The sequence below is a fragment of the Mus caroli genome, unplaced genomic scaffold, assembly GCF_978045245.1.
Source record: "Mus caroli unplaced genomic scaffold, Mus_caroli_1 scaffold_10, whole genome shotgun sequence".
Taxonomy (NCBI): Eukaryota; Metazoa; Chordata; class Mammalia; order Rodentia; family Muridae; genus Mus; species Mus caroli.
This window is the reverse complement of record NW_028227265.1, coordinates 33,600,481-33,852,066: the sequence shown is the minus strand read 5'-3', so window position 1 is coordinate 33,852,066 and position 251,586 is coordinate 33,600,481. Positions and strand designations below refer to the sequence as shown.

Below are 251,586 nucleotides of genomic sequence, written 5' to 3'. Positions count from 1 at the left end.
GAGACCTGTAACTTCAGAATGGACAATAAAGCCCCAGGGAGAAACTGGTCTACTTACTTGGCTGTCAAAGTTACTCCCGACCCTACCCTCCTGCTTCCTTATCTTGGGCATACTCTTAATTGTCTGGCAGGCAGCCTAGAAGCAATTGGTTTCCCATCTGACTTTTTTTTCTCGAATGATTGATTGAGAGTGTAGTGTTTTATAAAAAGAAAGAAAGGAAAGGAAAGGAAAGGAAAGGAAAGGAAAGGAAAGGAAAGGAAAGGAAAGGAAAGGAAAGGAAAGAAAAGAAAAGAAAAGAAAAGAAAAGAAAAGAAAAGAAAAGAAAAGAAAAGAAAAGAAGAAAAGAAAAGAAAAGAAAAGAAAAGAAAAAGAAGCCAGGGATATGTTTGGTGGAGGCACAATATGGTGTGTATGGGGGGGGGTGCCTCTGTGGACCCATGCTGAGGCATCCCCTCCCCCCCCCAAGGTACACAGTCATCCCTTCCCTCTGAGGTATAGTATAGAATAGAGTTTATTTAGGGCATGGGGAGGGGAGTTGAGAGGGTAGTAGAGACAGAGAAAGGCAGAGGGAGGGGGAGAGACAGAGACAGAGAAGAGGAGAAGAGGCTGGCCATGACCACATGGAGTGAGGGAGGAAAGGAAATGGGGAAAGAAGGGATGGAGAGAAGGGGGAAGAGAGCAAGAGGAGAGAGGAAAAGCAAGAGAGTGAGGAGGGGGCAAGCAGCCCCTTTTATAGTGAGTCAGGTACACCTGGCTGTTGCCAAGTAACTGTGGGGCAGAGCCTAGAAGAAATGCTAACATAATTTTGTAGCCTAGGCAGACTGGAACTCACAGTCGTGCCTTCCCTGAGGACTAGGATCACAGGCAGGTCTCACTTGATTTTCCTCACGGGCCAGGCCGTTCTTGCTGTTCCAAGCTCCTCACAGTTACTGTTGTTTGGGATTCATTAATGCAGTGTGCCATAAAGTCACACCAGTGTTTACATACCACATGTCCTCTCACGAGGGACTGCGCCTGTGACCCAGATAAGTAAAGCCTGTTTGCAGCCCAATGGAGGGACATTTTGGAATTTGGGTCTGTTTTGGGGGTCCTGCGAATCATCTTACACAAGCTAAACAAGAGCTCCCTCACTGAGCTATACCCCAACCCCAAGGGTGGCTTTCTTATTTTAAAACTATATCATACTTGTACTGCATACTTTAAATTGGCTATATAAATAATATTTATTTCTTCATATACAGACTTGCTTAGAAAATATCTCAAAAATCCAGAGCACATAAGAGGCCCCTTTGTCACTATCTCCCACACCTGACAAGAGGCTCTTAGTGCCTTCCTGGATGATTGTCACTTCCTTCCAATCAATGCCTTTGTGCTTGCTTTCAAGCCTGTTGCCTGTGTTGGGGCCTGGATATGCCTACTCAGAGATCTCACTACCTTGTTTGGATTTGGTTAAAAATAGCTGCAGGCTTTGTCATGGTAAGGTCACCTTACTGTATGTACCCTTACCTTCTATGAATGGTTTGGACTCTGTATAAATTTTCACACTACAGTAACTGTTGCTGGACTTATAGCAGATTCACATGCAAGGCTTTCTGTAGAACATACCTTTGGAAATAGAACCGATGCTCAAAGGATGCTCGAATAATATTTGGATGGCTGCTACAAGGGATCTTCCCAAAGGCCCAGCTGTTTCTGCTTAAAACAAGTTCCTTTAATTACAGAAGCAATTCATCTTCTTACAAATATGTAAAGGACACAAAGAGCAGAAGTTCTTAAACATGTAAAGTTGAAAGCCAGTATGGTGGTACATACCTATAATATGGGGAGGTAGAGGCAGGAGGATCAGGAGCTCACAAGGCCATCCTCAGCTAAACAGCCAGTTCGAGGCCAGCAACCACCAGTGATGTCATCATCTCGAAATAACTGCTAACGCATAGTGTATTGAGTCTTTAAATGGAGCCAAATGGAATAGAATTCTCTTTACTAACTGACCTTTTGAAGTGAATATATCTCACTCAAAGATTTTTCAAGACAGTTAACAGTTCTTCCATCTTGACAGTCTAGGCTCCCAACATTATTTGAGACAAAAAAGAAGCTTACGTGGAAAGAAGGAAGCTTTTAAAAATTATTTTAAAAAGGACGAGAGAGATGGCCCAGTTCAGGACACAGCCCTTCCAGAGGATCTAGCTTCCATTTCTAGCTCTCACCTGGAGGGTCACAAATGTCTCCAACTCCAATCCCAGGGGATCTGATGAACTCTTCTGGACATGGTACACAAACATACATGCAGGTCAAATCACACATTACATAAACAGAATGCTTAGAGATAGCTTGTTAATTACTTTTAGAGACTATAGAAGGCAACGTTGAATCCTTTCTTGGCTTATCAAAACCAACAGAGGGCAGCACGGAGAACTCATGTGCTTTTTGTCTGTGGAATAGTCTGCCATCCTGGCTCCTGGTTGTCTCTGGAGTTTGACAATGCTAGCTGCTTCCCAGCAATATCCATCAACACGGTAAATGTAATTTGGGAGATATAATTTCAGAGTACACACACAAGATATGTAAGGACATATTCTCTTTTCTATATCATCACTTCATACTGTTGCACTGAAGATTGCAGAGATGACACACAGCATATTTGAACCACAGAACTTGTGAACTTGTGCCGGGTCGGGTGTTGGCTTGTCTGTTTGAAGACAGAACCTTCCTATGTTGTCCATGCTGACTTCAAACTCACAACAATCCATTAACGCTGCGATCGCCAGTGTGAGCCTCCATGCTGGGCAAGCCTATTCTCTTGATCAGGCCCAGGTCCTCAGTCCTGGCTCCAATCCCTTTGCTTGTTTCTGCATTTGGAAAAAAAGAAAACCTGACATTAATAAGAGGTTTCAGGGTTGTTGTAAAGTTAAATGTGTTCATATGCAGAAAACGTGTGGAAGGGAGGCTGGCATGGGATAAGTGGTAATTACGTGTCAGCTCTCATTATCTCCAGTCTCTTGCCTTTGTAACATTTCTAACACTCATTGCATCTGAGGGATACATTCCTAGAGGCAGAAATAGAAAAAAAAAGTAGTAAATTGTTAGCATACTTATATGATTTTGGACATATGTTATAAAATTTCTCCCTGAAGACCCAGATTCAGTAATCTCCTAGGTCTGGGTTCACAGTGGTAACAAAGAGGGTGAAGCCGGCCTCATGGAGTCTCGGTCTTCTTTATTTTCTCAGTGCTAAGGATGAAAGGCAGCCCCGCAGTGCCAGGCAAGCGCTACCTACCACCCAGCCGGAGCTCGTGGAAAGGGAAGGCAGAAGGCAAAGTCAGTAAGTGACCTATGAGGTGGCCAGTCTGGAGGAGAAACTGAGGCAGGTTAGGTGAGGTGGCTGGGACAGGGCGGTGGCTGCAGTTACAAGAGAACAGTCAGAGCCCCTCCTGGGAAGGTGCCATTAGAGCAAAGCCATCAAGGGGAGCAAAAATAAGTTGCTCTGGGTAGAAGGAATAACAGGTCCAAAGGGCCTGGGGCCCGCCTGGCCTGTGGGGGATAGGGAGGGAGAACAGTCCGGGCGTGAGAGCCACTGAGAACCCAGATGACTGAACCAACCTGCTATGGGAGCTGTTTGGAGTTTTCTAACTTCAGCCCTAGGAAAGATGCAGCAGGCACACAAGGACACAGAAGAACCTGAAGTTGTGTCTTTTTGTGTTTAATCCGTGTGAGAGTCCTAAAAAGAAGGGGGCAGCTGTCACCGCCCTCCAGGAAAATCTGGCATTCCGGTTTCCTCAATAAAATGAAACTATTCGGCTTCTCGTTTCACCCATTCTTCTTTTCCTTGTGACAGCAAAAGGACAGGAGTAAAATAGAAGACACAGCTTGTGTGGTTGGTTAGTCCCTGGGCTGGGTCCCAGGCAGCATAAGACTGTAACTCTCAAGCATTTGGGTCTGAGATGAGGAAGCATGGTTCCTGAATGTGTATCTTCTTCCTGTGTCTTCACAAGCCCAGAGATGAGTGAATTACAGAGGCAGCTCAGGGGCGGGAGTGTAGACTAACCAGCAGCAGCAATAAGCCAGCGCACTCAGGTACCATCATGGCTAAGAAGCCTGGAATCTCCACCCATGTCCCAGAGATAGAACCAGTACCTTGAACAAGCTCGTATTTACCAGGGGACTGCGAACAATGACAGGTAGAACTGAAATGGTCTAAATGAGTGGAGATGTGGGTAGGGTTGAGGCAGGTGGATGTACCTGTTGGCATAGGGGTCAAAGCCTAACCCTAACATGATAAAGTTCTTCTGCATCTTGCGCAGTGCTTCCATGTGTAGCTTCCTTTGGTGATATGTACCTGATCACCCATTGAGTGTGGGTGTGGGTGCCCAAAGGGAGGATAGACAGAAACTACCAGGAGGGGCTGTGCCAGGTCCTGTGGAGGCGGAGGGACATTGTGTATCACAGGGACCTGGCTAGGTGCCCACAGCCTCCTGCTTCTTGACAATTGGGGCTTCTGACCTCCAGGACTGTGACACTGTTGTTTTAATCTACCTAATTTGTGGTAACTTGTTACACAATAAGTGAATAGGGAGTGGGGAGAGAGAGAGACGAAATTGGGGTTTTCCTAGTTCCTTCAGGCTGCAATAGTAAAACATTACAGACCGAGGGCTTATAAACACCGTTCAGCCAGTGAGATAAGGCTAGGTGGATCCAAGTGCTTGCTGTCAAAGTCAACAACTCCAGCCTCATATCATGGAGAGATGGGGAGAACTGACTCCTGCAAGTTGTCCTCTGACCTCCATACAAGCATTGTGGCATGTCTATCCACATAAGTGGGTAAAAAAATTAATTTAAAAATTATAAACTGCGAGGTGTGGTGGCATGTGCCTTTAATCCTAGCACTCAAGAGACAAAGGCAAGCAGATCTCTTGAGTTCGAGGCCAGCCAGGTCTATAGAATGAATTACAAGATAGCCAGTGCTACAAAGTAAGACTGTCTCAAAAAAACCCAAACAAGCAAAATCCCAATATAAATAAAAATTATAAACCACAGGAACTTAACTTCTTTCAGTTCTGGAGCCTGAGAAGTCCAAGGTCAAGGTGCTGGCACATGTGGTGTCTGGTGAGGATCTACTTCCTAGTTCATAGGGGAGCCCCCCCCCCTTGATACCGCCTCACACAGTAGAAAGAGTTAGGAATTTGAAATATCCACACAGGATCATGTGTTGGAACACTAGGTCCTTAGCTAGGAGTGCTGTTTTGGTCTACGGTGGAACAGGAGGTAGAATCTCAGGAAGGGAGGAAGTTACTGGGGATGGGTCTTGCCCCATTCCTGTCTGCTGCTTCCTGACTGCTAATGCTATGTGACAGTCTCCTCAACTCCTGTTGCTATGGTTTCCCCACCATGATGGGATGTAGCCCTTCGAACTGTAAGCCCAAATAAACCTTGACCCTTAAGTAACTTCCCAGGGGTTTGGTTACAGCAAAAAAATGAAAGTAAATAAATCTCTTTTATAGGGGTGTTAATCCTGCCCATGTGTAGGTTTCAACATAGATGGGGTAGAGCTCAGACCACAGGCTACACAGCACTGACTTCAAAGGGGAACTTGTTTCTCAGTGACTGTCATTACAGTCACGACATTACAGTGTCTGTACTTATCACTTCCCTCCAGATGCTTTCTAAGGGTCCATCTTAAATGTCCATCCCACTGTGACTTGCCCCTCCAGCCCCTGCAATCCAAGCAGAGGCAGCATTTGGTTGATTTGTAAGTCTAGGGCGCTCAGAGTAACTCTGTGCTAGCTCAGCCAGAGATCAGCAGAACATCTACAGCTTCAGTCTGTTCTCATGTCGTTGGCACGGGTTTGCTGCTGTGGCTGGACTTGCCTTTGACTCCTCCTGCAGCGCACACTCTCGGAGGAAGTGTGACAGGCTGGGGTATCCACACAAGCCCCAACCAGACTCCACCACCAGCTCACGTTTACACTCTTAGAGGATGGAAAAAGAGGGCAGTTTTGAGCTCTCGCATCTGTTAAGAAAGAGGCTGCTAGAGACAGCGTGATAAATAATGCAGAGTTGAGAGCCTCCAGACCAGAAGTGGCTTGACGTCAGGGCTTTAGTGCCTGAGTAGGGCACTTAGGACCTATGCACAGAAGAGCTGCCTCAGCTCAAGGACTTTATTTATGATGGATTTTCCTTTGTCGTTGGTGCTGGGATGATCAAGCCACTGAAGGGTCAGCTTGGGTCTTGAGAGAGGTGGTATATGAGACCACGGGCTGCACAGCCTGTGGACATGCTGAGAACAAGCTCTCAAGGATCATTGATTCCTCGGCTCTTTATTTATTGCTCTACAAAGCTGAACAAGGTAGGGCTTGGAAGGAATCAATTCATTCTGGCTCCTCCATTTCAGACAGGGAGCCAAGACCTCTGCAGTCCTGTATTCCTCCAGTCAGGAGGGCCATACATTCTCTGATGGTGCCAGAGGAAAAGCCTCCCTTCTGCCTTGTGGCTTCTGGGGACCATGGTTGACCTTGGTGGTCCTCAGCTTCTAGACACAGCTCTCTACTCTCTGCCTTTGTGCTCATAGGGTCCTCTCCTCCTTCCTCACTCTATTACCTTCCTGCTATGTAGCTCCAGTCTCTTGCCTCATTCCCCTCTTAGGAGAACAGCAGTTGTGCTGAATTGAGTCCACCCTCAGCTGGGCTTCACTACATCTGCAAATATCCTGTTTTCAAATAAAGCCATATTCACAGGAACCCCAGATTAAGCCTTTAGGAACAAGGAGACAGAAGGCCGATCAATGGAAATCTGTAACAGCCAGGTTACAGAGAAGTGTTATAAGCATTGAAATAACAATAAGAAGCTACTATACCTCACCAGACAGTGAACCTAAGAACACTGTGAAGAACCAAGTGTGGCAGCACATGCTATAAATAAATCCCTGGAACAGGCTGGAACAGAAGGATTGGGAATTCAGCTTGGACTACACAGTAAAACACTGTCTCAAAATAATGATAATGATGATGACGATGACGACGCTGATGACGATGACAACTGAAAAAGACTCATATCTATAATCCTCACATTTGAGAGGTTGAGGCAGGAGGACCTTAAATTTGAGATCCCACAGCTACATAGTGAGTTCTGGGCCAGCCTGCACTATGGAGTGAGACCCTGTTGAGTGAGACTCAAACTGAGGAGGGAGAGAGAGGAGGGAAGGCAAGAGGGGAAGGGGACTTTATATAAAGTTATTAGTATACTTCTAACTTGTTTGTAGGAGTGGAAAATCACTGGAGAGACGGCTCAGCAGTTAAGAGCACTGACTGCTCTTCCAGAGTTTTGAGTTCTACCCCAGCAACTACCTGATGCTCACAACCATCTGTAATGAGACCCGATGCCCTCTTCTGGTGTGTTTGAAGACAGCAAGAGTATATGTGTGTGTGTGTATATATATATATATATATATATATATATATATATATATACATAGTAATAGAAAATAAATCTTTTAAAACCTCTCACTCAGCCGGGTGTGGTAGCGCACGCCTTTAATCCCAGCACTCGGGAGGCAGAGGCAGGCGGATTCCTGAGTTCGAGGCCAGCCTGGTCTACAGAGTGAGTTCAGGACAGCCAGGGCTACACAGAGAAACCCTGTCTCGTAAAACCAAAAAAAAAAAAAAAAACCCTCTCACTCTTATTTCATATTATACTCACACACACACAAATATAAATGACTTTATTATAGTTGTTAACCCAGATTTTGCTCTCTCTTTCCATTGAGTTCTATTTTACCTTCAGGGGAGTCTTTCTGGTGTGGTGTTAAGTTTATATATGTCCATCCACCAGGTTCATAAAACAAGACTTGCCTGAGGCTAGATTTTCCTGTATGAATTAGTTTTCTTTTTAATTACACATTACAATAACTTTAGTCTTACTATTAAAGTTATACAACGCCTCCCCATGTTGGAGAGTAGAGTCAGGGCCTCGTGTATGCTAGCCAAGTCTGCATCCTTAGCCCTCTATACATCGTTACAAATTTAAAACACTGGCAAATACAGCTACGGGAGAAGTACAAGGAAGAAACTAGTCACCCTTTCAAGTCTGGCACCCAGATAGAGCTGCTCTCAGCCTCTGGGGACACAGTCCCCTAGTTGAAACAAGCTGCCTCTTCATTTCTTTTTCTTTTTTTCTATTTATTCTTTTGTCGGACAATATATTCCAACTGTAGCCTCCCCTCTCCACTCTTCCCAGCCCCCCTCCACTTCCCCCTCTCCCCCAGATCCACTGCTCTTCCATTTCACTGCAGACATGAGCAGGCCTCACAGTGATGATCAACAACAGCATGACAAAATGCAGTAGGACTCGGTGCAAACCCTCATATCAAAACCGGACAAGCAACTGGGAAACAGAAACCCAGGTGGAGGGAAAAGGGTCCTGAGAGCAGGCAAGAGAGTCAGAGACTCTCCCAATGTTAGGAGTCCCACAGAAACCCCAAGCTAAACAGCCACACGTATGCAGAGGGCCTAGCACAGACTCATGCTGGCTCTGTGATTGCCCAGCCCCTTCAGGTTCTGTGAGGCCTCACGAATCCTGCTTAGCTGGTTCTGTGGGATGTTCGTGTTCTCCAGCGCTTCAGTTTTTACGGTGTGTGTGTGTCCGTCCATTGGAACCAACCAAATGTGTATGAGGGCAGAGGCCAGAAGAGGGTGTCAGGTCCGTTGGAACTACAGTTACAGGCTATTTGTTGCCTGGCATAGTGCTGGGAACTGAACTTGAACTCTCTGGAACAGCAGCAAGTGCTGTTAATGACTGCGCCATCTCTTCACCTGCCTCTTCTTACAGGGATCTGATAGCATTTCTCAGGATTTGAGACTAGCTTCCATGCCCCACATGGCTGCTGAACCCAAGCACACTGCCAGCCAAGGCCTCGCCCCTGCTGACCGGGTGCTATCTCCTACTCCACTGCTCCAACTCTGAAATCCACAGGCCTGTGTGAGCCCAGGTTCAAAGAAGACAACGAAGATGGAAAACTCTGCATGGCAATCCGTCAGCAAACAAGTTCCCAAAGCACGTACGTTTTTGAAAACAAAGCTATTAAATTAGCCAAAAGGAACATATTAGATCCAGCAGAGTGAGTTCCAAATGGCCTTTTTTGAAATAATTAACTCGGACAGCAGAGACAAGTGCATTCACTATCAGCAGGAAGTACTGCTGGGCTGCAAAGTGGAGGTGGCCCTAGGGTGTGCGGAGAAAGGGTTGGAAAGCTAGATGTGATGGCATACACCTGTAATCCCAGCATATAGGAGGCAGAGGAAGATGCATGGATTCAAAGCCAACCTGAATTATACAGCAAGGCCCTTATCAAAAAAGAAAAACCTGGGGGGAGTGGCTCAGTGGCAGAATGCTTACAAGACCCTATTGATTGATATCCAGTACAAAGAAGAGAAAGAGGAGGAGCCAGAGAAAGAGAAGGAGGAAGAAGCAATGGCAGGAAAAGTGAAGTGACCAAGAGTATGTGGATGTAGGCATCTATCCGATTTGCTCCATCACAGACTCGCAGTGACTTTCTTAACTTCCCCCGTGCCTTGGGTTTCTCATCTATCAAATGGGGATAGCAACTTTGCACAGGGGCAAGTACTGTAGCCAACAAGGTTAATCTGAGGCGCAACTATTAATGATTAAAGTGGGGACAAGCAAAATACCTGTTTCATAAACAGTTAAAGGCAACAAATATATAAAACATTTCGGCTGGTTAGCGTCGGAGTGAGCATGTAGTGATTGCTGTGGCTGTTCCTATAAAGAATGGGGTGGAAGGTGTTAACAGGATGGCTCAGCTGGTAGAAGGTACCTGGGTTTGATTCATGGGACTCACGTGGTGGAAGAAGAGAACCAATTCCTGCAACTTGTCCTCTGACCCACAGCCCACAGCCCACATGTGCCCATACGCATACATAGATTGATACATTAATTAAATGTAATAAAAAATATTAAAGAGTAGAGTGGGAGATGGGTGGGCGTTTGTGGTAGCACAGCTTGATTTTAGAACAAGATGGCATTGAGTACTGCCAGAGTCACTGAAAGGATTTGTGACCTCAGAACAGGACCGAGACAGGATAAAAAGCAAACAAAGCTGGCCGTAAGTACCTCACGGATACAGCTTCCCTGGAGCAACCAGATATGAGCACTGTTTCCCTCTCACTTGGGATCACACTTTCAGCTGCAAGACCAGAAAGGCAACATGTTCAACCTTGAATGTTCCAACTCACCTCCACACATATGGCATGCACACTCCTTCACACACACACACACACACACACACACTGGAATACATCTACCCTCCACACGCTGGGGTGAGACGACTTCCCTATAGCCATGGCTTTAAAGGAGCACAGGCAGCTTGCCCACTGTACCAACAGGCTTGGCAAAGGAGGAACCATGCTTATGAGGTGTATCTTGTGTATAGGAAGAGGGGCAGGTTGTACCATACACTGGGAGAAGAAGGGACATGGAGAGTAGGGGAGGCTGGTAAGAAAGAAGCTGCCCCTGGTCCTCTGCAGAGGACACAGGGAGGTTACAGCTTTGGCAGGCAGCATCTGGTGCTAGCAGGAGACAAATAATTGGCCATAAATAATATATGGGGTAAGCAGGGAGGCTGGTGGAGCAAGAGGCAGCTAAGACTTAGGTGCTGGAGATCCCTGAAGGGGTCCCACGTTTGCTTTGGAGGCAGAGTGCAAATGACAACTGGGATGCTCACCCTAGCCACTGTGAAGATGGCCAGACACAGGGAACTGTTGTTAACAAGAAGGCCTAGCTGGAAGTGAGGCAGTATTGCAGAGGAGAAAGAAAAATCACTTTTCTTCTCTCCTCAGCCCCAAGGTCCCTGGCTGGAGTCCTGTAGATTATACTTATCAAAGACAAAAGACAGATTAGAGTGCACCACGGGAGGACTCAGGCTCACAGAGCATCTGACATGTTTTTAGCAAAGTAATGAGACAAAGAGACGGATTCTGGGAGATAGTGGAAAGGCAGGTATATGAAAGCACTAAGAGAAGATAGGGCCAGTTAGATTTCACCATGATGCCTTGGTGGCTCTCTCTGCTCCAGCTGTCTCCTTGGTAGGGGTCCATGAAAGGAATCCTTACTGCCTGTGGTGGTACACACCTCTGACCCCAGCACTCAAAAGACTGAAGAAAAGAAATCTCAAGTTCCAGGCCAACCTGCCTCTCCATACTCAGACCCCAAAAGAACAAAGACAGAACAAACAGAGCCCACAAATGTGTGTCCTGCGTTAGGCAAACAGTGGGAGGCAGAAAGCTGGCTGTGTATTTGGGTCTTCTCAATCATCAGCTCAAACTATGTGATAAGATGAAGTGTGTGTCTGGGGGCAGCGTGTTCGCTGTTACTGTGGTAACCCTACCTGGTTGACATTGCCATGAGTCTTGCACGATGGCCTGTTGTGCTGGTTCTGTGGAGAGGCTAAGAACCCTGACTGAAAGGAGACCCCGTGCATGCTGGCTATGATTGTGAAGGCAGTGGGTGTGACACCGAGATGGCACACAGACCCCAGGCCAAGCAGAGACATCGTGCTGGTGTCTACTTGCTGGACCTAACCTTTTCACTTACCAGCCTGCAATGCTGTAATCCACATGGCCCTGATCCAACCCAACCTACTGGGCCAATAGGTTGGTATCAGTGCAAAACCTTTCACTGGGCTCTTGATATAAAAGTGGGGTGGAGGGAGATATAAAAGCTGTCCTCAAGTTTCCCTGTCTTGTCCCACTCTGCCTTTCCCATCTGCTTCCAGGACCCCTGTGATTACATGGGCCACCCAGAGAATCCAGGATAATCTCCACATTTCACATTTTTATAAATCGGTTCATTTATTGGGAGGGAGTGCCTCTGTGTACACGTGGAGGCCAGAAGACAGCTTGTTGGAGTTCGTTTTGCCCCCCACCACATGTACCCTGGGGACTGGATTCAGGCTGTTAACTTGATTGACAAGGGCATTTGTCTGCTGAGTCATCTCTCCAGCTCCCAAGCTTCCTAGTTTGAAAACCAGCTGATCTGGGATATCGTACAGTGGGTAGAATTCAAGAAAGATGTCCTGAGTTCGACTTCCCAGCACCACATAAGCTGGATGTGATGGCCCACTCCTGTAACTCCAGCACTTAGGAGTAGGTACAGGCAGGAGAATCAGAAATTCAGTCATCCTCGGTTACACAGCAAATTTAAGGCTAGCCTAGAGTACAAGAGGCCCTGTCTCACAAATAAATAAATAAACCAGCTGGTTGGTATCTTTCTTCTAGAACCTTCATTCCTGATGTCAACTAACATACACAGTCATAATTCCAGGGATTAGGGCCTATGATTTTTAGAGTGCTGCCTAACACAGGTATTTTGCTGACTGCAGTAGTATGCCAGTAGTATGTGGCTCTTTCTTTACTTATTCATTCATTGATTTGTTCAACAAATATTGGTGAAAGTCTCCCTCGGGGCAGGACTTGCATTTGCTTACTGTGAAGCCCCAGGCTGAGTACCCTGAACCAGCTATTGATGGACTGATCTCTTAGATGCAGGCTGGGCAATCAGGAAAATGGAATGAAATGGGTGGGGCCTTAGGAGAACAGCTAGTCTACCCTAGTCAGCTTAGGGGGACCCCAGGCTTGGAGCAAGGGCTTATGCAGGAGTCAGGGCAACAGTTAGGCAGTTTGTCACAATGAAAGGTTTAAGCAAAGAAAGGACCGTTTGGCTTAAAAGAGGCTTCCAAAACTTATAATGGGGATGTGTCTCATGAGACTGAAGAGCTGAAAATCATTGACTCACTGACCTACTGAACACAGAGGCCGCACACAGAGGCACATCCGTGTGTCCTGTGAAATCATGAGGCTGGCATGGAGTTGCTACCAGCACTTCAAGAGAGCTTGAAACTGTCTGCAGCCTGACCGGAAAAAATACAAACTCCAAAGCACAGTGTCTACTAAATATAAACTCTCAACACTTAAGAAAAAAATACCTATCACTCTCCCACGTAGGGGACTGGATAGAGACCTGTGGTTCCACCCACATCTGCTGTCGTGGTGCTGACAACACTGGGATCCCTGTAGCAATAGTTACCCTTGCCTGCTCCAGCCGTAGGACTGAATGGATCCCAGGGTGGGACTGTAACAATGGCAGCCCAAGAAGCTTGGGAGGGGGTTCCAAATGCCAGTGCCTCAAGACAGAGATTCCAATGGTTGGCTGTTTTCTCGTTGGGAAGGAAAATAGCTTTGTTCTTCTCCAGAGTGGCTCGCACCTTTCATCTTCTTTGGCACCTTTCACCATCTGTGGGCATGCTTGCCTTCTTAGACTCACTGGGAGGCCATGGAAGCTGTGCTACTGATCAGTCCTGCGAGACTATGCTCTAGCCAGTGGACATGATGGTACAGGGAAGCTGCTACGGCCACCAGCCATGAGGGGTGCTTCTCTTTGACCATGTGAGGCGGGGAAACTAAGACATGGACGGACGCCTTTGCTCTGCTTCTGTCACAGAGTATTCACTCACCACATCCACTTGTGTGACTCAGCTAAAGAGGACACATGCCGGTCTGCGTCAGTTTTGCTTTTTAATATTTATTTGAAAAGATTAACGGGAAGATGCAATGATAGAAGAGATAACCTGGTGGGGTTACCCCTCCTTCAATCTCTTCTAATGGTAACACTTTACATAACTATAGAACAAGATCAAAGCCCCGGGCTTTAACCTCAGCTTGGCACACTTGGGAAGGTAGAGGCTGGTGACAGACATACCTTTCTTTCCTTTGGATTCTCCCCAGGACCCATACAGGTGCAGAGACAGCCACGCTTTAAGCACACATTGGCTTCCAGATGGCAATGGGTTGCATTGACAGGTGGTCAAAGAACACATAACCAGACAAGGGAGGATACTGAGTGGCTTGCCAGCCATGTGTGCAGAGGCTGGGGTGGCGGGAGCTACTTGCAATATCGCTTCCAATTATGAAAAAAATGAACGTATCTTAAATGTTTAAGTAATATGGGGTTGGCTAAGAAAATTGGGTATATCCAGAGGGGGAAAACAGTGTAGCTATTATAATTACATTGGAGGGCTGGTGAGATGGCTCAGTGGGTAAGAGCACCCGATTGTTCTTCCGAAGGTCCGGAGTTCAAATCCCAGCAACCACATGGTGGCTCACAACCATCCATAACGAGATCTGACTCCCTCTTCTGGAGTGTCTGAAGACAGCTACAGTGTACTTACATATAATAAATAAATCTTTAAAAAAAAAAAAAAATAATTACATTGGAGAAGTTTTATTTGTTATTCAGCTAGGCTGGCTTTGAACAGAATTCTGTCTCAGCTTTCCAAATCAACAATTTTTATTAAGATAAACATAAAATGGTAATGGTTACACCCTAAAATGTTGATGCTGGCTTTTAAAAATTGTTTTAGATAAGGTCTTGATATCTCTCTAAATATGTGATATACATACACATATATGTATATGTGTGTGTGTGTGTGTGTGTGTAGAAGGACAGATAAATGAGTGGACAGAGCTCTTCCCAGTTACTCCAGGTACTGACCTTACATTTATCTGCAGGCTCACCTGTCTCTTCCTCCAGGAAGACCTCCCTGAGTGCCCCAGCCCTTCAGTGCACTCCACAATCACCTCAATTATACATCTTGACTACGCCTCCCTGGTGCCCAGACTGTGATCTGTCTGCTGGTTTCTTCCATCGGTGCATGAAGTTTAAAGAAAAGATCAATATTGGGTCAACTGTTGTTTCTAGTGGACTCTCTAGCACAGGGCTCAGCACCAAGGGGTAGGAAGTCAATGTCACAGAAGGTGAGAATGATTCCCTGTCAGCTCGCTGTCTGGCTCATGACCACTGAGTCAGGAAGGCACCTGCGTTCCCTCTCCCAGCTAAGAGATGACATTTCTATGGCCTCAGGCTCATCTGTACCCCCTCTCAACCCCATCACTTGCTTCTTCCACTTGCTTCCAGTCATGATCACGAGGGGACCAGAGAGGGACGGTGACTCAGCCCAATTCATCACCACAATGGAAAAACCCAGTCACCTGTCCTCCTGGCAGCAGGCAGGGCTGCTTCTGCATCTGGAAGGGCAGCAAGCCACACTGCTTTGAAGGTCCTTTTGTCTTTCACCTACTGGAAAAAAAAAAAAAGAGTCACGATAAGAGAACATGAGGGAATACCACTGGCTGACACTCCGGGCTCACAGTGCCCAGTGCAAATCTCAGAGATCAGAACAACATGGTACTCAGCACCAGGATTCAAGTTAAGTGTCCATGTGTGCCCTCTCCTAACAGTGCTGCAAGCCCACTGTTCTCTGAAGTACCTCTGGGCACTTAGTTGGCTCCAAGGCATCCGAGCATCCAAAGTAGTCCTGTGAGGCAGAGCCCACTCCCCACTGTAGCATGAAAACATCTCTTCCTGGCTTCCCTTGTGGCTTTATCAGAGGGTCTGATCTGGGCTGCACCAAGCAGATATTGTACTCTGGGCCGAGAATTAAAAGCTGATCCAGCACCCATCTGATACCTGGGTGGCAGCAGTGGCAGCAGCCTTCACTCTGCATCAGAGGCAGCTGTGGCCCAGATAACAGTGTCCAGTGTCTGTGTCCACTGCTACTACTGGTTGCGACACCCACACCTGGGGATGGCACTGAAGTTTTAGCACCAGATCAAGGCTGCCTGCTGATCAAGCCTGGCTCCTGCCATCCTGATAGGTCTCTTCACGAAGTCCCCTTGTGCCCCACTTAGCCAGAATAGGCTGGTTTGTGCAGCAAACACCCTGCCTGACATTTCACTCTGCTTTCAAATGAGGAAAGGAAGGCTTCTTCTCCAGCCTAGGCATGGCAGAGGAAGTCTTTTGCTAATTCTGCACAGCAGTGACTGATGAGGCGTCTTCCAGGGAACTAGCAACAAGGCCAAGGACATTTCTTAGGGGTACCCTGTCCGTGCATGCGCTTGGCCCTCTGCTATGTACTGCTCTCCCCTGTTAAGACCCCACTTATCCAGCTTGCCTTCAAGCAGCAGGCAGCCTCCCTAGAGAACTGAAGATGAAGGAAGCCTCATGGCACAGGGGCCTGACAGTTCGTTCTTCTTCTAGTGGCTCAGCACTGACAATCTTGCAGTGACTAGTCCAGAACAGTCTGCTCCCACCGCACCTGTACTCGACTCAACAGTCCCTCCCCCCGGAGGCGGGGCTACCATCACCCTTTTCACTCCCTAGCAGGTCACCACATCCAGGGGTTGAAATGCCAATCCCGATACAGCAGAATTCTCACTTGAAGTCAATGGATCATATGAGCCAAGCACATTGTAATATATCAGTCCAAGACCATTACAGACGCTGTGGCTCATACAGACAGACATACCAGAGCTCTGCCAGGAGGCCTCCTACAACCTCTAGGTCCTCTTTTTCCTCCATCTCTAGGCAAAGACTTTAATGAAGTAGACATTACTAGCAATTCAAGAGACAACGTAACACACAACTATTGCTTTATGTCAGGGGAAGCTTTCTCATGTTGATAACAGTATCCCTCCTGCTAAGAGAACTCTTAGTGGCTGTTAGATTGCATCCACCATGAAGGGCCCACTGGGACTTGCTGAACACGATCCTATCAGTCTATGGACGTCTGTCTCTGAGAAACGTTCAGAAGAACAGATGGAGAGAATGCACCCCCAAAACAAAAGGGAGGGCTGTGTTCAAGAGGCATTCCCTAGGGTCCCTGTGCTCAGGGCTCAGAACTTCAGGGGGATGACAGGCCAATACTTGGGCTGCTTTCTGTCATATTTTTTGTCAAAACTCAGCTGTATGGCGGCCTCCATGGCCAGGATCTTGGCAGCACTGTCTCCATACAAACACTTCATCTCGGCCTGGCGCTGTGCACCAGGCCTCTCTGCCAGGGGCTCTACAGACTGGCAGTGGTTGTAGTACAGGCCACGGTTGGCATTCACATAGCCATCCAGGCGCTCCTCGTCCAGCTGCCACTGTTGCCTTTGTTCTTCCCGGTGCCTCTCAGTCTCTGCAAAATACTGGTGCAGCTCCTCCTGTGATTTCCATGTTGCTCGGGTCGCACTTGAATGCCCGGGTCCTACTGCAGTCATGCTGGGGCTGCCTAGAGCTTTCAAGATGGGAAGAAATGTAGGGTGACTCCTGCTGGGCTTGGAAGGCTGAGGGACACCCTACTTCATAAGCATGAGCGCTCCAGGGAGGAGTGAACGGCATACGGAGGGAACCATGGGAAAATGAAACGGGAGTTCCTGGACTTTCTGTAGGCATCCCGTGGCTGTGCATCCAAGCCATTGCGCGGCAGTAATGTCTCCAATACTGCATATATACTGGGTGAGACTACCAAGACTCGGTCGCTCTCCATCTCGACGCCATTATTGCTATCTCTGATTGGAAAAGTCCAAGTAGGCGCTCGTGGGCACAGAGCTTACAAATTGTCAGGTTAAGGGATGGATGTCAGGCAGTGGGCATTCAGACTCGTTCTGAAATTATTGAGAAGGGTAGGAGTTAAAAGACTGACTCTATGAGGCAGTAATGATAATTTTACCATCATCATCATCATCATCAATAATAGCAACCACTTACTGAACACTAAAGTATTCAGGCACTAAGTTAATTGTGTTCTTCACAGGCTACCATTTACTTGGGGGAGGGGAAGGATGGATGTGTGTGGTACATGTGCATGCATATGTGTACTTGTGGGGGTGCCCCTGTGTGTGCTGGCCTGTGCTTGCCTAAAGTTGACATGGGCATCTCCATTTTAATTACTGAGGCAGCCTCTCTCACTGAAACTATACCTCATCATCCAGGATGCAGCCTCTGCCTCCTGAGTGCTGGGATTACAGGTGACCATCATGCCTGCTGGGCTTTGTGTGGGTTCTGGGGAGCAGGGCAAGTGCTTTATCCTGAACTGTCTCCCTAGGACGGACACACACACACACACACACACACACACCCAACATTCTTACACAAGTCTTCAGAGCTCAGCATTGTCCCAGCTTCACAGAGGATGAAGAGGCTGGAAGAGAGTAACATGCTAGAAGTGAAAAAATAAAAAAGTGCTTGAACGCACTGGTCTTCTACCTACAGAACCCTAGCCCAGGGGAAGAAAGACATTACAGAGAATGTTCATTCTGTCACCACAGACGGCCTCACCCCAACTCCCTTCACAAAAGAAGACACTAAGAGGGAGGGGCTCCCCAAACGTGCAGAAACTAAGCTCCTGAGCTTGCTGCTTTGGTCTCAACACAAGACCCTCAGTTCAAATCCACGTCGCTAAAAGGATCCGTATCAGCTCAGGACACCCCAAGACCCAGTTTTCACACGAGGGATGTTTGATTTGCCCCAGAGGGACAACAGGCAGGGGGTGGGAGACAAAGACAGGTGATAGAGGATAAGGGGGGAGGGGAAGGGAAAAAGGAAGAAGAGGAAGGGGAATGGGGTGTGTGTGTGTGTGACAACATGGGGCACAAAGGACTGTCTCTGGATAGACAGGAGACAGATGTGGCCCATAGGAAAATGGCGGTTTATAAAGGTAAAGGGGGAACCCTGTGTTAGGATGAGGTGTTTAATTTTAACTGGGCATGTTAATTAGGGCAGCCAAAGGGGACTTTTGACTGCTAGACTTCAATACTTTGATAGCTGGACCTCAGCCTCAGGAGGAGGAAGTGATCAAATACAGGAATAAATCCTGATGGCACACTTTTAGGAATGTAATCTAGTGGGGGGGGGGGGTTAGCAAGGCAAGGAGAATGTGGGAGAAGGGCAAGGCCAGCCAGTCATGTCTGCCTTGTTCCGGCTGGTTAGAATCCCTTCAGCCACAAGCTGTAACATAAACAGGGGTTGTGTGCCACACCTGCAGCCATCAAAATCTCAGCGGCCTCCTCAGCGGGCAGTGGGGTTAATTTACTGCTGCTTCAGGTGTGGCCACCTGAAGCCGAGGCCTAAGGGCAACACACCTCTTACAGAGGCAGCAAAGTCAGAATTGTTGTAGGCTGGCTTCTCTTGATATGCTCCTTCCCCACACCCAGGGCCTCAGAGAGATCCTGATCTAGTGTACTTTCTCTGTGAGCCATAAAGACAGGAACCCAGAGGAAAAGGTAAGGGACCCACAGTCACCTTTAGGGCCTGAACGGAATGAGACACCAGGAACTCTTATCTCGTCCCAACTTCAGGGTTGGTGATGCTCAGGGTTTGTGAAGTCAGAGAGACTTCAGGACCTCTGAGTCTCTTGAGGAACCAGGCCTAGACCTGAGTAGAGGGAGATCGAGGAGGATAAAGTCCTTTTCCTTTCCTGCTCCGGGAGAGTGACCTGCAGGGAATAGGTTGAGGCCACCGTGTGGGTGGGACCCTGGTGGGGGCAGAAAGAACATCTTAGCCAGGAAGTCGCCTGAGTTCCTCAGCAACCTTCAGACTTTGCAAACAGGGGGAATATTGGCTCCTGGACCACTGAACCCCAGCTTTTCCCCAACCTCCCCAGGGCGTCCCCTCAGACGGATGGGTGGGGACTGGAGGGGAAGAGAGGTAGAGGTGGCAGGAGTGAGCCAAGGTTCCCCGTTGGAGTCTCTGGCGCTCCGCGAGAAACGCTGGACAGAGACGGGACCCTCTTTGGGAGGTCGGGCGCTGCAGATTGCGTCTGGGTCCCGGCCTGTGGGTCTTCTCACCGGGCCTCCCGCCCACTCCCACAGCCCGCGACAGCCCGCGACAGTCCGGCTCCAGCCACCAAGCGGGGCGCGCAGTGCGGCCCACGCCCACCCACCCACGTGGGCACGCCCCGGCTGCGCGGCGCCCCGCCCCCAGCTCCCGGGGCTCGCTCGTGCGGGGAACCTGCACCGCTCGTGGGTGGCGGCGGCGGAGGCGTCCAGGCCGGGCTCCCGCCTCCGCGACCGTGTCGCTCGGCAGCCTGGGTGAGTCGCCGCGCCCTCACCCCTGGGATCCCCTCTCGGCGCAGCCACTCCGCAGTCCCGCACCTTCTCTCCACCACCCTCCGGCCCTGGCCATCTTCCCTTCCCCCCACCCCCACGCGAGGGCGACGCCCTGTCTCCCAGCCTTCTTGGCTCGGATCCCCGGAGACCGCGGCTGTCGCCCGTCCGGCCGCGACGGCTGGGGGCGGTAGGCGTCTTTGTTCGCGAGGGGCCCCTCCCGCGCGGTGTCACACTCCCCCCCCTCCTCCGGCGCTCACCACGGCCAGGTGGCGGCGGGTGCCTTTTGGGGTGCGCGGCTGTGCCATTGGTGGATTTTTTTAAACCCTGCTGGAGGGGGCGGCGAGCGCACCGCGCTACCGGCTGCTGCTCCCGCCGCTCCCGCTATCCCGCCGCTCCTCTCTGCGGCTACTGCGCGCCTCGCCCCGGGCGGCCCAGCGCGCTCCACCGACGCCGAGATGAAGGTGCTGGGACACAGGCTCCAACTGCTGACAGGTACCGAGGCTTGCCGCTCGCCGCTGCCGCTCTCCGACTTGGAGCGGGTTCGGGGCGCGGTGGCCCGGGTTGGAAGGGGCGCTCTCGGGTGCGCGTTCCCAGTTGAGTGAAACCTGAAGCACGTCCGGCTCTACTGAGCCGCGAGTGCCGGCGTCTGGGAGGGTGGAGCGCCACAGGGGCCCCCTGCGGTGTCCCGTCCGCAGAGCTCTGATTAGCAACCCCAAGGGAGCTCCGGAGTCTCCCTCTTCCAATCAAATATCCCAAGTCGCCAGAGAAAGCAGCCCTGGGCCTCCTGGGGGAGCTGGGAGAACCTGTGTAAGGGCCTCCTCTTCTTTTCTGTGATGGTCAGAGCCACCTTTCTCTCTGGGGAGAAGTTTCTTGCTGGAAGTAGAGTCAAGTGGACTGGGAAGATGGGAAGCTAGGTTGAACCGTGATGGCTCAGGCCATCCACCTTGGGGCCACTCTAGAGAAGAAATTAGATGTCCCTCTGAGGGCATCCTGGGGCCAGTAGCTGGAATGCCTTGGAGAAATGGGATGCCTAGAGGAGATGGGAAAGGGAGCAAGGACAGAGGCCAGGTATCTATCGGAAGGGTACATGTTCCTCATACATGAAGTCCAGCATCAGTGGAGGCTTCCGTTCTCAGGGGGGAGGTGGGCACCTGGGCTGGAGAGAGCAGCCCCTGTCCAGATCTCACTAGACCATGCTGAGCCCTTGTCAGGTGCACACCCATGTATCCTTAATGAACATATTCCAAGAGATGCTTCTTGGCACTTGGGGTCTTGCCGCTGTAAGGTGAGGAAGGGGTTGCTCTGCTCGTGTATGTATGTGTGTGTGTGTGTGTACACTCAGGAAATGGAATGGGATATGGGTTAGGGATCTGAAAGGACCCAGAGATTAGAGCAAGTAGCTGCCTTTGAAGACCCAGACAGTGAAAGTAGAACTTTCTGTTCATGGAAAAGGGAGGTCACGTTCCAAGCTGGAGGAACAAAGGGTGTTCCGCATGTGCCCTAGAGTCTTGAGTGACTTAGTCTGGGAGTGGCCTGGCCCTGGAGGGCATTGGGTGTGTGTGTGTGTGTGTGTTGGGAATGGTGGTGGATGGAGGTATAGGCAGGAAGTAGGCCAGGTGAAGGTTTGGGCTGTGAGTGTGTGCGAGCGTGAGCGTGAGCGTGTGTGTGTGCGTGTGCGTGTGCGTGTGCGTGTGTGTGTGTGTGTGTGTGTGTGTGTGTGTGTGTTGGGGTGTTATAGGAGGAAAGTAGGCCAGATTTGGCTTTGGGCTGTGTGCTAAACCACAGTGGGTCTTGCTGGGCTCATAGAGAAAGGCAGGTGGAGATTTCCTGGGGACTGGGAAAGCCTGGCTGGGTGTTTTTTGGCACCTGTCATTGCCCTTCAACTTTTCCTTATTGCAGTCACCTGCAACAGAGAGCTGCAGCAGGCTAGCCCCACTCCCCACCTCAGCCTGGGATTTGGATTTATACCTGGAGGACAGAGCCAGGTCCTCTCACGCCCATCTGGCCCTCAGAGGGAATGGATGATACCCTGTGAGGGTCTGGAGATTGGAGTCCATGTGCAATGTTCCCTCAGGCCCTCATTTGCTGTGGCAGGCTTTCTGAACCTCTGGTGGGGCTTCCGCAGGACTCTGTCACTGTCAGAAGCTGCCAGTGTAGCAGCCCCAGCTGTGGGCAAGCCATGGTGTTGCGAAACTGTAATCCTGGCACCCAGGAGGCTGAAACATGAGCATGGCAAATTTAAGGCTAGCCTGGGCTATGCGGTGAGCTCACACCCCTTCTCCTTCATGCACCTCCCCCTCTCATCACCACCCCCAACTCCTTGTGTCCTCTTCCTGCCTCATAGGTTTGGATTTCAAATGCCAGCCTCAGCTGGATGTGATTTCAAACAAACAGATCGTTTAACCTTCATCTCATTCATAAGATGGAGGTTAAACAAAGACACCTAAGAGATATTATGGGGCCTTCTGAGACAGAGCAAGTAACATATTTGATTGGAACCGCAGAGGTCTATCTTCCCTCTGGCTCCTTTTTCTGGTATTGAAGGATTCTACCTGCCTTGGCGCATTGGCTTGTAAGGACTTGGGATCTGCCACACACACTTCACATTACCCCTGCTCACAGGCAACTGGGAGATATTTTACTTATCTCTATGGAGTGATGGGCAGGTAACAGGGTGATTACTGTGGTGAGAATGTTCAGCAAGGGCTCAGTACCTCTTGGTTTGCTCTAAGCTCATGCATCCTGCTCATTGGCTGTGTCCCCGGGATGCTCTTGGAGAGGACTCCAGATCCTTGCCCTAGGAGGTTGTTTCTAGTAGTTTTTACAGCTTCCGTCTTACCATCATACCTATTTGCCAACAGGATTGGTCACCCTCCCACATATGAACAGCTGAGAGTGGATGACCTATGTCCTACGTGAGGGATGCACCCATGGCCTTCTGCCTGCTCAACTGTGGGCCGGACTAAACCATTGCACACTTCATGTGAGCATGCTTATCAAATGTTGCAGCATCTGGTAGCATCTCCCTTGGCCTCTGAGCTCATTCCTCAGTGTGCTGAGGGCTCCTGTCCCCTCCAGGATATCCTAGCCCTCTTATTGGGTTCTCTGCACAGCAGACCTCTTTGAGATATATTTCTGGGGAGCTTGTTTAAGCCTCAGTTTCTGTCATGCGAGGTTGGACCCCAATGGCCTGATGTCCACAGCAGGTGCCCCTCCTGTGGGGATCAGAGAATGCCATTGATTTGTCGTGCCTGGGCCCAGTGTCCTAAGGAAAACAGAAGACAACCTGAGGTTCCCAGGTGGCTGCTGCTGCTTGTGGAAGCTTCCTGACTCCCTGCATAGGGTTGGAGGGGGAGTGGGTCTTGCCACAAATGAAGAGAGGCAGCAGGCAGTTTTGACCCCAGAGGATGTGAGTTTCAGGGGTCTTCTCTGCATCTCTCCTCCTGGGCAGTGCTGAACTCTGAGCCCCAGACTTGTTAGCAGCTTGGGTGGAGAGTCAGACCTCAAAAGTGGGAAAGAGCAACCCACAGTGAAGGAGTCTGGCCCAGTGTCAGTCCACACACAAGCCCTCAGCCCTCAGGGGCCGGCCTGGTGGCTTAGTGTAGTTGGCCATTTTCTTTTGTGTGTTGGATGTGGCAGTGGGACGTCCGTCTGTTTGCAGACTGCATAGCAATTGGTCTCATGTATTTGCCCTCCAACAGTAAGTTTCCAAGATGGTTTCAGAGAGCTCTCACACGGCAGACTGGGGCTTTGACAGGGTCCCTTGGAAGTCTGAGGATCTTGGTGCCTCCTCCTACCTACCCCTCCTCCTCCTTTTCCTCTTCTTCTCTTGAGACAAGGCTTCACTGCATAGCTCTGGCTAGTTTGTAGTTCACTATATAGACTAGGCTGGACTGAAGCTCACAGAGATTTGCCTGCTGTCTCTGGAGGATGGGTGTGTGTATGTGTGCATGTGTGTGTGTCTGTCTTTGTATGTGAGTGTGTGTGCACATGTGTGCACAAGCAAGCGTGTCTCTGTAGCCCAGGCTGACAGTGTGCTTACTATGCATTGGAGGGTGACCATAAGCACCTGATTCTCCAGAGTCTGCAGGTGTGTGCCATCACACTCGACTTTACCTGATGCTGGGACTCAGACTCGAGGCTTTGTGTGTGCTCAGCAAGCGCTTTACCATCTGAGCTACATACATCCCCAGCGCAGCCTGTGTGCCTTGACAACTTTCCCTACTGCTTCTTGTGGAATGGACACGGGGCTGCATGCCTTTAATCCCAGCATTTGGCAGACAGAGGCAGGCGGAGCTATGTGAGTTTGAGGCCAACCTGCCCTATAAAGTGAGTCCCAGCTCAGCCTATATATTTATAGTGAGACTATATCTTTAACAAAACAAAAACAACACAAAAGTGCAACTTGTATAATTTTTGTATCATTAAAAAACAACTTGTACAATTAAAAAAGCAAAGGTCTGGCAGTCCTGTGTATAGAATTTCGGGTTTAAGTCATTGTCATAATTACTTTCCTGTTGTTGTGATAGAACACCATGACCAAGGCAACTCATAGAAGGAAGGGTTCATTTGGGGCTTATAGTTCGAGGGAAGGAATTCATCACTATCCTAGAGGAGAGCGTGGTTGCAGGCAGGCAGGCATGATGCTCAAGCAACAGCTGAAAGCTCACACCTTGATCCAGAAACTGGAAACAGGAAGAGTTTAGTGTGAATAGACCTTAAACCCATCTCAGTGACACACCTCCTCCAACAAGGCCACAGCTCCTAATCCTTCCCAGACAGCCACCAGCTGGGGACCAAGTTCTCATTCAAACCAGCGTCGTCCTGGCGTGTCTCCCACAGTTTTACAGGATACTTATAAAGAGTGCCTGATTAGTGTTAGGGCAGTTGAGGGAAACTAAGGCTTAAAACTAGAATCAGGACCCCTGAATCTCCCTCTCCAGGTTATGCATCTCAGTACACACCACTGTTTCACTGGGGTGCTGGGCTGTACCTGTAGGATGCCCAGGCAGGCAAGGGAGTAGGGTTTCTAGATCCTTCGATATGGGGAGGCTCCCAGTGTGTAGAAGAGAGCTGGTACCACCCTCACAGAAGGCCAGTTGGTAGTGGTGTATCAGGTCTTGGCAATGTGTGATCTGTGACTCTGCAGTTGAAACTTTGAGAACAGATAAAGGTTTATTGCAGAAAGTGGCAGCAGCCAGTTGCAGAACACTAGACTGCATTCAGCTCAGGACACACACACACAAACACACAGACAGAGCGGGTGGGAGGCAGGCATCTGCAAATCTCACTTCCAGAGGTCATTTATCCCCTACTCAAATGTCCCCTTAAAAATAAATAATACTAATGGCAGTGACAGCTCACCAGTGCAGTGACAGCTCACCACATTCTCTACGTGTCAGACAACACCCCGGATGCCTTCACTATATTATCTTGCCATCGTAATGTCTCATGATTCAGGGTACTACTTTTAAGGAAACTGAGGCACAGAGTAGCAGATCGCTCGCCAGAGGTCACACTGGTGGCCGATGACCGGCTGGAATTTGAACCAGAAGAACTGGCTCTAGAGTCTGGGAAGTTTCATTAGAACTATGTTTCCTGCATCAGAAGTAACATCTTCAAGGCTGGGGGTGGGACTCGGTGGCAGGGCACTTGCTGAGCGTGCAGGAAGCCCTGCTGGGCCTTGGGTTTCATCCCTAGTCCCCCAAAATAAAGCTTTTCCAGGGTGCTGCTAGGCATTGAAACGGCCGTGGAGAGAGATGGCGGGACATGGCAGGATGTATGCAGTTTTCACCTTTTATTTTCTCGTTTTTCTTAGTGAATGTGTACACGTGAATATCAAGTTTACTTTCCGTTTGATTTGGTTTGGTTTGTTGAGACAGGGTTTCTCTCTGTAGCCCTGGCTGTCCTGGAACTTGCTCTGTAAACCAGGCTGGCCTTGAACCCACAAAGATCCGCCTGCCTCTGCCTCCCGGGTGCTGGGATTAAAGACCTGAACCACCACTGCCCCAGCATTACTTCAAACAAACAAACAAACAAACCAACAAAAAAGGCAACCAGTCAGACTCCTTTGTAGCACAGGTTGGCCTTGAAGTTACTAAAACCTCGAGGGTGACCTTGAAATTCTAATCCTCCTGTCTCCACTTCCCGAGTGCAGTGCGGAAGATTGGAGAGGGTGCCACCATATCCAATTGATATGGTGCTGCGATTGGACCCAGGACTTCCATTCACACTGGACGAGCACTGTACCAACCAACCATCACCCCTAACACTTGAGTTCTGCTGTCTTAAACTGAAAAATGGCAAGGCATGATGGTTCACCCCTGTGATCCTTGCACTTAGGAGGCCAAGGGAAGAAGGGTGTGGGTTTGGGCTAGCATGGGTTACAAAGGGAGACTGTCTCAGAAACAATATAAAATGTAAATAAATAAAACTGAAAATCTGCTGCTACCCAGCAGAAAAGCACTGTAAGAGCTGTGGTTCCAATGAAGCCAGCCCTGCAGGCTCAGAGAGCTAGATCTCTCTTATGGAGGGGAAATCAAGAGATGCGCAGTTGTTCTGAGGCCTCCTGAGAGTTGGCCTTCCAAGACCCTGAGGGGAAAAAAGATAGTGCAGCCTAGGGAACGGTGCCCCTGGCAGAGGTAGAACACAGGAGCACAGTATACAGGCCCCTACTTCCAGCCTCATCGTATAAATGCATACCTCAGTTTCCCCTTTATGTTTTTAGGGTGTGCTAGCCAGAAGAACAGCCCCAAACGGGTATTCTGAACGTAGTCCCCTAGAACCTAGGACTAAACTTTGGCAGCCATGCTAAAGGGGCTTTGCAGATAGATTAGAGACTTCATCTGGAGAAAATTCCTAGATTAGCAAGTAGGGTCCTGTGTGTACTTCCTTATCCCCACTGTAAGAGGGAGGCAGAAGCTCTCCTGTTACAGAAACAGGCAGAAGCAGAACAGCCTGCCCACGCTGTTCACTTGGCTGTACTATCTTTTTCCCCTCAGGGTCTCGGAAGGCCAACTCCCACAAGCCTGCAGATAGACTGTGCTTCCCTAGATTTCCCCTCTGTGAGATAGATCAGTAGAGGCTGCTTCGCTGTGGGCCTAGCAGTGGGGAGGGCCACCTGAGCCAGGGTTGTGAGGAATGCTGCCTGGAGAGGGAGGGAGTCTACAGCCACCCCCACCCCCACACACATACACACACACTTCACTGGGCAGAGCTGACTCTGGGGCTTCCGACCTTCAGAACTGCAAGGGCGTTAAGTCCAGGTAATGAAGATTCATTAGATCACGCACTGTAGAGTGACCTGCAGAGAAGGTGGGCAGGACCCCTGAGGCTTGTCGTCCGCATGGACGCTTCCCATCAGCCTTGGCTGTATGACCTGGAGCCTAAGCTGAGCTTGGCTGGGCCCCAGTGTGGTCCTGGGCTCAGCTGAGAAAGCACCACAGAAGCCAGAATTGGCTGTGTGTTTTGACCCTGCCTGCCTGCCATACCCTGACCCCCCTTGGGTACAAAAGATTGTGTGTGTATCTATACACACTCGTACATGTGAATGCCTGTACACACACACACACACACACACACACACACACATGCACAAAGAGAGAGGGAGTCAGTTAGTCCAGTATGCGAATAAAATGTCTGCTCCAGAGTGGCTGATGGAACACGCCTTTGGGACATGCCAGCTTCTCAGCCCACTTCTGTCAGGAGGCAGGCAGGGGAAGTAAGTGCTATGTGCCGGTAGATATGCCTAGGTGGGCAGGGGCAGGGACCTCAGTCACTTTGGAGGTCACAGGAAGCACTTGTGGGATGTCTTTCTTCAGAGTAGAGGGTGGTCCCATAGCTGGGTTCAGGGTTTGTAGCCCTCACATAATCTGTATCCAAAATTGTTCCCTGGTGGCTCTCATGCCCAGACCTTGAGCACAAGAAATGGCTTGTAGTCCTGTTTAACCCCTTGATGTTCTCTGCTAGATGTGTCTGGCAGACAAGGGTCGGGTCTAGGATAGGAGTGGGACCTGGGGCAGGGTGGACCCTTCCCATTGGTGAGGGGTCCTTGTAGATGTGCCTAAGCTTATTCCTCACCCACACAGAACAACATTGGATGTTCCCTGACACCTAGGGAGGGATAATCTGGGAGTCCTTTCACCACCACAGCTCAGGAGGTATCTTTGGAGATTTTCTACATTTGAAGAGACCTCCTGTACTATCCTAGAGTAGATGGAGGTATGGCCTTTCTAACACAGGAAGTGGCCTGCCTCCTGGCCGTCCCCTGCACAGCATGACTGTGTATGATGTCCGTGAGGACAGATGCTAGGGTTCACTTGGCCCTTTGAACCCAAAACAGGGAGGACTTAGATGTTATAGTAGATTTCTCGGTGCAGGTGGCAGGCCCAAACGCAGAACTTGAACCAACACAGTGTTGGGCTCTGCAGCAGCCACACAGGCACAGGTTGGGCTTTGGTCTCCTCCACTTTTTTATTCCCAAGACAGGGTTTCTCTATGTAGCCCTGGCTGTCCTGAAACTCATTCTGTAGACCCAGCTGGCCTCGAACTCACAGAAATCCCCCTACCCCTGCCTTCTGAGTGCTGGGCTTAAAGATGTGTGCTACCACCGCCTGGACGTTCCACTCTTGTTAGTTAGGTTGTTTGGATTGGTAGATTTCTTAGCCCTTTCCTCTGGAAGACAGGTCATCCTCCTGATGTACCCAGCAAAGAGCTCTCCTTAAAGATTCTAACAAAAGCTGGGTCCTGGGTGGAGGCTCTGCCTCACCCTGAGTCGTCTCTAACACTTAGCCATGTGTCCCATCTACTTGGCTTCCTTAAAGCCTATACTCACTGTGGGCCTCATCTGATCTCCATGTTAACATTGGAAGCACCAGCTTCCCCAGGACCTGAATAGACAGTGTATTCCTACTGTGTGTGCTTGGAGTACCAGACTGGGGGTGGGGGTTCTTTTGCCCCATCTGGCCTTGTTCTTTCTATGTAGCTGAGGATGACCTTGAACTTCAGACCTTCCTACCTATACCACCTCAGGGCTCTGCCTCGGTTTCTCTATCAGCCTACAATGCTGGATGTTATCTGTCCCACTCGACTTTCCCACCAAGCAGGCAACACTGGTGCTCTTCCCAGACTATCCAGCTTCCTTCCTGCCTTCCCCATGCCTCTGTTTGTATCTCTTCAGCAAGGTGACACCTCTAACCACCTTAGGTGTTAAATTGCTCCCTTCTGTGGCCTCCATCCACAAAAGCACACAGACCTGTTAGTTGTTTGCTCTGCACCAGCCCTGAACAGCAATCTGTTGTCAGTGGTTTCTCCCTAGTTCCTGAAGCAGCCTGAAGAAGTCTCTTCATGATTTGAAAATAGTTCAGATTTCAGAATTGGGAATATTTGACTATACTCATGGGGAAAGCCCAGGGTCTAAAATGCTCATATGAAAAGTTTGAGTGTCAATCCAGGCAGTGGTGGCTCACCTTTTAATCCTAGCACTTCAGGAGTCAGAGGTAGGCAGGTCTGTGAGTTTGAGGCCAGCCTGGTCTACAGAATGAGTTCCAGGGCAGAAGGCTTACACAGAGAAACCCTGTCTTGGAAAAAAAAAAAAAACCCTTAAAAACAAAAAACTGTGAGTGTCATGTCGATGTTCAGAAAGCTTCAGCCCCCAAAAGGATGCCCTGCAAAAAGTCAAGCCAGATGGGGTGACCATGACTGGGCAGCTGAGGCAGGACAGAGAGGTGAAGGTCACACCTCAGAGCACTGCAGGCTGTCATATCCGTGATGTCCACCAGTGATGTGTGCCCAGATTGTACCCAGTCAATGAATGGGCTGGGTTCACTTCTGGGGCACCATCCATCATTCCTGCTTAAAGCACATAGATTAAGGATTGGGGACCTTCAAAGGGAGGCACAGGTGCTGTTGCATGAGAAGGGTACAGCAGGTGGCACCCTCCTACAGGTCGGGCACTCGGATGGAGAAGGCTGCCAGGTGGTTGGTGCTGTGGAGTCCTTTTCCGTGGTGACATTGATTTCTAAAGTGCTAATTAAACAGGTGGTTTGGGGAAAGGCTTTGGGGAGGAAAATGCCTTGGGAATGTGTGTGCCAACCCTCTGTCCTGAGACTGTTACAGAATCTGGGCAGGGGGAGGTATACCCACCACTTATTACCTTTTTGGATCTTACCCCAGGATCCGGGACAAGTGTGTGTCCTTGTTTCTGGGAAGCTCGCCAGGTTGGGCAGGCACAGCTGAGCTAAGTGGGAGATGCCTGTGCTGAAGAACTTTTGAGAATTTGTGACGAAAGTGCCAAAGGGAGCTTTTAACTTGTGTGGGTCATGGTTACACATGCAGCTGCCAGCCAGTGCAGCCCCGAGACCCCAGAGAGAACGTTACCTAGGGTTGTGTTGCTAAGGGGGTTCAGGGTAGGACCGCACGTGATATGACAGTCCTGCAGGGCCAGGATCATGAGTGCTGCTTGTTTGCCTGTGGAAAAAGCCCTGGCGTTCCCTTCCCTGTAACATATTTTTGCATATTACGGTGTGTGGGTGTGTCTCTGGTCTCCCAGGAAAAATGTCTCAAACATACATGAGTGTCAACTGTATGTGACAGAAAACTGATTGGCAACCACAGATTAAGCAGGCTGTGGTCCCCTCTTCCACACAGGGCCTGGATTCATTGTCACCTGTTGCTCGGGGGGCTGCTGCTGTGTTGCTACTGCTGTTCCTAGTGTCCTAGCTCAGCATCCAAAGTAGTTGTTCAAGTTCCTGCCATCATATCTGTATTCTAGCCAAAAATCTAGCAGGGAAAGAGCCAAAGAACAGTATATCCAGTGTATCTTGGGCCAATGAGATGGTTCAGTGGATAAAGGCACTGGTAGCTGAGCCTGATGACCTGAGTTCCATCCACAGAAACCCATGTGGTGGGAGAAGACTGACTCCCACAAAGTGACCGTCACAAGCAGGTCATAGCATGCGTGCGGGTGCGTGCATACACACACACACACACACACAGAGAGAGAGAGAGAGTGAGAGAGAGAGAGAGAGAACACAAAACGATGGTATACCTCACCCTTAAAGTATAGTGGCCAAGGTCACTTGTTCTACCCTTAGATGTCACATCTCCTGGTCACGAGTACCATTCCCATCCGCCCATATAAACTTTTAGGATCTCTTAGTTAGGAAATGGAGAGAGCAGGTGTCATCTCTGCAGCAGCAGGAGCCTGCTCTGGCTCCACACAGTTGCTGCCTGTGTGTGGAGTTAAGATTGTCCCTCCCTCTGCCCTTGGTCTGAGGATTAGAAGGTTCCTGCCTGGAGCTGCTGTAAGAACACAAGCTTTAAATCTTTGTCCACCTCTAACGCTGGGAACCTCGGACAGCTCATGGCAGATGGGCAGCTCAGCAATGCTATCATCATGGCATCTCGTGCTGTCAATTGCTGTCCCGGGAGCCCAGGAGACTGAAGAGCAGGTGTCACAGCACAGTGTGCCCTAGAGACATGGTGCTGCAGAGACAGGGATGGCATGAGGCATGTGCATGCCAGCAGCAAGGAGAGGACCAGAGGCAGAGTTGGAGTGCAAGGGGGTTGAAGCCGTTTATTTCCTGGTTTCTTTGGAGCTGGGGTTCTGTTTGTTTGTTTTGTTTTTTGAGACCTGGTCTCACTCTATAGCTCTTGTTGTCTTGGAGCTCACTGTGTAGACCTGGTTGGCTTCAAACTTAAAGATCCTCCTGCCTCTGCCTCTGAATGCTGGGATTAAACACGAGAATCTTAAAGTTCCAAACAGCCCTCTCTGTGATTTCGGAGGCAAAGCCTTGAGTGACGATAAGTCACAATGGGCTGAGAGACAGACCCCAAGTGAGGACCAGTGTTCAGCTCCCCAAAACCCTTTGAAATGCCTCCATCTGTAATCCAAAGGAGGTGAAGAGACCCACAGAACAAGCTACCTGAGACAGGGGCTCCAGGTTTAACCCTGCCTTGATGTATGAGGTGGTGACATCAGGAAAACAGCTGATGTCAACCTTGGTCCTACACACATGCATGAATGCACACTACACATGTACACCCAAAAGTCCCTCATCTTGTAGGTGTCAATTCTAAATCTTATACCTGCTCTAGGAATGATGAAAATAAAACATTGGGAATCTCCTGGCATTCACAAGCCCCAAGTTTGATCTTCAGCAGGGAAAAAGAAAAGGACAATATAAGCCAGATTCCTCACCACTTGATAAAGTCCGTAGTGTCCGACTGTACTTAAAGGAGTTGGAAATCTAGTTCCAGGGTCCTGGTAAGCACACAGTAGGCTGGATTTAGAGCCAGCATGAGTCTTTGTACTTACTTCCCTTGGCTCTGCCTGCAGATAGGACCTAGAGCAGTTACCCTGCAAGTGCCGAGCTCCCAGGCTTTCTGAACAGCAGCCAGGGACCCTGGAGAAGAGAGCACTGTGGTGCACACAGAGAGCATGCAAGACGCACATGCGATGCCAGATGTGGCCAGCTAGTTAGTGGCTGCTCAAAAACTGATGGATTCACATCAAAAGGACAAAGTGCCACCTGAAAGGGACGCAGGGTGGCCAAATCCGGCCTGCTTTGCTTTGATAGCCACAACAGAATTTAGCCCATAGGGTAAATCTCCCCAAGTCTGCTGTGGTATGATAAAATGGCGGACCGGATAGCTACACAGAGGAGAAAGGATAACTCTTGCTCCCAGAATCCCAACTAGCGACCAGACAAGATGACGGAAATAGAACATTGTCATTAGATAAACGCCACAGTAAGAATGGTGGACAAGAGTTGTCAAGGGCTGCTAAAATTAGCCTGGAAAGGTATGAGAAGAAACAGGGTATTATTGTCAGAGTACCTTCCCATGTGATAACCAGCTACAGAGAAAGGTAGTTCTCCCTGCAGAGAAGCCGAGCAGGTAACCACCTCCCGGCCCCCAGCGGCAGTCAGGGTCGACAGCCCCTGCGCAGGACACAGCAGCACCACGAGCCCACTGTGCTAGGCAGCTCTAAGAACCGCACGTAGTTTCTCCTCCATCCATGCTCCACATGCCTAACGCAGAGTCTAATGAGAGCAAGCAGACTGGGGACATTGTTCAGGTTCACTGCCCAGGCTTGCTTCCAGAGTGTCACAGTTACAAAAAACCAAGGACTGGGATCCTGCTCCCATGGAAGAGTGAAGAGCTGAATGCTGTTATCATTTGGGGGTCCTCCTGAACCCCCCAGGTCCACAGCATCCGTCCTGCTTGCTAACAGCATTGCTCCTGTGTGTTCCTTCCTCTTCAGCTGTGGTTGTGCCTCCATAACACGGGGCCATGGGGGAAGTCCTGTAGTTTGTGTCTGTTGTAATTCTGTAGGGTAAAGTGGGGAAGTGGTCTTTGTCCTCATCAATATATAAAAAATGTGAGCGGAGTCTTAGTGTCTTAGGTGAGATGAAAGAAATCCAGTGTATAGAGTCGAAGTCTGTTTGCCCACTCAGAACCAGCGCCCTCCCTGCCAGATGAATTGATACTTTATCTGAAGCCACGTGAGGGCTTCCTTTTGAATTTGCTAACAAAGGCACCAGTTTGGTGGATATTTCTTACATAAATGGGATATTTTTCCTACTTATTGTGTGGTAGTCCTTGTCCCTAACTGTGTGTTTCAGAGTGACGCTGCCTTTTTAACGGTTGCATGGTACTCCTAAGTGAAGGTGCTCTCTAGTCACGCGGTCTTCTATTCATGGTTGGGGGAGGGGACTAGACCTTCACAGGAACTCAGTGAGAAAGCAGGAGAGTGGGTCTCTTTCAGGTCTAGAACAAAGCAGGGGTCAGCAGCTAGAGCGGAAAATGGAGAGCACGCCAGAGAAGAAACATCCTGTGTCCTCCTCTTCTACTCCTGAGGTGGAGCCGGTGAAGAGGACTCCACCCTGTGTGGTCAAGAGAGAGAAAGGGGTGGGGCGGTCCACAGAGAATGGCTCCAGACCCTTAAACTGAGAGTCTTAGGGTTCAGGGTCAGGTTGTGGGGAGCAGTGGGAGACACTTCCAGCTGTGTCTGGAAGGGTGTTGAGGTGTGCTGACTTGGTGACACTCCTTATGATGTCCTCCTCTGTAGTGGGGACCCCTCTCCCAGCGTTGTTGGCCTTCAAATGCTTGGTTTATTCTGTGATGATGGATCTTGTAGCCTTGGGGATACAGCACAGCTGAGCGGTAGGGGTGTCTGAAACACCCACTACCCGTCCGTCCTACCGACAGCTGACTGGCTCCTCTTGGCTACCAACGTCACCACCACTGCCACATCGTCCTTGCATGGCTCCAGGGACTTGACCTGATGAGGCCCAGTGGAAGACTGAGGAAAAGACACATGCAGAAAATCTACCATCAGGTGGATGGGGCTCCGTGATGGAGACACCGCAGCATGCTTGTTAGATTATACACAGTTGAGGCAGAGTTATTGCATACAGCTGGACAAGAAGGCGAGGCGAATGGTGTACAGATGGATACACAGACAGGTTAGCTGATCAGTGTAGGAACACTTTCTGTGGGACAGCAATCTTCAGCAGCCTGGGGAAGGGAGAACAGAAGAAGCTTTGGTGGACATCTTTACACACACACACACTCAACATCCACACATGGGCCAGAGGTGGCTTTGCCATCTTCTCTGTGAGCCTCACCACCCCAGATGGGCTCTGCCATTTCCCCATGGGTCTGGGGTATTGTATAGATATTTTTAAACGCTTTGTTACATTTTTATTTGTGTGTATATGTACACATACAGACATACACATGTATTGTCAGGGTGTGCATGTAGTGATCAGAGGACAACTTGTAGCACGTTCATTCCTACCACATAGGTTCCAGGGATTGAACTTGGGTCGTCAGGCTTGGTGGCAGATGCCTTTGTGTGCTGAGCCATCTTGCTGGCCCTAACTGCTGTGTTTTGAACCCTCGTTGATCTGAGGTTAAACCCCATCACAGAGCCACAGTTACTGATGCTCACAAATGGAGCACGGTCCCTCCTGCTGCTGCTGGAGACCAGTTCAGCCTTTCACCCAGCGGGGTTGCCTTTTCCCTGAAACAGAATCAGGAAGGGAAGGAGTGTCTGAGTGGACAGAGGGGTGAGGAAGACTGCTCAGCTAAAGTAGTTTTGCCTCATTTTTGGGTATAGAACTTCAACACACCTAATCTTTTTTTTTTAAGATTTATTTATTTATTTATTTATTTTATGTATATGAGTACACTGTAGCTGAACAGATGGTTGTGAGCCTTCTTGTTGGGTATTGAATTTAGGACCTCTGCTTGCTCCAGGCAATCCTGCTTGCTCTGGTTAACTCCTCTGGCTCAGTCCCTGTTCTCAGTCCCAAAGAGTTATTTATTATTATAAGTAAATACATTGTAACTGTCTTCTGACAGCACTAGAAGAGGGCTTCAGATCTCATTACAGGCTGTTGTGAGCCACCATGTGTGTGGTTGCTGGGATTTGAACTTAGGACCTTTGGAGCCAGTCTTACCCACTGAGCCATCTCGCCAGCCCCATCACACACCTAATCTTATTGGATTTTGGAAGCTAAGCAGGGTCCAGCCTGGTTAGTACTTGGGCAGGAGACAAAAGCCACCCATTACAGAGTTCTCCATTCTCCTTTGTGATGCTTGAGAGAGCTTGAGAGATCGGGAAGTAAAGCTTATCCCAGGCTAGGCAGGGCACTGGGGAGCTGCAGCCCAGCCCTGCATGGCCTCTATATAGCTGTTATCTCTGCCATCCTCCCTGGGCTTTCCAGGGAGAGCGCAGGAGACCACAGTCCCTCCCCTCACCCCCCACTGCATGCTAGCCAGTCTCCTTGTGATTTGCCCACAGGAAGCTGGCCAGTGATGCGAACATAACCCAGCAGTGTAAGGACCACGACTGTGGCCTAAACACTAAGTGGGAGGGCCGGGAGGGGTCACCCAGGCCTGTGTAGAACTCAAGGCTTCAGGAGCCCTCTGAGGAATGAGTGGTCTGGAGGAAAAAGAACAAGAGAGAAAGTGCCTGGCAGCATCTTCAGGCTTCTGCTGCCTGCCTGTCATCCACCTGCCGCCACTGGGAAGAAAAGCGGCCATCTCCTCCACCCCTAGCTGCTGTGGGGAGAGAAACGTAACTTTCTGTGGAAGCGTGTTCTCTTCTGCCCTGAGGGGAAGTCACTCTAGCCCCTGCCCAGACGCCCCTGACCAGGCTGCACTGCCCGTTTTCCAGACTTGCTGGGTTCTCTGTGTCTCTCCCCACCCCTTCCCCTCTACTCCCTGTCACAGACCATCTGTCCCCCTGCACTGCCCACCCTCAGCCCTTTTAAATAGCATTGTCCCTAGAGAGAACTGTCTCCAGGTGGTGCCACAGCAGGTTGGGGGAGGACAGGACACCCCAGTGCCTTGAATTGAGGTGGGCGTCAGGGAGGCAGGTGGCCAGGATAGTCCTAATGAAGGAGGTTTCTCAGGTGGCTAAGCTCCCGCTGGGGTGGATGGATGAATGTACACACCGCAGAAAGGAAGGGAAGAAAGGGCAGAGGGAGGAGAGAGGACGCCATTCTAAAAATACAGCCATCTGCATCGCTAGTTTCCCGGGAAACCTCTGGAAGCAAAGCCCAGCAGGGCGTAGGGTGTGATCGTGTGGGGATCCGGGGCTCAGGGTGGCAGATCCTCCTCCTACTGCATTGAGGGTTAGGATGGAGGGGCCCGAGCTGCCACCAGGACACAGGTTCCATCCAGGCCTGGGGCCCTTTGACTTCAGTCACTGGCCTTCTAAAGGAGGAAATATCAGGACAGGGGTAGGGAAGGAGCATCTTTAACCAGCCAGCTGCTGGAGACCCGCTGCAGGAGCGGGAGTCTGAGGGCTTCACTGCTAAGAACAGCTGGGGACAGAGCCATAAAGGGAGGGAGAAAGGAAGCCAGGTCTCCAGGGACCGTCCCTTCACTCTCTCGGTGGTAAGGTGCTCTAGCATGAACACTGAGCAGGTCTCTTCCAGCCCCACCTCACTTCCCATCACTGTGGAATGAGACAGCAGAGTAGGCACTTTACAGGCTGGGAGATGCCTTAGTAGAGGCCGGAGGAATTGGGGCCAGGCCGTGGTGGCGCTCGCCTCTGATCCCAGCCCACTTCAGAGTGGACACCCTTCTCTCAGTTCTCATCCACCGCTACAGGGGCAATGCCTGAAACCAGTTATTATGCATATTTTGTAAGGGTCTTACAGTATCTCAGGATGGCCTTAAACTTACAACCCCTCTGCCCTAGCTTCCCCTCCACCGTGCTCCCTCCTGGGGATTGTGTAATGTGCAGCCTCCCAGGCTCTTTCTGTGGGGCCTGTTTATATCTTATACCTGGGATGATACTGAATGCTTTGTAGCGGCTTTGGAAACACTTATCACCTGGGTTCTACATGTGCCGTGACATGCACGTAGCATCAGAGGACAGCTCGTGGGATTCAGTTCTGTCCTTTGCCTCTGTGAGTTCTGGAAACTAAACTCTAGTTGTCTTATTTGGTGGCAAATGGCTTTACCTGCTGAGCTATCGCACCAGCTCTGTTAGCTGTGTTTTATTGTTATACAACATTTCCCCATGAAATTTAAAATTATCTTAGTCAAATTACCAAAGTAATGTGTGAATCTAGTAGCCCATTGATGAACTTTTGGCTGCTTCTGACTTTTCTGTTGACGGTGACACTGGAGAGCATTCCCAAAGCTAAGTGAGCCATTAGTCACCCCCCTGGGTTCCTTACAAAGTCTCCCTCCGTGATGGGACTTGCTGAATTCACATTGGCTACACCCCAGCTGTGTCCCCAGTCTGTGGTTTGCACCTTTTGAAGATTTTTCATTCATTTTTGCCAAACTGACCCCCAAGAGAACAAAGGTGTCAGAGATGATAGAAGTATTTTAATTTCTATTTTATGTGCATTGGTGTTTTGCCTGCACATGTGTCTGTGAGGGTGTCAATGCCCTGGACCTGGAGTTATAGACAGTTGTGAGCTGCCACATGGGTGCTGGGAATTGAACCCAGGTCCTCAGGAAGAGCAACTGGTGTTCCTAACCGCTAAGCAATCTCTCCAGCCCAGAATACCTTATTTAATCTGAATGTCTTTGGGTATGGTATCTCTCTGTGTTTTAATGAATGTTTGACTCATTTCCCTCCTGGGTATCTTCTGGCTTCTGCCATCATGCCCAAGTGAGACATAGTACTGCCTCTCCTGCACACACACACACACTCGTGTGCGCACACAAGAGAGAGAGAGAGAGAGAGAGAGAGAGAGAGAGAGAGAGAGAGAGAGAGAGAGAACGAGAGAGAGAGAGAGAGAGAGAGAGAGAGAGAGAGAGAATGCTGAAATGTGTACACACGTGTATAGATGTGACCCTTTCTCTCTAAAAGGTCAGAAGTGTCTGCATCTGCCAGAATCAGGTCCGGGACCCTCTGGTGGCTGCCGGCTGAGAGCACATGTATTTTCTGTCCTAAGCCAAGCCCTGTTCAGGTTCCAGGAAAGAGAGCTTTCACCTCCCATCCTCTTCAGCTTCAGTCTACCAAAATCCCTGCAAGCAACTCTGGGCTGCTCTCAGCCCACCTCTTTCTCGCCTCTCCATTGAGCCCGTTTACCTCACAATAAATGCAGGGTTTGTTTAGAACCTCCAAGGTTCCTGTGTTGCTTAGGTTTGCAAAATATGACTTTATTTGAAAAACAAATACAGTATAATAGTCCTTGGTTCAAGCAGATCTTGGTCCCCTGGGGACAGCAGCCCTGCCCTGTGATGTCCTCACCGGGCAGCTTCAGAACAAGGCCCAACCTCGTACTCCCTTCCTCCTAGGGCTTCTGCTCCACGACGTGACCATGACGGGGCTGCAGGAGCTGCGATTTCCCGAGGAGAAGCCCCTGCTCCGGGGCCAGGATGCCACCGAGATGGTGAGTTGCCCCTTCCAGGTCCTGGGCCTGAGCGCCACCTTGTGGTGAAATTGGAAATTGTGTGTTCTTGTCTTTCCTGTTGTCATGGAGCCTTCCTGTGAGAGCTCAGAATCACCCAGAACTGACATGTTCATTCCCTGAGAAATGTGTCAGGGCCAGCCTGAGTGCCCAACCCATGTCGCTGGGTACGGTCCCCGCTCACCTTGCTTTGCAGCTGGGAGAGGCAGGAGCCCAGAGCCTTCCACCTTTAGCTCCGTGTTTCCTTTCCACCCACCTTCAGCTTCCTTCCAGAAGAAGCCGCAAGGATTGGGATCAGATGGATGGCTTAGCCAGGGCTCTGGGGAATCCCACCACACGAGACCATAGCCCTGCCCCTGAGAGCATGGTCTGTCCTTCCTTTAACACATAACTCCCAGGTTAGTTGAGGGTAGCCTGTGGGGCCAGAAGTGAACTACATATTTGGCAAGCTCTTCAACCCAGGTTCCATGGCTCCTGGTCCACAGCCAATCCTCCTGCTAGGATGCCTGCGGGAGCCTCCTTCCTGTGTCCCCACTTTTCTCCTTGTGTAGTACAACCCTTTAAAGACACACAATAATAGTCCTATGCAGCCCTGCCTGTTGTAATGGGGAGACCCTCCCTGGAGCTCAGAACCACCCAGAACTGACTCTCCAGTGTTCATTCCTGAGGCTGGGGGATTGCCTTCTCTTTACCCTGCCTCCCTCCTTCCCAGCCTCCTTGAACCTTTGAGTGTATCTGCCATATTCCCAGGTGCTTCCTCTGCTGGAAGACATTAGCCCAGGAATGCATAGGACAGGCTGTCACACCCTGACCCTGAAGCCCGGGCTGGCCTGTTCTGTGCCCAGGTCTCTCCAGCCTCCTGCAGCACATTGCTGTCCCTCTGTCCTGACTCACAGTCCTTTGCTTCCAGTTCATGGCAGCCTCCCTCTTCCTTCTGCTCTACCCAGCCTCTCACTTCCTGCCACCAGGGCCATAGCTTGCCTCTCTGGAGTTTGGATCTGTGTTTCAGTCTCACGCGGAGTTCTCAGTCGTTGAGTCAGCACAAGGCTCTCGCTGGGTACCCAGTGGCCTCTGCTTTTTCCAAAGAGACAAAAAAAAAAACCCCACCCAATGCAGCCTCCTCATGACTCCCAGCAAAGTCCTTGATGTGTCAGCTAGCTGTACCTTACATTGTCTTTGGGAGCTGCTGTTTCTCGACCTGTGATGCTGGCAGAGTCTCATAGCACCCTGAGTGCAGTGCCTGCCTAACCTCTATGTTCTGAATGGCTGTAGTTTGCCAGGTACACATTCTTGTTATCCCGAGATCCCCCCACCCCCACCCCCATAGCCACGGTATCCACAGCAGGGGCTTCAGTTAGTGAGATAGAAGCAGCCCAGGAAAATCATCTGTACACACTTTTTTTTTCCTTGCCTTTATTCCCTTAACAGCAGAGTATAACAACTATGTCCATGACTTATGTCTTCTAGAAGGTGTGTCCTGGGCAACCCAGAGCCGATTTAAATTGTGTGAGAGGAGAATCGTGGGCTCTGGGCAAAGAAAATGCCATCTCAGAGAAGTGGGCTCTGGTACCTACAAAAGACTCTGTAACCAATGCAGAGGCGGGAGGGTGACTATATTCTATATACGTCTCGACCTCTATAAGCCACTTTAAACTAGCTCTCCCTGAGGACTGCAGAGTCCTGGGATCTGTAAGATGCTGCCTGCTCCCTCTCTGCACCCCGCTGGTCTCCACACTCTCCTGGGCTTTCCTAGCATCCCGACCCTCTCCTGCCCTTTGTTCTGATCTCATATATACCTCCTATGGCGCCCAGGGATTCATGTTGGCTTATTTCTTTCTGCTATCTCTTGGCTTGTGGGCCCCATCCCTCCCACACTCCTATCTCCTGAGCCCCCAACATCCTGAGAGCACACAGCACACCCTACCATTATCTGCCTCATCCTTTCTGTCAGATTTTTGTTTTTAACAGAACTGCCTCCCTCCTTCCCTGATGTAATTACCTTCCCACTTGCTCTTCAGCCCTCTCGCTGTTTGGTGAGCTTGGTGAAGGGCTCTGTCATCAGTGAACAGCCCTAACCCCTTCTGCCAGCAGCCCCCCTTCCTGAGGGGTTCCCAAAGTGGCTGCCCTCCCTCCCTTGACCCCTGTCGTTCCTCCCAGGCCTTGGAAGAATCAGTGGGTCTCACTACAGAGCTGAGGCTGGCCTTGGACTTGAGATCCCCCATTCTACCCTCCTGAATGCTGGAAATACCTGCCGTGCTATGTGGGTGTGTTCTGAGCCGTATGCCCCTCATTTATGAAGACAGGTTGTTCATTTGATCAGCCTGTGTTCAGGAGCCCACTCTAGTCCAGCCTTTACATGACCAGATACGGTCCCCTCATCATGGTACCAGAGGCAGGACAGGCAGTGATCAAAGATGCATGCCACTGACAGTTTGACATTGACCCGAGGTTTGAGACAGTAAAGTGTGGGCAGTGCGGCTGGCCTTGATAACACCTAATATACATAGGTCAGGACAGTAAACAGGCCTCAGCTTACCCACCCAGCCCTGGGCTTGACAGTCATCTTGGCTCCTTCATCCTCTTCCCTTGTGTGTAATGAGGCTGAGACCCCAGTGCTTTCTGCCTGTGGTGCAGCTCCAAGTCTCCCTGTTAACCCAGAAGATAGAAATCCTTGCACCGGGTAACCTGTGAGTCACTTCTGTTAGCATGAATGTAGACTGGGGATCAGAAGACGGGTCTGCTCTGTGCAGAGCCCTGGGAGCTGGGTTAACTTGCCCCCTTTTGTTTGCTCTCCTTAGGATAACCCTGATGCCTTCCTCTCAGTTGTGGACACAGACTGGAAGGTAGGTTGGGGTTCAGCCTCTCAAATATGGGACCCATATCTGTCTGGACTTCTCTCCCACTGGGCTGGGTCCTAGAGGAGAGTAATAGCCTGTCTGTGTGTCCCAGTCTCTGGTGGTGAGGGCAGGGCCACTCACGGCCTGATGACCCTCATGGCTCACAGCAGCTCCCCCTGCCCAGTGAAGGGGTTGGACCCTCTGTGAACAGGACAGTTGGGAAGGAAGCAGAGGCCTCCGGCAATGAGTGTGCAGAAAGGAGCGAGGGATGCTGTCATCTGAATCAGCATTTTCCTCCGGTGAAAGCTAGGTTGACTGTGAAATAACTCTTGTTTCCATAGCAGCTGTTGCCTGGACAACCATGTCCCGGTTAGTTTGATGCCAAAGGTACCATGAAAATGGAACTCGCTCTTTGTTTTTATTCCTTCACATGATGATTTTGCTCACTTGGCCAGCTATCCCCCTGCCTCGAGTCCCCTAGGAATGGTTTATTTCCTGGCACCAGAATATGTCTAACAGCAAGCATAGGATGGAGAGGGAAACGGGGTTATTGGGTTCCCAGACACCACTGGCCACCCAAATAGGACAAACCCCCTCCTCCCTGCTGGATGGAAGTCACCTCCAGGCCACATCCTTAAATAGATAAGCGTTGGGCAACTAGATGGCGGGACCCTGGTTCTCAAGACCCCTTGCTTGGTGAAGGACAGCAAAGGAATCCTGTCACTCTGGGAACACTACATAGAGGCAGGCTTTGTTCGGGTTTTCCTTTTTGCAGAAAAGCAGCCACAAAAGATGGCTGTTACCTGGGCCACAGCCGGGGAGCCGCCTTCATCCCCAGCTTCACAGCGGCAGGCATCGTCACTGTCACTGGCCTTACAGGGTCAGTACAGGTGACAGAAGCAAGACAGAGGAACTAGAAAAATACAAGAGACCGGAGTCTAGGTCTGCCACCCTGCTCCCAGACTGCTAGTCTCGTATGGTGAAGCAAGTGTCTCAGAGTGTTTGTGAGGGAATGGTGTCCAAGGGTCCAGTGCTCAGACACCCCCGGTGACCATGACAAGGCACAGCCAGCCATAGCACACAGCTGTAGCAGACCTACCGATGTGGATCCTGGTGCATCGGCTTCCAGCTGTGAGGTAGGGCAGCTTGCCACCTGTCTGAAGAGGCGGGTGCTGAGTGAGCTAACACACTCAGGTATGGTCTAGCATGCAGGCATCCTAACACAGTGTCTGTTCCCTTAGTGGTTGTGTGTGAGTCTGGACCGCTGAGGATGTAAGTTGCGCTGCTCTCTCGCCTGAGTGAGAAAGCACGCTCACTTGGGGGGGGGGGGGGGCTCTTTGTGCTTTCTCCCAGGCTTCTGTGTCTCAGAAGCACAGAATAAAAACCTTGCCCCCGGGACTCTGCAGACAGCCGCTGGGCAGGCCTGGCCTCGGGTCTGAGGGTTTGTAGCCAGCGAGCTGAACAGAAACAGGTAGTGTGGAAGAGGCCAGTGTTGGGTCAGCGTTTCCTATGGAGCCAGGGAAGGAGAAGCCACTCAGTAGGTATAGTCAGGGAGTGGGTGTGGATTGGTCAAGGACCACAGGGAGTGGGAGTTGGTGGCAGGACCTTTCTGTTCCTTTGAGAGACTCATGGGAGGTCTTTGGGGACAGAGCAGGACAGGAGGGCCAGGGACACACTGTTCCATGACTCCCATTTGGGAGTGGTCTGGTGAGGCACAGAGAAAGCTGGTGTTACCCTAAGACAGAAGCTGCTACTAGGCCTAGTGCCCATGACTACTGCAAGTCAGATCACATGACTGTTGCAAAGCAGGTCAGCAGACACCTGGGTGGGGAGCTGGCCTCCTTCCCATGGAACCCACCAGGGTGCAGGGTGGTACAGTCCTCCACGGAGAAGACAATAGGGGCACAGACACCCAGTTCCCACCATGTTCCTGTCCCTCGTGTTCTCTTAGCCCTGGGGCTGCCTCCTCTGTCACCTCCCTGGCCTCTCCTTTTGGCAGTGCTCCTCTCTGTGTGCCTCAGACCAGCTTCTCACCCTGAGCCTCACTGCCCAGTAGATACATCGTGCAGCCTGGGGATCTTCTCCACACTCTTCGGAGCTGGACTCCATACTGACTGGCTCTGAACACAGGGAGGGGGGGGGGGGAGGGAATTCAAGCTTGCCAGCTTCTCTCCTTCCCTCCTACAGGAGTGTGAGGTCAGGAAGGGCCCCGCCCGCCTGCTCCTTTCCTTCTCTGCTCCTGCAGTCGACCCAGCCCTGGGCATCCCTATAGGTAGGGTGGGCGATGCCCAAGGGGAGAGACAGGCCAGTAGCTGTCTTCAAGGACAGTAAGGGACTTAGGCTGTCATCTTGCTGGGATGGGTGGGCTTGGGAGTCGGCTTCTCCAGATCCTGGGGCAAGGGCCCTCCCAAGACCTTGGTGCTTCCAAGGGAATAGAGCCAAGTGCCGGGGCAGGTCTGCACGCCCAGCCGTCCAGCTTCTCCTCGGGTCTAGCCCTGCATCGGTATACATATCGGTGAGAGGGGCGCCTCTGTGTGCTTGATGCAGGGGTACCTGTGTGGCCTTAGCTGCTGCTTCCCGGAAGCCACATACAGCTGTACCTGATGGACGGTGACAGGGTGCTAAGCACCCTTGAGCGGCAGGAGCCAGGGACCCTCAGAATGCTGTGTGGCTCGGGAGGGAGGGGCTGAAGTGAGGCGGGGTGAACGAGGACCTCAGAAGCCAATTGGAACCAGATTTGTCTCCTAACAGCCAATGCGGGAGCGAGGGCTCCGGGTGAGCAAGTGGCTGCGCAGAAACCTTGCAGGGAGGCGGGACCAGCCTGGGCAGGGCCAGGATCTGTGTATAAAACCACCGGAGCTCTACCCCACCACAGAGCCGAAGTCTCCCACCCAGGCTGCCCCCTACCTCCAGACCGAGTGACTCAGGCTTTTGTTTGCCCGCTCTGGTTCGGCAAATCCCCTTCCTCGGCAAGATGCCGGAGTGCTGGGATGGGGTGAGTGAGGGTCCAGGGGCGCTGCGGGATGGGCAGGGAGGTTGGGGCATCCTTGTGACCTCCAGAGGACAGGGTGTCCTCCTGCTCTGTGTGGTGACAGGTCTGCCGGGATGCTACCTTTCCTGGTCTATTCAGACCCTGGGTGGAGGGTCGGATAAGATGGTTGGTGTCTGGGAAACGCAGTGAGCGCACTGACCTCTTTGCTGGCTTGCGTTCTCTGCCTCACATAGGAACGCTGGTGTCCGCCTAGTCGTTTGGGGTCACTTCAGCTAGGTGTGTCCTCTCTGGGCCCCTGGCATGTTCCTAGCACCTGTCAAGGTTGTGCCTGCAGGGTCTGGCCGTGGGAGATTGTCTTGATGCCGGCTAGCTGCAGCAGGGTGTCATGTCTTCATTAGGAGCTCCTTGTGGGTCCCCAGTGCTCTGCAGTGCCAGGCTGAAGGGTGCAAGTCTCTGTCTTCAGAGTCGAGGAAAGGCTGTGCCGCTTTCCTTTACAGGGTGGGGATGACAAGGCTGGAGCACTGAGCTGGCAGGGCGTGGGGCCCCAGGATACCTCCTCTTGCCATGGGGGAGGAGCAACAGCTACCCAAGCCCTGTGCTCTTCCTCAAGGAGGGAGAGGGCAGATTTGTCCTGCCTGCATCCCAGGCTCCACATCACTCATCCCTCCTCTTGTCCGGTCCTAGTCTGCCCCTACTCTCCCATGCAGACCTTGTCTCCTGGATTACCCAGGAAGCTGCTGAATACAAATCATACCTCAGCCACCACCATGGTGTGCCAGAGTCCTGTTCTGACCCTCTTCTCCCCAGCCCTCAAGGTCACTGCTGAGGAGAGAGACTGAAACAGGGACGTCAAAGCCCCCTCCCTTGCCGCCTGCCGCAATGCATCCCTCTAGCGCCCACCTGGGGGGCGGGGCTCTGACGTCACCAGGAGCCAATGGGAGCACTTTACCCTGGGAATGGAGGGGCTGACAGTCTGCTGGGCTATGGCCCTTCAGGCATGTTCCCTCTCTGTAGTCAGCACCCTGAGGGGTAAGGATGCTCAACTTATGTCTGGCAAGCTAGGTCTGAGTTCTCCGCCCAGGGTTGGGGAGGAGGAGGCGTTAGAGAAATTACTGGAAACATTCAGTCAAGGTCACTAGGCCTCAGGACCAGAAATTTGGTTGTCATCCCTCCCTCAGCTCTCCATGACCTTACCAAAGCTAGTGCTTCTCTACCAGGGAAGTGAACCTTACTTGACCAGTGTTGTGACTGATGGTATCTGACTAGGGATAAGGACTTGGGCATCCATGTCAGGGTTGGGAAGAGACGGCAGACCACTTGGTAGCAGAGAGCAGACTCTTCACACAGAAGGGTAGGGGTCTGATTTTGGAGAGTCCCTAGGTCCCTATGTCCTTGTAGAGCAAGAAGAAGAGCAAAGGCTGAGAAGCACCCCTTGACTGGCAGTGCACCTCACGCCCCATCCCTTTCTCTGAGCTAAGAGAACAGTGAAGAGACCATAGCAGGGACTCCAGAGGAGAAAAGCAGATGGCTGGGGTGGGGGGCAGCCTACTTAGGGGGTAGGTCCTTTGGGTGGATCTGAGCCCCCCCCCTCAGAAAATGCTTCCATTGGTGCAAAGCCAAGGCCCCGGGGCAGGCATCTCATCAACCCTGGGCTCGACCTTGGGCGAGTCTCTTAGCCTTTGTGGGCCTGTGTCTTCCTGTAGAGCCAACTGTAGAGAGGGCTGGGATCCATTCAGGAATAAATGAGGTGGCACGTATCAGACACCAGTGAACAGAAAACTTTTCTTGCTCAAACGGGTCCCAAAGAAAGACAGGCCTGGGAGGCTGCCTTGGGCCTGGGCCTAACTGAAGACCACAGGAAGATACTCAGGCCTCCTGGGAGAATGTGAATCCCAGAGTATAGCCCACCATCATGGAAGCCTCTACACTTTATCATTTCCTTCCGGAAACACGGTGTGAACATGGCACCTGTCATACCGCACCCAGATAGCCAGTCTGTGGGAAGCTGGCTTTTCTGAAGCTAGTGTCCCTGTCTGCAAAATGGAGTCTAGGTTCCCTCTGTCTTGTGTGGCAGAAAGGAAGCTTGTCACATAGTACTTGGCCACTTGCTCTTCTCTCCTGTTGGCAGCTGCATTCCCAGCTCCGGCTCTGGGCCACTGGCAGTGGCACCAGGACCCCTGTGGTAGAGGCAGGGAAGGGTACATTCAACTCTGACCAAGCTGTTGGAGTTCCCTGATTGACTGCCCAGGAATGACCTGTTTGCAAAGAAGCCAATCAACAGGGTATCCCCACAAGGTTCTGGGGTGCCAGGAGCAGCAGCCCCTCCTCTGGGCCTTGTCTACATACTGCAGCTCCCACAAAGCCCCTGTGAGGATGCGAGAAGTTGCCTGCCCTGCTCAAAGTCACACAGAACCAGAGGTGCCCCTGAAGCAGTAGACCTGTACAACGAAGTCAAGGGCACTGGCTTAGGACCTGGGAGCTGGGACTGCAGAGGACCTTGGGGGCAGGCATGGCTAGCCCTGACCTGCCTCAGGAAGACTATGGAGATTTGTAGCAGAGGGCAGGGAATGTGAGAGAGCAGCAGTGAGGACTGACATTTGAAGGAGGGGCAGGATATGGCCGACGCAGAAGGTTTGCTGTGGTTTCTAGGTGGCATGACAGAGGTCCATTCTGCGGGAAGGGAGCACACCTGGTAGGTTGGTAGTAGGGGTGGGGTCTGGGCTGCGGTGGCAGACCCCTCTTGGGAGGGCTCTGCGAAATGGAGAAAACTGGCCTCCTGAGCCCCTGTGGCAGGCTGGACGCAGAGCTAGGCAGGGGCAGGTGGGTTTGTAGAGAATGTCAGGACTTTGTCCCTGTGCTGAACACCTCTGAGAGCGAGGCTCCGTTAACTTGTCCAGTGTGGGGGGCGACTTGTGATATAACCTTGGCTAGGGGCTTCACCACCTCATCTCTCCAAGAGCCAGAGTGTCCAGTGCCCTCTGTCTCCCACAGGAGCATGACATCGAGACGCCTTACGGCCTTCTGCATGTGGTGATCCGGGGCTCTCCCAAAGGGAACCGCCCAGCCATCCTCACCTACCACGATGTGGGTCTCAATCGTAAGTGCGGCTGCATCTTGATCTACCTGCCTGCCTCCTTGCCGTAGCATCGAGGTCTCCTCCCCTCCGTGCATGGTCCTGAAATCTCAGTTCCCACTCCCTCTGTGACCTAGCTTCTGGCCTGAGATTCCCCACTGGCCCATCCAGCCTGCCTTACCTGAAGGCCAGCCCACAGGGCCCCTGGCATCCTTGGTGCCTGTCCTCTATTTTTGACCTCTACGAGGTGTGTCTTTGCAGACAAGCTGTGCTTCAACACCTTCTTCAACTTTGAGGACATGCAGGAGATCACCAAACACTTTGTGGTGTGCCATGTGGATGCCCCTGGGCAGCAGGTGGGAGCGTCACAGTTCCCTCAGGGGTAGGTGTCCCCAGAGTCTCTTTCACTCGCTCCCGCCCTGTGCCCTCACTTGTACCCAGGTCCTGAATTACCCCTCTGCCTACAGGTACCAGTTCCCCTCCATGGAGCAGCTGGCCGCCATGCTCCCGAGTGTGGTACAGCACTTTGGGTAAGCTTCTCCTAGCTTCCAGGCCATTCATCAGCTGAGAGCTGGGGGTGGTGGGCGAGATGTGTTCTAGCTGAGTTTCGTGGGGAATGCCATTGCAGCCCTAGAGTGACCAGCCCTGCTCACCCACAGGTTCAAGTACGTGATTGGCATTGGAGTGGGAGCCGGAGCCTATGTGCTGGCCAAGTTTGCAGTGAGTGTCCCCACCCTCGGAACCCCAGGCCAGGCCCAGAGGGTGACCCCCTGGGGCCACAAGGGCTCTCCCTGCTCTTCCTTCTCTTCTTCTCTCTCTCCTTTTTCTGAGAGAAGCCCTTTCCTTCCTTCCTTTTCCCTCCAAGGAAATTAACTTAGAAAGAAATGGGCATGGGGGAGGGGAGGTGCTAGGGCTGTGGCTTCGAGACAGTGTTGGCCTGGCCCTGGTAAGGCTCTGGGTCCCAGCCCTTGCACTACACAAACAACATTTAAAATTGATGGATTAGCAAGATGGTTCAACAAGTAAGCCACACTGAGCCGGGAGGGCGACCTGAGCTCAGTCCCTGGAGCCCACACAGAGGAGAAGAAGGACTCTATAGAGCTGTCCATGAGTTACAACACGCTTCCCACACTAATCATGAATAAATATTAGAATAAAACAGGAAAGGCGGCTCCTTCCCCGTGCATTGCTTCAGAGGACTGGAGCTACCGCCTGCTTCACTGTTGTCCAGAGCCACATTCCTGTTAGTGACAAACTGTAACTGGTCACTCTGTCCACCAACAGAGGTTGTCCCCAGCAGATGCAGTGCCATATGGACACTAATGGTCTTTTAACCAAACACGACACTTACATTCCGGTTCTGAGGTTTGAAGAGAAACCACATTTCAGAAATAACAGGCTAGGCAGGGAAGCCTTCATCTCTGAAACCAGAAACTGTTTCGGGGTCCAAACATTTATTGTTGAGTCAGAAGAAGTTCCACCTTCCCGTTCTGTTCCAACATAGTCATTTTGTTAGCTGTAGACTACTCCAGATTCTGCAGACAGGCTGCAGGCCTTGATGTATGTGCGTGTCTCCTGTGTGTGCGTGTCTCCTGTTCTCCACACAGGCTGACAGTTGAACAGTACACTCAGATCTCTGTCCCAGGCAGCACAGACTGGCTTTGAAAGGCTGGTTTCTGAGCTTCCACAGCCGTGAAGAGCTAGTAAGGAAAGAGCAGTTTTAAGGTGGGCCTGGCAAGCCGGCTCAGCAGGTAAAGGGGCTTGCCACCAAGCCTGACAACCTGAATTTGATCCCCTGAACCCATATGGTGGAAGGAGAGGACCAATTTCCACTAAAGTCTTGCTTCCTTACACACATACACACACACACACACACACACACACGAATGTAAGAAATTAACAAGCTTTAATGATATTCATTACTCAGCTTGAAACACCTTCAAAAACAACATAATAGAAAGACTCATGGCCTCATGAATGAGTGTTTGCCCGGGACGTGTGGTAGGGCTCTGGGTGCCAACTCCAGAACCACAGGCACATACGCAAATACACACATGTATTAGAAAGGTAAAAAGCGGGTTTGGGGATTTAGCTCAGTGGTAGAGCGCTTGCCTAGCAAGCACGAGGCCCTAGGTTCGGTCCTCAGCTCTGAAAAAAGAAAAGAAAGGTAAAAAGCTGCAGTAACTATGGATTCCACCTAAATCAGGGAAGTTTTAGGGGTGAGCAGAGAGGAGCATCCACAGTGCTCCTGGCATTAGAATTCCTATACAGACCAAGCTATGCTGTCAGCCCACTGGTGATACCTTGAAGACCTTACCACGCAGCGTTAGAAATGCCTAATTTGCCTCTCTCCTCACCCTGCAGCTCATCTTCCCTGACCTGGTGGAGGGGCTGGTGTTGATGAACATTGACCCCAACGGCAAAGGCTGGATTGACTGGGCTGCCACCAAGGTAAGCACCAGTCCCCTCATGGCCCGGCCCTGATGGTGATGAGCTGAGCCAGGTCTCTCTCACTCTGGCTTTCTCTCCCTCCTGCAGCTCTCTGGCTTGACCAGCACTTTACCAGACACTGTACTCTCCCATCTCTTCAGCCAGGTAAGCCTGCGGATCAGACTGCATGTGGGGTGTCCTCGGGAGTTGGGGGGGGAACTACAGGCTGGGGCTCAGCCAGCACGGGGAGGTCAAGCAGGGCTGGGTCATAGTGCCCCTCTGAGGTGGCCTGTGGGGTGCCTGAGGCACCTCCTCTGCCTTCCAGACCACTCCTGCTGGGAGTGGGACCAGGTTCCTCCCACATACTCTCTCACAGCCCTTCTGCCTGTGTGTGCCCCCAGGAGGAGCTGGTGAGCAACACCGAGCTGGTGCAGAGCTACCGGCAGCAGATCTCAAACGTGGTGAACCAGGCCAACCTGCAGCTCTTCTGGAACATGTACAACAGGTGCGGGTGTCCCCATCCCCCATGGGAGGGCGCAGGGCAGGCAGCGCCATTCCCTCAGCTTGTAGATGAGCCGGTTTTGAAGTCTGAGAGCTGAGGGGGCACAGGGCCGTGGAGTCTGGTCTCTGGGTTCTTGCTCATCTCCTTTGCTGGGTGGAGGAAATGCCAGCAATACCCTTGATCCCCTCCGCAGGACAGGGTGCTCAGTCCTGTACAACGGAAGATCAGATAAGGCTGCGGGGTCCCCACAGTGCTTTGTGGGAGCCCTTGGAAGCTCTTCTGCAAGGGTAGCCCACCCTGCCGTATCTTTGCTCTTGTAAACTTGTAGTGAGGAAGTTCCTGCTGGAGAACTACAAGTAAGGGCGAGACCCTGGTGCAGGTATTTAGTAAGGGTGGTCATATGTGTGGTCCCAGAGCAGGGACGAACGGAAATGCCACATACCAGGCGCAGCCTGGGGGTTCTGAAGGGAGTCAAGATAGGGAGGATACAAACAGCCTTGTGTGAGCAGAGCAAGCTCAGGACCAGTCGGCAGTGTTGGGATATCCTCTTTACCTTTGCCCTCCTCCACTTCCCCCAGCCGCAGAGACCTTGATATTAACCGACCTGGGACGGTGCCCAATGCCAAGACCCTCCGGTGAGTGACTCTTGCCCTCCAGCCAGTCCCTGCCTTTGCCCCAAATCCAGGCCAGATGACCCTTATCCTCTGTCTCCTAGCTGCCCAGTGATGCTGGTAGTCGGAGATAATGCACCTGCTGAGGACGGGGTGGTGAGTGTGACCGTCCTGGCCAGGGGAGGGAGGTTAGAGCCCGGGGCAGGCCCTGAATGATGCTTTTCCCAGAGCGTTGGGGCCTGACTGCTCCCATCATACAGGTGAAGAGGCCTGCAGAGTGGATGGAGCTAAGGCTAGGGCCGGGCTTCCTAGTGGTCTCTCCCCTGCACTTCTAGTTTAGAGCCCAAGGTCCATTTCTTTCTAAAGTAACTCCTGGACATCAGTACACTCATCTTGGAGCTGCCCGGGTGCTCGCTATGGGGCAGTGCATGTCACTGCTCCCATTGGAGACCCGACAGCAGGAAGCCTCGGGGTAGGGGCCTCTGAGCCCAGGGGTGCTCAGAAGAGGAAGGCTGTGAGAGCAGATGTAGGCTACACTAGCCATCTTGATCCAGGCTGGGCCCCTGGTATTGCCTCCTGTCCCTTGGCATCCCTGGACCCCACTGTCTGGATCCTCTGGTCCATCCTGCTGGAGTGACCCTGGCTTTCTGGGTTTAACTCCTGTCCTACTTGCAGCTGTGACTACAGTCCCAGGCTCCTCAGACCAATGGGCCTCCAGGGACTCAGGAAGCCCTAGCAGGAAAAAGCCTGAGGGTGGGGGTAGGGGGAAGCCCTAGGGCCTGTACTTCCGTCCCTGCTCTGGGCACAGAACCTGCCTAAGCAGTGGAGTGGGGGTATTGCTGCAGCTGGCTCCTTGTTCCCAGGTTGAGTGTAACTCCAAACTGGACCCAACCACCACGACCTTCCTGAAGGTGAGACATCCTCCCCCTCCCCCTCCCCCCACCCTATGCTCGGCTGCAGGGAGGGGTCTGCTGGAGCGGGTGGCATCATCAGGAGCGGATGTCTGTTGAGGTGTTGGGAAGGGGCTGCCCAGCTCACCCTGCTCTGGTCCTTTCAGATGGCAGATTCTGGCGGTCTTCCTCAGGTGACACAGGTAAGACTCTTGGGCCTGCTTTTGTGTCTTTGTGTCTACTAGCGGGGATGGGGGGTGGGGGGGGTCAGGGCTCCCCACCCTCCCCATGGTTCAGGGAGTCAGTCAAAGCCTCTTCTGTCCATCTGATTACAGCCAGGGAAGCTGACTGAGGCCTTCAAGTACTTCCTGCAAGGCATGGGCTACAGTAAGTACACCTCCCCCACCCCAGGCAAGGGCTAGGAACACATTACCCATGTACTGAGGAGTCTGGGTGACTTGGACCCCAGCCTCTGCAAACACCCATAAGGTGTGTGTCCCAGGCCCAGCCAGCTTCTCTGCCTGGGTGGACGCTATTCTGAGCCCAGTGTGGAGGGCCTGTTTGGGAGAGGAGCCCTGGAGGGTCCAGTACCTAGGCTGGGGCCTGTTAGGGAAGCCTGTTTCAAGTGAGTCACCCACACCCTATGGCACTTCAAAGGCCCTTTGTCACAGTAGAAGGTTAGCACTCAAGCCCATGGAGTCTGGGACCAGAGAAGGGAAGGGGGCCCATCTGAGCATTATTAGCACATCCAGAAGGGAGCCTGAGGCTCCTCCAGGAACAAGGGCTAAAGCAGCTTTCTCTCCCCATCCTTCCTGGAACATTCCCCCAGGTAACAGTGATGAGACCCAGCCTATGCACCCCACCCCCCATCCCCCACCATTCTAATGGCTCCTGTATCCCTCCTGGACCTCCGGTTTCCCTCTTTCCAACATACAACTCCCAGGATGCAAACTGCTCTCCCTCACTTTGGTGCCCTCCCACCCCCTAATAAATACTTTAGCCCCTGGGGCTTGCACCTCTTCAGGACAGCAACTAGGATATCCTTCCACCCTGCCAGCCCCTCAGGGAGAGGTAGAGCAAAGAGAGGTACACGTAGGCAGGGAGGACCAGCCAGAATGCCATGCTAGGCCCCATGAGCTCTTGGAGCTTGGTAGACATCTGTGAAGCCAGGAAACGGTGTGTCCTTGTCCTTGGGCTTCAAGAGAACTACACCAGGTATCCCAGGAGTCAGAGGGGCTTTGGGAGGTTGTGCAGGCCTCCTCAGTGTGGGAGAGTGAGGGGTAAGGGCACTAGCCTAGGACGTGGCCTCCGTGGCCTCCTTGGGCCTAAGCCACACAGCCTGGGCTGCAGAAGAGGGAGAGTGAGAATCCCCAGACAGCAGTCAGGCCTGCTGTGTGGCTTCCTTGCTGCTGTTTGGATGGGCTGCAGCAGCGGGCTTTCCCAGGCTAGCCCTCTCTGGTCTGTCTGTCCCATCTCGGCCTATCTCGGTGCCCTGGGCCTGGTCCACTCTTCACCGTGTTCTGTGTCTCCCCCACCCTTGCCCTCTCTGGCTGTCTTCTCTCTCAGTTGCACACTTGAAGGACCGAAGGCTGAGTGGAGGAGCAGGTAGCCCATGGCCTATGGCCTCTAGCCCATGGCCTGTCTGCTGATGCATGGACGCCCCGCCCCTCCCTGCCCTGCTCCTCTGCAGTGCTGCAGCTGCACTGTGTCTTGCTGTGGTGTGGAACCTTCTCGTGTTATGCTCAGCTCAAAGCCCCGGAGGATCCCTGCTCTTCCACAGACCCTGGTCTGCTGAGGGCTCTGTCCCGTGTGGGACCGGACACGCTGGCTGGTATCAGAGCCAGCTGGTCTCTTATTTCTAGGTTGCTGTGGGCTGTGGGGCTTCCAGCCAGAGCTTTGGGAGTTAGAAGCAGAACCTGCAAGCACAACAGCGCTAGGTTTGCCTTGCAGACATTATGTCTGCCCCCTGCCCAGCCTCTAGGTGGACTGGCCTTACCTACAGTAGTAGAAGCAAGATTCAGGCAGTCTGTGGCTGATTGCCTTCACAGAAGCAAACCTGCCCCCCTTCCACCCACCCTACCCCACCCCACCCTTGTCACTTTTTGGATGCAGGTCTACTTGGCCACACAGCGTCTCTCTATCCCAGCTCAGGGTGCCTATAAGCACCTGCCCTGCTCTGACCATACATAGCTCTGGGTAGCTGCTGGGACCTAGGCACCTGCTGGCTGCAGCCCGTTGGCCTGGCCTGCTCACCGTTGCTGGCTGGTCCTGCATGCCTTGGCCTGGTATAGCCAGTGCCAGAACCCTCTGCGTGTGGCAAGACTGGGTGTCACTGGCCGCTTTGCTTGCGTTGTCTTTTTCCCACCGGCCGGTACCCACCCTGCCTGTCCTCAGGACCCTCTGTTCTTGTCCACAGTGCCCTCAGCCAGCATGACCCGCCTCGCACGCTCACGTACCGCATCTCTCACCAGCGCCAGTTCCGTGGATGGCAGCCGCCCTCAGCCCTGCGCCCACTCAGACAGCAGTGAGGGGATGGGCCAGGTCAACCACACCATGGAGGTGTCCTGCTGAAGCCCTCGTCCTGCCCATGATGCCCGCTTACCTGCCCCCAGGTCCCACTGCCATCTCTGCACCGGCTCATCTTCCCTTTAGTTTTATTTTTGTGAGAGTGAAGGGGAGGAAATGGGGTTACTTTTATTTAAAAAGAAATGAGGGGATCCACCTTGGGACAGCACAGCACAACAGTCTTAGATGGTGTGAGGGGCTCGCCTTACACACTCCTGTCTCACTCAGTGTGGCCCCTCCCCTCTGCCCAGCTGGGGCATGGCCAGGATAGTCGATACAGTACTGAAGAAAGTCCAGCCCAACCCCTGGATCTGGCAGATGTGGGGTTTGAAGATGGTGGGTAGTGAGCCAAGGCTCTGATGTGAGTGGGAGTCAGACCAATGGGCAGCCTTGGACCTTAAGAGTGTCCCTTTCCTGTAACCCTTGCATCAAGCACACCTATTCTAATAGTAGAGGTGACAGTCATGAGGATGGTAGCCACAAGAGGGCGCTCTAGACAGACAGCCATTTTCCTGGTGCTCTCTGGGCAGGACAGGTGGTGTAAGGCCAGTCAGACTGAAGAATATGGAGGACCCTCACATGGGGGCAGGAACCCCCATACCCTGCCACCACAGGGCCTTGTTCCACCCTGAGGCAAAGGTCACCTGGTCTCTTGTCCCTGTTGGCAGAGGTTAAAATGTTGATTGCTGTGGATGCTGGTTGTAGCCCCTGAGAACTTCATGATTACCCATCCCTTTGGAAGCTGGCAGGTACTGTAGGTCCCTCTTGTCCCAGATTTCACCAAGTGTTTGTCACAGTGCCCTGGTCAACTTGGGCCAGTGTGTCACAGACAATACTTGAGAAGTGAGCTTGTTAGAAAGACACAAGATGGGAAGATACAATGACCTCTGCTTGCTGGAGGGGCTGGAGATTGCCTGGTCCTTGGGTGGGAAATGGGCCGTCCTCCAACAAAGGTTCCATGCCTCCTACAGCCCACAACTATGCCTGCCATCTCACCAAGTAGGCGCTCACAGCCTGGCCATTGGTTTCATCTGCTCTCATCCCCAGAGAGGAGAGAAAGCACTAAGTGTGTATCTGGGGAGTGGGGATGATGTATGTGGTATTATATGGGTGTTCTGAGGACACCCACATCCATTTATCTGTGGCACGTGCCGCCCCTTTCTGTAACTGTAAGCCATTTCTAGACTGCTCTGGAGTCCAGTGGAGCGTTTCCTATCCCCGGTCCAGTTTACTCACGTGCTTCCGTGAATACTGAATGTGACTGTTTAAAGGTGGTAGAACTAATCCCTTACTGTAGATAGCACTCCAAGTATTGGACATCTTTTTGCTGTGTTCTTAAGATATCTATAAATACCTATACATTATATATATATATGTATGTATATCAGGTTCTCCTTCCTGTATGTGGTTTCCCATTGGTAGTTGTCTTCTCTTTGGTCAAGATGAACTTTTAATGGAGTTCATTATTTTCCTCTCTGTACAAAGTTAAGAGCCTAATTTTGTGTATTCTGTTTGGTGGCTGATAAAAGAGACTTTGAGATTACAAAATGCAAAACAAAAATCCTTGATATAGAAAGTTAACTGTGCAGAAATACTAATAAAGAAATTAAGTCTACGTGTTTCGTGTTTCCTATCACAGGGAAGGCTCAACTGTTTAGGCTGCCTGGCTGCCCAGGGCGCTGCTAGTTGGAGGACAGTGCCTGTTAGACACATTTGGTTGGGGGAGGGTTGAGCCATCTTTCTGTAGCCCAGGCTGGTCTTGAATACTCAGCAATCCTACTTCAGCATCCTGGGTGTTAGAATTATGTAGGCCACCCTGCTTAATTTTTTTTTTTCCTTTTAGGGTGATAAGAGATTGAACCAGGGTGTTTATACATGATAAGGTTCTACCAAGCGGCTATCTACTCTGACTGAGATATAATTTTACCAGTCCTGACACTAACTCTACTTCACAGCCGAGCAGAAAGTTTAGCCAGCAAGAAAGACCGCTTCAAAGCAAGGGCACAACACTATTTGCTTGGTTTTAGTTGTTTTGGGACAAGGTCTCACTCTGTTGTCTGGCTTGCCAGAAACTCCCAGTAATCCCCCAACCCCAGCACTCCCCCCCCCCCCCCACGTCTCAACCTCCCAGGTACTGAAACTACTGAATTCTCCATGTTACCGTTTGTACTATCATTTATTCACCTTATATTACTTCCAGTGTAAAATGTAAATTTCTAACTTATGCAGGTGAAAAACAAGGGTTAATTAGCCTCTCTCTCTCTCGTCTGTCTGTCTGTCTCCTGTGTATGTGTGGTGTAATGTGGAAACCCTTCAAGCCACTTCAAACCCAGGTGTAAACGGACTAATCAGTCAGTCAGTGAAATAATGGTTAATCGCTAACCATCAGTCGGTCACTACGGCATAGCAGCCCAGCCTCCATGGAGGAAGAAACTGTTTTGTCCCTGCACGCCGCTCTCTGGGACACGGCCGGAACTAGGGTGGAGGCCGGTGCGCGTGCGCACGCGCGATTCCTAACCGGGGGGGGTAGAAACGCCCAGCTCCGCCCCGGAAGCGCAGTGAGGGCCCGGCTGCTCGCAGCATGGCGGCCCCCGCCAAGCGCGCGCGGGTAAGTGGCAGGTCGCCCCTCGTCGCGCCCTGCCCCTCCCCGAAAGCTGCCCGCGCGCCCCTGCCGCTCCCTGCGGGGTCCAGCGGCGGCGGCGAGCCCGAGGGCGACGCGGTGGCCGGCTTCCTGCGCTGGTGCCGGCGAGTGGGGCTGGAGCTGAGTCCTAAGGTGACGGTGAGCCGGCAGGGCACGGTGGCCGGCTATGGCATGGTGGCGCGGGAGAGTGTGCGGGCCGGGGAGCTCCTGTTCGCAGTGCCGCGGTCCGCGCTTCTGTCCCCCCACACCTGTTCCATCAGCGGCCTGCTGGAGCGAGGTGGGTAAGGAAGGGGCAGGGGACCAGCTCGGAGGCTGGCAGGGGAGTGGCGCTTGGACGTTCACCCCGGTGTCTTCCCTAGAGCGAGACGCACTGCAGAGCCTGTCTGGGTGGGTGCCGCTGCTGCTGGCGCTGCTCCACGAGCTGCAGGCCCCAGCATCACCCTGGAGCCCTTACTTCGCGCTCTGGCCAGAGCTGGGGCGTTTGGAGCATCCCATGTTTTGGTGAGAGCCGAGGGAAGGGCCGGGAAGAACCTGTTGCAGTTTCTTTGCTCTGGGACTGGGTACCTGCTGCATGAGAAGTCTGCGAAGGGCTCCGGGTGGGCTGTTCTTGCAGGCCGGAGGAAGAGCGGTTGCGACTCCTAAAGGGTACAGGTGTCCCCGAAGCCGTGGAGAAGGATTTGGTGAACATCCGTAGCGAATACTATTCCATCGTCCTGCCCTTCATGGAGGCTCACTCGGATCTCTTCAGCCCCTCTGTTCGCTCCCTGGAACTCTATCGGCAGCTCGTGGCCCTCGTGATGGCTTATAGGTCAGTGATTGAAGCCTAGAGGAGCAGACCCTCATCTTTGAGAGGGAAGGGTGGGAAAGAACAGTGAACTCCAGTTCTCTCACCCAAGACTGGGCCTTAGCTGGGTTCTCTCTGCGGCAGCTTTCAAGAACCGCTGGAGGAAGATGATGATGAAAAGGAGCCCAACTCACCCTTGATGGTGCCTGCTGCAGACATACTAAACCACATAGCCAATCATAATGCCAATCTAGAGTACTCTGCAGTGAGTGGACCCCTATCCCTGGTCAGGTGGTGCGCATTACAAGTCAAATCACAGGGCTCCAGTTTCCTTCTAATCGTGAAAATGCGGTGAGATTAGCTACTCTCCGGTGTACTTTTGATATCAACTGAGATGGTGTGGACACACCCTAAGTCCACCAGAATAGCTGCCTGCTCTGCCAAGTCACCTCAGGCCCTGTGGAGAGCATCGTTAACAGCAGTTCGGTACTATTAAGAGATGGGATGTTCATGGGCCAGAGGCATAGTAAGGAAGGCCCCACTTTAGTGTCGATTCTGTAGATGTATATGTGATGTAAACATTGGCAGTGTCTTACACCTGTAATCTTAGGAGGCTGAGGCAGGATCAAAGGTTCCAGGCCATAGCTTCCAGTTTTCATCTATACATGTCAAACTTTGCTCTCCGATGTAAGCAGATGTGACTTTCACTTATTCTTTGCCTCCGTTGCTATTTTTAACTTGTTCTGTTTTTGAGACAAGGTATATATATATATCCCTGGCTAGCCCAAGACTCAAGAGTTTTGCCTCCTCAGCACTGGGTACTTATCACCAGGCCCTAGGCTTGGTTTTTTTAAAGCTTGTGTAGGTAACTAGGCAGATACACCTAATATACTAAATTGACCTCTAAAGTTGGTTTCACCCCCCTCAGTATACAGGACTGAACAGTAGACAAATGGTCTGTGGCCTCAGCGCACATTCAGTAGGCTCTTCCAAGAGAGAAGTGGTCTGGTGGGGGCTATGGTGTGGTCCCAGCTTTATCCTTTTAACCCAGGATTATCTCCGGATGGTGGCTACTCAGCCCATTCTTGAAGGTCATGAAATCTTCAACACATATGGGCAAATGGCTAATTGGCAACTGATTCATATGTATGGTTTTGCTGAGCCTTATCCTAACAACACAGACGACACGGCTGACATTCAGATGGTGACAGTCCGAGATGCTGCACTGCAGGGTGCGTGTGCCCATCCCAGGTTCTGTATACCTCTTGACTGCAGTTGGCTTGCTGGGGTTGATGTCGGCTCTCTCCGTCCATTACTTTATAGGAACAAAGGATGAAACTGAAAAGCTGCTCCTGTGTGAACGCTGGGATTTCTTGTGCAAACAGGAGATGGTAGGGGAAGAGGGAGCCTTTGTGATAGGTCGTGAGGAGGTGCTGACTGAAGAGGAGCTAGCTACCACACTTAAGGTACAGGACCGACAGGGTATGGGAAGAAAGGGGAGGGACCTAACTTTCTACAGTGGTATGGTTGTCTTGAAACTCACAGATAGTAGCGCGTTGCAACTAAAGGGCCCATGTTTCTTGTAGGTACTGTGCATGCCTGCTGAGGAGTTCAGAGACTATAAAGAGCGGGCTGGATGGGGAGAGGAGGAGACGGAAGACAGTTTGGCAATCACAGATATCCCCAAGCTCCAAGAATCATGGAAACGGCTTCTTCGAAACAGTGTTCTGTTGACCCTACAGACCTACGCCACAAACTTAAAAACAGACCAGGACTTACTCAGTAATAAGGAGGCCTATGCCACGCTGAGCTGGCGCGAACAACAAGCCTTACAGGTCTGCTATGGTCAGAAGATGATCTTACATCGGGTGTTGGAACTCACAAGTTAAGCAGGCTTCCTGAGAACCTTTTAAGGTCATGTTCTATTGCTTGGCGAGGAGGGAAATTTGGGACTTTTGCTATTTGGTAGTTAGAATCAAAGGAAAAATAGCTCAAAGGTAAACTTACACGTCGGCACGTTTAGATTGATGTCAGCAGTCTTAGGAGCATGCTATTTTTACTAATGCCATCAGATTTTTTTAGAACTTAATAAACATGGGCTGAGTTCAACTTTGAGAAGTTCGAACTTTCTTCAGCACATTCCCGAGAAGTATGACATCTTACTGGACCATCAGTCTTAGCACAACTCACCTCTCAAGGACAAATTATAAGTGGAATTCTTCCAAATACTCATACCAAGATAAAGCCCCCACACCTAGTTTAACCACACAGATTTTCTTGCTCTAACAGCTTCCTCCAGTCGACACAGAAATGGTATAAAAAAATGTCCTTACTGGGGATGGTTGTAATGTCCCAGTGAGGCAAGAGATGCTAGCCTGGGCTATGCAATAGCAGGACTCCCAAAGAATCAAGTAGTAACAGGAAAATCTGGTCATTAAGAAGTGACAATTGGGCTGGAGAGATGGCTCAGTGGTAAAGAGCACTGACTGCTCTTCCAGACAGAGGTCCTGAGTTCAATTCCCAGCAACCACATGGTGGCTCACAACCATCTGTAATGGGAGCTGATGCCCTCTTCTGGTACATCTGAAGACAGCATCAGTGTACTCACATGTATAAGTGACATTTCCCAGTCGACTGGGCTGTCCACATTTACAACCAGCACTGGCTGCTGCTGCTACTGAGAAAGGCACAGTGGACTCATATGCATGTCATGACTTTAATGTTTACCGACTTCACACATACATGAAAGCTGATTAAGGCCCAGAAACTACAAAGGCTACGAAATATAACACGGGCCTAGCTGTTCACGGAACATTTACGATCCTGATCCTTACGAAAAGTAGCAGCTGTAGTAGGCTTTTTGACTCTTGTTGTTTAACTAGGCTGTACAGCCTAAACAAGGTGATGCAGAATCGCAGGCCAGAGATGTTCCTCTTCGGGTATGATCTCCCTTAGGACCTCCAAACAGGTCAACTACCTTTCCAGAGGCAAGCAGAACGCCCTGGTCTATCTAGTCTACACTTATAACTTAAGTGGCTTTTTAAGCTTCCTTAGCTACGTCTAAAAAAAGTTGCATGAATTCAGTATTTTGCTAATCTTTGGAATGTCATGAATGTCGGAAGACATGCTGCTATGCCTGAGACAAGAGCATGCCATCAAACTGCCTGTTACAAGGTAGTTTACATACGTACACACTTTACACAAACCCAAGAAGTTTCAGACAAAAGTTTTCTCTTTCATATATTTACACAAGTTCAAAATGATATTCACAGCATCTTCTAAATTTTGGCCAAGAGTCAAAAAAAAAATGCATTTAAACTTTGGAACTTGCCCACATAGACAGGAGACCGACCCCAGCAGTTGGCGGGGCAGACCCCTGAGAACCAAAGGGCTAGGAAAGTCAGGAGGAGTCTTCAGTTTATGAACTTGGTTCAGCGGACCAAGGCTGATGCATCTGCAAGGGATATACACAGTTCATCTAACTGGCACCGGTCCCCTCCATCACTTGCTGAGCCTGCTTCTGTCCCATGCAGCACTGTGCGACAGACTGAAATAACCTGAGAAGTGGAGACAAGCACCAATTAACTTCACAACAAACTTTAGCCTAAAGATCTCTTAATCTGAATTAGCTATAACTGCCCTTTTAACTCACAGACCCAAATTAGACACATTCTTTTCTGTCTCCCTGCTTGGTAATTAACATTTTAACTCACTTTTCAATCTCTGGGGCACAGTGTACAAATTCATGGTTCCAGAACTTAAATGCTGGGTTTTTAATCAGCTCAATGAAGGTGATAAGAAGACCCCAAGGATGTGGCCTATTTACAATCAACCGTTCCAAGAGAACCCTAAAAAGGGGTATAGAAGAGTTAGTTAATACATTAAAAACAAATTCACAACTATACCTTCATTGCCTCTTCCCTGGATGCACTCAGAATTTAGCATATGAAAATAGGTGAAATTTTTCCTACATGACAAGTGCTGGCTAGTACCAATTCTTTGTTCTTATACTTTTTTGTTTCCTGGTGGCAAAGATTAAGGCCTTTGCTGCAGAAACTGGCACAAGTATTTAGTTGGGTGAACAGGTAAATTACAAGTCTGTATGCACACCCCACTATATTGTGCACTAATCTCCAATCCTATACAGTTTAAACAAACAGTATGACCCTACTGTTTCCCTTTAAAACCTTAAAAACATGAATGAAGTACACAAAAATGTCAACAAGATTCTGGATAAAAAACATTACTGCCACGGCTACCACCAAGAAACTACTGTTGCTTTTATTGTAAACTAGTCCCCAGCATTTCAAAGCAAACCACTGTCCATTATCAACTTGTTTTGTAATTCCTTAGACATGGCTCAGCATAATAACACAGCAAAACTGGGAATGCACAGAACTCATTCAGAATACAGCCGAGGCAGTCAGTGGTGGTGCACACCATCCATCCCAGCACTCAGGAGGCAGAAACAGTTGGATCCCCAAGTCTGAACCAGCCTGGTCTACGGAGTGAATTTCAGGACAGTCAGAATAAGGAGAAAAGAGCCCCTTTAAGGCATCATGACAGTAAATCTCTCACCTTGTAATCTGTTCCTGGATTGCCTCAGTGTTCGCCTCAGCAAAAAGGTACAACATGGTGCAGCTGAAGTAGTGAGTGTGGCTGTTTGGGTACCGAAGCTGGTTCGCAATTGCATTTAAGAAGAGATATCGGCCTAGAAATTAGGGAAACTAGATTTAGGATTTACTCTGAAAGGCCAGTATGAGAGACAAATGAGTTTCCTTAGGCTTTGGTTTCTTAGGTGGACTGATACCATCAGTCAGACATAATCTAACATGGTGGGCCTTGGGCAAACTGTGAGTATTATTCTAGTTTTGTGATTTACTATTGGTTTTCTGGATATGAACATTTTTGGATTTTTTGCTTCTGTAGGTATTATTCTAATTTTGTGATTTATTATTGGTTTTCTGGATACGAACATTTTTTTTTTTTAAGATTTATTTATTTATTACATGTAAGTACACTGTAGCTGTCTTTAGACACTCCAGAAGAGGGCGCCAGATCTCATTACGGATGGTTGTGAGCCACCATGTGGTTGCTGGGATTAGAACTCTGGACCTTCGGAAGAGCAGTCGGGTGCTCTTACCCGCTGAGCCATCTCACCAGCCCCCCATTTTTTTTTTTTTTTGCTTCTGTAGGTGTTATTTGCAATCCATATTATGAATCAGCAAAATACCTTACATTCTTTAAAAAAAAATTTTTTTTAACTGAAAATCTTGATCCTACAGATTTCCTTTAATGTTACAACAATGGAAAGCTAGTTCTGCATTGTCTCAACATCCAACTACTTAAAACATTTTATTTCATGTAGTACTTGAAAAGTTGTACACATGAAATAAACATAATGAAGGCAATGTCTTCCTCTGACACAAACAGTCCTAACCTCAAAGCCCTTATAAGACTCTTGCCCCTGATGATCCTTATACTCTGAAAAGTACTTTGGTAGAATAGCTGGAGAGAAAGTTTCAAATCCAGAAGCTCCCACCATGCTCAGGTGGCAATAGATCTCTTATCTGTATTTGATTATCTTGTTTGTACCATTGATCACAAAGACTCTTGTCTTTAGACACTTGTCTAAAGGACGTAACATGAGGCCTCAATTCTACACAAAAAAACCTACAGGCAACCAAGAAATGCTCAGAGTAGAAAAAAACAGTCTTGTCTTCTCAAAGAAGAGAACAGCAACTGGTTATCCAATACCAAATGGTCAGCCCTGAAAACATATGCACAGGTAACAATTATACAGACTGAGCAGGTTATATTGTAAAATCTATTAGTAGTCTGAAGTGACCTAGCAGTTCCTCCTGACATAGTTCCTCCTAACACCACGGTGGCATACTAGCAACAGACTGGATTCAGCTATATCTGGTAGTCCTAGATCAGTACCAAAGCAGCGAGGGATGCCCTGAAGACCAAGTTCAAAGCAAACGCTAAGACTTCTTGCAGAAGCATAAAAACTGTGAACATTAAGTAGTGGATCTGTACAGAGACAAAGTTTGGAGCTGAGACAAAAGGATGGACCATCTAGAGACTGCCACATCCAGGGATCCATCCCATAATCAGCCTCCAAACGCTGACACCATTGCATATACTAGCAAGATTTTGCTGAAAGGACCCTGATATAGCTGTCTCTTGTGAGACTATGCCGGGGCCTAGCAAACACAGAAGTGGATGCTCACAGTCAGCTATTGGATGGATCACAGGGCTCCCAATGGAGGAGCTAGAGAAAGTACCCAAGGAGTTAAAGGGATCTGCAACCCTATAGGTGGAACAACATGATGAACTAACCAGTACCCCGGAGCTCTTGTCTCTAGCTGCATATGTATCAAAAGATGGCCTAGAAGGCCATCACTGGAAACAGAGGCCCATTGGACTTGCAAACTTTATATGCTCCAGTACAGGGGAACGCCAGGGCCAAGAAGTGGGAGTGGGTGGGTAGGGGAGTGGGGGGGTCGTGTGGGGGACTTTTGGGATAGCATTGGAATTGTAAATGAGGAAAATACCTAATTAGAAAAAAAAAGTAAGTAGTGGATCTGGACTGAAGCATGAGCTCTCAATCTTCAAAACCACCCTCACCTCCTGTAGACAAAACTACTTATCTGGTTGATAAAACAGAAAAGGTCAGCCCCCCCGCCCCATCCCTAATATGTGTGTATATACATACACATATATATATATGCATGGAGTAACAATAAAAATGAGGCCATGAATTTCTAAGAGAAAAACAAACAAACAAAAAACAACAAGCAGAGCTTCTTTAGCACTAAGCTGGGGATTGTGAATCTTGACCACAGAAAGAAACAGTGCAGTGTTAACCAGGAGACACCACAGCGATGTGCCCTGTACATTTCCTACAGAGGAACAGCAAGCTCTGGCCCGTTATCTTCTTACACTCAATAATGTGTTCTGTCCCCTGTCAAGTAGACCCTAGTAATCGTTGGTAAAGACAAACTTATGAAACAATGTAGTACGACCTTCAGATGTAGGCTATCAAAAAGAACATACTTATTTCACACTTATTGCACTCTGGCATACCATCTTTACTTACAGGATAAGATTTGGGGCCATTTTCTTCATCTTTTTTTTTTGAAAAAAAAAAAAAAAAAAAAAAAACATTCCTTACTGTAGCTTAAAGGAAATTTCTAGATTCTTTCGATTATATCTATGGCAAAGTGCAGAGACTCTGATGATGCCAATGGCCAGGCCAGCTGCTGCACTCACCCTCAGTGTCTAGGTCCACAGCCAGGTTCTGGAAGATGTCCATGTGTGCTGAGTGGGTGATGGTGCTCATTGACGGCGTGCTGCCCTTGTTGTGGATGTGTGCGATAGCCTGAGTCCCTACGTAGAGCACCAATGCATTGATAAGCTGGAGGTTGTAGCGATTCCCAGGCTCATTAGATACCTAAATGGGCAAAGAGAAAACTTTACCATAGAACTATGAATAACACTTAATATTTCATTATTTTTCCCAGAGACAGGATCTCACAGTGTAGCTCTGGCTAGATTCAAACGCAGAGATTGCTAGGCCTCTGCTCCCCATGCTGGGGTTAAAGAAAGGTGTGCACCACTGTGCTGGGCAGCACTGCTGTTCCTCAAGCCTTCTCTCTCTGAAAGGGATAGACAGCTGTTGATATTGTGATTTAAATATAAGAAACTTGTTCAAGATTGTGAGCTGTACAAATGTGCAGCTGCCCGAAGAGTGGTTCTACTAGAAGACTTGTGTTCCTTTGGAAAACCAAATACTTTTGCTCATGATGCAGCTATAAAATAAACTTCAAGCACAACCTCAATCATGTAATTTCGAGAAAGACGTTGTTGCATACTATGCTAACCTGCAGAGCCAATTCCACTTCAAGTCACTCCATAAAGGAAACTTAACTATAATCACTCTAGAAATGCTGTTAGGTCTTGCAGGAAAGTAATGTTTTTTCCATAGTGGTCTCATCTATAACTGGGTCAAAGACGAACTATTAGTACAGTATGTAACTCAGGTAAACTTACCCAGTGAATAATTACAACAATACTTGAATCTGGGGATGTATGTCCAGGGATGAGGTCTTGCTCTAACGGTGGCCACAAGCTTGTCATCTGTCTGCCCCAGTCTCCTCTGTGCTAAACTAACAGGTGTGTACTGCCACATTCAACTTCAATGTTTCTACATCAGGTTTAAAATACTAATCTGAAAATGGGACATAGATAGACAGTGCGCACAAACTGCACTCTACAGAAGACACAGCAAAGAACTTAAGTCAAACCAACTGACCTGTAGGTTACTACGCAGATCAGACAGGAAAGTGACCGGCGACCGAGTTTTAAGATAGGAATCCAAATCCTTTTTGAACTGAGGCGGCATCACTCCAGTGAAATTGGTGAGGATCCGAGGTGCGATGTTAATTTCGCTTAACATGTCCACCTGCCACACATCCCAAGAATCACAATCAATCACAGATGTTAACAAACCTTCCCCTTCATAGACGTGTTAGGATGGCTTTCTAAAACTATACATACACATAGACTGTGATTACTAGAAATCCACCTTTTCTTGTCACACAATGTTAGCTGTTTCTCATTATTTGAAAAGAAATTAGGGGCTGAAGAGATGGCTCAGAGAGATGGCACTGTCTGCTCTTCCAGAGGTCCCAAGTTCAAATCCCAGCAACCACACGGTGGCTCACAACCATCTGTAACAAGATCTGACTCCCTCTTCTGGAATGTCTGAAGAATATTTTGTGCCCATCTAATTTGCACCATTAACCATTTTTTCCAACCTTAGATTTCTTATTTATTTGGTTGGTTGGTTGGTTGGTTTGGTTTTTCGAGACAGGGGTTCTCTGTAGCCCTGACTGTCCTGGAACTCACTTTGTAGACCAGGCTGGCATCAAACTCAGAAATCTGCCTGCACCTGCCTCCCAAGTGCTGGGATTAAAGGCGTGCGTCACCATGCCAGGTCAGATTACAAATCGGTACAGGAGATTACTACCAAGAGTCCCAGCCACTGAAAGAAGCTCCAGACAAATATATGCTTTAAAATGTTTCAGAAAGGATCTTAAAGAAGAGCTACAAACAAATTTAAAAGGCTACTTGGTGGTATGATTTTTAAGCGGCTCGTCTTCCTTAAATAATTTCAACACATGCACATGAAACCTCGTGAGCTATAGACATTACAAAGACCACTTTGTTCTTCAATTATGCAGTGTGGGACCAGCAACTGCCTACCATTCAGTCTGGGGTTTGATAATTAAACCATGTTAAAAATATGAGAAAACAGTAAACTAATATTCAACGACAGTATCACCCTCATCAAAATTGTAACAGAATCAGCTACCCTAAAAGTATCAATACCTAAAGTGTATATATGCTGGAGAGAGGGGGACTAAATATACTGATTATAAGAGAAGGGGCTGAAATGTTAAGATAAAAACTTTTCCTTTAGGAAAGACGGTAAGAGCGCTGGCTGCTCTCTAAGAGTCCAGTTCCCAGTACCCACATGGCAGCTCACGATTGTCTCAGACTCTAGTTCCACGGACCCACAGTACCTTATTGCCTCTGCAGGTCCCACAGGCATCTGCTGCACATGAACTCAAATATACACACATAAAATCAATCTTAGGGGGGAAAAACTTTAAAAAGCAAAAGATAAATCAAGAAAACATTAAGGAAGTAGAAGTTAAATCCCCAGTAAAACAATAGCAAAAACAAAACAAACATGTTCCATCTGTTAAAACCTTACCTTCAGATTAGGAGTGAATGGGTCTGGGAGCCTCATATTCCTTGGGAAGGCACTCAGGATCAAATTTCTTAACTGGATACAATTAGGAGGGATCACATCACAGAACCCATAATGGTAATCACAAAGGAACTCTGGGAAATCATGCAAAAGAACTAGCAGCACTCTTAGAGTACCCTGCACAAAAGGGAAAAAGTTCCATACTAAGACAGCAGGATTTCTTCCTCCATTGTCAAAAATAGCAAAAGTATATTTTATTAACATTAAAAACAACAACAACAAAACCTATAGGCTTTAATTAATACATGCAGTTAAGATCATTTATCTTCAGAAACTAGAAAGAGGACTAACAAAAGTAAAAAGGCAAACTAACAAGAAAACTACTGAAAATGGGAATGGGATCAAAGCTAGCCTTTTTTAGTTTTTAACAAGTTTTGGTAAATTCAACAATTCTGATATATAGATAGGAAGAACACCTTAGCAACTTGAGATAGCCTAGTATATTTAAGAAGGCCCTAAGTTTTATCCCTAGTGCTATAGAAAAATAAAGTCAAAATATAAAAATGCAAAACAAAACAAAAAACACCGGGAACATGAGCAAACACTGGAAGGAACATGACAAAAAGATACATCTATAAATGAAAATCTCACTAAGAAGGTGAGACAGCGCATGCTTTTAACTCTAACAAGAGTGAGGCAGGGTCAGGAGGAACTCTGAGTTCTAGGTAAATCAGGGCTAAATAGTGAAGCTCTGCCTCAAAAAACTAAACATCCCTGCCGAGATGATCCTGCAGTTAAAGCACGTGCTGCTCTTGCAGAGGACCGGGGTTTGCTTCCTAGCACCCACACGGTGGCTCTCAACTATCTGTATCCAGTTCCTGGGAATCCAACATCCTCCTCTTTATTCTCTGAGTACCAGGCACATATGTGGTGCACATAAATAAATGCACGAAAGCAGACAGGAAAGCAAAAGTCATACACATAAAAGAAGTCTACCAAAAAAGTTAAACAAGAAAACAGTAAGGAAATAGAAGTTAAATTCCCCAGTGAGATGGTAGCAAATGGCTAAGATGGTGGTGGTTGGGGGCTGGGAGTGTAGAGCAAGAGATATAAAAAAGATGAGAGAACAACTTTCCATTGAAAAGGTACACTGGTACCTAGAGTGCCACTAGAGTATCCTTTAAGTAGGGCCTCTGAGTATCAAATGATTCTGTAAAAGCATATCAACAATAGTTCCCATATAAAAACACTTTTAAGTTATTTATAAATAAAAATTACCTTGTAGAGGATTTGCATAGGTTTAGTGAGTTCCACATTTCTAAGGAAAGGTGCTAAATATTTGAATAAATCAATCAACAGCTGAGCATACATAGGCCACCCCTAAAAGAAAGAAACGTACGTAAGTTATAGTAACATTTACAAGTTGTTTGGCTACCACAAACTTGCCCGTCACTCTACTGCATCTTATCTATAGTAACCTGACATGAGGGCCTCTCCTAGATTGGATCCTAGCAAAATGAAGTATCAGCTCAGTGTGGTGGGATGTGTCTCTAACCCTACCACACAGGAGGCTGAGGAGGAAAACTAAGTTCAAAGCCAGCCAGAAACACAAATATCCAACAAAACAAAAAGTCTAAGTATTACAGCAGTGGATAATGTTATCTAAAACAACAGGACTCCAGAGGCTTTGGAAAATATTTAACTTTGTGCCTATAAGAAAACTAAAAAGAAATGAGACCACCCTGAGGAAATTGCAGAAATAGTATCAAACCAACTATAGGCTGTTTGCCATAATTCCTTCTTTTAAGTTCTGGGTCAACTATTTCTTTTCTTACTCCCAACTCCTAGTAAATAACCTTGCTGAACTTATAGCCTCAATTCTGTACTTTCAGCCCCAAGTGGCCTACTTACTGTAGTATCACCAACCACACAAATTCTAGTTCATTCTTTTTGTGTGCACACCATGCATGTGTCTGTGTGCCATGGATTGCATTTGGAAACCAGAGGACAAATTCATTAAGAGGCTACTTCACTTTCAACACAATTTTCTTCTGGTCTGAAGAAACAGATGAGGGTACTTACTACATACAGTTCTTCTTTGCCATTTACTGCAGTGACAAACTCCTCCTAAATACTGTTAACAACTCCAGCATAGAAAGACTGACATAGCTGGTCCATAGCAAAGCTAGAAAAGCAGTACCTGGTCACCTAACAAAGCCTTTAGATGTAGTCAAGTACTTGATAAGCCTAAGTCTCTTCTACTACTAAGTGACTAATAAAATTGACATAAATAAATAGTGCTAGAAAGCCCCAGGTAGTTACAGGCTTCATCTGTAGGAGATAAACTGCAGCCACACCTTCTGCTGTGGCGTATGTGCCAGCATTCTTGCAATAAAGATCCGATGGGAAATCAATTCGAGCCAAGCATATACAAAGCCAGGAGCTTTAGTAGGTCTCAAGATGTGGAATGTATTGCTGAAAGAAAAATTTCAGAACCACAAATTGAAATATAGTAAACACATGCATGTAGACTTTACAATGAAACACATCAGAACATCAGAGTTCTACCTGACTTTTACCTCATTTAACCAACAACCCTTAAACTTCAGCAAAGTACTGCCTGTGATCCCAGCACAACCTCTGACACCTACAAAGATCAACCATTAAGTTGGGTGTTGGAGTGTGTGCCTGCAATTCCAACTCTTGGACGCTTGAATTGGGAGTTCAAGGCCAGCCTCAACAATACAGGAACTTTTGAGATCAAACCTGAGCTATGAGACCCTGTATTAAATAACAACAAATAGAAATCTCTACTATACACAACACTCACCAGAAAGCAGTAAGAGTCTGGAAATTAATGGTTTCCAACACATGCTCAGGTGCATTGAGCTCCAACAGCAGCATGATAAAAATCCTATGGTACGGAAGTTGCTGAAATTCACTCTGCCGAACATCATGATCCTGTAGGAGAACTCCCACTACTATACCGAGAACCTATACAGAACATACAGATTACATCCCATCAACCACACAGATAAGCCACTTGTCACTTTTACCTGTGTCCTGGATTGAACCTAGGCCCTCCCAAATGCTGAGTACTTAACACTTGAATACTATAGTCAGGCTTTTAAAAAAACAAAACAAAACAAACAAAAAACCCAAAAGTTTGCACAAAGTCTCACTAAGCTGTCCAAAAACTGGCTTTGAACTTACAAGTTCCATGGTGATGTTCCTACCTCCTCACTCAGTCAGGCCTGCACTACCAGCAGTGGCTTACTTACCCTGAACTCTGTAAGCACTACAAACAATAAAGGAAAGGATACATGCTCCAGCATAGAGAGACTGACATAGCTGGTCCATAGCAAAGCTAGAAAAGCAGTACCTGGTCACCTAAGAAAGCCTTTAGATGTAGTCAAGTAATTTCTATGCTGGCAGCCAGCAAAAGGGAAATTAGATTGACTCAGAGTTATTTTCTGTCTTGTTTGTTTTTTAAATTTGTTTACTGGACCAAACTTCTATATTCTCAATAAAGGCCACTGGTTTTTCTAAAGGTATAGAAACCTGGACGTCTCTCCATATTTCATCATGTTGAACTCCAACAAAGCTAGACTGTCTAATGTGACCTAATGGGGCAACAATTCCCACTTTGCTTGGCAGGAAGTGTGGGTTATCAACGATCAGTGTGGGGATAGTAATGACCCACTTGTATTTCTCCACAGAAAAAACTACACTCAGGGTTTACAGTCTTGCACTAGTTTGATATTCAAATTTTCATGATTCACACTGTCTAAATCAGGTCAATAATGAATTAAATGCCATTCCTAGTGACCCATGCAGACACGAGTGGAGGCAGGAGTGCACCAGCTACCACAATCTCTTGTTTGGATCATCATCAAAACACCAACTGCATCTCCCTCTTCTAAATTCTGCTACACAACATATGGATACTATCTCTTCTATTTCATTTCCAGATGAAAAAGATTTGGGGGTTGGGTGTGTGTGTGTGTGGGGGGGGGGGGTGCCCTTCAATCATGGCACCTCACAGGCAGGGGAAGGTGGATTCTGAAGATAGCCTTGTCCACAAATTGGGTTCCAGGCCAGCCAGGGCTACAGTGAGACCTTGTCTCAAAACAATGGGGTGTGTGTGTGTGTGTGTGTGTGTGTGTGTGTGTGGAGAGAGAGAGAGAGAGAGAGAGAGACAGAGAGACAGACACTACAATGGATCAGAGAACACAAGAGAGAGACACTACAATGGATCAGAGAACACAAGAGAGAGATACTACAATGGATCAGAGAACGAGAGAGAGAGAGAGAGAGAGAGAGAGAGAGAGAGAGAGAGAGAGAGAGAGAGAGAGAGAGAGAGAGACTACAATGGATCAGAGAACACAAGAAAGGATTCCAGACCTTATTGAGCAGGTTGATCTTTGTGACAGTGTTGGTGGCCTCCCCAGAGTGCTTCACTAACAGTGCAATGAGGCGGACAAAGGCATCCAGGTTGTGGTAGCACTTGGCCCGGATCATGGTAGGGTTAGCCGCAGGATTGTGCTGCTGCTCCGCCTGAGCACGGTAACTGATTTCAACACACATTTCAGTGCAAAGACGAAAAAACCTTGTTATGAGGTCATCAGTTTTAAGTATTCCTTGTTGGTGCATCTACAGTGGGAACAATCAATCAACATGGTAAGACCATCCTCAAAATCAACTTTACACAGTTAGCTTTCAAATGGCAAAACTCTAGTTTATACTCATTTAACTTCTTACTCTGAAAGGATGCCATTAGGAAAATGACGTCCCTGTCATGAAGGAGACATGGCAGAGTTCCTCTCAGTTTTAATTCATGGAGAAGACTGAAGCTGACAAAAAGATATTAACATTAAATAGAAGGGCATCTACAGTTTGGGAGATGATATTAATAAAGGTCACTTTTAAGAGTTTCTCTTCATAGACGCCTTCCTCTTATTTAACCAGTGGCAGCGTTTTTAAAACTTCATCTGCAGAAAAATCATTAATTTAATAAATACCCAGGATTATGTCACTTAAACATAATGATCTTTTATACTGTTACAATTAGTAGAAAAGACTAGCTCAAGGTCAGGAAATGGTACATAGCAACACTGTCTCAAAAAGACAGCAACAGGGAAGTAACACTAACCGGTAAAGCAGCAGAAGAAGGGGTCAGCGCTTACTTAGGAACCAAGGGGGGGGGGGGGGGACATAAAGTCATCTTGGAAATTTTTAAACAATTATCTTGATAATAAAACAGCTAAAGGTTTGAATTACACAATGTTCCCAAACCAAGGCACAAGGCCAGCAAAAGGATCTTATTCCACATTTGACACGGGAAAGCTTGAGAGGAATATGTGCTATGACAAAGCACTACACATAAAAAGTCCAATCACCAAAAGGAGCAGTAAAGTATAGTGCACCATCTCCCCAAGAGAAGTGAGTAAAGCAAACGAAGAGGAGCCAGGCAGGTACCACATCCATACTCACACAGGCAATGCCGCCGAGCCACGCGTCTGCATTCCATCAATGGAATGACAAGTCAGACTACAAACACGGAGGATGGCCTCTCAGCCTGACTTATGGTATGATTTCCTGGGTTCTTTTAGCAGAGAAATTTATGTAGCATAGTTTACTAGTTGTCACTTATGTTGAAAAGTAAATCAAATTCTTAACAAATCCACAAATGTAAAGCATTTAAAAATAGATCAATCATTCTTTGGAAAAATAACCATCTTTTGGCGTCAATTTGAGCAAATGAAAAAATACAACAGTCAAGCTTTCTAGCTTACTGAAAGTACTGTAAAGCACTCTAAAGGAGTTAAGGCCAGTTCGAGACTGTACTCTTAAATTTCCCTTTCGTCCTCACGTCACTGAAAACAGCCAATGATGATAAGAAACAAATGGACTGTGATTATTTTTTCCAGTTTATTCTGTCTGTAACTGTTTATTTTTAAAAGGGTTGCTTTTAATTATGATTATGTGAATGCTCATGCATGCTTGTTAGTGTGTAATTGTGTTCAGTGGTGCACATATATGCACATGAGGTCAGGCATCTGCCAAGACCAGAGGTGCAGGATATCCCTGAAGCTTGAGTCAGTGAGCTGCCCAATGTGGGTCCTGGGAACCAAACTCAAGTCCTCAGCAAACACAGCACAAAGAATGTGCTCTCTGCGGTGAGTCATCCCAGGTCCACTACAACTATTTATTCTCCGTGTGGTGGTTTGAATAAAAATGCTTCCCATAGACTCATATATTTGAATGCTTAGGCATTGGAGAGTGGTACTATTTGAGAAAATTTAGAAGGTGTGACCTTGTAGAAAGTGTGCCATTGGAGGTGAACTCTTGAGTTTTCAAAAAGCATATGCCAGGTCCAGTCTGTCTCTGTTGCCCCTGTCTGTCTGTCTGTCTGTGCTTGTGAGTCAGGATGTCACTCTCAGCTACAGCTCCAATGCCACGCATGTCACTATGCTCTGAAAGCTGAAAACAAGGCCTAAATGAAATGCTTTCTTTTATAAGAGTTGCCTTGGTCATGGTGTCTTTCAAAGCAATACAAACATGACTAAGACACTTTGGTAAGCCTGATTTTTAAAAAGCAGCTCAATTTCTGAGACATTTAAATTGCCATTTGTGTCAGATTCATATATATGAGAAAAAAAAATAATCTACCACTAAATATGGATTTATTGTATGGTAGTGTTGTTAAAATGTGATATCCCAACATTGTAATGTATTAGCTTATACTCTATCACTAGTGACGATTTTAGTAAACTTGTATGTTGCAGCTTCATTATCATTTTCTGACCCACTACAGCTTGTAGCCAGGACAACTGGAATAGGCTGAGTAGGACTGAAGGAGTAGGAATGTTGAATCAACAGTAGCTGTGATCAACAGTGAGGAATAAAGTAGGCCAGATTAGTTTAACAAAGCATGGTGGTGGTATTTTTGGTTTGCATGAGTATGGAGGTAATTCTGACCACAGGCATACAAAACTAAACTTTAATAGTGGAGTAATCACACCCTACTTATGTTGAATAAAAAGCACCTTTCTTTCCAAAAGCTCTACCTGTCCAACAAACGCAGAGAATGCTTTGGTACTGTCGCGGCCAGCTGCTGCTGAATGGTAGAGATTCACCCATTCCCTCAGAAGATACTCTGCCTTCTCCCTCAGGCCTGGAGGGTCATCATATTCTGAGGCTTGAGAGATCCCAGAATGCATCATAAAGTTAGGGCCTCCATGAGCACGATCAATCATTGCTTCATAGTTGGATCTCACCACTTCCATCAGCTGGGGCAACCTAGTATGATAAATCCAGAGTGAAAATCAGTTAACCCACAGTTGTTTACTTTTCAAAACTTGAGAAATTCAGGCAGGACAGGCTGTCTGGTCAATGAGTTTGTCTCTGCCTCCCCAGTGCTGAGATTACTAATATTCACAACTACACCAAGTTTTGTTTTGTGCTGTGTGCATTCCTTGTGCACACATGAAAGCCAGAGGACAACCTTGGATATTATTTCAGCAGGATTCATCCACTTGGTTTTCTGAGGAAGTCTCTCACCAGGACCTAGGACTTGCTGATTAGGCTATGCCACCTGTGCCTAACTTAGCACTGGCATTACAAGTTTGTATCAGTACACTGGCAGCTGAGGACTTGGGCTTCCCAAGGATCCTGAAAGCACTTCACTCCCTGAGGTTTATCCCAGTCTAACAGAGCCAGTGTTCACGGCGACTTCTGCTGCCACTCAGCAGTCACTGTATGTGCAGCTCTCCTGAGTCAGGAAGGCAGCAGTGGATTACGAGTTCATACTTTAAGGACAATACTGGCTCAACCTAAAACTGTTTTAGGCTGAGAAAGTCACAAAGTCACTCATTATGCTAGTGTGTATGTAATTTCTGAAGCTCTTAAGAGACTGCTGAGTGTACAGGAGAGCAGAGCACTTCATTCTTACCCTTCTGGAGCATTGCCTCTGGAATGAGCATTAATTCTCATGAGGGTTTCAATGGTATGGAACAGATCTGCCTCAGTAATATGGGCAACACTCCTTTCATCCACCAGCAGAATTTTTACCAGTTGCATAGCAAACGCCACGGCCATGTAGTTCAAGCCATTCTCCATCGACTGGCAACACAGCAAATTCAAGAGAGTAACAATTAAAAAACAAAAGCACTTCCTGAATCCTCTAATTCAATCAAGTTAAATTTCTTCCATACCTGAGCAAGATGAAGATCATACTGCTGCATGTTAACCAAATGATTTCGAATTAACAATTCCACAGCCTCCACATTATATTTATATTCATCTCGACATTCAATTAGGCACCTAAAAAAGGGCATTTTTCTTAATCTCTCTTTTTATTTGCATTGGTGTTTTGTCTGTATATATGTATGTCTATGTGAGAGTGTCAGATCTTGGGAGTTACAGACAGTTGTGAGCTGCCATGTGAATACTGGGATTTGAATCCGGGTCCTCTGCAAGAGCAGTCAGTGCCCTTAACGGCTGAGCCATCTTTTGAGGCCCCCCCAAAAAAACAGCACTTTAACCGGTATTAACCATATTAGCTATGTGTTCTATACAAAGATGTCTTAAAAAGACAACTGCAGGAGCTGGAGAGATGGCTCAGCGGTTAAGAGCACTGAATGTTCTTCTAAAGGTTCTGATTTCAAATCCCAGCAACCACATGGTAGCTCACAACCATGTGTAATGGGATCCGATGCCCTCTTCATACACATATACAATAAATAAATAAATAAATAAATAAATAAATAAATAAATAAAATTTTAAGAAAGTCGATAACGTGAGTTGGAGTACACACACAAGTAAAAACAATAATAAAAAAGACAACTGCAAACAAAACAAAAACAAAATAGTATTGTTTGAAAAAAAAAAAAAAAAGGCAGGTTAGGGATATTCAAATACCACCTAGGCTTAGAGCCATGAGGTCCACATGATACCAATACAATCCTAGCCAGAAGAGATGGCCTAATGTTAAAAATGTCTGAACTTTGCATTCAGATTTTGGAAATAGGAGGGATTTCATTCAAGACACTAAAATGTTTACCATGAATGCTACTATGAATGTGGGATCATGAAAACAAATGACCTAAAGTTTACTTCTCAAAGCCATGTGTCAGAACTACTCAACAATTCTTACCCCTTAGAATCAGGGATTTCAAAGCCCCATTTATCTTGTAGGCAAAAGAAAAACATTTAGAAAAATAAAGTATGACAAAATCTAGTCCATGGGGCTGAAGAGATGGCTCAATGGCTTAAAGTACACTTTCTGTTTTTGCAAAAGACCCAGACTCACTTTACAGCACCCAAGTCACAAGGTAGTTCACGATTGTCCTAACTCCAGCTTCAGGGGCTCACATGTCCTCTCCTCTCCTCTCCTCTCCTCTCCAGGCACCAGGTACACACACATAGTACAAATACACACATGCAATGAAAACCACACATGCATAACATTTATGAACATAAACTTCAGAAACATGAAATAATTATGACGAGTTTTCTAGTGTCACCTACCTTGTGATCTGTTTGTTGCACCATGGAGATCCATATGCCCTGCCATCCTGCAGAGCTTTCAGTACCAACAGGTGGCATTCCCTGTATCGCAGCAGCAAGTCAGCATCAGCACCACTTGTGGCATCTAATAAGCCTTCTACAGCCTATGGACATAAAGGATCCACAAGCATGTAAAATACAACACTCAACCCAACCGTTAGAGCTGGAAATCAAACACAAAGGACTACATAATTTCTGAAGCTTCAAAATTCTAATCTCCACTCTCAACTTCTATCTAGTTTAAGCTTATTCTTTAGTATTTGTCATCTTAAAGTCTTCTTATAGTTTTTCCATTCCCCATAGTGCCAAGAAAATATTACCATATGGAAAAGATGTCCTTACTACTTCTAACTGCTGTAAGTACATTCTATGGAAGGGGTAGGGATGGGAATCAACAATACTTGGTTTGCACTAATTTTTTTTTTTTTTTTTGGTTTGTATCAATTTTTAAAACTCAATTCTAAATATATAGATTCAGTTACGGTCTGAAGTCTATAAACCAAGTTCCTTCTACAAGCAATAGCTTAAGAACCAACCTTCTGTAGTAATCCAAGAGCAGCTATCGCATCCCGAGAATTCCGAGACAACACTACAACCTCTAAAAGACTTCGGAGAGCCTGGGCTTGAGGATTCATGGCCAAAGTTGGTGGAATGGCGTGTAGGTGCTGCTCCAGTTCTGTAATACACTTATCATAAATCTGCGCTACATCATCAGTTGCCCAAGCTTGCTGTTTTAGAAAAAGAAATAGCCAGAGATAAGCAAACATTTTTAAGGTTGTTCACGGACACAATGCACCGATAAAATAGAAGAAAGTCCTTGGCATATTGCTTTAGCTTATTTTTTTTTGTTCACATATGCAAGCCCTCTTCTACACCTGGCTCTTGAGCTCTTCAGTCTTAGGATTATTATGTGGGGGTAATACACAGCCAGGACAGACATGTTTAAAATGTCTGTGTGTGTGCTATCACCAACACAACTAAGTGATCAGAGAGCATAATATGAACAAGAAAGAATGAAAAAGACTGCGTACTGCATGTGTACCATCCAGAAAGCCTTCTGCAACTTAACGTGTGTCAAGTTTCAAATACAATACTTCCACCAAATTTTAAACCGCAACTGGAAAATAAAAACACATCACTTCTGTGCTTCCCCTCCTCTCTTCCTCTGAAACAGGGTTTCTTTCTCTGTGTAACCCTGGCTGTCCTGGATCCGGCTTTGTAGTCCAGACTGGCGGGTAACTAACTCAAGAGATCTGCCTGCTTCGGCCTTCTGAGTACTGACTGGATTAAGGCATACGCTGCCACACATGGCCATGTGCTTTTCCTATCAAAAACCTGCTACTGGCCTGGAAAGATAGCTCAGTGGGTCAAGAGCTTACCCTGCAACCATGAAGACCTGAGTTCACATCTCTAGAAGACAGTAAGGATGGGTGTGATGGCATGTGCCTGTAATCCTATTGTTCTAACAGTAAGTCGGAAAATGTATGAAGGAGTACTCAGGGAAGCGCACAGGACAGCTAGCCTGGGGCACATAGGAGTGAAAAATGAAGAGACTGGGTTTCAAAAAAAGGTGAAAAGTGAGGACAACACAGTCTTTTGTCTACCACACATGCACACGTACACACTTCATGAATGCATACACAAAATCATATCCATACCCTGGGGTAGCGGAAGCTCTATAAAAATCTGAGTGTAGCTCAGCAGCAGAGGGTTCAGTTACCATACCCAAGGTCCTGGGTGAATCCCAGAACAACAAATGAGGGAATTCAGGGGGTTATTCGAAAGAACCACTGCATGAAATGTTTGATTCTAAAAGTGCGTTACTCCAACAACTTGAAGAAGCAACAACTTGAAGTTTAAAGAATTAGATGAAGACACTCGTGTTTAATTTCTTGATTTTGACATTTGCACAACACAGGCTGGAGAGATGGCTCAGCGGTTAAAAGAACCGACTGCTCTTCTGAAGGTCCTGAGTTCAAATTCCAGAAACAACATGGTGGCTCGCAACCATCTGTACAGCTACAGTGTACTTATATACATAAACAAATCTTTAAAAAAACATAAAACATTTGCACACTATGGTCATAAGGAAGAATCCACTATAAGCCACTTGAGCATTACTGTACATGCCTGAAGTATAAGGGAGGGGTGTTTGTGTGTGCATAAAAAGAAATGGTAAATTCTAGATCAAGGCAACAGCAATGTAACTGAACCTGTCACTCCAAAACCTTCTGGTGAGCCAGTGCTTAGCTAGAATCCAAAGACCTTCAAACTCTCTTCTCTGGCTGGGCACTGTGGCACATGCTTTTAACTCCAGCATGGGGAGGCAGAACTGAGAGTTCCAGGGCAGTCAGTGATACATGCTACCCTGTGTTGGGGGTGGGGTGCCACCACTTTGTAAACTAATAATTAAAAAACAAAAAAAGTTGAGGCTGTAGTTTGGTGGGTCGAGCGAGTGCTTATTTCGCACACACAAGGCTCAGTCTTCAGGACTCATAAACCAAGTGCAGTGGTGTATATCTGTAATTCTAACGCTAAGGAGGTGGGGGCAGAAGATTAGAAGGGCAAAGTCACCCTTGGCTACAGAGGCAAAATGATTCTGGGCGCTATGAAACCCAATCTCAAATACAAAAAAAAAAAAACAAAAAACCAACACACACACAAACAAAAACAAGCAAACAAAACTTATTTGTGTATACACATTGAGAGAAGGTGATGGGAAGAGAAAACCTAAGACTGAATGAATGGGCAGTGTTAAACATTAGTAAATGATACCCTAGTTACCAAAATTCCCACTCGATACCCCTACAGGTTGTTTTTCAGGGAAGACTTAGAGCCCCTAAAAAAAAAAAAAAAAAAAAAAAAAAAAGAGAGGCTACCGCAATTACTCACAGCTGCCAAGCAAAAAAGATGCAAAAACACAATGCACGTTGCTTGTAGGACAGAAAATGGGAGAAAAAACCAAAACCAAACAAGCTAGAACTGAACTAAAACAAGCTTCTTCTCTGCTAGGTAGCTTTCTTAGCAAAAGAAATTAATCTGTAGGCTGCTAGGGAGTTCTCTATGGCCCTCCTCAGCTATGAGCCATGTAAGCTATAAGTCAAGTAAGATATGCCTACCGGTGCAATAGTGGCATCAATATGGGGATAATCTGCCACCTTCTGGCTGAAATGAGTCCCACTCCAAGGAGAGAATTCAAGCCTCATACTATAAAACCAGCTAAAAGCCCATGGATGGGAAGACTCTGGTGGGAAAGAAATGACTACTTTTGTTTCGCTAAGTGGACATGTTGTCAAACTGTCTTCTAAATAGGCATCTTTATACTCTATACTCCTCTCACCTACGTTGCAGAAGCTTGTTCTCCAATGTTAACGGTGAAGACGGTCACGGGGCTGAGGATGTGTAACTGCGACCTTGCCCTGAATGCTTCCTTCCTCTAAGGCTCAGGGAATATTTAAACAAGGGTACAAATAATGTAATGTAAGAGGCAGGTGGCAGGGAGAACGTGCTTGTGTGTGATACAGGCTCTGCTCACAGCACGAGCTGGACCATCAACATTCCACCAGAAATGAGAGAGAGGCACTTGAGGCTCTGTGGAGAAGGAATAACTGTTTTTTGGGGTGTAGCTTATGTTAAGCTGCTAGGATCCAGTAAAAATCCCACCTATACCCATGCCGATGCAGGCTGCCCTCATTAAATTCAGCAGAGTATGGATGCATATGTGGAAGTCAGAGGACAATTTATAGTAATCTTTTTCTCTTTCCTGGGACTCCAGAGGAACTGGAGATGGGTAAGTGAGAAAATAATAGAGATGAAATTAATAAAAACTAAACCTTAAAATTATTTTTAGAAGAGACGAGAGCCTTCAGAAAAGAATACAAACTCAATAAAGGCGCTTTATGTCATTTTCTTTCTAAAAGTAAATCAACAGAAACAAAGCCGACAGCAGCTCTACAACTCAAGTGGTTTATGGGAAAATGTTTTCCTTGTAGTGTCAACTTCAATTAAATGTGCTGCACAATCTTAGGAACTCCCTTTCATTAAATTTAAGTATAAAGTAAAGAAACAAATATTAAAAAAAGGAAAGGGAAATCAAGAGTTAAGTTTCCTTGAACTAAACAGTAGTCAAGCTAATGCCAGGACTCACTACACTGCCTGTCATGCTGATCTAATAAAGATACGTTGTAACCCAATGGCTTCCATTCCCCTACCCAGTAACAAGCTCCCCAGCAGAAAGCAATGCATTATTAATTTGTATTCCACAACACAAACAAATTAATCAAATGAGGTATTTACCTTCATGGGCTGAGCTAAAAACCCTGTAGGCTGACTTAAGTCATTTGTAGGTAAGAAGCCAGGCACATTTCGTGCAAACTCTTCATAGACGGCTAGCTGCTTTGGGTCCACACCACCAACCTTAAAAGAAGAAAGCCTTTTTTGGGTAGAATTCACTTCACAATCAAAAGAAACGTATTTGGGGCCTAGCAAACACAGAAGTGGATGCTCACAGTCAGCTATTGGATGGATCACAGGGCTCCCAATGGAGAAGCTAGAGAAAGTACCCAAGGAGCTAAAGGGATCTGCAACCCTATAGGGGGAACAACATGATGAACTAACCAGTACCCAGGAGCTCTTGTCTCTAGCTGCATATGTATCAAAAGATGGCCTCGTCAGTCATCACTGGAAAGAGAGGCCCATTGGACTTGCAAACTTTATATGCCCCAATACAGGGGAATGCCAGGGCCAAAAGAATGGGAATGGGTGGGTAGGGAAGTGGAGGGGGGGGTATGGGGGACTTTTGGGATAGCATTGGAAACGTAATTGAGGAAAATACGTAATAAAAAATATTAAAAATTAAAAAAAAAGAAAAGAAACGTATTATTTTATTTTGAGGTGGAAGAGTTGAGATGGAGTCTCTCTCTCTCTCTCTCTCTCTCTCTGGTAATAGAACTCACTAGATCAGGCTGGTCTCAAACTCAAGAGATCCTTGCTTCTCCCCACCCTCACAAGACCCCCTGCTACAATGCCCAGCTAAAACTTATTTTCTACAAATGATAAGCTTGCACAGAATTCTGATAGAACAGTTAATACAACATATGCCAGCATTCATGCCAACAGATCACAGAAGAGGTTTTCTCATTTTCCTGTTAGAGTCAGTGTCACTTAGAGTCATTCCTTACTGGAGTCCCTATAACAGCACTATCTGCAATCCCTGCCCCGGCACTTGGGACGTAGAGACCAGATGATTATAAGTTTGAGGCAGTTTGGTCTGCATGGAAGCCTTGTCTCAACAACACTCACTAGGAAATGTCTCAAGAGGAGACTGCCTCAAGAGGAAGTCTCCTCTCCCTTGGGGTAAATAGTATCAGACCCTCACCATCTTGTTGGGATCAATAAGGAGCCACCAATAAAAAGATAAATACCAGAAAATATGAAAAGGCAAATTTAAGTTGGGAAAACAGAACTTCAGTAGTACATGAACTCTTTTTATACTTGCTCAGGAAATGTGAAAGTGAACTGCTACTAGAGATGCTTCCTTCAGCAGCAGCATGCAGATGCACAGTCCTTAGGAGGGGTTCATGCAACAGTGAGAGAGAAAGAGAAGGGGAAGCAGGGAGGCAAGAGGCTCAGTTCTCACTTTCAGCCTGATCTGCTCCGGCATCCGCTCGGCTTGGTAGGTTAAGACCACAGGATCACAGTACCTACGTCCTTCTTGCCGGGCATGCTTCCTCAGCTCAAATTCCTACAAATACAAAATGTCACTGAGGCTCTTGTTATGAGACACTTCCTCAGACTCAAAGAAACCACAACCTTACAGATACATGCTAAACACTTACAGTTGCCAATCTCTTGTCCATCTCAGGGCCTGCTTTCTCCACTGCAGTTTTCTGAATAAAACAACAAGCTAATTCACAATTGTCCTGAGCTAACTGAGCAGCAGCCTGGTCCATCATTTCCCTTTGCTGTGGGGATGCAGTCTATTGAGAACACAAGACAAAAGAAAAGAGCAATTCTAAAATGTACAACAGGAAATGCGGTATGGTCAATGGGTCATTCCATATTCTGGTACTACCTATGTACCAGCTGAAACCTGCGAATATTCCTAATTCGTTCACATATAAGATGACAATCCTTTTCGACGTTTCATCAGGTTGTGGTGAACATACTGAACAATTTGTGAACTGTTAAGAAGCAAGAATTCTTAAATCTGATATCCACAACTTCAAAATGAAAAGTTACTTGAAGAGATAAAGTGAAGTAACTTATATATTATAAACTATTAGTCCAACTGCTGTAATCTAAATTCATCTATGTTTGAGACACTGGCTCCAAACTAAAAAAAATCTTTGCTTCTCTAAGAATATGCTCAGGTACTGATGAGTATCTGACAAATAACACTGAGCACAAAACTACATAAAGAAGCAAATGCAACACTTTGCCTTAACACAACTTAGAATCTAAAAGACACAAGAGGCTGGAAGTGTCCTTCAGTGCTAGGAGTTTGCCCTAACTCGCTCGTGCTCTCTCTCTCTCTCTCTCTCTCAGTGCTAGGAGTTTGCCCTAACTCGCTCGTGCTCTCTCTCTCTCTCTCTCTCTCTCTCTCTCTCTCTCTCTCTCTCTCTCACACACACACACACACACACACACACACACAGAGCACAGGCCCAAACTCTTACAGACTAGTAATAAATTTTATAGTACACAAAACAGTCTGCTTACACGAAGGGCTGAGGCAAAGCTGTTTTTGAGGTTGGTGGATATGCTCATCAGTAAAGGTTCCCTGCAAGTAATCATAGCCATTCCAGCTGTTAAGTTCCGCATCATGTGATGAGCTGCTATTCTCATCCGAGACTCCTCAGAATCCAGGGCAAAGTCCTTTCTGACTATCTGTTCGCACGTAGTCATAGCAATCTTAATTGAGCGATCCACCACAGGATGGACAAGCTCCTGGACAGCTCGTTCAATTGCTTGCCGCACACACTGCTTCAGCTGAGGATGAGCTTGAAATAAAGGGATCTGGAAGGAGGAAAAGAGGCACAAATCACATCTGACTCTGGTACTCCTTCAATGCTACAGAAACCACAGAATTCATAAAACTAACCAAGCCCCAGGAAACAGAACCTAGGAAGAAAAGAAGTCAGTATAACCTGTGACTTCTTTTATCTTCAATTTTAACAAGCTCATTAAATAAATAGTACTTGCTTATAGACATATGACTTTCTTTTTTTTTTTTTTTTTTTTTTTTTGGTTTTTCGAGACAGGGTTTCTCTGTGTAGCCCTGGCTGTCCTGGAGCTCACTTTGTAGACCAGGCTGGCCTCGAACTCAGAAATCCGCCTGCCTCTGCCTCCCAAGTGCTGGGATTAAAGGCGTGCGCCACCACGCCCGGCTGACATATGACTTTCTAGGTTAAAGTTATAGCTGAATTAGTCGTTAGGAAGGCAGTATCAGCAGATGGCTGGCTGGTGAAAAGCACTTGCTGTTCTTGCAGAGTCCCTGGGGTGTGGTTCCCAGCACTCCCGTGGTAGCTTCACAACTAACTCCATTTCCAGATCTGCTGCCCCTTTCTGACCTTCTCAGGCACACATGTGGGCTTATACATGCATGCAGGCAAAACATTCATATACATAAAATAAAACTAAATTTAAAGACTTTGGATTAATAATTATTTATACAAACTACATTCTGCCAAAAGAAGTAGCTTTAAATAGCAGGCCAAAGTGGCATAATAATGAAGGCCAAAGAAAAATACTATAGTATACATCAAGAAGAATCTTTTGACCTATGTATGGATTATCTAAAATTGTGCTTTTTATTGCTGGCATAATTAAATCACTGTGGGGTAGGGTTAAGAGGAAAAAATAGGAATCCTAACCGCTTAAAATGTTTGCCTATTGTAATATACATATTATAGATCCCCTACTTTTTAAAAAATTCCCAGGGGAAAGCTGGTAAACAGGGAAGTAAGTAACCAAGAGTTCACTGCCACAAACTAGAAGTCAAAGAATTCTGGGGCTGCAGAGATGGCCCAGGATTTGATTCCCAGAACCAATATGGTAGCTCACGCATGACCACCTGTAACTCCAATTTCAGGAGATCTGATGTTCTTTTCCGATCACCTTGGGTACCTAACAAGCATGTAGTGCACAGGTATGCATTCAGGTAAAACACATAATAAGTCAATCTTTTAAAAGAAGAAGGATAAGTTTTTACTCACTGTAGGGTTTAGAGTAATATGAGGTGCCAGGCCTGCTAGAGAGTAGACATTGATGTCGTGGTAGCTGTACTGTGGCTGTGGTGGAACTGTGGCTGTACACGTAGTACTGGTAGCTGGTGTTGTAGAAGTTGCTACATGTAAAGTAAAAGATAAAAAGCACATTTATCAACTGAACAAAGAAATTAGCTGGATAATAAATGGATCTTATCTATTTAAACTATGTCTCAACTCTTGAGTAGGGGCAGCTAATGTCATATTTTTCCCATTCTGAAAAAGAAATTCTGCTATTGTATGACATATGGGCCCGTCTGTTAGTGGCAGTGTCTACAGCACAGGAATGTTTTTCAGGATAATCCTGTATTAGGCAGGCCAAGCTTCCAATATCTGGCAGTGTTGTGGGTACATGTTCTCAACCTAGCCTTTACCAGGCTCACTTGGAATTTGTCAGATGCCAAGAGAAAGAAGGCTGGTAGGAGAAGAGGTGTTGGGTGTTGGTTGGCATATTCTACCAACTCCTCACCTTTAATATAACTACATCCAACTCCCAAAGCTAATCCCACCATCACCAGGGAGTATGTGTGCCTGTGTGTCTCACTAGTGAGTGCCTGTGTGTGTGTGTGTCTCTCTCTCTCTGTGCATTGTGCGTCTGTCTGACTGTCTGTGGACTGATTTTTAAACAGGGTCCCAGGCTCGTTCAAACTCATGCAGCTTAAGTTGTAGCTTAAGCTTAAATCCTCCTGCCTTTAGTTTCTCAAGATTAGAGCCCTGTACCTCTAAACCCAGTCCTGATTGTCTTGATGCAGATAATATTGTCCTTGTAGGCATGACTGATCTGGCAAACCCTGGATTTTAAGAAATAATGTATACTATTATGTCATTCAAGTACTGTGATACTTAAATGTTTTAAGAGATAAGCTAGCCAGGCTAGGATATAAGAACAACTCATCTACTCATATTTGCTTAAAATTATCTTAAGAGATAGTGAGCCAATCTAATAAGAAGACTATCTTTAGATGCTGCTTACACTTGATAATCAGATGGTACATGGTGTGGGGTGGGTTGCTAGGTGACTAGGTTGTGGAGTGGTACCATCTGAGAAGGATCTGATGGACTTCTGCACTTACTTGTTGTTGTGATGGCAGGAAGCTCTTCGGGCTGCTTGACATCTTTCTTTGGAGCAGAGAGTTGCTCATCTAAGTTCTTCAGACGATCTTTATCTTTCAGCAGGTTTCCAGGTTTGAGCTCATTGATGTCTAATGCAAGGTTCTTACAGAGCACCTCAATCTCAAACTTCAGGTTTAACTGCAGAATTCCAGTATTTAATTAGAATAAGAGAAAATTTGAGCTCTGTCCATAATATATCCTACAACTCAATCTGCCGGTGCAATGACCACTGCCTACCCCCTGTACTGGTCTATCTTTACTGCAACATTAAATCATCTGAAGGCCCAGAATCCTCTGAGAGAGAGGCAACTCTTTTACCTTTAAGTCATGCTCCTGATGCAGCTCAGCCAATACATTCATAATTGCCATTGTCCAGGGGTTTGGTGGTCTAAAAACCTAAAGAAGAGCTATGATATTAAGGCAGCTCTAAATCAAACCTTTACTCTGTATTATTCCAACAAGTAAATAAACATGACAGTGACAAAAGCCCCATTCTTAGATACAACCCATTCCAGAAAAACGCAAAGCGGAATGGAAAGCTGATCCACTCGGCCTCTTCACTCCACCTAACTTAATGTGTAATAATTTAGCACCAAGTAAGGAAGATTGTTCAACTAGCTCTATGTGCACAAGAATAAGGCTATGATCTTTTGGTATTGTGTTAGCAGCCTCTCACCAATTCACCAGGAGTAACATTTACTCACCAGGCTGCGAATGCTGGACTCTAGAACTTTGGCAACAAAGGGCACCACATAGAGCAACTCTTGCTGCCCTTTAACGTAAGCCTCTAACAGCAAAGATTTCACATCCAAGTCCTAGAATTTTAAAACAAAACATTTGAGAAGCTGATTTTCTTCTGTCCTCAGGGAAAACTAAAATAAAATAAGAACCTAAGAATAGTATCTCATGGCCTAGTCGGCCATCACTGGGAAGAGAGGCCCCTTGGTATTTCAAACCTTATATGCCCCAGTACAGGGGAACGCCAGGGGCAGGGGGAGGGTATAGGAGACTTTCCAGACAGCATTTGAAATTTGAAGTGTGTGTGTGTGTGTGTGTGTGTGTGTGTGTGTATATATATATATATATATATATATATATATATATATATATAAAATGTGCAAAAAGAAAAAAAAGAAGAATAGTATCTCACTAAAAGCACATTTGCCAACATACATTATCTGATTCTTGCCTGACAAAAAGCACACCCACTGGCTTTTCTGTATCCTAAAAGAGCCTAAGAGACCACGAGCATAGAATAAGAATTCAAACATGGTCAAAGACATAAAATCCCAGTGACAATTAAAACATTTCTTATAGCCAAGTTCAAAACATATATCCATCTTAAAACTCACCGTGTGTAAGATGGGTTTATTTTTAGCTAATGTGATCATTCCTAACCAATGTCCCAAGTTCTTCAGCAAAGAACGATCTGAGAAATTGGCCGCAGCTTTATCAGAAGTCAGCAGCACCTGCGATAATACAGAATTTATAAATAAGTGAATAAGCATATGAATTCTCAATTTCGTATTTGAGAGTTTCCCTGGCCTTTGTAAAAGTAATCAATTCTGAGCACCTACACAAAGCAGACCTATCCCGTGTATCCCGTTGATGTTATCTTACTGCATGCATTTGCAAACTGTCGACATTACCTTTGAAAAATGTATTAAAGAGCTCACGAGGTGGAATACTGATCTACCATGTCTAAGACCCTGAATCTGAATCCCAGCATGACAGAGAAAGCAAACAAATGAATGGTTATTATTTGCCTCAGAGTATGTAGGAAATTCCAAAGGCTACAGTACTCCTTCCTATAAAAGATAATGAAGCTGTACAGTCATGTTCCTTAACTCCATAAAGCAACAGCAAAATGGCATCAGTCAGCTGTGCTACAAGGAGCCAGGAATTCTTTTTGCACTACAGCGTAACCAAGAATGGGGAAATTTCCCATACATAGGTTTAAATATAGTGCTAGTTCCTAAGCCAGCCCCAAGTTACTCAGAAATGAAAGACCCCATCTCCATTTGGTTTGCACTGTTTCTTTGCAAAGCTTCATATTTAAAAATAAATGGTAGTTTAGAAATCAAATAGTTAAACTTTATGGAACAAGTATAATAAGAGTTTGACCTTATACTACATAGGATCCCAGAACAAAAGCTATTTCAAATAGGACTGAAATCGAGGACAGAGACCTGAGAACTTGTACCTAGTCTCCAAAGATAAGAAGTGGTCACACATGCACTCACACATGCATACACAGAAGTTAACAAGATGCCATGCCACAAAAATACTGAGTATTGTTACTTATCACAGAAAAACCTACTTTAAAGAGGGACTATAGTTAAAGTAATACTTAGGGGTATGTCTAAATGATTAGGTTCTTGGTCCAGTCAGATGATTGGGCAAGTAAGGATGACAGTTACCACACTGACCTTCTGACAGTCTGAGTTGGAAAACCACCCCTGGCAGCTGTCCTCTGAGCACATACACATGTATGACACCCACACAGATACGACTTTACAATGTTCATGAGACCCACTAGTACCATTCCAAACCAGGCCTATGGCACTCTCCATGGACACCTAACAGAGAGCACAGAGAAAAACACAAACCCTCCCACGTTCCACCTGCAAGATCAAGTTTAAAGCTGAAGGAAATGTAAGAACGCTTCTTACTTTAATGTTTCTGTAGGTCTCATTCAGAACCATCTTGTTAAATTCAGGATTCTTCAATGTATCAAGAAAGTTTGAATACAGGCTATGAAAGTTTGGCTCAATACTGACTCTTTTCATAACCAGATACTGGGAAACCCAAGGCATAAATTCTTCCTTCACAGTTTCTTTAAGCTCTTCAACCTAGCCAATCAACATGACAAAGCAGTAGAGAATTATTATTTAAAAACAAAAACAACAACAGATAAAATGAAGCCCAGGTTCTCTGAATCACAACACACAGCACCTGGCTTGGACTTCCCCGTGACACTTTAACAACAACTCATCTTCAGACTTAACAGATGATATGTCCTTCTTTTAAAGGCAGGGTTTTCCTAGGCAACAGCTCAGGCTGACTTCACTTAAACTCTTCATCTTTCCCTCAGCCGCTCAAGTGCTATTATTACAAGCTTATACCACAAGACCCATCATGGTAAAGTTACAGAAAAACCTACTTGCTTTTTTTTTTTTTTTTTTGAGGCAGGGTCTCTCTATGTAGTCTTAGGTTGCTTAGAACTCACAATATAGACCAAGCTAGCCTCAAACTCACAGAAACCCACCTGCCTCTATTTCACCATATGTCACCATGCTCAGCCTAAAAGCCACTGTCATTTTGAAGTATTATTTTAAGGAGGCAAGCATCATTCCTTATTCTTTTCAAAGGTCTACCTCAAGGTGCTCATGGGGTATAATAAGCAATTAAAGTAGTTTCTGGAGGAACATAAAATAAAATTTTCCATCAAACTTAGGCATGGTGGTATGTACTTTTAACCCCAGCACTTGGGAGGCAGACAGAATCTAGAGGCCATCCGGGTTAACAGTGAGCTCCAGGCTGGTCCAGGCTAGTTAATAAGTCCTTGTCTCAAAGAAAAGAAGGGGGAAAAAAGTAACACTTCCCTTCTCAGAAGAGCATAACACTACTTCAGAAGGCTACAACTCACTGCAGAACAATACTGTCACTAAGGGTGCCGTTTAATTCCGATAAAAATTATCTTTAAAAACTCACTGCAGAACAATACTGTCACTAAGGGTGCCGTTTAATTCCTATAAAAATTATCTTTAAAAAAACTTTTTTGAAGTCATGTGCCACAACACCCAGCTAAAATCATACCTTTTAGACTAAGTTTGTGGGCTTTTAATTTTAGAAAGGCTCTGTTACCACTATGTGACAGAAAAAGCTAGTCTCAAACTCCTAATGCTCACTTCAGCTTCCTCAGTAATCACCTGACTTATTGGATTCAAAACAAAACAAAAATCAATCCCTCCATTCATCAAGGAAAAGGAGAGGGCCTTTCATGTTATTACATCATGCTTACCTTCTGTGTCATATTTGACTGTGAGAGATTGTTGAAAATAAAAGCAATTTTCTCTTGAATATTTTCTGGGGGCTCCACAATCCTCTCAGTTTGATCTGTGGCCACAAGCAATGTATCGATATTTGTTGTATTTATAGAAGGCTAGAAGTAATAATATGCACTGTTAAAGAAGCCGAGGTGTTTCACTGGAAAATCCTAGAAAACAGAAGTGCTGGCAAGTGCTCAGAAGATAAAAGCACTTGCCTCATGCCCAGCCTAAGCTCAACTCCTGGGACCTGCGTGTCAGCAGGAGAGGACTACTTAACACCTCTGACCTCCATATACACATCACAGCACACAGACATACAAACTACACAATAGGATATAAAGGGAATAATTAAAACATTTTTAAAAGATTATAGATTTCCATTAGCCTGAAAAATAAACATGGTATGACTACAGTGGTAAGACCATTAAACCCATTACTGAATTATTATATTGCATAGTGCTCTCTTGGAAATATAGGGAGAAATGCTGATCTTTATGCTTCCAGTAAAATAATGTACAAATTCTCTACTACATATTTATACCAACAGATCCTCGGAAAGCAAAAGACCTACTTACTGGCACATCTTTCTTAAAGCTGACTCCCGTTGGCTTGGTGACTGTAACTGTTTTAGCAACAGTGGTGGTTGTTGAGGTGGTTACCATTGTGTTAACCTGACCGGCAAGAGGAGCTTTTGCTGGAACCTGGGCCTGAGCCTGGGCCTGAGCCAGTGCAATACTTCCAGGAGTAGTGATAGAGCCCTGCATTTTCACAGGAGGATCTCGAGACTGCTGTCCGTACTCAATGTACTATGTGGGCACAGAAGCAAACATATAGAGGCATCTTAATAGAAATCAAGAATTTCTGTCTAGATAAGAATAATTTTACTTCTCCTTTAATTCTTGCCCAATACTGGCACAATACCTAAGAGGATACTGTGCACACCAATAAAGTTCAATTAGTATGGTAAAGTGCTTTAAACTAGCCTGGCAAAACAACATTAAAAAGCAGTCTCAGTTAATCTGTAAATAAAATTCCTTGTCAGGCAGTGGTGGCACACGCCTTTAATCCCAGCACATGGAAGGCTGAGGCAGGCGGATTTCTGAGTTTGAAGCCAGCCTGGTCTACAGAGTGAGTTCCAGGACAGCCAGGGCTATACAGAGAAACCCTGTCTCGGAAAAAAAAAAAAAAAATCCTAAGCCCTTTAAAAATTTCAAAATTTATCTCAAGCTACATTTGATTGAACTTCAGCATAAACATACTACATTGTGTTTTATATGCCCATACTACTGTCATTATGAAACAGAACTATAACCGCAAGCCAGCTTAAGTAGAACCAACAACATTAATGAACAGTTTCATTTCAGAGCTCAGTTAGAGGACTGGCATGGAGTTCTGATGTTACCTCAAATCACCCTTACCTGAATAGTAAAACCACAATGTGTAACTTCTTGCTAACTGAAATACTGTCTGTTTTCTTCTAGGGGGGGGGGGGGGGTTGGGGTTGGGGAGAGACTGGAAAAAGCTCTCACTATGACCTAAATTGACCTGAACTCAAGAGACTTGCCTGCCTCTGTATTCCCAGTGATGGGATTAAAGGTGTGAATCAACCATTTGCAGAGTAAATGATATTTTAAAGGCCATTTTAGGACTACAGTTTGGTTTAGTGTTTGGTTAAATCCAGGTGCATGGGAGCACAGCTTTAACCTAGCAGATAGTGGGAACAGTGATGGGGATCACTGAGGGCGAGGAAGGAGAGTGACACCTTGTTTTTTTAAGGCCCTTGTCTTATGGGGCATATGCATGAGAAGGGATTGTCAGTCTTATTTGGTCCCTAGAATCATCAACAGGAAGGCAGGACCTTTAAAAAAAATGTGCAATTTTTTAATTAAAATATAATTATCTTCTTATGTACCACCCTTGCAACATCAAATTCGTGGCCTCTATTTATTACCCCCCACCCCACATCCATACAATCTGCTCAGTCTATTCAATATTGCTTTAGTTTTTAAGATTGATTACTTGATACAGAATAACTAATTGACTAATTAGGAAGTGATCCCTTGGGAAAGACTAATTCTCCCTCTTAGCAATCATTAATTGCCTGTAGAAGCTGCCTGAGAATTCCCTTTCCCACACTGTAATCACTGCTGGCAGACTAAGATTTTAAATGTGATCACTGTTATTCCTTACAGTCTATCTACTGTATGTAAATTTTTTTTTTTTTTTTTTTTTTGAGACAGGGTTTCTCTGTGTAGCCCTGGCTGTCCTGGAACTCACTTTGTAGACCAGGCTGGCCTCGAACTCAGAAATCCACCTGCCTCTGCCTCCCCTGTACTGGGATTAAAGGCCACCACCATGTCCATCAACTGTATGTAAATTAACAGAATTCTAAGAGATTAAACAAGTTTCATTTCAAACTGAATATCCAAATGCAAGCCAAAGGCATAATATCTATAATTTCAAAATTAACCACTAAAAAGGGTTCTCAAATTTTAATAGAACACAAAGAATAATATGCATTATTTCATAGGTCTACTTTTGTAGAAACTGACTCCCAGCGAGTTCCTCCACAGAATCTAAGCAGGTAACTTTACAGATTTTATTTATTTATTTATTTATTTATTTATTTATTTATTTATTTAAAGTAGGTGATTTGTAAACCAACTTGGGATTGTGTAATTTTGTCCTGGGTGTTGTCTGTTTTTGAGACAGGGTCAGAGTATAAAGCCTTGGCTAGACTGGAACTCACTATATAGACTAGGCTGGCCTTGATCTGAGATGCAGTTGCTAGGACTAAAGGTGGGTGCCACCAACCTTTGAACTCCATTATTTTGTAAAATCATATACAAAGATATATACAAAGATTCACTAAGTGAAATATATCTACTGTTCAAAAGTATCACCAGGCCACAAGAACTAGTAAAGGCCTTTTAATTCAACCAAGAAAACCAGAGCTCAAAACAAACACCATGAATGTCATTTTTATCTGGTTTATTATTAAGCCAAAAGTGGGCAGGGAACAATACACAGATCAATGAAGAATCTTAATCTTGGCTTTGTGTCATAAACCTTTAATTCCAGCACTTTAGAAGCAGAGGCAGGACAATTTCTGAATTTTGAGGCAACCTATTGAATTCTTGGCAGCTAGACGTACATAGTGAGACCATGTTTCAAACAAACAAACACACACAAAAGGCAAGTGTTATGGGACAGTAAGGGGAGCATTTGCCCAGGAAGCACAAGGAACAGCAACTGAATTCTAAGAACATATAAGTGAGTTGTGATCCACAAAGTGTCCTCTGACCTCCGTATAGGCCATGAAGTGCATGCCCTCATACAATAATACAACAAATTAAAAGGCAAAAAGAAAAACAAAACAACACCTTAATCTTACTAGCATTTCTCACAAAATCTCCAGACAAATCAAGGGAGGTCTAGCCTCTACCCACTTGACAGGATTACAGATGAAGGCACTTACCTCCTGCAAATGATGTGGGAACTGCATAAAGTGGCTGATGGACGCCAGGTGCTGACAGTACTGAGGATAGTCCTTCAATCTGCCAAGAAGAAAGTGTTCACTCATCATTTCATGTGTGTACAGAGAAAAGGTGGGGTGCTTTTCAGACACTACAATTGAAAATCATTTCTCCACTGTTACTTTGAAGAGAATGTCAAATGGAAGACTACCAGCCAAGAGTAGTACACACACACACAAGCCCAGAATTAACAACAGCGACACAAACTCAAAGCCAACCTGGCCATGTCTCAAAGGGGGAAAAAATCAGTAACATGGGGAGGCCACCAAAACGGGAGTAGGGGGAAGAATACACTCATGAACCTCACTCACTGCACACAGGAAAGAAACCATCATCCAGGGATGGTCACACAGGCCTGCAATCCCAGCACTTGGGACAGTGAAGGAGAATTGGGGTTTCCAGGCCAGACTGGGAGAGATCCAATCAAAATTTAAAAAGTAACTTAAAATTATGTAATACAAATTAAATAGAGTCATTATCTCTGCTTAAAAAACAAACAAAAAAAACCAAAAAACAAACAAACAAAAGCCAAACAAACAGAAAACCAGTTCACTTTGCCCAAACCGTGGACTTGGTTTGGGCAAATATATAGGTCAGTATATATTTAATGTTGAAATGTATGCATTGTGTGTAATATACACTACTGCTCCACAAAAAAGATATTACCAAAGAAGGCTGAAAAGGGAAAATACCAAATCTCACTGCAGGTTGGGGGAACAAGAGAGAAAGAAGTGTCAGTGTAACTACTCACCTATTTTTAAATCTATCTAGTGCAGCAATACCAAAATAATACATTTTGGATCCAAAAGGCTTCCGTAAGGCTTCAAGAACATATCGCAGGGCCAGACCCAATGCCATGTAAGTGACCAGTCCTTTTTCAATTATACCACCGAACAAGCAGGCTGTTATATGTAATTCTTTATCAGGGTACTGGGGGAAAAACCGGTATTCTTCAAACAAGTTCCTCAGCATACAGTTAAATACTTCTCGTTCCCTTTTTATTGTAGAGTCTTTAAATCTCTGTAGCATTTCTAATACCTAGAAAAGCAAGATAAACACCATACATACATACATACATACAAGAAACTTTACCAAGAATCTTCCTTATATGCCTTAATAGCAGCAGACTTGCTAAGAAAAGCATTTACCAATACAAAAAAGAGCTTAACACAAACATTACAATTTCAAAAAATTACAACATTTTAAGAGAATTTCTAAAAACCTTCAAAGTGTCCTTATTTCGAGTTTATGAAGACAGGAGAAATTAGGAATCCTGGACACTCACCTCATCAACAGACATGGTTGGATGTGGTGGGTGATTATAAATTCGCTGGAAATAACTGTTTGCTTCATCATCAATTTCTTTACTAAAGTGCTGATTTGCCTCTGGCCACACCTGAGACAAGTCGGCTGTTGGGGAGGAAAAGGCTATCAGTTAATTATTAAGTCATAGTCTTTCAATTCCCCCAGAAAGCTAGAAAGACTAATATGGTTCTAACTTTAAGGGGGGGAAAAGGGGCCATATAAAAGAAACTGAAGGTTCAAGGGTCAAATGATAGATTTTATGGCCAGAGCTGTCCAAGCAGACAAGGAAGACTTCTAAATAAATTGCTTTACTTAGTTCTGCTACAATATCTTGTAAATCCCACTACAGTAAAAAGCTCAATAGGCTACAACTCCTAACATATTTACCATTAACAAACCCACTCATGACTCATAATTGTCTTTATTGCCTTGTAATAAATATACAAATAAACAAAAAACGAGACACACACACACACAAAGCATGCTACAAAACATTAACATTCAGACAAACCTTTCACACTCATAGTGTCAAGTCAGTGGGGAGGAGGAGGAGGAGGAGGAGGAGGACGACGACGACGACGATTAGGATGACTATTGGGAGGCAGTATCTCTGGATGCCCTGGACCTCAATATGTTATCTCTGGCTGGCCTTCAAACTCGAGATCCATCTGCCTGTGCTGGAATTAATGGCCTGTACCACAAACACCCGTCCTGCTCCCCAATCTTAAAAAATTACTTTTCTGTGTATTAATTTACTTGTTTTGTCTGTAAGTATGTCTGTGCACATGCCTGGCGCCCTTGCAGACCAGAAGAGGGGGTCAGCCCCTAGAGTTCCTGACATGAGATCTGTCCTCATCATGCCACGCTGACAGAACGGGTAGGCTTCTGGGAAAGGAGCCTAGGTCCTCTGAAGAATACTCAGAGTTCTTAACCACCTTTGTTTTTTAAGAAAAAATTAGAACTAGTATGTATAAAGTAAGTTAGCCCAGGGTAGCCTACAAGTGTACATCATTGTGCTAGTCTTTCAATTCTTCTAGCATCAATATTTAGCCCCAGGAATAAAACATGCAAATCAATCAACTAAGCTGCTAGATATATAAAAATGATTTTTTTCGTTTGGGCAATATTACTACAAAAATGAACCATAAATATTGATCCTTATCCTTATTTCACAGTGGTATTTATGAGGCAGATAAAACTGCATACACTAAGAAGTTAATACGTAATTTACTTCAAATTTGTGACTGAAACAGCAATGTGAAATGTTGGCTGCTCCTCCACTCATCCGGTTCCTTCCTGCTTTCTGTCGCATGAGAAAGGGTCTCTCAATGCAGCTCTCAATGTCCTGGAATCCACCCAGCTGGCCTACAACTCAGGAAATCCACTTTCCTTAGATGCTGGGATTAAAGGCATATGACACCACACCTGGGGTCCCTGACTTCTTGAAAGCCACACTAATAGATTTCTGTGTGACGTGTAAAATTTGTATGAAAATCTGACACGTTCCAGTTTTCCCCTTTCCTACACCTACCTGTACTCTCAGCGTGGCTGAGACACCTTTTACTATCATTTTGTTCTGGCAATCCAGTACAGGTGGAGCGATAGCTTTAGTTTTATTGTTTTGAATTTGTGTATTCCCACAAGTCTAAGGACATATCTAATGCAATAATGACCCTATTATCAACATACAAGTCAGTATTAGCAACATAATTCTAAGGATAACAGAAAATAAAATGAAATTTTTACATTTGTCAGTCACACTTCACAATCACAGACAACACTACCACTTACAAGGTTTCATCTTACTCTGCTGGAATGTAGGCTGGTTGAGTCCAGAGGTGCCCAGTTTCCTCTGTACAAAAGGATCATTGTTCACTGCAGGAAGTCCAAGGGCCCCAGTTCCTATGCCAGTCAGGCTTCCTGTGCCAAGACCACCTACTAGAGAGAATGAGGGCAGCCAGAAGTTTAGTCAGTACTTCATTTCAAGGAACAGTTAAACTTATTGTGTGCACACGATGCACGTCTGTCTGAGTGCAGGCATGTCTGAGGCTGGTACACTGCCACACCGCCACACAAGTGTGAGGGTGAGAGGACACAGGCCAGAGGAGCAGACAGACTCCCATCTCCAGGCTCGCGTGTCCAAGAGACTTTTCCACTGAGCCATTCCACCAGCCCTATCATTTATAGTATTAAAGAATTTCATGCAATTGTTTCATAATTATTATCATGAGTTAGGATTTCTCTATTTAATCATCTCAACTCTAACCCTAAAACTAACAAGCAAATACCAACAATGAAAACCACAAAGGCTAATAGTTACATCTGGGCTAAGAAGGCTTTAATATCACAGTGATCTCAGCTTAAGTAAATTATTCATCAGGTCTAAAGCCACCCAGCAGCAGTAACTAAGCCGCTCCATAATGATCCTCCTTGGCTTTAGTGTGCTAACCCTTAGAGCCTGCCCAAGAGAAGCATGTAGAAGGAGAAAGAAATATATGAACATTTACTTCAATATTAAATTACAAATCAACAAGATCAAGGAGAAGGAATTTAGAGGGTTTTAAAAGATACAACAGTATTTTCTATGTGGGTATTGTATAAGTTAGGCAAAACAAAAATTTGAATTTGGTATGCACAGTCTTTTCATAACGCTGAATTCACACAATTAGCACGTGACCGCCCCAGTATTAAACAACCAGCACCCCACACAAAACAGAAAATCCTAATCACTTATTTCCATTAAAAGGAACAAAATTAGACAGTATGTTTCCTTCTCCCCAATGCAGGACGTAGATATACATAGCTTTCACATTTTGCCTATTTTCCTTTCAAATCCTTTAGTATACACTAATTAGGCACAATAAAATATATACAAATGATTCTGACCGTACCCAACTCCCCTCACCTGGAAGCTGTGAGGAGAGTCCTCCAATACCACTGAAGGCCGTTGTTTGATTTGGGGTTGAAAGTGGTGGAAATGCTTTTGCTGGTGACTGAGGGGTACTGAACGCAGAACCCAAATTTGGAGGAAAACCCTGCATGCTCTGGGTGTGAGGGGCAGCTGAACCACCTATACTAAGAGATGCCATTCCAGCAAGAGGGTCAATCTAAAGAAAAACAAATGTGCATTACACATGTTTTGAGGAAAAACAAATTACGGCAGAAGACGCATATTAAGTCATAATAATAGCTTTATACTTTGAACACTTTAACACCCACACAATTGTAACAAGTGTAACAGTATCAACAAGTCTGCTAATCATTTTTCATACAAGACATACGTTTAAAGAGTTAAGCCCTGCCATAAAGTACCAGAGCCATAGGAGATGACACAACTGACAAGATAACTATCCTCCCTATTGTTTGACTACTAAACTTTTAGTAGTAACATGGGGCAAATGTTATAGTATTATAAATCAAAACTAACTCCAGCCTCATTTTACTTACAAAAGAATATTTCACTTAAAACATATCATCAAATTTTATAATTTTCAGAGTTCAAAAAGAAACAACAAAAACAAAATATGCTATTTGCAGAAATTTTTTAAATCTAATAACAGCAATCCATGCGGTAAAGTTAACTCAGAGGATCTGTCCATCAGGCACAACAGAGGTCCTAATCTAAGTGAGACTCTTACTACTTCTTTTACTTATTTTCAAATAACTTACTGCTGTTTTAGGTTTTATATTTGAAAATAAGATTATATGAGCAACTCGCTGGCTGGAAAATAAATCAAATATAACAGCATTCTGTGATACTCTATAAAAACAATAAATTAATTTGAATTTTTCTGTAAAAATAAATAAATAAAAAAATAACAGCACTCCAAGCACTGTAGTTATGATGCCAGTTCACACCCTCATGAGTATGGGAAATGACAAGCAAATGCCTTAGGAGGGAGACACTGAAGAAAGAGTCTCTAAGAGCTTTCCTTCCTTAAACCCCAATCTGCCATTTAGTGCATCTGAAACCAAAGTGGAATATGTTGCTCCCAAAGAGAATGGGGTGGGCGATGTCAGGGAGTAACTGAAATGTACCTTGTTTTTAAAAGAGCAGTTCAGTTGCGAGCTGAAGAGCCCAGTTATAACAAGTCGTTATGCTCTAGTACTGTTGCTTGGCCCGTGAAGCTACAAACAAGACACATCAGATTCAAAGGCAGTGCCGATTCTCCCAAGAGTGTAACTCTAATTTTATAAAGAAACCCTCTCCATCTACCTATATAAATGATTTTATCTTTTCTCTCAGTCATGTTCTTTGTGATTATTAAAGTCTATTCTCAATTATACTGCCTATGGAAGGATCTTCTTTCAAATATGTTACACATGCAGGTATCTGAAGTAAAATAAACTCAAGCTGTTACTAAAGATGCAGGTGTTTGGTCTATTCTCAATCTATGAACAAAAATAAGAAGAAACTGTTACCTGAACAGGAGAAATGGCATCTAAGCTGCTAGCACTAGGAGGGCGACCTTTTGGCATAACTCCAGGTGGTGGCTGTCTGGCCTTATTCATTACATTACTGCAATTGGCTACCATGGTGAGGATGGTCTCTGATAACTCTTGAGAAACACTCCTACAAGGAGAAGAAAAGTGAGATATACTTGCTATTTCCCAGAATGCCTAAAGAGACCACTCTGATCACCAAAAACTATGCTCTGCAGCACATGCCTACAACTGTCCACCACCCCCTTGCATCTGCCACTTACCAACATGATTTTCTCAACACTAGGTTATCTTCAAAACTTCTGGCAAAACTGTATCTTGTCTAAGACATTTCAGCTACTGAATAAAAGATTTTTTTTTCTTTTTTAACTAGTGGCCATTGGAGAATGGGAGCAAAACAAGCCTAAATAAGATCTCTAGCGGTCAAGGGTCTCAAGCCAATATACTGCTTAAATCCAAGCTGACACAGAAAGACCTTGATTCTTTAAAATGATAACAGTAATAAACATCAATAGCATACTGAAAATACTGAAAATACATATTCAGAACTACCATATGATCTTAATAGTAAGATTCAAAAGCTCACTTCCACAATAAGAAATCACATACAAGAATAAAAACAAAAATCATTTGACAATGTTCTCAAACAGCACAAAGATCTTTTGACAAAACGCTTTCATAATAACCACACAAACTAGGGCAGTAATCCTCAGACTCAGGAGGTTAAGACAAAAGGATTGCTTTAGTAGTTAAAAGTCAGTCAGTGCAATATAGTTGACACTTTATGCAAATGCCATAAAGGAAAAATAAGATCTCCTCCTCCCGATCCTCCTCCAAAAAAGCCTAAAAGGCAGAGGGAATTTATCCTGAAAAACAAAACCTATGAAACCCCACAGGTATCAATACCATAAAGGACTTAACACTTTGTCCAAAATCAGGAACGGGACAAGAATTCCTACCATTTAAAAAAAAAAGAAAGAAAGAAAAGAGAAGAGAGAGAAGAGAAGAGAAGAGAAGAGAAGAGAAGAGAAGAGAAGAGAAGAGAAGAGAAGAGAAGAGAAGAGAAGAGAAGAGAAGAGAAAAAAAAGAAAGAGTAAAAAGGGGCAGGAGGTGGCTCAGTAGTTAAGGGCACTGACTGCTCTTCCAGTGCTTCTAAGCACCCACATGGAGGCTCACGACTGTGATGGGATCTGGTGCCCTCTTCTGGTGTGTTTGAAAACAGCTACAGTATACTCATATGCATAAAATAAATCAGGAAGGAAGGAAGGAAGGAAGGAAGGAAGGAAGGAAGGAAGGAAGGAAGGAAGGAAGGAAGGAAGGAAGGAAAAGAAAGGAGAAACACTGGGCCGGGAAGATGGTTCAGTGGTTGAGAGCTCTGTCTGCTCTTCCAGAGGTCCTGAGTTCGATTCCCAGCAACCACATGGTGGCTCACAGCCATCTGTAATGGGATATTCTAGCATGTAGGCATAGATGCGGATAGAGCACTGGTGTATAAAAAATAAATAAAATCTAAAAAAGGAAAGACAGAAAGGAATGAGAAACACCCAGATTATAAAATCAGAAAGTGAATTAGAAGCTGGTGGCCCACACCTTTAATCCCAGCACTTGGGAGGCAGAGGCAGGTGGATTTCTGAGTTTGAAGCCTGCCTGCTCTATAGAGTTAGCTCCAGGACAGCCAGGTATATACAGACAAACCCTGCCTCAGGAAGGAAAAAAGGAGGGGGCGGGGTATCAGAAAGCTGTCTACATTTACAGATAACACAATCTTGTATAAAATATCCAGCAATCATTATAATTTTTTAAATAAAATTGTTTCAAACAAAGCTGGAGAGATGGCTCAGTGGTTAAGAGCACTGACTTCTCTTCCAGAGGTCCCGAGTTCAATTGCCAGCAACCACATGGTGGCTCACAACCATCTGTAATGCCCTCTTCTGGTATGTCTGAAGATAGCTACAGTGTACTCATATTCATAAAAAAATACATAAAAATAAATAAATAAACCTTTAAAAACTGTTTCAAACAGCAAAGAAGTTTTGTACATCAAAAATATCAAAATATCAAAGAACTAAAATACAAAGACATCCCAGATTCGTGTACTGAAGGTTCTAACTTTATTAGGACTACAATTTACCCCCTAACCTGTTTTCTATAAACTTTTATCTATATATCACTCCTAGTAAAATCTCAATCACTTGTTTTAAAATAGTTCTTCAAGGCCCTACTATGAGCTAACAATGAAACACATAAACTGTGACTCCCAAAGCAGCTCTGCTATTCTGTAGGGATGTACTAAATGACCTCGAAAGTCACATAAAAATTCAAGGAACTTAAAAAAAAAGTTGGAAGGCACCTAATTAGCTGAAATATCAGTGTTTACCAAAAGGGTGATTTAATTAAGACAGGATGGTATACCAATAAGAAGTCATTTATGTAATTTCACAGAAGAATTAATCTATAAATAAACCCATATAACATGGCTTTTTTAAAGAAGATAGGTCAAAGAAAGCCAACATTCTCATTCAAGAGTGGTGCTACAACACACTGTTAACACTGTAATACCCTGGGACTAAAAACCAAAAGATTTTCTTTTCTTTCAAGACTAGGTCTCACTATTCTCCTTGGGTGGCCAGGAACTAAAGAGATTCACTCACCTGCCCTTGGTCTCACAATGTCACTTTTGGACCAAAGGTGATTAGACATAATTTTTGATTGGTTGTCTTGATTAAGACAGTGCCTTTCCACATACCCTGGCAGGTCATGAATTCAATCAAGACTAAACTGGCCTCAAAATTCATAATGATCCATCAGTGTCTACCTCCTGAGTGTCTTGGTAATTGGTAGAAACCACACCAAGCCCGGCACAATAACGCAATTTCCAAGTATCCCCAAGCATATTCTTCTTACCCTGCACAAGCCTGCAGACAAGCCAACATTGTTGCCAGAGTTTCAGCGGGAAGTTGAGCACTTTTGGGCTGATCTTTCTCTGGGGCAAGTCCACCCAAAATAGAAGGGCACCTTCTCTTTAAAAAAGTCATACATGCTTGTATAAAAGGCTCCTAAAAAAAGAAAAGGCTTCAGTGTATTTTACATCTATTTTAAAAACTTTCTAAACACAATTAACTACCATCTACAAAGACCAACATATTAGATATCATCTTTTTGGGGTGGCCTAGCATGTACCAGGTCATGAGTTCAATTCCCTAACATCCTTTTTATATTATGTTTTTTCTAAGACAGTTTAGATCCCAGTTTTGGAAAGAAATGAACATCTCCTGCACACTGCTTACCCCATGCTCTCTTATCTTATCCGTTAGCCACTTGTCAAGTTTGAGGTATTCCCGCCGGGAAGCGAGTGCAGCAAGGTCAATGACAAAGGCAAATGGAGTGCCATTCAGCAGCATCGACAGGGCCTAAAGAGAAACATGTGCAAAGTCCAGTGATAGCCATTTTTTTGTACTATTTTCTAATTCCTGTCTTAAAAACATGTCTATTAAAAAAAATCTACTCTTTGCTTGGTCAGTTTTTTAAGGGAGTACTCTATTTAGAATTAAAGCCCTATTTAAAAAGGTCAACTCATGCCTACCTTCATAAGTTAACTACTTGGCTCTTTTTCAATTAACAATATCAAGAGCAAAGCAAGGGTACAAATACTGTCCCTTCCCAAATTTTAGCATCTGCATGCAAGCTTCTGATATCTAAACACAACTATATCACTTATATTAACAGTGATTAATAATACCTTGGATAACTAGCAGAATACTGTAACAAGTTTGCAACGAAGTTGAAATTAACCTACTTTCTACAAAATTATATATTATAGATTACTCATGACCAATCATTAACTGCTTTAAAAAAAAAAAAAAACCTCTTGCAAGACTAGTCATATAGCTGGGTGCTGGAGTGTTTCCCTACCATGTCAAAGTGCCTGATTCTGAATGCCACCAAAACAAGCAAACAAAACCAGCCTTTAGGACAGATTTACCTATCTAAAATTATTCTCCTTGTTAACTTTCAATGTTTAAGCATCTAAATCTTAATTCGAATGAGCTAGTTACATGTAAATATTCCTAACACATTTTAGTAAAGCGCTGTTGACCCTCTGAAGTCACCTTCAAGTCCTGGGCCACGTCAAGTATTCGAGACAATTTGGCCTGATCATACTGCTCCCCTCTCATGTACCATTCTGCCATTGCATGCATTATAAGTTGGCGAATTGATGGAGACTGCCCCTAAGAAAAGAGGAGGGAACATTAACAGGAACCATGTTAGCCATTTGGTAGGTATTATTAATATACCCAGCTAATTTTCCATGTTCTACTCATAAAAGAAAAATGTGTCAATACAGAGACTGACAGTCAGGCTCAAGCACCAATTAATTATAGTAACATTCTTTACACCTTCCCAAACCTGGTCAACAACTAAAAAAAAACTACGTTTTCTATGAACATGTAAGTCTGCTTATTCATTTTCAAACACAAAGTAAGATATAAGCAGCCAAGTGGCCTGCTGTGCACCTGTCACTTCAGCATGCAGCACATGCGCTCATGATTACTCTGGCCTTAGTGCTTCTATCTGACGCATCAAGGGACCCTGCATGAAAAGACTTAAAAACGTGACAAAATAAAAGAGGGGGGAAAATGTTAAGGCAGGTGCACATTCCTGCAATACTAGCACTCAAAAGAGTTCTGGAGCAGGCAGAGACCATTTTTTTCCTTTGTGGGCGATAGGGGCAAGTTTAGTCTATAAAATTAGGGGTGTAGGGACAGAGAAACCATTCAACAGGTAAAAGTGATTGCTTTGAAAACATGAGTATCTAAGTCTGAATTCCAGTACCTGCATGACTATAACCCTGCAATTTAAGAGTGGAAACAGGAAGCTCGCTGGGATTGCTGGCTGCCAGGCTAGCTCTAGGTTAAAGGAAGAGAAAGATGAAGCAGGGTAAGATAGCCTAATCCTCTGAATGCAAGTACACTAAGCATATACACACCACAACCACACCAAAACCTAGAGACAATGTCTCGGAAAAGTAATAAAAATGTTTTTATTTGTTCATTTATGTTATTTGTTATTATATATCTAATTAGGAAAGATGACAAGTGGCATGTAAAGCTATCTCTGGGCTAGGGGATATGATATAGCTAACCTGCTTTCTTAACAAACTTAAAACCCTGTGCTACAAAATCTGAAAGTCATCATCCTTCTACATAGGAGTTTCCAGTCCAGCCTGGAATACATGTGACTCTTGACTCCAAAACAAAAGATTCTTTTGTGATTTTCCTAATTTTTTGCTGAAATTAGGACCAGGACCTTGCACTGTCATAATAAATAAGTAAGCTCTTCATGGATGTCAATGGGATATGTGTCATACCAAGTAGCAAGTTTTAAGGATGCTAAGTTTTAATATCTACATAGAAATGACAATAGGATCTAAGATTAAAAACATGTTTGATGATAATAAATCTGTCTATTAGAACACTGAGATGTTTCATTTTTAAATTTATCTTATGTGATTGTTAGATGTTTTGGGCATCATGTGTATGCCTAATACCACTGGAGGTCAGAAGAGGATGCTGGCTGCCCAAGAACTTGTGTTATGGATGGTTGTTAGCTGCTGCGTGGATGCTGGGAACTGAGCCCAGGTCCTCTGAAAGAGCAGCAAGCAGTCTTTAACTGCTACACCATCACTAGAAACAGGAAACTCCAAGATTTAAGACTGTCAATAACTGAAATGAAAAACTGCTTATTTGTCTTACCTGCCCATGCCATGCATAGTGCAAAATAATGGCAGAGTTAGGATGGTTTCCAAGGAAAATTGGCATCAAAGTAGAGATGAGTTCATGGCGTAGGGTGTGCCAGGAAGTGTTGATCTGGAGTAAGGCCAGCACCAGCATGTCCGGGCAGTGCTTGATGGGGAAGCTGAAGAGTTGCTTCACTTGCTCATACTGCCCGACCTCTGCAAGCCTCAGCAGAGACTCAATCAAATCCAAGCTTTTCCTAAGGAAATGAACGGGAAATGCCTGAGATCACTAACAATATCAACTATACTTTTAAAAATGCCTTGTTTTCCCTGAATACTGGGCACTAAATCCATGTCCTTAAAAGCACTTTGATAATGAGCTATATCTCTAGCCTTCAAATTCACTCCAGACTAGGTGACATCTGCTACAGAATTTAACTACCCACATCACATTTCTACCAAGCCTTGGTATTAGAGAATATTCTTAAGTGGCTGCTGTGGATTTTTAAAACTACATGCAAGGGAGGAAAATACTTGCCTAAACGTGTAAAGTCCTTGGTTTCAGAATGCATTGGATATGTTGGGAGGGGGCATGCTGCTATGCCTATAGATTAATTTTAAAAGAAATCAAACTAACAACCAATAAGTAATTTGCATAATCATTGGTTCTTTACTACCAAGATTTTTATGAATGGGATGAAAAAACAAATGAGATTTCACAAAAGCTAAAAATCCTAAATATATTAATAAGACATACTTCATATGATAAAGTTATATCAAAAATACAACCTTAACACTTAACACTGGAAAGATTTCAGTATGATGCAACTGTGAAGTCCATAACAAACTAATTAGAATCTGGATGGCTTAAATTAGATCTAATAATCTAACTCTACATTTAGTCCATTAGGAAAACGGAAGACATGGACTGTTCTAGAAAACAAATGATAAATCAATGGCAAAAAATAACTTGAGAGAACTTAATACAACTAAAAAATGTGTTTAGCCTGTGTCTTCATTCTGTCACTGAAATGCCTACAAAAATACCTACTAAGCCAAATAAGATTTAAATGTGGAAAATACCTAAATATCAGCCTCACAAAAACAAAAATTTAACTAGTGACAATAACTAAAAAAAATAATTTTTACTCAACATCCTTTATAAAAAACTTTATTAAGTCACTTCGTTAAAAATAAAATTTCCAAGCTGGAAAGATGATACATAGGTTAAAAACTCTTAACCTCTGACTATTCTTCCAGAGATCATGAGTTTAATTCCTAGTCACCACATAGTGGATCACAATCATCTATATTGAGATCTGGTGCCCTCTTCTGATTTGTAGGCATATATGCAGGCAGACCACTATATATAATAAACTTTAAAAATAAATTAATTTTCTTTGACTATCTTAACAGTGTTATGTGCTCAGTATGAGCTTCTGTATTTCAAAAGCGCAGGAATGTTTACCATGTGGCAATTTCTCGATTGTCATCCTCTGGTGGTGCTTTCAAAATATCAGTGGCAACAGTGTGACAGGGGTAGTCAGCAAAACAGAAGACCTCTGGGTTTATCAGGGAATGCTGGATGAAGGAGAGCTGGAAAAGAAGACAAAGTCCTTAAGTGCCACAAGAGAACGTGGGATGCTGAAAACATATGAACCACGTTCATGAAGCTCATCTCAAGGTTGTTAGATACACGCCCTTCAAAAACAAGGCCGGACGGAGCAGGGAATGTCTGCCCTTTGAAAACCAGGGAATTCAGAAAGATGGGATAGAACAATAAGATGGTCTTGGGAGATAAACATCATCAAATTAGAAAAGGTTGGCTACTACACCTTAAAGAACTCTGGAAAAAAAAAAAAAAGAACTCTGATCAGTTCTAAAACTGTGAAAATACAAATATAAACCAGATGACATGCAAGCTTCCCTAACCTGTGCAAAATAAATATAATATTGCGATCAATAGGTAAACTGCCCTAAGATTTATTTTTTCTTGATTCTATAGCTAAGCATCACTCTATTCTTACCTGGCCTTCTGCATGTTTCCAAGGCCTATATATAAAATCTACTGGAAACACTTCCATGCCCAGACCCCTTTGAATGCCATAAACCACATTGTGAAGTCCTTTGCTGTCACGAATCTGAAATCCAGGATGGTCCAGTTCATAAGTTACTTCCTTGAAATTCAAACTCGGGTTCTAAAAAGATGAAAACATTTCAAAGTTAAAGGTCAAAATAATTTTGAAATTCAGAGTATTCTATTTAGAATATCCATCAATACCAAAGATGTATAACAGATTTCAACAATCTTCTTTGTGAGGTTTTTTTTCATGTCGTTTCATTTTCACTCTTTCCCAGACTGGATCTCATGTTATATAAAAAATTTCAGCCCGACAGCCTACAACTCACTACTTGATCAGGCTGGCCTTGAACTCAGAAATCAGCCTGTCTGTCTCTTCCCCCAAGTGTTGGGGTTAAAGGTGTTTACCACTGTGGCCTGTTTCTTATAAAGTCTGGATACATGTACCTCAAAAAACAGGTTTTTTTTTTTTTTTAGTCTGTACTGATGCATTATCTGCTTCCAAACTGAAGCACAATGAAAAAGGAGTAAAATGCCACAGGCCTACTTCTGGTAAGGTTGCCAATTTCTCAAAAGCCTTTCCGAAGGTTTGTACCATTGCACTATGTATGTGTTACAAATTTAGTGTGATTACAAGTCTACATGAAGCCAGGCAGTGGTGGCGCATGCCTGCAATCCCAGCACTTGGGAGGCAGAGGCAGGCAGATTTCTGAGTTTGAGGCCAGCCTGGTCTACAGAGTGAGTTCCAGGACAGCCAGAGCTACACAGAGAAAGAAACCCTGTCTCAAAAAACAACAACAACAAAAAATTAGCTGGGCATAACAGCATCTTCATTATTTCAGCATTTAGTAGAATGACAAGAAAAAAAATCAAGAGCTCCCACTCCACCCGTGCTACAGTGGGACCGTCTCAATATAATAATACCACTATAGTCTAAAGTTATAATAGATTAAAATGTACACATTTTAGTGGAGCTGGAGACTGAACCTAGGGCCTTATTCAGTAAATTATATATCACAAGTTCTATTAAAAATCTTTTAAAATAAACATTTTCTTAAGATTTACTTTTATGTTCTGTGAGTACTTTGCTTGCATGTATGTATCATGTACATGGTACAGTTTCCATAAAGGTCAGAAGAAGGCACCCAACACTCTTAAACTTGAGTTACAGGCCGTTATGAGCCATCACATAAGTGTTGGGAACCAAATGGAGGTCTTCTAGAAGAACAGCAAGTGCTCTAAATCTCTCAGCCAGATATCTCTCTAGCTCATCTTCAAAATAGAATATCTAAAAAGTCTAACAAGCCAGGTATGGTGGTGCTCGTCTGTGTAAGCACAACCCCCAGAGGCAGAGCAAGGCATCTTTGTGAGTTCCAGGCCAGCCTGGTCTGTACAGAAGTCCAAGGATGGCCAGGGCTACCACAAAGAAATTCCTGTCTAGTATTTAATAAAAAATAAAAAAAGAGGGGGAAGAATGAACCAAAAACAGAAGTCTAATAATAAAGTACACATACTTATAACCTGAGCCTTCACAATACAAGTGCACTACTGCTAAACTACATCCACAGCCATACTTATTTTTTCACATTGTAATTTTCCTATGTTTGGGTAGACAACCACATGCCATTGTGGTACAGCTATCCACAGTACTCAGAACTAATATACTATTTGAATATGATGGAGGAAGAGGGCAAGTACTCAGCAACATAGACTATTCCTCCTAGACTTGTATTTATTAGTACACACTATTCTGATTGCAGTGAGAAAATGACCTAATAAAACAATTCTCAGAATGTCACTCCTTGTTAAGCAACAGAGAAACACTACTAAGAAATGTGGATTACAAGTTCTAAGCCACCATGGGAACTTCAAGAATTCCATCAAAATCAAAGTTCTAAGAAATAAGCATAAAGAAGCAACATCAGATACCTAAGCCACATCAGATACTGTTTCAAAACCAAAGCAAGGAGGAAATAACACAAAAATATGGTTAAAAATAAAAGGAAAAAGAAAAAACCATAAGGAACTACATACAGCAGCACTTTTCAACATGTGGGTGGCTACTCTATCCAATCCCTTTCACAGGAGTTGCCTAAGACCATTGGAATTATTCACAATACAATTTGTAATGTTACCAAAACTACAGTAATAGCAACAAAAATGACTTTATGGTGGTGGTGGGGATGACACCACATAATGAGGAACTGTGTTAAAGGGACAAAGTATTAAGAAGGTTGAGCCTAAGGAGAAATCTCAACTGAAAGTCAAAGCTGGGCATGATGGTGTACACCTTTAATCCCAGCACTTTGGAAGCAAAAGCAAATGAGCCTTCTCTCAAACAAAGCTTTGCATGTCTACAATCTCAGTGCTAAAGAAACAGTGCCTAGAGCTCACCGGCCAGGAAACCTTGATCAGCTAGCTGTAGGCAGAACAAGAAACCCTGTCTTAGCCGGGCGTGGTGGCGCACGCCTTTAATCCCAGCACTTGGGAGGCAGAGGCAGGCGGATTTCTGAGTTCGAGGCCAGCCTGGTCTACAAAGTGAGTGCCAGGACAGCCAGAGCTATAAAGAGAAACCCTGTCTCGAAAAACAAAAAAAAAAAAAAAAAAAAGAAACCCTGTCTTTAAAAAAAAAAAAAAGGGGGGGGGGGGGGGGTGGTGAAAGGCTAGATAAATGGCTAAAGCGGTTACTTGCTTTGCACTGAGTTTGAAACCCCAGAATCAGCGATGTTACGATATAATTAGTCCTATAATCCCAGTGTTCCTTCAGCAAAACTGGAAACAAAGTCTGAACTACCCAGACTGGAGACAGCAGTAGCAAACAAGAAAAATGTGGTATATAGCCTCAGACAAGGTAGAAAGCAATGACTAACATATAAAGATGTCTTCTGACTGTCATGTGCAAGTCTGCATTCATACACACACACACACACACACACACACACACACACACACACAACCATAAAGTGGAAAGCGATTTATGAAAAGAGCATCAACAACAAACATCAACTCTGACTACCAAACAGACACATGTGCCTATTAACACACAAAACCCAAGGCATTGGCTTTGACCCCAATACTACGAGTAACTAAATAACTGGAATACTAATTCTGTTAGTAGCGATATTATGAGAGGATACCATGGTTCTCTGTAACTGGGTCTTCCTTGAAAGTTGCAAACATGGAAAACTAAAAATGAGAAATAGACCAGATACCTTGATACCTTGTAAGAATAACATATATGAAGTCTTAGATTCAATTCTTACTAACCCACCAAGTCTATACGGATATTGCTAGGGTTAGTGGTGCATGTCTGTTGTCCCAGAACTCAGGAGGTAGAATCAAGGTGCTCCAAGAGCATTCCTTTCTACGTAGCTTCAGGCTGAAGATTAAGGTTTGTCTTCTCTGCTATGCTGAGACTAAACACAGCTTTCAGCATGTTAGCGAAGTTAAATTCCCAATTGCACACTAAGTAACAGGAAGTCTGACCATTTGTTCAGTTTTTCTCATGTGATGGCACCTAGGTAGCCTGAAGCTTGCTGTGCACATCAGGCTGGTCTCCAATAGTGCAATACTCCTACCTCAGACTTACAGCCATTCCAAACTATAATCTGTAATTCTCATAGTTTGTCCTTTGTATCAGTAAGGTGTTCTATTTGAATCCACTATTCTTCTGCTGCATAAATGTCATTGATCCTTCCTACTCATGGTATCTAATTTGCCCTTTATGTTTTACTTAAGCACTTTCACATTTTCATCTCAGTTTTTTTTCTTTGCATGGAAAGCCAATTAGTTTCTGAATAATCAAAAATAGAAAAAGATCAATCAATGTATAATAAAAACTATTTTGTTGAATTTACAAAAAGAATTCATGCTACCTTCTCAATAATTCGTTACTTATTACTTTGCAGTGAGTTAGCCTATCTCAGAACCTGTCAAAAGAACAGCCTTATTCAATTTACTCCCGGGCTGTGGTGGTTCAAAAATCAAAAAAACAAAGAAATAAACAAAAACAATTTACCATTTCAATTCAGAACCGTAAAAGTAGAGTCTACAGATAGCTTACTTGTGTCAGTTTCAAGAACAGAAAACCTGAGTCCAACATCTAGCACCTCCAAAACATTTGGACATGGCTGCATATATCTGTCATCATCAATGGACAGGTGGGGTTGGGACAACACAAGAGGTAGTAGATCTATAGAGGTCACTGGCCAGAAAACCTACCTAAAGCAATTGTTCTAAATTCAGTAAGATAGTTTCAAAAAGAGGGTTTAAATTTGATTATGTATTGCTTAAAATATAATCATTGTAAATGCTCTTGGTGCTTTCTGATCTAATACAGCTGAAATAGTACACTTTTGCTCTTATTTAACTGCCATCGAATTTATAAAACACACAAGAACACACACACACACACCCCCCGCCCCGGGGAATACAGTGGTACTATGAATCCAAAGCCCTGACCACAACCACTCACCAGCTCTTTAAGAACATCAATCAAAACCTCAACATTCCACGTGTGTGCTTGTGCCCCCTCGCTTTTATCTTTTCCGTCACTCCAGATCCCACTGCCAGGAGCAGAGATGCTCTGTAAAAGTGAAACTATAAATAAGTAAATCAACTAACAAATGATTTCCTCTCATCTTTAGATCAATCAATCATATTGCACTTTAATAAACAGAATAAAAAGTCTTTTGGTATAACAGTTGAATTCAACAAACCTGTAATGGAATTCCGTCTGTTAATCCTGAATGAGTCCGAGCCATCATTCCCAAAACCCTGGCAACCTGGGCAGCTGTGACCTCCCGAACACCAAACTGCATGATTATATTGCGACATTCTTCAATACTGAAACAAAAATATCACTTTAAAAATATGCTACCTCCCACCTCATACACCATGACTAAAATAGGCTACTAATAAATGAAGAGGTAGTATGAAGGAAACACTTAACAGGGAAATTTAATGTTTTGTTTTACTTTTATGCAACTAGAAACATGAATCATTAGCTTAAAAACAGTAACTTTGGGGCTGGTGAGATGGCTCAGTGGCTAAGAGCACTAACTCACTGACCGCTCTTCAGAAGGTGCTGAGTTCATGTCCCAGCAGCCACATGGTGGCTCACAACCATCCATAATGAGATCTGATGCCCTCTTCTGGTGTGACAGAAGACAGCTACAAGTGTACTTATTTATAATAATAAATAAATCTTAAAAAAAAAAAGTAACTTCCATTTTTAGTATTAATTAACTTCATTTTTAAAATTACAGCCTTTGTGTGCACACTGGAGTACACACACACAAGCACGCATACTGTTCTGTGTGGATATCAGAGGACAACTTGGCTCAAGTCTACTCTTTCCTCCCATCAAATGGGTTCCAAAGATGAAACACAACACCTTTCTCAGCTGGGTTCTCTTACCAACATCAAAATAAATATGGCATATAGAAGTGAATCTCTTTACTCAATACTTGAAAACCCTTGAAAATGTACCCATTCTTTTCATGTTGCTTCTAGAAATTTAATTTAAAATAGTAAAGTATGTGCATGATGATAAAACAGGACTATCCCAGTGACTAAACCAAGACCATGGTTCCTAAATTTTAGAATCTGGTATGTCTTCCTACCAACCTTGCACAAAAACCATAGCCCACTTCCTGCATGAAGTCAGCTAGCGAGCTCTCCATCATGGTTTTAGCTACCCCTCCAGAATCAGGCAAAATCCTGTCCATTAGAATGTCCCGTTTTTCAGGGTATAAAAGTGGTGCAAGCACCACAGGACAGCGTTCTTGGGGAAAATCTGAAGAGAGAGAGAGAGAATGCAACTATTAAGCAACTAAAAACAACAATCTCGAGGCTAAGAATGCAGCACATCGTACTCCATATGATACCCGAGGCCTTGGGTGCAATGCTCAGCAACACATAAATGGAAATCTCTCCTTCTGTTATTTCCTCTAAAATCTCTTCAATCCCAATTCTGCAAGTTCATTCTCAAAACCACGCAGGTTAAGAGCTGTGTGTGGCAGGTCTCTGTGAGGTCAAGAACTACATAAAAAGATACTGCCACAAGGCAATGGTGGCGCACGCCTTTAATCTTAGCACTTGGGAGGCATGGGCAGGCGGATTTCTGAGTTCAAGGCCAGCCTGGGCTATACAGAGAGGGTTGTCTTGAAAAACAAAACAAAACAAAAATTTTTGAATTTTCCCAAGCTACGCCACATTATGACCTCAAGACAACCCTAGGATCTGAATCTTTGGGGATCTCAGAGCAACTGCTTACGTGTATACTCTTTAACTTTTCCTGTGTAGATTCCAGTACCTGTTTGTCAGTTCATTACCATATATTAAGCTTTTCACAGCAAAATAATATGAGGAACAGAATCCATTACAGTAAAAGCTTCTTGTGTCTGAAAAAGTTGATGCAGCTTAAACTATACAAACAGTAGGAAGTAAATCATATCTATATTTATCTTTTTGAAGGACTGGGAGGCTGGGGATTTATTGATATTGAATTACAAAGCCAACTGCCTAGAAAATACTACAAGTATTATCAAAAGAGGTCAACCTAGCTTGACAGGGTAATGTAAGCCTTTAATCCCAGCACTGGAAAGACAGAGGCAGGAAGGCAGATCTCTTAAGTTTCAGACCAGCCTAGACTACAGAATACAGAGGACAGCCAGAGTTACACAGAGAAACCCTGTCCCAAAAAACAAAAAACAAAACAAAAGTGGCCAACCTTTCAAATTAAAAGTAGCCTATTACTATAATGTAGTCTTCCTATAGGGGAGAAAAGGCAGCAAAGAGCACTGCCTACTCTCACCTGTGATTGTACTTAAACAACAAAAACATCACAGATGGGAGTAAGGCTTACTTTATACTTATTCTTTAACAAAGGTCTAGTAACGCTTTTATATTTAAAATTCGTCATTTGTTATAGGACTAAAAACAAGGAACAGGAAATCTTCATCCTCACTTATATACCAATATGCCTTTTTTTAATCGTAGCTTATGACCACCGATGATGGCTATGCCTTACCTCTGCGTAGTGTCTTAAGAAAAGCGTCTATCTGTTCCTGTCCAACTCCAAAGGCTCCCTTCTGCCCAAAGAGGAGATGGGAGAGTAGGAGGTGTAGGACCTCTATTGCTATATCTTGGAAGCCACCTTCTTGATTTCCACTGACGTCTGCGTCAATGTAAGAACGCAGAAGATCTGGAAGCTTCTGTTTGATAAACTGGGCAGCTGAAAGTCAAATAAACCAAGTTACTTTTATACCATAATAGGTAAAAAATAAATATCTAAATAACCACCTTTTGTATGCACCATAATTCACTTTGCCTCTCCAATGCTTTCACATAGCTCTACCATTACTATTACTTAGACAGTGACCGGTGAACGGGAAGAAAAGATGAAAAGGTTGTGAAATCAGTTATACAACAATGTAAACATAACACAACAAAATTGTTTAAAAAACACAGTTGGAGCCAGATATGGTAGGACATGCCTTTAACTTCAGCACTCATGAGGCAGTGGGTCAGAGGAAGAGGAGGAAGTGGAAGAGGAAGAGGAGGGAAGAAGAAAGAAAGAAGAAAAAAGCAGCAACAGCAGCAGAAGAAAAAGAAGAAAAGCAGGCAGGCATAGCAGCACATGACCTATAATTTTAGGCCTTAGGAGGCTAGTGAGTTTGAGACCAGCTTGGGCTACATAAGCAAAACATTGCCTTAAAAAAACAAGAGCTACAGAGATCGTTCCAGGTGGGTAGTGGTGGCGCTCACCTTTACTCCCAGCACGCGCGCGCACACACACACACACACACACACACACACACACACACACACACACACACACACAGATCGTTCTGCAGTTACGAGCATTTGCTACTCTTGCAGAGCACCCAGGTTCAGCTCGCAGCGGGCGCGTGGCATCTCATAACCAGTTCCAAAGGACCTGACACTCTTTTTTGGTCTCCTCAGGATCCAGGTATACAAGTGAAGCACATACACAAAAGCAAAACATTCATATGTGGATAAATGATTAAAAAAAAAAAAACAAAAAAACCTAGCCAGGCAATGGTGGCACACGCCTTTAATCCTTTAATCCCAGCACTTGGGAGGCAGAGGCAGGCAGATTTCTGAATTCGAGGCCAGCCTGGTCTACAGAGTAAATTTCAGGACAGCCAGTGCTACTCAGAGAAACCCAGTCTTGAAAAACCAAAAAAGAAAATAAAACCAAATATATAGAACACTATGAAAAAACAAAAACAAACAAAACCAAAGTAACAAAACTAAGAATCCAGGGATGTAGCTCAGAGGTAGAGGTCTTGCTTGTATAACTTGTCCAAGGCCCTAGATTTGATCCCTAACACCACAAAAATAAAAAAAAAGGGGGGGGGGGGGAGGAAAGAAAAGAGGAAGGGAGGGAGGAAAAAAGATGAAAGGGGAAGAAGGAGCGGGGAAGGGAGGGAGGAAGAGTCTTATACTCTGGATAAAGTGACTTACCAAAACCCCTGAGATCTGGGCTAGAAGAATTCAAAAGGGCAAGACCAAAAATGACCTGAAACAAGAAGGAGTTATATTAACAGAGGCGAACGTCTGCTGTAGCTATGGTTGCTGCTCAGGACTCTGCCTTGAGACACTCACCTCTTGTACTTTACTTAGCTTGAGAACTTTACTCAGCTGGGCAAATAAGTGGGGTGCAGGCTTTAAACTCTGAAACGAAACAATTTTTAAAAAAGATTTAACTTTCATTTTTATTTTGTTAAGGATGCAAATGTTTTACAGAGTTTTAATGTATTAGTTCATCTAATAATGGCACAATATACATACAACATGACTCTGGGTCACTACAAGCAATTTAATATATTCTAGAACTGTAAACTGATACTTAATACTTGACTCAATCTGATGCCAGGCGTGGTGGCGCACGCCTTTAATCCCAGCACTTGGGAGGCAGAGGCAGGCGGATTTCTGAGTTCGAGGCCATCCTGGTCTACAAAGTGAGTTCCAGGACAGCCAGGGCTACACAGAGAAACACTGTCTTGAAAAACCAAAAAAAAAAAAAAAAAAAAAAACCAAAACCAAACCAAACCAAAACAAAACAAAAAACAAAACCTTGACCCAGTCAGGCTTTAGCAAGTTTCCACTTAGCAGCATGCAACTTCCTTAACTCTCTCAGAAAGGTGCAAAAGAAAGTTAATCCTTCAAATCTTAAGATGAGACAAGATTTTTTTTTTAAAGAAGAAGTACAGATGCAGTAAGTAGCACACATCTTAAATCCCAACACTCCTGAGCCATAGTCAGGTAGTTCTCTGAGCACCAGGGCTACATAGAGACCGGGTCTTAAAAAAGCAAAGAAAATGAACACCACCACCACCCCAATCAAAAGCTCAGAGTCATTTTAGAGAGCACACTCAAGTTGAGTATGGTGTTACATATCTACAACAGCCCGGCACTGAGGCAGAATAGTAGCCTGATTACACAGAAAGACCCGTCGTCAAAAATGAAAGGGAGAAATAGATATTATCACAATCTTACTAGAGATAAAAATATACTAACCTTCTGGTAGTGCAATGGATTATCAATGGCATATGACAATGTTGAGATAAAATTTGGCTTTGTAATCAGCGAGGCACACTCCTGAATCAGAAACTGTGTCTTCAAAAAGGTAAAAATAAAAGACTTCTATTAGCATTAAGCATCATCTCACATAAATAAAAGTAGAACTTATGAATATTAGATGCTGTAAAACTTTACTATCAAAACTAGTAAAATCCCATTTAGGTATATAAAACGTATCAGCAACAAGTGTTAAACCAAAATATCCATATTAGAGTTCATTAATAAGTCACAAAACAATATAATTAACTCTAACAAGACTAAAAAATATCAAGCCAAAGAGATTCAGTTCAGATTCTGATCTAGCCCATCTGAGTTTCCAGCAGGCGTCCCCTCTCCTGCTTCCTTCGCCAGGCAGATCCAGCAGCGGGTCCTTAATCCTAAATTAGACTGCCATCAGTATATTAGCCAGGTGGATTATTAGAGGACAGATGAATCCTCAATACATCTTAGCTACAATTAATTGCAAGATTATGTTTAGATGTTATTCTGTACATAATGTTCATATATTATGCCCAAAACTGCAAATTTACAAAGTGATTGGGGGTAATTCTTATAAACTCTGTAATCCCTAAATACCTGATGGAAATCTTTGCCACTGCTTTTACCATCGCCACTGAAATCCACATGTGAAAATAGGCAGCGTAATAAATGCCTGTCTGCCTCAGGACCGTGCCGATTCACAATCTGAAACATAAAAATGTTATAAGTTTAAAGGAGGGTTTTGGGGAAATGGCTCAATGGTAAGATGGCACTTGACTACTATGCATGATACTCTGGATCTTATTCTCCACAGCAAAATTAAATACACTTTTAGGAAAATCAGCTTCTGGGGAATTACTGAAACAACTGCTGAGCATAGTGGCATAAGCCTCTAATCCTAGCTCTTGGGATTCAAAGGATGGTCATGATTTCAAGGCCACCCTCAAGTTAGAAGGAGTTTGAGACAGCCTAGAAGATAAAAGACCCTGTTCTCAAAAACAGAATTATAGGAATCACTTAAGTACAAGTAACTATATGCAACAATTATTTAAATTTATTCTTTTTGAACTAGCTATAACGGGGGGGGGGGGGCGCTGACAGGCAAGAGAATCAATGTTTCAATGCAAGAGTAGAGACAGGAAAAAGCTCAAGAAGCCACTTAAAATGAACCTAGTACAGGCAGGCTTTAGGATCTTTTACCAGCACATACATTCTTTTGTGCTTTTTTTCTTTTGGGGGAACTGAGTGAGTGTGGGTGAACCACAGAGTACTTGTGAGGGTTGGTTTTCTCCTACCATGTAGGATTCTGGGGACCCAATTCAGGTTATCAGGTTTGGCTGCACTTTACTTGCTGAGCCATTTTGTTGGCCCTCTTCTCTCTGTGTGGGTGTCTATGTACATATATATATGAATGAATGAGAGAGAGAAAAATGTGTGAACACCAGTGTATACTGATTGTGTAGAAGACAGGCATCAATGTCAGGCATCTTCTACTGACACCAACTGGCCAATGAGCTCTGCAGCACCCACCTGTCTCTAGCCCATCAGGGCCAGGACTATAAAAACACAAACCACAACCCATACCACCAAGACTGATTCTTCTCAGATTGTGCAAAAAGCACTTACTTAATCCCCCGTGACCTGATATGGACATTCATATGGCTAAAAAATAACTAGTAACAATAATTACAAAATTATAAGAAAATATCTGGTAAAAACTAGATGGCAAACAAAAAATACTTGGGAAGCAAAGATGGGCAAATGTCTCTAGAGTTTCACGCCTGTCTCAGAGCATACATGCACAAGCAGTGTCAAGGCAGCGCACTTGTCTAGCAGTCACAAACTCCTAAAGTCTACCTGAAAGCACTAATCCAAACCACTCATCACCAACTTTTTGCATAAAGCAAACAGGAGAAATGTGAATGTTAAATGATTTAATATCACTGCTATTTTGAATTGGCAAGATAGCTCAGCAGGTAAGATGCTTGCTACCAAGCCTGACAATGCAAGTTCATTGTCTGGGCCCAACGGGTACAAAGAGAAAACTAACTTGGACAAGCTGTCCTCTAACTACCATAGTCACTGTGTGACACATACAACCTGACCCTATAGAGAATTAATGTAAAAATGGCATAAAAAACTGATTTTTAATTTTTTTGGTTCTTTCCTCTACACTTACATAAGGGATCGCCACCTTTTTTGCAAGCACCTTTAATCACGGAGCCATCACAAGGTCCCCCAAATTTTTTTTCAGAGTTAATTATTTTATGAGTGCTTTCCCTGGATGAGTATATATGTACCACATTCATGCTGAGAAATCAAAGAGCACATGAGATCTCCTGGAAACGGGAACTATAGATGGCTGTGAAGCACCGTGTGATATTAGGAACCCAACCCCAGAGCCTTTCCAATAAAAGCATCATGCCAGTTCCCCAATCGATTTTAAAAGAATGATTACAATGTTAACCTTTGAATAATGTCACAAAAATCTCACCTAGGAGGCAAATTTATTTTCTCATTTGTAAGATATTGAGATACCAACTAGTTGACATGATTAGTACATGCATATAATAGTTTCAGTAAAATCCCATCTTTCCACTTGTCAGTAGGTAAAACTATAGAGGAAAAACATCGTATTAAAGTCTGGGGCCTGGTAAAACTTAACCACAGTAAAATACACCTGGCCTCCTTGTACAATAGGGAGAGCATTCATTTCATAAAATGGTGCTGAGTGTGTCTCCAGGTTTGCAAGAAGCTTGCTTACGTCCTTCACCAAGGAAATCAGCAAGGGGGCAACAAAGAGAACCTTCCTATTACCCCAGGTCTAAATACCTAACCTCTAGGTGTTAAAAGAGGTTATGTACAAGAACACTAATGGAAACACAAAATTTATGTGCTTTAATAACCGTGCATATTGTGAAGCCTCAGCCATCAAATAAACCCAGACATGGTAACACATGCGAGCAATCCCAATTCAAGGCCATCTTAGAATATACAGAAAAACTTGATCTCAAAAGACATGAAACAAAACCACATAAATCAAATGACTAAGGAAATGAATCAGTAAGTGAGAACCATGGGTTCAGTTTCCAGCACACAAAGGCAGCTCACAAGAACTGTAACTTCAGTTCGAGAAGAGCTGATAGAGACCCTCAGGCCTCAACAGGTGCACATACTCATGCACACAAACATACATGTCTATTTGACCAGATTTATTTAACCATTAACTAAATGTCAGGCATAAGACATAGATATCCTTAGATCTCAAGAACTTATAAGGAAAACTGAATAAACCAATAATACAACCAAAACATGTAGGGCACTGCTGGTGTCACTAGATTCTCACTTTCAAATAATTTCTGGTAGTCAACAACCAGCTTCTCCAGGATTTGCCTCAGCTGCAGAATTTCAGTGCCTAAATATATACCCTCCTGTGGCAGCCTTCACTAGCAGGGCCCTTTGAGCCCACTGTGGTACCTTTGGTATATGACTTAGAAATGGCCATATAATGTTAACCTGGGTTTAATTGGGAGTGAACTACACAGCTCCTCAGCAAACCTGTGTATCATAGTCTCACCCACCCTGTTTTCATTACATCCTAACCTGCAGAACTGACATAGGTTATAGCCTGCTTTCCAGATTCCAGGGGATACAACCTCACCCATATCATAGGCCCAGTTCAACAAGCTGAGCAGTAAAAAGAACCATGCAAGTTTGTAGAGCAGGCATAGTAGGTGCACATGCATAACCAGTTGGAAAATACAGTCAGATTTATCTTTTAAAAACAAAAAAAACAGCCGGGCGTGGTGGTGCACGCCTTTAATACCAGCACTCGGGAGGCAGAGGCAGGTGGATTTCTGAGTTCGAGGCCAGCCTGGTCTACAGAGTGAGTTCCAGGACAGCCAGGGCTATACAGAGAAACCCTGTCTCGAAAAACCAAAACAAAAACCAAAACAAAAAAAAAAAAAAAAACAAAAGAACAAGTGGGGTTGGAGAGGCAGCCCTGGATGGTCTTAACAGATGATCCAAGCTCAATTCCCAGCCCCCACAGCCATCAAATTCTAAGGGTTCCTATGATCTTTTCTAGCTTCCAAAGTTCCCAGGCATGCTCAAAGTACAAAATACAAGAAAAAATATTCATATAAAAGTTTTAAAAGTTAAAAGTGGCAAGATGGCTTTGTTGCCAAGCAGTGGTGCCCAGTGGAGGCAGAGGCAGGCAGATTTCTGAGTTTCAGGCCAATCTGGTCTACAGATTGAGTTCCAAGACAACCGGGGCTATACAGAGAAACCCTGTCTTGAACTGCCATCCCCCCAAAAAAAAACGATAGCTCAGAGGGTAAGGGTGGCTGCTATGAAGCCTGAGACCATGAGTTCAATCCCCAAAATCTACAAGGCCAAAAAAGAACTGACTCTTGCAAGTTGTCCTGTGGCCTCACATACGTGATTGTGTGTATAGGCCTATATGCTCCTATTATTTTTTTAAACTGCTAAGTGTTAGCAATCCCTTTAGGCTCCGCTCAACAGTTAGGTACCAACAGCTTGTGTCTCTCCCTGCCAGGTATAAGCCAGGACTCAGGCATATGAGACCACTCATTACACCCTCTCCCCCATGTGTTCCGCAACAGTCTCTTCGCCCCCCCCCCCCTTTCTCTTTTCCTCTCTCTTTCTGTTCTTCTCTATCACCAGCCTTTCTCTGCCTTTACCCCTCTTTTTCAGGTCCCCTTTCCATCCCACCAATTAACCTTCTTTATATTAGGTGTGTCACATGACTGATTCCTCGGGAGAAGTCCTTAGCAGGGCCCACTGAGGTGCTCCCTCCCAGATCACGAACTCCCCAAAGACCTCGAAATCAGATGCAAAATGTAAAGTCTTTAAGCTCAGACCTGCAAACCTCTCCAACACAGTGGATGGGTATGGAAGGCCCAGAGCTGGTAAGGCTGTGCTTTTTTATCATGGTTACAAGCAGGGTGACTCCAATTTGGCAGCTACATGATTAGCTAACATTTAAAGGTTATAAGCTTGGCACAATTCCATTGGCTAGTAATGATTTCAAATGGCTATGAACAATGGGGGTCAACTTGAGTAATCTTTCCTGAAATGTTAGATACTTAAGTGGAAACAAGGATTTTTGGAAAGTCAATTATGTTAGATGGTGTTTTTGTTTCTTGAAATGGACACAGGTAAAAGGCTAAGGCAGACCGGTGAAGGAACGTTTCACTAAAGCAGACAAAGGTCAAAGGATGTTCTGTTAAAGCAAGGTGGTGAAAGGACACGTGATGGATTCTTAACTAACAACACACGTGTATTGGTACGCCTTACACTGTGTAACTGGTTCCATTTGTTGGGACTCCATAGAGAGAATGCATGCCAAAAAACTTTTGGTGGCACATTGTAGTTTCATGCTCTTCCTCGGACTCGGGCTGATTGGCAGGGTGATGTCAGCTGAGACAAGATACATGTTGAAGCAAGACCTGGGAAGAATGTGTAGTGTTTGGAGGGAGTATAAATACAACTTGATGAATGATGAGAGGCTGAGCTAGGCTTGCTTATAGAGCTAGCTATACAATGCTTGGTGGTCTCTCTTCTATGCTGATCTTCATTTCGCTGAGAGAGGCACAGCCTCAGACTTCTCTTAACGCTCTTGTTGGTACCTCCTGTTGGCTCAAGTGGAGGCTGAGACCTGGCTGTTCCTGCTCAGTTGTGTCACCGCTGTTGTTAACCCAACACTACTGAACTAGACCACTGGTATTTCTGTGACATGTGTGTGAGTGGATCAAGCTGCTACTGTTGACTTCTGTGAACTGAACTGTCACCAGACAACATAGATGGGAACTGTTCTAAAGAATATCTCTAAACAGGTCAGACCATTTCCCCTATGTCTTAGTCAGGGTTTCTATTCCTGCACAAACATCATGACCAAGAAGCAAGTTGGGGAGGAAAGGGTTTATTCAGCTTACACTTCCATACTGCTGTTCATCACCAAGGAAGTCAGGACTGGAACTCAAGCAGGTCAGAAAGCAGGAGCTGATGCAGAAGCCATGGAGGGATGCTCTTTACTGGCTTGCTTCCCCTGGCTTGCTCAGCCTGCTCTCTTATAGAACCAAGACTACCAGCCCAGAGATGGCACCACCCACAAGGGGACCTCCACCCTTGATCACTAATTGAGAAAATGCCTTACAGCTGGATCTTGTGAAGGCATTTCCCCAACTGAAGCTCCGTTCTCTGTGATAACTCCAGCCTGGTGTCAAGTTGACACAAAACTAGCCAGAACACTCTATATTCTTTTTTTCTATTATCTCTGGTGAATGGTAGACTAAAAGGGAGGTTAAAGCATTTAAGAACCATCATTAAAAATAGGTTTTTTAAAAAGTTACAGGTACTGCTTGATACTAATCGGCCGTTGCTAGGGGGGTGACTAAGTGTGGAGTGGTTCCTGGAACAGGTTATGGTTTTTCCAGTAATTTCAAACTAGGGGCAAACTAAACATAAAAGGAAGTCTGGGTACAAACTGTAATCTAGTAGGCTAAAGCTAGAATGGTAACTGGGCTCTTTCTGCAGGAGTCCTCCGTTCTCTCGATGGTCTGAAAGGATTTGTACCACACAGATGTCTGGTCACATCTATGTGTCTGATCACTGGCTCCCTGCTCCTCTAGCTCTAGGAACGCTCTCCAGATTTCATTTCTGTCTTAACTCACTCTTGCCCTTCTCTTAACTTCTACTTCCTAAAAATCTCTTATCTCAAATTCCTTTCCATCCTGTGCACCTGCACTCTCTTGCTCACTCAAGTGTTTTCTCTCTCTCTCTCTCTCTCTCTCTCTCTCTCTCTCTCTCTCTCTCTCTCTCTCTCTCTGTGTGTGTTTTAATTAAACAGTCTCAGTCAGCACAGAGAAGTGAGGCCCTCAGCAGACTGAGAACTGCAGCTAATGGACCCTGTGCCTCAGTAGGAACTTTGGCAGCAGTAGCTGTTGGCATCAGGACCTCCCAAACCTATGACATCACATAGACGACAGCACGACCTACAAATCTGTTGCCAAGACAACAGCTACCATATTCGCAGAAATCTCTTGGCTCACCTCCTACCTTTACCTTTGTTACGTCATTTTCTATATAAATCAGGGAAACACCCCTCCCTCTCTCCCTCTTTTGCGCCTTCTCTTTCTGCCACCACCTCTTCCATTCTCTTTCTCTCCCAATAAACCTCTCACACATGGAGCTGCTTGGGCCCAGTGAGTTGTGTTCAGATGTAACATATCAGTTCAGTTGTAACATATCAGTAGCAATGGAGGTAGGATACCAGCTCCCAATGCATGCCCCAGACCAGCCACAGCTGCCAGGTAAAACATGTGTCTAAGCATTTGTCTCTCTGCTAATGCACTGCTACTGCATATGCTTGTAGAATTGAATGCTGTTCCATGGAACCAATACACAGTTTGTAGCCATCTTTGCTAAGGGCAAGAAAGGGCAAAGGGCTATATCTTCAGCGCCATCTTGGTTGTGGAAAGTCCTCGCTTCACTGCATTCTTGCTTAAGAGCAGCAACATGTGACCTGAGCAGACCAAAATTAGGTCTCCAAAGACTTCTGAATTGAGGTTAAGATTTTTATATGGTTCCTATCCTGTCTCAGTAAACTATTTTAATATTGCTCTATGTTTTCACTTTTTGAAAGATAATTTTAATATTACTTTAAAGGTTTGCATTTAAAAAGTTAAAAATCACTGCCTTAAAGATGTTTAGCCTTGTTTTTGCTAATGTTACTATAGACTTCTATAATACACCACATGGGGAGCTAAGGTTAACAGTCTCTTTTTGGACTGTGTTTATAGACTTAAAATCATTTTTTGATAGACCTTCAACTCAAAAATCATGACTTTTAAGGCTGAAATCTAACAGGCTTTAGTATCAAAAGCCACTATTTAACAGTCCTAATCTCATGAAAACTACTATAGTTAAGTGCAAACCAGTCATAACCTTACAAATGACATTCTTTACTGTGCTCAAGTATTTATCTAAAGCCATGCTAAAAACCAATGCAGTTAATTATAATATCAAGTTTTAGCCTTATGTTTTCTGTTTGCTAGTTACAGCTGGAGCGGGTTAACTAAAAGCAGACACAGATTATCTAATTCAATAGATTCTAGCTCTCAACCCTGTCAGACAGAGATCTGCTGAATATGACACTGTTAAAGCTTGCTATGACAAAGACTCTCAAATCCTAACAGTATTCCAACCCAGGGTTTCCAAAAAGATATGGGCACAGCCTCAAAGAACTCTACTTGGATTGTAGTATACCAACCGCTGGGTGGCACTGCCAATGCTGTGCCCCCTGCCAGGGCTTGACCTAAACTGTGGATAGAGGACACCTGAAGAGTTGAATGTCTCATATTACCTAAGGCAAGGTGAGGTCATCTCTTCCATGTTCCACCTCCACAGAAAAAAGCCTGTCATCTTCTGAGCCTGATTGACAGACACAGACTGCCTCTACCCAAGTTGTGATGGAGACCACAGGGACTTGGAAGAACTGTCTACTACAGACTAACCTCTGTCATTTTAATTAAATTTATGGCATCTAGATTATAATTTATCTTTCTTAGGTTTCTGATTACATTGACAACTAAGCTAACTATAGCTTGACCAGCTAGAGAACAGGCAACTGGCTCCTTACCCCGATATAATCCACTAATGTGTTAGTTCATTAGTCAATTTAAGACAACCAGACCTCTTATTAAAAGAACATACAGGGGCTGGTGAGATGGCTCAGTGGGTAAGAGCACCCGACTGCTCTTCCGAAGGTCCAGAGTTCAAATCCCAGCAACCACATGGTGGCTCATAACCATCCGCAACGAGATCTGGCGCCCTCTTCTGGAGTGTCTGAAGACAGCTACAGTGTACTTACATATAATAAATAAATAAATCTTTAAAAAAAAAAAAAGAACATACAGGGGGCTGGCTGGTGAGATGGCTCAGTGGGTAAGAGCACCCAACTGTTCTTCTGAAGGTCCGGAGTTCAAATCCCAGCAACCACATGGTGGCTCACAACCATCCGTAACGAGATCTGACTCCCTCTTCTGGAGTGTCTGAAGACAGCTACAGTGTACTTACATATAATAAATAAAATAAATTTAAAAAAGAACATACAGGTTTGCCTTGCTCACAGGCTTCATGATAAAAGACATGAAAGTTTCAGATATAACCTTTTACTACTCTCATATCTAAAAAACTCAGTTTGCAGTGACTGCTCCCCAATGATCAACCACCTGTGTCTCATGATAAATTGGACAGGAAAAAAATGTAAACTTTATACAAGGTGCAAGGATATAAAAGCTCAAGTTATAAGGATTAAAATTAAATATGAGGGTCTAGGAAGGAGTTTTGTGGTTCGTAATTCTAAGATATGAAGATTAGAAAACAAAACGTGGATGGTGATAGAAATACTTCAGATTTCTTTCCCTCTCTATACCACTGTTATATTAGGAATTCAAAAGTTCAGAGTTCTAACATTAATCAATGAGTTCTGATAAATTATTAGCCTAACTGATTAAACATTCCACTATACAATCCATTTTCATAATCACAAGTTCAAGATTTTTTAAGTGCTCTTTGATTGTATTCTAAGTATAAACCTAAAGGGATTCTCATGCAGAATCCATAGGATCACCTATCAGAGCCACAAATTCAAGTTTTCCCTTGGTTTGCTTTATAGCCAAGAACTTAAGACGGTTCTCATGTAAATCTATACTATCAACTATCATAGTCACAAAGTCCAGATTTCAAGTTTACTTTGATTGTCTTTTCTTCTGAACCTACTTAACTTTTATTTTCTTCCTCTAATATATGTGTGTTTCAACATCTTGACAAGTTAAGGTGTTTACTCAAAATCTACACCCAGGACAGCCCCAGAGAAGCAAACCACAGGTATTCCAGAATACACCCCCAAACACACACACACACTCTACTGGGCCTGCATTTTTCTAGCCACACATGGTTCCACAGACCCCAGACATCAATGGACTTGGCCAGCATCATCATCTCAATTCTCTTCAGTTCCCAGACGACAACCATCACTACAAAGTCAGCAGGAAGTAAAGAACACTGCAACCCACTTCTGCCCCACCATCACCTTTCCTAGTTCCTCATTTTTAATTAAACCAAAATGGAGGAATGTTAGACATCCTTCTAGGCTCCGCTCAACAGTTATCCGGCAACAGGTGTGATCCTGTAGCCAAGCATATAAGACCACTCCTTATCTCTCTCCCTTGGTACTACCTCCCCAGGTGTTCCTGTCAGCCTCTTCAGCAGCACTGACCACTCTTCTGAAGGCCCTGAGTTCAAATCCCAGCAACCACATGATGACTTACAACCATCCGTACTGAGATCTAATGCCCTCTTCTAGAGTGTCTGAAGACAATTACAGTGAACTTACATGTAATAAATAAATACATTATAGAAAAAAATGGCTCAGCGTTTAAGAGCACCGACTGCTCTTCCAAATGTCCTGAGTTCAAATCCCAGCAACCACATGGCGACTCACAACCATCCGTAATGGGATCTGATGCCCTCTTCTGGAGTGTCAGAAGACAGCTACAATGTACTTACATAAAATAAATAAATAAATCTTTTTTTTTTTTTAAATGGCTCAGCAGTTAAGGGTGTTATTATAAAAGAAGAGGATTCAACTCCTAACACACACACGGAGGCTCACAAGCATCCATCAGTTCCAGGGGCCCTGATGCTTTCTCATCTCCATAGACACTCACACATTGTGGTACACAAGCATACATCCAACAAAACACTCAATTTTATGTAATTCAAAAATTAACAATAAAAATTTTTAAAAAGGATGTGAGAACTGCCACTAAACCATCTTAAAAATACCTACACAAATAGTAACACAAATATTTAAACATGTTGCTATGAAAAGATGTTAATTTTACACAGAATGACTCAAATGCTACAAGCTTTGCATTTTTTCATTCAACCTTTTAAGAGCCACCCATGATGTTCAAAACAATAGTTTCAATGCTTATAGAATAGCCCTGATGAATCCTGAGGTTGTTCCCAATATGGACATAGCAAGATACAAGTCTTGTGATAGATGTAAAGTCCACGCCTAGTAATAGAGCTGTGTTCAGTAACTGAGAGGAAAGTGAGTAAAAGCTATCACTTAGCTTCATCTGTACGAATATACTAAATAGATGCTCACTTAATGCAAACTCATTTGCACATGCCATGTGCCCTGCTCCATATATACATCTTACTTTTAAAAAAGGTGGTGAGATTAGTCAGGTTTGGTGATGCACACCTATCATCCCAATACTTGGAGAGCTTCAAGTTAAGTCCAGCTCAAAAATACAATGAGATCTATTTGAAAGGAGGGAGAGAGGGAGAGAGAGACCCCCAACCTAGGGATAAGACATGAGTCCTCTCTGAGTAGTTAGAAGATTTGACTGTTTACAGCTAGAGAAAGGACTGGGTGGTTAAGAGCATTGCAGAGGCCCCAGATTTGGTTGTTAGCACCCCAAGGAGGGATACAACCACCTATAGCACCAGTTTCGGCACATCAATGCCCTCACTTTTCTGACCTCTGAAGGCACTAAGTAAATGCAGAGTACACATACATGTTGTAAGTAACACTCATAAATAAAACTTGCTTGGCCTAGTGGCTCAGACCATTAATGCCAGCATTTGAGAGGCAGAGGCAGGCAGGTCAAGGCCAGCTTTGTCTACACATAGGAATTTGAGGTCAGCCAGAGTTACATGGTGAAACCTTGTCAAGAAGAGAAGAGGAAGAGGAAGGGGAAGGGGAAGGGGAAGGGGAAGGGGAAGGGGAAGGGGAAGGGGAAGGGGAAGGGGAAGGGGGAAGGGGAGGGGGAGGGGGAAGGGGAAAGGGGCAGGGGCAGAGGAAAAGAAAAGAAAAGAAGAGGGGGAGTGGGGGGGAGGGTGTGGGGGACTTTTGGGATAGCACTGGAGATGTAAATGAAGAAAGTACCTAATGAAAGAAAGAAAGAAAGAAAGAAAGAAAGAAAGAAAGAAAGAAAGAAAGAAAGAAAGAGAAAGAGAGAAAGAAAGAGAGAGAGAGAGAAAGAAAGAGAGAGAGAGAGAAAAGAATGGGACGTTTAGCATATGAAAGAAAGAAAGAAAGAAAGAAAGAAAGAAAGAAAGAAAGAAAGAGAGAGAGAGAGAAAGAGAAAGAGAGAGAGAGAAAGAAAAAGAGAGAGAGAGAAAAGAATGGGACGTTTAGCATATGAAAGAAAGAAAGAAAGAAAGAAAGAAAGAAAGAAAGAAAGGAAAAGAAAAGGAAGTTTAGCATATGCCATCATTCTATTTAAAAAGGCTAACACATGTATTTCCATCTCCTATATATCCAAATATACAGTCCACGTATTAAACATCTCTTAAAAAATTTTAAAAAGCCTACAATTGTTGCATACATACCACAAAATAAAAAAACCAGAACTGAACACTGCTGCATAAATCCTTTCTTAGATTTGTGTGAGACAAACAGGTACACATTCGACTTATGTTTGTGACCTATGAATCAACTATAATTTCTTTTGCAGAAAGAGAATTATGTATTTTTTAAGATATTTTCTTTACATTTCAAATTTTATCCCCTTTCCTCATTTCTCCTCCGAAAACCCCCCTGTTCCACACCCCCTCCCCGTGCTGACCCACCCATTCTGGCTTCCCTGTCTTGGCATTCCTACACTGGGGCATCGAGCCTTCACAAAGCTAAAGGCCTTTCCTCTCATTGATATCCCACAAGGCCATCCTCTGCTCCATATGTGACTGAAACCTGAGTCCCTCCTTGTGTACTCTTTGGTTGGTGGTTTAGTCCCTGGGAGCTCCGGGGGGGGGGGGGGGTACAGCTTGGTTCATATTGTTGTTCCTCCTATGGGGCTGCAAATGCCTTCAGCTCCTTGGGTCCTTTCTCTAGCTCCTCCATTGGGGAACCTGTGCTCAGTCCAATGGATGGCTGTGAGCATCCACCTCTGTATTTGTCAGGCACTGGCAGAGCCTCTCAGGAGACAGCTATATCAGGCTCCTGTCGGCAAGCACTTGTTGGCATCCACCATAGTGTCTGGGTTTGGTAACTGTATATGGGATGGATCCCCAGGTGGGGCAGTCACTGGATGGCCTTTCCTTCAGTTTCTGCTCTAAACTTTGTATTTCCTCCCATGGGTATTATGATCCCCCTTCTATTAAGGACCGAGGTATCCACACTTTGGTCTTCCTTCTTCTTGAGCTTCATGTGGTCTGTGAATTTTATCTTGGGTATTCCAACTTCTGGGCTAATATCCACTATCAGTGCGTACATACCGTGTGTGTTCTTTTGTGATTGGGTTACCTCAGGATATTTCCTAGTTCCATCCAACTGCCTAAGAACTTCATGAATTCATCATTTTTAATAGTTGAGTAGTACTCCATTGTGAAAATGTACATTTTCTGTATCCATTCCTCTCTTGAAGGACATCAGCCGGGCTTCTTTCCAGCTTCTGGCTATTATAAATAAGGCTGTTATGAACAAAGTGGAGCATGTGTCCTTATTACATGTTGGAGCATCTTCTGGGTATATGGTAATATGTGTCCAATTTTCTGAGGAAAATCACCAAACTGATTTCCAGAGTGGTTGTACCAGCTTGCAATTCCGCCAGCAATGGAAGAGTGTTCCTTTCTCCACATCCTTGCCAGCATCTGCTGTCACCTGAGTTTTTGATCTTAGCCATTCTGACTGGTGTGAGGTAGAATCTAAGGGTTGTTTTGATTTACATTTCCCTGATGACTAAGGATGTTGAACATTTTTTAGGTGCTTCTCAGCCATTCAGTATTCCTCAGTTGAGAATTCTTTGTTTAGCTCTGGTTCCCCATTTTTTAATAGGGTCATTTGGTTCTCTGGAGTCTAACTTCTTGAGTTCTTTGTATATATTGGATATTAGCCCTCTATAGAATATAGGGTTGGTAATTTTTTGAAACAAAAGTTACAGGATGGGCAGGTCTCAAACAATCCTTCTGCTTCCGTCTTTAGCAATTCTGTTTCAATCTCCATGTGGGAGCACATCACATTAGCTACTTAATGTTCATAAAAATTGAATAAAATACTAACATGTAAAATCTACACTACTGAAAGTAAGGATTTAAAGAGCTGGCTTCTTTTTTTTTTTTTTTTGGTTTTTCGAGACAGGGTTTCTCTGTAAAGCCCCGGCTATCCTGGAACTCAGAAATCCGCCTGCCTCTGCCTCCCAAGTGCTGGGATTAAAGGCGTGCGCCACCACGTCCTGCAAGAGCTGGCTTCTTATATGTATGTTCATGTGTGTGTGAACACAAGGACATCAGATACCCTGGAACTGGACTTAAGTGGAGTTGTAAGTCACCCAATGTGTGTACTACAAACCAAATTCCAGTTCACTAAAAGAGCAGCAGGTGCTCCTAACTACAAAGCCATCTCCCCAGCTCCAGAAGGAAAAAAATTTAACAGGTACTTCCCAAAGATGCAAACTTGATAGTGGAACACAAACATTCAGCACCATTGCTTGTGACTCAAAGCTTCCTACCCAGGAGGATGGCTAACAGCCCACAGGTAATTGTCACTGACCTGTGCTAAGCAAGCACTCCACCACTGAATATCTTACACCTCCAATGCAGTTTCCTCCTTTTTTCTGTGTTCATGGATTTGTGAGCACACACGCACCATCACAGCTGCATGAATGTGAGGGTGCCTATAGAGGCCTAAATTTGCCATCAGATGTCTCCCTCCACCATACTTTACTGATTGAGGCAGGGTCTGTGGCTGAACCCAGAGCTCACCAATTATGGCTAGTTGGCCGATCTACACTGCCCAAGAAGCTTGTCTCCACCTCCAGAGAACTGAGATTACAGGCAGACTGCCAGTTTCCCAGCTCTCTCATGGGCTTAAGGGATTTGAATGCTCATCTTCATGCTTAAACACAAGCACTTTATCCACTGAGCCATTCCCTCTTTATGCTGAAGAGGAAAAAGGTGGAACTACATTGAACCCAGTCAGATCATGTTTCTTTACTGTGTTTTTTACTATTAATGTTTGTTTCTCAGATTTTCTTTATGGAACCTTGGCTTGCTGGCCAAGAACTCAGTATGCTGACCAGACTGGCATCAAATGCATAGAGATTCACCTGCCTCTGCCTTCCAAGTGCTAGAATTAAATGCATACTTGGCTTCATATTTGTTCAATAGAAAAATAAAAAGCTGTGAATGTACCCATAGACTGACACAAGGTCTTTTATGTACAGTTCTAAAGCAAAATACCACAAAGAAGCAGAAGTTATGACCTGTCACACAACCTAGTAACATCAATTGCCAACTTAGTATCAACCGGCTCTTTGTTTTGCCTCACTGCTGTTACATTCTGAATGGAGTACTCACATGCTGTATTTCCTGCTGGCTGGCTCGGTAGTTTTTCTTGGTTAAATTGTCCACCAGGTAGCTGATTTGAGACAAGGCCAGCGAGAGCGAGTCAAGATTCATTGCTGGTTGGGGCGGAAGCAGGCGGCCGAGCCCGGCGCAAAATCACCATTATTCCCCTTTAGTCACCTCAGAGGCAGGTTAATGCTTTCTTTGTAATTAGGCTATCTCTGTTATCTGTAAATGTCTTCAGTTCTTCTTTACCAAGTGTCTTACTCTGTTCTGAAACATGGCACCTGTATAAATACAAAATTCCAGAATTCAGTTGTGGGGGAAAGGTTAAATAACTTTCATTTCAAATGTTATTAAGGACACTTTAAAAAATAATTATGTCTCGACCAGTAAAGATAAAAATGCCATCTCTAAATCTTCCAAAGACAATTCTTCAAAGAGTTTAAATTTAGTAAAACAATTGGAAACTTTTGAGATCTCTATTTTATCAATATCATCTAAGGACTTCAGAAGCACCAGGAGTACACCAAGTCAGAACTGTGTCTGAGAGTGCTTCTGACTCAGCCTTAGGGTGTGAGCAAACTCACCTCCTGTAGTGCCCTTCCAACAGGATATACTCATTCCCAGACTCCACTGCCTCACTTGACACCCACACAATTGTACAATCCTAAAGTTATACTTCAGGTTACATCTTGTAGGAATTTAAATGGCTAATTGAAAGCCAAGGAAAAACTCCAGAAGCATCAGGCAGTGGTGGCACATGATGCCTTTGATCCCAGCACTTGGGAGGCAGAGGCAGGAGGATTTCTGAGTTCCAGGCCAGGCCAGCCTGGTCTACAGAGTTGAGTTCAAGGAAAGCCATGGCTACATGGAGAAACCCTGTCTCAAAAAACCAAACCCCCCAGAAGCCAATGTTGAAAGTACTCATAAGAAAAATTTAGGGGGGAGATGGGGGACTTTTGGGATAGCATTGGAAATGTAATTGAGGAAAATACGTAATAAAAAAAAAAAAAAGAAAAAGAAAAATTTAGACCCTCAGCAGCCAGAGGCAGAAGAATCTCCAGAATTCAAGTCCAGCCTTGTCTACATATTAAGTTCCAAAAATGAATGAATGAATGAATTTAGAGCCAGGCAGTGGCTGATCTAAATAAAAGGTGGCGCACACCTTTAATCCCAGTACTTGCAAAGCAGACGAAGGCAGATCTCTATTGTTTGAGGCCAGCCTGATCTAGAGTGAGTTCCAAGACAGCTAGGAATACAGAGAATCGAATCCCTGTCTCAAAAAATGAAAATTTATTTTTAAATTTAAAAAAAAATCTGAAAATGAAAACCCCAAACTGTAATAAAGCTAAAATGGCACGTTGATCACTGGTTTATCCCCAGCCATTACTCTCGGCAGTAGTTAGCGAAACCAAAAACAAGCCTTTTTCTCTGGAGGTCAGAAAAGGTCCCAGGAACCCCTTGAGCTGGAGTTAATAGACTGTTGAAAGTAGCCTCATGTAGTTCCTGGAGACCAAGCTTCAGTCCTCTCCAAGAGCAACATGGGCTCTTAACCACTGGGCCATCTCTCCAGGCCCAAATTCATGAGAATTAAGCCTTTATCTTCTTACAAGTCATGAAACATTTGTCACCCTAATAATCTTGAACCTTGAAATCTGATTAAGACTGTATTCTTAGGGCTGAAGAGAGAGCTCAGAGGGTGAGGTAGGGCAGTGACTGCTCTTCCAGAGGACATGGTTTCATTTGTTTTATTTATGTGTTTGCAATGTCTTCCCACTCTTAACTGACACTATTCTCTTAAAGATTTATTTATTTATTTATTTATTTATTTATTTATTTATTTATTTAATGTATGCGGGTACACTGTGGCCTTACTGATGGTTGTAAGCCATCATGTGGTAGCTGGAAATGAAGGTTGATCACTCCAGTAGGCCTGGCTAAGTACACTGTAGCTGTCTTCAGACACACCAGAAGAGGGCACCAGATCTCATTTCAGATGGCTGTGAGCCACCATGTGGTTGCTGGAATTTGAACTCAGGACCTTTTCAGAAGAGCAGAACAAACACACTCACAAAAAGAAACAACACTAATATGTCACAGCGATGCAACACAAGTCAACTATACCTGAAGAGTAATATTGTTAAGTAAAAGCCTGGCGTGGTGGTGCATGCCTTTAATCCCAGCACTTGGGAAGCATGGGCAGGGGGATTTCTGAGTTCGAGGCCAGCCTGGTCTACAGAGTGAGTTCCAGGACAGCCAGAGCTACATAGAGAAACCCTGTCTCAGGAAAAAAAAAAAAAAAAAAGTTAAGTAAATGTAAGACATGACTATTCAGTGGGCTGGAGATAATACTCAGTAATAGAGGGCTGGCTGGTCTGCCCACAAAAAGCCCTGGGTTTGGGCCCCAGCAACATCTCCTCCCCCTTAAAAAAACAAACCAAAAAAAAAAAAAAAAAAGACAATTAAAAAGCAAAATAGTAATCACAGGGGACAAAGACATTTTGAGTAATTCTCCAAAAACAGTAGGAATAGCCAGACATTCCACTGGCACCAAGGTTATCTGCAGTCCACAGAACTTTGTCCAACAGCAAAAATCACCACTTAATGGAGTTTTCTCAAAACACTCACTTTGTATCCTGTGGAATGAAAAGCTTAAGAAAGAACATTCACGTTTTCACTGGAGAACACCACCCAAAAGAAGAATCTCTTGAACATTAGGTATTCTAAATAATACCTAACAGATAATCATAGCTACCAGATGTTAATGTAAACCATGTTGTTATGGGAAAAGTTGCAGAACTGAATAGAAGGATTCCAGTTTTATTGTGTTTTTTAATGGTAAATATAAAAACAGCTACCAAGCACAAGTTTGTTAGACCAAAGAAAAATGTGGTCTTGATTAACAGTGATTACTTAGAGACTTTCACTTAAAATCCTCAGGAAAGGCAATCTTCTAATAATCTACACTCTTCAAAAGTTTCTAATAACATACAAAATTATTGTCAACTGCAATACTTGTCAGCAAAGAATATTCATGTACTAGAGTAAGAGGACTGAATACTCTTCCAGAGGTCCTGAGTTCAATTCCCAGCAACCACATGGTGGCTCATAACCATTTGTAATGGGATCCGATGTCCTCTTCTGGTTTCTGCAAAGACAGCTACAGTGTTCTCAGATAAAATAAAACTTAGAGAAAATGAGAATACCCACGAGGGCTGGAGAGATGGCTTAGCAGTTAAGAGCACTAACTGCTCTTCCAGAGGTCCTGAGTTTAATTCCCAGCAACCACATGATTGCTCATTACTATCTATAAAGGGATCTGATGCCCCCTTCTGGCCCACAGTTGTACATGCAGATAAAGCACTCATAAAATAAACCTAGCCAGGCATGGTGGCGCACGCCTTTAATCCCAGCACTTGGGAGGCAGAGGCAGGCAGATCTCTGAGTTCGAGGCCAGCCTGGTCTACAGAGTGAGTTCCAGGACAGCCAGGGCTACACAGAAAACCCTGTCTTGCAAAACAAAAATAAATAAATAAATAAATAAATAAACCTAAAAAAAATACCCATGAGTCAGTGACACACATTCCGGGCAATGCAATATGTATATTAGTCTGCATTTTGCTTAAACATTTAGAATATGCAGGACTCTTTGTATACAGACACAAAGTCACACTTTTGCAAAAAGAAGTTAGATAAACCACAAACTAAAGAGTATAAAACAAATGGCTAAGAAAGGCTTGAAAGAGGTAAATCAGAAACATACTAACTAGACATAAGCTAAGCTGGCACAGAGAGACACACACCTGCAATACCAAGGAGGATGATTATAGATTTGTAGACGTTTTTGTAGTTTTTTTTTTTTAAGATTATTTTATGTATGTGAGTACACTGTAGCTGTCTTCAGACACACCAGAAGAGGGCATCAGATCCCTTTTCAGAAGGTTATGAGCCACCATGTGGTTGCTGGGAATTAAACTCAGAACCTCTAAGAGCAGTCAGTGCCATCCCTCCAGCCCCACTTTTTGTAGTTTTTTGTAGGCCCAGTGGACATATTCAATTTCTAGGCTGGTAAAACATAACCTGGTAAAGTGTCTTTCTAAAGATATGTATCACTAGTAGCTTAGACTGACAGGAAATCTTCCTGTTTCTGTCTGGAGACCCACAAAACTACAGATGCGGGCATTACCATGCCCCGTTGAAAAATGAGGGTTTTTTTGTTGTTGTTGCTTGGTTGGTTGGTTTTGTTTTGTTTTTCAAGGCAGGGTTTCTCTGTATAGCCCTGGCTGTCCTGGAACTCTGTAGACCAGGCTGGCCTCAAATTCAGAAATCCACCTGCCTCTGCCTCCCAAGTGCTGGGATTAAAGGCATGTCAAATCACTGCCAGGCAAGATGACGAGGCAAGATGAGGGTTTTGTTTGTTTGTTTTTTAAAGATTTATTTATTCTATGTAAGTACACTGTAGCTGTCTTCAGACACTCCAGAAGAGGGAGTCAGATCTTGTTATGGATGGTTGTGAGCCACCATGTGAGGGCTTTTTAAAAAGGGAAACAAGGGCTGGAGAGATGGCTCAGTGGTTAAGATCACTTTGCTCTTCCAAAGGTCCTGAGTTCAAATCCCAGCAACATGGTGGCTCACAACCATTTGTAATGAGATCCGACGCCCTTTTCTAGTGCATCTGAAGACAGCTACAGTGTACTTAGATATAATAAATCTTTTTTTAAAAAAAGGGAAACAAATGACTAGAGATCTGCCTCAACAGTTTTAATAGCAGTTGCTGAGGACACCTAAGTCTATTCCCAATATCCAAATAGTGGTGGCTCAGGACCACCCATAGAATCCAGTTCCAAAGGGTTCAATATCAACATCCTCTTCTGATCTGAGGGCTCCTGGCACACACATGGAAAAGATACATACTTGCAGGCAAAAAACATTCACACAAAGTAAATACAACAATGTAGTCAAAGTCTGAAAATGTTTTGTCTCTGAGGCCCATTCAAGAGATGTCTTTACACACATTCATGTATCAATAATGTTACTGGTAACTATGTATCTCCAGCCACTAGGGCCAAGTGTTATGGCACACACGTTTAATCCCAGCTCTCAGGAAAAGAGGCAGGCAGATCTGAGTTCAAGGCTATTTTGATCTACAGAGTTCTAAACTGCTGGGACTACATAAAAAGACACTATCTCAAAAAAAAAAAAAAAAGCTGGGCGTGGTGGCGCACACCTTTAATACCAGCACTCGGGAGGCAGAGGCAGGCGGATTTCTGAGTTTGAGGCCAGCCTGGTCTACAAAGTGAGTGCCAGGACAGCCAGGGCTACACAGAGAAACCCTGTCTCGAAACCACCCCCCCCCCAAAAAAGATATATAACTGAAGACAGAGTACCAACAGTAACCTTAATAAACCAAGAGGCCAAGTGGCTGGAGAGATGACACAGAGGACCTGGGTCTAATTCCCAGCACCCACATGGTGGCTCACAAGCATTAGTGAGCACCAGGCATAAAATGGCACATACAAAACATTCACACTCAGAAAATTTAGTAATTAATTTTTTTAGAAAAAACAAAAACTTTAAAAGAAATAAGGTAAAGTGTGATGATGCATAGCTACTAGTAGTAGTCCAAGCTACTAGGAGGCTTGGGGGAAGGGGGATGGTTCTTAGGTGTAGAGCCAATCAGTTTATAATATGGGAGGCCCTGTGGCCAGATGTGGTGGCATACACCTTTAAGCCCAGCACTCAAGAAGCAGAAGTGGATGATGGAAGTTCTGTGAGCTAGAACCAAGCCCATTCTACGAAACAAGACCCAGGCCAGTCAGGGCTAGAGAGAGCCTTTCTCTGAAAGAAAAAAAAAGTCTGTGTGTGTTGGAAGGTAGAGATTAGTCACTGAAACCAAAGACAGGTACGGACTCAAAAGGCTACATACACAGCCAGGGCTACACAGCGAAACCCTGTCTCGGAAAAAAAAAACAAAAAACAAAAAACCAAGTAACAAAAAAAGCAAAACAAAAAAGGCTACATACAAATATTTCAAAGCTAGGTTAGAATGTTTAAACAAATTAGTGCCAATTAATTTTGACCACCAGAGATAAACTAAAACCTCACTTGGTGATGAAGAGATGGCTCAGAACTTAGAAGCCCATACTAGAGGATCAGACTTCTGTTCTCAGCACCCACATAAGAGCCATGGGAGTAAAACTCTTCCGGCACCATAGGCAACCAGCACTCACATGCACAGATAACTTTAATATCTAACACTTTCACCTAACTAGGATAGATATCTGCTTGAAAAAAAGAAAGGGTTACATTCTCAGAAATACCCCAGGCAGAACAATGAATGCATGCACTGCATCTGTACCCCTGCCGGCCCAGCTAAAAGCACAATTACACAAATGTGAAGTAGTATATACCACATGCACCCAAAGATGTTGGCCTCTGGATACAGTAGATCTAGCACTAGCCTTCAACTCATATATCCAACATGTGATCCACGCACATCTCTGCCTCTTAAGTAAATGGGATTACAGCCATGTATCATCACATTCAGCTTCAAAAATTAAGTGTTCTAGTGAGATAAGATGCCTCCGCAGTAAAAGCCCTGCAGTGCATTGAGAGAGAACAGCCTCTTAAGTGGTCCTCTGACCTGCACTATGGATGCCATGGCACATGCATACTGTCTTTAGTTATGTGCTCTTGAGGCTGTAAGATGGCTCACTCAGTAAGTACTTGCCCCAAGCATGAAAACCTAAGTTTGATACCAGGGAGCCACATGGTGAAGAGAACCAATTCCCACATGTTATCGCTGATCCCCACAAGGACACTGGAGCGGGCAGAGTACCGCCCCCAATAAAAAATTGTAATAAAACATTGTGAATGTTTAAAAATCCTATTCTTGGGTTTAGTAATGCCCTGTGCCAGAAATATTTTTAGGAAGGCTGGAATGATGGCTCAATGGTTGAAAGTACTTGCTGGGCAGTGGTGACACATACATGCCTTTAATCCCAGCACTTGGGAAGCAGAGGCAGGATTTCTGAGTTTGAGGCCAGCCTGGTCTATACAGTGAGTTCTAAGACAGCCATGGCTACACAGAGAAACTCTGTATTGAAAAAACAAAACAGGGGAAGGGAGGGGAGGAGAGGGGACTTGCTTCTCTCAGATGACCCAAGTTTGGTTCCCATGTCAGGTGGCTGGCTCACAACCACCTCTAACTTCAGTTCCAGAGGATCCAACACCCCTGGTCTCTAGTTACACACATACACACTCTTTAAATAACAGGGCTGTAGCCGGGCGAGGTGGCGCACGCCTTTAATCCCAGCACTCAGGAGGCAGAGGCAGGCGGACTTCTGAGTTCGAGGCCAGCCTGGTCTACAAAGTGAGTTTCAGGACAGCCGAGAAACTCTGTCTCAAAAAACAAAAAAAAAAAAAAACAAAACAAAAAAAAAAAACAAAAAAAAAAAAAAACAAAAAAAACACCAGGGCTGAGAAATGACTACATGGGTAAAGCTTGCTGCATAAACATTAGGACCTGAGTTTAAATCCCCAGAGCCCACATAAAGCTGAGCATGGTAGCAGGTGTCTGTAATCCCAATGCTCCTACAGCAGGATGGTAGGGAGAGGTGGGAAATCCCCTGAAGCTCCAAACTCAGCTAGCCTAGCATCAAGTACAGTGAACAAAGAAACCCTGGCTCAAAGTGAAAGGAAAACACTGACAACACCCAGTTCTTCCTGACCTACATTACCTTCAAGCACACTCTCCTGTACAAAGACAGTGTATCTCAGTGTCTGTCTGTCCCTCCCTCCCTCCTTCCCACCATCCCCCTGGAAAGGAAACCTGGACCTAGGATGCCACACTTTTCTCAGGTTGTTGTTGAGAAGGAAGCAGAGGTTCATAATAAGTGCTTATCAAAAGCAGCCCCACGTACTTCCTAGGAGAAAATGGCTTCCTTAGTACAACAAAAATACTGGTCTACCCTTCAAGGGACCCTCTCACTGCTAAGTCTCCATCTGAGGGATGAGCCTGTTGAGTGTGGTGACCACCATGAATAAATACACAGAGAACCACTGTCACGCACCAAGATTACCTCAGCTATGTCTAAAACCACAATTCAACAAGTGCCACAAGAACACGTCTGTGCACCTGTCTCCCTGCTTCAAGAACATGCAGATAAGGGATTGGAGAGATGAGTCAGTGCGTAAGAGCAATGGCCATTCTTCCAAAGAACCTGGGTTTATTCACAGCCCCTATGTGGCAGCTTCTCAACTGATTAACTTCAATTTGGGAAATATGATATCTCCTTCTGGTCTTTAAGAGCACCAGACACAGATGCACACATGTGGGCAAAACACCCATACAAATGAAAAAATACAGCCGGGCAGTGGTGGCGCACGCCTTTAATCCCAGCCCTTGGGAGGCAGAGGCAGGCGGATTTCTAAGTTCGATGCCAGCCTGGTCTACAAAGTGAGTTCCAGGACAACCATCGCTACACAGAGAAACCCTGTCTTGAAAAACCGAAAAACCAACCAACCAAACACACACAAAAACTTCATTATTGGCTTGTTGTTGTTGTAAAGATCATACAGATATTACTATGGGTGAATGCAGACCCCTGAGCAAGATAATGCAATTCAACCTATTCAAGATCACCAAGATTTCCAGCATAGGAAGCAACTGTATACAGCTGGACATGGTGATGCACACACCTTTAATCTCAAAACTGAAAGAGGCATATGGATCTCTGAGTTTAAGGCCAGCCTGGTTTGCAAGATAAGTTCCAGAGAAATCTTGTATTAGGGGACTGGAGAGATGGCTCAGCGGTTTTCTTCTGACTTTCTTTCTCTGACTTTTCTTCCAGAGGTCCAGACTTCAATTCCCAGCAACCACATGGTGGCTCACAGCCATCTGTAATGGGATCTGATGCCCTCTTCTGATGTGTCTGAAGAGTGACACTGTATTCACAAAAAATAAATCTTTAAAAAAAAAAAAAAAGAAAGAAAGAAAGAAAGAAAAGAAAAGGATAAAAGAAACCTGGTCTCTGGGGGGAAAAAAAGAAAAAGAAAAGTAATCCTGTAAATTCTAAAAGGACTATGGCTAACTCTCCAAAACATACACAATTTAAAAATAAAACCAAAGCAGCCCAAGGGTATTCCTCCCTTGAAGCCCCTCCCACCTCAAGACTTCTTAATATAACAAACACTTCAGAAGCAAACTAGGCACAGTGAAACACACCTTTAATCACAGCACTCAAAGGCAAAGGCAAGTAGATACCTAGTCTACACAATGAATTCCAAGTCAGCCGGGGGTACCTAATCCCCTCACCCCAAAAGACAGAGGCAAACATAGGAGTGTAGAGTTGCACCCCTATGCCCAGGCGGCCTAAGGCATCAAGGTTCCAGTTGTAGACCCACAGAGACTAAATCACAACAAGGCTATCTCAGAGAGAAGGAAGAGGGAGAAGGAAAGCCAAGACTGTAGGTGGGGGGTGGCACAGCAGTTAGGGGAGAGTACTTCTGCTCTTACAGGACTCAGACTCACTTTCCGACACCCACATCTAGCAGATCACCTACAACTCTCGTCATGCACATGCATACACACACACATATATATAATCTTAACAAAAAAAATGGAAGACAGTGTTGTGGACACGCCTCTAATCCCAGCATGTGGGAAGAGCATTCCAAGTCTGAGGTCAGCCTGTTCACATCACAAATTCCAAATTAGCCAGAGCTATACAAGGTGGCTCTATTTCCAGAAAGAAAATTTACATGGTGAGCTGGTTAAAAGTGCTTCCTACCTACACATGAGGACTTGAATTCCAATCTCCAGAACTCACAGTTAAAGCTAGGAACTGTAGTGCCCATCATAATCCTGGTGTAGAAAGAACTCCCAGGACTTGTGGGCCAGCTGGCCAGGCATATGCAGTAGAAAACAACAGACGGTGAAAGTGGCAAGTGAAGGCCAACCCTTGAGGCTGTCCTCTGACAGCCACACTAATGCCAAGGCCATTTGTGCCTGCATTCACAAAATCTATGTTGTGTTCTTCAAAGTAGCATCAATCACTCAACATCTCCTGTAACTAGGTGATCATCACGTCCCACACAAAGTTCTGTGTTTGAGGCAGGCTTTCACTTTCAACTTTCCTGTTGCTCTACTACTCAAGATATCAGTCTCAGCCGGGCCGTGGTGGCTCACGCCTTTAATCCCAGCACTCGGGAGGCAGAGGCAGGAGAATTTCTGAGTTTGAGACCAGCCTGGTCTACAGAGTGAGTTCCAGGACAGCCAGAGAAACCCTGTCTAGAAACAAACAAGATATTATAGTCTCAGCCTCCTTGGTGAATGGACTACAATGACAACCAGTGTTGCCCTACAGTTTATTGTCTAACCCAATCTCTAGAAATTGCATTTTAACAAGTTAACAAAATTAAACCACATTCTAGAAGTTGAGCTTCCCACATGAAAGACTGGAATGTTTTGTTTTTGATTTTGGAAGATAGGATCTTAGTATGGAGATCCAATAAGAGATCCTCATCTTACTATGGAAATCTGGTTTTCCAAGATAGGATGTTACTATGAGTTCTCCTGCCTTAGCTTGAAATTTGTTATATGTGGCTCTTTCCGAGCTGCTAGCGCTCCTGCGAACATGGTGAACGTGCCTAAAACCCGCCGGACATTCTGCAAGAAATGTGGGAAGCACCAACCCCACAAGGTGACACAGTACAAGAAGGGCAAGGATTCTTTGTATGCCCAGGGAAAGCGGCGTTATGACAGGAAACAGAGTGGCTATGGTGGGCAGACTAAGCCTATTTTCCGCAAAAAGGCTAAAACTACAAAGAAGATTGTGCTGAGACTGGAGTGTGTTGAGCCCAACTGCAGATCTAAGAGGATGCTGGCTATTAAGAGATGCAAGCATTTTGAATTGGGAGGCGACAAGAAGAGAAAGGGCCAAGTGATCCAGTTCTAAGCAGATTTTGTTATGAAGACAATAAAATCTTGACCTTTCAAAAAAAAAAATTTGTTATATGTGTGTATAACCCATGCCACAGCAAATATGTGAAGATCAATGGACAACTTTGCTCCCAACTTTCCCCATATCCAAGCCCTGGAAATTAACTTCTTTTTTTTTTTTTGGTTTTTCAAGACAGGGTTTCTCTGTATAGCCCTGGCTGTCCTGGAACTCACTTTGTAGACCAGGCTGGCCTCGAACTCAGAAATCCACCTGCCTCTGCCTCCCGAGTGCTGGGATTAAAGGCATGCGCCACCACGCCCGGCTGGAAATTAACTTCTTAAACCTACACTGTCCTACCCTTCCAGAGGCTGCTTGCAGAAACCCTAACACAAGATCTCAGATTAATTACTACCTTCTCAAAAAAGTACTTTTCAACAAATGACTTTTATTTGTTTGGCTATATTCTTTTTTTTTTTTTTTTTTTTTTTGGTTTTTCGAGGCAGGGTTTCTCTGTGTAGCCCTGGCTGTCCTGGCACTCACCTTGTAGACCAGGCTGGCCTCGAACTCAGAAATCCGCCTGCCTCTGCCTCCCAAGTGCTGGGATTAAAGGCGTGCGCCACCACGCCCAGCTGGCTATATTCTTACATATAAATATTAACATAAAAAAACTAGGCACAGTGGAGGTCATTTTGGTCTTTGAAACATGCTTAAGAAAAGTGAGCCAGCCCAATCTGGTGGCTAGCATCCTTTATCCCAACACCTGAGAGCTGGGGCACTGTATGAGATCCAGGCCAGTACTTTCTACTGCTAGTGCAATATATAGTGAGACCCCCACCTCAAGATAAAAACATTGAGGTGCCTGGATGGGAAAAGACTGATAACTTGAGTTCAATTCTCAGGACCCACCAGATGAGAAGAACTGACTCCTACAAAGATGTCTACTGGCTTCCAAACCTACACATGTAATAAAACTGAACCACCAGAAAAGCACTGTTGGGCTCCCTATAAACAACATCTTAACATAATATTCCTGGGAGTTAGGACTGTTGTTTGGCAGAAGATTCCCTGGTATATGCTAGATCCCAGATACCACAAAACAAAAACCTTACTGGGATTTCACTTTGAAACAGGAAAACTTATTCAGTGTCATTTAAGAAGTGTACAGCTAATACCTTTTTTCCCTTGAGACAGGGTCTCCTGAACCAAGGCTAATTGTGAGTTGAAGCTGGCCTTGAACTCCCCATCCTCCTGCCTGAGCCTCAGTGCTGGAGCTATAGGCCTGAGTCACTAGCCCCATTGTTTAAGCTAATTCTTTATAATTTTTTGTTCTTAGGAGTGGTTAAGGCAAGAAGGCATACTTATATACACATATATCTTTTATTAAAAATATACCAAAACATGCCAGGTGGTGGCAAACCTTTAATCCCAGAGCTTTGGGGGAAGAAGCAGGAGGATCTCTAAGTTCGAGGCCTGCCTGGTATACAAACTGAGTCAGTTCCAGGAGAGCAAGGTCTACAGAGAAATTCTGCCTATAAATAAATAAATCAAAACAAGTAAGTAATAAATAAACCCAAAACAGAAGTGATGGCCACTGGGGCTGGAGATGGCTCAGAGGTTAAGAGCACTGACTGCTCTTCCAAAGGTCCTGAGTTTAAATCCCAGCAACCACATGGTGGTTCACAACCACCTGTAATGAGATCTGATGCTCTCTTCTGGCACATCTGAAGACAGCTACAGTGTACTTACATATAATAATAATTAAAAAAAAAAAATCTTAAAAAAAAATAGTGGGGCTGGTGAGATGGCTCAGTGGGTAAGAGCACCCGACTGCTCTTCCAAAGGTCCAGAGTTCAAATCCCAGCAACCACATGGTGGCTCACAACCATCCGTAACGAGATCTGGTGCCCTCTTCTGGAGTGTCTGAAGACAGCTACAGTATACTTACATATAATAAATAAATAAATCTTTAAAAAAAAAAAAATAGTGATGGCCACATTTGGGAAGCGGGGCAGCAGGACGAGTCCAAGATTAGCCTGTGCTTCACAATGAGTACTTGGGGCGGGGGGAGTGCCAACAAGGAGCAAAACACACAGCTCAGGGTAGAGAGCATTTGCCTAGCATGTTAAGGTCTTGTGTTCAGCCCCAACAACACATACAGAGTGTGAGTGTGTGTCCACAAACATGCCATTTCAAAAGGGCAGATATTATTTTGGTTAATTCAAGAAGCATCAAATGGGGACAAGTGCAGTATACTAGTAGGTAGAGGCACCTGCCACCGAGCCTGACTGCCTGCGTTCTCTGCTTGGGACCAAAACAGTAGAAGAGAACCCACTCTTCAAAGTTGTCGTCTAAGCTTCATCTGAGTACTGTGGGGTGCACTCACCATACCAACATAAACCCACGCACACACGATAAATGTGCTTTAAAGAGACAGAGCAGAGCTAGGTTACGAGGTGATGAATCTGTGAGTGTCTATAATCTAACACTGCTGTATGTCACTTAGTGAACTGAGACAGGACTCTGAACTTGAGGCTCCCCTAACTACAAGCCAACCCAACCATAATCCCAGTTCCACAGGATCCAACTCCCTCTGCTGAACTCTTCAGGAACCAGGCATGCACATGGTACTCATACATATGAACAGCACACACACAAATAATAAAATAAAAAGTCACCAAAAATATACAGCCAGCTTCTAAGACTATAATTGTTAAAGGCCTCGAGATGGCTCAAAAGGTAAAAGCATTTGCCACACAAGCGTGAGGACCAGAGATCCATCCTTTACATTTAACTAAGCATCAGAATACTGACTCCTATTCTTAGACCTCTCCTCGCATGAGCTATGGCACAAGAACGCTAAACTCACTCTGTGTGTGTGTGTTATTCCACAAATTTTAATCTTGGGTTTAAAAAAATACTTTCAGGTATTAGTGACTAGGATCCTCCCCACTCAGCCTGGTTTTTTTTCCACTGTTTTTGTTGCTGAGACAAGGCTTTAATATGTAGCCTAGGCTGTAAAGAAATCACAATGAGCTTCATGCCCCATTCTGTACTGCTGGGATTACAAGCAGCCAGTGTCACCACACCCAGCTAAAGGTCAGATTTGTGTGTGTGTTTCGATTCTAGACTTGCTTCCACTAAACAAACAGCCAGGACCAGGTGAAAAAGAACCAAATTCCCAAGTCAGCCGCTCTGCCCGCAAAAAGAACCTTTACTAACATCCTGCCATTCAGGCAAAGGCCCTGCTTGCTATCATCAGCTCGTCTTCCTGCCATGGGACAACCATCTGTAATGTCCTCACACATCACTGAAAACAGGTCCCATTTCTACCTCCACCATTTTCACACATGTATACTCCTTTTCCAAAGAGAGGTCATGAGGGAAATGCTGGTATTTTCTCTAATAAGGAGTACACTCACTCAATTATTGGCTGATTGTTGTTGGGTTTTTTCCCCTCTCTCCATTGTAATCACAAAGGATCGAACTGCAACAAAACGGGAAAACTCAAGTACTGTTACTCGGCTTTGAATAGAGAGGAAAAAAAAGTATATAAGCTCCCAAAGAAACTCGACATCTGGGGCGCTCACTGATACAAGGCCTGCCTGGATTAAATGTCCACGGAAAGTGGGAGTGTGATATTTGTGGAGGTGACTTCTGGGGAACGTTTACCTCTCATGAAGCTTAATTTTCCATACAACACTTTGAAAAGCACTTCTTTTCAAAACCTACAAAGCACTCCACTCCTCCTGCAAGTAATGTCTGTGAGCACAGGTGGGTGAGCTCCCAGACCTGGTGGCATGGCCAAATGTGTTTGCTTATTAGCCTTAGGCTTAGCCTAAGATCTCTCCAAGATCTGCACGAAATCAAGACCCACAAGCATTCTGCTCACTGGTGGGCATCTGCCGGGAGTTGCCGGTTGGAGGGTTGGGGGCGTTGGGACAGGCAGAACCAACACTACCAATCGCACAGGGACCTAGGTGACTTAAGTTGGGGGGAGGGGGGGTACCGACTTGTTAGAAAGTGCGAGCGCCGGGGCGCGCGAGTGGAACAAAAAACCTGTGGCGAGAAGTGTAACACGGAAGTGCTCGCTCCCGCCCGCCCGCCCCTCCCACCGCCAAGCAGCCGAAAGCCAGGGGCTTGACAACGTGCTGGGGGGCGCAGGAGGGGAGGGAGTCCCCGGAAAGCGCTACGAATCGGCAGCAACTCCAAACCCGGTCCCTGGCCCGCCCGCCCGCCGAGGAACCTAGGTAGGCCGCGGGCGCCCGCGCCCATCGCCCCCCATCCGGGAGCCCGGGAGGAAAGGGACAGTTGAGGAGCTCGTGCGCTCCGAGGAGGCTGCAGCCCTGCGCGCGCGGCGAGCCGAGGCCCTGGGATCCGAACTGCCACCTCCGCCGCCGCCATCCTCGAAGCCTCCAGGCAAGGCCTCCAGGCCGAGCGGCTCCGGAGCTGCTCACCCGCGCCCCGGCGCTCCGAATCTAGGAACGTGAGCCCCGGGTCTCCCTTCTCCAGAGAGCAAAGCCGCCGCGAGCGGGCCGAGTCCGTCCCCTCCCGCCTTGGCTCCACGTCTCCGGCTCGCCTGCCCAAGTCCCGACGCCCCGGAAAAAGGCTTCCAGGGTCCCCAGTCCATCCCACCCCCGGTACCGCTCCCACCCGGACCCGCGTCCCGAGCTTGACACTCCCAGCCTCCGCCACCCCCAACCGCAGCCCCAGCCCGCCTCACCTCAGGCGGCTCCGGCAGCACTGGACACAGGAAACTCCTGGGTCCTCGACTCCGGCTCTCCTCGACCCCCCTCTTCGGTTAACTCCGCTTGTTTTCTCGACAAAATGGCGCCCGAGGTCGCGCGCTCACGTCGCGGCCTTTCCCCTCCCAGTTCCCATTTCACCATTCGCTGCCCGCTTTGGTGGAGGGATGGCCCTAGCGCCCAGCCAATGGCGGCGCGCTGGCCGCAACAGCCGTCCAATCGCCGACGGGTACCCGCGGATTTAAACCAATCACACACTAATCACTCGCAGAAGTCGAGGAAGAAACCAGGCTCCTGCTAGCAACCACCAATCCAGACTCCTAGTTTGCGGGGCTCAGGCCAATTGCCGCTCATCAGCCCTAAGGGACTGGGTCCGAGCCCGGGCGCCTGCGCACCCGGGTGCAAGCTACTGGGTAGACGTTGGGAACTTCGATTTGGGACTCGAAGACATCTGCCTTCGAGGTGTTCGACCTATGGGGACTGGCTGGTCATTGCCTCCGGGAAACAAAAAAACACAGAAGGGAGCCCGTTAATGCATTGCCACCCTGCGCACAAACTACTCTAACTTAGAGACAGGGTGATGCTCGTCTACTTTCCTTCGTCTTTCGAAATGTCACGGTCCGAGAGGCCGTGCGGGTTCCTAGCGGAAGCATTGTCCACCCCTCGGATCTCTTTAGCCAGGAGCACCAGTCATCAGAAAGCGTCAGACGCCGGGCAAAGTTGAGGTCCTTTGCATCCTGGGTTATGTAGTCGCACGCCCCGCCTATTCCTGTCGCAAAAGTAACGTAGTCTCTTCCATCACTGTCTGCGCCCTAGAGCAGCAATGCATGCTGGAGAATGTAGTCTCCCAGATGCCCACCTCATCCTGGCTCTTTTAAAGTTTGTTTTCCATTTGTCTTTTGAAGCAGGGACGCTTTGCAGAGATATAGGAACGGAAGTTCTCCTCCTACTCTTGGCCATTCTCAAGGATGTCAATGCCTTTTGCTTCTTGGATAAAAGGCTATGTTCTCCACTGTGTCCTATCTTTTAGGCTTTTTGTTTGAGTTTTGAAACAAGGTCTCTTTCAGTTAACGCAACTGTAGTCCAGGCTGGCCTGAAACACACTATGAATCAATGACCTTGAGCTCCTTGCAATCTTCCAAACTACTGAGATGAAAATAGACGTAACCTCTCATACCAGTACTATTTGAACTTTAAAGAGATGTGTTAAAGACTTTTACTACTTATTTTACGTGTACGGGCGTTTGCTTGCATGTAAATCTATGCACCATGCATGTACAGTGTCCTCAGAGGTCAGAAGAGGATGCCGGTCCCTCTGGAAGTGGAGTTACAGATGGTTGTGAGCCACCGGGTGGGTCCTCTGGAAAAGCAGCCAGCTCTTGTAATCTCGGTGCCATCTTTCCAGCCCCTAGATGAAAAAAAAAAAAAAAAAAAAAAAAAAAAGTGAGTGCTTGCCTATATATATGTTCACCAAGCAAGTGTGGGCCTGGTACCCAGGAAGGCATTGGCTCCCCCGGGACTGAGATGAGAGTCTCAGCAGTAAAGTTGTAAGCTGCCCTATGAGTGCTGGAAACCCACCCCTGCTCATCTGCAAAAACAGCTCCTCTCCAGCCCCCATCTTGAACTTTTTTTATCGATGTTTTATTTGTGCAATTTAGCAATATGGGTGGGGGTTGTTTCGTTTTGTGGGTTTTGTTTTCTTTTGTTGTTAAAGAAGAAGAGAGACAAAGATGAACTGGGACTGTTCTGGAGAAGGGGGAGGGGGACATACAAGTCAACTACCCAAGATCAATTCTGTAATTCTACAACCAGTTTAGTTCAAGCTTCAATTGCCCCCAAACTGAAGGTAAGCTGAAATAAAGCTGAACTGCTTTTCCCTGCTTCAGCCTGTCTTTGCCTAGCCGATGGTTCACTGATATAAACGGGGCCTCCTGGAGGAGATTCTTAAGCTCACTGCCCATCTCTCCTCCGAGGTTATACATCACTACGAAAATCTGACAGCCATAAAAACTGAGCCAGGATTTTCACAATACCCTAAAGGTCAAAGTCCTTTGACTGTGTATCTAGGCTGGGTGGTTCTTGTCTTTTCTAAAATCGCTGAGAAGACCTTCATAAAGGATCTAGGAGGGTCACCTTCTAACTCAGCAATTACGAATGTTTGCTTTCAAACATCCTTAAGAACAGGATGTCCTAACGAGCAGACGAGCTCACCTTGCTGATTCTCAGCCTTCTTCCCACCCTCCCTGTCCGACTTTCACAAAATATCCCGGGGCTAAAGTAAAATACAACAGAAGAACTTGGTGTTAAAAGTAAAAAAAAAAATTAAAAATTAAAAGGTTTATTTATTTTATGTATATGGCAGTGTAGCTGTCTTCAGGCACACCAGAAAAGGTGCATCCAATCCCATTACAGATGGTTGTGAGCTAACATGTGATTGCTGGGAATTGAACTCAGGACCCCTAGAAAAGCAGTCAGTGCTCTTAACTGCTGACAGTTGATGGCTCCTGGCGTATAGAGAGAGTTTTATAAGTTCACTGTGCTCCAGTGAATGCCCCCTCATCCGTGAGTATGCAGGCAGATCAAACTGGTCTCAAAAAAAAAGGAAAAAAAAATCAGGCAGGCAGAATGTCTCATACCCTCATGCCCTGAGCTCAGCACTCACATTTAAGCAAAAGCAGTCAAATCTCTGGGAGTTCAACCAGCCTGGTTCCAGGACATCCAGAGCTACATAATGAGACCCTATCTCAAAGGTGGTAGAGGGGAGAGACAGACAGACAGAGGGGACAACAATGACACACACAGAACAACATAAGTCTGGGCAGGGGCCTAAGAGGTGGGATAGATATGATAAAAATACATTAAATACATGTATAACATTCTCAAAAAAGTAACTGCAATATTGTGTTGGCTTTTTTTTTAAGTCCTCTGAAACAACCAGAAACCCACTTCCTACCTGGACTACACCACTAGCTTCCTGAGTTACGCTGGGTGAGTTACCTCCCCTCCCCAGAGGGGAGTCAGCACAGAGCCTCTAGTGCTAGTCAAGTGCCCTGGCCCATTTATTTGCTCTTTTGTTTTCTTCTTGCATAGCTCTGCTGTGTTGCCTGGGTGGAACTCAAATTCTCAGCTCTGCCTCAGCTTCTCAAGTGCTGGGAATCTAGGCACAGAGATAGGGGGTATACTTGCTAGCCAAGATCTGTAGCACTGAGTTCCAACATGGCCCTGTCTTTGTTTTTAATCAGCCAACTTGTTCTAAAAATACTGTGCAATCTCATCCACACTTTATGTCCCAGTGAGGTAGGGGCTGAGTTAGTCACTGTTTTTTCTGGATCATAAAACTGAGGCTTGTAATAGAGCTCTTGTTTTGTATGCCAGCAATAACAAACTAAATTTAATTTTGGTTTGCCAGGTTGTTTGTTTGTTTGTTTGTTTGTTGAGCTGAGGACTGAATCCATGGCCTTGCTTGCTAGTCCTATGCTCTACCACCGAGCAAAATCCCCGAACTCTTTCATGTTTTGAAGACTTAATTTTATGGTTGTGAGTGTTGCACCCGTGTGTTTAGATATGAACCATTGCATGCCTGGTGATCAAAGAGCCAGAAGAGAGCTCTTGTGGGTACCAGAAGGAGGTGTCAGGTACCTCAACCCAGAACTGGAGTCACTCTGTGTGGGAGCTTGGAACCCAGGTCTCTTGGGAGCAGCAAGTGCTCTTACCTGCTGAGCCATCTTTACGGGCCCTGATTGTTTGTTTAAATACAGTCTAATGTAGTCCAGGGCGGCCTTACTTTTTAACAGAGGCTGACCATGAACTCCTGATATTCCTTTCTCATGCGCCACTACACCCAGCAATAAACAGAAAGGTAAAGAAGTTAACCTCTTGTCCAAAATCCAATTCTGATTAATGGCAAAGAATTAAAGCACAAGTTTTGTGTGGCTTGCTTTAAAAACCCAAGGGGCTGTGGAAGGAACACATGATTCCTCCAAGTAAAGATGCCCAAAAGTCCCCATTAACCTGTAACTCCAAGAGACTTTGGAAACTGGAGTCAGCATTACCAAAGGCTAAGGGAGCTGCTGCCTTGGGAAAGGTGGCAAAGAAATGAACCACAACCAGAAAAAGCTGCCCCTGAACTCTAGGCTCCAGCTGGGAGAGGAGCGGCCTAACTTTAGGGTAGGGGCATCTGGAGGCTAAGCATCTGGAGGGTTGCTGTGTTTGTGAGTAGTCAAGCAAGGGGGAAAAATGGACAAGGTGTGGGGGCTGGCACAGTGACCTGGGAGAAAGCTGTGGTATGAGGGGCCAACAGACAGAGCTAAGTGAGTCTAGGAAAGGGGAAGATAGCAAGAGCTGGAAGAAAGAGGAGTTCCAGAGAGATCCACAAGTGTTTAAATGTGCTTAGCTTTTAGAAAGAACTTATCTGTAGACTGGGGATCGACGTGAGTCCTGGGTTCAGTTCCCCTCATCCATCTGTAGGTGCTGGGAGGGGCTCAGCCTTAGATAGCTGGAGGAACAATGCATTCCTCCTTGTTCTTTGATCATCCTGGGCCCTCCTCCTCTTGACATTTCTTTCCTGGTGTGGAATGCTTTTGGGAGATTACCCACTTCGAGCACCCCAAATCCCAGCTGGTAACTACTGTAAGAATGAAAGGCTGTGACATCCCACCCTGTCAACTGGACACAGCCTAGATCAGATTGGCCTGTAGACATGTCTGTGGGAGGTTTTCTTCATTGTTGATGGAGGGCCCATGTCACTGTGTGGCACCATTCCTAGTGCAGGCCCTATGTAAGAAAACCTAACCATGAGCTTGCGGTCCAACTACCTAGCAGCATCTCCCATGGTTCCTGCTACAGTTCTTTGGCTGTGAGTTCCTTGGTTAAAGGAAATGCTACATGGAAGAGCAAGCAGGCCTATCATCAGTTTCCTGCTTGAATTCTTACCCTGACTGCCCTCAAAAATTACTGTGACTTAAAGTATCAGCTAGATACATCTTTTCCTCAGTTGCTTTTGGGTCCAAGCATTTTATCACAGCAACATAAAGAAAACTAGAACACACCACAATGTCACCCACACACCACAGTGTCACCCTTGCTCCCCAGAAAGACTTACCTTCTCTGTTGGTATAGGGAATCCAAAAACCTGTTTCCTCCAAAAAAATTGCAAGCCAGGTCAGCATCTTCCTGCAAACAAAAAAGCCCAGAGGTCACGCTGCAGCAGACACGTATTGTCCAGTATGGACTCAGAGAAACTGGTAGTCCTTGGGTCTTTTTCAATCCTGCCTTCAATCAGCCAAAAGTGGCTCCTTTGCTGAGCCTGTCCCACTCCCAGGGTCACAACTGCTCAACACTCACCCTGGATCAGAAGACCCTCACCTTCGTCTTCTCTCCATCTGAGCATCTTCTTCTTCTTCTTCAAGTTTTTTTTTTTAAATTTTATTTATGTGTGTATATTGTAGCTGTACAGATGATTGTGAGCCTTCATGTGGTTGTTGGGAATTGAATTTTTAGGACCTCTGCTCGCTCCGGTTGACCCTGCTCACTCCTCACTCTGAGTCAGCTCCACTTACTCAATCCCTGCTAGCTCCAGCCCAAAGATGTATTTATTATTATACATAAATACACTGGTGCTGACTTCAGATGCACCAGAAGAGGGCGTCAGATCTCATTACGGTGGTTGTGAGCCACCCAAGTTGCTGGGATTTGAACTCAGGACCTTCGGAAGAGCAGTCAGTGCTCTTACCCACTGAGCCATTTTGCCAGCCTCTCTCTCTCTCTCTCTCTCTCTCTCTCTCTCTCTCTCTCTCTCTCTCTCTCTCCCCCCCCCCTTTTCTTTAGCTGTTTGCTTGAGACAAGGTCTCCCTATGTAACCCCGTGCCTGGCTCATTTTTGTAAGTTATTATAAAATTTTATTTGGTGTATGTGCGTGCATGCCAAGGTCTGAGAGCAACTTTCTATAGTTGGATCTCTCTCTCTCTCTCCTTACACTTGGTTGAGGGAGGAGCTCTCGTTTCTACCCCTCTGCGTGCTGCAACCTCTCTGGCCCCGGAGTTCCCAGGTGATTCTCCTGTCTTAGAGATGGGAGCCACTTCACCCAGCTTTTTGTGGGTTCCAAGGATTGAATTCAGGTTGCCTTTCTTTTTTTTTTTTTTTTTTTTTTTTTTTGGTTTTTCGAGACAGGGTTTCTCTGTGTAGCCCTGGCCGTCCTGGCACTCACTTTGTAGACCAGGCTGGCCTCGAACTCAGAAATCCGCCTGCCTCTGCCTCCCGAGTGCTGGGATTAAAGGCGTGCGCCACCACGCCCGGCGATCAGGTTGCCTTTCTTGATTGGCAAGAACTTTTGCACACTGAGCCGCTTGCACCGGCTCCATTTCCCCTTCCACACACGTTTTCTTTTGAGACAGGGCCTCATCAAGTTTGCCCAGGCTGACCTTGAACTCATATTTTAGCCCAGCCAGGCTTCAATCTTGGACTGTCTTAGAGTAGGTGGGATTACAGGTCTGCACCAGAGGACTGGCTTCCCTTTCTTGCTTTAGCAAACTTGAGTGTCTACCATGTGTAGGCACTGTTCAGTTATAGGAATTATAACCAGGGGCACGATTCCTTGCCGTATTCTGCATCTCAGTACTTGTTGTCTCTGCCCTCCATCTCTCCCATGAGAGTTCCTCCATCTTCTCTCCATCTGAGCATATGCAGAGAAACCCATATGCAACCTGCCTCTCTCTCATAGCTTTATCAGTGGCTACTCAGATCTTGGACTCATACATTCAATTCCCAGCAGAGGGAACCCTGGTATTCAGAGGGTCTGTCCCCCCATCCTTTGTCTGAACAATTTGTACTGTATTCAAGCTAGGGATGGGACTGTAAGGAAACTAGCTAGAGAGTGTAGTAACAGGTTGTGAGGTTCAAAGCCACACATATTCCTTCACTATATCCAAATCTTCTATGTCCTGTCCCCATTCCCCCTTGGGGACTCCCATGGAGATGCTCTTGAACAGTTCCTTTCCATTCCATTTACCCTTAATATGTGGTCCCTTTCTCAGGAAGACTGAGTCTTTCCCCCTCGCTAATACTCAGCATCCCCTTCTGTAAGAAAGAACTAGCCGCTGGGCAGTGGTGGAGCACGCCTTTAATTCCAGCACTTGGGAGGCAGAGGCAGGTGGATTTCTGAGTTCAAGGCCAGCCTGGTCTACAACGTGAGTTCCAGGACAGCCAAAGCTATACAGAGAAACCTTGTCTCGAAAAACAAACAACAACAACAACAACAAAACAAACAAACAAACAAAAAAACCCAAAAGAATGAAAGAACTAGCCACAGTGATGTCTCTAAACCCTCTCATTCTGAATTCCACATGGCCATGGTCTACATTGCGCCCTGGGGAAAGCAACCCACAAAGCAAGTTGGGAGAACACCCCCACCATCTTGGTCTTTTTCAAGCTCAGGTCATACTGTCCCCAGTCCCCTATGGTGCCCTGGCATAGAAAGCCCCTGCTAGGTGAGTTAGCTGGGAAAGCAGAGAGCTGGGAGTCTAGCTCATTGGTAGAATGCTCACCTACTGTGTGTGAGGCCCCAGGCTCCATCCCCAGCACCACAAAAACAAACCACACACACTCCTAGCAACCAGCTAGTGCCAAACTTGTTTTCAGAGTGATCAGAGCAAGGGACCTTGGGTGCTAGAACCTGGGCTCTGCAATCAGAACTTAAACTTCATGTTCTGTCTTTATTCACAGTTACCTCATACTAGGACCCCACTCTCTGGGCTTCATTCCCGTTATCTGAACAGGGACAGTAGTATCCATTTCACTGTATCTCACTATATGCCTCGCTAACCCCCTCTAAAGGTACAGAATCCACACAGGAACATGGGTTCTTTCACTCTGCATGTAGGCATTAAGTGCCCCTGAGGTGCTGCTAGACCTCGCAGATTCAGCTCCTAAAGGCTGAGTTCCTGCATTCATGTCTCTTGTGGTCAATTTGGGGGCTGAAATAAACAAGATCCAGTAAATACTACAGTGACTAATGAAGGAAAACTAAGTGTTGGGCGTGTCAAAAGAGGCAAGAAGGCTGGAAAGTAGCGATCAGGGTCTCTTTTTTCTTTTCTTTTTTTTTTTTGGTTTTTCGAGACAGGGTTTCTCTGTATAGCCCTGGCTGTCCTGGAACTCACACTTTGTAGACCAGGCTGGCCTCGAACTCAGAAATCCGCCTGCCTCTGCCTCCCAAGTGCTGGGATTAAAGGCATGCGCTACCACGCCTGGCCTGGGTCTTGTTGTTGTTGTTGTTGTTTGGTGAGATTTCTGTCAGATGAGGATTTAAAGAAATCTAAGTGTAGTAAAAAGGGAAGCCTACAGACACTGAACCCAGAGATTACAGTGCCCAGAGATCTAGTTACAGTCCTGATGTTGGCATTGTTATTATCATTAAATTTTTTTTTTAAGGTTTTTTTTTTTTTTTTTTTTTTTTTTTTTTGGTTTTTCGAGACAGGGTTTCTCTGTGTAGCCCTGGCTGTCCTGGCACTCACTTTGTAGACCAGGCTGGCCTCGAACTCAGAAATCCGCCTGCCTCTGCCTCCCAAGTGCTGGGATTAAAGGCATGCGCCACCACGCCCGGCTATCATTAAAGCACCTCCAGTCTCAATGCTGTGTACAAATTATTCCAAGGGGCTGGTGAGATGGTTCAGCAGGTAAGACCACTGACTGCCCTTCTGAAGGTCCTGAGTTCAAATCCCAGCAACCACATGGTGGCTCACAACCACCCGTAATGAGATCTGACGCCCTCTTCTGGTGTGTCTGAAGACAGCTACAGTGTACTTGTATATAAAAATAAATAAGCCGGGCGTGGTTGCGCACGCCTTTAATCCCAGCACTCGGGAGGCAGAGGCAGGCGGATTTCTGAGTTCGAGGCCACCCTGGTCTACAAAGTGAGTGCCAGGACAGCCAGGGCTACACAGAAAAACCCTGTCTCGGAAAATAAATAAAAAAAAATAAAAAAAAAATAAAATAAATAAAAAATAAATAAATAAATAAATAAATCTTTTTTTAAAAAAAAGCTGGGCAGGAGAGTCCTAGGTGGAGAGGAGCCATGAGGGATTCTCCTTGAGGACACAGATGAAGAAGGAGGCCTGGGCACGACCAAGATGTCAGGTCATGGGACACGTAGCTGGAAAGTAGGCTGGGAAATAGGCCAGGCCAGGATACAGTTGGGTTAGAAGAGCTTAGTATATGCCCAGCTATAGTACCTGGAGCTTATTAATAGATATACCAGGTCTCCGTGTCATTATTTCAGAACAAGGGCAGGCGTAGAAAAGCCCTGAAGTTTTTTTTTTTTTTTTTTTTTTTACAGCACTGGCTGTCCTAGAACTCTCTATGGAGACCAGGTTAGCCTCAAACTCATGGTTCCCCCTGCCTCTGCCTGTGCCACCATGCCCCCAGCTTTGCTAGCCTCTTCTTTCTGAAAATAGTCTCCTGCTTTCACGAGAGCATATTCATTACCCTCACGTTTCCCCTCCCTGCTCCTCAAGACCTACCTCTTCAGCCACTCTCAATTGCCCTATTTATTTATTTGCATGTGTATAAAATATGTGTATGTGTGTGCTTGTGCATATATGTGTAGAAAAGATGGAGTTTGACGTCAGATATCCTCCCTGTTGCTCTTCACTTTTTATCCTCGTTGTTGTTTTTGAGAACAGGGTCTTTCACTGAACCCATAGCTCACAGACTGGCTTGACTAGACGGCCAACTTAGCTCTTAAAGTGTGTTTGTTTCTACCCCTCCGTCCCTAGCACAAGGATCACAGGCACACACCACTGCACACATGTAGGTGTTGGGCATCAGGACACAGAGGTTCATTTCTAACTGAGCCACTTGCAGCCCTTCCTAGTCTTCCTTTCTACTTTCATGTCACATACTGACTAAGGTCTAAATCTAGTTTTCATGTATGAGAGAAAACATGCAATACAGCTCTCTGAGAGTCTGGCTTATTTCACTTAACATAATGCTCTCCATCCAGGCTCATCACTTTCCTTCCAATGTGATTTTTGTTGTTGTTGTTGTTTTTTGGTTTTTTGGTTTTTTCATGACAGGGTTTCTCTGTGTAGCCCTGGCTGTCCTGGAACTCACTCTGTAGACCAGGCTGGCCTCCAACTCAGAAATCCACCTGCCTCTGCCTCCCAAGTACTGGGATTAAAGGCGTGCGCCACCACTGCCCGGCATGATATATTCTATTACCTGTTCTTTACTCACTTGTGGACCAATGGACATGTGGGCTGACTGCTTTTCTTGGCTACTGTGCAAAATGCAGCAATAAACATGGAAGTGCAAATATCTCTATGCTGTTCTGACATAGAATACTTGGTCTGGGCATAGTAGCACATGCCTTTAATCCCAACACTCAAGAGGCAGAGGCAGGTGGATTTCTGTTAGTTTGAGGCCAACCTGGTCTACAGAGTGTTTCAGGACAGCCAGGGACACCCTGTCTCAAACAAACATTTATTGACCATCCGTATGTCTTCCTTTGAGAACTGTCTCTTCATTGGTCTAGTTAGTGATTGGGTAGTTTAACTTTAGTATTTAAGTTTTGGAGTTCTTTGCAGATTCTAGGTATTAATCTGTCAGATATATAGTTGGCAAAGGTTTTTCTCCCATTCAGTAGGCTTTTCATTCTGATGATTGTTTCCTATACCATGCAAAAAAAGCTTTTATTTTCATGCAGCCCAATTCACCAGTTCTTAGGCCTATTTCACCAGTTTTAGAGTCCTTTTCAGAAATCCTTGCATATGTTTGTATCTTTTCGTGATGTAGTTAACCAGTGAGTTTAATTAAGGTTACTCAGGGGGTATAGGTAAATTTATTTATAGAAGCTTGAGCAACTGAAATAAGAGTATAACATATAGTATGCTATAATTATATATTAATTATATAATTGTATAATAGTACCACTGAAGAAAATGACTTTCCCTCCCCCAACAACCATTGGCTCCCTATGGATTTTCAGGGAAGGGTGGAGCTTTGTTAGTCCCTCACCCTTAGCAACTGTGGTTGCTAAGGTTTAGGAGTGGCCTTACTGGAGGAAGTGTGTCGACTGAGGGTGGACTTTGAAGTTTCAAAAACCCAAGCCGCCAGCCATAGCACCTTTCTTTCTTTCTTTCTTTCTTTCTTTCTTTCTTTCTTTCTTTCTTTCTTTCTCTCTCTCTCTCTCTCTCTCTCTCTCTCTCTCTCTCTCTCTCTCTCTCTCTCAATCTGCGTACAGAGTAGCTCTCAGCGACTGTTCCAGTGCAGTGAAGCTGCGGCGCTCGCTGCCTTGATGATACTAAACCTCTGAAACTGTAAGCAAGGCCCCAATGAAATGTTTTCTTGTTTAAGCATGACCATGGTCACGGTGTCTCCTCACAGCAATAAAGCAGCACCTACAACCCTCAGGAAAGGTCCCATGAGCCCTGCCTCCTTCCATGACAGGATGCTAATGAGCTCTATTCCCCCCACACCCCGCCATTTTTATTTTATGTGTGTGGATGTTTTGCTTACTTGTGTGTTTGTACAGCCAGCTCCTCTGAGGAATCACTATTCCTTGTGAAAACACCCTGAAGTTTTTACTTTTATTTACTTGTTATAAATCAAATCCACCCTGCTCATCCTAAAACTAGAAGCAGCTGCTCTACAAAGTGAGTTCCAGACCATCTAGGGCTGTTACCCAGAAAAAAACAAAAAATAAGTAAATAAAAATAGAATCAGAGCCAAGCATGGTGGTGCATATCTGTAATCTTAACCCTTGGGAGGCTGAGACAAGGCAGAGGCCAGTCTCGGTTGCTAGATCTAAATTCAAGGTCACCAGGAAAGAGACCACCAACCCAACTGAAGTGCCTGGATGCCCCCTCCACTTCACAATCTTTCACGGTTGGCTAAGTTTAAAAAAAAATCAGCGCAAAGCAAATGAAGGAAAGAGGAAGGGGTCAGCCATTCAATTCACCTAAGTTAGGGAAATGTGCCTGGGCTTTTGTGTGAATAAGGTTTTATCTGGTGGCCTGCGACAAGGGTTTACCTAGAAGTCTTCTAAGGAAAAGGGAATAAAAAGATTTTAATTATTGGTTGTCAATGCAAGTTTTACAGTGTTTGATAGAAAACACTAATATTTAATATTTCTTACAGGGCTACACCAGAACATGCTACCCTAAAACAGCAGAAACCAACCAACTGACCAAGCAAACACACAGTAACATTGGGGCTGGAGAGATGGCTCAGAGACACTGACTGGCTTCTCTTCCTAAGGTCCCATGTTCCATTCCCTTCCTGGCACCCACATGATAGATCACAACTGTCTGTAACTCCAGTTCCAGAAGATCCACAGCCTCTATGGGCGCCAGGCATAAAAGTCACGCAAACACACATACTTAAATGAAATGAAATATGACAAATACCTACAATAACAAAACACCCACCCCAACCAAACACACACATAAGAGCTAACCTAGTCACACAATGCTGAAGTTTGCAGGAATCCACTGCTCCTTTCTCTCTGTCTCTGTCTCTGTCTCTGTCTCTCCTCATAATCTGGGCTGGCCTTAACTTTGATATGTAGCATACAGGGATTTGGTGACACACCCACACTTGGTTCCTGTTACACTGGTTGCAGAGCCCAGGGCTTCCTTAGGCAAGCTCTCCACCACCTGAGCTTCACCCTCAGCCCAGGAGTCCCTTTTGTAATGAAATCAAAGCCAATTCAGTGAGCTTCCCTACAGATTCCTGGCCGCTAGTGTTCAGATATGCACAGTTTTGGGGGAGGAGAGAGGAGCATCAAGACAGATGGATGGAGGAGTTGGGGACATCCTATCTCTCCTGGCAGAGTGACTGTTCCCTCTGATATGAAGCAAGGCTCCTACCCTCCCTGTTGGACCAAGGCCTTTCTTTGACTGAAGCACAGTGGGAGTGGGGAGGTTACATTTCCCCTGTGTTTCTCTTCCCGAGGCCACAGGTGATAGTGCCTCCACTTCCCCCATCCCTTCTCCTTAAAACAATGCTAAGGTCCAGCTAAAAAACCCTGTGAGGGCTTGGGGAGGTGAAGTGTCTGCTGCACAAGAGTGAAGACCTAAACTTGGATCATTGCATCAAGGAGTACAGCACCGCATCTGTCACTTCAGTGTTGAGGGGGTGGAGAGGGAACAGGAATGTCCCCAAGGATCCCTAGAGTTTACTAGCCAGCCAGTCTGACCGATGGGTGGAGTTTGGGTTCAATGGGAAACCTGTCTAAAATAATATGCTTGAGAGTGAGAGAAAATGCCTAACACTGGTCCTGACTTGAACTTGTGCATATGGTCTCTCTCTCTCTCACACACACATACACACACACACACACACACACACACACACAGCTCTATAACACACTCAGATTTCTAGTTGCCTTAAAATAATTTTAATTCCATGGACACCTTTTAGGAATAACAAAAGATTTGAGTCAATTCTTCTTATCTAGATTATACAAGGAAAAAAATCAGTCAACAACATTCATGGTGTTATATGTTTTATAATATAAGAACCCATTTTTTTTTCTTATAAAAACATTTATTTAGTCCAAGCATAGGACAGGATCATCTAGGAATGTCAGCTCCTTCCCCGCTCAGAGTTTGAAAGTGTAGGCCCACACCCTTGGGTTTGAGGAGACTACGAAAGGAGGACCAGACCCCTCCCTACTTTTTTTTATTTTCCATGCTTTGAGCGTAGGTTCCTGTCCAGGCTTCGACATAGTGTTTTTTCTCTGAGATCACACTCTTAGGCTACTTCCTCACTTATCACACATCGTCTCTGCATCCCCTTCCCTTAGCTTCTTTTACATTCAAGATTTGGGAGCCCATGTGAGGGGAGGGGTACACATGCCACAGCATGCATGTGGCCATCAGAGCACAGCTTTTATGGAGGATTCTCTCCTTCTATCTTTACATAGGTTCCAGGGTTCAAACCCAGGCCAGCAGGCTTGAACAAGCACCTTTTTCTTACAGACTCAGCTTGCAGCCCTGAACTCTAAGCTCTTGACTAAATATTTAAGATGTCCTATAGTACAGTTCTCTGGCATTAACAACATTGGACAACATTTATATTTTGTCCATGAAAGTTAAGTGTGTAATCCCAGCACTCGGGAGGCAGAGGCAGGCGGATTTCTGAGTTCGAGGCCAGCCTGGTCTACAAAGTGAGTGCCAGGACAGCCAGGGCTACACAGAGAAACCCTGTCTCGAAAAACCAAAAAAAAAAAAAAAAAAAAGAAAGTTAAGTGTGTAATATTACAAAGACTTCTATTGGAGTTCATTTCTCTTCCTAATTATAAAATAAGAAATAGGGCAGGTGAGGACCTAGAGGGAAGAAGGGAGATTGCCACCAAGCCTGAGGAGCCTAAGTTTGAACTCAGGACCCAAGGTGGAAGAAGAGAACCACCAACTCCCACCAAGTTGTCTTCTGACCTCCACATCTGCACAACAGCACACACCCCTTCCCCACCTTCCCCCATGTACACGAAATAAATAAAGTAGAAGCCCTAACAAAGATGTAATAAATGTTTAAAATAGTTTGCCATCTCTATAAAACCTATAGAATCTCAGTTTATCACAAATATGATCTTTTATTTATTTCTTGTTACTCTTTAGATTTCTCTGTGTGTGTGTGTGTGAGAGAGAGAGAGAGAGAGTATGGAAATGCATGTGCATGTGAATGCAGGTGCCCCCAGAATCCAGAAGAAGGCGAGCCTTGGGCTCTCTGGTGCTAAAGTTATAGGTTTTCATGTGCTGCAGAGTCTGGGTGCTGGGAACTGAATTAGAATCTTCTGGAAAAATAGCAAGTTGCTTATAACTAACTGCCAAGCTCTCTTTCCAGCCTCAGGGGTGTTTTTTGTCTTGGTTTGGTTTGGATTTTTTTTTTTTTTCGAGACAGGGTTTCTCTGTATAGCCCTGGCTACCCTGGAACTCACTCTGTAGACCAGGCTGTCCTTGAACTCAGAAATCTGCCTGCCTCTGCCTCCCGAGTGCTGGGATTAACAACCACGCCTGGCTGTTTGGTTTGGTTTTGCATTGTCACTGAGAGGAGAAAAACAGCTCAGTCAGGTTTATTTCTCTGAGTTCATTTACCCAGTGCAGGGCAGATCCTGCATATGAACTCCTGCTAATGCAAGACTGGACTTCTTCTTTCCCTTCCATTTGCATCTCCACAACATTAACACTGTGATCACCTATTTCCTAGATGAGGAGACTGAGGCCTGAAAACCTTAAGAACCAGCCCTGAGGTGCTGGATATAGGACCTAGATAGTCTCCCATCCACTAAGCAGGTAGACCGACTGGGGCTTTGGGGATTCCTGTCAATGAGTTTTCTCACTTAGTTCTACTAGGTCCATAAGGAAGGTGATCAGAAACAACAACAACAAACAACAACCCGCTGGGATGTGAGGAGCTGGCCTCTGCCTAGAGTGACATTAACTCAGACCCAGGACTTGAATCTGTACCCAGCTTTCTCTGGAAGTCTCAGTCTGCCCTGATCCTAGTTCACCCTATAGCACTAGGCTGAGCAAGGCTCTTCAGACCCTCACCATAGCTATGGCTTGGGTCATTGAGGCAAAAATAAATTCGATGGCATCAGTCCTTCCTGTCCCACCCAACACCACTTAAACCAGAACATCCTGTCTGGATCCCTTCCACAGGCATCAGCCAGCCCTGTCATTCAGCCATTACACCATTTACTGGCTGGCTTTATGTGTCAACTTGACATAAACTGGAGTTATCACAGAGAAAGGAGCCTCCCTTGAGGAAATGCCTCCATGAGATCCAGCTAGAAGACATGTTCTTAATTAGTGACTAATGTTGGAGGGCCCAGCCCATTGTGAGTGGTGCCATCCCTGGGCTGGTAGTCCTGGGTTCTATAAGAAAGCAAGTTGAGCAAGCCAGGAGAAGCAATCCAGTAAGCAGCATCCCTCCATGGCTTCTGCATCAGCTCCTGCCTCCAGGTTCCTGCCCTGTGTGAGTTCCTGTCCTGACTTCCTTTAGTGATGAACAGCAACAGCAATGTGAAAGTGTAAGCTGAATAAACCCTTTCCTCTCCAACTTGCTTCTTGGTCATGTCATGATGTTTTATGCAGCAACAGAAACCCATGAGCTGCCATAGCATCAAGATACCACAAGAAAGCTTGCCTGGGCCTCAGCAGCCCTAGGGTCACAGCAAAAAATAGTGACTCTATGACAGTGCACCCCAGAGTGGCTAGCAACTTGTCTTAATTGCTTTCTATTGCTGTAATAAAACACCATGACTAAAAGCAACATGGGAAGAAGGGGTTTATTTGGCTTACTGTCCCTACCACAGTCTATCACTGAGGGAAGCCAAGACAGGAACTCACACAGGGCAGGAACCTGGCTGTAGGAACTGAAGCAGAAACCACGGAGGGGTGCTGTTTATTGGTTTGCTCCCATGGATTGCTCAGCACTAGTCAAGAAAATGCCCCCTCAGGCTTGATTACAGTATATATATATATATATATATATATATATATATATATATATATATGTATATATATTTAAATGTATCCCTGGCTGTGGCTGTCTTGTATCTCACTATGTTAGACTAGGTTGGCCTTGAACTCACAGAGACCTGCCTGCTTCTCCTGCAAGGCATGTCCTACCACATCCAGCCTATAGGCCAATATTATGGGAGCATTTTCTCAATGGAGGCCTTCCTCTTTCATGACCCTAGCTTGTGTGAATTTGACAAAATAACTAGGGCTGCTTATTCCACTTCACAGGCATAAGACCTATGTGGTCACAAAAGACCAGTGCTTAGGTGGTCTCTGCTCTTGGTTTCATACTCTTCAGACTTATTTAAAATGCAAATGTTCATGTCTGCCCAACACTCTTCTGTGTGTGTCTGGGGAGGAGGGGATCCCCTCCACCCCTTGTCACCTGAGACAGTCCAAAGAGCTGAACCCAGAGTCATGAGAACAGATGAGCTGGCCCTACCCTTGGCTGGCTGAAGCTCTGGAGAGAGCGGGCTTTGCAGTTGTCTGGACAGCACAGTAGAACTGGCCTTGGTGAAGAGGCACAGGTGAGCCAGCCCAGAGGGTGACTGCTGAGGGAGAGCTGGCCAGGCCACCTCCCCCTCCCCCCTCCCCCTCCCTTCACCTCCCACCACCTGCAGGAGCTGGGAGAGCTGGCCCTGGGGGCTTGAGAGCAGGAGAGCTAGCCCCAGCCTCTTCTATGATGGTAGCACTAGAGAGAGTAGGTCCTGCATCTGTTCCGGGCTACACAGTGGAGCTGGCCCTGATGGTGAAGACACTCTTGAGCCAGCCCCTCACAGGCTGTAGCACTTGCCCACACCTTGACTGGACAGCACAGTTGAACTGGCTTTGGAGGAGTGGGTTTGGATGAGACTGGAGGGCATAAGAGCTGACCCAGCCTCCTGCTGATGGCTGTACTGGGTGGTCTCTCCTGAGCAGTGCTAGAAAGCTTGCCTTGGTGGTGTAGTTAAGGAAGAGTCAGCCTCAGCTACTACTCGAGCCCAGATCCAGGGCTCTGAATTGACCAACCCTAGAATCTATGTAATCTGCAAATGGTTTGGACACTTGAAAGGGCCAGTTCTGCTGTTCCAAAGCTGCAGGTTCTCTATGACACAGGGCAACAACAGGATTACCCGGAGAAGTCCTGATCAGGCTCCAAGATTGATGGTGTCACAGAAGCCAGAGGTGTTTGTTTTGGTTTGGTTTGGTTTGGTTTGGTTTTTTCAAGACAGGGTTTCTCTGTGTAGCCTTGGCTGTCCTGGAACTCACTCTGTAGACCAGGCTGGCCTCCAACTCAGAAATCCGCCTGCCTCTGCCTCCCAAATGCTGGGATTAAAGGCATGCGCCACCACGCCCAGCTGAAGCCAGAGATCTTGAACCAGATTTTGCAAGTGAAGATGTGTGAACAGAGGGATGTACTATGGGACACATACAGCTTCCGCGATGAGAAGTTTTCTGTTCTTTGTTTTGTTGTTGTTGTTTGTGTATGAGTGTTTTATTTCGAGGGGGAGGTTACTAGGATGAGGAGATAGGGATATGAGCAGTCCTGGAGTGCAGGATTTGAAAAGGTGTCACAAAGAATCAATTTAAAGGTTTTAAATAGGGTAGCAGCTGCCATAAGTAAAATGTTGCAGTTCTCTTAATACTGTAGCAAGTTAACTAAGGGAGCTGTGGTTAACTGCTGGTCCATTCAGAAAGCGCTGATAAATAACATGGAACTTCCCGTTTGGCCCTGGAAGTGGAGGGCCAGTCTGACTGGATGTCGCCTCACCCTCTGGGATTGGGTGTTACTACCTTAGAGCTGGTAAGGTCAGAACTGAATTGGATTGCTTGAAATCATTATGGGTGATGAAATTCTCACACATCTGGTGTCAGCTTATTGTGAGAGTAGGAAAGGAAGAAACTGTTCCCTACAGTCTCAGGGCAGCTTAGGAGATTAAATCACATTAGTTGGGTATTCAATTAAACAGACCAGTCCCTCGATTCTGGTTATTTGAGGTCCAGAACCTAGCATGAACCATCAACAGAACAGCTGGAAGATTATCTCATGTTAAATATTGGTGCCCCAAGGGTTTGACCCAAAAGGTCAGAGCAGCTTATCTTTGGGCCTCTGTTAATTAACCCTGAGAAAGCCAAGAAAGAAGGTAAGATGTTGGGAGCCCAGGACTTCCAAAGTCCCTGGTGAGGTTGAGAGGCCTGTCTGTCTCACAGCCTTGCGCTGTGCTTCTGGTCAGTCCTATTTCCTTTCTTTTTCTTGTCTTGAGCTCTAGACAGAGGCTCCCGGAAACCAGACAGGCCATGGGCCTGGGGAAAGCTTCTGGGTTGGAGTTGGAGCTGCAGTGACCTGGAGAGTCAGAGTCCATCCAGCTCTTGATAGTGACGTCTAAAAGGAACAAGAACCAGCTACCACACATCCACATTTCTCCAGCCAGGGGTCTAGATTTCTACATAATCATTCTGTTGTTTTTGTTTGGTTATTTTTGTTTGTATCTCTTTATTATTTTATTATTATTATTAGTAGTTGTTGTTGTTGTTTTGTTTTTGAGACAGGGTCTTGCTATGTTGCCCTGGCTGTCCTCGAACTCACTATGTAGACCAAGCTGGTCTCAAACTCACAGAGATCTGCCTGTCTCAGAGTCCTTAGTGCTGAAATTAAGGGTGTGTGTCACCACATCTGACTTGAATTTTCCTTCTTTTTTCCCTAAGACAAGGTCATGCTATAAAGGCTAGGCTGGTTTTGAACTCATGATCCTCTTGCCTCAGCCTCTGATATGCTGAGATTACTGGTATGTGCCACTCTTCCCTGCTTTTTAATTGCCATTTATTTTTTTCTTCACACAGGTCTCACTCTTTTTTTTTTTTTTTTTTTTTTTTGGTTTTTTCGAGACAGGGTTTCTCTGTATATCTCTGGCTGTCCTGGAACTCACTTTGTAGACCAGGCTGGCCTCGAACTCAGAAATCCGCCTGCCTCTGCCTCCCGAGTGCTGGGATTAAAGGCGTGCGCCACCACGCCCAGCCAGGTCTCACTCTTAGGCCAGGTTGACCTGGAACACTTGGACACAGTAAGCCCCTCTGCCTCAGCCTCCTGCAGAACTCGTCAGAGCCGCCTTGTTTTCAATGCTTCTTTATTCACCCTCCCCCCTTCTTTCTTCTTAGTTGTTCTTTGCAAAATGCAAGTGCACATGGGCTTCAACTTAAAAGGCCTGCGTTGAAGAACTGGGAGAGGACACCAGGGACAATAGAATCTGTCAGAACTAGGGGACAACACAAGTTCTGATGGAGTCACTGACTGTAGAGGCCAAGGGACACGGTAAGCACTTTTGTAACATGTCAGAGTGTCAGAAGATCTTAGTCTTGCCTCTCAGTGACTGTCTCAGCCTGTTCCCTAATTATATTTTTCTTACAGTTCTTCAAGGGAAGTTCATAGGTCCCATGAGCCCCTCAGCTCTCGGGTGTCTTGAAAGCTACCTGCTTCTGGAATGTGGGATGTGTGCGACTTCTCTCCTTGGTGTGGGCTGGCAAGAGTTGCAACCCAGTGGCTGGAAAGAAGACACAGACATCAAAAGTATCCATGCTGATTATCAGGGCTTGAGTCTGGTTTTTGTTTTGCTCAGAATTTCTGGCTGACACCCTTCCAGGTGTGACCTTGTCCAGTTACTTGGGACTGGGGAGTGTTCTGGAAGGGAGGTTTTCCCAGAGGACTTCAGTGAGCAGTTAATCTCTAAAAGATAGACTTCAAAAGGCAGCTAATCCCACAGGTGGCAGGGAAGGAGGGGGGCTGGAGGAGATATTTCTGAAAACTGGGTCTTGGGAGGGGCATATTTTTCTGTATTTTCAGAAAGAACCAGGAGTCTCTCGACATCTTGCCTCTCTGAGGAACCCTGTCAGGGTCACAGAGGTCAATGCAGGGCTGGGAGCTGGAGCTGGGGCTCTGTCCACAAAAAACTTCTGTCCCAGCAGTCAAATTAGAGGAAGATTTGCTGCAGAGATTGGACATCCTTTAGTGACAGTCCTGAGGCAGCAGGGTTGTGGGACTGCTTCCCTGTAGCCTCCCTTCATGAAAACACCAAAAACTCCACTCCACTCCCTCAGAAGTCTCACCCAGTTCTTGGGGGTTGTCTTATTTAGGGTGTTACTGCTGTGAACAGACACCATGACCAAGGCAAGTCTTATAAAAACAACATTTAATTGGGGATGGCTTACAGGTTCAGTCCATTATCATCAAGGTGGGAGCATGGCAGTATCCAGGCAGGCATGGTGCAGGCAGAGCTGAGAGTTCTACATCTTCATCCAAAGGCTGCTAGTGGAAGACTGACTTCCTGGCAACTAGGGTGAGGGTCTTAAGCCCACACCCACAGTGACACACCTACTCCAACCAGGTCACACCTATTCCAACAAGGCCACACCTCCAAATGGTGCCACTTTCTGGCCCAAGAATATACAAACCATCACAGGGGTCATCCTAGGACTCCATAGGGATTTGATTTGGGGAGTCTCTCTCTCTCTCTCTCTCTCTCTCTAGTGTGTGTGTGTGGTGTGTTGCTGGGAACTGAACACAGAGCATCACAGCGGAAGCTAAGGAAGCTCTCTTAAGACTGAGTAAGTTCTCAGTCCCCTTCCTCCTCACCTCTCTATATATTACATTTTATTCTATGTGTATGGGTGTTTTGCCTGCATGTATGTCAGTACACCACATGTGTGCCTGGTGCCTAGGGAGGCCAGTAGAGGGCATCAGGTCCCCTGGCACTGGAGTTACAGATGATTGTGAGCCACCATTGTGAGTTACAGATGATTGTGAACTAAACCCTGCATGACTGACCAAGTCCTCTTAAACACTGAGCCATCTTGCCAGCCCCTCCATTCCCTTCTTTTTTGTTTTTGGTTTTTCTTTTTTTTTTTTTTTTTTTTTAGATTTATTTATTTATTATATGTAAGTACACTGCAGCTGTCTTCAGACACTCCAGAAGAGGGCGCCAGATCTTGTTACGGATGGTTGTGAGCCACCATGTGGTTGCTGGGATTTGAACTCTGGACCTTCAGAAGAGCAGTCGGGTGCTCTTACCCACTGAGCCATCTCACCAGCCCTGTTTTTGGTTTTTCGAGACAGGGTTTCTCTGTGTAGCCCTGGCTGTCCTGGAACTCACTCTGTAGACCAGGCTGGCCTTGAACTCAGAAATCCGCCTGCCTCTGCCTCCCAAGTGCTGGGATTAAAGGCGCGCGCCACCACGCCCGGCTCCCTTCTTTTGAAGGAATCTCTTTCCCTAGTTGAGCAGAGAGAGCTCTCAGGGCAGGAGTTGGTAAAGTGCCTTTTCCCCTGCTGAGTGGCTGGGCTGAGTGATAAGAATTTATTATTTGTGTGACCCTCAGAGAATGCAGAGTCCCTTTGATGAGACCTGCTTCTAGCTGTGAAGGCCTGTGAGCCAAATTCCCCAGAGAGTCCTACCACCCACAGCCCCTCCTGTCCTCTTCCCCTGAGTCTTTTTCCTAGGCACACAGTTCAAGGGGGGGGGGGGGGGGAGATGGAGGAGTGGATTTTATGATGGGCTGCCAAGGAGAGACAGCTTCTGCTCTGTGCTTTTTGGGAACATTTGTTCCCTGCCAAACTTCTATTATTTGGGGGTGGAGGTGCCCTGGGACTCCCTCTTTCCCCCAAGCCCCTGAAATGAACATCAGGAACACACAAGGAGTCAGACATGCCAATGTCAGTAGTGAGCTATCAGAGATCAAAATTTGAACTGTAGCCAGGCGTGGTGACCCATGCCTTTAATCCCAGCACTCGAGAGGCAGAGGCAGGCGGATTTCTGAGTTGGAGGCCAGCCTGGTCTACAGAGTGAGTTCCAGAACAGCCAGGGCTACACAGAGAAACCCTGTCTCGAAAAAGAAAAAAAAATTGAACTGCAGGTCTGGAGGCCTGGCTGCCAGACTGCCACTAACTGCTGGTGATCTTGGTAAGTGGTCTTCGGTTGCCTTTCATTTTAAGAAGGTTGGGCTGGCCGGGCGTGGTAGCACACGCCTTTAATCCCAGCACTCGGGAGGCAGAGGCAGGCGGATTTCTGAGTTCGAGGCCAGCCTGGTCTACAAAGTGAGTTCCAGGACAGCCAGGGCTATACAGAGAAACCCTGTCTCGAAAAACCAAAAAAAAAAAAAAAAAAAAAGAAGGTTGGGCTGGAGCAGGGTTTCAGGAATGTTTTCACCATGAGTGAGAAGAAATGGTAAAGGTGATAAGTTATTCTCCACCGGTGAAATGAGCCAATTCAAGGCAAATGAAGACTACAAAGGCAGGTTTACTGGGAAGCAAGAGGAACAAGGCCAGAGAGTCGCCATGGGGAGGAAGACAGATAAGAGGGGGAAGAGGAGGAGGGAAAGAGTATATTAGGAGGGAGAAAATGCAGAGGAGGTGGGACCAAAAATGTCTGGATTATATAGGGGTGACTTTGTGGGGAAGGGGAAGCCCAGCCCCTTGGCTGGAAAATTCCCAGGTGTGTCATCCTCACCCCAGGGCTGGAAGGGACTGAGATTTTCCTGAAGAACCTGGAAGCCAGGTGGACTTTGGTATGTTAAATATACACCTCCTGGGTCCAAACCCCAACAAAAGAAAAGAGGAAAGCAAACTAAACAAGAAGTAGGACCAGTGTGAGGAGATAGCAGTGATTAACCTTACTGAAGCTTTCGCTAAACAAATCTGTAGGGTACTGGAATTTCACAAGATCCACATCTCAAAGAGGGGAAAGAAAAAAGAGACCATTTGTCTGTGTCCAGTCTTTTTTTTTTTTTTCCCCCTCGAGACAGGGTTTCTCTGTGTAGCCCTGGCTGTCTTGGAACTCACTCTGTAGACCAGGCTGGCTTCGAACTCAGAAATTCACCTGCCTCTGCCTCCCAAGTGCTGGGACTAAAGGCATGCGCCACCACGCCCGGTTTATAAATTCATTTTCATTGCTACTTCATAGCTGTCATTTGCTACTGAGTGGTGGCTCAGTTCCCAAGACTACCAGAAATACATTTTCTAGTGGTCTAGCCCCACAGGTTGAGAACCGCTGCTTGTGAGCCATCTGATCAAATCCAACTTCTACCTTTGACCCAGAAATAAATTCATCTCCGAGCTGTAGATGTCCTGTTTGTCTTTGTCAACGATGTCATTCTATCCACCAGTGTCACAATGGGTCACCGATGCCAGCAGGAACACTTCTTTCTCTGCGTGTCTGTGTCTTAGTAAAGACACATCATGGCCAGACCGGGCGTGGTAGCACACACCTTTAGTCCCAGCATTTGGCGGGGAGGGGGAGGGGGGCAAAGGCAGGCGGATCTCTGAGTTTGAGGCCAGCCTGGTCTACTGAGTGAGTTCCAGGACAGCCAGGAAAACCAAAAAAACAAAAAAGGACACATCATGGCCAAGACAACTTATAAATGGAAGTATTTAGTTTGACAGCTTATGCTCTCAGAAGGTTAGAGTCATTTGTCTTCCCAATCTCCTATCTCTTGTATGGGTTTATAAACTTGGCTCACTCGCCTTTCAGAGCAACAGAGGAGGGAGAGAGAGGTCCTGATGGTCCAGGGGTGGAATCCCACATACCCATGCTGACTTGGGCTCCTACCTCTTCCTACCTTCTGTCAACCTCAGGAGCCACAGGATTTCCTGGACTGTGTGTGAAATAAGAAAGAATTCTGAATTTGGAGGAATGGGAAAGGGGGAGACTGGCAGGAGGGGGAGAGGGGAATTGTGTTGGGATGTACTACATGAAAGAAGAATACATTTTAAAAAGGAAAAACAAAACAAAAGAATGAAGGATGGGGATTCTTGTGAACCTGAATTATGGGGGTGGGGTGGGGGGTGGGGGGTGGGGGGAGACAAGACAGTGAGGAAAGTGACACAAACTGTAATCTCAGCCAGGCGTGGTGAGGTCCTGTAATCTCAGCCAGGCGTGGTGAGGTCCAACTGCAATCCCAACACTCTGGGACTGAGACTGGCGCAGTAGGACCTCCATATCAGGGTCAGCCTGGGCTGCAGCATAACACTTTCTTAGAACTTCAAAACCGACCCACAACAACTCGTTCTCAGCTGTAGATCACAGAGGCGCTTGAGACTACCAAGTCAGTCTTGCTTCGCGGCCGGAGCTGGGGTAGTGGCCGGTGGACTTGTCTCAGCCCGTCGGTGAGAGCCTTTGTGTCCTCTTGAGAAGAAATTGAGAAACTGCGTTACACCTCCACAATTAGTCTCTGGAATTGCATGATGAGTCTGATTTCCACATCAGACTGGATCTGTGGCTTCGAGGTAGCCCTGCCCTAATATAAGGGTGTCACTCAGGTGTACCACACAACATACAAATCACCACGGACTCGACTGACTCAGAGACCTGGAGTCTTCCTGAATCTGGAGTCTTCCTGAGACCAACTAGCCAACTCCGTAAGCAGAATTTATGCAAGGGCGACCTCTACCGGCCTAAAGAGAAACTGCAGTTGTCCGCTTCCATGCAGAGGAACAGGAAAACACATTATCTCCAGCCCTCAGGCATTGTCCCAACGACTCACCTTTGTCCAGCGAGGCATTCTACATTAATAAGTCTCTCATATTTCTTTCCTTTTTTGGGGGGGGGGTTCGAGACAGGGTTTCTCTTTGTAGCCCTGGCTACCCTGGAACTCACTCTGTAGACCAGGCTGGCCTTGAACTCAGAAATTCGCCTGCCTCTGCCTCCCAAGTGCTGGGATTAAAGGCATGCCACCACGCCCAAGGCTACTCTCTCATATTTCACATGTCTTTACCTATAAGGTGGCACACCCTCCCCAACTCCCGCCATAGCTCAGCAACAGGAGGCTCAGAGAAATGAATTAATCCCCTAAATTCTCGCAGGGAAAGAGCTATCTTTGGGAATCACTCCATTTCTGAGGCCCAAGATTCAAGCCCTCTGTTGTTCAGTGTTCTCAAGAGCAGAAGATGCATTGCCTCATGGGAGTGTTAGGCATCCCCCCCACCCCCTACTTCAGACTTGCTGAGTCGGAAATAGCCTAGAGAGTCCAGGTGGCTTTTTATTTATGACTTATTTGCATATTTGAGTGCAAGAAAGAGTCCCAAACCCAACAGGCCTTGGGAATGGATACTCAAACGTGCATCTTCCTGAGACAAAACAGAAAGAAACGTGGCCTACTTTTTCCATTTCTTCCTTCCTTTTGTCTTTTGTCTGTCCCATCCCCTTATTGTCCCTCATCCCATCCCCCACCCCCACTCCCATCCTGTTTCGTGTCAGTTCCAGCCTGCTTCGTGTCTCCCTCCCATCCCTCCCACTCCCGGTCAGTCAGTGCCTCTATGGATGCAGGATATCTCCAGCCCTCAGGCATTGTCCCAACGACTCACCTTTGTCCAGCGAGTTATGCAAATGAGGTCAGTTGACTTTGTTCCTTTTAGATTAAAAATGCCCGGAGAAGTGAAGACCTTGCCCTGGCCCCCAGCCAGCAGGAGCCGACCCCTTGATGTGGATTGGCTGGGAGAAGATGAGAGGGTTCTGAGGTCTACTGCACGCCTGACTGAATGGGGGCTGGGGGCTGAGAGTTGCAGGCTTGCTTTGGAGAGTCAGAGGTCATTGAGCTGGCCAAGAGTGCACTCGGGTTCCTTGTTGACTTATACAAGATAAGGATGCTGTCTGGCTCCACTGACCTGCCCTGTGTAACCCTGGCTAACTATTTAACTTCTCTTGCTGAGCCCTGGCTCCTTCAGAGCTGTGTCCACAAATGTAGTTGATGCACTAAAGCTTTAGCAAAAGGTGAGAATCCAACGGATGCTGAGCACCTGGCTGCTCTGGGTCAGGCACCAGGCTGATGTCTGATCCATGGGAAGACACTGCCCCACTGTCTTCTCACGGGAAGACCCTGATGAAGATGGAAGCCAATTCTAGTATGAGGCATGGGTGGGTGAGTAGGATTAGCAGGCCTGAGTGTTCCGGGGCATCTAGACGAATCCTTAAGGAGAGCAATGGATGGATCTACAGTGTCCCAGCTTCACCGTGGCTGTTCCCCCACACCCAGGCACGGCTCACCTACACACACGTCTTAGTTCTTATTCATTTACTTACTATATATACAGTGTTCTGTCTGCATGTGTGCCTACGGGCCAGAAGAGGGTACCAGGTTGAGCCACCGCGTGGTTGTTGGGGATCGAACTCAGGACCTCTGGAAGAATGGATAGTGCTCTTAACCTCTGAGTCATATCTCCCAGCCCATTTGTTAGTTCTTTAAGCTGTAGTTCTCTTACTTCAGGACCTCCATGCATACAGTGCTCACTGCTTAGAAAGTTCTCCCCACCTCTATTTAGCTAATTTCTATTCAAGGGTGGGGGGCCAGACCACCACCTCAAGGAAGCCCTCCTGGACTCCTTAGGCAGATCCTACGGCTTCTGCTCTAATTTGAAGCCAGAATGTACCCCTACCCTCAAAGACCCTTTGGTTAAAAATTTCTGCTCCATCTTGTGGTGCTAAAGATAGAACCTTTAAGACATGAAGTGGAAGTTTGGTCATAGGGTCTCGGGTCCCTTGAGAGGCTTATCAGACCTCTGGACTTTTTGTGTTTGTCAGGCAGTTACTCTATGTACTGTCTTCAGACACACCAGAAGAGGGCATCAGATGATCCCATGACAGATGTAGTTGCTGGGAATTGAACTCAGGACCTCTGGAAGAGCAGTCACTGCTCTTAACCGCTGAGCCATCTCTCTAGCCCTGCCACAATCTTCCGGTCTTTTTATTTTCTTCTTAATCACATGTGCCTGCCATGACCTATTCCACCATCCCAGATCCAAAGCAACAAGCAAGGCCAAGTCCTCCAAAACTGAGAGTCAAGATAAATTGTCTCTCTTGCTAAGTTCATGATCTTGGCCATTTTGTTCCAGAGACACAGTGACTCCACTTTCCCTTCTTGGGACTTTCAACAACTTTCAAGTAGACTTGTGTGACTGCTTAGCATCTGTCTGCCCGCCCAGCTACCCTGGGATAAATCTAATCTGCCTGTCATTTTCTTGGCATGTTGAGGTCAGTGCCTGACTCTGTATCCCGCCAAGCAGGGTCTATCCTGTCTCTTATAGACCCAGTGGATGCTGAGGAACTTGATGGTCACTCCAAGATTATGGTCCTGGCTCAGCATCCGAGAGGCTGCTGCAGATGGAAAGATGCAGGGGCCAGAGAGAAGGAGCGAGTGCTTGAGTTAGGACAGAAACAGTCAGTGCGTAAAGATTCAGGAGAGGGAACAGAAAAAGGGCGTCCAGAGCCTCCTGAAGACTCTTGCTCTGGCGAGAGAGCCCACTGGTGCCATTCCTGGTTGTGGATAGTCAAAGAGTGTCACCTACACATTTATGGCCTAGACTCTGTCCAAAGCAGAAGATAAAGGAGACACAGTTTAGCAGTGTAAGTCCCTTTATTAACCATCCTCACGTCTCCAAGTGTGCTTGAGTAGCAAAGAACCAGCAAGAAACTGGATACAGAGGGCAAAGGGGACAGAGGAAGGGGGTCCTGAGGACAAGCTGAAGCCTGGTTCTAGCCAATTGTCCCAGCTAGCATGTCTCTAAGCTGTGCCCAGCTCTGTGATTGGTCACTGTGAAAGGCAGCACTTGGAGCCTTATGGGGGTTAGGGGAAAACAGTGTAGCAGGACCAGAAGTACCAGGGATGGATGGGAGAAGAACAATCCAGCAAGTCTGGACGCTAAGCCTTCTGCCTCAACAGGGCTGACCTGTGTTGGGGGCAGGGGCGTAGTCTGCTGGGAAGGGTCCCTCTCGCTCCTAGGATAAGTGTTTTTTAGACAGAATATATTTATAAAGACCAATTCTGTACTTGGGACTTACAAAAGTGAGCAGGGGTAGGTTCGAAGCTAAGGCAGTCAAAAGAGAGAAGTATCTAGGCTGACCTCACCTGGGGTGGGTATGACTCAGCGGGATTCCCTAGGCATGGAGGCCAGGCTTGACAGATGTGTGGAGCCAGGCAAGCTGGTGTCACAGGGTCTGGTGCCACACCCTCCCCCCACCAAATAACAAAACCCACAAATGAAGAAAGAGAAGAGATTGGGGTTGGGGGAGAGGGATGGGCATGTGGGAATGGGTAAAGATGGAAACAGGAAGGAAAACATCCAGGGTCCCCAGTCTAACTCCTTCTGGGTTCTGGGGCTGGGTTTAGCGGGAGAAGAGAGAGGACAGGCTTGGAGGAGTGAGGCTGAACTTCACCAGGACCTTGAGCATCCCTGCCTGGAAGGATGGTCTAAAAGATCCTACCCCAAACCTCTGAAAAGACGGGCTTATCTGGAATCTGAAAAAGACAACAGACCCTCTGCCCATGCAAAAAAAGCTAACGGAGGAGTGCTCAGAGCACCGTGGCATGGCAGCCCCTAGCTCCGAAGCCAGGCTGGCACCGTTTGTAAACATTAGACTTGGTGATGTCCGGGAACACAGCAGAAGCAAACCCAACATGGACCGCTCGGTTTGGACAAAGTCACAGTAGGGTGCCCAAAGACTTGCGAAGCTACCAGAGACTCATAGGGACCAAGAGAGGAATCTGGACATTTATATGATGTCAGCAGCTCCTTTGGAAGTTGCCAGGTCCCAGGAGAAGCTGTCACTGGCTTCTGAGAGACATGGGCAGGCACAAAACCCCGAGGGACTGAGCACAGTCCTGACACGCTCCTCGGAGGATGCCAGCCCTCTGCAGATGCATTTTTTTTGTTGTTCTTTTTCCAGAGGGAAGTCAGAATAGGCTTTCTCTTCTGAGACCCACTGACCCTCTTCATCCTCAAGTCCCAAAGGCTTGAAGTGGAGATCTGGGCAAAGGGGAAGAAGCTCCTGTGATATGGGACCTCCATCCATGAGAACGTGGGGTCAGGATGCAAGGCAGCTGGGCGGGAGCCGTCCACAGACCTGATTGTCTCATGACTGTCCGAGGGGAAAGGTGTCCACGTGTCATCTCACTGGCTGGAATGGGACATGGGACCTGGGCAGCTCCACAGCTCCGAGCAATGCTCGGTCACTTGTTTCTGGGGAGGCAGAGTTCAGGCCAAGAGATCCACAAAAATGGCATTGGCTGTGGTCTGGCCGAAGATGAAGGCTCCCAGTGTGACCAGAAGGACTCCGTAACTGACCAGTGCCCACCAGCTGTAGGGCAGAGGACAAGAGAATGCTTCAGTCATTTTTTTTTCCCTATTTCTTCAGGCTCATATCTGTAGCAGCCAAGATAATCAGTCACCTTACTTCCGTAGGCAAGCGCGCCAGGCTTCCCAAGGACTTTCCTGTACAAAGGCCTGTGACCCTACTTCACTGTTAAGGGGACCAAGACCTAGAGGGGCTAATGCTGAAGACGGACCACCACAGTGGAAGGCAAGTCTCCCTGTGGGAAGATGCTCAGGAAAACGCAGGTGACAGGGAATGAGATGCTTCACTTAAAAGAACAGAAAACGGGCAGGGAGGGAGAGGGAGAGGGAGAGGGAAGGAGGGAGGGAGGGAGAGGGAGAGGGGGAGAGAGAGGGAGGGAGGGAGAGAGAGAGAGAGAGAGAGAGAGAGAGAGAGGTGGGGGGGACAGGGGCAGTGGGAGGGGGAAAGAGAAGGAGGGAGAGGGGAAGGGAGAGGGAGGAGGAGAGAGAGAGAATTTAAAATAATAAATATAAAAAACAAATAGAAGGCAGACAGCTGCAACAATGTGTTAAAAAAAAAAAAAAGAAAAAAAAAAAACCTTCCAGGAACTTATCACTGGCATTGAGATGAAGGGTAATTTTTCTTTTTCTTTTTTTTCTTTCTTTCTTTTTTTTTTTTTTTTTTGAGACAGGGTTTCTCTGTATAGCCTTGGCTGTCCTGGAACTCACTTTGTAGACCAGGCTGGCCTCAAACTCAGAAATCTGCCTGCCTCTGCCTCCCAAGTGCTGGGATTAAAGGCGTGCACCACCACGCCCAGCTAATTTTTCTTTTCTTTTTTTTTTTAAAGATTTATTTATTTATTTGTTTATTTATTTATTTATTTATTTATTTATGGTTTTTCGAGACAGGGTTTCTCTGTGTAGCCCTGGCTGTCCTGGAACTCACTCTGTAGACCAGGCTGGCCTCGAACTCAGAAATCCGCCTGCCTCTGCCTCCCAAGTGCTGGGATTAAAGGCGTGCACCACCACGCCCAGCTAATTTTTATTTTCTTTCTTTTTTTTTCCAGAGCTGAGGACCGAACCCAGGGCCTTGCGCTTGCTAGGCAAGCGCTCTACCACTGAGCTAAATCCCCAACCCCTAATTTTTATTTTCTTAAGATACTGTTTCTTGCCTGGCAGTGGTGAGTGGTGGCACACACCTTTAATCCCAGCACTTGGGAGGCAGAGGCAGGCGGATTTCTGAGTTCGAGGCCAGCCTGGTCTACAAAGTGAGTGCCAGGACAACGAGGGCTATACAGAGAAACCCTGTCTCAAAAAAAACCAAAAATATGTTTCTCTCCCCTCTTCCTCCATCTCTCTCCCCTTTCTGTCATGGTAGGGATTGAACCCAGGGTCTTGTATGTTGTAGGCAAGCACTACTAGCCCATTGAACTACATTCCCAGCCCTGGAATAATTTTTCTTAAAATATGAACCCACCCCCTTTCCCCCCAACTATTATTCAGGGAAACATACATATATGGAAGCAATGTGATGACTTATATGTGGTAAATGTTTAAGCCAAGGTCTCCCTCTGAAGTCCAGGCTGGCTTTAAACTCCCGGCAACCTTCCTACCTCAAACAACAAAATCACAAACAAACCCCTATGTCTGTCTACACTGCATAAATCTGTGTAGTCAAGATACATAAAACCACAAAAAAAAAAAAAAAAAAATAGAAAAAAAGCCGGGCGTGGTGGCGCACGCCTTTAATCCCAGCACTCGGGAGGCAGAGGCAGGCGGATTTCTGAGTTCGAGGCCAGCCTGGTCTACAAAGTGAGGTCCAGGACAGCCAGGGCTATACAGAGAAACCCTGTCTCGAAAAACCAAAAAAAAAAAAAAAAAAAAAAAAACCACAAAAACAGTTTAGATTACAGCCCACAGGGAAAACAGAGATGTCTTAGGAGAAGGTAAGCGGAGAGTGCGCTGTAAGAGAAGAAACTCACCCTAACTTTTTGGTTGAGAAAAGGTTTCACTATATAGCCTAGGCTAGCTTGAACTCATGTAGCCCAGGCTGGCCTCGTACTCTACAAGTATTCTCGTCTCAGACTTCCAAGTACCGAGATTAGGGATATGTCCAATTAGGGGCGTGGGACTCCCACATTTTCTTCTAAAGCCTTTCACTACTACATGAATTATATAAGTAATTCAGGTTACCCATTGCATAAATGTACATTAAACCCCCATCATTTGGGGAAGCAATACTAGGGTATTGAACCCAGGTCTTCACATATGAAAAGCACAGGGTTTGCTATTAAGTTATACTTCCAAGTATCAAAACCTTCCTATTTGTGTGTGTGTGTGTGCCTATGTGAGTGTTACATGCACTGTATAGGTGCATGTGTGGAGGTCAGAAGAATACAGAAGATCTCTTGAAGCTGGAGTTACAGAAGTTTGCAGGATGCCTGGTTTGTTACATGGGTGCTGGGATCTGAACCCTGGTCTTTAGGATTGATTGAACAGCAAGCATTTGTAAGCATTGAGCCATCCCTCCAGTTCCTTCCTTCCCTCCCTCCCTCCCTCCCTCCCTCCCTCCCTCCCTCCCTCCCTCCCTCTCTCTCTTTTTTAAAGATTTATTTATTTATTATATTTATATAAGTACACTGTAGCTGTCTTCAGACACACCAGAAGAGGGCATCAGATTTCATTACAGGTGGTTGTGAGCCACCATATGGTTGCTGGGATTTGAACTCAGGACCTTCGGAAGAGCAGTCAGTGCCCTTACCGGCTGAGCCATCTCACCAGCCCCCTCCCTCTCTTTTTGAGATCGTGTGTGTGTGTGTGTGTGTGTGTGTGTGTGTGTGTGTGTATGTATGTATGTATGTATGTATGTATGTATGTATGTATGTGTCTTGCTGTGTAGCTCTGGCTGGCTTGGTTCTCACTATGTAACGAGATGGCTCACTGCCATTGTCAATTTGATTGGATTTGGAATTGCCAAGGGTGGGTCTGTAAGATCATTTCCAGAGAGGTTTAATAGAGGAAGGTAGCCCCACCTTAAATAGGGCCCAAACAATTCCATGGGCTGAAGTCCCAGACTGACTAAGAAGAAATGATGGAGAAGGTAGGCTGAGAGTCCCTGTCACTACTTTGCTTCCTACCCAAGGACACATGTCCAAACTCCTCACACACTCCTGCCGCTGGGACCAGTTGTGCCCTCAAACCATGAGTTGAAGACTCTTCTCCTTTTAAGCTGTTTCTTACAAAAAATCACTGGCACAGCATCAGGGACTCCAAACCCCTAGCAACCTCACCTTAGCCCCTAGTGTGGAGGCAACAACAACGTGTGCCAGTTCCCAGGAATCCCCGAAATATCAAACGTTCATTAAGGCCCCTCTTCACCTTCCTGAAAGGCTGCTGGGCTCTCTGGCCCTGCTTTACCTGGCAGGTTTGACCTCCTCCATCTCTGATAGTTTGGCTTGAATGAGGCACAGCCCTAGAAAGAAAGAAAGAATCCTGAGTATGGAAGAGGTGGGGATTCCCTCCCACAGCCCAGCCTCCCCAGCCAAGAGGCAGTGGTGGTGATGGAGAAAGGACTGTTTACCGGTGAGTCTGAAATCCAGGTCCCCTGCCTCAAGCCACGCCCAGCTGGACACCTGCCCTCTGCTCTCCCATGATAGGCCAGCGGCTAACAAGCACCGCTTGGGCTATATTCAGGACTCAGAGCTAAGGGGCACACTGAATAGGGAATCAGGAATGGCTCATGCCATCTTGCCTACTCCAGAGCAGGCATGGCTCCCTTGCTCCATGTCCAGTGGGATGGGCTTTGAGGAGGCCTCAATACAGAAACAAACTGGGTCCAGCAGAACTCATAGCCACGCAGACAGGGCAGGTTTCTGGGGATACATCAGCTTGGGTCTCTTGACTCCAACCTTAAGGTGCCACGACCAGGCTTCCTTCCCTCTGGACTGGAATAAGCTAGTCAGCTCTTGAGAGTCAACAGTGTACACTGTTGAATGAAGGGTTCAAATCGAGACCCTGGACCTGGGCCTATAGTTCAAATGGATTGTCCATAGTTGAGCTTCTTAGCCGCTGGCCTAAATTCTCTAGCTCAGTGGCTCTCAACCTACCTAATGCCGTGACCCTTTAAAATACAGTTCCTTGGGGGGTGGGTATGGGGGACTTTTGGTATAGCATTGGAAATGTAAATGAGCTAAATACCTAATAAAAAAATGGAAAAAAAAAAAAACCAGTTCCTTACATTGTGGTGACCGCCAATAAAAAATCATCTTCGTTGTTCCTTCATAACTGTAGTTTTGCTACTGTTATGAATCACAATGTAAATATCTGACCTGATGCAGGATATCTGATAGGTGGCCCCTATGAGACGGCCATTCAACTCCAGGGTTGAGGACCGCTGCTCTGACCTCACATCTCATCAGTAAAACAGAGATCACACCTTCTCTCTAGGAGTCAGCGCTGAGATGGCAGCACTGTAGCTGAGCCATGTCAGTGAGCAACAGAGACTACTGCTCATCTTACTGGCAGGTTTTGAGTCCCTGGCTGAGGCTAGGTAGATCCTGCTGTGTGGGGGTGGGGGTGGGGTGGTGGCACCCGGGGTGTGTACCTGGGAAGATGAAGATGAAGCAGGCTGCCAGGCCTCCGATGACCGAGATGACCTTGCCAATGTCAGGGATAAAGAGCGCCAGTAGCAAGGTTAGCAGGAACCACACCAGCGTCTGCAGGACCCGGCGCCGGCGCTCCCGGCCCACATCCTCCTCCACGGGCATCCCCTTGTAGCGCAGCCACAGGCCTTCCACCACAGCCCTGCTCACATGAGGAGGGGCTCAGGGTGCTTTGGGCAGTGCACGGGGAGGAGCTCCTCAATGGGCAGAGTGTGGTCCCTGGGCCTGGGTCCTCATCTGTGACCAGCACTGTCCTTGGTGGCTATGGGCTGCAGGTAAGTTTATGAAAGGCTTGGCCTCTTCAAGTGAATATGGATACCAACCACTACGCCCCTTATAAAAGGAATCGTTTGGAGTATTCAACGGGCTGGCTGGGTTCACATAAAAGCTCATTAAAAGATCTGGAGGAGACCCTCACAGAGCTTACAGAATGTTCTGGAACCAACAGATCTGGCATGAGTATGGGGGAAGGAGATCCTGGACACACTCTTTTCTGTGGGCTTCAATTTTCCTTGCTACAAAACAGGTTCCATACAAGGCCATGTATTGTGCTGGCTCTCAGGGGGCTCTGGACAGGGTGGGGAAGGGGCTCACCGCCCACAGAAGTGCAAGATGGGATAGGAGGTGAGCACACTCAGGATGATGAAGGCTCGGGCAACGGCCACAGCCACGTCCTCTGAGGGGTAGGACCGGAGCACGTCGGGGTCCACAGCAGCTCCAAAGGTCAGGAAGCCACAGATGCCTGTAGGCAAAGACCAGGGACTGGGTGAGGGCGGGCAATCACAGAAGGGTAAGCGGTGGACCGCAGCCTACTCCTGCTAGAAGCAACGTCATTCAGAAAGAATGCTGTAGCAGCCTGGGAGGTGAGGCCTGGGCCTCAGAAAGAAAGTCTGCCTTCGTAGATGTCCTTTGATGGTGGGCCCACCAGCCCCCACATTTCTCTGCACATGCCTTCTAACTTCTATACTAACCATTCCATCTGCTCAAACAGCTCTGTTGCTGCCTCGGGTCTCAGTTCAGTTGTCCCCTCCTCAGAGAATGTGGACTTGCCCATGCACAGTCAGCTCCACCCCAGACACCTGCTTACCACCCTGTTCTAGTCCCCCATTCACCTCTCTCTAAATTGCCCATCACCCCGGTCAGAACATGGGACCCCTGACAGAAGGGACTCAGCCTCTTGTGCTTCTTGCTGGTGCTTCAGACGCTGACACAGCACTCTCCCGGGTAGCTCCTGTCCTCGTCCCATACCACAGGAGGGTGGGAACTCCCGGTCCATCTCTGACCTCTTGCCCAAATCCACGCAGCAGCCAGAGGTTTCTTTGCCTGGTCATTTCCCATCCAAGAAATGCATCCTCTTGGGCTGGGGAGATGGCTCAGTGGTTAAAAGCACTGACGGCTCTTCCAGAGGTCCTGAGTTCAATTCCCAGCAACCACATGGTGGCTCACAACTATCTGTAATGGCATCTGATGCCCTTTTCTGGTATGTCTGAAAACAGCCAGGGTGTACTTATATACATGAAATCAATAAATCATTAAAAAAAAAAAAAAAGGAGCTGGGTGTGGTGGCGCATGCCTTTAATCCCAGCACTCGGGAGGCAGAGGCAGGCGGATTTCTGAGTTCGAGGCCAGCCTGGTCTACAAAAGTGAGTTCCAGGACAGCCAGGGCTATACAGAGAAACCCTGTCTCGAAAAACGAAAAACAAAACAAACAAACAAACAAACAAACAAAAAAAAAGGAAGAAAAAGAAATGCATCCTCCCAGACTCCTGGCAGCACCCACCGTCTTCCCCTTGGCTGCCCAGCCTCATAGGCACCAGCTTCTTACACCCCAAATACAGACCTCCTCCCACATCGGCTCAGAAGCCCTGCACTTACAGTCTCTCCTTGGAATGCTCCTCCCCACCCAGCCCTTTACAGTCTGTTTTTTCCCCCATGGGCCTCCTCAGGTACCCCATACTCAGAGAGAAGCCTTCTGGGAATGCAACCCCTATTCAGTCCCAGTCCTTACTTCCTGGTTTCAGTGTCATGATGACACCTGCCCCCACCTAGAATTCAATTTTTTCATTATTACTTATACATAATTATTTCTCCAAGGCTGTCATCCCACCAGGGCTGGGGCCAGTTCCATGCGTCCGTGCAGCAACCCCACAATGGGAACACCTTCCGATAATCACTCCGCATCGGTTTAGGACCAATGAGCAGATGGAACACGCTCACCCTGATGATGGGCGGCCGCCTTGGGCAGCTCAACTCGAGTCAATGCCTATAGAAGTGTTCACTGAGTTAAGAGTGCAGAGCTTCCCTAGGAAAGCTGGTCTAGAAACCTTGGAGACTCAAGAGGGCGTGGGAGCATCCAAGCCTGGCCCCTGGAGGGGAACACTCACCTGTGCCCATGTAGACAGCCAGAGCTATGACCATGGCAGCCGTCACCACTCCGCCCCAGGTCTTTATTTCAGGCTGCCGCATGCTGTTGAAGACGGGTACACTACTCACATGACACTGTCCAAGGGAAGGGTATGGTCACAGTGGGGAAGTGGCCTCATCCCCAGGTCTCAAAGAGAGGAAGCTTGGGGGCAAAGGTCCCAGGGATAAGGGGCAAGCCAGGGGTCCTTGGTTCATCCATTTCCCCAGGGATCTAATCATCCTGTCTATAATCTGGGTCCCTTCCCAGTCCTGGGGGTTTGTGGGTCTGAGCTAATGGGACAGCAGGGACCCTGGTGGTGGCACCTGAAATCCAAAGCAGATGGTGGGCATGGCGTTGAACACAGCCATCCAGGACGCTGGTCTGTGGGCAAACACAGTGTGAACCTGTGAATCCTACAGAGCCATCAACCGTCCCCATTGCCCCCACTCTTCACTCATTCACCAACCCTCAACAACCAGCATTCTACACACTGATCACACATGGGCAGAGGACGTGTCTATCTTAACACTCAGGAGACAGGCTCTGAGAGGTCATCCTAGGACCAGAGGCCAGACTTCCTGGCTCCTGAACTGGGACATTGCTTTTCTCAGATGTTTCTTTAAAAATAATAGACAGACAGACAGACAGACAGACTATAAAGCTAGGCATGGTGGTGTGTATCTGCACTTGGGAGGTAGAGGCAGGTGGATCAGGAGCTCAAGGCCAGGCTACATAGTGAGTTTAAGCCTAGTTTGGGCTACATAGTACCCAGTCTGAGTAATTGAGAAAACATGCATATTTTCCCTCATAGTCTCCCCATGGTGGGTCTTTGCATGGCACAGTGGCATCTGCTAGATGTTGGTGGTAGAGACTCCTCCTGGCCCAGACTGTTATTCTTTCATTCAGGTAAAAACAAACAAACATACAAACAAACAATCTACCCCAAAACCAGAACAGACCCTTTCATCTCCTCCCTATGACTGGTGAGTTAGTATAAATGTGCTAATGAGCCTAGGAAAGGGCATGTGTGTGATACTGAGATGTCAGACCTTTAGCAGCTTCTATCCCATGTATTTCCCAGGGACTCTCACCTACCTAGTCAAGATGTCCCCCGGGCGCATCTCTTTATCTGGCCAGATGTATTTGATGATTATAATGGCGGTGACGTACCAGGTGCCCACGACGCTCAGGAAGCTGCCAAGAAGTAGACACTGAGTCCTAGTTCCCAGTGCCAGCCCTGCCTTGTCCAGTTCCATCTCCAAAAGTGCCACCCTTGTTCTAGGCACCAAGTCCCATCACATAATGATTCCGGAGAGATAAGTGTCAGAGAGAGCTACCACGGGAAGGAGGGAGCTTGCCAGCATCTCAGCCAGGGGCACATGCACTGACTCGAGAGACCACATCCACGGACGGGGCTCCAAAGCACAGCTAGCTCAGCCTGAGCAGCCAGATGTGGCAAGGGCTCATAGCTGGCCATCCCATGGGCCTGGGCTCTGAGAACTGAGACACTCTAGGGCCAAGGGGGAAAGTGCGGATACTAGGATACTAACATTAAGGAAACTCTGCAGATGGTCAAGTGTGAAACATCCCGACGTCCAGAGATTTTCAGGTATGGAGCTATGAAGCTCCAGGGAAGACCCCCTCCCCCTGCCCCCCACCAAGCCCACAATATCAAGATCACAGGCTCCCAGCTTCCAGGGAAACCAATGCCCAGGCCAGCATCTGCTGTGACACTGCCAGCCATCCCCAATGCCTTCTCTGACAAGGACATTTAGGTCACAACCTTTCAACCGTACAAAGGGCCGCTATCTTCCCTGATAGACACAGAAAAGGAAAGTCCTGGGCCGAGGTTCCTGCCAGCTCTGGTTTGCCCTGGCTTGCCTATTCTTGCTCCCCAAGCAAGATGCTATGGAGGAGACGGGTTCCCCACCAGAAATGGCTCTCCGGTTGCCTTTGATCAGAGTCTCTGTCTGGCCCAGGCTGGGTTGGGACCTCCGAACCTGGCATATTTCTGGAAGCCAATCTCCTTGGGGATGGACAGGGGCAGGATGAAGAGGAAGGCGGTAAGACTGATGGTGAACTTGCGGTCTGTGTACCAGGGGCTGCCGCTGGCCCCATCCGGCTCCTTCGACATCACAGCTATAACTGCATGGGGGAGGAGGGAATGTCAAGCCACGCCATTCAGGGTGTGGTCCTCCCACGTCAACGGGTCCTAAGATGCAGGGCTTGCAGAGAGGGCGTATCTAGCTTGTATCAGTCTTCCTCTCTACCCCAGGACCCTCGGGCCAAGGGGAAAAAGAGGAGGTGGGCACTGGGGTTCGGGGAGTGGCTCACTCTTGTCCTGCTGGTCCCCAATAATGATGAGGAAGGCGATGCAGGTTCCGAAGGTATAGACCGCAATGGCTACCTCACACAGCACACCTGTCAGCTTGCCACACACAGCCCACACCACCTCTTGGTAGGTCCTCTCATTGCTGGCTTGAGAGCAGTAGGCCAGAATGACCAGCCCACTGATGATAAAAACCAGCATGCCCTGCGGGAAGAACAAGGGAGAGGGTGTGGGAAAGGCGTGGTAAACTCCTTGCTGGCATTTCTTACACCAATGTCCAAAGCAGGTTCAAAATCGGGTCTTATCTCCCAGGACAATTTCAACAGATTACGAGGTGTTGCCAAGTTGAAATTTTCTTTAAAAATGAATTTCAGGTGCTAGAGAAATGGCTCAATGGTTAAGAGCACTGGTTGCTCTTTCAGAGGACCTGGAATCAATATCCAGCATCTACACCGGGGCTCAACAAACGTCTCTAACTCCAGCTGCTAGGGGATCTGACACCTTATTCTGGCTTCCACTGGTACTGCATGCATGCGGTATACCATTACACTTGCAGGCAAAACACTCACACATAAAATAATATTTTTTAAGATGTATTTATTTTATGTATAGGAGTACACTGTCTTCAGACACACCAGAAGAGGGCATCAGATCCCATTACAGCTGGTTGTGAGCCACCGTGTGGTTGCTAGGGATTGAACTCAGGACCTCTGGAAGAGACGTCAGTGATCTTAACTGCTGAGCCATCTCTCCAGCCCCATAAAATAAATAAAAAAAAACCAAACAACAAAAACAAAGTATAAAAAATGAGTTTCATTAAAAATTTTAAACAAACAAACAAGGGGTTGGAGAGATGGCTCAGCAGTTAAGAGCACTGACCTCTTCTAGAGGTCCTGAGTTCAAATCCCAGCAACCACATGGTGGCTCACAACCATCAGTAATGGGACACTCTCCTGGTGTGTGTCTGAAGACAGATACAGTGTACTCATATAAATAAAAATAAATAAATCTTTAAAAAAAATCTCTAAAAAGCAAATTAGGGGGGACCTCAAACAGCTTCAAACTTAAGTTTCAAAAACAATTTATAATTTTCTTTGCTTTCTTTTTGTTTTTTTTGTTTTTTGTTTTTTCGAGACAGGGTTTCTCTGTATAGCTCTGGCTGTCCTGAAACTCACTCTGTAGACCAGGCTGGCCTTGAACTCAGAAATCTGCGCCTGCCTCTGCCCCCAAGTGCTGGGATTAAAGGCGTGCACCCCCACGCCCGGCTTCTTTCTTTTTTCTGTTTTCTTATTTTGTTTTGTTGTTGTCTACTGAGATAAAATCTCACTTTGTAGCCCAAGCTGGAAAATAATATGCTGGCCTTGAACTCATGAGGGTTCTGCCTCAACCTCTTGAGTTCTGAGATTCCCCCCCCCCCCCCGCCCCCCGAATTTTATTATTTTTCCATTGTATTTTGAAGCCAATACAAACATTCTTTTTACTTCATTAATAAACATTTCAATAATTCTAAAACACGATTATTTAGACATAACCACAAAAATCAGCATAACACCTAAAAACTTAAATATGCAGGGACTGGGGCAGGGACTCAGTTGGTAGAGTGCTTGCCTAGCGTGCATGAAGTCCTAGGTCTGACCCTCAGTACTGCGTAAAACCAAGCGAGCGTGGTGGCACTTATCTGTAAATCCAGCACCTGGGATGTAGAAGCAGGCAGATCTAAAGTTAAAGGTCATCCTTGGCTAGGAAGTTCTGGGATAGACTGATAAAGTCATTTATAGGGGAGGGAAGAATGACGGCCTATGTCCCTTATGGCTCACCTCTGATTCAAAGCTTCCCCTGCAAATCAAAGAGGCCCGGAGTACTGCCTGCCTACCTCCGATGCCAGCGCACGCACGCACGCACTCACCATCTGCAGGGCGATGCCAGCTGCCACGCCCCCAGCAGTGCTGAAGGCTGCTGGGAAGTTGAGCAGACCCGCACCGAGGCAGGCATTGACGACGATGAAGACGGCTCCAAGCGTCGAAGTGGTGCCGCTGTCTGGATCTCCAGGAGACGCCTCCCCCTCACTCTTAGGTACCACGTCCACACAGGGACTTTGGAGCAAACGGGCCCGCTCCCCAGCATCAGTGCTGGAAGCCCACTCGCTGTAGTCACTGTTGATGCTGACCTGGGCCATGGCCCAAGACTACTTTTCTTCCAAAAGCTGTGGGCTCTGTCTCACGACCACATTCCTGGGGTTAGCTGGGAGGATGCCCGCTCCTTCAGGGCTTCTAATCTCGGGGAACTCTTGTCAACCTAGGCAAGACAAAGGCAGATATGTTTATCCTGAAACAGTGACTTGGGGGCACAAAAAGGCGAAGCAACTTTCCCAAGACCACAAATTGAGGATACAAGTACCAGGCCCTCCTCAAGTGCACAGCAGGAGGGCCACTTGCTAAGATGCCGGGCTATCACAGCACTGAGGTCACAGTGTGGGCAGCAGACATAGACACACGTCAGCTGCACATCCAACTGGTTTCATTATAGGCCAGAGAGATGAATAAGACCCAAACATAAAAGAATTTGAGATGCTGGGGATATGACTCAGCATTAGGGCACTTGTCTACCGATGCCCAGCACTGCAAGGAGAATAAAAGACACAGAAGAAAGGGGTACTAAAATCCTAGCACTTGGAGAGACCCCAGGGGACAGGTGTGTCACAGGCAAGTCTTAGACCGTCTGATCTTCTGGCAGTCTTGTGATCAGAAGGTTCAGCGAATTCAAAGCATGGAGCCAGCATGGTCTATGAGCAAGCCCCAGCACGGTCTGGACCTAGATCACCAGGCTTCCCAGGCTGTCTGGACAACACACAGTTGCTGCTACCAAGACCTCTGGATGTTTCAATGCACTTTAGACCAGCATGCTTCCCTGCAACCCAGACGTCAAACTGCGGGCCTTCTTTCAAAGCCTTTCAAAATTCAGATTAATGCCACCAGGCAGTGGTGGTGCATGCCTTTAACCCCAGCACTTAGGAGGCAGATTTCTGAGTTTGAGACCAGCCTGGTCTACAGAGTGAGTCCCCAGGATAGCCAGGGCTACACAGAAAAACCCTGTCTCAAAAATCCAAAAAGAAAAAAAATTCAGATCAACTCTCTTTTTTCCCTTGTGGCAATTCCTGTCACAGTAGTCCTCAGGAAAACTTGTTTTAATTTCTAATTTTTTTTTTTTTTTAAAGACAGGGTCTCTCTATGCAGTCCTGGTTGTCCATGAACTCACAGTGACCCTTCTGCCTTTGCCTGAATTCTGAGATTAAAGGACTGTGTCACCAAGCCCAGCAGGAAAATAATTTTTTAAATTACATTGATTTATTTTATGTCTGCGTGTGGGATCAGTTCTCTTCTTTCATTAAGTGGGTCTAGGGGATTGCCTTAGGTCATACAGCTTAACAGCACACACTTTTACACTGGGCCAGGAAATTAATTCTTTTTCTGTCTTTAGACACACCAGAAGAGGGCGTCAAATCTCACTGTGGATGGTTGTGAGTTACCACGTGGTTGTGGGATTTGAATTCAGGACCTCAAGAAAAAGAAAAAGAAAAAAAAAAACAAAAACAAAAACCAAAAAAAAAAAAAAAAAAAGAAACATGAACTCAGGACCTCTGGAAGAGCAGTCAGTGCTCTTAACCGCTGAGCCATCTCACCAGCCCCAGGAAATGAATTCTTAATTGTGTTTGTAATATTCCTAGCCCCAAGTCCCAGCTTGTCCCCATTTCCTCGGCCACTCACTGAGTCCTTTTTGGAGGCATTACGGGGCTTGGCCCTACTCAGTACCATTTCCTCCCATCATTTGTTTGGGTGCTAGCCCTGCGCTGGTTCTAGGCTTGCTTTTGCCAAGCGTTTGTTACTATGAGCCACAATTGAGTAGACAGGACTTCTGCTATAACCAAAGGTACAGATGCCCAGGCCCTGTGCACGCCAGGCCCTGTTGGCCATGCAGAAGTCACCAGTGGCTGGGATTCAAAACAAGGCTGGCTGAGATGGCTTAGCAGGTCAAGGTGCCTGTCACCAAGCCTGATGACCAGGTTTGACTCCTGGCACCCACATGGTGGAAGGAGAGAAACAATTCCCACAGGTTTCCTCTGACCCCCACACAGATTCACACACAGACATACACTGACTGAATGACAGACATACACACTGAATGAATGTATAAGGGAACAGAAACCAAATAACATTTCTAGAACTTTCATCTGTTTGCCTCTGCCTCCTTCCCGGGCCGGCTGGACTTAGAGAGAGAGCTTCTCATTCGACTGTTTTCACTCTCGGGGTACACACAATCTAACTTCAGGCTTTCCTTTTGCCTTGAAAACCAGGAGGCTCACTCTTCTGAAAACCAAACCTCGGTGTTCTCACTGCAGTGCAGAGTCTGAACCTCCAAGGGGAATAACGTTTCTTAAACAGACACACCTAAGCCCACACTAAGAGCAGCCCTAAGGAGGCTCATGCCTGCAATCTCAGTACTTGGAAGGCTGAGGCAGGAGGACTGGTGTGATTTCAAGGTCGGCTTGGACCACATAGCTAGTCCTGGGCTATATAGTATAATTCTGTCTCAAGAAACAAACCAAACATGCACACACAGACACACACCTGAGTTGGGAGGGGCTATGCTCTCGTCTTAGACTCAGCCAAAAGCTAGCCTGTCCACTTCCTACCTGCGTGACCTTGGGTAAGTCACTTTAGCCCCCCTAAGCCTTTTCATGGTGTACGTTCTCTCGTGAAGAGTATGCTGGTATTAGTAAGCATTACCTGGGTGGGCCTGGTACAGCCTGTGCTTTCCATAGATGAGGCTTGGGAGACAGTCCCTAACAACCTCTACTTTGGGGCTGGTAAGATGGCTGAATGGGTAAAAGTGCTTGCAATCAAGATTGATGACGTGAGTTCGATCCCTGGGACCCATTCCGTGGACAGAAAGAATGGTCGGGTTGGTCTTTGACCTCCATATAGGAACTATGGGATGTTCATTCATTCACATTCTCATTTTCTGTAGTTAAAAAAAAAAAAATCGCTGTGCGGTGGTGGCGCACACCTTTAATCCCAGCACTTGGGAGGCAGAGGCAAGCGGATTTCTGAGTTCAAGGCCAGCCTGGTCTACAGAGTGAGTTCCAGGATAGCCAGGGCGACACACAGAGAAACCCTGTCTTGAAAAACCAAAATAAAAAAATTAAAATAAATCCCGGGCTGGAGAGACAGCTCAGCGTTTAAGAGCACTGACTGTTCTTCCAGAGGTCCTGAGTTCAATTCCCAGCAAACACATGGTGGCTTACAACCATCTGTAATGGGATCCGATGTCCTCTTCTGCTGTGTCTGAAGAGAGCGAAAGTGTATTCATATACATAAAATAAATCTTTTTTTTGGTTTGTTTTAAAATCCCATTTCCTCCCCACAAAGGCTGTGATTCAGCCACAACCACTGTCCAACCCTCTTGATAAGGTCAGCCCACCGCAAAGAAGGAGGTCTAGAATAGTACCCAGGCCCTTGAGGATGCTTCCCAGATGTGCCTTCTAATGATGGACAAAGCTGGGAACATCAACCCAGGAAGGAAGAGAGAAGTGCAGGTGCTCTGGGAGACATCTGCCATCCAGCAATTAAGGGACACAGTCCCAGTGCTGGGGCCCTCTGCTGGGGCCAGAATCAGAAACACCAGTCTGGCCACAGACTTTGTCCTCTTATGACACAATCTCCCTTCCCAGCCAGCAACTCAGCAAAATCTCAGTGGTGAGTAGTGAAGGCAGTCTGGTGACTCCCCTGGTCCAGGCATAGCTCCAGAGAGGTCTAAGGCCATCCATTCCATATTGCTCACATCGCAGAAAAACATACTTCAAGGTCCCATGACCCTAAGTCTCTCTAGGAAGCAGGTTTCCTCTTGGCACCCCTACCCAGTCCTCCGCCATTTGCCTCTCCTGCAACCACACAAAAGCTCAGGACGAGTAACCCCATCCCTTGGACCACTCTCACTGCTCTAAGAGCTTTTACCTCTACCCCAATTATTTAGCCCAACTTACCTGCTAATCTAGAAGAGGGCTGTTTCCTCTGCCTAAAGGTATGGGGTCAGAGCCCCCTCACCTCCCTTTCTGGCCTCAAGTTCTTCTCAAGGCTTTATCTAAAAATCTGCAGTCAGAAGAGAGAAGAGTTTAACCTTTTGCGGCTGGCTACCAGGGCAGGGGGTGGGAGATTACACTAAGTAGTTCTGAATAACCTATAGCAAGGAGTGGAGTGCCAGTTCAAATAGGGAAAAGGTACACGAAGGAAAGAGATTACATTAAAGTCACGGTGAGCAGTTGGCGGGGCCAGAGCTATAAGCACGATGCACATTATTTATTAGGTCGGAGATGGAACAGATCTCACATGCTTCCCAGACCAGCCAGGGACCAGCACTGAAACACGAGGTTTGGATTGCATTAGGAGGTGGGACAGCGAGCACCTGACCAGGGTGGGGTTGGGATGAGCCCCAAGCCTGGCGTAAAATCGGTGGGTTGCGTTTTTAACTCCAAAGCTAACTCGATCCTGGCCTAGGACTGAGTGGAGAGCCGTCAGGCTAAGGCGTGGCTGGACCGGTGCAGCAGAAAGCAACAGGCAAACACGGCTGTGGAGCCCTACAGGGATCTGGTCTCAGCAGTGATGGGGAACTCTGAAGACCCAAGAACCCTACAATCCCACCTTGCACCTCCCGTACCTCCTTTCACATACCTTGTAGGCGTTGTTCCGGAGCCGCGACTCAAGTAACACGTGAGCCTGAATCACATGACCGTCCAGCTAGCACAGGCCGCAGGAAACTCTGGGAGTTGTAGTTTTTAAGCCAGGGTCACCATCGGACCACACCAGCTTCTCAACCCAACAACAGTTCTGAGCCAGCGTAGCTCTCTGCCAACCCGTTTATCCAGTTATTTTTAGACTTCGTCCCTTGGCCAAATTAAACACTGTTCCTTCCTCCTGGAAAGAGCGTTAAGAGGTTTGGCATCTTTGTCCTCAGGAGCCACGGGCCAAAGCTATTTGGCCTCATTATGTTTGTTCCTGCATTCATTGCCACAGCAAGTGACCCCAGAGTTTCTTTGACTGAGGAGTGTGAGGGACCATTGAACAAGAGAGAGAGAGAGAAAGAGCCAGTTTGAGCATTCATTAATCCCTGGCTACAACCTCAAGGCTAGATTTCGGAAATGTTTGAGGCAGTCCAGGCTCTTGACTTATTGAATGAAGGTGTAAATGCCTAGAGCTTTGGCTTCTGGGCTTGGCTGTATGCCGTTTATAAAGGAAGTCCTTTCCTGCCTCTTTATTTGTGGTTCTAGAGCTTGAATCTGGGCCCCAGGAAAGAGTGATATCTTTCAATTATATTCACAGTCTAGTTTAATTCTTTCTTTCTTTCTTAAAGATTTATTTATTTATTTATTTATTTATTTATTTATTTATTTATTATGTATACAGCGTTCTGCCTGCATGTATCCTGCAGGGCAGAAGAGGGCACCAGATCTCATTACAGATGGTTGTGAGCCACCATGTGGTTGCTGGGAATTGAACTCAGGACCTCCGGAACAGCAGACAGTTCTCTTAACCTCTGAGCCATCTCTCCAGCCCCAGTTTTTCCTTTTCCATTTACTTACGTGTGTCTGTGCATTCACAGTATGCACGGGGAGTCCACAGGCAACTCTCAGGAGTTGCTTCCCTCCTTTCATCCTGTGGCTTCTGGGGATTGAGTTCAGGTCTTCAGGGTTGGTAGCACGTGCCTTAACCCGTTGAGCTTCTCAATGGGTCTACCTCTCATTTGAAAAATACAGAGAATGCTAAGTTGGGTATGGGACACATGCCTGTAAACCCAGCATTCAACAGGCTGAGGCAGGAGAGCAGTGAGTTTGAAGCTAGCCTGGGTTCCACAATAAAATCCTGTCTCAGGAAGCAATGCTACCTACCCACCCCGCCGGCCCAAGATGAAAAAGGAGGCGATGTTACTGAGATTAGCAGAGCCAAGTGCAGACATAAGAAATAATATAGAGATCTGTGTGTCAGTTTGCCTCAACACACGAGTTCACAGAATATTGACATTGACACAATCTGTTAATAATATTCATCATCATTATTAAATTTACTTATTTTAATGTGTGTGTGTGTGTCTTTCTGTCTGTGTGCAGCACATGCCTTGATGATGCATCAGATCCCTTGAAGCTGGAGTTACCGACAGCTGTCAGTTGCTGTGTTGTTCCTGGAAATTGAACTCAGCTCCTGTGGAAGACCAACTAGTACTCTAAACCCTTGAGCCATCTTCTCAGCCCTTGCTGATATTCTTTTTTTTTTTTTTTTTAAGATTTATTTATTTTATATACATGAGTACACTGTCTTCAGACACACCAGAAGAAGACATCAGATCCCATCACAGATGGTTGTGAGTCATCATGTGGTTGCTGGAAATTGAACTCAGGACCTCTAGAAGCGCAGTTAGTGCTTTTAACCGCTGAGCCATCTCTCCAGCCCTCTGCTGATATTCTTTAAATCTTTCATCTTATTTGGTTGTATTCGTTCTATAAAATTTTATCTCACATGAGCGATACTGAACCTGAGTTCAGTTCCCAGAGTTCACAGCACCTACAGCTCTAGCTCCAGGGGATCTAACACCCTCTTCTAGGCTCAGAGGTCTCACACACACACACACACACACACACACACACACACACACATGCTTATCACAGGAGTAAGGCTCACATAAAAGAGATCAAGCATTTCCAGCACCATAGGGTTCTGTCTTTTCTTAAAATAATAAAATAAAACCTTATTATATAAAACAAAACCTAACACATATGAATTGGACAAAACAAACAGAAGGAAAAGAATCCAAGAAAAGGCACAAGAATCAGAGTCCTAATTGTTCACACACTCAGGAATCCTATGAAAACATTTAACTAGAAAGCCATAATATGTATGTATGCAAAAGACCTGGTGCAGGCCCGGTGTGTGCACCAGTCTCTGTGAATTCATACAAGCTTTGATCATATTGATGTAAAGGGCCTTGTTTTCTTGGTGTCCTGCAACCTGTTACACCCTTTCCATCACTTCCTTAGGGTTCCCTAAGAGTAAAGGGGAGGGATTTGATGGAGACATCCCACATAGGGCTGAGTATTCCAAGGTCTCCCCCTCTTTGCATAATATCTGCTGTTGGCTCTCAGTATTTGTTCCCATCTGCTGTAGGATGAAGCTTTTCTGATAATGGCTGAGCAAGGCACTGATATATGACCATAGAGAATGTCATTAAGAGACTTTTTTTTTTTTTTTGGTGAGACAGGGTTTCTCTGTGTAGCCTTGGCTGTCCTGGAACTCACTCTGTAGACCAGGCTGGCCTCGAACTCAGAAATCCGCCTGCCTCTGTCTCCCAAGTGCTGGGATTAAAGGCATGTGCCACCACTGCCCGGCATTTAAGAGACATTTTATTGCTACTTTTTTTTTTTTAGAGCAGTAGTATTTGGTTTTACTATAGGTCCCTGGGATATTTAGTCTCGGGTTCTTGGTCACCCAAGCAGTGTCAGGTATGGGTTCCATCTCATATTTGACTGAATGGGCCCTCAGTCAAATGAGATATTGGTTGGCTAATGCCACAAGCTTCAGTCCACCACTGCCCTAGCATATCTTGCATGTCGTACACCATTGTAGATCAAAAGATTCAGGGTTGTGTCAGTGTTTACATTTCTTTCTTCCTTTCTTTCTTTCTTTCTTTCTTTCTTTTGGTTTTTCTTTTTTTTTTTTAAAAAGATAAACATTTATTTTTTATTAGATATTTTCTTTATTTACATTTCAAATGCTATTCCGAAAATTCCCTATACCTTCCCTCTGCCCTGTTCCCCTACCCACTCACTCCCACTTCTTGGCCCTGGCGTTCCCCTGTACTGGGGGGCGGCATATAAAGTTTGCTGACTAGGCCATCTTTTGCTACATATGTAGATTAGATTTATTTATTATTATATCTAAGTACACTGTAGCTGTCTTCAGATGCACCAGAAGAGGGTGTCAGATCTCATTATGGATGGTGGTGAGCCACCATGTGGTTGCTGGGATTTGAACTCAGGACCTTCGGAAGAGCAGTCGGTTCTCTTAACCACTGAGCCATCTCTCCAGCCCTACCTTCTCAATTTTTTTTTTTTTAAATTTTTGAGGCAGGGTTTCTCTGTGTAGCCCTGGCTGTCCTGGAACTCACTTTGTAGACCAGGCTGGCCTCGAACTCAGAAATCTGCCTGCCTCTGCCTCCTGAGTGCTGGGATTAAAGGCATGCGCCACTACGCCCGGCTTCCTTCTCATTTCTGATTTTATTAATTTGGATATTGTCTCTCTGCCCTCTGGTTAGTCTGACTAAAGGTTTATCTATCTTGTTGGTCTTCTCAAAGAACCAGTTCTGGTTTTGTTGATTCTTTGTATAGTTCTTTTTGTTTCCACTTGGTTGATTTCAGCCCTGAGTTTGATTATTTCCTACTTCTCTTGGGTGTATTTGCTTCTTTTTGTTCTAGAGCTTTCAGGTGTGCTGTCAAGCTGCTAGTGTAAGCTTTCTTCAGTTTCTTTTTGGAGGCACTCAGAGCTATTAGTTTTCCTCTTACCACTGATTTCATTGTGTTCCATAAGTTTTGGTATGATGTGTCCTCATTTTCATTAAATTCTTAAAAACCTTTAGTTTCAAAAAAACCAAGAGCCACCGACAGAAAAAAACAAAAAACAAAAAACCTTTAGTTTCTTTCTTTGTTTCTTCCTTGACCAAGTTATCATTGAGTAGAGCATTGTTCAGCTTCCATGTGTATTTGTATTTTTTGTTGTTTTTGTTGGTATTTAAGTCTTAAGCCTTAGTCTGTAGTGATCTGATAGGGTGCCTGAGATTATTTTAATCTTCTTGTATCTGTTGAGGCCTGTTTTGTGACCGAGTATATGGTCAGTTTTGGAGAAGGTACCATGAGGTGCTGAGAAGAAGGTATATTCTTTTGCTTTAGGATGAAATGTTCTATAAATATCTGTTAGATCCATTTGGTTCATAACTTGTTAGTTTCACTGTGTCTCTGTTTAGTTTCTGTTTCCATGATCTGTCCATTGTTGAGAGTGGGGAGTTGAAGTCCCCCACTATTATTGTGTGGAGTGGGATGTGTGCTTTGAGCTTTAGTAAAGTTTCTTTTATGAATGTGGGTGCCCTTGCATTTGGAGCACAGATGTTCAGAATTGAGAATTCATCTTGGTAGATTTTTACTTTGACCAGTATGAAGTGTCCTTCCTTATCTTTTTTGATAACTTTTGGTTGAAAGGTGATTTTATTCGATATTGGAATGGCTACTCCAGCTTGTTTCTTGGGACCATTTGCTTAGAAAATTGTTTTCCAACCTTTTATTATGAGGTAGTGTCTGCCTTTGTCACTGAGGTACATTTCCTGTATGCAACAAAATGCTTGGTCCAGTTTATGTATCCAGTTAGTCTATGTCTTTTTTGAGGAATTGAGTCCATTGATGTTAAGAGATATTAAGGAAAAGTGATCCTTACTTCTTGTTATTTTTGTTGTTAGAGGTATAATCATGTCTGTGTGGTTATCTTCTTTTGGGTTTGTTGAAAGATTACTTTCTTGATTTTTCTATGGTGTAGTTTCCCTCCTTGTGCTGGTGTTTTCCATCTACTATCCTTTGTAGGGCTGAATTTATGGAAAGATATTGTGTAAATTTGGTTTTGTCATGGAATATCTTGGATTCTCTGTCTATGGTATATGAAAGTTTTGTTGGGTATAGTAGCCTGGGCTGGCATTTGTGTTCTCTGAGGGTCTGTATGACATCTGTCTAGGATCTTCTAGTTTTCATTGTCTCTGGTGAGAAGTCTGGTGTAATTCTGATAGGTCTGCTTTCATATGTTACCTGACCTTTTTCTCTTACTGCTTTTAATATTCTTTCTTTGTTTAGTGCATTTGGTGTTTTGATTATTATGTGATGGGAGGAATTTCTTTTCTGGTCCAGTCTATTTGGAGTTCTGTAGGCTTCTTGTATGTTCACAGGCATCTCTTTCTTTAGGTTAGGAAAGTTTTTCTATAATTTTGTTAAAGATATTTACTGGCCCTTTAAGTTGGGAATCTTTGCTCTCTTCTATACCTATTATCCTTAGGTTTGGTCTTCTCATTGTGTCCTGGATTTCCTGGATGTCTTGGGCTAGGGGCTTTTTGCTTTTTGCATTTTCTTTGACTGTGTGTCCATGTTTTCTATGGAATCTTCTGCACCTGAGATTTTCTCTTCTATCTCTTGTATTCTGTTGGGGATGCTTGCATCTATGATTCCTGATCTCTTTCCAAGGTTTTCTAACTCCAGGGTTGTCTCCTCTTGTGATTTCTTTATTGTTTCTATTTTCAATTTTAGATCTTGTATGATTTTGTTCATTTCCTTTGCCTCTTTGATTGTGTTTTCCTATAATTCTTTAAGGAATTTTTGTGTTTCCTCTTTAAGGGCTTTTAGCTGTTTACCTGTGTTCTACTGTATTTCTTTAAGGGAGTTATTTATGACCTTCTTAAATTCCTCTATCATTGTCATGAGAAGTGATCTTAGATCTGAATCTTGCTTTTCTGTATACAGGACTTGCTATGGTGGGCGAATTGGGTTCTGATGATACCAAGTAACCTTGGTTTCTGTTGCTTATGGTTTTGGTTCTGTTTTTTTGATTTTTCGAGACAGGGTTTCTCTGTATCTGTATAGCCCTGGCTGTGCTGGAACTCATTCTGTAGACCAGGCTGGCCTTGAATTTAGAAATCTGCCTGCCTCTACCTCCCAAGTGCTGGGATTAAATTCGAGTGCCACCACTGCCTGGGTGTTGCTTATGTCCTAATGCTTGCCTCCCGACATCTGATTATCTCTAGTTCTACCTGCCCTTGATATATCTGACTGGGGTCTGTCCTTCCTGTGATCCTGGTTGTGGCTGTCTCTGTAATGCTGTGATTCTGGGATCCTGTGATTCTGAGATCCTGGGTGGGTCAGAGCTCCTGGGACAGAAGCTGCCTTTGGGACCCTGAGATCCTGGTGTGACCCTAAACATATTCTTTGTCCGAAGTATTCATTTGTTCTATCATGTCTCCAATGCCTGAGATTCTCTCATTCATCTCTTGTATTCCATTGGTGACACTTGCCTCTGAGGTTCCTGTTCAAGTTCCTAACTTTTTCATTCCCGAATGTTCCTCAGTTTGGCTTTTTTTTTTTTTTTTTTTTTTTTTTTTCCATTTCCTTCCCGAGAAGAACCTTTGCACTGCCTTGCTCTATCGCACCAATTCCGACTCATGCCCATCTCCGTAGACCATCTACTTCAGCCTCTCCACACACTCTGCCCCAGTTAGTTTCCAGGGGACTAAGAAGATCCTGATTTCTTCCCCATTTTCCTCTCTCCTGTGGTCCCCCTCAGCTCTCAGCCCATTCCAAACGCTAAGTGTCAGCTCCCAATACCCAGAAACGCTTTCATCTGGAACCCTCAGAAGAGTGCTTGCTGCTCTAGGAGCTGGTAAATCCGGGAGTGGGTGCCATTACAGAAGCGTCTGCTGTGGGCTTCTGTCTGCTTCATTTCGGGTCCTATTAGGGAGCACAGGGGAGAGCAAGCTGACTTCCATCCCTTCCGATGATGCCCTGATGTCATAGCAGGATTCTCCACTTCCTGCAGGATCCCATCCTCACAATGCAACCCCAATGCAAGGAAAGTTCTTGCCCACACCTATGTCATGGCTATTTGCCTATGTTTTTCTCTGGAAGTTTTAGTGTCAAAGGTTTTAAATTAATGTCTTTGGTTTGTTATGAATTGAGGGTGTGTATGTGTGTGAGAGAGATGGGGGTCTCACTATGGAGCCCTGGCTGGCCTACGACTTCCTACGCAGACCATACTGGCCTTGAACTCACAGATAGTCTCTGCCTCTTGTGTGCTGGGATTGAGGCTGTGCGACCATGTCAAGCTTATGAATTGATTTTTGTGCAGTGAACAGATGTACATGTTTTCATTCTCCTTTTCCTATTTGGTTTATATGTATGTGTTGTATGTAGGTTAACTGGGTCTGTGCCTGGTGCCCTTGGGGGTCAGAAGAGTGCCTTGGATCCCCTGGAACTGGAGTTACACATGGTTGTGAGCTGCCACGTGGGTATTGGGAACCAAACCTGGGTTCTCAGTAAGAACAACCAAGTGCTCTGAACCCTTGTGCCATCTCTGCAGTCCCCAAGTTCATTCCTCTACAGATGGAGATCTAGTTTTGGTCAGCACACGTACTGAATGTCTTTTCTCTGTGTATGTATGTGTGTATGTATGTATGTATGTACGGTGCTTGCACACATGCCAGCACACATACACAGAGGATGGAAAATAAGTTACAGGAGTCAGTGCTCTGCTTCTATCATGTGGGTCCTGGGGATTGAATTCAAGCTATCAAGCTTGGTGGCAGGCACCTTTACCTTCTGAGCCATCTTGCCGGGCCCAGTGTATGTTTTTGATATCTTTATTTTTTTATTTTTTTTTAAAGATTTATTGATTTAAAAGATTTATTATATGTAAGTACACTGTAGCTGTCTTCAGACACTCCAGAAGAGGGCGCCAGATCTCGTTACGGATGGTTGTGAGCCACCATGTGGTTGCTGGGATTTGAACTCTGGACCTTCGGAAGAGCAGTCGGGTGCTCTTACCCACTGAGCCATCTCATCAGCCCCCGATATCTTTATTTTAAAAATCTAGGTGGTGGTGGCGGCTCACAGTTTTAGGATCTCTGGGTTCAAGGCCAGCCTGATCTATAGATTGAGTTCCGGGATAGCCAGGGCTACACAGAGAAACCCTGTCTCAAACTGGCCTCCCTAAAGCCCCCAAAACATCACCCCCTCAGCCCAGAACACTAGATGTCTATAGCTGTGTGGATTTATCAGAGTCCTCTGTTTTGTTCCATTAGCCTGCCTTTGTGTTAATATGGCGCTGTCTTTGTTACTATGGCTTTGTAGCATAGTTTGAGATAGGGTTCTGTGATACAGCTGGTAGGTTTTTCTTCCCCCCTAATTTAGGATTTCTTGGGCTATGCGTCAGCTTTAGCATTCCCCTATGAACTTTGTTACCTTGTTTCTGTTTTGTTTTGTGATGCCCCACCCTTTACACCCTTTACCGTCCCTCAGGACTAAGCAGTAGCAGGTGAACAGAAAACAGAACCATCTTGCAAGCAGGAAAACCTGAGTTCAGATCCCCAGAACTGACGTGAAAAGCTGGGCGTAGCAGAGTGCTCCTGTAATGGTAATCCTCCAAGATGGGAGCATCCTGGTAAACTTGTGGGCCAGGGCAGCTTAGATGGTTAAATTCCAGGCCAGAGACACACCGTGTTTCAAAGGTGTGGAAGGCCTTTCAGGACTGACATTCAAGATTGTCCTCAGACCTTCACAAGGGTGCGATATAACACACACACACACCCCTACCTGGAGGTCACCAAGCAGTGTCCTGGCAATCTCAGAGCAATAACAACGTAACCAGATGGGAGTGGGTGGACAAAGGTAACATCCTCAGGTCTTGGAATAAAGTCCTGAATCATCTCTCACCTCTCCCAAATTAGGATTTTACTAAAAGGTATGGCTCCAGCCTAGCATATTGATGTCACAGTGCCAGCCTCTCCCTTACTTGGCTGGTAACCCATGATTGTCCTAGATCTGGTTCCTGTCACCTTTTATTTAACTATGAATTCAACTCCGTTAGACAGCTGGAGTCCCCTCTACCCCTCTATCCTTCCATAGGATCCTTTAGGAGATGACTCTAGTCTCCTGACGTCTGAGGAATTACACGTATGGCCCAGAACCACCTTAAAGGCAGGATGAAGAGCAAGATGCACTTCCGGTAGTGACTAGAAAGTTGATACAATTTGGTTGACAGTCAGCTGGATGTGACTTCAGACTTCTGGAATATATATATTCACTCTTACCCCTTCCTCCCAGTAAGTAGAAAAGCAGACAGTGGCTGGGTCTATAGTAATTTTATTGTAACAGAGAAACCAGGCGGCAGTACGTCTACATGATTAGAGCAGATGGTGGTTATCTTTCCCAAGGGCGGAGTCTGAGCCGGACTGGCAGCACACAAACCCCAGAGTATCTCCTTCTGATACTACCCTGCACGTCTGACTCATGTGAAGAGACGGGCTGTGCAGCCAGGATGGATGGAGAGGTCCAGCTGGGCAGAGGCCCCATCCCAGTAGGAGCCAATCAATCAATGACTGAAGAGGACTCTGAAATCAAGGGCAGGGTCCCTCTCTCCACGGCTCTTTGATGAGAGAGGAGGCTATGCATGAGCAGAAAAACTATGCTCTCCATTCTTATGTAACTCCCGATAGGCTGAGGCTGACATTCGCAGTAGAACTGGATGAGACTCTAGGCTCTAGAACAGCAATGACAAGGGGCAAGCGGACACGACACTACATCTTCTACTGTCCCTGTTGAAGTGGCAACAGACCTGTTGGTTTTTGTAAAGCATAATTTCTGTAATGTGGTCTGCTGACACAGTTTGCTCCACACCAGGAGGACGAACTTGAGGACAACTGTTAATGACAGAACTAGTTATTTTTCTCTTACAGCCTCTATTACGGGAGGCTCTACCGGGGTCCATGGGGGAGCCCCTGATATCACCTGAGGCTTTAGGTAAAGCGTCTGACCTATTCCAGTGCCATGGCTGACAGGTGTTTGGTGCTGTGATTTTTCTTGTGTGTGTAAACTTTCAGAAAAGCTGGAGACAAGAGGATGAGGGAGTTTGGTTTAGAGCCGACGAAGTTCCAGATACCAGCCGAGGAAGCCTCCGCCCTACCTCTCTTCCGAGGAACGAGTTCAGTCGCTGAGTTATGCACCGTGGTTGGAAACCGGATCTATTCACCACCACCCACCCTCCCTCACCCTGCACGTGATGCTCACGAGTGCAAAGGCTGTCGGGAAAGTGGTCTCTGTTCCTTCGCACCTGGGAATTACTTGGTGACCTGGTGAATGGCATGGGCAAGGTAGCCCACATTGCCAGAGGTGACCCCTGCCACGGAGATTCGGCCATCCTTTGTCATGTAGACCGAGAACTCCTTGGTCAGCCGCTCCACCTGCCGAAAGAAAAGAGCTAGACAACCACTTCCGGTGAGGATATTCCAGCTTTGACAGGGCACCCAATAGCCAACTTCTTAAATTTTTTTTCATTTTTTATTTTTTTCACTTTAAGATAGAATTTAGTGTGTGGGTTTTTTGTTTTTTTGTCTTTGTTTTTGTTTTGTTTTTTGTTTTTTTAGAGAAAAGAATAAATAGCTATTTTAAAGTTTTAAAGTAGGAACTGGGGTGTGTGAGATGGCTCAGCAAGTCAAGGTGCTTGCCACCATGCCCGATGATCCGAGTTTATTCCCAGAACTTAGATGGTAGAAGGAGAAAACCGACTCCTGGGGGCTGGTGAGATGGCTCAGAGGTTAAGAGCACTGACTGCTCTTCCAGAGGTCCTGAGTTCAATTCCCAGCCACCACATGGTAGCTCACAACCATCTGTAATGAGATCTGATGCCGCCTTCTGGTGTGTCTGAAGACAGTTACAGTGTACGCACATATACATAAAATAAATAAATGAATAAATCTTTAAAAAAAAAAAAAGGAAAGAAAACCGACTCCAGAAAGTTATCCTTTGACCTACACATGTGCCATAGTATGTGCATACACACAGATCAAAAAAAAAAAATGTTAAAAAAGTAGGAGCCATGCATAATGGCACATGCCTTTAATCCCTGTACTCGGGAGGCTGAGGCAGGTAGATCTCTCTCTGTGAGTTAGAGGCCAGCTTGGTCTACATTGGAGGATAGCCAGGGCTACATAATGAGACTCTGTTTCAAAAACCAAACCAAACCCAACCAAACACATAAAAACATTAAAGTAGGATTATGATTTCTTTTCTTTTTTCTTTTTCTTTTTTTTTTTTTTTTTTTTTTTGGTTTTTCGAGGCAGGGTTTCTCTGTGCAGCCCTGGCTGTCCTGGCACTCACTTCGTAGACCAGGCTGGCCTCGAACTCAGAAATTCTCCTGCCTCTGCCTCCCGAGTGCTGGGATTAAAGGCGTGAGCCACCACGCCTGGCTTGGATTATGATTTCTAAGGCATAAAAAGGTAGGGAGAAAAAAATACCCTCAAAATTAAGCAGCCTCAGAATTCAGTTATATAATCGCTCTTTCCCCTCTTCCTTTGATATACCAGGAGTCATCATAAGCACGAGAAAACAAGCTATTATATACCATGTGTAAAAACCTGCACCACAAAAAAACCAAAAAAAAAAAACCCCTCAAAACAAAAACAACACAAAATCTCAATACAACAACAACAAAAACAACAAAGAAACCCCACAGAAGTCCTTTTCTGCCTCAAGCCATTACTATCATGACCAAACTGAAAAACCAAACAAAATCAAAAACCAAACAAAAACCCACCCACCCAACCAAAACCTGAAACCAACCTCCACCCCAAGGTATGCACACTTCAGAAGACTGCAGCATCACGGGGACACAGACAGAAAAGCAAGTGATAAAAGAAAAAACAAGGACAGGGTGTGTGTGTGAGGGGCACACACCCAATCTCAGCATGCTACATAGGAAAACCTTGGAGAGAGAGAGAAACAGAGAGCATGAGAGCTCGCTGGAAAACCAACCAGGCAGTCCCAGGTCCAGGATGAGATGTGGGTGCTGGAGCCTGAGGCAACATTAATAAAACCTCACCTCACAACACAGCCCCACCACCAAAAACCAACCAACACCACCCAGGAAATATCTCATGCCCCCTTTACCTAAAAGGGCTCTAAATTAAGGACACTTGAATTAGCAGGTGAGCTTGGACAAATTCTGGCTTGCAAAGGGCAGGGGTTTGCTGTGGGGAACCAGAGCCCACTCACCTGCTCCGGCTTTAGGCCGGTGAAACAGAACATGCCAATCTGGTCGGTGATGTGCTGCCAGTTGTGGGAAGAGCCCTCTTTCTTCAGGTTGGAGACCAGCTGGGTCCTCATGCTGATGATGCGGTCAGCCATGCCTTTCACCTCCTGCAACCTGTGAGGAAAGCAGAAGGATGCCGTGCTCTGGCTACGCCCCAACACGGAAGTAAGAGGCTGCACACTCTTTCACTTGAGCTTTTCTCCTGAATGCCTTAATCCTTGCTCCTTACACAGTCAGTGTCTGGTGGAGACATTTTTATTTTTTAAGCTTTCTGGTTTTTATTATAAATGCTTTGATTGGCGTAAGTCAGTCAGTGCTTGGTGCTCTTGGAGGCCAGAGGAGAACGTTGAATTTCCTAGAACTAGAGTGGTTGTGAGGCACCATGGAGATGCTGGGAATTGAACCCAGGTCTTCTGGCAGAGCAGCCAATGCTCTCAACACCTAAGCCACCTCTCCAGCCCCAGATAGTTTTAATGATTATCATTAGTGTACTTGAGAATGGAGGGAAGTTTAGATATCATTTGAAAATAGCAACACTAATTTGTCGATCAAACAGTAAAACATGACATGATTTTAACCTTGGTGGAATAGACATTCCTGCCTTCATAATGGAGACAATGGTCTAGGCCACATAGCAGGTGCTGAGGACTGAGCTGTGGTCATAGCCCTAAAACGGTTACAATAGAGATCAAAGGCCTCTATGTTAGAGCCATGGCAGCACAAGGCAGCAAAGAGCAGTGCTGGGCTGCAGGACGGCCACAGAGAAGAGAGGGGACAGGAAAGGACAGCTCAACTTGCTCCATTTTCAACAGTCTTCCCTGTTCTCAGAACTGCCAGCTACCATCCATTCCCTTGGCCCTGCAGGAGATTTCTTTTAAAGGCATGCACCACCACTGCCCGGCTTGTTGGATTTTTTCTTACCAACTGGACCACTCTGACAACACTGAAAGTTTATCTCTCCAGGGTTGTATGCTCGCTTTCATCAACAATCTATTTCATCAACAGCATCATGCATGGCTACATCAGAGGTGACAGCTGCCAACTAGAGACTAAATAATGTTTTTATTTGAGCCAGTTAGCTGGGAATGGCAGTAAACACCTGTAGTCCCAGTGTAGTGAGAATTCTGGAATTCTGGTTTCTTTAAAGAACACAGAAACATTAGCTATGTTTTCATTTTAATCCAAACGTGGAGATGTGGGGCTGCTTCGGACTGACTGCAGCAGCTGATTATGACTTATTTGCCTTGGGCTTTAGCAGAGGCGTGGTTTGCCAGCTGTAGGTAGTTTGAGATTGTGTGATGTTAGGAATTCTGGGAACTTTTCAGAGGAGATATATATATACTAGAGCCTGTCAGGGGTGGGTCGGTTGTAGTTTTTTAGTAGTCTTGCTCAAAGAAGAAACAAGAAAGAAATTAAGATTCAGGGATCTTTCTCTTTCTCTTCCCCTCTATCCTTCTTTCTCTCCTATCTAGTGGTAGGGGGTGAAATTGGGGGAGGGGGGGAGAGCAGCATTGGGAAGATAGAGAGTGGGAAAAAAAGAACCTACAAAATAGCAAAGACCAGCTATATCCCAGCACGTAGGAAGCAGAGGCAGGTGGATTATTTCTGTGTTTGAGAACAGCCTGAGTTACAGTGTAAAATATTATCGCAAAAGAAGGAAAACAAACAAGCATAAAGAAGTAGTGGGCAGCAGCCGGCTTCACCTCAGCAACATTAATCCTGGCCTCTGAGTGAGATCAGAATTTTAACGTTTGGTGACAAGAGCCACCCAACTTTCTTCACTATGAAGACCTGGGTCCTAGCGGGACTAAGCATGAGACCCGAGTGTCTCACATGCATTGCTCCCTTAGCAAAACCCTGCCATCCTCTAGAGAATCAAGTTCTGACTTCTCACAAAATCAGGATTTCTTCTCTAACTCCCTAAATGCTACTTTGTGTTGTTTTTGAGTCAGCTAGTCCAGGATAGTCTCAAATTTACTTTGTAGCCAAGGTTGTTCTTCCCTGGGACTGGAGTTATGAATGGTTTTGAACCACTACATGGGTGCTGGGAATCGAACCTAGGTCCTCTGCAAGAGCAGAAAGTGCTCCTAACCGCTGAACCATTTCTCTAGTCCAAAATAAATAAAGGTTAAAAACAGATTAATATGAGAAAATAGGTGTTGAGATTGAGTATCGGTAATAAAACCGTAAGTATGCAGAAACATTGATTCAGTGCTAGCCAGTGGGACAAAGTACACGGGCTGGGGATACAGCACAACGCATGCTTGTCTTCATGTATGAGACCCTGGGTCTCAGCCGGGTGTGTTGGCGCACGCCTTTGATCCCAGCACTTGGGAGGCAGAGGCAGGCAAATTTCTGAGTTCGAGGCCAGCCAGGGCTACACAGAGAAACCCTGTCTGAGAAAAAAAGAGGAAAAAAAAAAAAAAAAAAAAAAAAAAAAGAGAGACCCTGGGCCTCACCTCCAGCATCACAATACAAAAGTATCTTCTGGAGGACATTTCCTGTGCTAGGTATCGCAACTGAACTTGAATTCAAGGCAGGCAGGTTTTACTTACTAAATGTGAGATGCCAGAATAAAAGAGCCTGCCGTTTCTGAATTTATGGGGAAATACTAGACTTATCTGTGCCAACAAAATGCACACTCCCTTCTCTTCCGTCTGCCTTTTCCATTCATGGAGCTGTAGCATGAAACAGCGAGTAATCGTTACCATTGCTTCCGCAAGTCTGGAGAAGTCAGGATGGTTGCTGCGATCCGGGCCCCATTGAGAGGTGGGTTGGAATACAGGGGACGGATCAAGATCTTCAGCTGTGACTCCACCCTTTTGGCTTCTTCTGCATCTTTGCAGACCACCGTGAAGGCTCCCACACGCTCACCTGAAAAGATAGCGGATACTGTCTTCTAGCAGGCTGAAACAAATAGTGAGGACATTTGCTACATGGTATCTGCTTCTGTCAGAAGAACCACAGCAGTAGTTTGTTTTGAGACAAGAGTATCAACACTCTGTAGCCTAGGCTGGCATGGAGACAGGTGATTCTCCTGTCTCAGCCTCAGGAGAGCCTGGATTATAGGAATGAGCTACCACACCTGGCGTAATAGTTCCTTATTAGAAATAAACAATGTTTGACCAGTCAGAAGGGTGAATTTTGAATTGAGTCACAACTGAAAGCGTTCAGGGTCTTTTAAAAATATCCTCTTCCCCCCGCCCCCCCGAAAAGAGGGTTTCTCTGTGTAGCCCGGGCTGTCCTAGAACTCACCCTGTAGACCAGGCTCGTGTTAAGCTCACTGGTATTCACCTGCCTCTGCCTCCAGAGGGCTAGGATTAAAGGTGTGTGCCACTGTGCTTTGGCATTGCCATTTTTTTAAAATTTACTATTTCACCCCCCCCCCCGACCCCTGGGCTGCTGTGGTGCACCACTGTGTGTATGTGAAGGTCAGAGGACAATTTGTGGGAGTCAGTTTCTCCTTCAGCCATGTGGGTTCAACTTTGGTCATCAGATTTAGTGGCAAGCACTTTACCTATTGAGCCTTATTGCTGGCCCAGGATGTCTTTTTAATGTAGTATTTATCTCCTTAGCTCCCGTATCAATTATTTTGCATGCAGAAATAACCAATTTTTAAAAATTATTTATTGTTTATGTAAGTACACTGTAGCTGTCTTCAGATACACCAGAAGAGGGCGCCAGATCTCATTACGGATGGTTGTGGTTGCTGGGAGTTGAACTCAAGACCTTTAGAAGAGCAGTCAGTGCTCTTAACTGCTGAGCCATCTCACCAGCCCCTTCATTTTTTTTTTTTTTTAAAATTACAGGAATTTAAAGACATTGAAGATATGTCTGAGAAAATCTACAGTACTTTCCCCCCATCTTAGGAATACTGCATATTAGCAACATGCAAATGCATGTAAATTGTCTCTGTAGAGTCTCTGCTTTGTGGCATTCTCCCCAAGCTCTCCTTTGAGAATACACCTTACATTGGGCCCTCTGACTTACCGTACAGGCCCATGTTCTTGGCATACGATTGGCAGAGGCAGACATTGATGCCCTGCTCGATGAAGTGCCGCACGGCCCAGGCATCCTTATCACCATCACCGCTGGCAAAACCTTGGTAGGCCATGTCAAAGAATGCAAAGAGATTCTTTTTCTGGGAAGAAATGAGAAGACCAGTGTTTGAGGCAGGCCAACTGCTGATGCCCGGCGACCCTATGTACTATTAGCAGTAAGAATGGGGGACAGAGGATGATGGGAATATTCCTCTCTGGGAATTCTAATTAGTGTCTTTCGTCACAGGCAGCTCCTCTCAAAGAAAAGGCAATGCTAGCTGGGCGTGGTGGCGCATGCCTTTAAACCCAGCACTTGGGAGGCAGAGGCAGGCGGATTTCTGAGTTCGAGGCCAACCTGGTCTACAAAGTGAGTTCCAGGACAGCCAGGGCTACACAGAGAAACCCTGTCTCCAACACCCCCCCACCCCCCCAAAAAAGAAAAGGCAATGCTGAGCAAGCAAAGGAGGGGACACAGAAATGTGCCTCAAAGGACGAGCAAATAGCCACTGACAGGAACAAATGGAGGAGCCACCGGCAGGCCCCTGGGGCCACAACAGCTGCTGTGCCAGAGACAAATTTTTGACAGTTTCATCAGAATTCACTACATCCGGGCTGAAGGATGGAAACTTTTGTTTGTTTGTTTTGGCTATTCACAATAACCATTGATTACAAACCGCCCCCCCGCCCCCCGCCCCCCCCCCCCCCCCGGCAGCGAATCCACGCGTGGGTTGGGGGCAGGCTCGGGGTTAAGCAACCAGTTCCTGACGCTTTATCCTCCTCACCTTCACCACGGACGCTATCTCCTTCCACTGCTCTGGACGCGGGTCCACGCCGGTGGGGTTGTGAGCGCAGGCATGCAGGAGGAGGACACTCTGCTCTGGGATTTTCTAAGGAGAAACAATCGAGATTTTTGGCTGTGCAGCTTCAAAGGAAACAGCCGACACACTACAGGTCACTGTTAGCCGAGAAGGGAGAAGGAGAACCTAGGAGTCAGCTGGCCTCCTCTAAGTCAGACAGACAATGAAAGCGGCCGGGAAACAGCAGAAATCGGGCCTGGAAAGCCACACTTACTGATATGTCTTCTAGGGCTCCCGAGAAGTCAAAGCCGCAAGTCTTGGGGTCATAGTAGCGGTAACCTTGGAGCTGCATGCCGGCATCCCTGAAGATGGGCGTGTGATTTCCCCAGGATGGTTTGGGCAGAAAGACATCTCGGCTGAACTTAAAAAACCTTTGCTAAAAGACGGGAAAAAAGGGAATGAGAAAATGAAGAAAGAGAACAAAATGCTAATGTATTCCTGAGAGGAAGTGTTTTGTTCCTACTGGCTGTAGCAAGATGGCCTGGGTTGGAGGCCAGGCTCTGTGAATGATTCTGGCTGAGGTAAAACACCTGTGCAGGCCCCACCAACTGAAAGTCCCATACACGGGAATTTGCTGGCTAGTCTTATGTCAACTTATACACACTTAAAATTATTTATATTGTTTTACTTATTATGTTATGTTTACTTGTTATGTTATATTGTTTTTGTTTTTTCAAGACAGGGTTTCTCTGTGTAGCCCTGGCTGTCCTGGAACTCACTCTGTAGACCGGGCTGGCCTTGAACTCAGAGATCCGCCAGCTCCTGCCTCCAAAGTGCTGGGATGAAAGGCATGTGCTCTTTATTTATTATATTTTAATGTGAGATCTTGTGGGTTGTGATGGTTTGTATATACTCACCCAGGGACTGGCACTATTAGAAGGTGTGGCCCTGTTAGAGTAGGTGTGGCCTTGTTGGAATAGGTAAGTCACTGTGGGTGTGGGCTCTAAGACGCTCCTCCTAGCTGCCTGGAAGCCAGTATTGTGCTGGCAGCCTTCAGATGAAGATGTAGAACTCTCAGTTCGGCCTGCACCATGCCTGCCTGGATACTGTCATGCTCCCATCTTGATAATGGACTGAATCTCTGAACCTGTAAGCCAGCCCCATCTAAATGTTGTTTTTATAAGAGTAGCCTTGGTCATGGTGTCTGTTCACAGTAAGACAGAAGTTGGTACCAGGGACTGGGGTATTTATGTGATAGGCCTGACCATGCTTTTGTTTGGAAGAATGTGGATTTTGGGGCTTTGGATTTGGAAAGCAGTGGAATGCTTTTATTGGGGCTTAATGGCTGTCCTAGTAGGAATATGGAAGACTTTGTTACTGAGACTGACTTAAACTATGCAGACCTGGTCCAAGAGGTTTCAGGGGAGAATTTCAGTGTGTGGCCTAGAGACCGTCTTGGTGGTATTTTGGTGAAGAATGTGGCTACTTTCTACCCTTGTCTGAAGCGTAGGTGAATCTTAACTGAGAACATGCCTTCATAAGATCCAGCTGAAAGGTATTTTTTTAATTAGTGATTGATGTGGGAGAGCCCAGCCCATTAAGGGTGATGTCATCCCTGAGCTGGTGGTCCTGGGTTCTACAAGAACGCAGGTTGAGCAAGCCAGGGAAACAAGCCAGTAAGCAGGACCCCTCCATGGCCTCTGCATCAGCTCCTGCCTCCAGGAGCCTGCCATGTCTGAGTTCCTGTACTGACTTCCTTCAACAATGAACAGTGATATGGATTGCGTAAGCCAAATCCTTTCCTCCCCAACTTAGTTTTTGATCATGGTGTTTTTGATGCAGCAACAGAAAACCTGACTAAGACATGAATTGGGTAAGTTTATTAAAACACATGCTCTCTACTAATACTGCATGCTGTGCTGCTGGGGATCGTGGCCCACACCTTTAATCCCAGCACTTGGGAGGCAGAGGCAGGAGGGTCTCTGAACTCCACAGAGTTCCAGGAGAGTCAGAGATACATGCCTAAGACCTTGTTCTGAAACAACCAAACAAAAACTCCAAATCCAAACTTAAAAACCAAAAACCAAACAAACAAAAACTAAAACCCCACTATATGCTCAATATACTTTATTCCTTATAATTTCTCCATAGTGCTTTCTTTCACCAGATGACAGGAAACTTGCCAGTTCTGTGGGAAGAGGAAGCCTGGTGCTGGGTGAGTAGCCACACACAGGCTAGGAAGTGCTATTAACCTCCTACTGAAAGTTCATTCTTTTTTTTTAAAAATTATATATTTTATGTATATGAGTACACTGTCACTCTCTTCAGACACATCAGAAGAGGGCATTGATTGGATTGCCATTGAAGGTGGTTCTGCACCACCATGTGGTTGCTGGGAATTGAACTCAGGACCTCTGGAAGAACAGTTAGTGCTCTTAACTGCTGAGTCCTCTCTCTGCACACCCCCTACCCCCTGCCCCCACACCCCACCCCCAAGTTCATTCTTGAAAGAGTTCCACTCACCAGAAAACTGGCTCCGACCCTTAAGGCTCCAGTCCCGGAAATGGTCTGCACAGTGACGAACTGCAGGGGATACAGAGAGTCAGTCTCTCTACCCTTTACACTTCAGAACTTCATTCTTTTAGCTATTTATTTGTATAGGGATCGTTATTTGATATTTGTATAGGGATATTTATTTACTTTATGAATATCTTGTCTGCATATTTGTATGTACACCATGCTCATGCCTGTTGCCCTAGAAAGTCCAGAGGCATCAGATCCTTTGGAACTTCAGATCTGGAGTTATAGATGGTTGTGAGCTGCCATGTGGGTGCTGGGAATCAAACTCGGGCTCTCTAGAAGAGCAACGAGTACTCTAAACCACAGAGCCATCTTTCCAGCACCTGTTATTTGTACTGTATATGCCCTGTGTATATGGGGCATGCAGTATACGCATGGCATGGCATGCGTGCATATGTGTGTGTGGGGAAGACAGAAGACAATGCCTTGGAGCTTGTTTTTTTTCCTTCAGCCTTCATTGTGGGATCTGGAGACTGAACTCAAACCATCAGGCCTGTGCAGCAAGCACTTTATCTGCTAAGCCATTTTGCTGGCCCCTACAAGTGAATGCTGGATGGTGAATTCCATATAACCATCTGTGTTATATGGAAAATTTTAGGATATAAAAACTCTTTCTCAAAAGAATAAAGGAGTGATTTCTACACACACACACACACACACACACACAAATATAAAGACATTAAAATAGTCACTATATTCAAACGCTATTTTAGAAATAAATAGTAGTCAACAAGTATATTATTCTTTGTAGTGCTGAGGACTGAACCTAGGGCTTTTACACATTCGAGGCTAGTATTCCACCAGTGAGATATTAATACTTTGTTTTTAAATCTTAGGCAGAAAAATAAATTTGAAAGTATATCCATTAAGCCACATCTTCCCTTTTTCTTAAAAAAAGTAACCCACAGGCAGTGTCTTTATTTTAGGATCACGGCCTCTCTGTCCATGCCCTGGGACAGGGCAACAGAGGACAGCCATACCAGCCCTGCCCCCATACTCATGGCTGCTTCTCCCATCTAAGCTGGAAGCTTAACACATGATTGTGGGGACTAATTATAGGCCCAGGGAGGCATTTATAACACATATGCAGTATAAAAAACATGAAAGTCATCAACACCAACAAGCAGGGCAAAAGTTATCGATCAAATTCTGTCAAATCTTCAAGATAATCTATATCGTTAAACTTCCTTCAGTAAGTGTGGCCACCTCAGCCATTACACACATATTAACTGAGTTAACATTTCCCGTATCAAGCTCAAGCCCGTCCCGCTGGCTTACCCGGCCGCTTTTCAACACTTCGTTGTTCTCGCCCAGGGCCAGTTCTGCAGAAGCCTTACAGAATTCAGCCAGTCCCCCAATGGGCAGGTATTCTTTGTCCAAATTTTTTGCAGCAATCTGGGCCTCTGCCTAGACAAGAAAACATAAGTCTTAGTTTTTTTCCTTCTACCCTCGTCCTACTGAGATGACAATAAACGGTTTCTGAAGTAAATGTCAGAGGCCACATTGCTATTTGGGCTGCCTATGAACTCCTGGGCCTTCCTGCTAAGCCGGGACTGGCCACTTGGCAAGCCTAATATTCCATATGAAGTTACTGTTTAAGAAGGATAAGTGGAATAGTTGACATTTTGTATCATAGAACAGAAATGATTTTTACTAATTTATGTTAATATCATTTTTGAGAAATAAAATTGTATTTATTTTGAAGTTTCCTTATATGTGGATTAGTAAGGTGGTTTGGATGAGAATGTCCACAGGCTCATATGTTTGACTACTCCATCCCAGCTGGTGGAAGTGTTTGGGAAGGGTTAGGAGGTGTGGCCTTGTTGGAGGAAGTGTGTGCGCATCTCTCTGCCTCTCACTTGCAGATCGAGTTGTGAGCTCTCTGGTATTCTTCACCATGGAGTCACTCTGCTGTCAGGGACTTACCCTCTGAAACCATAACTCAAACACTATGACTTGCTTGGTGTCATTGTTTTGTCAGAGCACCTGAAAAGTACCTAAGACATCTAGGCTGGCTTGAACCTGCCAGTATCTTGTTTCAGCCTCCCAAGTCCTGAGATTTTTTTTTTTTTTTTTAAGATTTATTTATTTTATTTATTATATGTAAGTACACTGTAGCTTTCTTCAGATATTCCAGAAGAGGGCGCCAGATCCTGTTACGGATGGTTGTGAGCCACCATGTGGTTGCTGGGATTTGATCTCTGGACCTTCAGAAGAGCAGTCGGGTGCTCTTACCCACTGAGCCATCTCACCAGCCCCCTGAGATTTTTAAGATTGTTTTGAGACAGGGTTTCTCTATGTCGAGTAGGCTGTCCTGGAACTTGCTATATAGAATAGGTTGTCCTTGAATTACCAGAAATCTACCTGCCTTTGCCCCCTGAGGGCTGGGATTAAAGGTAAGTGCCACCGTGTCCAGGACAATTACTGGGGTGTGTGCCATTATCCTGGCTAAAGGGTTTTATATGGAAAGGTAAGGTCTTTCTTGGTTATCATGTAACATAATAGGGCTCTCTTGCAATACAAAAGAATGAAATTTATGAGCAACATGTTAGGTGTGTGAAATGACAAAATCCAATTGAATGTATAAGAGTATCATGGCGTGTCAGGGTATGTGCCAGTCGGGGAACTTACACTGTGACAGAGGGAGAGATGGTCCCCCTACCTGACTCATAGGGCTGTGGTGAACTGTTGAGATAATGGATGGTAGTGCTTGGTTGTGGTCTAGCCTACAACAATAGCTTATCAATCAACGAATACATTTTTAGAATTCTTGTGATGTTGTGATGTGTTTGCATGCCAGAAAACACTCTATCACATCTAGTATCTCCAGCCTCGAATAACTTCTGAATGTAACAAAAACTGGAGAATGAAAGAAGCTATCCTGTAGTTCAGGAAGGGTGGATAGCACAGGCCTCTCTGGGTGTGGATTTCACCACAGCAATCACCAGAGGAATGGAACTAAGAGTAGCTGCACTCGCAGCTGGCTATTCCTCTCCTTAAGAGATGATGTTAAAATTGTCATCCTCTTGTGCCCCCTCAGGATTAGGCACCACGCCTGACTTACAATCGTACAGGCCTTGTGGCTTTGATCTGCTTTCTCAGGGAAGGAAGATCATGGTCTAGAAAAGCCAGGTGATTCACAAAGCCAGAGCCAGGACCTAGGGGGAAAGGGTCTCTGAGTCCTGGTCCAGCACTCCTTTTGGCTCAGGTTCCACATCCTAGCTAGCAGGAGACGAGTGCCAAGCTCACCTTCCGGACACTGGGGAGCACGTAAGGCTTTCCGTTATCATCCCGGTAGGCACCAACTCCCAGGTTCATCTTCTTGCTGTTGGTGTCTCTCTTGAAGGCTTCGGTAACGCCCAGGATGGGATCTGGAGGCCCCATTTCGACATGGGTCCACCAGGAGCTGAAATGAGAAATAGGTTATCCCAGCCATGAGCTCGATTCCTACAGCCAGGTATGTCTCTGCTCTGCCAAAGATCCATTTTGGCATGTGTGTATTACAGAACAGGCACCAGCTATCCAATAGCACAAAAGCCTTCAGAAGACTGGAGATCAGCACAAATATGACAAGATGCAGAAAGATAGCACCCAAGTTATTTTGGGTAGGATAGGGTACAACCACAGGTTGAAAACTTTTTTTTTTCTTCAGCTTATTAATAATGAAGGCGTGGCTCATATACATCGGGACACTTTATTCAGCTGTAAAGAAAAGTGAAAATTAAACTTTCAGGTAAGCCAACATCACCAGTTAATATTATGCGTGGGGTAACTCGGACCCAGAAACAGACGCTGCCTGCATGTTCTCTCCCTAGCTCAGAATCTTTAGATGCAGGTGTAAAACCTGGAGTCACCACAGAAATCAGGAAGATAAAAGGGACCAAGGAGACCGACCGCTAGAGAGGGGGACTGGAAACAGGTACAATAAAGGGGAAAATGGGGAAAACAGGGAGTGGTTTTAAATGGGAAGCAGAAAAGTAGAGGAGACCAAAAAGGCAGGGGCAGGGGAGTGCGGGTGTGTGTGTGTGTGTCAAAAAGGCTTGAAAAGCCATAGGGAACCAGTTTTCATTCCGTTTACACACACACTTAACGAAGGGATGCCACTTGGATGACAATGCTCCTCAAGCGCGTTAGACTACCTAACAAGAGTGCCAGGCATGGCAAACCTTCCTTTGGCTTGTTGGACAGGCGAGTCTAAGAGACTCCCAAACTAAGTTGGCTATTGCCTTTGTCCTCAGAGAAACTGAACTTAAGCTCCCCATTGCTGAAAAAAAGCACCTGTCAGACAAAAGACTTGGAGAAAGAGATCTGGAAGCCGCCTCCGGCAAACTAGCATTTCATAGTAGCCTAAAAGGCTTGGCAAGCTGCCAAGGGGGAGGAGCAATCGGTAGTCCTACTCAGCCTTAAAACTTACAAACCACAACAGTGACCAGCAAAGGCAAGATAGAACCAAGCATGCATGACTGATACTGTGTATCTGTGGCAATCCACAGCTGTCCAGCCTATCTGAAGTTTCACTAAGAGAATTCATGTCTTGTAGCCGGTGATTGTTACTTTGTGTATTTGTGTAGGGTTTTCTTTCTTCCACCTTTCTCTACCCTTTTTCCTTCCACCCTTCAACCCCCTAACACCTGAGAAGAATGATAGCTAGGAAAGGAAAGAGAGCCCTGAATAAAGTCAAGGGTTGGAAAGGGGCAACGGTTATCTATCAGGTTAGACTACTTCCTGCTGACTAGGGGTGCCGAGTTCCTTAGGGGCAAGTTTGTTCTTGGTTGTCAGGACATCAAATTTGTTTCTTCTTTTTACATGACTACTTAACAAACCTTGACCAACAGCAACCAACAACCCACCTCTTGCGGGCATTTATTTATTTATTTATTTATTTATTTATTGGTTTTTCAAGACAGGGTTTCTCTGTGTAGTCCTGGCTGTCCTGGAACTCGCTCTGTAGAGCAGGCTGGCCTCAAATTCAGAAATCCGCCTGCCACTGCCTCCCAAGTGCTGGGATTAAAGGCACACACCACCACTGCTGGGCTATTTATTTTTAAAGATTTTATTTATTCTATGTATATGAGTATACTGTAGCTGTCCTCAGACACACCAGAAGAGGGCATCCGATCCCATTATAGATGGTTGTGAGCTACCATGTGGTTGCTGGGATTTGAACTCGGGACCTCTGGAAGAGCAGTTGGTACTTTTTTTTTTGTTTGTTTGTTTTTGTTTTTGAGGCAGGGTTTCTCTGTGTAGCCCTGGCTGTCCTGGAACTCACTCTGTAGACCAGGCTAGCCTCGAACTCAGAAATCTGCCTGCTTCTGCCTCCCAAGTGCTGTGATTAAAGGTGTGTGTCACCATGCCCGGAGCAGTTGGTACTTTTAACTGCTGAGCCATCTCTCCAGACCCCGGGGCCTATGATTTATATAACCTCTGAAAAGTCTCCAGAATTCCAAACATCACACAATTGCAGAAAGCATCTGCAGCTGGCCAAATCATGGTTGCTGTGGACAATCTGAGGCAGTCCCACGTGCCACACCTGGGATTAAAATGAAAACATTCATATATATAGCCCAGAAAACAAATGAACAAGTACACCGGTATGCCTAGCTTGTGTAGTTGCTGGGGATCGAACCCAGGCCTTTGTACATGCTGGACAAGCGTGACTACCAGTTGAGCCATATGTCCAGCCCCTGGCTTGAAATCTAGGTCAGGTGCTTCTGTGTACTGGAGCTTACACTAGGATTTCTGCAGCTTAAACTATAAAACAAAGCCTACCCTTACTATGTGTCAATAATGTGGAAAGACTAAGCGCCTGCCTGACATGTTTTCCACCTCTGGACGGTACTGGCAGACTAGATTGCAAAATCCTACTTCTCAGTACTTACAGCATCAATTCATAGGCTTCCTGGCAAATGTGAAACCACATTTCTACTACTTTGAATGCACTACCTTAAAATATGTTTTTCGGCTTGTTTCATCCTCAACCAGTGTAATTTTAGGAAAAACATGTATTAGATGAATACTTAACCCAGGTGAAAGGCATAGTATTTATTATTATTAATATATATTTTATTTCTATTTATTTATTTTTGGTTTTTCGAGACAGGGTTTCTCTGTATAGCCCTGGCTGTCCTCGAACTCAGAAATCCGCCTGTCTCTGCCTCCCGAGTGCTGGGATTAAAGGCGTGCGCCACTACCCCCAGCATTAATATATATTTTAAAAAGAATTTATTTTATGTATATGGGTGTATTTGTAGCTGTCTTCAGACACTAGAAGAGGGCATTGGATCCCATTACAGATGGTTGTGAGCCACCATGTGGTTGCTGGGAATTGAACTCAGGACCTCTGGGAGAGCAGTCAATGCTCTTAACTGCTGAGCCTTCTTCCAGCCAGCCCTCATTAATATATTTTATTTTTAATTGCTAGTGAAGGGTTCTACTACTGGGGTACAAGTCATAACCCAGTTTGAATTTTTTAAAAATACGTTTAGGCTTAGAGGAATTGAACAGGTCCTATTTCTCACCCCCTTGCTAGCACTAGGAGTTACTAAGGTGCATTTGTTACAGTTACAGAGCCCTAGAGATACCTTGCATCTTTTCCTAGTTTAGTTTAAGTCTGTTTCTGTTCACTTCTCTCTAGGAAACCACCTATCTCCTTAGGCTTCTCTTGACTGTGGCAGTTTCCATTTCCTTGGTTTTGGTGACTTTGATGCTTTTGGTACATTCTAGCCAAATACATGCCACTGGCCTTGGCCTCCCTTTGGAGGTTTTTCTCATAATCATATTGGGGTAAAGTGTTTCTTCTGGGAACAATTCTATTTCGTGTTACTGAAGACAATTTCTAATAACCTTTACATGTTCAAACAGTGTGTTAACTAATGAACTGGTTCTTTAACCACAGATAATTTCTGACAGACAATGAATTCTAAGTATATTTTAAAGTCTTGACATTCTCTATGGAAAGCAGTAATTTTATGGGCATGTGCTCTGCCACCAGTTTAACAGGGGATAAAGGACACATGTACTAAGCTATGTCAAGTGCTTTCTTGTTTGTCCATGTGGGGATTCACATCACTGCCTCCCTCTCTCCCCCATTTTCACTGGAAACAGAAGTTAAAAGGAACTTAACAAGTGGTTGAAAACACACTCCACCAGGAGAGATACAACTGGTTTTTTTTTTTTTTCAAGGGAGGAAAAGGCCGTTTGTCCTGAACCCTTTAGTTGTTGGTTCAGGATTCCCTTTTACTCTTAAAATTTTGAGGAATCTAAAGAACTTCTGTTATTTTTCTCCCTTACCTGAGATTCAACTATACAAATATCTGTAGTGGGGCCTGGGCACCTGGGATCATAGGTGCAGATTGGCTTCAGCCTTTGGCTGGAGAAGTCCACTTGGCACTGTGGGCTAAAGGCTCTCTCTATGTAGCTCAAGGTGGCCTGGAACTACTAAGCCACTTGCCCACAGATCCCCTGACTGCTGGGATTACAGTGTCTGGCTGTTAACACAGTTCCTGAGCTCACAGTGGGTGGTGTATGTTAGTCGGAGCGCCTAGCTGCAGCTCCTCCCAAAGCTTCCACTTGCGTGGGGCTTAGCTATTAATATTTACTGTGTTGGGGACTAAACTTGAGAAATCTGTTAGCTATTAGCCATCTGAAAACTGGAATCATGGAAAACCATGTGCATTACCATAAATAACACCTTGTATTGCTATGAAAATAGTTTTGACCTGCCAGGTGTGGTAGTGTCTGCTTGAAGCCTCTGCATATGATAGTATCAGATATATGAAAGGGCATGTGAGGACAAATTCAGATGGCGAATCCTGTTTCTCTCTCTCTCTCTCTCTCTCTCTCTCCTTCCTTCTTTCCTTTGTGGTTTCAAGGTTTCCTCTCCAGTTACTATCTTCAGGCTTTTGAGAGTGGTAATGGGGACCTAGGCAACCAGAGGGGGAAGCCCTCATTGCATCTTCAGAACAAGCACAGAGCTTTGTATGGGGACCCTCTTTATGCCCTGGCAGACAGCTTTGGGGAACTTAGCATCTACTTGCATATTGGAGTTCCTGTCTCCTTCATGCAAATGTCCAGGTTTCCAGTGATGAGTGCGTTTGCCAGTGTCGATTGTATGTTCTCAGGCCACAGTTTTGTTGCTGTCATCAGAGCAGCCTTCCTAACACTCACTTGGGCAGGAACCATCCTGCCAGGCCCAGGATGGGAAGCAAGTATCCGAGAGAACGTGGTGAGCAGTGGTGCCTGGTTGATAACTGATGCATCAACGTGTTTAGAGTTTGTTCAACTTGGATGGCGTAGGTTGCCTGGTAGTGGTGACTTTACTTGCTACCACGTAAAACACCCTTTTTTCCCTTTTCCAATCAGCTCAGACAGTAGGGTGTATGCTTTCCTAGATGGTTTCCCTAAACTTAAGGCTGACTCCATTATGGTCCTGATTAAACCCAGATTCTCTGGCTAAGAATTATTTTCAGACTTATTTTTTGTGTATGAGTGTTTTGCCTGCATGTGTATATGTGCACAGTGTGCATGCCTGGTGCTAGTAGAGGTCAGAAGAAAGTGTCAGATCTTGTGGAACCAGTTATGGATGCGTGTAAGACTTCATGTTGGTGCTGGGAACCAAACCTGGGTTCTTTGCAAGAGCAACAAGTGCTCTTAGCTGCTGAGCCATCTCCCTAGTCCCCAAAGTGAAGATTCTTCACAACTACGCTGCACATTTAACTTTAATGTTTTATTGTCATTTTTGGATAAAGAGGTAAACGACGGTTGTTCCCCAGGGAATCATGGTCCTATTTTAATTACATGACCAAACTTCCCCTGCTGGCTCTTTACGATTTGGCCTTCCTAAAACTGGATATGAACTATAGCTAAGCAGAATCCTCAGGCTTTCATTTAAAACCGTGTTTGGAATTTCCTGAAAAATATTAGCTTTCCTTATGATAAATGCACCCTCTTGGCAGAATGTAACTGAAGGCTGTTACTTCATGTTAGACAATTCCTCTGAGGAAAAGTTCATTTTACAGTTTTTCTTAGGAGAGATAAGCAAGAAGCCTTTTATAGTTTCATTTTATATAAACAAAGTTGTGTGTTTGTGTGTGTGTGTGTGTGTGTGTGTGTGTGTGTATGTGTGTGGTATCTACAGGCTGGCCTCAAACTCATATGGAGATCCAGTTGGCTCCGAGTGTTAGGATTAAAGGTGTGGGCCATCATGCCTGGCTCTATAAAGAAAGTCTTTAAGGTAGTGGTTCTCAACCTTCCTAATGCTGAGACTCTTTAATACAGTTCTTCATGTTGTGGTGACCCCCCTCCCCAATAAAATTATTTCATTGCTACTTCATAACTGTAATTTTGCTACTGTTATGCCCTCTGCCCCTGGCAGGCTGAGGCAGTGGGTGAGCTAACTGGGGGCTAGTGCTGGAAAGCTCACCCTTGAGGTGCCCGCATAGGAGAGCTGGTGGGGCCGAGCAACTCAGCTATGACCCAGGCCCAGATCCAGGGCTTTGAGTTGGCCTGTTCACTGCTGGAGTATGTGAAAGGCTGTTCCTGCAGATGCATCTCTAAGATACAGGGCAACATTGGGATATACAAAAGGAGCCCCAGTAAGGATCCAGTATTGATAGTGTAGCAGAAGCCAGAGACCTTGAACCAGACCGGTGACTCATTGCAATGAACATTCGCAAATAAAGATGCATGGGCAATAAGGTACACTATGGGATACACACTGATACACTACAGCACACACACACACACACACACACACACACACACACACACACACACGCACACGCGCGCGCGTATAAAACCTTTTTTTGGGGGGTGAGGGGAGAAGGTTGCAGGGGTAGAGGGGTAGACATGAATGGACATGGAGGTGAGTGGGAGTGGGGTGCATGATATGAAATTCACCAAGAATCAACAAAAAGTTAAAAAGAACAGCTGTAGGTTTAAGGTGTCCTAAGGTGGTGCTCATAAACTGGCCATGTGCTAATGTTCTTGGAGTTGGGACTGTAAAGAGTAGAATATTAACCACTTCCTACGAGATTAGATGTGGGGTGACCAGCAGGGAGACATTGATGGTGCAGCCTGGCTGTGAGTCACAGTGATGACTTTGGGATAGGGAACTGAGAATGTTTTTGGCGAAGCCCCCAGAAAGAAAACCCAAGTCCTTGAAGGAAAGTTGTGGGTGTGGGGAGTGGAGGCTTCCGGGAGGAGGGGCCCTATGAGCTGAATGCTAAGGAGGAGAGGGGTAAGAGGAAAACTGCCTGCAACACAGGTTTAGGAATGAAGGCAGAGGGGGTGGGAGCTGTGCGCTGCTGCAGCAGAAACCCGGAGGTACAGAAATCAGGCTCCGGAGGTACAGAAATCAGGCTCCGAGTGACTTAGGCGAAACGTTAAAGTTCTTTCATCTGTCTAGCTTCTGCCAAACGCTTCAGCAGGGTGCAGTGAATTATTCACTAGGGTTTCCTAGCCAGCCATGTCCCGTGGAAAGTGCCGCCAATTAGTACTCCCAGGCAGCCTCACTCTCACGAGTGATACTAGTGGCAGGCTCCGCCCAACCTGGTGGGGCTCCCAAAGGAACCTGTGCTTGGTGAGCTGCTAATTCTGTTATTTAAGAGCAGATTTTCCACTACTCCTGGCTTAGGATTTCCCAGGGTTTTACTTTTTTTCAATGGTGTCTTTTAATAGCTTGTCCTGGCCAAACTGCTGGGATTCCAGTAGCTTACCCACTTATGAACTGGGTGAGTAGAGGCAAGAGACAGGGACTCCAATCTCAGGAATCCTCATCTGTTAGATGTGGCTTAACAGTAACGGTATCTATCTCAGAGGGTCGGTATTCATAAAAACACAGTCAGAGGCGCCAGGCACAGTGTTTCTGATGGTCACTGGCATTAGTCTTGAAGTCATTTACTACAGTTTCACTTGTCACCATTCAGCCCCTGCTAGAGCCCTGCAAGACCAGTATGTGGAGCCTTCAAACAGCATGTGGCCATAGGAACTTATGGCCAAATGCATCTCTTTCTGGCTTTAAAATTATTATTATTTTACATTCTCAGGTGACGTGACCTTTTCCCATTCTTAGCTCTAGGCAAAGAATGAAAAATTATTCCTTAGCCATGTAGTGTTAGAGCACACCTTTAATCCAGTTACACAGGAGGCAGAGATAGGCAGATCTCTGTGAGGCCAGCCTAGTCTACAAAACGAGTTCCAGGACAGCCAGTGCTCAGTTACACAGAGAAACCCTGGCTTTAAAACCAAAACCAAAACCAAACTAACCAACCAACCAAACAAAAAGTCTTCCCTTCCCTCATTTTAGCAGTTATTGTAAGCTGTGAGGGAGAAAAACATACTTTGAAACAACTCAAATAGGTTTTGGTTGTTTCTCATCCCCAGACAGAAGCCATGCAGCCACCTGCCTGTCCACATCACTGTCATTAAGCATGGAGTGAAATGAATACTTTGACTGTCAAGGGCATTCAAACGTCCAGAAGGCGACTTTCATTTTTAAAAAAAGGCCCTTAAACAATGACAGAGCTGCCTCTCGAAAGGGCAGGAGGTATCATTCCTGTTTAACCGTGTGAACAACACTTATATAAAATATGTAGCAGATAAATTCTCTAGAAGCCTCAGCCATGAATATTCTTGCATAACTCGTAAAACAAAACAATCAAACAAAAAACCCCGAATGCCCCAAACAATTTCCAAACTCCTGTCATGCATGCTAAGCAAAGGGGCAGTGATCCTTTGATCAGCTATGAGTGATCAAATGTCAGGTTCTCTATGTCCCTCATTATCCCACGCCTTAAAACTGTGAAGATTATAGACCTGGGAGAGCTCTGCTATTTGTAAAGACATAGCATTAGATGAAAACCAGAGTGCTCTGGGGGTAAACTGATAACCCATGGCCTACAAAATGATTTCTACAATGCCCTTTGGACAGAGACGTGCAGGGCCACAAACATTGAGCAACGGTGACCACTCAACCAAAAGATGCTAGGGACAAAGTATTCAGATAAGCACTGCAAACGCCTCATATTTCCCAGAAGCTTTTTTAGGCAGCTTTTGAAACGTTTTCTTATTTACAGTCCCACTCTAGCACAGGTTGGCCTGGAACTTTTTTTTTGTAGCTCAGGAGAATGGACTTTAACTCAAAGCAATTCCCCTGTCTCATGCCCCTAATATTTTGGTTTCCAGGACCATGTGTAGATTTTGATCTAAAAATGAAAAAAAAAAATAAAAATGCTGTATTTGTTTATAAAATGAGGGCTTGAAATAAAAATATACAAAGTGAAAGGCATTCCACGGGCCAGGCCTGTATCTCTGGCACAGTGCTTGCCTGGTATGCACTGAGGCCCTGGGTTCTATCCCTGGGGGAAGGGAGAAGGAAGCTGTAGTAACATTAGAAAGCTACAGGTAAGATGACTGCAGCGTGTCCCAGGCAGGCCTGGTGTACATAGTAAGCTTCAGGCTAGCCAGGGCTACATAGTAACCCCGACACAGAAGCAAGCAAGTGTTTAGATACAACTCAGAACTAAGTTGCCAAGGTCTCTGTTATCCCTTACCTTAAATTCTAACTGGGAAACGACAGAAAAGGAACAACAGTTAGGCTCTCAGACTGAAATCACTAAGCAGTCACACCCAAGGGGGAAACCGGGCCAAGCAGTTTAAGTGAAGGTCAGGTATTTCAGGTATATATATAGAGATATACATTACAAACAGGGATATTTCAAGGTTAAAATAACGGGAAAACTGATTTTCCTCCTACCCATACAAGTACCTCGTTTTTGTTCTCCAAATTGCAGCATAAATAACTCTCCCCCGATTCTCCTCCCCTTCAGGTGGGTAGGCATAAAAGGGCACCCATTGGCATGGAGCCAAAAAACGGTCTCTGGGAAGGACAGACTGTTCTACTACCGTGAAGATGCTTGAACACATTCAAAGGGAAGAAGGCAAGCATAAAAAGTTACGTAGGCTTCGCTCCCAGTTAGTATGTGCCCCGGGGAGGTGTCTGCAGTACTCCAGGAGACTGTCTCAAATCTGCTCTTCTGAGGCCCAGGGAAGAATTAGGAGTTACTAGTTCCCGTTTAGGCCTGGAACTTTCAATACACCTTAGTTTAAGATTTGTCTTTTTAAAAAAAGGAAGTCAGTCCTCTTGTCTTGCTCACAGCTGCATCACCAGCAACTGGTCCAGTGCCTGGCTCGGAGAAACTGGGTTACGAAATATTTTAAGGAGCAAAGAGCCGACTGAAATGCAGAGAGAGATTGATGGCTTCCAGTCAGCTGAATCTCCCAAGGGTTTAAAACAAAGAAAGTACATTACACTTCAACCCTTTTCCATCCAAAGGCCAGGCTGGTCTGTCAGGGGACAGGGGATCATCAGGCACTAGTGTGGTGACACTGAAGGAAGGATGCACCACACCAAGGTCACGGATGCACACCGGGCCCCCGAGAACCTCCTTCCATGTGGTCACATTTCCCTCCGCCACGCACGCTGCTTCTACACAGCACTGGCAGATTTAACCCTCTGGACCCCGACAGCTGGACCCGCTGTCCCGCAGGGCAGCTGGTCAAGGACACGCGCGCCCCCCTGCACCACAGCCAATCAGCGACAGGCAGCTCTGGCACCATAGCCAATGGCTAGAGGATGGCCCAGCGCCACCGCCCACGTGCTCACCCCTCGCCCCGCACCCCACAGTGCTGAGTCCACATCTGGGACCCCCATCACCCGCTAGAATGGGATTCTGGGTGCAGTCGAGAACCACAATTCCCACCTCGGGGGCTACGCTGGCCCACTGTCCAGCGATACAGGGGAGGGATGAGGGGTCCTGGGGTCACCCCGGGGCGCAGACACTGGACTCTAAGACTCGGGCCAGGCAACCCTTGGGGACACACGAGGTGCGCGCGTGTGTCCGATCGTGGGGTGGGGTGCAGGTTTCGCAGGGTCCACAGTTTGGCTGGGCAGGGGCAGGCCCGCGGTGCCACTGCATCTCTGTATCCCTCGGCTCACCTGGCTCTGGCAGAGGCTGCAGCAGCTAGGCCTGGGTGAAAGGCAGCAGCCATTCCCGAGAGGATGCGGCTGGAGTGCAGGAGGGCCATGGTGGGCGGTAAGACGGCAGTGGATGGTGTTAGAGCCGAGATCAGGGTAAGCGTCCGCTGGAACCGAGGCGCGGGCTCCTAAAAGGTGAGGACAGTGACTTCCCTGGGCGTGGCTAGAGCGGCCCTGCGCCTGGAGCAAATCATGTCGCAGCGGCCCCTTGAGGTCGGGGGTAGAACTACGACACCTCCACGGAGGTCATGAAAACTCGCAAGGGCACTGCTAATCGCCGCCTATAAATCCTGTGAAGCTTGTATGTGAGGATGCGCAGTCCACGGTGCTCAGCGCTCTGCTTCCAGTTAATCATCCGCTACGCTAGAGGCAGCTGCCTAGCGTGCCAGTTTGAAAGAAGGAAAAAAATGTAAGCTGACCCGAGGAAGTATTTTTTTCCTAATGCTCCACAGTGTGGTTTTGCTTTCAACCCACTAGTTTCCCTAAGTGCAAGTCTCTCAAGGTTCAGATTGCTTTCATGTCCCTGTTAGAGGACAACAGGCATATTTTGTGGGGCAGTTGTGAGTATTAACTTGTGAGATTAGCAGATTATGCCCTAAAAAAAAAATAAATAAAAAAGGGCCTGATTAGTCAATACAAAATTACCCAGGACCAACGACAAACTTTTGCACTTCAAATCTTCATAATTATGTTTGGAAGAAATGAATAAGTTTTTAAAGGCTGGGAGAATGAATTTGAGACAAACCCACAAGTTGACCGAGTTCACTCTGAACATGGGCCATTATTTCCCAAGGACGCCTCCCAGAAATCTGTATAGATTGCCAGTCTAGTTTATCCGGCCACTTCAGTTGTCTGTGTGATTGTTAGCAAATCTGGGGGCCACAGCATGTGCTGCAAACTAGGTCCAGGTCACTGGTCCTCAAACAAAATAGTGAAAAGCAGAAAAAGAAAGATTTACTTGCTGGGTGGTGGTGGTGCACACCTTTAATCCCAGCACTTAGGAGGCAGAGGTAGGCGGATTTCAGAGTTCAAGGCCAGCCTGGTCTACACAGAGAAACCCTGTCTCGAAATTTTTTTTTTTACTCAATGTGGCCACACTGGGAAGTTGGACAGAAAGATCCAGTTTTCCTTCGGGGTTCAAATGAGAGATTCCAATGTAAACAGATTCCCAGTCAGTTTGTGTTCCTGCCTGCCATTGACCCATCCTGTAAGGTGATCGATCTGATAAGTTGTTAAAACTGTATAGACTCTCTGGGAGAAAGGTTGCCTCTCTGGCTGGGGCCTTTTCTTATTTCAGTATGAGAATCCTAGAGATTTTGCCATTTCTTTGGGTTCCATTGTTTCAGTAGTCAAATTGATAGACACGGTGACTCTTTAGGATGTCTTCATTTCTTCCAGGGCTGTTGCATGAAGTACAGATCCCTACATGAAATCACATTCTGGTCTACCCTAACTTACTGTCTTCAGGCACATGTGTCTCCCTGACCTTGGGCTAGATTTTTTTAAAAAAATATTTATTTATTTAATGTTGTATGAGTATCCTGTTGCTGACACACCAGAAGAGGGCATCAGATCCAATTACAGAATGGTTGTGAGCCACCATGTGGTTGCTGGGAATTGAACTCATGACCGCTGGAAGAGCAGACAGTGCTCTTAGCCACTGAGCCATCTCACCAGCCCTTGGGCTAGATTCTTTTTTTTTTTTTTTTTTTGTTTTGTTTTTTTGTTTTTCGAGACAGGGTTTCTCTGTATAGCCCTGGCTGTCCTGGAACTCACTTTGTAGACCAGGCTGGCCTCGAACTCAGACATTTGCCTGCCTCTGCCTCCCAAGTGCTGGGATTAAAGGCGTGTGCCACCACCGCCCGACTTGGGCTAGATTCCTATAGGCAATGACTTTGGATTCCTGCACTATTGTATGTGTTGTGGTTTGAATATGCTTGGACCGGGAAGAGGCACTATTAGGAGATATGGTCTTGTTGAAGGAAGTGTGTCACTGTGGGGTGGGCTTTGAGACCCTCCTCCTAGCTGCCTGTAGAACAGTCTTTTCCTCTGCCTTCAGAACAGGATGTAGAACTCTCAGCTCCTCCAGCACCATGTTTACCTGGATGCTGCTATGCTCCCACCATGACAATGGACTGAACCTCAGAACCTGTAAGCCAGGCCCAGGATTGTTGTTTGTAGCTGATTTGTCTTTCCTGTCACTTATTGCATAGCCTAATGATTCCTGGGTGTTACTCCACCCTATTGAGCAGATTTCTTGCAGATCAACGTAAAGATGAGCTTTCATGAGTTAATGCTGCTTAGACGAATTAGTAATTTCACAGAATTCCTGACTTGATTAAAGTAATTTTAGGAAGAAAGTTGCAAGACGGTTTTGGTTGTTTTTTTTTTTTTTTTTTTTTTTTTGGTTTTTCGAGACAGGGTTTCTCTGTATAGCCCTGGCTGTCCTGGAACTCACTTTGTAGACCAGGCTGGCCTCGAACTCAGAAATCCGCCTGCCTCTGCCTCCCGAGTGCTGGGATTAAAGGCGTGCGCCACCACGCCCGGCGGTTTTGGTTGTTTTGTTAGAAAGATGTAATAAAGTTAGACTCGAGACTAGAATGTGCCCACTCCTCATAAGTAAAGGCTGCATACTAAGAAATACAGTGAGCTTTCATACACTAAAAAGAGATGTAGGCTTGGGACAAATTTGTGTTCAAGGAAAAATATTCTGTGCCAAGGATGAAGCCACAGGTGTGTGCTGTGATGAGGCAAGGCTATGTAAAAACTGTTGCTTTGAACTTATAATGAGCTTACAGTATGAAGCTGCTTTGAGCTTGTTATAGATACTTGCCACACCACCTCCAGTAGGATCTGTGCGACAAGTTCCACAGGCTGAGGCGACTGAGGTGACTGAGGCCTCCTGGAACTGATTGTGGAACTCTTCACTGGAGAAAAAAATATCGAACCATAGTTTTCATGGCAATCTGTTTTGTTTTCTCTTATTCCTTTTCTTATTTACATGTTCCTGGTAGCCTAGGCCAAGATCTTAAGTGAGAATGGGTAAGAAACCATCCCTTGAGATGGGGTCACTAACATGACCTTATCCCCAGGGAAACCAACGCTTTACTTTTTAAATAATTTACAGAACTATTTTTCTTAAAATAAATTTTTTATTAGGTATTTTCTTCATTTACATTTCCAATGCTATCCCAAAAGTCCCCCATACCCTCCCCCCACTCCAATTTACAGAACTATTATGATAAAAACTTTCCCAACAATAAAATTTCATATGGCTACATGTATGTCATTGGAGGTGGGTTTTGGTATTTGGTAAAGAAAGCCTTAATTAGCCGGGCGTGGTGGCGCACGCCTTTAATCCCAGCACTCGGGAGGCAGAGGCAGGCGGATTTCTGAGTTTGAGGCCAGCCTGGTCTACAAAGTGAGTTCCAGGATAGTCAGGGCTACACAGAGAAACCCTGTCTCGAAAAACCAATAAATAAAGAAAGAAAGAAAGAAAGAAAGCCTTAATTAGAATTAAAATAGTTCAAATTTATGTGTTGAAGATTTATAAAAAAAAAAAAATCACACATTAGATGTTAAATAATAATTGACCATAAGGGGCTGAAGAGTTAGGTCAGCAGTTAAGAGCACTGACCATAAAGATTTATTAACCTGCTCTTGGAAATAAACCACTAGCCTTGGACGACAGCCCCCACTGAATATATCCTTCTAGAATTGTTATATTTTGATGATTTATATTAATAATGATGTTACCTGTTCTGTTTGTGATTCACTGAGTACACAGTTTCAGAGTTATAATGCTTGGATGATTTTTGTGCTTTACTGTGCCAAATTATTTTTATTGGTATTTGTGATTTTTTTTTTTTTGCTAGATACAGTTTCTGAGAGTTGTAATGTTTGTTTGTTTGTTTGTTTGTTTTTTTAATGTATAAAATCCCCTGCTTGAGAGCTGCAAAATACACTCAGATTCAAACTGCCTCTGTGTTTGTTTGTCATGGCTGAATCCTTGCCCACCTAGCTTCGAGGACCCTCATTTCAGGGATCCCCATACCCGCTGGGGTGGTCTGTGTCAAATACTTTTCTATAACTCCCCTTTTATGTAACATTTCATCTGTGAGGTAATTATTTCTTACATAGAGAATTTTTTTTTTTTTTTTGCTCTAAAAAGCTATAAAAAGACTGCTAGCAGCCGGGCGTGGTGGCGCACGCCTTTAGTCCCAGCACTCGGGAGGCAGAGGCAGGCGGATTTCTGAGTTTGAGGCCAGCCTGATCTACAAAGTGAGTTCCAGGACAGCCAAGGCTACACAGAGAAACCCTGTCTTGAAAAACCAAAAAAAAAAAAAAAAAAAAAAAAAAAAAAAAAGACTGCTAGCAATAAAGAAAGGTAGTGCAGCTGTGTGTGTGTGTGTGTGTGAGAGTGTGCGTGTCTGTGAGTGTGCGTGCGTGTGAGTGTGTGTGTGTGGTCTGTGTAAGTGACTTCTTTCTTTTCTTTCTGGTTCAAAAAGTTAACAAGCTCTGAACCTCTCACCTGGGAGACTACTGGTTGACGACTCCAGAGAAAGGAGCTCTAGCAATAAATCCTTTTATTTAATTTCCCACTGCTAAACAGCATGTGTTAAATGGCCAGAAATTTGCACTTATCTAAGCACAAATAATAAGAGTGAAAGAGTTAAGTTCTCAGTGTTTATTAAAGCACAGAGTAGTAATAAAGAGTTAAGGCTCTTTTGCGTTTATTTAAGCACAGAACAATAGCAAAGAGTTAAGTTTCCCCAGTGCTTATTCAAACACAGAGTTGAAGAGAAAAGTCAGTGGTTTTCAACCTCAGACTAAGCAAGGGAGTGATAAGTTTCCAGAAGCCATCAGCTTCTAGCCCTCACGACGGTTAGAGTCACAAGGCAGGAGATCATCAGTCTTTTGGTTTTAGTCTGTGTTCCACTTCAGCTCCGAACTCCAAATGTCCAGGGCTGGCCCCTGCAAGGACCAGTGTCCCTCTTCCTGCTACCTGCTGATTCAAATACAGAACTCTCAGCTCTCTCCCAAGCACTGTCTGTGTGCTGTTATGCTTCCTGCCATGATGTAAGCCACCCCCAATGAAATGTTTTCCTGTAAGGGTTGCCATACTCATGGTGTCTCTTTACAGTAATAGGAGCCCTATCTAAGACAACCTGCCAACCACTTATAGAGGGAAGGCAGTGCCCTGGGAGAGGAACCCGTACTCCAAACTCCACACTCACACTTGTATCTGAAGACAAGGTGGAAAATACTGTGTAAGGACAGGGAGCAGGCTGTGGTTTGAGACAGAGACAAAAGCACAGATGGAAAAGCCTGGGGTGGTGGCTCCTGCCTGTAATCATAGCACTCAGAAGGCTGAAGCGAGAGGGTTGGTATGAGTCCAGGTCAGTCTGAGCTACAGAGAATCTGTCTGAACAAAATGAAACAGCGAAACAACAACCTAAAAATACCTAAAACAACCTAAAACCACCTAAAACATCTAAACAACCTAAAGACAACAGAAGGGGTTGGGAATGTGGTTCAGTGGTAGAGGCCTAGCCTGTCAGTGTGAGAACTCTCCAGTTCCTAGCACCAAAACAAAATAAAGGGATTCGATTGTTTAAGACAACAAAGAGGTCTAGTAAGATGGCTCAATGGGTAAAGATGCTTGCCCTAAAAGCCTGGCACATGAATTCATGCACACACGCACACACACACAGACACACACACACACACACACACACACACACACTGATAGTAAAAACCATAAATGAAAGGTAGATTAACCAATTTCTGTGTTGTTAAGGCCTATGTAACTTATCTATCTAGACTGCCATTTTGTGCTGTTACTAATATTATAAGGAAAGTATCTTTATGTTGTTTCTGCTGTTACTAGGAAGCTTTCTCATGCCCAAGTGGATTACATATTCTGTTATGTTCTGTGCCCTTGGAAACCAATTATGCTAGGAGTCAGTAGAACTGACTTATTGTGTCATTCTCCACAATAACCTTGGACTTGAACCAGCCACCCAGCAACACTTCCTGTCCCCGTGTATAAGCTCTTGTGGTATTTGCTTTTATAAGCTGCCCCTGGGAAGGACCTATACCAATATAAGGAACAATTTGAAATAAGACTTCCATGTTGAGTAGGAGGCTGAGTAAAGTTTAAATCCCCAAGACCTTTCCAGGAACTGACATCCAACTTGGCAGAAAGACATGTACACGGACAACTGACATCCTGGTTGGCAAGTTAAGCCATGAAAGTTACAAGACAAGTCCCATGCTGGCTAACAAGTTAAGACATGAAGGTCAGACAAACCAAGTGCCCAGCCACAGTTGAATACTGCAACCAATGGGAACAAGAGAAATGTACAACAAAGACATGTTCTAAGGAAATCCCCTATCTCTAAATCTTGATTGGTAAAAATACCATGGCACAGATATTTGTAGATTTTAGGTTTCAAAATCCTGCAGGATCTTAATGCCACGGTTCAGCTTCTGAGTCTAAACAGTGGCTCTAATCGATCAGCCCTGGGGTGTATGCTCCTTAAACTATCCCTGTCTGACTGAGATCAGTGGTTTGTGAGGTAACAGCTGGACCCCAACAAATATTCTACATAGGCATCCACAAGATGTCTGGCTTGTGCCCAGTCCCAAGCTTGGGTGCTCTAGCTGGGAACTGGCTAGTTCTTTTCAGGTCAGCTAGCCCTCAGGTTACAGGGAGAGAGAGGTCAGTCATTGGGGATCTGAGTGGATGTGTTCTGCAGACTCATACTGCTGAGGAGTGCTCTTGAGAGCCACATCTGTAGGGAGAAAAGCAGTGTGTCCTGCCCCATTTTTCTGAATGACTACCAGGACAGCCCAGTGTTTCAATGGAAACAAATGGGTGGAACCATCTTAATGGCCTGAATCTGGACTGTCTCCCAAAGGCTCATTTGTGCAGGGTGGGTGGTGGTGGGTGGGTGGGTGGGTGGTGGGTATGGGAATGTTTTTGTGCACTGTGCATTCATATGCTGATTTCTATACCCAGAGATCTGTTTGCAGTCTGGACCTTGGCGTGACTAAGTATTATATAAAGCATTGTTCTCCACCACCTCCTGATTGGTTAAAGAGCTGAATAGTCTATAGCTGCACAGGAGAAGATAAGGTGCCCTGAGAATGAGCAAGGGTCTCAGGTGGGACCTGGGGAGTCTGCCTTCAGGACAGCAATGAAGAAAGAAGTGCCAGGAGACCAAGATGGCAGGTAAAGGGACATGTACCTGGGATGTAGGCTGGAATAGCTCAGGACCTGCCCAGCTTAGTACCTGAAGCTTTTAATAAATATACCAGGTCTCTGTGTGACTATTTTAGAGCAAGGGTGGGTATAGAAAAGCCCCGTACTTTTACACAGGTGTTGAAGGCTTGGTCTACATGCAGTGATGATCAGGGATGAGGCTTGAGGAGTCTCTGACCTCATGTATGAATGAATCCACTGATGAACCCATAATTTGATAGTGATATTGGAGGGCATGTGCTCTGGGTTCAGTCCCCAGTGATAACAACAAAACCAATGCAGAAGTTCTTGATCTGATCTTACCTCCTGCTATTGCTTACCAGAGACAGCTGTCTACAGCATAACACAGGACTGCTGCACCCAAACTCAACTCTCTTTGATTTAAGTTAGTTCAAAGGAAACGAAATGTTGTTCTTCAGCTGATGGAAAACACAATGATTACCTAGTTCAATTGCTTCACTTTCTACATGGAAAAATAGAGTTTGATTTGGAAGGGGGCTTGCTTTGAGACAGGTGAGTTTATACCCTGGCACATCAGAATTGGAACCTATTTTTCCAGATTTCAGACCATCTCTTTTTAAAAACTTAGCCAATTGAAAACAGTGAAAAACAAAACAAAACAAAACAAAACAAACAAACAACCCCCCCTCAAACCTTCTGGTTCAGTCCGGAGAAATGGCTGGGTGGTTAAGAGCATCTGTTGCTCTTGCTTTTGAAGAGGGTTTGGTGCGCAGGACCTACACGATAGCCCATAAACATCTGTATCTCCAGTTCTAGGAGATTTGATGTCCCCTTCTGACCTCTGAGAGTCCTAGGTATCTGTGCAGTGCACAAACACAAATGCAAATTAAAAACTCATCTATATAAAATAATATTTTTTAAAAAAACCTCAACAAGGGTTGGAGAGATGGCTCAGTGGTTAAGGGCATTGACTGTTCTTCCAGAGGTCCTGAGTTCAATTCCCAGCAACCTCACGGTGGCTCACAACCATATATAATAGGACCCTATTCCCTCTTCCGGTGTGTCTGAAGACAGTGACAGTGTATTCATATAATAAAATAAATCTTTAAAATAAACCAAAACCCTCAACAAGCTGGGTGGTGGTGGCACAGACCTTTAACCCCAGCACTTGGGAGGCAGAGGCAGGTGGATCTCTTAGTTCAAGGTCAGCCTGATCTACAGAATGAGAGTTCCATGACAGACAGATCTGCACAGAGAAACCCTGTCTCAAAAAACAAACAAACAAAAAAACTCCCAAAACCAAGCCAAACCAAACATCAAAACCAACCACCCTACCCCTCCCCCAAATTCCAACAACAAAAAAAGCACAATTCTGTTTTAAGTTTGGCTTTCTATGTAGATGGAAAGAATGGAATGTGATTACCAAAGGAAAGGCTTCCAAAATAAAGGAGGCTGGTGGCCACAGAAATAAATATTATGGAAACTGTTTTAAGAGCTTTTCTATCATTGTCCTCTTTGGCCACTCAATAGCAAGTACATAATTTACTAGTATCACTTGAGTTTAAGTGGTTCTCAACCTGTGGGTTACAACCATCAAAAACCACATTATTTCCTGCTCAGTAGCAAAATTCCAGCTATGAAGTATTAATGAAAATAAATTTATGGTTGGGGGATCCCTAGGGCCGTCAGAAGTATATGCTTTCTGATCATTGAGACCCACGGGTTGAGAACCACTGGCTTAGTTGCCTACATCTTGTGATTTACAAGTGCAAATTGTGGTTCACGTCCACTAAAAGACTATGCCTATTCATTCCTGAGCCTCACTCTATAGAATAAAATTAATATGTGTGGCTATTGAGAGGGGAAAACGTGTTAGATAAATAGTCCAGAATTTCTTACAGTATAGCTCATGAGATAAATTTGCTGTCACAATGTAAAAAGGATCCCATAGACAAAGGGGCTTTGGAAACTTAAGACTCAATTCAAATGAAACAGGTGTCCTTTCCACTGTCAGAATCTTTACTAGCTTCATTATTTAGTATGTGGGTGTGTTTGAGTGCATGTGCGCACGTGCACACGCACACACATGTACGTGAGCACATGTATAAACACGCATGTAGAGGCCAGAAATAGACTGCCTCCAGTGCCATTCCTTGGGAGCTTCCTGTGGTCTCCAGTCGATCCACTTCCCTCTGGGGCATCAGATGTCTCTGGATGCTACACCAAGGAGGGTGAAACAGAGCTTGGGGCGAATAGGTCCAAAGGACTTTAGTCTGGCTGGGAATGCTGGGGGGTGTTCCAGCTCTTAAAAAGGAATAAAGAGGCTTGGGCCGCCTGCATAGGAAGGTAGCCGGGGTTCTGCTGGGGGTTCTGGATCCCGTGACAGCTGCGGTGGGGGCAGCAGCAGCAGTGGTAGCGGCAGAGACGGTGGTGGCGTGAGCAGCCATGGCTCTGACCAGAGCCTTCTCAGGCAGTAAGAGTCTGGCCAGCCAGGTGGGTCCAAGGTCCAGTCAATAATGATTGCTTCGGGAGAGAGCTCTTTCCCAAGCTTAGTAAAGACAGCCACTCTCTGACGATCCTCCTTGAAATAACTTGGCTTTATTCCATGTGGACAGGGACTGTCTGAGCCTTGGGGAGTGGGATGGGAATTGGAGGGTAGATGCTTCCTATTGGTTGAGTTTGAGATACTAGTGATGCTCTGTTTGCGCGCTACATTATGGGACTGACGGCCCCTGGGCCTCTCCGTTGCGTGTCGTGGTCATGTGTTCCAGAGCAGGTACAGAGACAGGTAGGGAACAGTTCTGCTCTTGCTCTTCCCAAATCTCTGAGATTCCCGGTGTTTGAGCTCACTCGACTTTACCAGTCCTTATGCCCGTCGGGGGGCACAGTCCACTTGCCCTACAGCTGCTCACCGTGTGTATTGAGACAGGGTCTCACACTGGCCTGGAGTTCATCAAATAGGCTAGGTTCACTGCCTAGGGATCTGCCCAGCCCTGGGATTACGGGCTCATACCACCAAGCCTGTGCTTTCCCTCTTCTATTTACTCCTTTCTCATTTATTACATCAGGACTGCAGTTTCCCCTCCCACCCTTTCTCCAGATCCTCCACTCCACCTCTCCTCAGAATAGATTAGGCCTCCCAGGGACACCAACCAAATATGGCATACTAAGCTGCCATAAGATTAGGCACATATTTTCACATCAAGGCTGGATAAAGCAACCTCATAGCAGAAAAAAGGGTCCTAAAGGCAGGCAAAAGAGTCAGAGACAGTCTCTATTCCCATTGTCAGGAATTCTGCAAGATACCAAGCTACATAACTGTGGACGCCCGACTCGCCAGCAAGGAGGACGCCACAACAGGATTCTTCTGCAAGCGTTTATTGGGAGAGCTTGATAGCGAAGGCGAAAGATCCCGAGCCCCAAAACTGGCGCTGCTTATATAGGTCTAGGAGTGGCGTGTCTATACCTGATTGGTTGTGCTTTCAGTACCTCATTTACATTCCCCGGGATGGGCTGTGACTTGGTGTGAAACCCTTATGCACATGCGCACATTGGTTGTTTACCCGAACTTACGGGTGGTGGCCAGCGGTAGCCAGCGCCATCTTGTAATGGCGTATGTAGCTTCCCACACACAACCATACATATATGCAGGGGACCTATAGGCTCCCTGGTCTCTGTGAGGTCACTTGAGTCCTGCTCAGTTGATTCTGTGGGCTTTGTTCTCCAGGTGTCCCTGACCCCTCTGGTTCCTCCAACCCTTCCTCCTCCTCCTCCTCCTCCACCACCACCACCACCACCACCACCACCACCACCACCACCACCGCAGCCTCCACAGAATTCCCTGAGCTTTATTTAGTATTTGTTTGTGGGGTTCTGAATCTGGTTTCATCAGTTGCTGGATGAAGTATCTCTGCTCTTTGATGACGATTATGGTAGGCTCCAGTCCCAGCACATGACAAACTGTAGGCAGGATGTTTTGTGGCTGGGTTAGTGCCCCAGTTCCTCCTCTTGAGGCTTTGCCTGATTACAGAGGATGACCAATTAAGGCTCCACGTCCCCATTACTAAGGATCTTCACTAGTGTCACCCTCGTGGATTCCATGGAGTTTCCATTGCACTCCAAATTTTCTACTTCAATCTGGAAGTGCCTCCCAATTCCAGTAGTCTCCCCCAGCATTCTCTCCCTACACCGCACAACCCAATCCCTTCTGTTCCCATCCCCAACTGCCCCAGTCTACTAAGGAAATCTATTTCCCCTTCACAGGGAAATCCTTGTATTCTCCCCTAAGCCATCCTTGTTACCTAACCTTTCCAGGTCAGTGTATTATGTCATGATTATCCTCTAATCTACAGCCAATATCCACTTATAAGTGAGCACATACCATGTTTGTCTTTCTGGGTTTGGGTTACCTCACTCAGGATGATGTTTTTCTAGAAACTAGTTTGCCAGAAAACTTCATGATGTCTTTCTTGTTTTTGTTTTTGTTTTTTTGAGACAGGGTTTCTCTGTGTAGCCTTGGCCATCCTGGAGCTTGCTCTGTAGACCAGGCTGGCCTCAAACTCAGAGATCTGCCTGCCTTTTCCTTCTGAGTGCTGGGATTAAAGGGATGAGCCACCACTGCCGGTAGCTGTTATTTTTTAAACAGCCAAGTACTACTTCATTGTGTAAATGTATCCCATTTTCTTTATCCATACTTTGGGTGAGAGACATCTAGGTTGTTTCTAGTTCCAAATTATTATGAATAAAGCTGATTTAAACATAGTTGAGCAAGTTCTTGTGGCAGGATGGTGTGTCCATTGGTCTATGCCCAGGAGGAGTATGGCTGGGTCTTGAAGTAGATCCAGTCACAGTTTTCTGAGAAACTGCCATATTGATTTCCAAAGTGGTTGTACAAGTTTCCACTTCCACCAGCAGTGGCAGAATGTTCCCTATGCTCTACATCCTTTCCAGCCTGAGCTGCCGCTTGTGTTTTTTGATCTTAGCCATTCTGAGACATCTTACATGACTAAGGATATTGAACATTTCTTTAAGTGTCTCTTGGCCATTAGAATTCTTTTGTTAGCTGGGCGTGGTGGTGCACGCCTTTAATCCCAGCACTTGGGAGGCAGAGGCAGGTGGAGTTCTGAGTTCAATATTTAAAAAAAATCCATTTTTAAAATCAGATTATTTAGTTTGTTGATATCTAGCTTCTTGAGTTCTTTATGTGTTTTGGATATTAGCCCTCTGTCAGGTACGGAGCTGATGAGGATCTTTTCCCATTCTCTGGGCTGCCATTCTGTTCTATTGGTGGTGTCCTTTACCTTGCAGAAGCTTTTCAGTTTCATGAGTGATTTCCCATTTAGTAATTGTTGATCTTAGTGCCTGTGTATTGGTTCAGAAAGTTGTCTCTGTTGCCAATGCATTTAAGGCTATTGGCCACTTTCTCTTCTATCAGATTCATTGTTTCTGGTTTTATGTTGGGCTCTTTGATCCACTTGGACTTGAGTTTTGTGCAGGGTGATAGATATGGATTATATACATTCTTCTACATACTGATATCCAGTTGGACTACCACCGTTTGTTGAAGATGCGTTCTTTTTTTTACATTGTATATTTCTGGCTTCTTTACCAAAAATCAGGTATCAATGGGTATGTGGATTTACATCTGGGTCTTTGATTTGATTCCATTGACCCACCTGCCTTTTTATGGCAATACAATAAGGGTTTTTTTTTTTTTTTTTTTTTTTTTTTTTTTTTTTTGGTTTTTTGAGACAGGGTTTCTCTGTGTAGCCCTGGCTGTCCTGGCACTCACTTTGTAGACCAGGCTGGCCTCGAACTCAGAAATCCGCCTGCCTCTGCCTCCCGAGTGCTGGGACTAAAGGCGTGCGCCACCACGCCTGGCTAGGTTTTTATTACTATTGCTCTGTAGTACAGCTTGAAATCAGGATGGTGATACCTTTAAATGTTTTTATTGTTTAAGATTGTTTTAGCTATCCTGGGTTTTTTGATTTTCCATATGATTTTTTTTTGGGGGGGCGGGAATCCCTTGTGGTGCCTCAAGACCTGGGAATGTTCTCCTCTGACTTTGGCATTTCCAAATTTTCTCTATCATGGGAAACTCTTCATCTCATCAAAAGGAATCTCATACTGGGGGACTATGAGTGTTATACACGTCACTGACCCAAAGGGAGACCACATCCTTTTGTAAAGAAGTCTTTGGGGCAGCCCCCTGGAAGAGTAGCAGAAGGCCACTGCAAGCCTGATACCTGGACTTGGGTCTCTTATCTCACTAGCTGCCATGTCTTAGTTTGGGTTTCATTATTGTGAACAGACACTGTAACCAAGGCAACTCTTTTTTTTTTCTTTTCTTTTTTTTTTTTTTTGGTTTTTCGAGATAGGGTTTCTCTGTATAGCCCTGGCTGTCCTGGAACTCACTTTGTAGACCAGGATGGCCTCGAACTCAGAAATCCACCTGCCTCTGCCTCCCGAGTTCTGGGATCAAAGGCATGCGCCACCACGCCCGGCCAAGGCAACTCTTATAATGGACAACATTTCATTGGGGCTGGCTTACACATTTAGAGCTTCAGTCCATTATCATCATGGCAGGATGCAGGCAGACACGGTGCTGGAGAAGGAACCAAGAATTCTCCATCTTCAAAGGCAACCAGGAGAGACTTGAGTCTGGCCAGACGTGAGCATAGATGTGAGAACTCAAAGCCTGTCCCCACAGCGACACACCCCTCCAACAAGGCCACACCCACTTCAGGAAGAACATGCCTCCTAATAGTGTCACACCCTGCGGGCCAAGCATTCAAACACTATGGGGGCCAAACCTATTCAAACCACCACAGGACAAGACTTCTTCCCTCCAGTAGAAGCCCTTACAGCATCTTGAGTGTGGGGTGGCATTTACGGCACTCACCTTTCCAGTGGCCCTTTCACCACATTGAAAGCAAGCCCCTTCTGTTTCTATTGCTGCTGCAAAGGCCTGGGCCTAATGGGAGGCTGTCCCAATATCCTGAGTGGCTACACTCCATCCATCATAGTGCTCATCTTTGAGGTCTTGGCAGGTGAGCCTGCATTCGGAAGCCATACCCGCCCAAATGACATTTTTAAAGAAGGAGGCCAGTACATCGGGTGTGCGTCAAGATGGCTGCCCCCTTGCGGCACACGCTTCTAAAGCTGATTCCTACACTCTTACAAAGTTCCTATGTAGCTCAGGTTCCCCTCCAGACTCTTTGTACCAGAGGCCCTCCTGAAGAAGATGCTCCATCCTCACGTCCAGTTTCCCCGTATGAGAATGAGCCTGAAGAAGCAACAAAATTCGAGGCTTTTGGGCCCAGGCTTGGGAGTGTAGCCTTTGTGGCTTAGTGCTCCAGGTGCTGGTCATAAAACAGATAGCGACATTCCTCCACCCACCCGCTTCCTGGGTTCAAAGAGTGTTCATTCAAAGAAAGGCACCCTGACCATTACTGGAACCTGCAATGCAAATGTGCTATCTTTAGGGGCTCTTAGATTGTTAGGGGCTCTTAGAAACTGTCTTGAGAGATAACCTGACACTTGTGACTTTATACTTCCTTGTGACTCTTAACTGGTATTTTTGGTATTTTCCAACAACGCCCTCCCCACCTCCTTGTGTTGTGGTTTCTTCCTTTAAATACCCCCTTACTCAGCTACTTGGGGCGCCATGGTCTTCTACCCCTGCGTGGTGTATGGCCATGGGCCCGAGAGCGCTCTTGAATAAAAATCCTCTTGCAATTTGCAGCAAGATCGTTTCTTGTGGGTGATTTTGGGGTGTCGCCTCTCCTGAGTCAGAACGTGGGGGAGTCCTCACGTTGTGGGTCTTTCAAGCCTTGGAAATACCTGGATTCAGAAGAATACCAGAACCACTATCTCGCCCTGTTTGGGCTGACGACTGCCGCAACCACAAAGGTGGTGTACCACCACAGCAGACCCGAAAGACATGTATTTGTAACAATAAAGTTGCTGGGAATCCTTGCCCAATCTGCTGGGATCACAAGTTGCATGTTGACTTTAGGAATGTGAAGCTCTTGGAACAGTTTGTGCACACATGGGTATCATCTTTCACGCCCCATACACAGGGGTCTGTATGAAGCAGCACAAGAAGCTGACCCAGGCCATCCAGAAAGCCAGGGAGTGTGGTCTTCTCAGTTACTATGTCCCCCAGGTTGAGCCCCGGGATGCTGACTTTGGTACTGTGCATGGAGCTGTCAGTGTGACTCCACCAGCCCCCACACTGTTGTCAGGTGAACCTTGGTACCCATGGTACAGCTGGCAACAGCCACCGGAGAGAGAGCTGTCTCGCCTTCGCCGACTCTATCAAGGAAATCTCCTAGAAGAAAGTGGCCCACCACCTGAGTCGATGCCTGAGATGCCCACTACACCACCAGCAGAAGCCTCCATTGAGCAGACCGGCTCCCAGAGTGCTTAGAACTTGTGACCTGGGGAAGTCAGACCAAGGGAATGCTGTCTAGGGCTACGTGGTATCCTGTGTCCTGCAAAAGGTTCTGTTTTGTGACAGTGGCAGACCCTATAGGGAACTGGCTGGCATGAAGAGAACAAGCACATTTGACGTTGAGGGGGACTAGATGTTTATGGGTAACTCTGGCGAGGACTTACATATAAACTGGAGACTCTTGTGTGTGCCCTTGATAGTGTGTCCCTGGTTTAAAACTCCTGGTTCAGCTTTTATACAATAAAGCTGTGTCTCTTCAAAAAAAAAAGGAGGCCTTTTTTCTTTCTAAGTTCATTTTAGTACTAGTTTTAGTAGAGGCTTCCACTGGAGGGAGGCGGGGGAGGGGTGGGGGTGGGGAAGGAAAGCTCCCTCCCTGTTTTCTGCTCCCTTTATCTGTTGTCCACTAATGTGTGGGTCCCTCAGAGTCCACTAAGGATACCTAACTCCCCCCAACGCCACATCAGATGACTGATGATGATAAATGTTTTGAAGACCGTCTGGTTGCAGACCTCATAGTACTAGAAAAAGGCCAGAGAGGAGATTTCACAAAACAATAGCTTCCCCACTCAGTTGCACATTCTGGCCACACCCAACTCCACTCTGTGCCCTCCCTTTCCTTTGTCTTCCTGTGTTGCACCAAGGGACAGTTCTCCCTCCATCCCTCCTTCCACTCCCTAGAAGGTCTCGACCTCTGGGACTCTGCTGTGGACTCTGAGATCCTGGCATTTCTGGTTAATGTCTACTTTACCTGGGCTAAGCCTCTAAATTGGTATCCTTATCAGGCTGCAGCCTTAACAGAGTTCAGGCAGGCAGTCGTGGAAGACTGCTCCTTAGACTAAATCCCTCCTCCAAAGCCAAATCTTTAAACATGCCTCAGGATCTGGGTGAGATGTCAGTCATTCCCCCCTAGCCCGCTGCTTTTCCTACAATGGGAAGCTTTCTACAGAGACAAATGCCTCCAGCAGGCCAGCTGGAATCAGGACCGAGATGATATCGCAGGGCTAGGGTGAGCTTTTCGGGCCAGGTGGCTTTCTCCATGGGAGCTCAGCAGGCAGCCCAGCCAGGCAGGATATTACAGCCAGGTGGCTTCTGCACACAGGCTTGGGACAGAATCACCCTACACTTCATCTCACAAGACCTTGCTTCCTCCCTGCCTTTCCTCTGCCAACACCTGGAAGAGACTCTTTCTGACTTGACTCTAAGAACTAAAATGAGCTTAGAAAGAAAAGACCTCCTGCTTAGAGTGGTTATGGCCAACCATGAAGTTGGCTTGGCCTTGATGCCTTGAGAGTCGAACATCAGAGGTTTTTCAGGTTAGAGTCCTTGGCTCCAGGGGCACAATGTGCTTTCTAGTTCCTGAGGGTCCAGTACACTCCCTCAGGCAGTAAAGTGTTCAAGACACTTTGTGTTTCTCTGTCCCCATGGAAGTCAAGGAAGCACGAAAGCTTCACAGGACAATTGGTCTTAGACATTAATCTTGTGTACCCTGTATAATTTGCTAATGTCATCCTATCCTGGAAATTGCCATTATATTCTGTTTCTTATAAAGGTTATAAAAAGCCTGATTACTCTTGGCCAGGTACATGTCTTTAATCCTATGAGAGCAAGAAGCTATGGAAGCCATGGCCTGGAGCAAGAGTTGGGGTTGAGGTATGTCTAAAGCCTAGAGATCCTGAGATAAGCAGGGATAGGATCGCTCCTCCCCACCCTGCCCCAGGCCTGCATATCCCAGCCTACAGAGTCCTTCACCCTCACCTTTTCCCCTCAGAGGAGGTCACGTAGCCTGGCAACCAGATGGACTCCTTCTCTTTATAAGGTTATGTCCAGAAATATCTCAAATTTCTCCCTGTGCTCATGAGGCATCCTTAGCACCCTGGCCCTGGCCAATGATGTCCACCCCAGCCCACTCCCCAAAGGTTTATACAGCTTCTATTCTCTCAATTAAGTGAACTGTCCTGCTGAAGCCTGTCTCGTCATGCTCACTCGCTGCCTCACGACTCCATCCCTATGACCATTCCCACCTCCCTCCCCTTCTCAGGATCGACCAGCTGTGACAGTGGGCGGTCCTGCTATTAAGGGTTGGGAAACAGGGACTGGAATGACATTAACCCCAGCACTTGGAAGGCAGAGGCAGGCAGATCTCTTGTGAGTTCAAAGAAGGCAGATTGCTCTTTATAAAATTGCCACAGCCTCAGTTGTGATGTGGCCCCTCAAGCGGCCTGACTTAATTCCTCAAGGTCATGTCAGGTGACCTTCGCCCAGTAAGTAAGGATGGGCACTTAGGTTCCCTCTCTGTATTTCAGTTAGTTTGAATAAGAGTTTATCTATCTTATTGATTTTCTCAAAGAACCAACTCTTTATTTAATTGCTTTTTTTTGGTATTGTTCTGTTTCTATTTTATTGATTTCAGTCCTCAGTTTGATTATTTCCTGTTGTCTATTCCTCTTGGGTGTGTTTGCTTCTTCTTGTTCTAGAGCTTTCAGGTGTGCTGTCGGGTTGCCTGTGTGAGATCTCTCCAGTTTCCTTATGAAGGCTCTTAGTGCTAAGAACTTCCCTGCCGGCGCTGCTTTCATTGTGTCCCCTAAGTTTGGGTATGCTGTGTAGTCATCCTCAGTCAATTCTAGGAAGTCCTTAATTTTCTTAGTTAGTTCTGTCTTGCCCTGGTAATCACTCAATATTGATTGGTTCAGTTTTCCTGAGTTTGTAGGCTTTCTGTTGTTTTCGTTGCTGCTGAAATCCAGCTTTAATCCGTGGCGGTCTGATGGGATGCAGGGGGTTTGTTTTAGTTAGGGTTTCCATTGCTGTGAAGAGACAACATGACCAAGGCAACTCTTATAAAGGACAGCATTTCACTGGGCCTGGCTTACAGTTCAGAGGTGTAGTCCATTATCATCATGGCAGGAACCATGGCAGAATGCAGGCAGACATGGCCCTCAGAGTTCTACATCTTGATCCAAAGGCAACCAGGAGAAGACTGGCTCCTCAGGGAGCTAGGAGGAGGCTCTGTTCTGCATTGAGCGGAGCCTGAACATAGGAGACCTCTAAAGGCCCTACGTGACACACTTCCTCCAACAAGGCCACACCTCCTAACAGTGCCACTCGCTATGGGCCGAGCATATTTAAACCACCAAGGGCTATTTCAAATTTCTTGTATCTGTTGAGACTTGCCTTGTGACTGAATATGTGGTCACTTTTGGAGACTGTTTCATGAGGCACTGGCATGGCCTCTGTGTGGTAGGAGGATTCCTCCAGAGCTGTGGACCCAAATATGGTCCTATGCTGGTCTTTTTAATGTCAGTTCTGGGGACTGAAATTGGGTCCCCACGATTGTGTGAGAAGGACTTTACCAACTGATTTATCTCCCTGTTTCTGCATTATCCCTTTATGCAGTGAGTTTTAAGGTATTAAGTGTCTTGGAACTCAGACCTGGTGCTCCAAGAATAATCTCATGGGTCTCATGTTGGAATGGACTGTCTCTGTCTCTGTCTCTTCCTTCCTTCCTTCCTTCCTTCCTTCCTTCCTTCCTTCCTTCCTTTCTTTTTTTGTTGGCTTTTCCAAATCAGCTTGCCTCTGTCTCCTGAGTGCTGGGATTAAAGGCATAAACTTTTTTTTTTTTTTTCTAACAAAGCTCTTCCAATGTTCTGATATCACAGATGAGATTACAGAGTCCCTGAATGCAGTCTCCAGTGCTTTAGGTCACACGTCTATTCAAGCTCAGCTTTCTTGACCGAAACCCAAGTGCTAAATACCTTCCTTGCCCCTGCTAAGTCTCTGATAGATTACCAAGCTGCCCAGGCACGGCAAGGGAGAGATGATGGCTCCAAGCTCCCTGTGCATATTTCACATGGTTTTGGTGAGGATGCTAAGGCTCTTATTACCCACTTCATAAAACAGCAAGCCAGAGGTCGTCCATGGGCCACGATGCAATTGCTCGGAAGTTTACCAGTAATCGTGTTTCAACTTTGTATCCACATAGTATGGGAAGACACAGGATCCCTGGGGTGACAACAGAAATGGACGAATCACAGGTAGACAGCAGTCAGGACGGTGCATGGGTTAGCTGATTGTACCTGGGTATGCTATGCAGTGGGATGCCCCATGCATGATTTTGCCTGCATGGTTTTGGTCTTGCTTCGGCCCTATGTTTCCTCACTCTGTTTCCATTCATCCCCACCTGGACAGCAAACAGCCTTGGCAGCTAAATGGCCATCTCTAGTACTGCTAATTGTGTGCTGGAAATATGTAACTTGTTTTTGTTTGTCCAGGGACTCACTTGAGAAGTTGCCCAAGTCTCAGAAGAGACCCTGCATCTGTACATAGGAACACTGTGGGAACTATTAAAGACTATAGGTCTTTTGAAGTTGGGCTGAGCGTGTTTTGCACTATGAGGTGGCCATGAGCCTATAGAAATAAAGAGTAAAAGATTATGGCTTAAAAGTGATCATATTTGTATGTCAAATTATGAAAGTGCATGTCTCTTCTCATACCCTGGATCGATTACTCATTACTCTGAAATATTAACCAATATTCTCCAAGGCGGTGGGAAGGAGAAAGTTTATTTTTACACTGCTGGAGAGGGACATCTTCAAGTCTCTCATGCAAAACTCACGGTCTTTGGTGACCAAGGTGGTTTGCTATTCAGGCATGCCGTCTGTTGAGAAGGCACAAACTGGGCAGAGATGAGACTTATCTCCAAACAATAGAACAGAAATGGAAGCTTAACATATGAATGGGCATGTGGGAATATTGAGGAAGGAAATCCACCAACGAATGAGTGGTGGGAACAAAGGTACTTCCTATTTGGTAATAAGTCTGTTAGAAAAAAAACGAGAGATGAATCTGCATGGCAGATTTGCATGAATCTGCATGGCACAATTGACCTCAGACCTGTAGGACTCTGCTGGATTCTTTGCTTTTTTTTTTTTTTTTCTTTTTGGTTTTTCGAGACAGGGTTTCTCTGTGTAGCCCTGGTTGTCCTGGAACTCACTCTGCAGACCAGGCCGGCCTTGAACTCAAAAATCCACTGCCTCTGCCTCCCAAGTGCTGGGATTAAAGGCATGTGCCACCATGCCCGGCCTTGATTCTTTGCTTTTTAAACTGTGTGTGTGTGTGTGTGTGTGTGTGTGTGTGTGTGTGTGTGTGTGTATGGGCTGGAGAGATGGCTCAGTGGTTAAGAGCACTGACTGCTCTGTCAGAGGTCCTGCATCCAATCCCCAGCAACCACATGGTGGCTCACAAACATCTGCAACCATTACTGAAATGCTAAATGAATACTAAGTGAATTCTTAAGGCCACCCCACATGCAGTGGCATGAGGCTACCCTCTGCCTTTGCTGCTGCTGCTACAGGGGAGTCAAGTGACCATGCCCTGAAACCCATAAACCATGAGTCAAACTAAATGAATGCTTCTGCGGAAAGTTGTTCTCCTCAGCTATTCTGTCATAGCAACAGAACATGGATCAGTCCACTTTTGTAAGGCTAGGGCATTTTATACTGTATTACGCAACTTCCTGTGTTTCTGGTCTGTTTTCTCTATGAAGGTCTGTGGAGACGGAGACAGAGCCCATGCCAACAATCTCACTGTACATTCAGAATCTGGTAGAGTGCATCAATCATACCTATGCAAATATTGTGCTTCTTATGCATCTCATTGGGTCATTAAAATCTCAGCCATATCAATAGGTGGTGATGGGCCATGCCTTTAATCCCAGCACTCAGGAGGCAGAGGCAGGTGGATCTCTCTGAGCTTGAGGTCAGCCTGGTCTACAGAGCAAGTTCCAGGATAGCCAGGGTTATATAGAGAAACTCTGTCTTGAAAACTCTTTTTTTTTTTTTTTAAATCTTAACTATATCCTCACCAGAAATTGCATTGTGAGACAGAACTAGGTGTGACAGTGCTCGTCCTTATAGCTGGACTAATTTGTTTCTGTGAATCTTCTATTCATTGGCTTACATTAGATGACTAAGATGGAGAAAACTATTCTGTGTACTGGGGACCAGGTACCATGTTGCTTGGAACTCATGTCTTCTTAAGCTTACGGCATAGGAAATAGCTGAGAGCCCTGAGTTTGTTTGGCTTGGGCCCCTGACCATCTAACTTTTCCCCTTTCATTGAGAAAACAACCCGTCTTAAATATCATAGCAAAGCTGGGTATGGTGATGCCTGCCTTTAATCCTGCCATTCTAGAGGTAGAAGAAGATTGAGGCTAGCCCCATCTACAAAGCACCCGAGGCAGCTACCACTACATATAGTAAGACCCTATCCCTCCCACCCCGGACCCTCCAAAAAGTCACCATTGGTCAAGCATGGTGGTATGTGTCTGTAATTCCAGCTACTCATGAGACCCTGTTTGAACTTTAACCTTTCATTAGTGAAACTTAAGCACATATTAATTTGCTAATTATAATGGCCCTATAGCCAGAGGCTCTAAGTCAAGAAAGAAGTCTCCATTAGAGCTTGTATGAGGGCTTTCTCCTGGAGAGGTATAGCCCTCTCCCCGTTCTTTCCAGAAGGACCCAAACCTGGTGACTCGGTGAGTTTTTCTTGGGGCTTTCCACAGGAACATGGCCGAGAGGCTGTTTACAGGGGCAGGACTGACTGGGGCAGCCGCAGAGCTGACACAGATGAGGGAGTTACTCATTGAGAACCGCAACCCTGGGGCTTTCTACACAGTTCCCAGGCGGCTCCGAGGCCTCGGAGGCCTCGCCTGGAGCAGAACGGGTCAGTTGATGATTATCCACTCCGGACACGCAAGGGGGAGGGGCCCCCTGAGCTGAGTAAGTTTTACCTATCCTCATCGTTCCTTCAAACTGAGAACACACACATTTTAAAATAACTTATTAATTAAATGTAAGTACGGGTCTCGTTCCGTCAGATCTTGTGAGCCATCACGTGGTTGCTGGGATTTGAACTCAGGTCCTTCGGAAGAGCCGTCAGTGCTCTTAACCGCTGAGCCATCTCTCTAGCCCAGAACTTTATTCTTTGATTAATGTAGTATGAGTGCATGCTGATTTGTTGGTACAATGGTCATGCTTATTAAAACAACAACAACAACAACAACAACAACAACAAAACCTGAAATCTAGGTCAGAGTTTCCTTTGCTCTTATTTTATTTTCTGTGTATGAGGTTTTTTTTGCCTGCATGAATGGATGTTTGTGTACCATGCTTGCATCGCCTGCAGAACCCAGAGTAGGGTATCAGATCCCTTGGAGCTGGTTGTGAGCTGTCATGTGAGTTCTGGGAACCACACTTAGGATACCTGTGAGAGCAGCCAGTGCTTTTAACCACAGAGCCTTCTCTCCAGCCCTGGGTCTGAGTGTCGGTAAACTAAGGAATGCATGTGGTGGTGACTAGGTCTCATCCCATTGCCCACTGGTGGGAAGTCTCTAAGAATTAACTTTGTAGGAAGAAATAAAGAACGAGAGTTTACACGACCTTGACAGCTAGAGCAGTATTTAACCTGGGGTGTGGTGTGTCAAGATCAGCCCGTACACAGTGCCATCAAGGTGCAGGACTAAGCAACAGGATGGTCAGAGCTGGAGCACGGGTTACAGGCATTAAGCTGGTGTTTTTGTAGCTGAGGATAGAGAAGGGAGTGGGTTTCCTTAGGGTCAGAATGGGGGGAAGTTGGCTGTTTTCCTTAGATAAGCGGCTTTGAGATGCAGGGTCTGGGGTTTCTTTGTATCAGTGTCTGGGGTGGGTTGGGGGGGGTAGCTGCTTTTCGCCTGCAGTCCCCATAGAACTGCCCCTGCAGCTATTGGCTTAGTGTGGGCCTTAGTTTTTGTGGGATGGATGTACTGGCTAGTTTTGTGTCAACTTGACACAGCTGGAGTTATCACAGAGAAAG

At 45.7% G+C, this 251,586-nt stretch overlaps 6 protein-coding genes, 1 long non-coding RNA gene, 2 other non-coding genes and 3 pseudogenes across 21 annotated transcripts; 6 read left to right on the top strand and 6 right to left on the bottom strand.

Moving 5' to 3' along the window:
- Positions 1–16,736: 16,736 nt before the first annotated feature.
- Positions 16,737–17,382, bottom strand: LOC110299538 (gem-associated protein 8 pseudogene; annotated as a pseudogene).
- Positions 17,383–19,810: 2,428 nt separating this feature from the next.
- Positions 19,811–56,336, top strand: Ndrg4 (NDRG family member 4). Of its 5 annotated transcripts, none has more exons than XM_029480751.2 (17): positions 19,811–19,913; positions 38,709–38,803; positions 41,620–41,664; positions 47,642–47,747; positions 47,985–48,105; positions 48,191–48,253; positions 48,383–48,443; positions 50,088–50,174; positions 50,262–50,318; positions 50,555–50,658; positions 51,234–51,290; positions 51,371–51,422; positions 52,130–52,177; positions 52,324–52,359; positions 52,492–52,543; positions 53,723–53,761; positions 54,573–56,336. In XM_029480751.2, the coding sequence occupies exons 2-17, from the start codon at positions 38,732–38,734 to the stop codon at positions 54,725–54,727; spliced, it is 1,155 nt and encodes a 384-aa protein (XP_029336611.1). In that variant the 5' UTR covers positions 19,811–19,913; positions 38,709–38,731; the 3' UTR covers positions 54,728–56,336. The 5 variants fall into 5 exon arrangements, with proteins under 5 accessions (XP_029336611.1, XP_021024917.1, XP_029336607.1 ...); XM_029480747.2 differs by lacking the exon at positions 19,811–19,913 and adding an exon at positions 20,255–20,423; XM_021169258.3 differs by lacking the exons at positions 19,811–19,913; positions 53,723–53,761 and adding an exon at positions 20,217–20,423.
- Positions 56,337–57,283: 947 nt separating this feature from the next.
- Positions 57,284–60,255, top strand: Setd6 (SET domain containing 6, protein lysine methyltransferase). Of its 3 annotated transcripts, none has more exons than XM_021170384.3 (7): positions 57,284–57,639; positions 57,722–57,863; positions 57,976–58,170; positions 58,291–58,411; positions 59,198–59,378; positions 59,470–59,612; positions 59,733–60,255. In XM_021170384.3, the coding sequence occupies exons 1-7, from the start codon at positions 57,303–57,305 to the stop codon at positions 60,033–60,035; spliced, it is 1,422 nt and encodes a 473-aa protein (XP_021026043.1). In that variant the 5' UTR covers positions 57,284–57,302; the 3' UTR covers positions 60,036–60,255. The 3 variants fall into 3 exon arrangements, with proteins under 3 accessions (XP_021026043.1, XP_021026044.1, XP_029336128.1); XM_021170385.3 differs by having other exon boundaries at positions 57,299–57,643; XM_029480268.2 differs by having other exon boundaries at positions 57,310–57,329.
- Positions 60,256–61,360: 1,105 nt separating this feature from the next.
- Cnot1 (CCR4-NOT transcription complex subunit 1) lies at positions 61,361–149,402 on the bottom strand. 7 transcript variants are annotated; one of them, XM_085843679.1, is made up of 49 exons: positions 148,676–149,402; positions 133,022–133,296; positions 118,223–118,330; positions 117,584–117,682; positions 116,669–116,737; positions 116,528–116,582; positions 115,068–115,271; positions 113,663–113,831; positions 112,753–112,879; positions 112,509–112,619; positions 107,982–108,152; positions 107,423–107,550; positions 105,971–106,211; positions 104,327–104,446; positions 103,505–103,627; positions 103,122–103,273; positions 100,197–100,347; positions 98,680–98,881; positions 97,566–97,709; positions 95,755–95,879; positions 95,221–95,507; positions 94,412–94,490; positions 91,509–91,739; positions 90,906–91,046; positions 89,554–89,733; positions 88,234–88,350; positions 87,586–87,696; positions 87,200–87,277; positions 86,842–87,019; positions 85,718–85,848; positions 84,222–84,518; positions 83,339–83,479; positions 83,140–83,244; positions 81,798–81,917; positions 78,038–78,229; positions 77,463–77,605; positions 76,147–76,255; positions 75,885–76,054; positions 74,980–75,232; positions 72,335–72,583; positions 70,761–70,924; positions 70,288–70,405; positions 69,209–69,310; positions 67,934–68,107; positions 66,467–66,616; positions 65,425–65,605; positions 62,725–62,857; positions 61,860–61,994; positions 61,361–61,703 (listed from the first exon to the last, which is right to left on the bottom strand). In XM_085843679.1, the coding sequence occupies exons 2-49, from the start codon at positions 133,121–133,123 to the stop codon at positions 61,625–61,627; spliced, it is 7,149 nt and encodes a 2,382-aa protein (XP_085699805.1). In that variant the 5' UTR covers positions 133,124–133,296; positions 148,676–149,402; the 3' UTR covers positions 61,361–61,624. The 7 variants fall into 7 exon arrangements, with proteins under 7 accessions (XP_085699805.1, XP_085699809.1, XP_085699807.1 ...); XM_085843683.1 differs by having other exon boundaries at positions 75,001–75,232; XM_085843681.1 differs by having other exon boundaries at positions 97,581–97,709.
- LOC110300064 (ATP synthase F(1) complex subunit epsilon, mitochondrial pseudogene) lies at positions 63,907–64,451 on the top strand (annotated as a pseudogene).
- Positions 88,716–88,851, bottom strand: LOC115031792 (small nucleolar RNA SNORA46). Its single transcript, XR_003837454.1, has one exon. It is a non-coding gene; the product is annotated as a small nucleolar RNA SNORA46 (small nucleolar RNA).
- On the bottom strand, positions 99,805–99,939 carry LOC115031796 (small nucleolar RNA SNORA50). Its single transcript, XR_003837458.1, has one exon. It is a non-coding gene; the product is annotated as a small nucleolar RNA SNORA50 (small nucleolar RNA).
- On the top strand, positions 143,622–144,020 carry LOC147002355 (large ribosomal subunit protein eL42). Its single transcript, XM_085843677.1, has one exon. The coding sequence runs from the start codon at positions 143,650–143,652 to the stop codon at positions 143,968–143,970; it is 321 nt and encodes a 106-aa protein (XP_085699803.1). The 5' UTR covers positions 143,622–143,649; the 3' UTR covers positions 143,971–144,020.
- A 732-nt stretch (positions 149,403–150,134) lies between the features above and the next one.
- LOC110299570 (uncharacterized) lies at positions 150,135–168,802 on the top strand. The gene is made up of 4 exons (XR_002378478.3): positions 150,135–150,543; positions 151,619–151,685; positions 168,353–168,506; positions 168,603–168,802. It is a non-coding gene; the product is annotated as an uncharacterized LOC110299570 (long non-coding RNA).
- Positions 168,803–176,568: 7,766 nt separating this feature from the next.
- On the bottom strand, positions 176,569–194,440 carry Slc38a7 (solute carrier family 38 member 7). The gene is made up of 12 exons (XM_021170526.1): positions 194,403–194,440; positions 193,718–193,823; positions 189,584–189,972; positions 187,683–187,881; positions 187,349–187,493; positions 186,444–186,542; positions 185,672–185,729; positions 185,329–185,443; positions 183,539–183,686; positions 182,887–183,086; positions 181,701–181,755; positions 176,569–178,308 (listed from the first exon to the last, which is right to left on the bottom strand). Exons 3-12 carry the CDS (start codon positions 189,851–189,853, stop codon positions 178,206–178,208), a joined length of 1,392 nt encoding a protein of 463 aa, XP_021026185.1. The 5' UTR covers positions 189,854–189,972; positions 193,718–193,823; positions 194,403–194,440; the 3' UTR covers positions 176,569–178,205.
- A 9,939-nt stretch (positions 194,441–204,379) lies between these two features.
- On the bottom strand, positions 204,380–228,290 carry Got2 (glutamic-oxaloacetic transaminase 2). Its single transcript, XM_085843675.1, has 10 exons — positions 228,017–228,290; positions 217,270–217,426; positions 215,299–215,427; positions 213,964–214,023; positions 211,715–211,876; positions 211,426–211,530; positions 210,594–210,744; positions 209,312–209,477; positions 206,567–206,717; positions 204,380–204,756 (listed from the first exon to the last, which is right to left on the bottom strand). Exons 1-10 carry the CDS (start codon positions 228,103–228,105, stop codon positions 204,634–204,636), a joined length of 1,293 nt encoding a protein of 430 aa, XP_085699801.1. The 5' UTR covers positions 228,106–228,290; the 3' UTR covers positions 204,380–204,633.
- A 14,113-nt stretch (positions 228,291–242,403) lies between these two features.
- On the top strand, positions 242,404–243,942 carry LOC110300886 (small ribosomal subunit protein mS40-like; annotated as a pseudogene).
- Positions 243,943–251,586: the final 7,644 nt, after the last annotated feature.

Coding starts and splice junctions, on each gene's coding strand:
- Slc38a7 (XM_021170526.1), bottom strand. CDS start 189,853: ATGGCCCAGGTCAGCATCAACAGTGACTACAGCGAGTGGGCTTCCAGC. Junction 187,882..189,583: donor CTGGCATCGCCCTGCAGATG/GTGAGTGCGTGC, acceptor TTCTTCCCGCAG/GGCATGCTGGTTTTTATCAT. Junction 178,309..181,700: donor GAGGAGGTCAAACCTGCCAG/GTAAAGCAGGGC, acceptor TCTGCCCTACAG/CTGGTGGGCACTGGTCAGTT.
- LOC147002355 (XM_085843677.1), top strand. CDS start 143,650: ATGGTGAACGTGCCTAAAACCCGCCGGACATTCTGCAAGAAATGTGGG.
- Ndrg4 (XM_029480747.2), top strand. CDS start 20,387: ATGAAGGTGCTGGGACACAGGCTCCAACTGCTGACAG. Junction 41,665..47,641: donor TTGTGGACACAGACTGGAAG/GTAGGTTGGGGT, acceptor TGTCTCCCACAG/GAGCATGACATCGAGACGCC. Junction 51,423..52,129: donor CACCTGCTGAGGACGGGGTG/GTGAGTGTGACC, acceptor CCTTGTTCCCAG/GTTGAGTGTAACTCCAAACT.
- Cnot1 (XM_085843678.1), bottom strand. CDS start 133,123: ATGAATCTTGACTCGCTCTCGCTGGCCTTGTCTCAAATCAGCTACCTG. Junction 117,683..118,222: donor GTGGCAAAGATTTCCATCAG/GTATTTAGGGAT, acceptor ACCTTTTTGAAG/ACACAGTTTCTGATTCAGGA. Junction 83,480..84,221: donor GCTTTGCCTCAGCCCTTCGT/GTAAGCAGACTG, acceptor TGTTCTCAATAG/ACTGCATCCCCACAGCAAAG.
- Got2 (XM_085843675.1), bottom strand. CDS start 228,105: ATGGCCCTCCTGCACTCCAGCCGCATCCTCTCGGGAATGGCTGCTGCC. Junction 209,478..210,593: donor CAAGAACATGGGCCTGTACG/GTAAGTCAGAGG, acceptor CTATCTTTTCAG/GTGAGCGTGTGGGAGCCTTC. Junction 204,757..206,566: donor CCGGCCTAAAGCCGGAGCAG/GTGAGTGGGCTC, acceptor TTCTTTCGGCAG/GTGGAGCGGCTGACCAAGGA.
- Setd6 (XM_021170384.3), top strand. CDS start 57,303: ATGGCGGCCCCCGCCAAGCGCGCGCGGGTAAGTGGCAGGTCGCCCCTC. Junction 58,171..58,290: donor GCCCTCGTGATGGCTTATAG/GTCAGTGATTGA, acceptor TCTCTGCGGCAG/CTTTCAAGAACCGCTGGAGG. Junction 58,412..59,197: donor CCAATCTAGAGTACTCTGCA/GTGAGTGGACCC, acceptor CTTTTAACCCAG/GATTATCTCCGGATGGTGGC.